This window comes from Pinus tabuliformis, chromosome X, assembly GCF_031772625.1.
Source record: "Pinus tabuliformis cultivar Carrire ecotype Pingquan chromosome X, CPIR1, whole genome shotgun sequence".
NCBI classification, from domain to species: Eukaryota; Viridiplantae; Streptophyta; class Pinopsida; order Pinales; family Pinaceae; genus Pinus; species Pinus tabuliformis.
The window spans coordinates 698,369,190-698,657,547 of record NC_142308.1 but is presented as its reverse complement, the minus strand read 5'-3'; the positions used below and the strand labels follow the sequence as shown (position 1 = coordinate 698,657,547).

The 288,358-nt window shown below is 40.0% G+C and overlaps 1 protein-coding gene across 2 annotated transcripts; it reads left to right on the top strand.

Moving 5' to 3' along the window:
• The first annotated feature begins 106,489 nt into the window (after window positions 1-106,489).
• Window positions 106,490-235,110, top strand: LOC149141903 (actin-related protein 2/3 complex subunit 5A-like). 2 transcript variants are annotated; one of them, XM_089446885.1, is made up of 5 exons: window positions 106,490-106,746; window positions 106,937-107,009; window positions 170,835-170,935; window positions 217,609-217,680; window positions 234,666-235,110. In XM_089446885.1, the coding sequence occupies exons 1-5, from the start codon at window positions 106,628-106,630 to the stop codon at window positions 234,799-234,801; spliced, it is 501 nt and encodes a 166-aa protein (XP_089303011.1). In that variant the 5' UTR covers window positions 106,490-106,627; the 3' UTR covers window positions 234,802-235,110. The 2 variants fall into 2 exon arrangements, with proteins under 2 accessions (XP_089303011.1, XP_089303012.1); XM_089446886.1 differs by lacking the exon at window positions 217,609-217,680 and having other exon boundaries at window positions 106,494-106,746.
• Window positions 235,111-288,358: the final 53,248 nt, after the last annotated feature.

Here is a 288,358-nt window from a genome sequence, read left to right as displayed (position 1 = left end):
CATTCTTAAAACCATCCATCTTAGCTTCCATTTCAGTTTTGGTTACTCTTTGCAAGAGCAAAATTTGTTGCACTTGGTCACGTAATTTTGATATATCATGTTGCATTTCTTCCTCTTCTTCATGTGTCATAGTAGAGATTTTTGGTTGCTTACTGGGAGTATCCTTTTTTTTGTTTCGAGGCATTTTGCAACAAAATAATTATATCTATGATTTATTATTCCCTTTGAATTACTTCAACCTGATTTTTCAAACAAAACTTATGCAAATTTAAAAAAAAGAAGCGCCTTTTTCTTCTTGCTTTTTGGAGCGCGATATTGTAAGTGTTCGATATTTGAAATTTCGACCTCTCAAAGTTTGAAATTCGGTCTTGTGGTAGCACTCTTAGTCTTCTTTCCAATGCCACAAGTCAAAGCAAGATTGGATTCCTCAATATAAATTTATGCCAAATCTCCCATGATGGCTCGATTATGGACTAGTTAAGTAGAGCCAACTTGTACGGGATTCCAAGTGTCATTTTTCAACTTTTGGCCCTGAAATTGATACAAGAAAAACTACATTTCATGCAATTTCAACCAAGTTTTAAAGAATTCAAATCTGATTCTTGAGAAGAAATTTATGATGATTTTCCCTAGGTCACCTATTTGAGACTGAATTTTGTAGCATGCAGAAACCCTAACCTATTTGGACCATATCTCATAAATATAGAGAACACAGATCCAAAATTTCTACAAAAATTTGACCACGATTTTGGCTCCATGTGGTTAAAACTTCAACTTCTAAAGCTTCGTAGAAAAAATGTTATAGCGAAAATTCCAAGATGGCATGTTTGAAGCAGTGAAACCCTAGATCCAAAGCTCTAATACCAAATGTTATGCAACCAGCTCACAAAACAGAAGAAAAGATAGATCAATGACTTGAAAAGTAGCCTCTTTGAGGGTACAACCTCCTTTACATCACATAAATGAACAATTCTTGGATGATACAAATGACAAGACCTCCTTGGTATATATATGAGTCTAAGGGGTCACAATATAATTAGAGCCTACATAGCAATAATAATGTAAGGGAACAACAATAACAATATGGGGCTAGACTAACAATAACAATAAGGGGGATACACTAATAATAACAATAAATGGCCTACACTAGTATTATAGGGATCTAACAATTCCACCTCAAATTGGTTCACAGTGTTCACTGCAAAGCAAACGTCTGGCCTGGTATTAACCAAAAACATCAAGGAGCCAATAAATTTCCACTCCGTGGATGGATCTACCAAATCTAAATCAGAGTCTCTCAAATTCCTCAGATTAGTCACCATGGGAGTTGCCATCAATATACAATCCATCATTCCAAAATTCTTAAGAATATTGATAATATACTTTCCTTGATGAAGGAAGATTTTACCAGGGTTCTACCAAACCTCTAGTCCCAAATAGTAGTGCATCAAGACAATATCATTCAAATAAAATTCAATGGCCAAATCCCTCTTTCTTTGAATAATGAGATTCTCTATACCTATCAGAAATAAGTCATAAACATGCAACAATAAAATCATAGGTTCATTTTTCATAACCTTGATATACAGGTTTGGATCAACATCACTTTTGGAGAAACCAAGTCTTGTTAAGTAGCCAGCAACTTGAGAATACCATGATCTAGGTGCATGCTTAAGTCCATACAAGGCCTTATTCAATCTAAAAAATGTTAGACTCTCTCCCATTAACCTCAAAACCTTAAGATTATTCTATGTACACTTCTTCCTCAATCACACCATTGAGGAAAGCAGTCTTTAAATCCATATAATGTGAATTCCAACCCATAGAAGTAGCAATGTAAATAATAGATTTAATAGTACTATACCTAGAAATTGGAACAAAAGTCTCATTGTAATCCTCTCCCCTTTCTGGGAGAATTCTCTAGCCACAAATCTTGCCTTGTATTTTTTAATACTTTCATCCATTACATGTTTAATCATGTATATCCATTTGGAGGTCACAAATAACTTCCTTTCAAGTCTAGGCACAATTTCCCATACATCATTCTTCATAATAGATTGGTATTCTTCCATGATCGCATCCTTCCAAACTTGTTGGTTAGTTGACTCTTCATAGGTGGAAGTTTCAGAATCAATGAGATTAGTCATCAATGTTGCATAACCATAATACCTTTTTGGTCTCTTGTATTCCCTCAAGGTGCCACATGGTGTTTCATGTCCTTCTGCTTCCTGAAAGGGAGATCTAAGCCAAGTTGGCCTCTTCCTGATTTCAAGAACGAACAATTGGATCCATTGGTTCACAAGGCCCTTTTAGCTCTTCTTGATGAGTTACGAGATGTTTTGAAGGATTGAATGGATCTAAGTCTTATTCATTAGGAGCTTCACATTCTTCATCCTCATCAGAGTCCATAGAATTTTTTTTAGACTTCTAATAGGAAACATTCTCATCAAAGGTTATGTCCCTGCTAACTTCTACCTGTCATTGACCTGGAACATAGATTCTATAGGCCTTTGATGACTCATTGTATCCAATGAATATTCCTTTCTTTCTTGAAGGCTTTAGTTTTTTTTTCCTTTTACCTCTGGGTATATGAATGTAAACTGGAAAACCAAATATTCTCAAATGTATGACCTTTGGTTTCTATCCGGTGAATGCTTATTTAGGAGTCTTGTCTTCCAAAACTCGATGAGGACTTCTATATTGAATATAGATTTTTGTCATCGATGCTTCACTCCATAGGAACATAGGCAAGTCTTGACCATGCATCATTACCTTAACAAATTCTCAAATGGGCATATTCTTTCTTTCAACAATTTCATTTTGTTGTGGATTGTAATGGACTATCAACTCCCTCTTCATCCCATCTTCTTTACAGAAGGCAACGAGTTCCTTGGAAGTGTATTCTCCTCCATTATTTGATCTTAGAATCTTGATTCTCTTTCTTGTCAAGTTTTCCACTTCAACCTTAAATTCTTGAAACTTGCTAAAGTTTTCATCCTTGGTCATCATGAATTAAATCCAAGTCTTGCGAGAGAAGTCATCAATAAAGGTTACATAGTACAAAGAGCCTCCAAGATATTTTACCGAAATTGGACCACATAAATCAGAATGAACTAGATCCAAAATTTCCTTGGATCTACTTTCACTGCTTGGAAAAGACTTATTGACATTCTTCCCAACTGCACATCCTTTACATACTCCTCCATACTTCATATGCAACTATAGAACACCTAAAACCATATGATTTAAATCTAGAAAGGCTTTATAGTGAAGATGAACATATCTTCTATGCCATTGTTCACATGGCTTGATATATGCACTAATGCTTGAGGTAGTTGTTTCAAGAGTCTATACAACCTTTCTTCACAAACTCCAATTGCTCTAGCAGTGTCTATACCTGAGCCCTTGGGACATACAAGGGCTTTACCATCAGCAAATTGTACTCTAACTCCTTTATCTTCCAAACATGAAATAGAAACAAAATTGTTTTTCAAACCTATTACATATAATATGTTGCTAAGATGAACGTTTTCACTTGATTCTAGCTCAATGGAAGTCTTCCCAACGCCTTTGACTGCATAAATTTTGTTATCTCCGAGCTCTACCTTTGAGATAATTTCTTTTCCATTAGACTTGTGAGATTGTCACAATCCCCTTTCATGTGTCTTGAGGCTACCACTATCTACCAACCACAAAGTAGTCACTACTGCAACAGTTACTATAAGAGCGGAAAAATAGAAGAAATCTTTGTCACTTGGATTTTCATTCTTGGGTTTCTTTGGAAGTTCATCAATGTTTGTTGTGTTAGCATTTTTCTTTCCCTTTCTCTTTCTATCATTCGATTTTTCAGGACAATCACCTTTATAATCACCAATTTTTTTACGATGATAACATTGAATCTTTGATATATTATTCTTCCTTTGAGGAGCAGGTCTTATGCCTTCATTTCTTCTTTGGAAGCCAAACTTTTTTCTTCCTCCAGCCTTCTTGAATCATGCTATAAATGCTTGAGATTCACCTTCTTTATATCTCTGAATATTTCCTTTTGATACAAGACTAGGTTCTTCTTGAGTACATGAGATCCATAGTTTTTCAAAACTTGGAATTTCCTTCCTGCCACAAATACTAGATTCAAATGAATCCCATGAGGCGGGAAAACCATTGATTGTTTTAGGAAAAAGTTCTTTATAAGAAATAAATTCATCAATTGCTTGAATTTGATCTCTTAGTTGAGATATCCTCCTGACATATGAGGCTAATGTATCATTTCTTGACATTTTAACATCACAAAACTCATCCTTCAAGCTCATTGATTGACCAATATTGTTGATGGCTTATAATCCAACTAGGGCATAATAAATATTCTTTGAAGTATCAAGATTTGTGACATATGGAATCAAATGATCTCTGATAGAATCTAGAATAATACTTCAAGTTGTGATGTCATCATTCTCATACTTTACTTTCCCATCATCATATAATGGTTTATTAACCTTGCCCTTCACAATATCCAAGACATCATTCTTTGCAAGAATGAGATCAATCCTAGTCTTCCAAGCCCTAAAATTTGAAGCTCCTTCCAACTTGTTTTCTGACTTCATAGAGGAACCCATGGATATAGACAAACAATTAGATTGTAGATGTAGGTCTCTTCAAGAGTGATCTTCAAAGCCCTTTCCTTTACCAAAGCTTCTTCAAGAGTGATCTCAAAGTTCTTTCTTTCACCAAAGCTCTGATACCATGTTGATTTTTCAAGTGCAATAGATACAAGTACTAATTTTTGAAAATTGATAATTACTTCTATTGATTTAGATATTCTTTTAGCATTTACAATTTATCATTAAGCAATTACAATTCAAAAATTCAACCATAAAAAGCACTAGGACAATAGAGATCACAGTGCACGAAGACAATACAAGATTCACCATGGAAAAAACCACTTGGGGGTAAAACCTAACAACCTTTTCCTTTGTGAAATTCTTAAGAGATACTCATAATTCTTTTAGACAACTATGATGATCAAGCTGACCAACAATGTTATGGTCAAACAACCCTATTTTCAATTTATTATTCTTCCCAAGAAACTTGACCCTCTCTAATCTGCCTAGGCTGAAATTTGACCTCCTAGAATCTGCCCAAAAAATTGACCTTACTGCTTAGGATTTTGGCCTTGCTACCCAGAAGTTCGACGTGCTACCTAGAATATGCCTGGAAATTCACATGTGTGAAGTCAAAGAGAGAGAGAGAAATGCTAGAGATGAATTCATCTTTCTTTGTCCTTCTTTGTCCTTCTCCTTCTTCTTCACTTGGATGCCCAGAATATCGAAGTGTGTCTTATGGAGGAGGTTGAATGCCTTATTTATAGTGTTCTTCCTGTCTTGAATGGGTGTCTCTTCACTAGGGCCAACTTGACTTGAAGAAGGGTTGACTTGACAAGTTTGGCGCCAAAAATTCAAAATTCAAATTTTAAAATTTTCTCTTTTGAAACCTGTTATAGGACTTTTTTTTCAGATTTGGTCAATCGGCCTACAAACGAGATCAATCAATATCCATGAACATGTTGTCATCGTCCCTTCACAAAGCCCTAAGCATGACCTCTCCAAAAAATTTAAGTTTTTGGGATAAATTTCTCAAAAACATTATTTTTAGCCCCAACACACCTTGCCTCCTTTGTTACCTACATTCAGTTTATGTTGCATGCGTTTCCACTTCCATTGATCAACACATGTTTCTCTCCTTTGCAGGTGCACTGATTTTAGAAATTCGGGAAAAATAAAAAATAATTCTAAAGCTTCCTCTCTTCTATAAACGTCTAAGGGTTGTTTTAACTATTTACCATGGATAAGAAGCTCGAATCCTATCTGATCCTACCTTGGAGACTTCACCTCTTATCCCTTGAGTTCATCCTCTCATCATATGTGGGTCTCAAGCCCATAATGGTAAATCCTAAAATACCATCCTTCTCCTATAAATTACTGTCGTCCATAGCATCAGGGTTGGCTTTTGGAGATTGATTGTGCCCTTATGTTGTTGCCTTGAACCTAAAGGAGTCATCATCTTCATGCATTAGGGTTGATATTGAGGCGTTCTTTGTGGTAAGGAAGGAAAAGTCAAATTGGGGAGACTTCTACAATATCAGCTACTATTTATGGTTGTAAAATCTCTCCTATTTCTATTAATACCAACCAAAAATAAATAAAAAATCCTATATGTGTTGTATTATGTTTGCACTCATGCATTTCAATGCCTTGTTGATTCATTGAATAGAGATGTTATATTATGATGCTTGGTTATTGTAGATCCTTTGCTTGTTTCAGTTGTGTGTGTAGGTTCTAACTATAGCACTTGGAGCTATAATTGGAGCTTACAAGCAAGGAGGAACGAGAAGCTTGATACAGATTCAAGGTAGACCTCTTTCCCATTCTCTAACTTCTCTAAGGAAAACTCTATATTCTTTGTCTTCTTTTGTTTTAGACCAATCCACTATGTATAGGGAATTCACTTTTGTCCGCAATCGTAAATTCCACATAACAAATTGGCGACTCCACTATGGATTGATTTCTTCTCTTATTGGTTTCCTTGACCTTAACACCTTTTTCACCTCTTAAACTGATCTTCATTGATTCACTCAGACTTTGATTGACAATAGGAAAACCCTTCTCTCAGCATGATTTCATTTTTTATGTCATATTTTGGTCAGATCTGCCTCAGCACACCCCTTGATCTAGAGACAGAGTGCTTTAGCACACCCTCTCCTTCTTTGTACCTGCGCTGTAGAGCATTGGTGCCTATTCTGCACCTATGTTGATCCCTGTAAGATGCAAAAAATTGCTTTTCTTGCCTTACTCACTGATTTGCTTTGATCCAGCTTGTTTTCCTACTATCTTTGAGTGTGTTGTTCTCTCTGAAAAGCCTTCACTTAGTTTGCTTTTGGTTTTGATAGCCTTTGATAGAATTTGTTTGGATTTTGCTTTGTTCTTGTAATTTAGGTCATTGGCAAACTTTTGTTTAATCGTTGATTGTTTGAAAAAATTGATACTACAATAATCATTTTTTGTGGTTTCTCTCATCAGTGATTTAGCAAGCATTTTATTTTTCATTTCGTTTGGAAATTAAGAGGATTAAAATTCTCATCATTTTGCATTGCATTTAGCATTTTGTGTGTAAAATTGGAAATTGGAACAGTTGCATTAGGGAAATTTACCTAACAAATTTTGTTTGTTGCATTTTGTATGTTGCATTACTCTTTGTTTCTTCCCTCCTGTACATAGACTTTCATTGAAAATAAAATATTTCATTTTATCATTCTAGATTGCATCTTTAGGCTATTCAGGTGAAATTCGCAGTGATCCTTGAAAACTAAAACTTAATTCAAGATAAACTTAAAAATTTATTTAATCAATCTTAAAAATCATTTCAAACATTAACACAAACATCTATAAGTCTAGGCTAGAGACGTGTTTTGACATCTATAAACATAGGAGCTATCATTTTTTTCCATTGTTGCATTCTGGGGGTGATATCCCATTCCACGTACGTAAGTGTATTACATTGTTTTCCACGTAACTTAAGGTATATCGGATGGTGCTCCACGCATGATAAGTATATGGGAACACTCGCATCGAATAGTTATGCATTAGATAACACTACTATGGACTGCACTTCCATGTACATTCGCGTATATTTTGGAAATCCACATTAGGTTGTTATCCTCACCTTAGGTAACCGAGTCGATCGCCTTGTACAATGTGATACACTGAACACAACATTTGGGGATATTTCCTGCCCGTATGTAAATACTTGGTTCTCGAAGGTTGTATATTGCAATTCACAGTGACTTGGTAAACCCTTCTGCCTAGTTACCCCTTTGTTTTATTTTGTGTATTTAATTTCCAAAATCAATTAATTGATCGTAGAACAACATCCTTACCGTGGAACAACTCTTTAGCTGATCTTAGGTTGAGACTAATGGAAATAATTCTCGAGTCTACCAATCAAGGAAACCCCTCTTATGGGAATCCTACTCCTTTTCCTTATTTTGGAAATATTGGTGCTCCTTATATGGCAACGTTTTCCCTTCCTGGATTGACCATTGGTTTACATGTTTGGTTTTTTGTGATCTCCTTGGTTCTGAATGTCCAATCTGCTCCCCAACCAAGTTCTCCTCTACCTAAACAATATCAACCTCAAGTTGACCCTTTTCCTTTTTCATTTGTTGTTTCTTCATCCCTTTCTTCCTCCTTTCTTGGTGAAATTATTTATTCTAGTAACCAGGAAGTTAAGAAGAAGAAAAGGACGAAAAAGAAGAAGATGAAAAATAACTAAGGGGACAACCAAGCAAACATTACTATTAATGCAACTAGTATGGAGAAACCATCCAGTCAGCCCCGCAAAGTTAAATTCCTTTACAAGTTATGTAAGGGTGACCACCTTATTAGAGATTTCCTTGGTATTCTATAGGTATTAGTAGTGTGGTCCACGCATGGTCCACGGGCTCACATCATCCCATGTCATCAGCCTCTGGAGATCATGTTAGTAATAAACCATGAACTAGTGATATTAAGATCCATGGGAAAAAGGGTAAAGTTAAGTTTCCTTGTATGTTATGTGAAGGAAATCATCATATTCACCTTTTTCCTTATATGGATGAAGCCTCAAAAGTGTTGGAAAAACTTACAGTTGCTCAGCCTCATCTTTCAGTTGCTTATCAAAAGATTCTCCCAATCCTCCACTAGTTGATGAAGTGATTGATCAAAATCTATCTCCAGTCAATCCCACTCTCTTCGAATGTGAATCCCATGAGTCCATTACCAATCAACCATTGGTTGAGAAAATGGTCAAATTGGTTCCACCTTCAGTTGATCATACCTTTCCCGTAAAGGGTGAACTTCATACCGCTCAAGTTCATCTCATTTCTTCAGATTCCAATGAACTAGGGGACAATCCTCCTATTCCCACAGCACAGGGGGACACTCCTCCCATTCTCATGGCACAACGGAGCAATTATTCCATTCCTACGAAACCTCCTCCAAGAAAACAGGCCATTGCCTTTGATTGGAGTCAATTGACAGAACCTCGTCTCCCTTCTTACATGCCCTTCCAGGTCATGGCAAAGGCTTCTAATATGGACATATTTCACATTTTTATTGACAAGGGTTCCTCTATTAGCATTTTATCACCCATTGCTTGGAAAGGTTTGGGTTCCCCACAACTTATGCCCTCCGCTCCGAATCTATTAGCCTTTAACAGAGGAAGAAGTCAATCGTTAGGGATCCTTCCTCAGTTACCTATTACTTTGGGAAGAAACATTGTCTATATCAACGTGATGGTAGTCCAAGGCCCTTTGGATTTTAATTTACTCCTTAGGCGTGATTATGATTATGACATGGGAGCTCTTGCATCTTCACTCTTTTGTGTGATGTGTTTCCCGCATGAAGGAAGAATTGTGACCATTAATTAGCTTTCATTTGTTGGTTTTGATTTGATTTCCAATCATACAAATTCCCTATACATTCCTTATATGCAAGTGGTATCTCCCTTGCCACAGATTGATTATGTGGCAAACTGTTCCATTTTCATGTCTATTAATGATCTAGTAGGTGATATAGTGCATCATGTACTGGGAGCACTGACACCTGATATTTCCCTTGGATACTTTGATATGTATTCCTTCCATAGAAATGTTCTCCCATCTAAGGAGGACCTCTTGGAAGCCATGGCCTTTTCGGGGCCATGATCTAATCCCTAGAGCAAATTTCCTTTTCTTGTGTCAGGCTCCTTAAAGAATGAAACAAGGTTCTCGGAGTTGACTTCCTTTTCTTGTGTCAAGCTCATTAAAAAATGAAACAATGTCCATGAGCAGAGTTCCTTTTCTTGTGTCAAGCTCATTAAAAAATGAAACAAGGTCCCTTGAGCATAGTTATTTTTATGTGTCAAGCTCGTTAAAAATGAAACAGATCTCCCTAAAATTCGAGTTTTTGATTAGATCTCGTAAATTCCTATTGGTCTCATAAATTTAATACCATCTGCCTGTTAGTAACCAATAGTCTACTTAGGTGAATGAAATGAATCTTGTGGTGCATGTGCCTAAAATTGTGTCATTATGATGGGGGAATGCAAACTTATTTCAAGCATAGTTTTTCTCTCTTTTGAGCTTGTGTATAAATTAAAGCACTCTCGAGCATAGTTTTTCTCATGTTTCAAGCTTGTGAAAAGATGAAACCATGTTCAAGTAATCTCAAGCATAGTTTTCCTCTATTTCAATCTTGTATAAAAATGAAACCAATTTCAAACACTGTTTCCCATGTTTGAAGCTTGTGTAAAAATGGAACCATTTTCATCCTACCTCTTTGTTGTCGGGTTTACAACAACCCTCATTTGTTTTGTACATGAGAAAAGTAAATAATAAATAAAAACAAAAGGCCCTAAACAAATTTTATTGTTTTTCATTAAAAACCCAAAAAAATAAAAGTTTTAGGTCAGAGGTCAAATTTACAAAGGTCTTTTTAAATAAAACTATGAAAATGCCCGACCATCCAACCGCCCAACTATTTGACCTCCCAACTAGTAGGTCAAGGAGACTACCAAAGTCTTTATAAATATTACGCTCGACTACCAACCATCCAACTACCCGACTTAAAGATAAAACCCGACTATTGTGTAGTCGGGGTTGGGATGAAATAAATCAACAATAAACGAAAACCGCTCGACAATCCGACCCCACAACTATACGAATAAGATATTATTTTTTCTTGATTTGTGTGCAATTCGCTTTTTGAAATTATTTTGTTTCACATTTAATTTATTTGTCTGTAAAATCAACAATAAATGTCTCTGATCCTTTCTCGACTCACGAAAATAAACAGTTGGATTTCTCTACGAAAAATTAATGAACAAATTAATTTACGCCTTTCTCAGATTTCTAATCAAAATTCATAATTTATTAGAGTATTTCACTTGCATCTTGTTCTTGTAAGCCTAATTCAGGGAAATATGAATTGCGAAAATACGATATCATTTATAGAAATTTTGTGTAAGCGGGATGATATTATACATATTTCTATATTCAATTTCAAATTGTAAATAGGGGAAGTTGATATATGCTCTATTTTTGTTCACGAGTCATAGAATGGGGAAAAAAGGAAAATATCCAAAAACGAAACAACAAATGGAGAAGATAAGGGAGAAAATTAAAGAAATGGAGAATTTGCAACTGAAGGAGGTCAGCTTCAACCCATTCCTCATCTTAGACTCAACTTGAAAGACATAAAAAACAGGTACGATGAGACGGGAGGAATTTTTTTATTGTTTCAAGAAAAAGGATGGCTAAACAACACAATGTCTTCTTAAACAAATAATAATCAATTTGAAGCAATAAGAGCAACAAAGTTACACAAAGTAGCAGCTAGGGCCATAATTTTTCCTTATTATGACATGGTTTCATGGATTTTTCTCATGTTGATATTTCAACCCAAACAATATCATACCATCACAAAATTGCCATAGCCTCATGGAAAACTGAAGTCCTATCGACCATATATAAGCTTAGTCCCCCAGAAATCCACCTTAATGTTGATTTCCTTAAGAATTTTTGAAGCACTGTCTTCAAGAAATGTGGAGAGAATTATGATAGAGTTATTGAAGACTGGTTAAGGGAAGAAGATGAAGGTTTCAAGCTAAGAGCAAACAAGGAGTGACCCATAAATATTTTCAATAAACCCATAAGATTTCTTATTAACATGCTAACCAAATTATATGTGGAATAAGATCCTGAACATTGTAAAATCAAATGGATTCTAATAATCCATAGCATTTTAAATGAGCGAAAACGTCTAAATTGGGCTGAGATTTTGTCACAAAATATCACAGATTCTTTAAAGTTGTCATTAACAACTCCCCTAGATACAAACACATTTTCTATATGTATGTCTATTTGATAGATATTGTCATTGCCTCAGTTCCATTCCCACTCATGAAATGGAACTACCCATCTGATCAACAACTACCCATCCAAAATTATGCTCCTATCATGTGGGAGTCAAATTTTAAATTTCATTTTTACGATATTTTCCATTATGTCTTCATTCCTTTCTACGAAATCTTGTTTGGAAAAACACCTCCCAGAATTAGTCAAAATCTGAAAGAAGGCCTAAAGTCCATTGATCATTGGTTTATGGAGCAATTATTTTCCTATATAAGAGCTTTTGGAAGTGAGGTTGGTTCTCACCTTTTGCCCTGTTATATCCGTGAAAGGCTTGCTCTGAGAGAAGTTGAAAATCAAGAGGTTTTAAATGGCCAAGCTAAAAAATTTAGTATTAATTACGAAAGAAAATTTGGCCTGGTTTTCCAATTAAGTTTGGTGACATAAATATCAGGGGCAAAGGACATGTATTTAAGGAAGTAGAAGAGCTTCAAGAAGTTTCGTTATATTCTCTACCTCAGTATGACTATGATTCTAATGGGATTATTAGCAGTCAACTATATGAAAATTGTTGAAAATGCAACAACAAAATCCTAATTTAATTTTTCCTTGAATTAAATTAGGAATTAAACTGTAATTCCATATCTCATTGCAACTTGTAATAGTTAACTAAGTTAATTTGACATAGTTATATTAATTAATTCAAGTTGAGGGTCTAACTAGATTCATGTAGAGTGTCTCTTAGAATTAGGAGCACTAGTTGAGTTTATTTTGAGTTATAATTATATAATTAAGTCCAACTAAGTTAAATTCAGTTAAACTAGTTCTAACTGATGGAGGAATTAGTGAGAGATCCAGTAGTGAGGTGTAACTGGCAGCAGTGGGATCTAACCAGTAGCAGTGGGGAGTAACTTACTGTAGTGGGGTGTGACTTACTGCAGTGGGGTGTAACTTAATGTAGTGGGGTGTAACTTACTGTAGTGGGGTGTGACTTACTGCAGTGGGGTGTAACTTAATGTAGTGTGGTGTAACTAGCGGTAGTGGGGTGTAACCTGCAGTAGTGGGGTGTAACCTGTAGTAATCAGTAAACTGAAGATTCACTCATGCATGTCAGATCAGAGAAAGACCCAGTTGAGATTGGAGTTTAGGGAGAGTGTACTATCAGTTGTATAATCATATGAATTGTACATGTGGTGCATGAAATCATATGAATGCCTATGAGGATTGCGCAATTCATAATTATGGAATTTCCCAATTAAATATGGGCTAATTCCCAAGGGAACAACGCAAGGAAATAACAGCTTGGAAGGCAACAAAATTGGCTAAATATTGGCTTGATCTTGTCTGGGAAGTTGTGAGATAGATAGAGATAATGTCGAGGTTGCTCAGGCTTGAGAAAAGCATTGTAATATTCTCATATTTTCTGATTAATGAAATATATAGATAGCGGGGGTTTTTAGCTATGGATTTTCCCAAAATAACATTGTGTTATGTGTGATTGAATTCTTTCTCTTATATGCTTCGTGATTTCATCGATCAATTATTGTTTTCTGCTGATGAGTAGAGTAGATTCAAGTCAATTTTTTTAGAATATTACAATCTGCGATTTGAATCTACAAGAAATTTCTACATGGTATCGGAGCTGAAACCACTATGGAAGAGGAGAATACGAGTTTGTCTTTTATATGAAAAATCAGCTTTGCAGTATCATACTTGAAAGCCAACAGGATGTCATTCTACAAATTGAGACTTGAATATGCCCTTAAGGGTAGTTTGAACTATATTGCTTGGAAGGACAGGATGGAAGCAGTGTTGGAAGACAACAGGCTTAAGGAATTAATAGACAAAGATATTCCTAAGTCAATTGATGCTTAGGATCTAGCAGAGTGGAGAAATTCAGTGGCAAAGGTGAGAAGGATTTCGAGATCATATCGTCTCAAACCTCCACGGTAAAGAAACTCCATTTGCAATGTGGAAGGAATTGATAGACCTGTTTGAAAACAGCAGTGACCACAGGAAGTTGGCACTAAAGGATAAGCTCAGAAAGATCAAGATGGAGAAGGGCGACTCAATACCGAAGTACTTGACCAAGTTCACCCAATGTCAGGATGAGCTTGGAAGTGTCAGTGTTATAGTTGTTGAAGACAATATGGTGAGCCTAGCACTTTTAAGCCTTCCCAAGAGTTGGCATAGCTACCAGGACTCGGTTAATGCGAGGGAGAAGCTACCAAAGTGGGAGTGGTTAGGTCTGACATGTTACAAGAAGATATTCGATGGAACACCAGATATGGATCCTCATCCAAGCAAGATAATGAGGAGAATTTTACCTTAGCTGGAAAGGCAAAGAAAGGGAAGGGGAAGTCATCCCATTCCAAATCATATTCCAGTAAGGGCAGCAACAAGAAGGACTTGTCGAAGATTAAATGTTTTCACTATCATGAGTTGGGATACTATGCCACAAAGTGTCAGCACAAGAAGGCTGGTAAGAAGCCCTCAAGAGTAGCGGTAGGTGAAGCTCTTCGTTCACAATTTGAGCTCGATTTCACCCTCATCTCTTGCATGGTGACATCGGTGATGGGTAGTGTGTTGTACCTAGATAGTGGAGCCTCATTCCATATGATCGATAATAAATATCTCTTCAGTGACTTGGAGGAGAAGGATCTCCAAATGCACATCGAGATGGGAGATGATGGGAGGTATAACATGACCGACATCGGTATTTTTACCTTTCAGAGGAATTCTAATTGTCCTCTCGCGTTAAAAGATGTCATGTATGTTCTAGGTTTGAAGAAGAATTTGGTTTCACGTTCCATGTTGGAGGATTGTGGCTATGATGTGATATTTAGCAAGGGAAAGGCTTTCCTTCATCACATAGCCTCAGGAGAGTTGAAACAGATTGGGTTCAGGTGAAGAACCTCTACAAATTGGATGTAGAAGATTGTGCTGCTTTGAGCACAAAAGTATAGAAGGTGCAAATCCGAGACATCGATGAGTTGTGGCATAGAATATTAGGTCAATTGCACCACAGAGCTTTGAAGATCATGCAACAAATTTATACAGGACTTCCCAAGGGTACACTCGAGGAGAGAGGCACATGAAAAGGGTGTACATTGGGGAAGTACACCAAAACTCCCTTTCATGATAAAGACAGTCGAGCGTAAGTGATCCTTGATAGAGTTCACTTAGATGTGTGTGGACCGTTATCGACAGCCTCCAAGGTCAAGCACAGGTTTTATGCAATACTTGTTGATGATTTTTCTCGTAAGTGCTGAATTTTCTTCATGCAGAAGAAAGATCAGACATTCGGTAAATTTTGTGAATTTAAAGCACTTGTCAAGAAATATACTAGCAGGAAAGTTAAAGCTCTCATAAACGATAATGATGGAGAATATGTGTCGAATGAATTCAAGAAATTTTGTGCATCATAAGGAATTCGACAGGAGTTAATAGCACCTCATAACCCACAACAGAATGGGGAGGCTGGAAAGAAGAACATAAGTATTGTGGGAGTTTCATGGGAGATGTTACATGATCAGGGCCTACAGTTGCACTTGTGGGCTGAAGCATGCAACACAATTGTTTATTTGCAAAACATAAGCCCTCATCGAATTCTCAGGATGAGTACACTAGAAGAAGTTTTTCAGGTAAGAAACCAGATGTGGCACACTTCAGGATCTTTGGTTCATCAGTCTATTGTCATGTTACCAAGGATGCACGGAAAAAGCTAGAGCCAACAACTAAGTTGGGCATATTTGTGGGGTACACTGATACACCTCACAACTATCGAGTGTACCTGCCATCCAACAGGATGACAATGGTTCGTAGAGATGTGAATTTCGATGAAGAGAAGGCCATGAGATGTTCCCTTGAGAGGGAGCTTCAGTTACATGTAGATGAGGAGGTTTTAGCTCCAAGGGAGGAACCTTCAAATGATGTTGAGCAGCCACATGCAGAGGAGCGGAGAGTGGAAGCACCCACTCATGTAGAGACTTCCAGAGATGGAAGGAAGCACGCCAGAGAGGCTGACAGATTGATGCATGATGCTAGAGAGAATATGGGAGCACCCACATCACAACATAAGCAGAGGAGGTCACAAAATCGGTACATTGGTTACATGGCTCTAATGAGAGAGAGTGTAGAGGTTGAGCCATACTAATTCAAGGAAGTAGTATAGAAACCAGTATGGGTTGATGCCATGGTTGAAGAGTATGACTCCATTATCATAAAAAATGTTTGGGAAGTGGTCCCAAGACCAACAGATAATTCAGTGGTGAGTTCTAGATGGCTTTACAAGGTAAAACAAGCAACAAATGGGAGTGTGGAGAAACACAAGGCCATATTTGTGGCCAGAGGATTCTCTCAGGTGGATGGAATTGATTACGATGAGACCTTTGCTCCAGTAGCAAGGTACTCTTCAATCATATCTATTTTAGCATTGTCAGCACATATGGGATGGAATATACATAATATGGATGTGAAGACAACATTCCTCAACGATATTATTGAGGAAGAGGTGTATATTGAGTAGCTGGAAGGATTTTAGACCTCCAACAGAGAGTTAGATGTGTGCAAACTCAAGCGAGCATTGTATGGACTAAAAAAAGCACCTCATGCTTGGTACACTAGGATTGATAGTTATTTCACCAGGTTGGGCTTCACCAAAAGTGAAATAGATGTGAACCTTTACCATATTGTGGTTGGAGGTAAATTCTTGATTATAGTATTATATGTCGATTACAACTTGCGGGTTCACTTATGTATTTGGTGAACACACGACCGAACATGTGTTTTGTAGTTAACCAACTTAGTCAAGCCATGGTTAAGCCAACCAAACTTTATTGGAAGGCAATTAATCATGTGTTGAGATACCTCAAAGGCACCACTCAATTTGGTCTTTGGTACAGATGGACAGCAAGAGTGAAGCTTCAAGGCTTCACCGGTGCAGATTGGGCAGGGAGTCCATCCGACAGGAAGAGCATATCAAGGGGAATCTTCAATATTGGGTTAGTAGAAGTTTGTTGGTACAACAGGAAGCAGAGATCAGTTGCACTTAGTTCAGCAGAAGAAGAGTACATGGCTGCTAGTCAAGCAGCTTCTGAGGCTATATGGATGAGCAAGATCCTTGTTGGGTTATTTGGTCAGCAGATGCATCCTACAGTGATTTGCTATGACAATCAGAGTTGTATCAAACTCTATGAGAATCCAGTTTTTCATGATCGGTCCAAACATATCGACATCCAGTATCACCATCTACTAGATTGTGTGCAGAGGAGAATCATGTTTTTGGAGTACATTCCTACATAGGAGAAGGATGTAGATATTTTGACAAAGGCATTGTCAAGATGAAAATTCGAGTTTCACATAAACAGGATCAAGGTAGCAGATAATCCCTTTCTTGTTGAGAGGGAGTGTTGAAAATGCAACAAGAAAATCCTACTTTAATTTGTCCTTGAATTAAATTAGGAATTAAATTGTAATTCCATATCTCATGAAAACTTGTAATAGTTAACTAAGTTAATTTGACTTAGTTAGCTTAGTTAATTCGAGTTGAGGGTCTAACTAGAGTCATGTAGAGTGTCTCCTACAATTAGGAGCACTAGTTGACTTTATTTTTAGTTCTAATTGGTTAATTCAGTCCAACTTAGTTAAAGTCAGTTAAACTAGTTCCAACTGATGGACGAATTAGTGGGAGATCTAGTAGTGAGGTGTAACTAGCAACAGTGGGGTGTAACCAATAACAGTTGGGTGTAACTTACTGTAGTGGCGTGTAACTTATTGTAGTGGGGTGTAACTTACTACAGTGGGGTGTAACTTACTGTAGTGGGGTGTAACTCACTGTAGTGGGGTGTGACTTACTATAGTGGGGTGTAACTTACTACAGTGGGGTGTGACTTACTGCAATAGGGTGTAACTTACTGTAGTGGGGTGTAACCTGCAGTAGTGGGGTGTAACCTGCAGTAGTGGGGTGTAACCTGTAGTGATCAATAAACTGAATATTCACCCATAATTAAATCATGCATGTCAGATCAGAGAAAGACCAAGTTGAGATTGGATTTCAAGGACAGTGTACTATTAGTTGTATAATCATTTGAATTGTACAGGTGGTGCATGTAATCACATGAATTCCTATGAGGATTGCATAATTCATAATTGTGGAATTTTTGAATTAAATATGGGATAATTCCCAAGGGAACAACGCAAGGAAATAGAAGCTTGGCAGGTAGCAGAATTGGCTAAGTATTGGCTTGAGCTTGTCTGGGAAGCAATGAGATAGATAAAGATAGTTCAGAGGTTGCTTGGGATTGAGAAAAGCATTGTAATATTCTCATATTTTCTTATTAATACAATATACAGAGAGCAGGGGTTTTTAGTTGTGGCTTTCCCTAGAAAATCATTGTGTTATGTGCCATTGAATTATTTCTCTTATATGCTTCGTGATTTCATCGATCAATTATTGTTTTCCGTTGATGAGTAGAGTAGATTCAAGTCAATTGTTTTAACATATTACAATATGCAATTTGAATCTACAAGCAATTTCTACAAAATTCTTCACTCATTAGGAGCCTCCCTTTGATGGGATTTTCATAGATATTGATGACTTTCAGCAGGATATTGATAGAGGAAAACTCTTAGAGATAGAAACAAGAGACTAGTTACAAAAGTTTAAAGAAAATATGTTTGAAATTTTCTTAAAATAAAAAGGTCTCTATCTCAACGTTTTTTTTTTAATAATTAAAGGCTTCTGAATTCTTTCAATTTAATTTCAACCAAATCACTTCAAATCGTTTTATTTTCTCTCAAAAGGAACAAAAGTTTGAAATTGAAAAATTAGAAGATGTTGTTGTCACAGGCAAGGAAGCAAAAGTCACAACGATGGAAATTCTAAAAGAGGAGCAGGAAAGTACAGGAACAACAAAAACAACAGAAAAGGAAAGAACAACTAAACAAGAAATTATTCTAATTAATTCCCTTAAGGCAATAGAATAAAAGAAACCAGAAACTACAAGAAGCGAAGAAATGGAAGTTTATGAGGAGAAAAACAAGCAAATGTCTTGTGAAATTGCCACCAAGAAGAATGAGGAGACAATGGAATCACATAAAAAGATAGATACTATTTCCACTACATCTCCTAAGACCTCAGTAACACCCATTTCTACCAAGATTCCTTGGGAATCATTTTTGTTCAAACCAGATTATGAGTTAGAGGCAGTTCTAGTTACAATTTCTTCTATGACAAATTGCTATTTCAATTCTCAAACGAAATCAGTTGTAAGGAGAACAAAGAAAAGGAAATGTGATTCTTTAGAGACTGTGTCCGAATTCAGCTGGCAGGCTCAAGGAGATGTGAAAGAAAAAGCCAAAGAATCCTCTTAGACCTTAGGATCTTTTCTTAATTACAACCAATATCATTTGAATGAGCTTGCAACCTCATATGATAACAGTCTACAAAAAATTAAAGTTTTAGAGAAAAAATTGGAGAAAAGTGAATTATTTAATGAAGAAAATTGGCAGAAGTATTACGCAACTCTAATTCAAGTATTCGTTGTAGAAAGGGAGGTAAATTCAAAACATGAACAACACATTCAGGAATTAAGAAAAATGCATAAAGATCAAACTCGCATTTGGAAGGAAGAAGTTGAAAGCAATTATGAGATTATGACTACAACTGTAAAAGAGCAAATTGAATCTCTTCATAGTCAACTTAATCAAAATCAAGAAGCCATATAGAGTCTAGGAGTTTTTAGAGAGAAAGCTTTACATATTTATTTGATTTTAAGGAAAAAACAATCAAGTTTTTATAAAAATATGGATAAAATCAAGATTTTATCAATAAATTACAGACTTAAATGAAAGGATTGATTCGTTAATAGAAGAAGCCAAATCTATTAAAAACAATTTTTTGTCTATTCTTGACTGGGAAAAGGAATTTCAATCTGATGAGATTCCAAAAGTTTCAAAGATAGATAAGAGATTGATGCTTGCATCCTTGAGCCACAAGGAAGATGAAGCAAAAGAAATCATAAAGTGGATACAAAAATCACAAGGATAATGTTTGATAATCTTGGAGAAAGGGACATAATTTATAGAATAATTCGACCTGCCAAGTTCCAAGCCACTTAAGGAAACTATTCCAGGAGAATTAAAGCCGCCAACAGAAGATCTTGTCACTAAGGACCAGGCAGAAATCAAAAGGATTAAAGTATGGAAACAACAAATTTTCCAGAAATTTCTACAACTTCCTTTTGAACAAATCAAGCTTATTGCTAAATTTGAAATCAAGTATCAGAAAATAAAGAAAAAGGTCCAAGGTTTGATTACCAACTGCCAAATCAGCATTAATTAGTTTCCTTCCATTCATTTCTCTGATGTTTCCCAGGTATATTCACAATGGGCAAAGCATATCAAAGTTCATGCACCCCACCTATTGCTGAGCCTCAACTACGAAGATTCTGAAGATGAGGAAAGGTTGCCTACGTCTTAGGCGAATATCATTTGAACAAATATAGAATTTATATTTTTAGAATTAGACATTTACTTTCAGAAAATCTATTAATTTTCTTGTTTCAAGATTTATCTTGTTTTTTTTAGTATTTATAGAACCTTTTGCGTTGGTGCAAAGGGTCAAGAAATAGTGAAGACTACAGACTTATATTTTTGAATCAATTATGAAGTATCAGCTTTTTTGAAGACCATTTTCAGTTTAATGTGTAATGAGCAATGAGATTTATGTCATGACATCATTTTAATTACTTAATAGATGTCTCTCGTATTGCTCTATAACTTGTGCTATTTAATTCTAAATAAATATTTGATTATTTTGTTAAACATTTCTTATGACATGTTACAGTCTACATCCTTTTATTATCAGGTGTTGAAGAAATATTAATTTGTTCATTATTGCTTGATCATTGGAATCTGATATTCAAATATAGGATTTTATTTCTCTTGTTTACAAGATAGAAGCTATCATCAATTTCATTTAGGTAATGAATGCATATATATATATATATATATATATTTCAGACAATACCAAAAAAAAATTGTTTGAATAGGATGAAAACCTGAAAATATATTTTTGGAGTTTTTTGCATAAAAGCTTCTCAAAAAACTTATTTGTCTAGTTTACTAGACTCAAATTCTAGTTGGGATTTTAAATCACACGATATTTCACATGATATTATGTTCATTTAAATCCTTTAATCTTTATTGTTTAAATTGTTCCTATTATACTAGTGAATTGTGTTTATGTTTTGTAAATTATTATAATATATCATATATTTTCCTTAGAATAATTATAGTTTTTCTTAGCTTAATTTTAGTTTTAGATAACACAGGCAACCGAGCCTTTGTTCCGGAGAGTATATGACCATATAAATAAAAAAGAGTCTGATTGGGACTCTGATTGAGCAAATACTCACTAGTTACAGGAGGAAATTTTTCGCCTCTCAACACTCTCGTGATTTCCATTTTTATCAGCTCGTTTCTGCCAAATGAGGCTTGGTTTTTTCATTCCATCGTCATCATCTGCTTGGCCAATCATACACTTTCACTTGGTTGTTTTACCCTTTCCTGAGGAACCACTATGATGAATGGTATTATTTGCCAACCTTTTGACCTCTATGTATTTTAAGTAGTTCCACCATGATCAGAATCATTTGCTACCCTTTACACCACTTGTTTCTCCAAAAGGAGTTATCTTTCAACACTCTTCAAACTCCCTAAACATGAAAATATTTTTGAACACTTGTCTTTTTGAACTCGTTAAAGTAAATGAAAAGACATCTACTCAATATAAGTTTAACCCTTTTCTGAACTGAGATAGACTATTTACAAAAAAGGAATACCTTAGTCGAACATGGCTAAGAGGTTCTCCTGAGTACTGTTTTCTGCCTTTTTGGACTCAAGATACTATTTACGAAAAAGGAACCTTTGGATTTTTCTTTTTCGCCTCTTTTTAAAACTCTCTAAACATGAAAAAGAAGTCGATTTACACCTCTGTTGGACTCGTCAAACATGACAGGACCAAACCACTCCTCAAGGTTCGTTAAAAATACTCAAAGGGATTCATCCAAAGGATGAACTTACAGATCAAGCGTATGTTATCCTCCTCAATATTGTCAAAAATAAAGAGGTATTGACTATAAATGGTTGGGGAAATTGGGAAAACAGGGTACTTGACCTATTAATGGCAGTGAGTCGCTCTTGAAAATGACACTGTTTCACTTCATCTTCGTGACTATTGGGTTGGGAAATATGCTTGTCTCTTTGGTTCATCACACCATATCAAAACCTCTTCATTTGGTTTCGGGTCAATGCTGTCAAATCCGTAAAGTGTCACCAATATTTTCAAGAGAAGTCCTTAAGTTGATATCTGTTAGGATACTCTTAAGCCTTAATTCATGTATGTCATTCCTAAACTAGTTCCACATCAACATCATTCTATCTCCAAAATCTTGATACCCATTCCGTGTCGTTGACGGGGGATACATCAAGGCCCTCCTACAATGGGACACTTCCTATCGACATCAGCTCATTATGTAGGAAGTTGACTTAGAAAATCCCTTTGGAACCTTAGGGCTTACATACATCAATGGAAAGTCTCATCACTCTTGGCGACAAGTGTTCATCATTGGCCTTCGACTGGAATATTCTGTGTGGTTTTTGACTTCAACTCATTCATTCATACCATACGGATTGTACTATGGTACCTTGAGAGCCATCAACATCATCGGTGGTTTCCCTCGCGTTTGTTAATGGATTACATCTCGCTGGTAATTAGATGGTGTCTACCATGTTCAACTCCAGCTCCTTTATTCACATGGTTAGACTCATACATTGGATAATCGAGTGAACGAGATAGAAGAACCCGGATCTAGTTCCATTCATCCGGGCTGCAATTTTAGGATTAATGCAAGATTACAAAGCATGATGGGCATGATCATACAACATGGGTCCACTATATGTCATCAGTGAACAAAATTCTTGATCGTTGTAAATGTAATGTTAGCTTATGTGTTGAGTATGGGTATGCCTCCCTCAACAGTGACATCATGATGAAAATGTATTGTAACAAAAAGTGATCTCGACTAGTTGTTCTTGATCTGGACTTGTCACAAGGTAAAGCACTTCAGTCATCAGTCGTTGTTTCAAACTTTTTACTTTAGGGGAAATCTATTATAGGCCATTTTTTCACATCTCGTCAATAGGTATATGAACCGGATCAATAAATATCTCATCATCCCTTCACAAAGCCCTAAGCATGACCTCTCCAAAAAATATGAGTTTTTGGGACAAATTGCTCAAAAGCATTGTTTTTAGCCCCAATGAACCTTGCCTCCTTTGTCACCTGCATTCAATGCATGTTGCATGCTTGTCCACCTACACTGATTAGTGCATGTTGCTCTCCTTTGCAAGTGCGTTAATTCTAGAAATTTGACAAAAATAAAAAATAATTCTGAAGCTTCCTCTTCCAGAAGCTTCTACGAATTGTTTTAACTATTTACCATGGATTAAAAGCTTGAATCCTATCTGATCCTGCCTTGGATACTTTACCTCTTATCCCTTGAGCTCATCCTCCCATCATATGTGGATATCAAGCCCATAATGGTAAATCCTAAACTACCATCCTTCTCCTATAAATTTACTGCCATCCATAGCACCAGAGTTGGCTTTTGGAGATTGATTATGCCCTTATGTTGTTGCCTTGAACCTAAAGGAGGCATCATATTCATGCATTAGGTTAGATTGATGTGTGCTTTGTGGGAAGGAAGGACAAGTCAACTTGGGGAGACTTCTACAATACCAACTACTATTTATGGTTGTAAACTCTCTCCTATTTCTATTAATATAATAGTATCTTGTTTTCCTATATGTGTTGTATTATGTTTGCACTCGTGTATTTCAATACCTTACTAATTCATTTAATATAGATGTTAAATTATGTTACTTGGATGTTGTAGATCCTTTTCTTGTTTCAGTTGTGTGTGCATGTTCTAATTATAGCACTTGGAGCTACAATTGGAGCTTACAAGCGAGGAGGAATGAGAAGCTTGCTACAGATTCAAGGTAGGCCTCTTTCCCATTCTCTAACTTCTCTAAGGAAAATTCTATATTCTTTGTCTTCTGTTGTTCTAGACCAATCCACTAGGTCTAGGGAATTCACCTTTGTCCGCAATTGTAAATTCCTCATAATAAAACCAACATGAAGAACATATCTTATATTAATCATTTTAAGGGTTAATCAATAAAATTACATAAATAACATGTCTTACATTTTCATTATATATTTTGAAGGCTAAAATATTAATTATGAAGATCAAGCATAGCAACAAAATTCAACAGGAAATAGTTTTAATTTTGGGGCATATCATACATAGGCATAACTTTTGTAAAGAACATCAGACTCAAAAAGGAAGGTGTTTGGATCTTCTTTGGATAAGCCATGAAAGTTGGGTAAGGAAAAATGCAAAATGTTCTTCATCTAAATCTTGAATGGGGAATCCAAACGCGAATGCCTATTCTTTAATGGGTGTTTCATGTGCCATCTTCTCGTGAAAAATGTATTTTCCTTTGAAAGTGCTTTTAGAGAGTCGAGAAATATCAATTCTTCGAAATGAAGTTACCCTTCTAGCTAGCCTTCAAGGAATAGGATCTTCGTTGAGGTAGGGGATGAGGCTTGTACTATTTTATGCCCTGAGTGGAATATTCAGGCCCCTTACTGGTGAGAGAGATAGTTATAAGAATCGAGTAATTAAGTTGAGTGTGCTCTGTTTCCTCTTGTGATTGTCTTGCACCATTATTCTTATGGGGATTTTTAGTTTAACTAAAAAATCTACCTTTCTAATTTGATGCATGGAATTTAAAGAGATATACTTTTAAAACAAATTGTCTTAAAGAAAAACCTGAATAAAAACACATCATGCCAAGCTTCTAAAAGAAATGTAGTAACTGAATCAAATCAAGCAACAAAATAATATTGTATTATTAACAAGACCCTGACAACAATGCCAAAAATGATGGGCTTTTCACTTACCTTCTAATGAATTAGTAGATAAATGAGAAATTGTGCATTTAATTGTCAATCCAGTGCTCATATGGAACTTGAAAACTATAGTGCATCGTATGTGCTAATATAATCTATTAAGTTTTAATGAGGTTGTAGTGTTATTTTAGTATTACGAAGTTGGATGTTAATATTCATTCACAATTCACCAAGTAAAGTAAACCACACTTGTAGGAATTGAAAGGTTCACACTTGCAAGATTTGAAATAGCACATGTGCAAACTTGCAAGAATTTAAATATTAATTATAGCACTCTTGCAAAATGGTAAATCACTCTTGTTGGAAAATAAACACACTTGGAAGGAAAGGAAATCACTTTTGTTGGAAAATAAACACATAGACAAGAAAGTAAATCACTCTTGCTAGAAAGTAAACACACATACATGAAAGTAAATTGGTGACTTGATCAAGCTATCTACTTAATCCTAAAATTTGTAACAAGAATACACATGAATTGATTAAGATACTAAAATGATGGAAAACTATAATATAGAAAACCTAATTGAATAAGCTAAATCAAAGTTGATACTGCAAAATATGGAAAACATAGTAAATCATTGCTTAATTAATTAGCACACAACATTAAGAAATATAATAAATTGCTAACAAGTTGTAGCAACATTAATAATTAGGAAACATAGTAATCAATCAAATCAATTGAACTATGAACGAAATTAGAAACTAACCTAACTAAAATATAGGAAATACTCAAATAAGGAGGGGGGCCTACTGTTGAAATTCGGTTGCCGGAGATAATTTCTTAACATGATAATTACTTGTGACGGTATATTTATGTTTTCCATTCTGCATTTTACTTCATTCATTAGGCCATCAAGCAATTATACAAATATAATGTACAAAAAGACAAAGAACACCAGAAATTAGGCCAGAGGCTAGGGAAAAACCCGCAAGGGGAAAACCCAACAATCATTTCTAATAGAATCTTTAGTCAAAAAGAGAAATCCAAGTCATTAATGAACTGACCAGTAGACCAGATACCAAGTACCCAGTCAACCCTCTTAAGATGTTATAATTCTTGTCCTTCAGAACTTTGTTATCCACAGAAAAAGCCTCATAACTTCGTATAAGAGTTCCATACCTGAAATTTTACCTGATTCATAAATGCTTCAAATGTGGTACATAATCCATCTCAAAATTTACCTCTGATGTTACACATGAGCTGCCTCAAATGTCCAAATTTATATTCCACAGAAGAACCTAAATTGGTTTCCAAATGGTGAGGTAATGATGCTAGTATATGGTTGTTTCCTCATGCAAAGGGACATGCCTCTAGGGCAAGTCAACTTGTCTTCGCAAGGGATTACTTGGTCAAATTGGAGATACAAAAAATATATTTAAAATTCAATTTTCTTTCTTTTAAATGTCCAAATGGGACGTGATAAAATGAAATTTTTTTTACTTCTTTGAAAAGATAATTACGAAGACCGAACCTAGTTACAACTTCAACACCTACCTCCTTAGATGAGGCACTGGTTCAGTCTGCAACAACACACCTATAATATCAATACATCACATGCACACAAAAGAGGAATATGACAAGAACTAATGAGCTTTATATTAATAGTAACCAAAATGCAACTACAATAGTCTTCTTTTCTCCCCTGGTTCGAGTAGAGCAGGGTATTTATAAACAATTCTTCAATTTCTTCATTTAACCATGAAATCATAGGACAACCACAAGAGTCTCGTATTCTCAATCTATTCTCCCTTCATTACCACAATATTGTAAAAATATGGAAATATTGGACATTTACTAACTCACTTCGCCACTACGGCAGGTAATACGTTAGGTCAAATTAGTTGTATTCAAGATCTCCATGTTGGACAATCAACCAAACTTGTCATTTCCTTTGTTGGGTAATCAAGTGGTCAATCCCTCCACTAAGAAATTGACAACGATAGTTCATAGTTGTACATCTGGTAGTTGACTAGCACTATGTTTTTATAGTTGTTCACGAAGTTCCAACAATTGTTTCCAATGGTTGATCTCCTAAGGTGTTGCAACATCAATACTTGGACATATTACAACATCAATACTCTGGATATGTTGCAATGTTGTGGGGTGTTGCAATAATAATGAGATAGAGGTGTTGCAAGAACAACTTGTTGGAGGTGTTGTAGCAATGACATGTTGGAGGTATTGCAACAATGACTTGTTGGAGGTGTTGCAACAATGTGATCTGGGATGTTACGTCAATGTGAGTTGGTGGTGTTGTAGAAATGCAAGCTAGTGGTGTTTTAACAAAACAAGGTGTTGCAACAATTGAACTTCTTCAAATCCTTTGAAGTTTCCTCTAGAGGTACCTATAGGAGTATGTATGGAGTATTTCTTATCAATTCTCATTAGTTAGCATAAAAAGGAATATTGATTCCTTAATACATAAGAATGAAAATAAAAACGACACAATTAGAGAAATATTGTAATTTGGTAAAAAAAATCATCTTTGCGAGGAAAATCAATTATGGGATGGTATGAAAATTGGAAAAAGATATTCAAACAGGTGGTGAATGGGTGCTGAAAAGATTCCAATTTGTGCGACCATCATCGATTCTTGGAACTACATAACCCATGAGATATGTGGTAGCTCCTACTTTAACTTCCCAACTTACACCTTGACCTACAAGTACATGCTCACACAAATTTGATCTTTATTATATTAGGTGAATCTACCAAAATGAACACTTTTAAAGACATATACATTTCATTTATTCCATATAAAAAAATTGGAGTTATATTTATCAAGAGAGATTATAAGCTGGGATAATAAGCTTCCAAGGAACATATCTAAGGAGAACAAGACCATATAAGAATAATACCCATACATAGACTCGCATAGCATGGGAAAAACCATGAAAAATGCTTAATAGTTTCATCTTTGTGGTAAAAAGGGCACACGGGTTGTGAAACTCCTAGGTACGTCAAGTACTAGCCAAAAGGAAGATGGCCATTAGCAAGACCTAGGAAAATACAACTTACTTAGGCTCATTAAAGGACTTCTATACCAATTGGATCCAAAACAACATAGTATATTACTTTGAGTATAATATCCAAATTTTGTTCAACTTGATATCAAGCATTTCGTGGCATTGAACTACAAGTACCCATCATCTAGTTTATACTTCATGAAGCCTTTAATGGAATTCCAACTTGCTAAACTTGGTATCAAGAACTAGCTTGACCTTGAAGGCCACCCATGCCTATCATCTAGTTTATACTTCATGAAGCCTTTAGAGTAATTCCACTTGCATTCTCTCTACCAACACACCAGGGCATGCACGCCCAACTTAAGCGAAGAGTCATCCATTATTAGAGCCCAACTCTGGTTGATAATAGATTTGTTGGGCCTAAACAAACAAGATTATATTTTTCAGTCACATATATATTCAAATTATGGGAGTGGCCATTAAATAGGTCCACATATCTAACAATACCATTATTAAATAGTTGGTTGGATAAGAACCAAGTAAACTTTACCAATTTTTTTACCTTCAACTAATGCCACATGGGCCCACTAAATGCAACGCTCATTAAATAATAGTTTATTCAAAGAGAAACACCCTTCCAACGTAGGAAATGCTTGATAGCTTCACAAGCATTCCAAATACTCTATGATACATATGTATCATAGAATTGGGATTTGCTTGGAGCCAAAATCAAAGTGTGGAGGTTGAGATTTTCTAGCACATTTTCCCTAGTGAGGCCACTTGTATAATACATTTGTGTAAGAGCACTTTCCAAGTCTCCTGACCTTTCACTATTTTCATTACTCATTTAGAATGCAAGGCTTGGACCTTATGAACATACCCAACCCATTGTTTCTTCAAACTACATCCAAGCCCCCAATTTATTCATTAGAAACCACCCCCTATAGGCCAACCTATAGAAAGTATTGGAGGGTCTTCTCCATCCATTTATAGGTTGCAACAAAGGAAACTTGATAAGAAGAATAATATAGATGGATGGTAGCAAAAGCCTTGGAACAAATATGAAATTTGGCAACTAGGGATAGAGGATATGACATCCTCTTGTCCACTTTCTTAGCTACTCTTTACAACAAAAACATATTTAAATATTTGGTTGAAAATTGAAAAGTAAAGGGCGTCACTCAAAATTTAAACACTTTTCCATGTCAAACCCTAGCCCACTCCGTAGAGGCAATTGAATCAATGATGACATCTTGTGCTAGCTTGTAGCACTAGAATTTGGCCACTAGAATCTTGGAATAAAATGCCTCATTAGACACTCAAATATGGTCAATAGTGTTCTCCACCAACTCTCTTATAGGATAGTAAGGAAGAAGTGAATGGAAATATTACTATTACCATACCTAGCATCGAGCCTAATGAGGGAATACCTTTAATCAATTATATAGTAGATCAACATTGGAGGTAACATAGGGCTTTTGTGATCAACAAATAAAGCAATGGCCAAGGGGAAGCCTTGCTTAATTCATATAAATGACCCAACTTTCTTATATTTTGATTTAGAAGTAGACAAGTTGAAGATTCTGCAAATAGGGTTTCCAACACTTGTATAGAGAGTTAGCCAAAGCTCAGAGCTTGAAGCATGATTATAATAACAACCATTACACCTAGTCAAAAGATTTGTGAAAATATAGCTTGAAGAAAATGGGCATTGAACCCCATGCAATTAGCCCATTCCATACCTTCTTGCATCTAAATACATTATCATGGATCAAATTGGCCTCAAATGTAACTAGTTTGATTTTCATTGATAGCTTAAGGTAATAAACAGTGGAGTCACAAGGATATGGTCTTAGATAAAATCCTATAGGAAATATTAAACAGACAAACTAGCCACCAGCTACAAATCAATTTTGTGTCCCTTTTATTAGGGATGAATTTAATGAAATCTCCCTTGATAATAAGTCTCGGGGACTTCTTCTAGACACATTATTTTTAACCTTAAGCAAGTTGGGCCCAACACAGTACCATGTGGCTTTTCAAAACTCATGCATGTGATTGTCTAACTTGGGAGATTTTTATTTATCAATTCCATCAACACTTATGTAAGCTCTGGGAGGGTTAAATCCTAATAAAAGAGACTTTCATGTTAAGTAAAAACTTTCCAATGTATAAGGCTAAAGCTTTTTTTCTTGACCAACCTCCATGCATTAAACATGCAATGGGTTTGAATGACAATAAAATGGTACAAAAAGAATTCCTACTCAATTCCCTTTCGATTGATTATTGTTCTCGAGTCCATTTTCATGAGTTAATTTTCTCAAATGCTTCCATCATAGAAAGTGTTTTGAAGAATTTTTTTGTGGTTCGATTCCCAATATTAAGCTAATGTAGATGAGACTAAATTTAGGCACATCAAACCCAACAAATATTGTCAACCTTCAAAAAACATATTAATTGAAACTCACAATTGGCGGGCTTCATCATAGGGAGCAAGTAAAATATTCAAGGAAGCATCCTTAAACTCCTCCTTAGCTACTTTATTTTGTGACTTGGTACGTAAGTACTTTATAGCACAAGTTCCACACAATTATCAACTACCAATCAAACTCTTACCAGAAAGTTGTGATTCAATCAATGACATCATCCCACCATATAATCTCACCATCCTCCCTCCTCTAAAACCTGGGAAATAAGTTCCAATCTCCAACATGAATTGGATGGGAGTTGGTTTCCAAATATGGGAAAGATTAATCTTGAATTTAGATTTAGGTGTTTATGTTTTAGTCATTCCCTATTAGAGAGAGAAAATTATAGGTAAGTTGTCAAAAAAGTGGTCTGCCTTAGGACTTCCATTGGAATAAATTAATCAATATTAAAAGAAAATGTGGTCTTCCCCAACAACATATGTTTGTCAAGATGCTTCTTGACTTACTCAATCCAACCTAAAGGTTCAACTAAGTGAACCGTAGATTTGACTAATTAACACTTCGATACCTTTTAGGGTTGTAAAGGCCAAGTCTAAGCTGAAGGCCATCCCATGCCATACACTCCCACCAAGGAATGTGGACAATGTTAACCCCAATTTTGTCATTATGGAACTCCACATTATTGAAGTCTCCCCAAAAAGGTGGGTGTACCTTTGGGAGAGATTTTACTAGTCATTCCCAGAACACAACTCTTTTGTAAACATTATTAGGCACATATAAATTACTAATATGAGCCAACATCTTTGGATCAAGGTTGAGGAGTATCCACAAAACTCTACAAGATGGGTCAATTCCTTGAATAATAATGTATATCGAAGATTGGGGGAGATGACAGTGGCTACCTCCTCTCACACATTGTCGTGCTTGCTATGAAACATGGTAAGATTGAGGAAAATGTAGTTTAAGGTTTTGCTCAACGTAAAATAAATCACTTAAACTTCACATAGACATAATATGTCCAACTGAAACTAGTGAGTTATATCTAAAAACGATGGTCTTCCTAATCATCAACATAGGCATCCATATCCTCACTATGTCTACCACTTAACCCTTGGTAAGATTTTGGAGCCACAAAATTCATTTTTCCTAATGCATTGATTACAAAGCATCCAACAAGATTACATTTAACAATAGGTACCCCCTACCTAGGATTGATGACATGTTGGACGAGTTGTAGCAAGCAAAATACTTGACCAAGTTAGATTTAAAATCAATGTATCACCAAGTTTGAGTCAAAGAAGAATATACTTTGAAGACTTCCTTAAAAACCATACCACAATTTTATGAATGGTTAGTCATGTCGTTTGGTCAATGTAATGCACTGAATGTGTTCTTAAGATTAATGAATGACATATTGTGCCTATATCTAGATTAAATCATTACTATTTATTTGGATGATATAATGGTATATGATGGCACCTAGGAGGAACACATATCACATTTATGCAGGTGTTAGAGACTTGAAGCAACACTAACTATTGGAAAATATCAAGAAATGTGAGCTTGCACATCAAACTTTGGTGTATTTGGTCTATGTGATTGGTGGAGGGTAGCTCAAGATAAATCCTGCTAAGATGGAGGCCATCATGAAGTGGCTCGTGTCTAAATTTTTTTTTTGAGGTCAGGAGTTTCATTGGGGAAACACAGTACCCAAGGAAATGCATAGGCTCATTTTTAGTAGTAGTTGCACCACTTCACGCCATAACAATGAGTGGAAAGAGATTTTGGTGGGGGGAGGGTCCGCAAAATTCCCTTGAAGAGTTAAAGAAGAAAACCAGTCAAGCATTGGTTCTTGCTTTACCGAACTCGAAATAGCCCTTCAAAGTGAAGATATATGACAATGGGTATGTTATGGGAGCGATCTTGATGCAAAGAGTAATTCTTGTATGATACCATTCTAAAGTGTTTCACGGAGAAATTCTCAACTACCTTAATGACAATAAACTTTATGCCCTCGTATAAGTTGTCAAAAATGTGGAAACATTACCTGATGGGAAAGGAGACAATCATCCACACAAATCACCAGTTGCTATAGTACATGTAGGCCTAGTGTAAGTTACAACAGACTAGGCACTACAAGTGGATGGGGTTTTTATAGTATTTTCAATATTCAAGTACAAGAAGGTAAAGACAAACAAGTTGATTGATATGCTTTCAAGGCCACCCACATCGAAAATCATAGCTTTGAGAACTCTTACACACATGGAGACTTTCATCCATGATGCATATAGAGATGCATATAAATAGAATGAGGACTTAAAGGAGGTGTATCAATAGCTATAGGGCCAGATTCATGTAGGTGATGGTGATAGCATAGTGGACTATCATCTCTAGAATGGTTTTACTTTACAAACTAGATAAGTTATGTGTTGTGAAAGGTGAGTAACTTTAGTTGATTAGAAAGGCTTGTGCTTTTAAGGTTGTAGAGCATTTTGGTGTTGGGAAGACAATTGCTAATTTGCAAAGGTATGTGTATTGAACTAAGATGCAAGAAAATGTAGCTAGGTTCATTAGAGAATATGTGCTTTGTTGTACCAACAAGCCTAGTAACATGAAATAAGGTCTATAGCATCTGTTACTTGTACCCACTCATCTTTAGGAAAGAATTTCCATATACTTTGTGAAGCTTTTCCAACAACTAGGTAGGGACATGACTACCTATTTCATAGCAGTTGATAGTTCAACAAAATGTCCATTCTCATGCCCTGTAAAAATACTATCAAGGGGAAAGAAGCAACAAAAATGTTCTTTGAATAGGCCTGGGTGCACTTGGGGATACAAGGTGCATCATTTAGATAAGGAAATCAAATTTATGAATGCCCTTTAGACTACATTATGGGAGAAGATTGACACAAAATTAAAGAGGTCTATATATATAAATATATATATATATATATACACACACACACACAAATATATATGTGTGTGTGTGTGTATGTTTATATATACATACATATATATATACATACATACATACATACATACATACATACATATACATACATACATACATACATACATATATATATATATATATATATATATATATATATATATATGTGTGTATGTGTGTGTGTATGTATATATGTGTGTGTGTGTGTGTGTGTGTGTGCGTGTGTGTGTGAGAGAGAGAGAGAGAAAATAGAAGTAGTTAATGAGACTTTAGTACAACTTTTGAGGGATCATAGTCAAAAGTATCTTAAGACTTGGGATGAAATTCTACTTTACATACAACACTCTTATAATAAATCAATCCACACTTCAACTAGTAGGTCACCATTTGAGACTTGTTTTAGATATTTTCCACCTTCACCATTAGATGTTATATACCGACAACAGGAAGGAGTGAGGGAGGATCTCATAGGGGATGATTTAAGAGAAGAAAAAAAAATGTTGAAAATATCAAACAAATTAATTTATAGGTACAATACATGTTAAACAAGTAAGGGGAAAAATACAAGGCTAGGCATGATAAACATAAGACATATAGGTCATTTGGACTAAGTGATAGAGTATGGTTAGTTAAACAAGGAGAGGCTATAAGGTCTTGGTAAGAAAATCAAGGCTTTGTGATATGGTCCTTTTGAGATACTAGAAAAGGTGGGTGATAATTCCTATAGACTCAATCTATCCCCACACATGTGCACTTACTCAGTTGTGAATGTGGAAAATCTCAAACTTTATGAGTCTTCCATGTTGGATCACGAAGAGGAGTAGTCCTACCTGCCATAGAAAATTTAGCATTAGATGCTCAGGTACAGTTGACAAAGGATAACATTTTGTAAAAGAAGTCCATAACTATAAGACAGGGGTAGCATGGCCTTTAACATATTCAATTGAAAGGACAACTTTTATGCAAAGCTAAATGGTACTCCGATGAGAAGGTAGAGGAAAAATTTCCTTCTCACGTTCAATAAAATATTTTGAGGACCAAAAACCTCCATAAATGGAGGTATGATTCAAATTGGATAATTGTATCATTTGTCATCCATATTGATACTTCCAAAGTGGAAAAGTGGAGGAATTAACTTACAAGACCATTTTTACGAGTGGGTCCTAGTTTGGTGAATTGGGGTTTGAAACTTTCTAAATGTAGTTTGAGGAATTAAATGAAGTTTTTCAGAGTCCAAAAATTCTTGCTTGTGCAAGGTCCCTTGGAATTGTTCTACATTGAGATAACTTTCCAACAATGCAAGAAAGATGTCAACCAGAATTTGTATGCAAAAGTTATGCCTCTCAGAAGTTAACCTTCCTATTTTGCCTATCGTGATTCAAGAGGATGTCACATTAGCCCCATTAATCATAGAAAAGGATTTAGCCACATATGGAATATGAAGAATAATCTAGAAGGGTCGAGTTGTAACTCATATTAGGAGTTGAAACGATCAAATCTAACCCCTAGTTTGTTATCAGTCTGTGTTAGAATTCGGCCACTAAGAGGAAAAGGGGTTCCATTCTATTTTCTTGCATTTTTTTCCATAGTAGAACAGAGTAACTGAGTGTGGATAGAGAGGGAGCATAACATAATGGGTTTGTGTTTTGTAGTATCCTACAAGCCACAACTCTTAGGGAACTCCATAGAGAGTCCCTTCTCCTTTGTACTTGCATTATTTCCATTATAGACAAAAAAGAGCATAGTAGCCTTAACTTCAAGTTAGGTTTCACATATCATATTTTTGTGTTCATTATGGTTTGTGAGTGATTGTATTTACCTATTCTCTAATTTATACATATTATCCATTGCATGCATAAACAACACAACAATAATAACAAATATGAAATTTAAAAGGAATTAACCCTTCATTGTATATATTTCAATTCATTTTCATAGATTTATTGTGACTAGCTATCAATTGGAATATCCATGGACATTTATAGATCAAGTAAGAATCACATTGATAGTGGGATAATCGATCCTATTATGCTCTGATACCATGTTGGATTTTAAGCACAAGATTTGGTTGTGTAAAAATACTGCAATAGGAATAACAAGATAAAAAAGAAGAGAGAATGAAATTAAACTTAAATATACTAAGTAAAATGGATTTGAATTACTTGGTAAATGTTGTGTGTACTATTTATTGATATGAATGGATACTTATAACACTCCTTGAGAGGGAATCAATACACATTAGGTTGGGGTTCCATAGTGCATGCACATAGAAACTAGAAAATCACTTCATCCCATTTATTAAACTAGTTGAATAATAGGGTTTTAGTGCCTATAATAGGGTGAGTTGATAATCGAGTTGTCTAAGGATAAGATGATAAAAAAATAAAACAAAATATAGAACTCACGCATGTTAGTCGTAACTCCAAAATAGCACGAAAACTCCAAAAAAATGGACTAAAAATAAAGGGATAAGGTGATAAGGTGGTTTCCCAAAATAAGAGAGGAAGTATGCATTCAAGGATAAGGTGGTTGGATAATAGATAATGCATAGCAATGGATAGGAAATAGCCATGTCACCGCCCAATCATTACCACGTGTCAACCTAGGTGACACCCTTGGCTAAAAATAGACCTACTAAAAATAAAAAGTTGCCCTAAAGGGTAGGCAATGAAAAGTGGTCCTAATGTGCATGTAGCCCAACATAAAGGATAATCCCTAATCCTATGGTTTTATCCTGGCATCATACATAGGTAATCAAAAAGTTGACGTACCTAACATGATGACAAATGAACTTAGGGCCAATCTTAATTTAAGATTCTTCCCATAAGTCTTGAGATTGGGTAATCATAACACACACTTGCTTTTGAAGGAAATGGTTTTAAAAATGATAATGCTCATGGCAAATGCTTTGCTAAAGAAGAGCTGAAATACATTTGATAAAATCCAAATATTTCATTAAGAGGGCTAAGAATTAAACCTAGATGGGACAACAAAATTGAGAAAATTTATCGGTTGAAAAGTTTTCTTACCATTCGAACAATAATACTAGGATGTTGCAATACATTTATGGACCTCACATGATCACCTTTATGACATGATTTTCCTCCTTAAGTGAAACTAGAAAATATCCTTTGTTAAACTGTAATAGGTGTGCATACCTTGCCATTGGTATTCTAATCTTCTTTAACCCGAGCCATAACAACAAATTATTAGGCAACTCTCCCCATGAAGAACCTGTTGTGGCCAGAAACAACCCCCCTTCTTATTTAGTTTTATCACTAATACTAAATAAGCGGGGACCCTTATTCAAAAATTTAAAAAATCGATTAATTCTTGTATTTCCTTTTTCGATAAAACTTAATATCATAAACTTAGGAGAATACCTTCATATTGTCTAAAAAGACTTAAGTTTTATGATAAGTTAGAATAAAATCACTCCTTAAAATGCGTTGCATCGCAAAAAGGGTAATGGATGCCTTCCTACAAGCGGAATTCTAAAAATGCAAAATCACGCATCAGAAGATCCTCATCGCATCGCATGCCTCAAACATCACTTACATTGAAATGCCTTAAACCGCCGATATGCGATGGCACATCTCCCGAATCGCATTTCGCAGAAAACACATTAACAGATGATTGCCACACGCAAAGGAATTGTGATATTACGATCTGCGATATTGTGATCTGCGATATTGCGATCTGCGATATTGCGAAGCAAATCGCAAAATCGCCTTATCGCAGATCTGCAGGGCCCGTTGTTCGAGAAAGTATTTTTTCATAAAACCGAGGCCCAGTTATGTGCATTTATGTTAATTAATGAGTTAGTTGGCAATCATTAATAAAATATGGTTTTGATCTTATCAAGGAGCCAGTTCACGTAAGGTGGTATATTTTATATGTTTTCCGCATTTAAAGCTTTCCCGTCACCTTTTTCTTATCATCATTTGTAAACTGCAGGAGCGAAGAGCAGAGAAGTATACAGAGCAGAGTTCAAGATATTATGGGAAAGAAGGGTAAAGCTCCCAGTTCTGAAGATAAAGAGATGACTCCCTTGTACACAGACACCACCTGTAACAAAGATGTCGGTATTACTACTTGCGAAGGCATGTATATTTTACTTGAGGAAGAAGATCCCAAGGTAATGGAGGTTACGGCTATAGCAAGCTCACAAGAGTCTTCTGAGGCATCTCTTACAGATCTAGCATGTTCATTCTTGCACAGGATAGTGGCGAGGCCCAAAATTCTCTCGTACATGGACATGGTTAAATGGATACTAGATAGTGCTGATATCACAAACAGACAATTCAAAACTCAGAACCAAGAACGTATAAGTCATTCTTTCCACAAAATTTAAGCTTTATATCCTCTAACAAAAAGCGAACAAGAGGCAAAAATCACATCAAGGAAGCCCGGATCGTGAAACGGAGGTAGTTTCCAATGCGTGATTAGCGCTAGGCATCGTCAGGTTAAACCCCTCGAGATGGAAAGCCTAAAATTTCTCAGTTGCCTATAAGCTCAGAAATTTGTAGAAAAAAAAGTGCTAAAGACGGAAGGTAAAACTGGAACTCAAAACCAATGGTATTTATCTTCAAATAGTATGTAAATATCTACCAAATGTACAGCATCTAGAAACAAGCTAGAGATAGAAGGCTCAAGAAAGGGCAGAGTCAATCCAAAGGTTAACCAAGTTAAATTGGGATTCTTACTAGATGTACTTGGTATAACCACACAGCCAGTGCATGACTGTCAAATGTATCATCAATTCTGTCGAGAAGATGGCGCCAGCTCTTACCGATTCCGTTTTTGCAGGACAGTTAAAGTTGGAAGTCGGCTAGCCAACTCTCCTCAAGCAAATGCTGAAGGCTTACAGCTTCAAGGAATAGATACATAGATAGTTAGTTATTAGTTTTAGTTTTAGATTCAGTTTTAGTTTTAATTTTGCTTTATTTTTGCCTGAAATGAGGACGGTCATTTAAACCGCATCCTACATTTTTGTAATAAATTATTTTTAGAATTAGTTAGTAGTATTTAAACCCTTCTCATGCATTTAGAGAAGGGTCCAGAAATTTATCAAAAACTTGTCCTCAGAACATGCACTTTTGCACCCTTCGAGGAGGTTTTGATGAATGAATGGAACAGGATTTATTGATATCTGCGTTTAATATCTACTACTGATGTTGCACTTTTGTACTCTTAGTGGATGTTGGATTAAGAAGAGATAGATCATTATTGTTGGAGCTCATAAGTAGAACTAGTTATAGATGGTACTTTTATCTCTTAACTGTTTCTGCTTATGTGTTATGGTGATATTCATGTTCAGTTATTTATATATGAATGCTTAAATGCTTGAGTTATCATTTGGCACTTTTGTACGGTGATAGCTATTTATTTATGCTTAATATATGAGTAGCTTATTATGCGATATGTTTTTCACAACTGTTTCGTCTAACTTTTTATATGAAATGGTTTATCTTTATTGAATTCTTTTCTCATAGCAGTTGAATGATCTTTATTACCAACTGTTATTTGAAATCATTTTAGATCACATAACGGAAAGATTACATCCCGGGTTAGTTTAGAATTAGATATTTCTGTTTATTAGAATACAATTGCATGTTGTTAGATTAGATTTAGAATAAAAATCATTTTACTTAGGAATCATTAGGAAAGAAATATCAATTCTCAACACACACACACACATATTGGGAAACTGGTCCCATATCCCCAGTCAGACCCACTATACCAAACGGAAAAGGAGCTGCTAACCAAGGTCCGGACTGGGTGGGTATCCCCCTTGTTGTAGACCCGATTTTCGGGGCTTCAACATATTTGGCGCTAGAAGGAGGGCCCCGAACTATGAATGGCAAGTAAGTCTAAATCTAAATACCATTCCGAGAGTAAATCGCCCTCACCATCTCCCCCAACTTCTCCATCACATTTAGAATCTTTAAATCTTGAGCAAGAAGTCGAAAGAACAACAACCACTGCCATAAACCCTGACATTTCAGACAAATCTACTATTGAACCTCCTGAAGTTGAATCTTTGATTCATAAACTTCAGCGATTTTCAATATCTCCTCAAAGATCTGATAAATCTAAAGGTAGCATGACTTCGCAATATAACCCTGCTCATCCTCTCACCAGATTAAAGAGCGAAAAGTTTGGTATTGAGCCAACCGAGTTACCTCTACCTACAAGGAAGAGAGCAAGGAAATCACCTAAAGGGTCTAATAATGAGACTCTTTCGTCGTCATCATCCATCTCAACTTCTCCACCATGAAGTCAACCATCCACTCCTCCACTTCAAATCATCGTCCACCAGACCACTGGAACTTCAACATCTCCTTCTCAAACATCTGGAACTGTAATATCCTCATCTTCCCAACCGCAAGGATCATCTTCTGCACTTTCCTCTGTTATCAGTTCAACGATGGCCCAAATGCCATGGAATAACCCAGGGGCAGTCTTAATGCCTGCGCCCTTGAGTCAATTACCGGCCCATCCCGAAAAATGGTTGCCTAAGTTTAATCATGAAGCAGGCATGCTAGCAGAAGAACACATAAATAATTTTATGTTGTCCATAAATCTCAATGGGGTCACTAATGAAGACGATGTCGTTCGGCTTTTCCCTTAAACTTTGCAAGGAGCAACCGGATCATGGTATTTGTCATTACCATCCGGGTCTTCCAAGAAAAATTCTTGACTAAGTTTGGTGATGACAGGTCCATTGCGACATTAATCAATGACCTGTCTAACCTTAGGGCTGAGTCAAAGGAACCTATCAAAGATTTTAACTCACGTTTTAATAAATTGTTGAACAAAATTCCTACTGCTTCTAAACCTAGCGAAGAAGTGCGAAGTGAATGGTACATCTCTGCTTTACCATCAAACATAGCAATCTTTGTTGATAGAGCTAACAAAACAACTTTAGCTGACAATATGAAGGAAGCAATAGCGGTAGAGAAACGCATCATAGCTCTAGAAAAGAAAAACGCCGTTGAAGAACGTAAATTGAAAAAGGTTTCTTTCAAATAAGATCCAAAGGAAAAACAGCCCAAAGACCCATTTGATTTAGAGGGATTGTAGAAAGTTTGGAAAACTATGTCTAACAAAATGGTTGACATAAAGAAACAAGTAGCAGAGACTTCTTCTAAAAAGCCTTACAAGCCTTATAGAAGAAATCCTTCGACTGATTCAAAGCCTCCTAACACTATTACAAATGCTGAATTAGAGGAAGAAGAAGAGGAAATTTCTACTGAAGAACCTACCGATGAAGAAGAAGTTGTAGAGGTACAAGGTATGTGGGATTTCATCCTCCCTAATGAAGAGGATCAAGAGGCATCGCCAGTTAGTACTAGAAGTAGAAATCAACTTGATCCTCCTCAACCTACTCCTAAGCCAAAGAGCGCAAGCTCAACGCCTAAGGATAAAGTCGCAGCCAAGAAAACGACATCCAAAGCGACTCAAACAAGCCCAGTCCAAATAGATTCACCAACTCCATCTAAAACATTGATTGTTTCAGATGAAATGGAGTATAATATCATAGAAGACATGAAGAAGACTAGGGCTAACATCACTTTTTATGAATTGAGCAAGTTAAAACATCAGCAAAAGCTCCTTTTGAAAGAATTACATGCAGTACCAGTTGCACCTCTGTCCGCCGTTGTAATCTCACAAGCTTCCCATCAAATGGAAGACCTCCAAATACTGTGATTAATAAAGTTGATCCAAATGACATCGCTCTAATTGGAGGAAGGTCAAGATCTCATACTTCGCCATTTCTTCTTACTTATGAAATTTTCAATAAAAATTTACATAATTGTTTAGTTGATTCAGGAGCTTCATCCAATATCTTACCTAAATCGATTTGTGCAAAGTTGAACATTCAACCTCAAAAATCTGTTGTGCACATAGTGCAGCTAGATCAGTCGCAAGTTGAAGTGATCAGCGAATTAAATCAGGTTACCATAAGGCTATCATCTAATCCAAAGGTATGTAAAGTTATCGATATTTTAGTTGCAGACATTCCAGAATTCTATGGCTTAATTCTTAGCAGGGATTGGTCAGAAAAATTTCATGGATACTTTGCAACCGATTGGTCGCACATGTGGCTCCCTTACAATGGTAAACCAAATCAGATAAAGGTTGAGCGAGAAAGACATCAAAAATACATAGTCACATAATTGGAAGGAGAAAATGAACCAGTAGCATACAGTAATAATATAATTGGCAACTATTCTGTTGATTCTTTCCTAGGAAATTTTAATGCTCACACTTCACCTTACTTATAACATTATGTTTTATCTCAAGTAGAAATTCTTTCTCAAACAGATAGTTCTAAATGTATTAATTTTATAGATAATCCTGTAAATAAATCTTTATTTTGGAAGTTATTTTTTGACGATTCTAAGTCTAATGAAGGAGCAGGGGCAAGATGCGTATTAGTTAGCCCAGAGGGAAACAAAACTATGCTAACTTGTAGACTCGAGTTCGATTTCACCAATAATACTGCAGAATACGAGGCTTTAGTCCAAGGATTATACAAAGCAATCAGATTAGACATCAAATATCTACAAGTCCTCGGAGATTCTGAAATTGTTATCAGACAGGTACAGAATACTATACATTTTCTATCAGGTCATTGAAAGCATTACCAATCTTTAGTACAAGATCTGACTGAACATTTTATAGCATTTAATATTTCGTCAATTCCTAGACTCCAAAATGCTAGTGCTGATCTCTTGGAAAATGTAGCTTCCAAGCTTATTCCCTCATAAGACTTTAGCCCCAATAGATTTTCAATCGAATTAATCTTTAGACCCTCGATTCCTGATAACGTTACAAATTGGAGAATTTTCAACGATGATCCTGATATTGTAAGCTTCCTCACCTCTAAGGAATCTTATACTAATCAGATAATTGATGAGGACCAACATGACAGACAATCGCAACAAGATAGCACTAATAATGCTATGCCAAAATCAGTAGTCAAATTAGAAGATCTATATGATTTGAAAGATCGATTCAAAAGATCTACCAATTCAAAGCTTTAAAGTTCAACTCTAAACTATGAATTAGTAAATCTAGGAACTGATACCAAGCCACAAAATATCAACCTAGGCCTTGGCCTAGCTCCTGAAGAAAAATTAGCGTATGTTCGTCTCTTGAAACAATACAAAAGTGTATTTGCTTGGAACTACGATGAACTTAAGACTTACGACACTTCTATCATCCAACATACTATCCCAATGATAAACGATGAGAAACCTGTCCAACAGAAGCTAAGAAAGATCCATCCTAATCTAGAAAACTAGATCAAATATGAGCTTAATAAGTTATTGAAAGCCAAAATCATTTTTCCCGTACGACATTCTCAATGGGTTTCCAATATGGTTCTCGTTAGAAAGAAGAACGGAGACATTAGAATTTGCATTGACTTTCGAAATCTTAACAAAGCCTGCCAAAAAGATAATTTTCCTTTGCCTCCTATGGAGCAAATATTGCAGGCAATTGCAGGATCAGAATTAATGTCCTTCTTGGATGGTTTCTCCGGCTATAACCAAGTTTTGGTCCATCCCGATGATCAATTAAATACCACATTCAGAACCAAATGGGGTACTTATGCCTATCAAAATATGCCTTTTGGTCTGATCAATGCTGGTGCCACATTCCAAAGGGCCATGGACATCGCATTTAAGGGATTAGTAAACAAATCGGTAGTAATCTACCTGGATGATATAACTGTATATTCCAAGAAGCGAGGCAATCATCTCAGAGATTTAAAACAAATCTTCCAACGGTGTCAAAAGTATGGAATTTCACTTAACCCAAAAAAGTCCTTTTTTGCATTAAGTGAAGGAAAACTTCTTGGATTCATAGTGTCAAAATCTGGAATCCATATTGATCCTAACAGAATCAAGGAGATTTCTGAAATACCTTTGCCTCACAACAAGAAAGCTATGCAATCTTTCCTTGGCCAGATTAACTTTATAAAGAGATTTGTTCCAGATTTTTCAAGAATCGTATCTCCTTTACAAGCAATGCTTAAAAATAACTCAATCTTCCAATGGGGCCAAGACGAATATGAAGCATTCACTTTGATCAAACAAGCAATTGTTAATGCTCCATCTTTAGCAACTCCAAATTTTTCCGATTCTTTTATTTTATATACATTTTCCTCTGATAGATCATATGCTGCGATACTCACTCAAGCAAATCAAGACAAGGCAGAAGCCCCAATTGCTTTTTTTAGTTCAAATCTACAAGGGGCTGAGTTAAATTATTCAGACGTAGAGAAACAAGCATATGCTATTTTCAAAGCGATAAAATATTTCAAACCCTTTCTGCTTAAAACCCATACAAAGATCATAGTACCGTTTCCAGCGGTAAGAAATCTCTTAGTACAGAAAGATGTGGGTGAGAAAAGAGCCAATTGGGTTACCACATTACAAGAATATGACGTTGAAATTAAACCAGCAAATATTGTTAAAGGTCAAGGCTTTTGCAAAATGCTGGCTGGAGCATCGCTTATTTCCGAAATACCATCTACAGAGATACAAATATACGAGGTAAGCCTAAACAATGTTGATTCATTATACGCTGATATCATATTTTATCTAAAGAACAGATATGCCCCTTCAGACCTCGATTATACAAAGAAAAGAGCTTTAAGGTTGAAGGCTAAGCAATATTAGCTCGTGAACGATGTACTTTTTAGGATGAATTATGATTCTGTTCTCCTTCGATGTCATGAGAAATCTGACGCTGAAAAGGTTTTGCAGGAACTCCACGATGGACCAGTGGGTGGACATTATGTTGGAGACGCTACTGCACATAAAATCCTCCACGCAGGCTATTACTGGCCCACACTATTCAAAGACGCGCATAGCTACGTAAGGAAATGTCAAGTTTGTCAAACTGCTGCTGGGAGACAAAAGAAGCCATCATTATATTTGCAACTAGTCAACATTGAACATCCTTTTGATCAATGGGGATTGGATATAATAGGTGAGATCATTCCTCACTCTTCTAAACAGCATAGGTATATCCTTACAGCTACAGATTATTTTACTAAATGGGTAGAAGCAGTTCCTCTCAAGACAGATAATGCCGAACACATCATTGATTTCATAGATCAGTTCATAATCACCAGGTTTGGTTTACCCTCTCCTTTAATGTTTGATAATGCATCGTATTTTTCTGGCAATGCTATGACTGAATTTGCACTCAAAAGAGGTTTTAAGCTTAAATACTCTGCCAATTATTACCCACAGGGGAATGGGTTAGCTGAATCTACGAATAAAAACTTAATCAGAATCATTAAGCAAACCATTGACCAGAATCATAAGAATTGGCACAAGTCTTTAATATATGCTTTATGGGCAGACCGAATAACGTAGAAAGCCTCTATTGGCACTTCTCCCTTTAATTTAGTTTATGGGAAAGAAGTGGTTCTTCCAACTCATCTAGCAATTCCCTCTTTGGCCTTAGTTCAATATATTGATGAAACACCAACTTCTTCCTTACAACTAAGGTAGCTACAAATCCTTAAGCTAGAAGAGCAAAGAGAGCAGGCTAAAATAACTCATGCTCATCACCAAGCATTAGTAAAAGCTTCTTTTGACTCAAACATGATGTCCAGAAAATACTTTTAGATAGGGGATCTAGTTTTAAAATGGGACAAGGCTCATGAGGAAAAGGGCAAACATACGAAGTTTCAATGAATGTGGCTTGTCCCTTTCCAAATCACAACAATCATAGGCCCATCTACCTTTATGTTACAGGATTTAACAGGAAAAGAGAATCTTTACCTGTTAACAGACAGATCCTCAAAAAATACTTTCCATAGGAGATTATTCTTCTATTTTTGTAGATTAGTTTTTCCTTTATTTTCATAATAAAACCAGTTGTAAACGATTACATTTGGAATTCACGAAAAGGACAAGTATTTCTTTTAGATTTTGTTTTTTCGCTTGTATAAATATAAATAATTTAGAAAATTAGTCATTATTATTGAAAGATACATTCAAATAGCTATAAGCCTGAATATGATACTAGTTCCAAACTTGTAAATTTTGATAAAAAGCGACCTTTAGTAGGAATTTGTTTTATATCAGTCAAATGAAAGGTATCAATAACAAAACAAAGATTCTTTGTAGAAAAGCTCTTTCCAAAAACTCTACCATTGTCATCCAGAGCTATTCTTAAGGAAACAATGACTTCCTCCCCACCTAAGGAATCACAAGCTTCAGGGAATAATCCAATGATACACTTTAAACTTAAAGAATAAGAGGTCTCATCACGAGCCGACTTATCATGATCATAGATATTATAGCTTGCTGACTTTGCCAAAACTGCATACCACAATAGGGCAATGACTCAAGATTGTTGCAATCAAAAGACAAGGGGTCTCATCACGAGCCAGCTTGTTCAGCAAAGCTATAAATCAAGTGAGTGGCACTGTCATAATTTGGCTACCAAACCAAGGCATTATTCTTTAAGGATTAAAAGAAAATGAAAGCAATAAGTGTAGATATGGATTTCTCTTTGAAAATTGTATATTTCTCCAAGTGGGATACAGGATCATTGCTGGGTAACAGGTAACCCTGTCGAGGCTATAAACGCCTGCTGGTAGTAGAGGCTCTACCTACGACAAATGAGCATATTTAAAACTTATTTACAGAGAAGCCTTTGTTTTTGTCTCTATAAACTAAGTAGTGATTGATATAGATACAATGACTAGCTCTAGGAAGTAAATAAACAAAGTTGACATAGAAGAAACAAACTATCATTGACAGCTGAAAAGCATAATGTATTTTATCTTTCTATAATAAAGTTTGATTTTCTAAAAAAAATTATGTTTTGGAAGTTTAGGAAATTCAAAAGAAAAGCAAAGATAACTAGTTCTTCCAAGTGAATCGCCAATTGCTGTGGCTAGCAACAACCCCCATTCTTATTTAGTTTTATCACTAATACTAAATAAGTGGGGACCCTTATTCAAAAATTTAAAAAATCGATTAATGCTTGTATTTCATTTTTCAATAAAACTTACTATCATAAACTTAGGAGAATACCTTCCTATTGTCTAAAAAGACTTAAGTTTTATGATAAGTTAGAATAAAATCACTCCTTAAAACACGTCGCATCGCAAAAAGGGTAATGGATGCCTTCCTACAAGCGGAATTCTAAAAATGCGAAATCACACATCAGAAGATCCTCATCGCATCGCATACCTCAAACATCACTTACACTGAAATGCCTTAAACCACTGATATGCGATGGCGCATCTCGCGAATCGCATTTCACATAAAACACATTGACGGATGATTGCCACACGCAAAGGAATTGCGATCTGCAATATTGTGATCTGCGATATTGCGATTTGCGATACTGTGATCTGCGATATTGCGGAGCAAATCGCAAAATTACCTTATCGCAAATCTACAGGGCTTGTTGTTCAAGAAATTTTTTTTCATAAAACCAAGGCCCAGTTATGCGCATTTATGTTAATTAATGACTTAGTTAGCTATCATTAATAAAATATGGTTTTGATCTTATCAAGGAGCCAGTTCACGTAAGGTGGTATGTTTTATATGTTTTCCGCATTTAAAGCTTTCCCGTCACCTTTTTCTTATCATCATTTGTAAACTGCAGGAGCGAAGAGCAGAGAAGTATATAGAGCATAGTTCAAGATATTATGGGAAAGAAGGGTAAAGCTCCCAGTTCTGAAGATAAAGAGATGAATCCCTTGTACACAGACACCACCTGTAACAAATATGTCGGTATTACTACTTGGGAAGGCATGTATAGTTTACTTGAGGAAGAAGATCCCAAGGTAATGGAGGTTATGGCTATAGCAGGCTCACACGGGTCTTCTGAGGCATCTATTACAAATCTAGCATGTTCATTCTTGCACAGGATAGTAGCGAGGCCTAAAATTATCCCGTACATGGACATGGTTAAATGGATACTAGATATTGCTGATATCACAAACAGACAATTCAAAACTCAAAACCAAGAATGTATAAGTCATTCTTTCCATAAAATTTAAGCTTTATATCCTCTAACAAAAAGCAAACAAGAGGCGAAAATCGCATAAGGGAAGCCCGGATCGTGAAACGGAGGCAGCTTCTGATGCGCGATTAGCCAGGCAAAACCCCTCAAGATGGAAAGCCTCAAATTGCTCAGTCACCTATAAGTTCGGAAATTTGTATAAAAAGAAGTGCTAAAGACGAAAGGTAAAACTGGAACTCAAAACCAGTGGTATTTATCTTCAAATAGTATGTAAATATCTACCAAATGTACAACATCTAGAAACAAGCTGGAGACAGAAAGCTCAAGAAAGGGCAGAGTCAATCCAAAGGTTAACCAAGTTAAATTGGGATTCTTACTAGACCTACTTGGTAAAACCACACAGCCAGTGCATGACTGTCAAATGTATCATCAATTCTGCCGAGAAGATGGCGCCAGCTCTTACCGATTCTGTTTTCGCAAGACAGCTAAAGTCGGAAGTTGGCCAGCCAACTCTCCTCAAGTAAATGCTAAGCGCTTGCGACTTCAAGGAATAGATACATAGATAGTTAGTTATTAGTTTTAGTTTTAGATTCAGTTTTAGTTTTAATTTTGCTTTATTTTTGCCTGAAATGAGGACTGTCATTTAAACCTCATCCTACATTTTTGTAATAAATTATTTTTAGAATTAGTTAGTAGTATTTAAACCCTTCTCATGCATTTAGAGAAGGGTCCAAAAATTTATCCAAAACTTGTCCTCAGAACATGCACTTTTGCACCCTCCGAGGAGGTTTTGATGAATGAATGGAACAGCATTTATTGATATCTGCGTTTAATATCTACTATTGATGTTGCACTTTTGTACTCTTAGTGGATGTTGGATTAAGAAGAGATAGATCATTATTGTTGGAGCTCATCAGTAGAACTAGTTATAAATGGTACTTTTATCTCTTAACTGTTTCTGCTTATGTGTTATGGTGATATTCATGTTCAGTTATTTATATATGAATGCTTAAATGCTTGAGTTATCATTTGGCACTTTTGTACGGTGATAGCTATTTATTTATGCTTAATATATGAGTAGCTTATTATGCGATATGTTTTTCACAACTGTTTCGTCTAACTTTTTATATGAAATGGTTTATCTTTATTGAATTATTTTCTCATAGCAATTGAATGATCTTTATTACCAACTGTTATTTGAAATCATTTTAGATCGCATAACAGAAAGATTACATCCCAGGTTAGTTTAGAATTAGATATTTCTGTTTATTAGAATACAATTTCATGTTGTTAGATTAGATTTAGAATAAAAAGCATTTTACTTAGGAATCATTAGGAAAGAAATATCAATTCTCTACACACACACACATATTGGGAAACTGGTCCCATATCCCCAGTCGGACCCACTATACCGAACGGAAAAGGAGCTGCTAACCAAGGTCCGGACTGGGTGGGTATCCCCCTTGTTGTAGACCCGATTTTCGGGGCTTCAATAGAACCCGGATAATGTTTTATTCATTATACCATCATAAAAACAACATATTCATTGATAGGGTTTTCAACCAATTTCATGAGAAAAAAATATTAATTCCTCTTGGTAAATTGTTGGGACAAAATTCTGAGGAACATTCAATAACATAATCATTGTTACTATTACATGCTTTAGTAGGAAAATATTTGGAAAGTGATATTAGGTGGTAGAGTAGTGTTTTAGGTACCATTAACCTTATGATGAATAATTTAGGGCTTGCGTGCTAGACCACAACACTAAACATTGTCAAATCCAACCTTATCCCCAATTAAATATTTGGTAAATATGGAAAACATAATTGGGCTTACCAAAATCCCGTGGACCCTCAAAATTATTTATGAAATCATCAAGTTTCATAGGAAAGATTTACTCCTCAAATTGTAAGTTTTCACGACACCTATTTCATTGAATGACATGTATATTATTTTTTATGCATTGAATTGAAATGGCATCTTCTTCGAGAAATGTCATAAATATTGTCACCATGAAATTTGAGTGATCCATGAGAGGAGATTCATCCCATTTATTCTTGAAAAGGCTCCATGATATATTTTTCAAAAAAGCTAACAATTTAATGTGCTAGTAAACTAAGCCAAATTATAGGGATGAAATGAAATTAATTTCAAATCACTAATGATGAAATTTTTATATTCTATTCCTATTCCTCTACTACTTGTTTGATTTTCTAATTTTGGCTTGCTTTAATTCCATTTCAAGAGAAATTAAGGTTAATATGGAGCTCGAAATATATCAAAATTGAATCAGCTCTAGATTTGAATTCCCAAGTGCACACAAACTGAAGCTCACCCCCTAGTCGTGATCTTCCGGCTGCCATGGCTGCTTTGGGGGGGTCCCTGCCCCCTCCTCCTCCCCAAAATGACGAGCTCGTTATGTTTCAAGTTATGGTCTCAGCTATTGAAAAACGACCCCAGAAAAGAGAAATGACTGCAAATTTTGTTCTAAAGCCATCCCTTTAGTGGAGTTTCCTTCAGGAGCTAGGAGAACCTCTGTCGCCTTCTCTGAGCGTGCCCTCGTAGGGAAGTTTACTGGGATGTGGCCATCCCCAAAATCAATGGAGGTATGGATTGTAAAAACCTGGAGGTCAATCATGTATGGTAATATCAAGTTATATGTTGTTCGTAATGGCTTTTTTACCTTCCTATTTGAAAATAAAGAAGATAGAGACATTATATTAAAAAACAATCCTTACTTCTTTGGAAATAGGGGGTGTATCTCAATAAATGGACTCTGGAATTTAATCTAGATGAAGACACTCCAACGACTATCCTTGTATTAGTAAAACTTCCCAAACTCCTCTTATCCTGTTGGAGCGATGAATGCCTGAGGGGCAATAGGTAACGGAGTTGGAAAATACATTGACCGGGCAAAACCAAAAGGATTACAGTTTGCATGTGCAAACATATGTGTGGAGGTTTACCTTGAAAAATTCCTACTACCATAGATCAACTTAACTCTGGGGGATTGCATCCATTGTTAGTCACCGGATTATGAACAGATCCCTTGCAAATGTCGATATTGCCATGAGTACGGCACTTTGCAAGGGTTTCTAAGAAGGGTCCTTCTAAAAATGCACCAGATAAACAAGGGGATCAATGACACACACAAAAGAAGGGTGGGAACAAGAACAAAGCATGGACCAACAAAGAGCACGAAAATAAGGGAAAGAGTGGTGAAACAACGTCGGAAAACTTCTTCAAAATACTTCAGAATCATGAAGGGAATGAGGGAATAGAACTTGAAATAAATGTCCAATATCCTGAACTAGATGAGAACCAAATAAATGAGGTGGGGGAAGATGAGAACAAAAATAAGTAAAATGATGAGGAAGCAAATTCTCAATACCCTAAACAAGATCTGGACATGCCGCAAGACAGAGCAGAAGTTGAATCCATCATTCCAACAGGGGTTACAACTTGAACTAAAACTCAATCGTTGACTTGGGATGATGAAGGAAGCAATCTTGAAATGGAAAGTAATAAAAAAAAAAACACCAGGGAAGACCGCCAAAGAAAATAGTGAGAGAAAGGGAGGTTGAGAAAAATAAAAAGCTTGGGAATCAATCAGTGATCCCGAGAATCCTCAAGGCAAAATCATCAAAAGGTGCATAAGGGAAAAAAGGTGGGGGGTCTCTCGAAACTCCCTCTTTGAAATTATAATTTTATCTTGGAATTAAGGGGAATGGGAGGCCCCCAAAAACTCCTTGCTCTAAAAAAGATGATTGGAAAGGAAAAGCCTTCAGTTGTATTGTTACAAGAGACAAAACTTGAGGTTGTATTATCAATCAAATGCATAATTTTTTTTTGTAAAAATATTTTTGGAATTGCTCCTAATTCAAAGGGTGTGTCAGGAGGAATGAGAGTATTCTAGAATGACACAAAATTTAAACTAATGGACACTCTTAACTCGCTGCACTAGGTCACAACTATGTTAGAGGAAAATAACAGTGGAGAGAGACCTCCATTGGTTTGTGTATACGAACTTGTCATATATGGAGGAAAATTGGAATTCTGGAACTCCCAAGGAAGAATAAGGGAAAAGTTTGGCCCTGGAAACTATGTGCTGGGAGGTGATTTCAACATAGTTTTAAAGGTCACAGAGAAAAGAGGAGGATGCCCTGTTAGGGATCCTTTTCGAGAAAGGATGGAAGATTTAATGTTGGAGTGGGATTTGGTGGATTTGCCACCAAAGATCAGAAATTTTACTTGGTCAAACAAAAGCAACGGAAATAGTCACATTGTTGCTCGTCTTGACCGATTCTTGATCCACAGTTGTTGGTTGGATAAAGGTATGGAGTGCAGCACTTCTATTCTTGCACAAGGAGGGTTGAACCAAAACCAATCGAGATAATTTTATCCCCTGTCAAGAATTTGGGACCAATACCTTTCAAATTTAACTCGAACTGACTAAAAGAAGATGGGGTTTTGGAGCTGATCACTCAGGCCTGGAAAAGGTTGATCTCTGGTTCACCCTCTTTTGTATGGGAAAACAAACTAAAGGTTGTAAAAAGGGATTTAAGAAATTGGTTAAAAATAAAAATATCAACCCCCAGGTTGGAAGAGATAGGAGTTGCAAAAGAGATTAGAAGTTCATCAGCAGCAAATGGAAAAAGAGGAGGTAACTCTGAACCATTTAGAAGCAAAAGCGACCCTTACAAAATAAATATTTGTTGAAGGAAGAAAGGAAGAACAATTATGGAGGTTGAAATCTCAAAGTCTTTGGCTAAAGGAGGGAGATCAAAACGCAACATACTTCCACAAAATGGCAAAATTAGAGAAGCCGAAAAGAAGGTTAAATAAATTGCACCGAAAGGAAAAGCAAAAAATTCTTCAATGGATGGTATCGAGCAAGAGGATTTCATCCACTTTTTTACCCTGTATCAAGAAGAAGGAGGTTTGGATGAGAAGGTTGCTGGATTTTTCAACCCAATTGAAGCATCCCTCTAGATGGAAGATAACCACTAGATGGTAAGAGAGGTAAGTGATTTAGGTGGATATTGGTGGCTACCCTCCTATTCCACTTGGACCCTCAATATAGTCTCTTTTAGTTTTTTAGTTTCCTTAATTGTAGCACGGTTTACTATTTTCGGTAGTTTTCGGGTCCAGAACTTCCGGAGCCGTTTTGAGGCCCTAAATGACATTTTTTTAGGGAAAAGGGAGAGATAAAAAAAACCCACACAATTTTATTACTTTGATTTTAGGCTATTCTTTGAGATCTTTGAAACGAGGTATTATGGTAACCAAACAGAGATCGTATGTCAAAGTTACGACCTCGGGAAATTGATGTACCAATTTACCTAAATGGGGCCCACAGTTTTGGTGCTTCATCTCCTAGGGTTAGGTTTCTCGATGTTTAGGGTTTTCCATTGTTTATGAATAATAAATAGGCCTTGGAGACTCATTGTAACACAGTTCATAGGCATGTAGCCTCCACAACTCTTCTAAGAGACAAGCTACCATCGCCTGAGCTAGTTTATTTCCATTATGTTTGTAAGCATATTCCAGTATTCTGACATTAATGAAATGGAGTATTATTTATGCTGCATTTATGTATTTATGATTATATTTATAATTTGTTGCATTCCTGTTTAAGTTCAGATCAGTAAGTTAAGAAGAGTTGGTTGAGGCGATTTGGGGTGTGGCTCTAGATAAAGCTCCCAGTCTCGATGGATTCTCAAAATTCTTTTATAGAGCAATGTGGAGCCTAATTAAAATGGATCTTCTTCGCATGGTTAATAACTCCATATCAAAGGAAAGATTAGGAGGGGGAACAAACTCATCCTTCCTCGCTCTCATCCCAAAAGAATTAAACCCGATAAGCTTTGCCAGATTCTACCCTATTTCATTGTGTAACTCTTCATTTAATATACTATCGTAAATTACTACTTCTAGGCTCAAAAAAATTCTTCCCTCTTTGATCTCTGAAAACCAAGGGGGATTCATGGAGAAGAGACAGATAGTAGACAATATAATTTTAGTGCAAGAGGCCATCCATTCCAGCAAAGAATCAGGAGAAGCAGGTATGGTAATAAAGTTGGACATGGTGAATGCCTTTGACAGAGTGAGGCACACCTTCTTATTCAAAACTATGAGGAAAATGGGCTTCAATGAGAAGTTTATTCGTTGGATTGTATCCTGTATAAGCTCCCCTTGGATAGCCCGTTGGTAAATGGAAGACCTGTGGGATTTTTCAAAGCAACGAGAGGCTTGAGGCAAGGTTGCCCCATGTCACCCTTGTTATACATCATCCTGGCAGAACCTTTCAGCAGAAATTTGGAAAGGGACAGATTGGAAGGAAAATTAGTTGGGTTAAGCATTGCTCAAAATGTCAAAAATGTAAACCATTCTCTCTTTGAAGACGACACCTTGTTATTTGGTGGGGCTCTAAAATTGTTGCAGGTCGATTCTAGAAGATAATGTGTAGTTATCATGAGTTATCTGGAGGGAAGCTTAACAAGGATAAGTGCCACATATATGGCTAGAACAATAGTGAAGAAATCCTTACCGAAATAGTAAGGGACTTTTCCTTCTCAGTATGTAATGAATGGAATTCTTTTAAATACATTGGACTGCCAATATCTTTCGGAGCAGCTCACAGTGATGATTGGGAAATCGTGATTCAGCAAAAAAAAAATAACAAAAAAATTGAATTAGGGAACTCAATGGATTAACGTCACTAGGAAAAGTGTCCTCATTAAAGCAATGCTTTCTGCCCTTCCTCATTATTCTGGTATGGGGCTATTAGCTTCTAAAGTGTTCTGTCCAAAATTGGGAGGCTTTTCAAAATTTTTTTGTAGCAAGGGGGAAAATCCAAAGAAAATAGGTTTCATCTTGTCAATTGACGGACAGTCAGGCTTCCTATCCTCTGTGGGGGCTTAGGTGTCAAGGATCCTGATTTAATGAACATAGGAATGGTGCCAAGATCATTTGGAGGTTTATCTCTCCCTCCTCTGAATGGTGGAAGTCAACCCTCCTTAGAAAGTACTTTCATAAAAGTTGACTCCTGAGACCTGAAAGTGAAAATTGGAATGAGAAGGGATCAAAGATTTGGAAGCTCTGCAAGGGAGTTGCCCCCCTGATTCTTGATCATCTAGGATGGAAAGCCGGAAATGGGAAAAGGATTCAGTTATGGAAATATCATTTACATATGAAAGAGATTTTGAATCAAAACCCCAAAATGCATGAATTGGCAGATTGGATGAAAGCCCATAAGCTAGTTTATATTGCCAACCTTTCAACCTAGGATGATAATGGTCATTGGAGAGGTTGGATCTGTCCAGTTGTTCCAGAACATCTATTGTTTGAATGGAGTATGATGATTCATGCTTTAAAAGAGTGCGCTCCTATCAACACTCAACTGGTAAATGAAAGAATTTGGACAACCACCACTAATCTCTCATACTCAGTGAAAAGAGGATATGAGGTGTTGCTTCACAACCGTGGGAATTTGTCTTCTATGGGAATGTGGAAATCTATTTGGAACACTAATGGATTTCCCAAGGTAAACATTTTTTTTGGGAGCTTGTTTTGGGGAAAATCCTTACAGTAGAAAACTTAAAGAAAACAAAAATTCAAGGACCATCCAGATGCATCATGTGCAAAGAGAAGTAAGAGAAAAATGTTCATCTTTCCAAGATCTACAATCATGTTTTTTCTGTTTGGAAGGGAAATTCCAATGAAGTAATAGAGATGGAAGCTTGCCTTGCGTCTTGGGAAGTGATGTATACAACCTGGATTCAGAATATCCCATGGAAGTGCTCAAAAGATGCAACTGTCGCTTGGTATTGGAGCGCCCTCCCTAAATATATCTGTTGGCTAATCTGGATAGCTCGTAACTAGGGAAAATTTCAGAATAAAGATGTTAAATCCAGTGTCACAACTGCCAAATCAAAGCAGTTAGCAGCAAAGGTAAAAATAGCTAAGGGATTCGATCCAGCTGATCTCTAATCATTCCAAAAAAAAGAAAGGAAACGATGCAAATTATATCCCCCTTCCCCTCAAGTCGATCGATGTTTGAAACCTATTTTCAGTCCTAACTGGAAGTTGTGGATGGATGATCTCAAATTAAAAACCTAGAGGAAGGGAAATTGTTGCTTCTCTCTATTTTTCAATGGGGCATCGAAAGGGAATGTAGGACATCGAGGAGGAGGTGGGGTTCTTATCAATCCCAATGAGACGAAGAAATAAAATATTCATGGGGGCTTGGGGTCTCCACAAATAATTAAGCGGAGTTTTCAGCTCTCTTCCAAGGCATAAGGCTAGCCAGGGAAAGAGAAATAAAAAAATGGTAGTCATATGCGACTCTCTCTTGGTTATTCAACAATTAAACAAGGCAAAGTATTGCATGGATCCTCCTAGAGTCTCTCTACAATGCCGAATCATCTATCAATTGGAAACATTTGAAGGAATTAAACTATTTCATGTTCTAAGAGCTCAAAACAAAAAAGGTAGATGAAATGGAAAATGTGGGAGCAGCGCTGGCCCAAGGAAAACCACTGGTCAATAGGGAATCAATGGGAAACTACCCCATTTCTTGATTTTGGATGATTTTAGTCTCCTCCTGGTGGTTCAGCGCAGACAAAACTGAGATTTTTTATGCCTTCAGTTGAGAATTCATGACAACAGGGGACCTTTATTGGACTCCCTTAATGGAATTTTCCCCTATTTCATTGTTCTTGTAGTGGTTACAAAGCACAAAATTGTAGTGAAGGTGGATATATGCCCAGTAGAGCCGAAGGAAGTGGTTGCCAACCTCGTTCCACCCTTTTTCTTTTAAATGAATTGCAAATATGTACTTTTTGGTAGTGTTTTCTGGAGGATTTATAAACACAGTCAAAGCAGAATTATGTAGATTGGCAGAAAGGCAAGAAGGAAAAAATGTGATGTAATAGGAATAGGAATAGGAGATGTAGCAATTGAACTTTTTTGTAAAAGGTTCACCTTCAATCTAGACTGTGTATCTATAAATCCAAATATTCGTTTCATTCAAAAAAAAAACATATATCAAAATTGAAAAGTGAGATCATATTTCAATTTGAAGGGCTACTATTGGTTTATCCCTTCTATGTTGACAAGTTAAAAAAAACGATGCAGTTTATTTGGAAAAATAAAAAATGGATATTTGTCAACACAACAAAATTAATGTCTTTCTTAATATTAATGTTTATCCTTATATTGAGAATAATGTTAAACTATGTTATCCCTTTTTAAGATTTCACCCACATATATGTAAAACTTGGTCCTTCTAATGAAAGCAATCATTAAAGTTTGAAACATGATATATTGAAATATACACACAATTCTTCATTTTAGAATATAAGTGTAAAACAAATTGAATGTATGTGTATTGATTTGAACAAAGCAAACCATTTTTATTCTTTTTTTTTTCAATGAAAAATTGAGTACCTTTTCTATTAAATAAAACAGATTACATACAACATCGTTACATGGGAAGTAGAGCTTCGAGAATAGCTTGCATGGGCAGAAAACTAGGTAATCTTCCCAAATGTCAAAAAACATAATACCAATGCTTATACAAAGAGATTTTAAAAACGACAATATCAGTGGATAAAGCTTAATAAACTCAAAAAGTATTGTGTTGAGAAAAGCTAAAAAATACTCCGCTAACAGTCCCAACATAAAGTAACAAAAAAAGACTATCATTGTACCATATGTTGGAAATACTTGGGGGGAGGAGGGGGGGTGAATTAATATTTCATAAATTTCAACAATATAAGCATCAAATAGGTTAACTAATAACATCACATCAAATGAACACAAGATATATATGAACAATGTATTTATATTACAAGGGAAGCTACAACTTCAGGTTTACTAGCTACAACTGGAAGGGCTACAACCCCAAGATTTACCATCTCCCACTAGAAGGAGGCGACAACATCCTAAAGGAAGCTACAACTTCCTTCCCTAGCACCACCCTAACACCCTATATAATAAAATATAAAACAAATCTTCTTGGGCTCCCGTACCAGGGACAATGGCCCAATTACAACAACATCCAAATACTACAACAATAAGCCTTTTCCAACATTATATTTGCCCCTCATTATGTCAAAGTGTAATTTGTAGACAATTCAACAATAAAGTTGATACCTTAGATAATCAAAACCACAGTTGCTCTTACCCCAGCAACCTTCAAGACCCCTTCTGCTTCATAACAACAAAAGTCTTCTATAAACCACATATCAATGTTTGCTTCATATTATAACAGGTTTTCTACAAATCACATGTCAAGGTCTGCTCTCAAGGCCTGCTTCAAATTAAGTATCAGAGTTTACTCCAAGATTTTCAATAGAGGGCTACTTCAAGAATTATCAAGACATCAATTTCTGATTCCAAGAGTTCCTTTGGACTTTGTTGACGGTGTTGGACTCGCCAACATGTAAGGGGATCTCCCCGGTAAGAAGTTCCAATTAGAACTCAAACCGTTTGGTGTAGGAGTCCCGGCAGTGGGTCGTACGGTAATGCCTTGACCGCGATTTCGCACAGAGACAAGTAAGATAACTTTGTTGGTAGCAACAGTGTGACAACTGCAACGAGTCAAGGAAGGTGCATGAGAGGTTCTAACACACGAGGGTTGAGATGAGTGCGCCCCTTGGAAAACTGTAATAGTACTCGGCTTGGAAGGGAACCCACGAGCGAGGATGCATCACCAACTGGAAAGCAAGTTAGCAATCAATCCAAAGTGATGGTTAAACCAACAATACATTTCAAAAAGATTCAAACATACTTATACAGAATAGTCCATACATGCATGTGTAAGCAAACAAATACATATATCATTTAGAGTAAACCAAATAGCATAAAATACAATACAAAATATGCATGAAACGTGCTAGCTCTGTTATATTAAGTGTAAGTTCCAGTCATACAATACATCCATGTCCAACTGCTAGTTCCAATAGTGGAACGTTACAGCCACAACCGCCTACTTCTCCAAAGAGATGTACTATCTCTGCGCAGTGGAGAAGCCAAGGCTCGTTACAATACTGTCCAATCTTTCTCTAAGATACTCCTATTGAAGCTTCGTTGACCAAAAGCCCTTAAAATGAGTTATGAGGTTCTATTTATAGCAAAGGGTGGGGCAACCCTTGACATTCCCCTTTGTGACAGTTCATCTACCCTCGTGACTCTTCATCTACTCTATGATTGTTACATCCAACTAGTGACACTTGAACTTCCACTTGACACGACGCTACATTACAATGCACATGTGCTTATGTGAGACAAAATGGTTTGAGCAAGCCATGCAAGACATAACTGACTCTCAGCCCATTGAGGTTAGACCAACTCTTTCACATGATTGTGATGGTGAAGGTGGTGAGTTGATGTCAATCTTGGTCATCCGTCATGGTGTGCATGCACCCCATAGTGACATCTTGTCGAAGCAAACTCTTGCCTCCATTGCATCCAGGTGCATTGGTGTGGCTCCTTCATCCAACTCATCTGCTAGCATGTGCATGGTCTTCTTGGTGCAACCAAATTGGCGACACACTAATGCATAGTGTCTGTGTTGATCTTCCAATGTGTGCTGGTGGCCATGCACATCAACTGTCAACTACATGTTCTACTCCAATTGGACTTGCTTCTTGTCTTTGCCTTGGTGAGTGTGTTGAATGGGTTGGACCGCATGCATGCATACAATGACATGCATGTTGTTGAATCCCTTGCATGTGATCAACAACTTTTCTCACCGTGTCTGCTCTGTGCCAGCTGCTGGGATGGATCTATAACTTGTACGGGCGCAGTTTCATTCGTAAGTGCATGTTGCGCCCCCTGTTGTTCTTGTTCCTGTTGTAACTCATTCGCTTGTCTCTACAACTCATGTTCTTCCTTGAGTTGTTGCTTCAGCACATGCAACTCCTTCTTTGTTCAATTCTCTGTCTTTGCGCAATCGAAAAATCACCACATAGCCTAAGTCTCCAAAGTTGCTTTCATCATTAGTGGATCTACTTGAGTTGCAAATTTGTTTCGCCTCTGTGTTGTCAAAAACCTTCCTCTTGCATTCATTGCATCCGGTATGCTGCCTTCAGTTGTTGTTCATGATGTTGCTCATTGTGATGTTGTTGCCATCATATCTTGATGTCCTTGTCTACTAACAACTTGATGTCTTTGTGGGTAGGCAAGTCCATAGACACTTGATCGACCGCATCCCCAAGTGTGCTCTAAACGATGTCTTCAACTCTGCTCTCTTGGAAACCATTATACTTGTACTGTTGAGAAGCAGATAAACACTTGTGATACCTAGAGACATGGCAACACTCATGGCAACCAATTTGTTAATTGGAAACCAAAATTAACTTGAGAACTGACTTGCAACATACCTGGGTGACTGATCATGAAGGTCGCACAATTTCCGCCAGGAGGTCGGGAGACTGACTGCCAAGATTGCACAAGGCAGAATCTGGGCTGCTGGAACTGTGCAATTCACAGTCCAGTCTGGTTGCTAACTGTTGGAATTACGCAATGCACAATCTCAGTTGGCAATGGCTGCATGCTCAGTGATTGTATTGCGCAATTTTCTGGGTCAACAGTCATTGTCCCTCAGAAATGCGCAAAACAGTCCTAGAGGACAGTGCTTGGGTAGAAATGCACATTTCTGGAGAGGAAGACAGAGCCTTCCTTCCCCAGATTGCGCAATGTTGTCTTAATGAAGGCAGAGTCCAGGCCAAGGTTGGCCAGACTCGTCGATGGGCAACTGAAATCAAATATGACAGTGAATGCATGGCAACACTAAGTTAAAGAAGAAGTGATTGACAGTGCATGCAAACTTTGAATGAAAGATTTAGTAAACAGATCAACATGCATGTGGGTGAAGCGAGTCGCCAAATCAGCGACCCTTCATGCAAAACAATTTCATGCATGCGACAACAATGAGATAGCAATGAAAACTGAAACGGTGTTAGTACAAGTTAGTATGTATCAAAACAACAACAAGCACTCATTGAAATTAAGCAAGCAGAGTTCATATGAAGTGAAACACAAAAAGTGCCAGAAATGCAACACAAGACATGGAAAGTGGGCATACCCCAAAACAGCTAAGTTGAATGTGACGTCAGCTCCTAGATGCGATGTGGGATGTCAGCGTTCGGTTCATGAGTTTTAATAAAATCGAGGTTGGGACGTGCATGCCACAAATCGAGGGAAAGCGACACTTTACGGGAGGTTTCTGAAATGATCCTTGCATGTAACCTCCAATTGCCAAAAATAGATCCCTAAAACAAGGGATGCCTTTTCATGTTGCCTTGGGAGAAGTAGCCCATGCATGCAAGTTTGTTTGCCACTGTCCCGAAGGGAACCGGTCAACTCAGCTGCACATGCAAGAGGCTGCTCAACTGCTGGAAGAAAATGTGCACTTCTAGCTAGGATCTGGACTGGTTGCCCAAGAGATTTGTGCAATTTCTGGGCAAAGCAGTTGACTGCTGCCCAGATTAGCACAAATTCTGGGCTGAGAAACCATGCTAGGGGAAATTATGCAATTTTCAATGTGAGGGTTGACTGGCAGAATTGCGCAATTATGGAGCCCAGCAGGCTGCCAGACAGGATTGCACAATTTCTTGAGGGAAGGTTGGCTTCCCTCCATAATTGCGCAATTTCTTAGGGGAGTTTCTCAGCCTGCAGCTAGACCAAGTCTGGATGAACAACATATGAGGGGAATGCATCAAGCTGTGATCGACAAGCTGCCTTTGTGCAAGAAAAACACTGAAGCTTGTGTACTTGACAAAGCAAGACATGCTGCTGTGAAGGTTGGTAGGGAGGCTCCAAAATGAAGCTAAGGAAAAATTTTGGAGGGTGGTTGTAGCCTCTACAACACTTGGCGATACACTAGTAGAACTCCATGTCTTTGAATGGACCTTGTTCATGAAAACTAAGTCTAACACCTCCAGAAGTATTGTTCAGTTCTCAGTTCATCTTGGTTTCCACACTTGCTTGATTGTAAGATGTAGCATCTGCCAAACTCTTTGTCGATTGACACACATTCCAAGCCGAGGCAACACAGTTGTTTTGATTAGGGTTGAGGGGGATATTGATGCACAAGCAGTATAGTTGTCAAAGTCTTAGTTTCATCTCTGGTGTTGCTCCGCTGCCAACAAGCCTAGACAGTACCCCGGCGGAGCCAAATAGGAACACAAGCATGGCTCCGCTGCCAGCGTGCTTGGTCAGTACCCCGGCGAAGTTACTTGCATCACCTCTCTATACATGAAGCCTTTCTTTTCTTTAGCCCTATTCATTTTTTCAAACTTTTTTCACTTTTTCATTTTTTCATAACTGTGCATAACACTTATTCATTTCAGAGGCGGAAGAGGGATCCTGACTTATTGAGAGCAGAAGAGGTTGCTCCTGTAGAGAAGTAGTTTATTATACCTCTGACATGCCTATTAAGGGTTTCCCCCTCACCTTACTATACTTGACTAGTCTGACAAGGGTTAACCCACAAACAACCGACTAGAGTAGGTGATACTAGTTAGTGCACAAGCGTTGTGTTTTCACCAAGGTTCACTTCGAACAATACGTATTTTCCTTCGACGTATCATGGACCAAAAGTAACAAGTTCTTCATATAGGGACAAGATGACATATAACCAAGTAGTGATAGATGCACAAGGCCTCTTGTACTTTCCCTAGCTTGTTTCAGGAGTCATACATGGTTTCATGCGAAACCAACCTACGAAAAAAACAAGCAAACTAACAACAAAGCAAAGCAGAAGCGGAAACAAAAGCGAAAGCAAAGTAAGTAAGCAAACAAGCAAGCAGAGAAATAAACCAACAAAGCAAGTAAGCAAACAAGCATGCAAGCAAACAGACTGAAAGCAACCACTACTCCTACTCCTAGGCTAATGGTGAATGGGCCATCTCATGTGAAGTGATACTTCCAATGCAACCACTGGCGCATTGGTTGACCCATGTTGGTGAAGGCATGGTTCGCGAACCAGACAGCTATGCGAAACAGAAAATAAGAAAGATGTAACAGTGAAGACAAACACACTCTGAGCTTACAAGCAACCACAGAACAAAGATGAGTGAAAGCGCATGACATGCATTCTGTGCAGCTGCCATGGCACTGTTCTACACTGCGTGCAGATGTTGAGTGTATGCACTCTCTTGATTGTGACATGCAAGCAAACGCGAGAAAGGTAGACCACTTATGTTGTGCATGTGTGCTTGCTATGTAAGATTCCTCCAATGCATGAGCAATGGGATCATGTAGTTCGAGTGGAGGAAGCGGAATCTGGGTGTTTGGTTGATCTTCAATGCAAAGCAGAGAGTGATGAGGAGCCTTAAGTGTTTCAACAATTTCCTAAACAGAAGTGAAACCATCCTCAGGACAGCGAGGGCCTGACAGAACCATCAGCTCGGGTTGAAGTGCCTAGACAGTTTGGGGGTTTTCAACTTCGTTGACAGATAGATCATCGTAGACCAGTGTCTTGGACAGATTAACAATGATTGAATCAACATCGTGATCGGCTAAGGAAGTGGATAGATCATGACAACCAAGATCAGAAAATTCAGGATGTTGGTCGACATCCTCATGATTTGATGAATCATGCAAAGGGGTAGATGAGAAGCAAAGATGCTCACCCTCTATGTTTTTCGAAATGACTGATGACGGATTGGATGGATTTTCGTAGGAAGATGTGTCCTCTCCGCACTGTGATGATAGACTGACATCCGACGTGTCCTTTGAATGGTTGGAAGTAGAAACATCCAGAAATGGGTTTTCATAGGGGAAATCAACAGTGACAGAATCACAAGGGATGTCAGGATGAAGCAGATGAGGCATGGATGGAAGGGAGCCATCCTTCACCATGGGTTCTTCTTTAGATTCCTGCACACACTCATCATGAATGATGGCGCCAGTTGGCTGCATAACACCAACTCCATCGACAACTTGATCCTCATTCACAACAGATGAGGAGTCTGGAATGGAAGAAAACGAAACAGTACAATCTGGAGGATCAATAGAACATGAGGACGGAGGTCGAGGGAACGAATCCACGTGAGAATCAACAGGATTGCAAGCCAAATCTATGCAAATATCAGGAGCGGGTGGGGTGGGAGAATGTGACAGTTCAACTGATGTGTGTGCATGATCTCCCACATCACTTCGCGGTGGTGGAGTTGTTTGATGGAGTGAAGGCGGACAGTCACCTATGACGGCAACTGTGCCTGCTTGTGATTGCATAGCTCCATCACTGGAGTGTGCTGAGCAGGGTTCAGATATGTGAAGAAGATACTCAAATCTTCCATCAAGAAATTCCCAATCAATATCGTCTTCTGGGAATCGGTATGGAAGATTACAAAAACGTGTGTAAAACTATTCATCGGGTGCTTTTCATAATTCCATAATTTCTTTGTTGAGTGCTTTGCAGTCAAAGTGATTGAAAGCATGGCCTATCTCTGCGACCAAAAGAGCAAGAGAATGAATAGATTTTTCGGGCGGCGTGGCACACCAGTGCATTGGGTGCCCTCGAAGTGTGTAGACGAACAACGCGCAGCCCATGTATTCTTCAAAGAATCCATGTCTTTCACATGAGCCTACAATGTCGTCTGCATGCCTAACCAAGGCTACGTGGCCTCCACCATCATATGTTTTATGAGACAAGTTATCTGAGAGCTTTTCTGAGATAATGAAATTGTTTCCGTAAGACATGCACTCTGGAAGAGCAACTCGGAAGTAATTCATGATAGATATATAGAGATTCAAAACAAATGTGAGGACTCAACTTGTCATCTGGTCGTCCTTCTAGCGCCAAAATATTGACGGTGTTGGACCCACAAACATGTAAGGGGATCTCCCCGGTAAGAAGTCCCAATTAGACCTCAGATTGTTTGGTGTAGGAGTCCCAGCAGTGGGTAGTATGGTAATGCCTTGACCGCGATTTCACACAGAGGTAAGTAAGATAAGTTTGTTGGTAGCAAGGGTGTGACAATTGTAGTGAGTCAAGGAAGGTGCATGAGAGGTTCTAACACATGGGGGTTGAGATGAATGTGCCCCTTGGAAACCTGTAATAGTACTCGGCTTGGAAGGGAACCCACAAGCGAAGATGCATCGCTAGCTAGAAAGCAAGTTAGCGAACAATCTAAAGTGATGGTTAAACCAACAACACATTTCAGAAAGATTCATACATACTTATATAGAATAGTCCATACATGCATGCATAAGCAAACAAATACATATATCATTTAGAGTAAACCAGATAGCATAGAATGCAATACAACATATGCATGAAACGTGTTGGCTCTGTTATATTAAGTGTGAGTTTCAGTCATACAATACATCTATGTCCAACTACTAGTTCCAATAGTGGAACGTTACAGCCACAACCGTCTGCTCCTCCAAATAGATGTACTAGCTCTGCACAGTGGAGAAGCCAAGGCTCATTACAATATTGTCCAAGCTTTCTCAAAGATACTCCTATCGAAGCTTGGCTAACCAAAAGCCCTTACAATGAGTTATGAGGTTCTATTTATAACAAAGGGTGGGGTGACCCTTCACATTCCACTTTGTGACAGTTCATCTATCCTCATGACTCTTCATCTACTCTATTGTTACATCCAACTATTGACACTTGAACTTCCACTTGACACGACGTTACATTACAGTGCACATGTGCTTTTGTGAGACAAAATGGCTTGAACAAGCCAGGAAAGACATCACTGACACTCGGTTCGTTAAGGTGAGACCAACTCTTTGACATGCTTGTGATGGTGAAGGTGGTGAGTTGATGCCAAGCTTGGTCGTCCGTGATGGTGTGCATGCACCCCATGGTGACATCTTGCCGAAGAAAACTCTTGCCTCCATTGCATCCCGGTGCATTAGTGTGGCTCTTTCATCCAACTCGTCTGCTAGCATGCGCATGGTCTTCTTTGTGAAACCGAACCGACAACACACTGATGCATAGTGTCTGTGTTGATCTTCCAGTGTGTGTTGCTGGTCATGCGCATCAACTGTCAACTACATGTTCTACTCCAGTTGGACTTGCTTCTTGTCTTCTCCTTGGTGAGTGTGCTAAATGGGTTGGATTGCATGCGTGTGCACAATGACATGCATGTTGCTAAATCCCTTGCATGTGATCAACAACACTGCTCACCATGTCTACTCCGTGCCAACTGCTGAGATGGTTCTATAACTTGTAGGGCGCAGTTTCATTCGTGAGTGCATGTTGTGCCCCCTGTTGTTCCTGTTCCTGCTTCAACTCATTCGCTTGTTTGTGCAACTCATGTTCTTCCTTGAGTTGTTGCTTCAACACATGCAAATCCTTCTTTGTTCCATTCTTTGTCTTCACGTGATCGTGCCGTCACCACATAGCCTGAGTCTCCAAAGTTGCTTTCATCATCACTGGATCTGCTTGAGCTTGCAAATTTGTTCCGCCTCCGGGTTGTCAACAACCTTCCTCTTGCATTTGTTACATCCTGTATGTTGCCTTCAACTGCTGTTCATGATGTTGCTCGTTGTGATGTTGTTGTCATCATATCTTGATGTCCTTGTCTACGAACAACTTAATGTCTTCGTGGGTAGGTAAGTCCATAGACACTTGATCCACTACATCCCCAAGTGTGCTCTGAATGGTGTCTTTGACTTTGCTCTCTTGGAAACCATTGTACTTGTACTGCTGAAAGGTAGATGAACACTTGCGATATTTGGAGACATGGCAAGCAATATGTCAGTCGAAAACCAAAATGAACTTGAGAACTGACTTGCAACATACCTCGGTGACTGATCATGAAGGTCGTGCAATTTCCACCGGCAGGTCGGGAGACTAACTGCCAAGACTGCACATGGCACAGTCTGGGCTGCTGGAAGGCTGACTCACTGCTGGAACTACGCAATGCACAATCCAGTCTGGATGTTGACTATTGGAATTGCGCAATGTGCAATCTCAGTTGGCAATGGCTACAGGCTCAGTGATTGCATTGCGCAATTTTCTAGGCCAGCAGTCACTCTCCCTTAGATATGCGCAAAACAATCCTATAGGACAGTGCCTGGGTAGAAATGCGCATTTCTGAAGAGGAAGACCGATCCTTCCTTGCCCAAATTATGCAATTTTGTCTTAGTGAAGGTAGAGTCCGGGCCAACGTTGGCCAGACTTGCCGACGGGCAACTGAAAGCAAATATGATAGTGAATGCATGGCAACACTAAGTGAAAGCATAAGTGATTAACAGTGCATGCAAACATTGAATGAAAGATTCAGTAAATAGATCAACATGCATGTGAGTGAAGCGAGTTGCCGAATTGCCAATTGTTCGTGCAAAATAGTTTCATGCATGCGAAAATAGTGAGATAGCAATGAAAACTAAAATGGTACTAGTGCAAGCTAGTATGTATCAAAATGACAACAAGCGTTCACTGAAATCAAGGAAGCAGAGTTCATACGAAGCGAAGCACGATAAGTGCCAGAAATGCAACACAAGACATGGAAAGCGGGCTTACCCCAAAACAACTGAGTTGAATGTGCCGACAGCTCCTAGATGCGATGTGGGATGTTAGAGCTGCAAGGTTGATGTGAGGAATGAGCTCTGCAACATCCGGTTGATGAGTTTTGATAAAATCGAGGTTGTGACGCGCATGCCACAAATCTAGGGAAAGTGACACTTGGTGGGAGGTTTCTGAAATGATCCTTGCATGTAACCTCCAACTGCCAAAAATAGATCCCTGAAACAAGGGATGCCTTTGCATGTTGCCTTGGGAGAAGCAGCCCATGCATGCAAGTCTATTTTCCTCAATCCCGGAGGGAACCGGTCAACTCAGTTGCACATGCAAGAGGCTGCTCAACTGCTAGGAGAAAATGCGCATTTCTGGTTGGGAGATGGGTTGGTTGCCCAAGAGATTTGCGTAATTTCTGGGCAGAGCAGCTGACTCCTGCCCAGATTTGCGCAAATTCTGGGCTCGACAACCCTACTGGGGAAAATTGCGCAATTTTCACTATGAGGGTTGGCTGGCAGAATTGCGCAATTCTAGAGCCCAGCAGGCTACCGGACATGATTACGCAATTTATGGAGGGAAGGTTGGTTTCCCTCCAGAATTGCGCGATTTCCTAGGGGAGCTGCTCAACCTGCACGAACCAAGTCTGGATGAACAACATGTGAGGGGAATGCATCAAGCTGTGATCGATAGGCTGCCTTTGTGCAAGAAAAACACTGAAGCTTGTGTACATGACAAAGCAAGACATGTTGTTGTGAAGGTTGGTAGGAAGGCTCCAAAACGAAGCTAAGCAACATTTTTGGAGGGTGGTTGTAGCCGCTACAACAAACTTCAAGGTCTGCTCCAAAGATATGATTCAAAATAAGTGTCAAATTTTTCTCCTTGAGGGATCTACTACAAATACCAAGGTTTGCAAAAATCATGTCTCAAGGTCTGCTTTCAGATCATAAATGGTCTTTCACAAATTAAACACCAAGATCTACCTCAAAACAAGTCCCAAGGTCTGTTCCACATCTTGGAAAATTGCCTAATGGATAGGTCCAAATTCTACCATAAGAAAAACCCAAACGAAACCATATATGTGCAAAGTAAACCTTAGGAGCGACCTCAAATAGGGGCTGAAATTCGACCTATGTGACAGCCACAAAGGAGGCCTTAGGGAGGACTACAGGTTTACCTCAGGGAGGCTACAAGTGTTCCTCAGGGTGGTCGTAGGTCTGCTTCAGGGTGGTTGAATAAATGCCTCGGGTCCAACGAAAAAACCACCACAAAAAAAATATATAAAAAAAGGTTGAATACCCTTCCAAATTTTCGCCTTCTTATAGATATTCAATATAGCTCAAGCCTCAAACCAACATGTGTGAGTTACTTTCTCAAATCATGCCACACATTTTTTTTATTTTTGAGCTCCATGACTGGGAATATATAGTGGTTGAGCACGCCTATAATGGGGATGACTTGACCCTTTGAAAATACATGTCTGTAATGAAGCCGATCTAATAGAGATGAATTGACTTGTTTTAGAGGAGGTTTAGGTACTTAAAAAATCATTTATTTTTTTTTACTTTCATATAATCTTTATTCAAGCTAATCGAGACACATGTATTTTAGTGAATCTTACTATAATTATGACCTTCTTTTAAGGGATACCAGAAAATATTAAAAAGCATAAATATAATTAGGCACAATCTGGTGCAAAGCCCATCCATTTAGGGCATTAAAATTGACATCTCTCCAACCAAGAGGACCCACAAGGTGTGCCACATATCAAATGAAATGGCATGACCGAGGACATCAATCTAGGAGGTCCTTGAAACCAAATTCACTTGATTTGTGCACGCAAATCATGAAACGAATGTTGGCGCATTCACCCTTTGACATCAATGACAAATTTTCAAACAATCTCCCCCTTTGTCATTGATATCAATACTCATGCTCTCGTTGTCATCATGGTCCCTCTGTCTCCATGCTTCCTCCGTCTCCATGTTGCACTTCCTTTTGTCTCCTACTATGACATCAATGGACAAGGGTGGCTTATGTCTTTGGGGCTGCTCCCCCTGAACATATAGCACTTAGCATGACTTTTGTCTCCTTATCCTTCCTTTATTTGTTGTCCTTACGACTCTTTTGCTTGGCTATAATTTTCATTCTATTTGCTTGGTCTAGAACAATATGTTGTTTGGTCTTCTTGTGGTTGTTGCAACCAAACTTCCTAAGTCTTCTTCTCTGGTTTTGGACTTCCGAGAATCAAACAAGATATTATACCCTTTATCACACATCTTTCCAACACTAAGAAGGTTGTGCTTCAAATCCTTAACTAGCAAAACATTTTGTGCTTTCATATGTTCGCTTTCAAGACTTTCCACACCTTTCCAAATATCTTGGCAAAAGAGTTGTCTCCAAACACAACACTGCTACTTTTTTCTTTTAGGCTGATAAATTTGTTTTGGTCTCCAGTTGTATGTGTCAAGCATCCACTGTCTATGTACCATTCATCTTTTTTATATTCAACGATCAATGCTAGACTGAAATTTTCCTTCTTTTTCTTCTCCCATATCATAGTTGTCTTCTTTGTCTGCATGATTGGACCAATCTCTTTCACAAGCCTGCAATCCCATGCCTTGTGTCCAAGATTATTGCACTTGTAGCATACAGTATTTTGGTTTATTAGTGGTTCAAATGGATTGTAGTTTTTGTTGGCAAATCCATGAACAATCCTTGATCTATGGTCATTTATTGCAAATCTGTAATCATTCCTACTTCTTACATAATTATATATTGTATTGATCTTACAATGGATTGCTTTATGTCCAAAATTTCAATAAGAGTAATAATGAATAAGAAATATGTTCTCATACCTAGGAGAGTGGGATGATCTTCTGAAGTTGTTATTTCTTGGAGGACGTTCAATCTATTGTTGATTAGTAGAGGCAACAACATTTTTAGACTCCCTTTGAGTTTCTTCCATAAGAGACTTGGTGCTTGTGTCTCCCTTGCTTGAGGATGCACCTGTATAGCCAAGACCAGTTTTATCACGATGGCCTTTGACCACTAAGAATGTTATCCAACATTGGTGAGATGTTTATGTTCTTGTTAAGCTTGTCAACTTCAACCTTCAATGTTACAAGTTCCTCTTCAAGCTACTTACATTCTTCTTCTTTCTTCTTCATCCGGATCTTCATCACTTCCTCAATTATTAAAATTGGCAACTAGGGCCAAACTTCATGTGGGTCATCTTATTCATCGCTGATAATATTTTTATTAGATTCCTCTCGTCGAGAGATGTAGGATTGATCTAAAGATCATCCGATTCCGATAAGTATTCATAGAGATATGAATTTATTTTGATTATGGAATTATTATCAAGCCGACCCACAACTTATGTAGGCTCAAGAAGCCCAAACGTCATGTCTATTCAACGTCTACATTTTAGTATAAATAGAAGAGGACTGCAAGTCATTTCTAGACACACTTGGATCTCTTCCTCTCTCTACTTGTCTTTGGGTTTTAGTAGGAGGAGAGATCCTAAGATGATGCCGGTGATGATGATGCCGTGAAGCCGATGATGCCGGTGAAGAAGATGATGCCAGTGATGTTGATGATGCCGATGATGCCGGTGATGCCGGTGAAGCCGATGATGCCGATGATGCCGGTAAAGCTGATGATGCTAGTGAAGCCGACGATGCCGGTGAAGCAGATGATGCAGGTGAAGCAGATGATGCCGGTGATGCCGATGACGCCGGTGAAGCCGATGATGCTGATGAAGCCAATGATGTCGGTGAAGCCAATCATGTCGGTGATGTTGATCATGCCGATGAAGCCGATGATGCCGGTGAAGCCAATGATGTTGGTGAAGCCAGTGAAGCCGATGATGTTAGTGAAGCCGATGATGTCGGTGATGCTGATGATGCCGATGATGTCGATGATGCCGGTGAAGCCGATGATGCTGGTGATGCCGATGCCCGTGATGCCGGTGAAGTCGATGATGCCAGTGAAGTCGATGATGCCGGTGATGCCGATGATGCCGGTGATGCCGGTGAAGTTGATGATGCAGGTGAAGTCGATGATGTCGATGATGATGATGCCGGCTAATGTCGATGATATTGATGCCGCTGATGATGCTGATACAACTGATCTAGGGTTTGCTGCTGCTGATGTAAATCAAATTTATGTACTATTTCTCTCTGCTCAATTATTGAAGATAAAAGAAGATTTGATCAAAGGGTTTCCCCATATTGGGGTTTGTCCCTGGCTAGCCACCACATCTTGTGTCTCTTGTCTTGGCTTGTTTTCTGTTGATCATTTAATGTTCTAACTACACTTTACCTATGTACATGTGATTGCTAATCTGTGGATAATAATAAGAAAGATAAGTAAACTGCTCTAAGCATAGAACATACCATACTTTATCATGGTATCAGAGTTGAGGTGAAGACAATGCCCAAGCAAGAGTGAAAGAGCAATCACCGACAACAGTTGGGACAAGACAAAAGGATCAATGGGTTCAAATTCACCGAGGGTGAAGTAGAAGCAGAGAATATTATCATAATGGCGTAGCGGAAGTTTCAGATGGCCTACTTAAAGATCACTTCATTGGGAAGTTCAAATCTAAGGGTGTAGGGAATGTTACCCCTCAATTGAATGAAGGTAACTCGATTCATTTACAGATTTTATTTTATGTACCTGATTGCAAGAAGAACCTGGTGTCCATTTCAACAATGGAAGTCAAAGGTTACAAGGTGGCACTCATCGATGGAAAGGTACGTCTTTGAAAATAGATTTTTTCAAAGATGTTTTTGAGTTCAGGGTTGTATCAAGTTGCAGGAAGTCCACTGGGGACCATGTCCATTGACACAGCACTGGAGGTCTATGAGTTAGATGGTGACAGGGATGCCTGAATTCAAAAAGAGCATGAAAGTACATGTCTAAGATGTACTGAAGGAAAATATTACAAGGGGACCCATTCCCCTCATGTAGCAAGTCCAAAGGTTTGGAACAACTCGAGGAGTTTGAGATTCATGAATGAGAATCTCATGTATACAGGTGGAAGAAAGCCCTCTATGGCTTGAAGCAAAACACCCAGGGCGTAGTATGAGAGGATTGATAGCTGTTTGATGAAGCTGAGATTCACTAGGAGTGAAACCGATCCAAACCATTACCCAAAGGTTGTGGATGATAGACCTCTCATACTGGCACCTCATAAGGATGACCTATTTCTGACAGGTGCAGACCCTCTCATTTGCAGAAGTAAGAGGGAGTTGGATTCCGAATGTGGAATGATAAACTGCAAGCCTGTGACTACCTCAAGGATATTAACTTTCAGAAGTTATATGGTAGTGATGTCAGACCAGATTTGGGAAATGCCTCTGAGTTTCATAAACTCAATCACGTTGATGTTCTTGGTGAACTTCTGTCTGGACATATGTTTTGCAGTTAGCATGGTGAGCTCATATTTGGTTGAGCCTCACTAGATTGGTGCCAAGAATCCTCTGACATATCTGTTGGTCAGGTAAATCCCCTCTGCGGACAGAGGCGATCCCACTAGCCTATAACAGAACTAGCCACAATCAAACCACGCTGCTACGCAAGTTCCTAGTCATGCATCAAAGGTGAATCAAGAAGACCAACCTGGAATCCAACGCTATGATTGAAGTAGAGTTGATATCCCCGCTCCCTCGCTCCAACAGATCATAAACGAATACCTGCACATGCAAAGGAAGAGACAGATACCAACATAAAAACTACCAAGGCACAACTATATTTCAGTCAGAAAGGAAATAAATCAACACATCACCATAATAGATAATGAGATTGGAACTATAATAGCAGTCGCTCATCAATTAATAATAAACAGGAAAAGTTACAACCATTGTTCTGACGTCGACCCTTCTCCTGGCTGGGCGAGTAACTATATGTGTCTTGCAATGCATCTCCTCGCCGGCAGCATAACCTCTCTAGCACTCACTAGCATTCCTCCAAGAACTCAAGAACTCAACATCTAACACTCCATGACTAACGATTATCACTACTATCACTCAATCACTAAATCACTAGCACTAGCTTGTCCAATGCATAATGACAAGCTTATATAGATGAAGAAGGGAGGAGGATACGATGAACCGGGACACCTTTTGTGGATTAGCATTATCCTCAAAAGCCACTAAAGATGGATATAGGATAAAGCTCGACAAAAGACTGATTTTTTATCTTCAGAAAAGCTCCATGTAATGAAGGAAACAACAGTCGGACGTGCGTTAAGGCAAAAAGCATGACTAAATTTGGTTGGCGCGACTGCTGCTCTAAGACAGAGCGCCAATGGTCGCGCCCTCTTTTGAGGATCTCCATCATTGGCGCGGGTAGGATACTGTGGACTTGCGCCAATGGAAAAAGAGCACTTTTCAGGGATGATCTGCAGAAGGTGTCTTCAGGGAACATGGAGTACATACTCAGGGGAACATAATGCAAGTGTTTTTAGACTTTGTCACTTCTTATAACTCCCGGGATGGGTCCTCCAAGGTATGACAAGAGGAGTAACAGGGATGGTGACAAATTACTGTGTAACAGATGCCCCCTAAAGCATGAAGTCCGAGAGGTGGAGAGGGGTGAAATGCTTTACAAGAACACAAATAAGAACACATAAGAGCACATATAGTTACTGCCGCCGAGGAGCTGTATTAAGAGACATGACTGATAGTTCAATTACATGATGTACGTGGTATGGTCGCAGCCATCTGGTTAGGATCAATGAATTGACTCAGGTATGGTCGCAGCCATCCAGTGAATGAGTCAAGTATCAAGAATCACGCCTGGATTACAACAGACACAATCCAGGGTCTTGCGCTCCATCTCGACCTGAACAAGAGTACAAGTTCAAGCATGTCAATATATGGGCTGAAGTCGAACATGCATGAACATCGTCTGATTACCAGTCAATAGTGGAAACTGTTAACAGACGCGAGAGGTACCACCAATAATGACAATGGCCCTCAAGGTACTATAGGTACAATCTACGGCGTGTGAATCAATGATCTGAAGTCGAACACCCGTAGAATCATTCGATCGGAGGCCAATGATGAAAACCTCACGTCGAACACGAAGAACCTGCCATTGAGGCATGCAGGCTCCAAGGCACCGGAAAGGAGTCTCTAGATCAACTCCCTGGATAATGAGTTGAAGTCGACAGGGAGTGACCTTGATCGAAGGTGGGCCATAATGTTTCCCACATCATCGACACGAGACAGAGAGATGATGTTGTGAATCAAGATTGTGCGAACTATCAGAGGGAGGTTGCTTTGCAGAGGTCAACTTCTCTTGAACATATCGGCGGCACATTAACGGAATTGGCAGTATTTGACATCAATGTATCAAAGGTCATGATGACGAGGCAATGAGTGGATGAGAGGTCAAATAGGGTACCCAAGTCCATGGAAGCAAGTGAAAGATATGAGATGAAATATCCCCACCCCGGACACGAAAGCAAAAAGTGCCATGTTCAAGAGCGACATACTGCCGTTATGGTAATAGTTATGGTTCAAAAATTTTCTTTTCCCCCCGCCATTTCTGGCGAGTACCCCAGTTATTTTTAACAAGCTTGATGGGGATAGCATATGCTTGTGTTGTGACAAAATCCGATGTCATTAAGTTTTAACGAGTCTGACAAAGGAAGAACTCGGCGTCTTTTCATGTTTAGAGAGTTTGAAAAGACAGCAGAAAAGGAAACTCCAGGGATGTCCTTTTTCGTAAAGTTGTGTCTCTCGGGCCCGAAAAAGTATAAAATAATACCCGAAAGAACCACCCGATCATTACGATCGAGGAGTACTTTTCATGATTAGTGACTTCGACCCGAAAAAGTAAAAAAGCGGTCAAAACCACGTCGTTTCGTAACCACTAACGAGTTTGAAACGACAAAAACCCGGTAATCTTTTTATGTTTTAACGGCCGACAAAAAGAACTTAAAACGACCGCCCCTTATTACCATTTAACGAGTCAAGAGGAGCGACTCGACAATCTTTTCCTCTTTAAATGGTCAGAAAAGAGCTGAAAGCGGACCTCCATTTTTATTTTCTTTAACGAGTCAAAAAGGGAAAAATACTCGGCAATCTTTTCATATTTTACGAGTCAGAAAAGAGCGTAAAGGCGACTCGTCCTGAAGGAACGAGTGGTATAAGGGATAGCAACTGGTTCCGGTAATGGTGGAACTTACTCAAAAACATGTAAAGGTTAAGAGGCTGGCTAATAAAACCACTCATCGCTGCAGTTCCTCAGGAAAGGAGAAACAACCAAGTGAAAGCATATGATCGGCCAAAAAGATGGTGGCGATGGAATGAAACAACCAAGGCTCATCTAGCAGGATTTAGCGGATAAAAGGCAATCACGGGATGTAAATGGGTTCATTTTTACACAAGCTTGAACCATGGAGAACTTTGCCTGTAAAAAAAAAAAATTGTTGCATGCCCCCAGAATGATCATACAAATCGAGGTGCATGATCATACAAATCGAGGTACATGCCCCCCAAGCTTCATGGCATTCACGGAGTGGATGGAATGAAGGTTTACTTGGAAAGACTCGATTTTGAAGGAGGATGCATGCCCCCCGGGCTTCAGTCACGCGCCCGGGTGAGCTGCCGTCATCAGAATGACGGGGTGGGTGCTAGGGCATTTCCCGTGGAAATAAGACCATTTAGGAATGGCAGATGACTATATGTGAAGTGTGAACCGGGGAATGAAAGTTGGTCTACGACTTTGATCGTTCTTCCTTCATGCGGAAAACACATCACTCTGAAGAGTGAGGACACAATAGCACGTATGCGATAAATATAGTCTCGTCCAAGGAGTAAATTGTAATCTAACGGACCTTGGACTACCATGAGACCCATTTGGATAGTCTTCCCTTCTAACGTGATAGGTACATTGGGAAGAATTCCTAAAGGTCGAGTGATTTCTCGATGGAAACCTATAAGGTTTCTCATCTCAGGCAGAAGCAGTGGGGAACCAAGTGCTTCCCAAGCTGTTGAAGAAAGGATACTCACAGGAGATCCCTCATCAATAAGTGTACCAGCCATAACCATGCGATAGACTTGGACTATAATTCGAAATGGTATGGAGGCTGGTAACCGAGGATTGACTAGTTGATCCCAATTAAAGGAAACAACTAGGTTGCTTGGAGGTGGGACTGGATAGACAGCCGGATATGATTCTAATGGACTTTCTTCCTGGTGTGAAGGAATGAGAGGGACGCTCACTTGATCATTAACGTCTATGTCAATGAATAGAATTTGGACGGTGGGTTCTTCATTCTTGGCAGTGATAACATCATCTGAGGAGGTAACTTCTGAAGGCGAAACCGGGTCACTTGTAATCCGGACCGTTTGACTGTTGTCTGGTTTGGATTCAGATGTAGGATCATCTAGGGCTGGAAGTTCTGAAAGCAAAACCGGGTCACTTGTAAGCCGGACCTTTTGACTTTTGTCTGGTTTGGATTCAGGTGTAAGAGCATCTAAGGATGGAACTTCTGTAGGCAAAACCGGGTCACTTGTAAGCTGGACCTTTCGAAAGACCGGGTCACTTGTAAGCTGGAACTGTGGACTTTCGTTTGGTTTGGACTCAGGTGGTTCATCTTTGATGATCAAGTGGTGCGTAGATGATGAATATAAATCAACACTCGTTCCGACCAGGGACTGGTCTGGAGCAGGCGGAGCATAGGTAGGTTCAGGAAGAGAAAGCTGGACCAAAGAGGAATCATGTTTGATCACTTGGTTAGTGGAGAGATGCTCTGCAGTTGTAAAAAGACGTTGATATCCAGCGGGTAGTTGGGGTAAGGGATCCGACAGACTTGCCAAAAGACGGGAAGCTTCATCCATAAGTGGACAAAGGCGAAGGAGATGATTACCTTCACAAAGTCGACAAGGGAAACGAACCTTCCCTTTTCTGTTACCAACTAGTAAGGTATCGTCGATTTGCGACAGCAAGGGGCGAGTCGGGTCACGGGACCATATATCTAGGATCCTGGGAATGCCAGGACAATCAGAAAGAAAATGGTCCCCTTTGCATAATCGACAAGGAGACCGAAGCTTCCGCGGAGGAGCAGAAGGTGGTTCCACTTCTGATAGCTTCGTGGTAGATACGACCTTTCCCTTAGGAGACTTCTTCTTTTTGGTCTTCTTCTTCTTCTTCTTAGCCACCTGGTTATTGAAATCCAAGGTTTCACCAGGCGAAGTAGAAGATGAGGACGCAGCAATAGGCGAAGAAGGGAAGGGGTCCACCTTAGAATCAACATGGTGTTGTTCGGGTGGAGGAGGTGGTGGCGGGACAGGAGTCATCACACTTGAGACCACCGAGTTTGAAAACAACCATACGGGTAAACCAATGGTCAACCCAGGCAAAGACAATGTTGCGATATACTGAACACCAACATTTCCAACAGAAGGAAATGGGCGAGGGTTCCCATCAGGAGGAACACCTTGGCCGGTGGGCACCGGAAAGGCTGCCATTGAACGAGAAATAACCCTACTCAAGCTAACGCAAACAAAATCTAATTGGGTAATGTTATCGTGGCCAATAAATTTTAAGACACTGAATTTAACGTTTTCATTTTTTAAGAGTCGAGAAAAGGATAAAAGATGACTCTAGTCTCCTTCGAATATTTAATGAGCACGAAGTGACAAGACGCTCACAGGCACCTTTTCGTTTAGGGAGTCCGAAAAGGATCAAAAGTGACTGCTCTGGAATTCTAGGTAGAAGGTGTGCCAAACTTTTCGCAAAACCACAGAATACTTTTTAGGGTACAGGTGGTCAATCTTCGTGAATGCTGTGTTCACTGCATTGCGAATCGTAGGGCGGCTGACACGGCTTCCTATGGATAAAGGCTTTATTCCTATAGGGGTCTCCCAATATATACTCGACGGTACGTGGGAGCACAGTCCGTATTGGCACCTATCGTTTCACCGTGGAGGAATCACCCAACCACTCGACGATAAACTACCAGGTTTAAAGACGCCGGAACACGTCTCTAACCTAGACCTCTAGAGTGTTTGCGTTATGTTCCAATGCGTTGTTATGTTCATTGAGTTCATTTTAAAGTTTATCTTTGATTATGTTTCAGTTTTTTGGTCCTACCGTATGTGATATCTCAAAAACTTCTTACATGCAAACTATATGCCAAAATTAAATCATTTGATTCGATGAATTCTATCTACAGGAGGGTTGAGATCTTTTTCACAAACGAAATGATCACCTCAACAAACAACAAAGATCCTAATGCAGCTAATAACAAGAAACGAAATTTTTTCTTTTTATTTTTAATAGCAACAAATAACAATAAATGCTAACTACTATGATGCAAGAGATTTTTTGTTTTTCTTTCCTTTAAGATGGCATGATGCATGTAAACAAATTCTAAGAGATATGCACAATCCAAGTTCAGTCAATGAAATAGAACCAATTCTGAAACACCAAAATGAACCATGCAAGCAAGGAAAAACACAAAGACTAGTGAACTCCAAAGAGGCTAGAAGTGAAGTATTCAGAGTATAGAAGATCAAGCTTTAACAAAGTACTGGATAGGTGCAGAACACAACCAACAAGCTGACTGGATAATCAAGAGATCGAAACTTCCCACAGAAGGCTAGACATGCAAAGTCACTAGATATCCTAGGGCTGAGACGAAAATCAATAGAAATGAGCAAACAACTGAGGGATACAGGCTAAGACCAGTCAAGCAGAGGTTCAACACAGTTGCAGAGGCTGAAAGAGATATAAAAAGAGACTGAAAGAGCTTTCCACCCACACACAGGCAAAAATTTACAGAGCTAGCGCGACTGTTAGCCTGCAACGTGCGCTACCACAGGATTGGCGCGAGTTGCTTTTGAGCAATATGCACCAACTGGCGCGACTGTCAGAGAAATAACCGCGCCAATTAAGCTTGCCAACTAAAAAAAAAAAATGATACGACCTCAGGTCGGGCTGACAATGCTCAGATGGGTCAAACAGTAAAGAATAAACTCAAAACTGACTCAGGAAGCTCATTCACTCAAGCAAGCAGAAGAAAATTAACATGCAAGACAAAAATCAAATAGTTACTCCCCAGCGGAGTCGCCAATTTGTTGGTCAGGTAAATCCCCTCTACGAACAGAGGCGATCCCACTAGCCTATAACAGAACTAGCCACAATCAAACCACGCTGCTACGCAAGTTCCTAGTCATGCATCAAAGGTGAATCAAGAAGACCAACCTGGAATCCAACGCTATGATTGAAGTTACAGAGTTGATATCCCCGCTCCCTCGCTCCAACAGATCATAAACGAATACCTGCACATGCAAAGGAAGAGACAGATACCAACATAAAAACTACCAAGGCACAACTATATTTCAGTCAGAAAGGAAATAAATCAACACATCACCATAATAGATAATGAGATTGGAACTATAATAGCAGTCGCTCATCAATTAATAATAAACAGGAAAAGTTACAACCATTGTTCTGACGTCGACCCTTCTCCTGGCTGGGCGAGTAACTATATGTGTCTTGCAATGCATCTCCTCTCCGGCAGCATAACCTCTCTAGCACTCACTAGCATTCCTCCAAGAACTCAAGAACTCAACATCTAACACTCCATGACTAACGATTATCACTACAATCACTAAATCACTAAATCACTAGCACTAGCTTGTCCAATGCATAATGACAAGCTTATATAGATGAAGAAGGGAGGAGGATACGATGAACCGGGACACCTTTTGTGGATTAGCATTATCCTCAAAAGCCACTAAAGATGGATATAGGATAAAGCTCGACAAAAGACTGATTTTTTATCTTCAGAAAAGCTCCATGTAATGAAGGAAACAACAGTCGGACGTGCGTTAAGGCAAAAAGCACGACTAGATTTGGTTGGCGCGACTGCTGCTCTAAGACAGAGCGCCAATGGTCGCGCCCTCTTTTGAGGATCTCCATCATTGGCGCGGGTAGGATACTGTGGACTTGCGCCAATGGAAAAAGAGCACTTTTCAGGGATGATCTGCAGAAGGTGTCTTCAGGGAACATGGAGTACATACTCAGGGGAACATAATGCAAGTGTTTTTAGACTTTGTCACTTCTTATAACTCCCGGGATGGGTCCTCCAAGGTACGACAAGAGGAGTAACATGGATGGTGACAAATTACTGTGTAACAATATCTTCGGGGCATAATCTCTCATGGATTAAGATACACTGCCAGAAATATGAAAACTGCATGATTATTCGAATGCTGACTAGGCAGTCATTGTGGAGGATCACTAGAGCACTTCTTAGTGCTGGTTCTCCCTGGATTCTGCTTCGATATCATGGATGAGAAGGAAGCAAAAATCGATTGTTATAAAAACCACCAAGACCGGATACATAACTACGAGTATGACCTCGTATGAAGTTGCCTAGTTGTGGAAACTCTTCAGTGAGTACACATGATGAATACCACTGTGATTCTATGTGACAACTAGAGGTGGGATTCGATTATTGAGGAATCCGTTATTCAATGATTGCTCCAGCAGACAAACATCAGATACTGCCTTATCTAGGATATGGTAAGTCGATGAGCAAGGAGGCTCCATCTCACTGAGATGATATACAGGTCAGAGCCCCAAGGAAAGATCAAATTTGTGATTTTCCTGAATGACTTGGAGTCGTCGAGAGACCCTTGTAAAAGGGTCCTGCATGTTGCATACATTGAGCTCTGGGAGCTCTGGGGGCTTGTGGTTCTTACTAGAGCAACATACGACCACAGGGTGACTCACCCTCCCCTAGTGGTGCGCACTATGAACAAGATGATTCACTCTCTTGTGGAACAAGATGATTTGCTCTCTTGCGGGACAGGATGATTCACTCTCCTGTGTAGCAGGATGATTAGTTATCTTGTGAGGTTTGGATGATGTGTTCTCCATGACGATTGTGTAGCAGGATGATTAGTTCTCCTGTGAGGTCTGGATTATGTGTTCTCCATGACGACTATGTAGCAGGATGATTAGTTCTCCTGTGAGGTCTGGATGATGTGTTCTCCATGACTATTATGTAGTAGGATGATTAGCTCTCTTGTGAGGCCTAGATGATGTGTTCTCCATGGTGATTGTGTAGCGGGATGATTAGTTCTCCTGTGAGGACAAGATTGATTAAGCTCTCTTGTCGAAGCATCCTACCCATGCAGTCTAGGACTCATGGGAAGTACCTCTCATCTAATCAATGAGCAGGGAAATGAAGATAGGGACCATAGTAGTACCGATGGACGCATTGTTGTATCTACTGTACTCCCTATGCTAGGATGACCTTCATTGATCTGGGATCAATGATACTGGTCTGGGACCAGTGGTAGGAGTTATACCCACTATGACGCTGACTTCGGGTCGGTTGAGACCGGTCTGGGACCAGTGGTACATACTCTGAGACTAACCTCTGGTCAGTGTAGTAGTGGTCTGGGACCAGTGAGAGTGGTATATACTATGACGCTGACTTCGGGTCGGTTGAGACTAGTCTGGGACCAGTGGTAGGAGTTGTACCCACTATGACGCTAACTTCGGGTCGGTTGAGACTGGTCTGGGACCTGTGGTACATACTCTAAGACTGACCTCTAGTCAGTGCAGTAGTGGTCTGGGACCAGTGAGAGTGGTACATACTATGACACTGACTTCGGGTCGTTTGAGACTGCTCTGGGACCAGTGGTACACTCTCTAAGACTGCGATACTGGTTTGGGACCAGTGGTACACTCTCTGAGACTGCGATACTGGTTTGGGACCAGTGGTAGGAGTTGTACCCACTATGACGCTGACTTCGGGTCGGTTGAGACTGGTCTGGGACTAGTGGTACATACTCTGAGACTGACCTCTGGTCAGTGCAATACTGGTCTGGGACCAGTGAGAGTGGTACATACTATGACGCTGACTTTGGGTTGGTTGAGACTGGTCTGGGACCAGTGGTACACTCTCTAAGACTGTGATACTAGTCTCGGACCAGTGGTAGGAGTTGTACCTACTATGACACTGACTTCGGGTCGATTGAGACTGGTCTGGGACCAGTGGTACATACTCTGAGACTGATCTCTGGTCAGTGCAATATTGGTCTGGGACCAGTGAGAGTGGTACATACTATGACGCTGACTTCGGGTCGGTTGAGACTAGTATGGGACTAGTGGTACATTCTCTAAGACTGCGATACTGGTCTAAGACCAGTGGTAGGAGTGGTACCTACTATGATGTTGACTTCGGGTCGGTTGAGACTGGTCTGGGACCAGTGGTACACACTCTGAGATTGACTTTGAGTCAGTGGAGGATGATACTGGTCTGGGACCAGTGGTAGGAGTTGTACTCACTATGACGATGACTTCGGGTTGGTTGACACTGGTCTGCGACCAGTGGTACATACTCTGAGACTGACTTTGAGTCAGTATGATACATCCTCGATCATTTCTTCTTCTTCATAATTCGGACAAAAGCAGGGCAGAACAGAACAAAGCAGAGCAGAGCAGTACAGATCAATACAGGGTAGAACAAGACAAAGCAGAACAGGCAAAATAGAGCAGAGCAGGGCAAGGGTCAGGCTGTACAGGGCAGTGTATTTGATGGATGAATAGTAGTGACTAACAGACAGATTGCAGATGAAGTTCTCCCTAGTTGAGAGGGAGTGTTAAAATTGGAAACTATGGGCCAAACTTCATGTGGGTCATCTTATTCATGGTTGATAATATTTTTATTAGATTCCTCTCGTCGAGAGGTGTAGTATTGATCTAAAGATCGTTCGATTCCTATAAGTATTCATGGAGATATGAATTTATTTTGATTATGGAATTATTATCAAGCCGACCTACAACTTATGTAGGCTCAAGAAGCCCAAACATCATGTCTATTCAACCTCTACGTTTTAGTATAAATAGAAGAGGACTTCAAGTCATTTCTAGACACACTTAGATCTATTCCTCTCTCTACTTGTCTTTGGGTTTTAGTAGGAGGAGAGATCCTAAGATGATGCCGGTGAAGCCGATGATGCTGGTGAAGTAGATGATGTCTGTTACACAGTAATTTGTCACCATTTGTCACCGTCCCTGTTACCCCTTTTCCGCACTTTGGAGGACTCATTCCGTGACCTGTGAGAAGTGACATAACTTAAAAACACTTGCATTATGTTCCCCTAAGTATGGACTTCATATGCCTTGAAGACATCTCCTGCAGAATATCCTTAAAAAGTCCCCTTTTTCCATTAGCACGGACCCGCAGTGTATTACCCGCGCCAATGGGGGAAATCATCCAAAGAGGGTGCGCCAGTTGGCGCTCTGTCTCAGAATTATACCTGCGCCAACCAAGTTTGGAAAAGCTTTTTAACAAACGGCTGCCCGAAAGTTTTTTCCTTTCGACTCATGAAGCTTTTTAAGGATAATGCCAATCTCATGGATGTCGAGATTCATCGTATCTCCATTTCCTCTATCCATAATAGCTTTTCGAGGATAATGCCAATCCCATGGATGTCTGGATTCATTGTATCTCTTCCTCCTCCTCCATCTATAAAAGCTTGTTCTGTTGTATTTGACAAGCTAGTTCGAGCATAAGGAGAATTATACTTTCAGAAGTCTAAGAGATTGTTGTAAGAGTCTTCTTTGCATTCATAATCAAAGAGAGAGAGGCTTGTTCCCAATCCCAACAAGCTTTGTAAGACATATGTAGCTGATCACCCAGCCAAAGAAGGATTTGACGTCAGAACTATGGTTGTATTCTCCTTTGTTGATTATCAATAATAGATGACTACCATTATGGTTCCATTCTTGTTGTTCATTGTGATGATGTTGGAGTTATATCTTTTTTGATCGATATATAATTGCATCTATTGGATTTTATGCTTATATTCGTGTCGTTCTTTGCATGTGCAGGTGTCCATTCACAGAGATCGTGAGGATCGTGACCGGTCGGAGCAAAGGAACGGGAGTGTCAACTCTTCTACAGCACTAGCGTTGGAATCCAAGTAGGTTCTCATAATCCACCTTTAATTTGCAATTAGGAACTTGTGTGATAGCATTGTTTGATTGTTGCTAGACCCATTTTGGGCTAGTGGGATCGCCTCTGTCCGCAGAGGGGATTTACCTCTCCAACAATTTGGCGACTCCGCTGGGGAAGCTATTTGTTGTTTGATTCGTAAACTTTGGACAGAGCCTGAAGTACGGACAGGTAGCCTTCGAAACGCTATTGCTCTGCATTAGCGAAGTAGATCAACGCCACTTCAGTCAATCTCCGGTTTGGTTTACGAACCAAACAGCTTGGAGTTTGTCTTGCACTTTGGTTTTCTCTTGTTTTGCTTGCTTAGATAAGCTTTCTGGGTTGAATTTTTAAGTTGTCTCTTGCTGCCTGGTCTGTCTGGATACTGTTGATCAAGCCGTGGACTGCTTGTTTTTATTTTTAAGCTAGCAAACTTGATTAGCGCGACTTTTTCCCTGACAGTCGCGCCAGTGGGCGCATGTTGCACAAAAGCAACTCGCGCTAATCCCTTAAAAGCACGAGTTACAGCCTGACAGTCGCGCCAGGCCTGTGAACTTTTCCAGTTTGCTTGTTTGGAAGCCTTCTGAGCTTGGATTTCTGTCTTGTCACATCTTTTTCAACTACTGGAGTGTGTCAGAGCTTTGTTTGACTGGTTTTTGACCTTCATCCTTCGGGTGTTTGCCTCTTTCCATCGATTTCATATTCCAGCCCTAGAGCATCTAGTGGCTTTGTACATCGAGCCTTCCGTGGGAGTTTTTGGTTCTTTGATTGTCCAGTTGACTTCTTGGCTACTTTTTGCACTTGTCTAGTGGTTGTCAAAACTTTTTATTGTGTTCTTCGAGCAATCTACCTCTTTTTCGTTTGGATTTCGCTTGGCTTCGTTTGGGCTTAGATCACATAGCTCATTGAGGTCTTTGTGATTTTTCTTGGTTTGAAAGATTGTCTTGGTGTTTCAGGGACTTGATTGTGTTTTCATTGAGTGAAATTTGTTTCTTTTCCTCTTTGTTATTATCTCTCAAAATTTGTTTAGTGCATTTTTCCATCGAAAAGAAAACGAACAATCTCTTTTGCATTGCAGTAGTTAATGGAAATTAGAGCTTTTCATTGTTATTAGCGATTAGTGATTCTTTAAAAAAAAAAAAAAAGTTTCGTTTATTGCCATTAGCTGCATTAGAGTCATTGTTGATTGTTTGATGATCATTTTGTTTGATTGAAATATCTCAACTCTCCTGTAGTTAGCATTCATCGAATGAAATGATATATTTTGGCATATAGCTTGCATTTAGGAAATTGTGAGAGATTACATACGGTAGGACCTGGAAACTGAAACCTAATCAAAGATCAACCGTAAAATGAATTGAATGAATCTAAAAACGCATTGTAACTTAACGCATACATCTAGAGGTCTAGGCTAGAGACGTGTTCCGGCGTCGTTAAACCTAGTCACTATTGTTTCACATCATGGTTGGGTGATTCCTCCTTTTGTGACTCGATAGTGTTCTAGCACGGACTTGTGCTCCCACATACCGTCGAGTATATGTGGAGACCCCACTAGGTTATCATCCTTTATCCACAGGAAGCCGTGTCTGCCGCCTTACAAGCCGTAATGCACTGAACACAGCATTCGGGAAGATTGACTGCCGTACAGGAAGTCTTTGGTTTTCATATGATTGCCAAGGTGTATATGCAGTTTTACGGATTGTCTGGTAAACCCTTTGCCTAGTTCTCCAGAGTAGTCACTTTTGATCCTTTTCGGACTCCCTAAAAGAAAAGGCTCACCTGAGCATTTGTCACTTCGGGCTCATTAAACATTTGAAGGAGACTAGAGTCATCTTTTTGTCCTTTTCTCGACTCTTAAAACATGAAAAGGTCAAGTTCAGTTCCTTTGTCTTAAAATTTATTCGGCCGCGATTCACATTTACCCAGTTAGATCTTGTTTGTGTTAGCTTGAGTAGGCTTCTTTTTTGATGGCAACCTTTCCGGGGTTCACCAACCCAGGGATCCCCTCTAACGGAAACCCTGGTCATTTCGCTCCTTTTGGGAATGTTGGTGCTCCTTACATGGCAACGTTGTCCCTCCCAGGGTTAACTGTTGGGTTGCCTGTTTGGTTGTTCCCAACCTCTTTGGTCCCTGCCGTCTCAACTTCTGTTCAATCAGTCCCTCCACCTGAACAACATCATGTTGATTCTAAGGTGGACCTCTCCCCTTCTTCACTTGCTTCTATGTCCTCATCTTCTACTTCGCCTGGTGAAAGTATCGATTCGAGTAACCAGGTGGCTAAGAAGAAGAAGAAGAAGAAGAAGTCTCCTAAGGGAGAGACTAAAAGTGCAGCTACTCCCTCGAGTACACCTCCAACCGGGCCACCTTCTGCTCCTCTGCGGAAGGTCAAATTTCCTTGTAGATTATGCAAGGAGGACCATCTTCTTCGCGATTGTCCTGGCATTCCCAGGGTCTTAGAAGTATGGTCTCGTGATCTGGCCCGCCCCTCATCGTCCTCTGGAGCTCACGGCGATGCTACTCTATTAGCTGGAAATGGTAAGGGAAAAGGGAAGATTCGAATTCCCTGTAGACTCTGTGAAGGCAATCATCCCCTTCACCTTTGTCCACTCATGGATAAAGCCTCCGTTGTCTTGGAAAGTCTCACAGCTCCTTCACCCCAACTACCCGTTGGCTATCAACGTCTCTCTACAGCCGTAGATCGTTCCCCTGCTGACAAAGAGATCGACCAAGATTCCTCTCTTACCCAGCCTCCTCTTCCTGAACCTGGCTCTGCCAAGCCTATTCCAGACCAACCATTGATCGGAAAGAGTGTCGACTCGAGTTCACCACCCGTCGACCACTCTGTTTCAGAAGAGCATCATTCCCATGTTCTTCTCGTCTCCTCAGATTCTCCTGCGTCCGGAAATGATTCTCCTATCCCAGCTGCTCCCGAGAGTCCTGCTTCGGTCCCTTTAGAGCAGGGGGGCAATCATACAATTCTCCCACCAAGTAGTTCAGTCGTTTCCTTCGACTGGAGTCGTTTGACCACCTCCCGCCTTCCATCCCATGTGCCTTTCTGGGTCACGGTACACGCCTATAATAAGGCGATACCTGGCACTGTTTTGGATGAGGGTGCATCTGTCAGTCTTATGCCTGCCACTACTTGGCAAGCTTTGGGTTCCCCACAGCTTGTGCCCGTCGCACCAAATCTGACGGCTTTTGACGGAGGAACTAGTCAACCATTAGGGATCCTTCCAAAGTTCCCTATTACTTTGGGAGGCAAAACCGTCTATATAGACGTATCGGTTACCCAAGGTGCTTTAGATTTCAGTCTTCTCCTTGGCCGTGACTATGCTTATGCCATGGGGGCCCTGGTCTCTTCACTTTTCCGTGTGGTTTGCTTTCCACACGATGGAAGGATAGTGACTATAGATCAATTATTGTTCGTTCGTCCCCGCGTGCCTCCCGCGCAGTCATCATCCCCTCCTGGTTTTCCTCCACCAGTTGCATCTGCCCCACCACAGATCAACTACGTGGCCACATATCCCATGCCTATATCCAGTGATGCCACCGTCGTGCATAGTGTCCTGGGGGCATGGGGCCCTGACTTCCGAAATGTTGTCCTCCCACCGAGAGCGGCAGTCTTAGAAGCACCGACTTCCTGTTCACTATGATGAGGCTTGGTCGGAGCATAGTTCCTGATCTTGTGTCAAGCTCATTAAAAAATGAAATAAGGGTTATGAGGATAGTTCTTTTCCTAGGTCAACCTCATTAAAAAATGAAACATCTCCTCCTTTCCAAATCGAGTCTTTGATTAAGATCTCGTAAAATACAAGTCGAGTCTTTCATAGATCTCGAGAGTGAACCTTCATTCCATCCACTTTGTTGAATGCAATGAAGCTTGGGGGGCATGTACCTCGTTTTGCGTCATTATGCTGGGGGCATGCGAACTCATAACAAGCATAGTTTTTCATTTCAAGCTTGTGTAAACATGAAACCGAATCCAAGCAGAGTTCTCCATGGTTCAAGCTTGTGTAAAAATGAACCCATACCTAATTTACATCTTGTGATTGCCGCCTATCCGCTACATTTTGCTAGATGAACCTTGGTTGTTTCATTCCATCGACACCATCTCTTTAGCTGATCATATGCTTTCACTTGGTTGTTTATCCTTTCCTGAGGAACTGCAGCGATGAGTGGTTTTATTAGCCAGCCTCTTGACCATTATATGTTTTGAGCAGTTCCACCATTACCGGAACCAGTTGCTACCCTTTATACCACTCGTTCCTCCAGGACGAGTCTCCTTTTAAGCTCTTTTCTGACTCGTAAAAGATGAAAAGATAGCCGAGTATTTTTCCTTTTTTGACTCGTTAAAGAGAATAAAAATGGAGGTCTACTTTCAGCTCTTTTCCGACCGTTTAAATGTGAAAAGATTGCCGAGTTACCCCTCTTGACTCGTTAAACGTGAATAAGAGGCAGTCGTATTTAAACTCTTTTCTGACCGTGTAAAAAATGAAAAGATTGTCGGGCCCTTGTCGTTTCAGGCTCATTAACAGTTACGAAATGACGTGATTTCGATCGCTTTTTTACTTTTTCAGGTCGAAGTCACTAACTATGAAAAGTAATCCTCGATCGTAATGGTCGGGCGGTTCTTTCGAGCATTGTTTTATACTTTTTCGGGCTCGAGAGACACAACTTTACGAAAAAGGACACCCTTGGAGTTTTCTTTTTTGTTGTCTTTTCAAACTCTCTAAACATGAAAAAACGCCAAGTTCTTCCTCTGTCAGACTCGTTAAAACTTGATGACATTGGAGTCCGTCAAGATGACGCTTTACAAGCATATGCTATCCCCGTCAAGATTGTTAATAAAAATAACTGGGGTACTCGCCAGAAATGGTGGGGGAAAATGGAACCATAATTATTGTCGTGTCGGCAGTATGTCGCTCTTGAACATGGCACTTGTCTGCTTTCGTGTCTGGGTGGGGACATCTCATCTCGTTTTTCACTTGCCTCCGTGGATTTGGGTGGTCTTGTTTGACCTCTCATTTGCTCATTGCCTCGTCATCATGACCTTTGATCCATTGATGTCAAATACTGCCAAGTCCACTGTCGTGCTGCCGATATGTTCAAGAGAAGTTGACCTCTGCAGAATAACAACCTCCCTCTGATAGCTAATTATGATTTACCACAACATTCTTCCTCTGTCTCGTGTCGATGATGTGGGAAACACTATGGCCCACCTTCGATCAAGGTCACCTCCTGTCGACTTCAGCTCATTATCCAGGAAGTTGATCTAGAGACTCCCTTCCGGTGCCTTGGAACTTGCATGCCTCAATGGCAGGTTCTTCGTGTTCGACGTGAGGTTTTCATCATTGGCCTCCGATCGAATGATTCTACGGGTGTTCGACGCCAGCTCACTGATTCACACGCCGTAGATTGTACCTATATTACCTTGAGGGCCATTGTCATTATTGGTGGTACCTCTCACGTCTGTTAACAGTTTTCATTATTGACTGGTAATCGGACGATGTTCATGCATGTTCGACTTCAACTCATGTATTCACATGCATGAACTTGTACTTTTGTTCGGGTCGAGATGGAGCGCAAGACCCTGGATTTTGTCTGTTGGAATCCAGGCTGTGATTTTGTGAATTATTGTTACATGACTCATTCACTAGATGGCTGCGACCATGCCTGAGTCTATTCACCGATCCTCACCGGATGGCTGTGCCCATACCTTGGATCTAGATTATTATGTACTCTGTTATGGATGGCTGCGCCCATACCACATATATCATGTACTTGAGCTATCAGTTGTACCTCTCTATGCAGATTCTCCGGTGGCAGCTGCATGTGTTCTTGTAAAGCATTTCACCCCTCTCTCTCTCTCGGGCCTCATGCTTTAGGGGCAATCTGTTACACAATAATTTGTCATCATTTGTCACCGTCCCTGTTACCCCTTTCCCGCACTTTGGAGGACTCATTCTGAGACCTGTGAGAAGTGACATAACTTAAAAACACTTGCATTATGTTCCCCTAAGTATGGACTTCATATGCCTTGAAGACATCTCCTGCATAATATCCTTAAAAAGTCCCCTTTTTCCATTAGCGCGGATTCGCAGTGTATTACCCGCGCTAATGGGGGAAATCCTCCAAAGAGGGCGCGCCAGTTGGCGCTCTGTCTCATAATTATACCCGCGCCAACCAAGTTTGGAAAAGCTTTTTAACAAACGGCTGCCCGAAAGTTTTTTCCTTTCGACTCATGAAGCTTTTTAAGGATAATGCCAATCTCATGGATGTCGATTCATCGTATCTCCCTTTCCTCTATCCATAATAGCTTTTCGAGGATAATGCCAATCCCATGGATGTCTGGATTCATTGTATCTCTCCCTCCTCCTCCATCTATAAAAGCTTGTTCTGTTGTATTTGACAAGCTAGTTCGAGCATAGGGAGAATTATACTTTCAGAAGTCTAAGAGATTGCTGTAAGAGTCTTCTTTGCATTCATAATCAAAGAGAGAGAGGCTTGTTCCCAATCCCAACAAGCTTTGCAAGACATATGTAGCTGATCACCCAGCCAAAGGAGGATTTGACGTCAGAACTATGGTTGTATTCTCCTTTGTTGATTATCAATAATAGATGACTATCATTATGGTTCCATTCTTGTTGTTCATTGTGATGATGTTGGAGTTATATCTTTTCTGACCGATATATAATTGCATCTATTGGATTTTATGCTTGTATTCTTGTCGTTCTTTGCATGTGCAGGTGTCCATTCACGGAGATCGTGAGGATCGTGACCGGCCGGAGCAAAGGAACGGGAGTGTCAACTCTTCTATAGCACTAGCATTGGAATCCAAGTAGGTTCTCATAATCCACCTTTAATTTGCAATTAGGAACTTGCGTGATAGCATTGTTTGATTGTTGCTAGACCCATTTTGGGCTAGTGGGATCGCCTCTGTCCGCAGAGGGGATTTACCTCTCCAACAATGCCAGTGATGCCGATGATGCCGGTGATGTCGCTGATGCCGATGAAGCCGATGATGCCGGTGAAGCTGATGATTCCGGTGAAGCCGATGATGCCGATGAAACTGATGATGCCGGTGAAGCCGATCATGTTGGTGATGTCGATGAAGCCGATGATGGCAGTGAAGCCGATGATGGCGGTGAAGCTGATGATGTCGGTGATGCCGATGATGCGATGAAGCCAATGATGCCGGTGAAGCCGATGATGTCGATGATGCCGGTGAAGCCGATGATGTCGATGATGCCGGTGAAGTCGATGATGCTGGTGAAGCCGATGATGCCGATGATGCCGGTGAAACCGATGATGTCAGTGAAGCTGATGATGTCGGTGATGCTGATGATGATGATGCCGATGATGATGATGTCGGTGATGCCGATGATGATGATGCTGGCTGATGTCGATGATGTTGATACCACTGATCTAGGGTTTGTTGCTGCTGATGTAAATCAGATTTATGTACTATTTCTCTCTGCTGAATTACTGAAGATAAAAGAAGATTTGATCAAAGCGTTTCCCCATATTGGGGTTTGTCCCTAGCTAGCTGCCACGTCTTATGTCTCTTGTCTTGGCTTGTTTTCTGTTGATCGTTTAATGTTCTATCTGCACTTTACTTATGTACAATTGATTGCTAATTTGTGGATAATAATAAGAAAGATAAGTAAACTGCTCTAAGCATAGAACATACCATAATTTAACATCAATTCTACTTGCTTCTTTGAGATGGACCTTTAAAGAAATATTTACTTCATCGAGCTTTTCAAGTAGGTTTCTCAATTCTCTGTGTTTTTTTTTTTTTTAATTCTCGAGCTTGGTATTTTCTATTTCATTATTCTTCAAATTCTCCTTAAGGTCTTCATCTTCTTGTCCGGACTCTAAATCTTTTCTGAGTCCCCAAAAATAATCTATTCTCATATATGGTTCTTCATCATCTGAATCATTGACCTCTTCGTCATCATGATCATTATCTTGATTTTCTTGGGTTATATTGAAGAGAACTTCTCTTGCATTTGGTTCTTTTGTATCACTTTAATTTGAAGAGTTGATGTCTTCTTTGGAATAAAGATTTTTCTCATGGGAGCTTTTATTTTCCTTAAAAGGACATCTCTTAGCATAATGGCATATTATACATGTAGGAATTTACAGGGTAAGTTCCTCAAATAGAACACCAAAAGCCACTGCTCACAAACAGATCACATATCAATACACCAATATTGTTGATGTGGTTAAAACCCTTAAAGAGGGAAATAGTCCACGGCCTGAGCCAATGCGGCCACTTTAGGCAATTTATTATTGTAAAAGAAAGAAAATTTACATAAGCTTCTCTCATGAATGGTCACCTTACAAATGACCCTCCATGCTCTTTAAATAGAGATAATGGACCAATTGGGTGTTAAGCCACAGATCAAGTGTCGGTAATACCGAGGAGAGAATGAACCGTCGGATCAATTCATGTCTAGAACATATCGTGACCGTTGGATTGTAAGTTACAAAAGTACATAGTAAAGAAACACACTTTACCTAACTCTACACTAGACCAAGTTATACTTAACTATTTCCTATGGGTTGGAATATCTTAACATCCCCCCTTAAGAACAACTTGGGATAGGATTGAAGGATGTACAAATATGACACAATAGGAGAAGGAAGGAAGCATTAGAGCCTATCCCACCTCAGTGACAACTTCCTGAACTCCAACCATAAATCGAAGTTTAGTAAACATTGCCTCTGTGATAGCCTTTGTAAAGATGTCTGCAACTTGATCATCGGTTGAACAATATTGCACTTCAAGAACGTGGTCATGAATGAGCTTTTTGATGAAGTGCATGTGTAGTTCAATGTGTTTGTTGCGCTGATGTTGCACTGGATCTTTGCATAGTTGAATGGCACTTTGATTATCACACCAAAGTGTAGTCGGATGTTGCGACTGAAAGCCAAACTCTGTCAAGATCTGACGAATCCATAGGGCTTCCTTACTAGCTTCTATGACGCCACGATACTCTGCTTCTACTGAAGAAAGAGAAATCGAACTTTTTTTCTTGCAAGCCCATGTAATAGATCCAAAACCAAGAGTGAATACATAACCTGTAGTAGACTTCCGATCATCAAGGTCACCAGCCCAATCGGAATCACTGAAACCAACCAACAAAAGAGATGCTCCTGCAATGTAATGAATCCCGAAAAATTAGGCCGATTCAAAAAAACCGGCTCTTAAAACGACTTCCGGATGAAGAAGTTATGGCTTTTTAAAAAAAAGTTGTTGAAGATGCCGACGAAGTAGTGAATGTGCGGAAGTGAATGATAAATAAGTGAAAATCACTTTTACAATGGTGCTTTATGAGCTACCCACTAAATTGTAACTTAAATAAAAGATAAAGAGACTTTAGAATTATAAGTGACTCACTTTTTATAATAGGTGAGAACACTTTTACATAAAGTAAATTTAAAACATAGGTTACATGTGCTTTTTGAAAAAGTAACTCAAAAAAAAGAAATACTTGAACTGAAGACCTCTATTCTCATAAAGTAACTTTGGACCAAGTGAGCTAGTTTAAAAGGTTAGTAATTTTTGGAAAAGAGAAAGGGGGGGAGGGGGACGGGGAGTTTTTTTTTTTTAGTCATCGAAGCTTTGGAATGCGTGCTTACTTGAAAAATCCCTTTTTGCCTACAAAACAAAAAAACACACAACCCAACACGGACATGCAAAAAAAGCAAACCTTATGGGTTGAAATTAGCTTTCACCAGAAACTAAATATTTTACTTAATGTTTCTAATTTTCTGAGATCACACTAAGGCGCGACGGAAAAGAGCATACGCAAGAGGAAAATCTTTCCTTTCTGTTTCTGATTTGCCCAGATTGCACAGAGTCGCGGGGCAAAGAGCAAACGCATAAATGAAAGGTATAGATCCGGTAATAAAAACATAGAACTAATAAACCGAAATAAATAGAGAGATGAATAACTAAAAATGCAAATAAAAACTGTATACCTCTAGATCTTAAAAATGACGTAGCTAGGGCTACCAAAAACCTTTTCGCATGAAACGAAAGGGATTCCTCACTGGAACAGATGCTCCTAACACAATAGAGCGGTCATCTCGGCTCGAAAATGCTAAAAAACAATAGATCTATGAAACAACAGTTAGATGCAGTTGTACCGGCTTCGGATTTGGATCACCAATGGACGCGACCCTTAAATAACTCTGATACCATGTAGGAATTTACATGGTAAGTTCTTCAAATAGAACACCAAAGGACACCACTCACAAACAGATCACAGATTAATACACCAATATTCTTGACGTGGTTAAAACCCTCAAAGAGGGAAACAGTCCACGACCTGAGCCAACGCGGCCACTTCAGGAAATTTATTAATGTAAAAGAAAGAAATTTTACATAAACTTCTCTCATGAATGGTCACCTTACAAATGACCCTTCATGCTCTTTAAATAGAGATCATGGACCAATCAAGTGTTAAGCCATAGATCAAGTGTCCGTAATACCGAGGAGAGAATGAACCGTCGGATCACTTCATGTCTAGAACATATTGTGACTGTCGGATTGTAAGTTACATAAATACATAGTAAAGAAACACACTTTACCTAACTCTACACTAGACCAAGTTATACTTAACTATTTCCTATGCGCCGGAATAACCTAACACTGCCACATTCAAAACATTTAAAAGATAACTTACTTTTGTCTTTTTTGGTTCCCCTTTTTAGCTTCCTAATGAAATTCACTTCTTTTAGATATGAGTCATTGTCTGTAGTTATTTCGACCTTGAGTTCTTTGTTTCTTGTCTTCCTTGTGGCTTTCAAAATTGCTTCTCTAGTTGATGGTCCATCTTTTGTATCTATTCTCATTTCATAGGTTGTAAGAGTGCTATGTAATTCTTTCATTGTCATCTTAGTCAAGCCTTGATTTCTTCTATTGAAGATACCTTGGCATCGTATTTTAAGGGAATCAACCTCATGGCCTTTTGTATGATCAAGGGATCTTCAATTTTTTCGCCTAATCCTCTAATGGAGTTGACAACTTCATCTACTCTAAGTAGGTAAGTCGTAATATTTTTTTTTCATTCATTTTCATATTTTCAAATTGGGCTTTATAATTTTTAAGTTTGACCTGCTTGACCTTATCATCGCCTTCATACAAAATTTTAAGTTTATCCCAAACTTCTTTGGTTGTGGTGCAAGACAACAACTTGGACTTAATGATTCTTGACAATCCACCCATGATGGTATGAAGAAATTTTGAATTGTAGCTAAACTACTTCTTCTCATCAATATTAGTTGGAGGATTTTTAGGAACTTTGTAGCCATTTACGATGGAGTGCCAAACATCCACTCCTAAAACCTTCAAGTAGATTTCTATGCTACTTCTCCATAGTGGATAATCATTTCCATCAAACATCAGAAATTTTCTTGAAGAGATGCCTTCCGTTTCTATATATGCTCACGATATTCCCTCTAGTGATTAGAATGTTAGAGTTCTAATACCAATTGTTGGAAAATTTACTGAAGGAGGGGGGGGGACCAATATTTCGCAAATTTCAACAATATAAGTATCAAATAAGTTAACCAATAACATCACATAAAATGAACACAAGATATATATGAACGATGTATTTATATTACAAGGGAAGCTACAACATTTGGTTTACCAACTAAAACTTGAAGGGATACAACCCAAAGATTTACTAGCTCCCACTGGCAGAAGGTGACAACCTCCTGAAGGAAGCTATGACTTCCTTCCCTAACACCTCCCTGTTACCCTATAAAATAAAATATAAACAAATATTCTTAGGCTCCCATACCAGGGACAATGGCCCAATTACAACAACATCCAAATACTACAATAGTAAGCCTTTTCCAACTTTAGATATGCCCCTTGTCATGTCAAAGTGTAATCTATAAACAGTTCAACAATAAATTTCATACCTTAGATCATCAAAAGCATAGGTTCTCTTTCCCTAACTAACTTTAAGACTACTTCTACTCCAAAAAAACAAAAGTTTGCTAAAAATCAAATATTAAGGTATGCTTCAGATTATCACAGGTCTGCTGCAAATCACATGTCAAGTTCTGCTCTCAAGGCCTGCTTAAAAATAATTATTAAAGTCTGTTCCAAGATCTTCAATAGAGGGTTGCTTCAAGACTTATCATGACACCAATATCTGCTTCTAAGGGTTCCTTTGGACTTTAAGGTATGCTCCAAAGTTATGCTTCGAAACAAGTGTCAAAGTCTACTCCAGGAGATGCTTGATAGAAATGTCAAGGTCTGCAACAAATCATGTCCCAAGGTCTGCTTTCAAATCATCAAGGGTCTGCCACAAGTCATTAAGGGCTTGCCACAAATCATTAAGGGTCTGCCACAAATTATGTGCCAAGATATACCTCGAAACAAGTCCCAAGGTCTGTTCGACATCTCAAAAAGTTGCCTAATGGACAAATCTGAATTTTGTCACAAGAAAATCCTAAATAAAATCATAGAGGTGGGAAGTAAGGCTCAGAAGCTAGCCTTAGATAGGAGTTGAAATTCGGCTTATGTGACAGTCGCAAGGGAAACCTCGAGGTGGGGGGAAGGTATTCCTCTTGGGAGCTGAATAAAAGCCTCAGGACCAGTGAAAAAACAACCACAAAAAATTTAAAAGCAAGTTGAATACCCTTCTGAATTTCAACCTTCTACAAATATTCAATATAGCTCAAGCGCCAAACCAACTTGAGATCCATGGCTAGGAATATATAGTGGTTGAGCAAGCCTATAATGGAGCCGAATTTACCCTTTGAAAAGACATGTCTATAATGAAGCTGACCTCATAGAGATGAATTGACCCGTTTTAGAGGAGGTTTAGGATACTTAAAAATTCAAATTTTTTTATTTTTATTTATTTATTATTATTATTATTATTATTTTTTTTTAATTTTTATTTATTTATTTATTTATTTTTAACTTTCTTATCATCTTCTTTCAAGTTGATTGGGAAAGATGTATATTGGTCAATCTTACTATAATTATGACCTTCTTCTAAGGGCTACCATAAAATATTAAAACCATAAGTATAATGGGGCACAATCTAGTGCAAATCCCATCCATTTGGGGCATTAATATTAATATCTCTCCAACCGGGAAGACCCATAAGGCGTGCCACATATCAAACGAAATGGAATGACTGAGGCTATCAATCTAGGAGCCCCTTGAAACCAAATTCACTTGATTTCTACAGGCAAATAATCAAACGAATCCTGTCCCACTCACCCTTTGATATGAATGCCAATTTTTCCAACACCATATTTTCTCGGGAAATTGAGAGATCATTTTCCAAGACAAATAATGCAGATTGTTTAAGCATATTTTCATATGGAAGGGATTTACTAAATGGTTGGTCCTATCAATGATAAAACTAAATTCTAGAGAAAAGAGGAATTCTTCCTCTTTCCGACAAAAGAGTACCCTATGATTCTTCAAAAAATATATATCCTTCTTTTGTAGGAAGAGCCCTTTTGGATAAGATGTCTATCTGAATATTCAGTTCCCTGTGAATATGCTGAAAAGAGAGGCGTTTAATTTTTTCTTTGTGTCTATTATCCTATCCTTCTAGCAAGACAAATTTAATACTTGTAAGTTTGTGGAGCTTGAAACCAATTAATTATGCATTTAGAGTCACCATAAACTTGTAAAAAAACAATTTTTTTGAAGGAAGCAAAATATAAGGGTGCCCAACAAGCAATGATTTCAACCTTAGTGTTTCTTCTAGATCCAATGTTTAATCAAATATGAAAAGAGAGAGATCCAAGGAGTATGATAAAGTCAAACCAACCACATCGGCCTCCTTCTGATGCATCATGAAAAAACCAATGGTGCTGAACCGAGATACCAAAGGATAACAAAATTTCCTGATATTCTTGGGATTTGCAAGTCTCATGTATTCCTTAAAAAAACCAATTATCCGGGGTAGAATTTGTACAATTTTGATGGTCAAATATTCAAATATGTATTTGTTCCACACATTCCAGGTGCCCCAAGTAATAAAGATTAGCAGGGTTTTAAATATACCCATCTTTTGATCCCACCAATGGGGAGAAGATTTGAAACACATTCTTCAACTTAAACAATTATTATATAAATCTCAAAACAATGTGGGTAGCAACTTCTTCAATCTTTCAAACAAATACTAATAATGCTTAATGCTTGAAAGATATATTTATACTTTCAAAATGAAGAAGTACAAACGTTAATAAACACTACAAATAATTTTTCACTCTAAAACATCAACATATTTATGTGAACAATTTTAGGATGACTTTGCACTCTAAACATCTAATAAGCTCAACTATCACATGGTTCCATAAATATACTTTAAAATATTTCACAATTGAAACCTCAACTATAGATTAATGTTTTCTTATGGGATGCATTTAAGATATTCTAATTTGAGATAATTACGAGTTATCATAATGGTCAAAAGGAAGATTAATAAGATTTCGTTATTTAATTTTTAGATTAATGAGCTAATTAATAAAAGTTATAGTTATTGAAAAATACGAAACCATGTTATGGAAAAGAACCATTTAGTTATTAGTAATTGACACAATATAGATTAAATTCATAATTTTCATGGGAATATGGTTAAATTTAATTTCAAGAACCACTCATAGTTGATTAATAAGATGACACACCAAGAAAAACTTTTGTAAAAACATTTTTTTCCGTATGTTTTGTGTTATTATCTGAAACGAAATTTACATGTTGTGCATAATTTTTCTTGTTAGTGGTTTGCCACTAGGAAAACTAGACCACTCACAAAATAATAGAGCATCAATATACTATATAACAAAAATATAGTTTGTCCACAATGCAAAAAATCTGATGATAGACTAACAATGTCTTGATCCTTATTTAAGCTATAAGTACTATATACTAAGTAGCTAATATCACAAAAGAATGGAGATTGAACTGTTATGAATGGCCATACTAAACTCACTCACAACTATAAGCCACAAAGATTCTTGCATGAGGAAAAAATAGAGAAACTGCGAGGAGGAGGAAGTGGCCTATTGCACGAAGGAGGCATTCTTCCAACTTAGTTACATAGTCTTGCATCTTTGCTTGAACTTTCTCCATATCATCAAGCACCATCAAAATTTCATTTTTAGCGTCTTGCTTCTATTTTTAGCGTCTTGCTTGTCTAGAAGCACCCAAGCGAGCATGGTTTTCATTTGCCAGTATAGATCTATGGTCAACATGTTGGGTCCCTATAATACTAGTGATTACCCCATTACTATTGTAGTTATACCCCCTATTTATATTGTTGTGCCCCTATTACCCCCATATTGTTATTTCTGTGCCCCATAGAATCCCTCTATTGTTATTTTTGTGGCTTTATATTATTATTGTTAGGTCGGCTGGATTATATTGTGACTCCTTAGACTCCTATATATAGAAAGGAGGTTTTGTCATTTGTATCATCCAAGAATTGTTCATTTATGTAACGTAAAGGAGGTTTCCCCCTCGAAGAGGCTGAATTCTAAGGCGTTGATCTTTCTTTTCTATCTTTTCTTGAGCTGGTTCCATAACATTTGGTATCAGAGCTTTGGATTCTAGGGTTTCGCTGCTCCAAACAGGTCATCGTGGCATTTTCGCTATAACTTTTTTTTTTTGTGACGTTTCAGAAGTCGCAAAAAAAACCAATTTGAGAAGAATTGGCGCTGAACCTTGGGTCCGAATTTCAGAGCTTTTCGCGCGATATTTTCGGAGATATGATCTGAGGAAGTTGGCCTTTTTGCAGACTCCTGAATTACATTCAAAACAGGTGACCTGGGGAAAATCGTCATAACTCTCTCTCTGAGGATCGGATTGAAATTTCGTAAAAAGGTACAGAAAGAGGACGGACTGTAGTTTCTTGTATGTGTGTTTCAGATTCAAAGGTTGAAACAGTGACTCGTGGCACGTCGTACAAGTTCGCTCTACTGAACCAGTCTAAAAGCAAGTCACTGTGGGAGATTTCACATAACTCTTCCTTGGAGAATCCAATTTGGCTCAGACTTGTGGCATTGGAAAGAGGACGCAGAAGGCTACTGCAGGTAGCAATTTCAGAATTGGATGATCCGAAATTACAGAGATACATCAGATTCAATATCAGGCTTCTATAAAGTGAAAAAAGGTGTGTAGTTTTTTTTTTAATTTTTGTGTAAGCTTGGTTTAACGGAATTCAAAGGGCATAGTAAAACATTATTATCGGTAACTGATGCCCCGAGGAAAGAAAATGAAAACACCTAGTAAGGAACCTGAAAGCTCTAGCATGACTCATGAAGAAGAGGAAGAAATGCTACATGATATATCAAAATTACAAGAACAAGTGCAACAAATGTCACGCTCACAAAAGCTAACAGAAGCTAAGATAAGTGGCGTGGAATCTAAGGTAAATGGCGTGGAATCTAAGATAAAGGGCATGGAAGCTAAGATGGATGGCATGGAAGCTAAGGTGAATGGCATGGACGCTAAAATTGATGGCATGGATGATAAGATGGATGAATTGAAGAAGTTGCTACAAGAAAGGGTCACTAATGGTGAAAAGGTAGTAAAGGAAACTCATGATGAGAATAAAAGAAATGTTAATCATGATTCCATAGACTCTAATGTTGGATCGAAGACTCACCATGTTCCAAAAATCGATATGAGGAAGTTTGATGGCAAGGATCCCGCCACATGGATATTACAGATGGAGCAATTCTTCGATCTCAATAATGTGCAAAACACACAAAAGGTACGTATGGCAACTTTATATTTGGAACCAAATCAGTTTGTATGGTATCAATGGCTTTGTTCTCGTAAACAATTTATCACTTGGGCAATTTTTACGAAAGAATTGATAGCACATTATGAGGATACAAAAAGCAACACTTTTTTTAGCCAATTGATAAGTCTCAAACAAAAGGGTTCAATAATGGAGCACATTGAGGAGTTCCAAAAATTGAACATAAGGGTAAAAGATATTCCAGAGGAGCATAGGATTGATGTGTTCATAGGGTCTTTAAAGGATAATATCCAACATGATGTGCGCCTTTGGGAACCTGATTCATTAGAGAAGGCATTCAGGTTAGCAAGAAAAATGGAAAGCAAAATTATGGCAACTAGGAAGCATACCGTTCACAACTATAAAGACGGAAGTGTTGTTGCCCATAGTCTTCCACAACCTACAAGGTTGACACCACAACAATTGGAAGAAAAAAGAGCAAAAGGGCTTTGTTACAATTGTGATAGCAAATACACAAAAGGTCATAAGTGTGCTGAGAAGAAATTATTCTACATAGATTGTGAAGAGGAAGAAGAAAAGGAGCAAGAAAGGTCAAAAGAAGAGGATATATTCCAGGAACAAAGCCTAGATGAAGAACAAATAAATCCGACCATATCTTGTAATGCATTGGCGGGAATTACCACTCCTCAAACCATCAAGATAGAAGGACAAATCAAGAAGAAAAAGGTAATAGTGTTGATTGATTCAGGAAGCACCCACAATTTTATTCATTGTAGGGTAGCAAAAGAATTGAATTGCTTCCTATATCCAGCACCAGAGTGTCAAGTGATGATTGCAAATGGAGGAACAATAAATTGTTCTGGAAAGTGCCATAATATCAAGCTATCCATGGGAGAATATGTATTGACTAGCCCAATGCTTTCCATTCCAATGGGAGGTGCTGATGTTGTACTAGGAGTCCAATGGCTACAATCCTTGGGTACAATAGCTTTTAATTTTCAAGAACTTTTCATGAAATTTTATGTGGAAGGAAAGGAAGTTGAATTAAGGGGTATTGCAGGGAAACCAGGAAAGATAATCAGCTCTAATGGCATGACAAAGCTTCTAAAAAAGGAGCAAAGAGGTGTAATTGCACAATTATGTTCGCTAGATGTTTCCACATTGGAATCATCTATTTCTCCAGATCTCCAAAAAGTCCTGGACAATCATTCCAAGGTATTTGAGACTCCCAAAGGTCTCCCACCTATGCGTGATCATGATCATGCTATTCATCTGATTCCAGGAAGTGTTCCTCCAAACATCAGGCCGTACAGATATCCATATGTCCAAAAAAGTGAAATTGAACGTATGGTTGCAGAAATGCTAGAGGCTGGTATAATTCAACCGAGTCAAAGTTCTTTCTCAGCTCCAGTAGTATTGGTGCACAAGAAGGATGGATCATGGCGCATGTGTCCAGATTATAGGGAGCTCAACAAGCTCACTATTAAAGATAAGTTCCCCATTCCTGTTATTGATGAATTACTGGATGAATTGCATGGATCAATTTACTTCACCAAGTTGGATCTTCGTTCGGGATATCATCAAATTAGAATGAAGATTGAAGACATTCCGAAAACAGCATTTAGAACTCATGAGGGTCATTATGAATTTTTGGTCATGCCTTTTGGCCTTACCAATGCACCTTCAACATTTCAAGGTTTGATGAATTCAATTTTCAAACCATTCCTTAGAAAATTTGTGTTAGTATTTTTTGATGATATACTAATCTACAACAAGTCTTGGAAGGATCATGTTGAACATGTTGACAGGGTGTTACAACTATTGGAGGAGAAACAATTATATGCAAAAAGATCCAAATGTTTCTTTGGAGTCCAGGAGGTGGAATATTTGGGTCATATTGTATCTCATGAAGGAGTTAAGGTAGACCCTAGCAAAATTAAAGCCATTAAGGAATGGAAAATCCCCACATCCATAAAGCATCTGCGAGGATTTCTTGGGTTGACAGGGTATTATCGCAAGTTTGTTAAGAATTATGGGAGAATAGCAGCACCTCTAACAACATTATTGAAGAAAGATTCATTTTCATGGACTTCGGAAGCAACAAAGGCCTTTGAACATCTTAAAGAGGCAATGTGCCAAGCACCGGTCTTAGCTACGCCGGACTTCACAAAAACCTTTATTGTGGAATGTGATGCTTCAGGAAATGGAATTGGTGCTGTTCTAATGCAAGATGAAAGACCCATTGCTTTTGAAAGTCGTCCAATCAAGGGAAAGTTTTTAAACAAAGCTATTTATGAGAAGGAAATGTTGGCAATACTCCATGCACTTAAGAAATGGCGACCCTACCTAATGGGAAGACACTTCAAGGTAAAAACGGATCATGATAGCCTTAAATACTTTTTAGAACAAAGATTATCCTCTGAAGAGCAACAAAAGTGGGTCACAAAGATGTTGGGTTATGACTTTGAAATCATCTACAAAAAGGGGAAGCAAAATGTGGTGGCAGATGCACTCTCAAGAAAGGATGAGGATGTGGAAGCATTGTTGTGTGCCATTTCTATTATCCAACCAGATTGGATAAACGAAGCAAGGGAGGAATGGAAGAACGACGAAGAAGTGTGGGCACTTATTCAAAAGCTACAACAAGATTCCAGTACTTCTGATACATTTAGCTGGCAAAATGATTCGTTATGGTACAAAGATCGCTTATACCTCTGTAAGAATTCCCAGCTAAAACAAAAGATTCTTATGGAATTGCACACTTCTCCCTTAGGAGGGCACTCAGGATTTTTAAAAACTTACCACAGGGTTAAGAAGGAATTTTTTTGGGATGGCCTTAAATCAGATATTCAAAAGTTTGTGGCGGAATGTTTGGTTTGCCAGCAAAATAAAGTTGAAACAATTAAGACACCAGGTCTATTACAACCTTTATCCATTCCAAGCCAACGTTGGGAGGAGGTTTCAATGGATTTTATCACAGGTTTACCCAAGTCTGAGGGAAAGAGTGTCATCATGGTGGTAGTTGACAGACTTACCAAGTATGCACACTTTTGTGCATTATCACATCCATTTAAAGCCAGTACAATTTCTACTGCATTTATGGAAACAGTTCAAAAGCTACATGGAAACCCAAAGATTATTGTAAGTGACAGAGATCCCATTTTCACTGGAAATTTTTGGACAGAATTATTTTCTTGTCTTGGTACTCAGTTAGCTCATAGCTCATCTTATCATCCTCAATCTGATGGGAAAACTGAGATAGTAAACAAATGTTTGGAAGGATATCTTCGTTGCTTTGTATCTGATAAACAGACACAATGGGTCAAATGGTTGCCTTTAGCTGAATGGTGGTATAACACTTCCTTCCATACAACAACAAAAATGACCCCATTTATGGCACTTTATGGGTATCAACCACCATCCATCACATCATATTTAAGAGAAAATTCTAAGGTTCAGGCAGTGGAACATCACATCGAACATCAACAACAAGTCCTCCAACTCTTAAAGGATAACCTCGTGTTGGCACAAAATAGAATGAAACAACAGGCAGATCAACATCGCAGTGAAAGAAGTTTTGATGTAGGTGATTGGGTATTCCTACGGCTACAACCATATAAGCAAATGTCCCTAAAGCAAGCTAAGAAGGATAATAAATTATCACCAAAGTATTATGGTCCGTACAAGGTGTTGGAAAAGATTGGTACTATGGCATACAAATTGGAGCTTCCTGCAGCTTCTCGATTGCACCCAGTATTCCATGTTTCATGTTTAAAGAAGGTTATAGGTGACAAGCTCCCAATTCAAACAATATTGCCAGAACTTGACGAGGAAGGAAAAATTATATTGGAACCGGAAGCAATCACAGAAACAAGAACTCGACAGCTACGAAATCGATCAATTTCAGAGTATCTTATCAAGTGGAAGAACTTATCCGCTGAAGATTCCACATGGGAGGATGAGAATTTTATGCAGAAGTATCCAGAACTGCTCAAGCGTTGAGGACAACACTTTTTTGAAGGAGAGGGGCATGTTGGGTCCCTATAATACTAGTGATTACCCCATTACTATTGTAGTTATACCCCCTATTTATATTGTTGTGCCCCTATTACCCCCATATTGTTATTTCTGTGCCCCGTAGAATCCCTCTATTGTTATTTTTGTGGCTTTATATTATTATTGTTAGGTCGGCTGGATTATATTGTGACTCCTTAGACTCCTATATATAGAAAGGAGGTTTTGTCATTTGTATCATCCAAGAATTGTTCATTTATGTAATGTAAAGGAGGTTGCCCCCTCGAAGAGGCTGAATTCTAAGGCGTTGATCTTTCTTTTCTATCTTTTCTTGAGCTGGTTCCATAACACAACATGTTTATAATGTTAATATGGTTTTCATTTGCCAGCATAGATCCATGGTCAACATGTACTAATTCTGTCCATTACAAGTGTGCCCGAGATCAATCCTCCATTGATGAATGTCCTCCAAAACTTCATCATTTTGTAGACATTCTTGCTCACTCACAACATTGTCCTCCAAGTCCTGTAATTCCTATTTAATAGTGGGTGCGGTTTGGTCTCGACATTGTTGGGTTGAGGTTGCTGCATGTTGCTAAGCTTGAGCACCCCCCTGAGTACCATGTCTAGCATGACCCCAACTATAGCAAGCTCATTACAACACCATTGTCTATCTTTGTCAGTGATTGGGGATAACCTCCTTCCTTTCGAGAATTGTAGCATGTGTGGGTCTCCCAGGTTCACAATGCAAGAGATCAAAGAGAAACAATCACAATGGGTATCCACGATAGACATAACTTGATTAGTGAAAACAAGAATTAAGCTTGGGAAAAATACATCCCACCTTCAAAATTTATCACACCAAAGTTGGGAGTGCATCTGCAGTGCCATTAAATTCTCCCATAGACGTAATGATGCCTCTATTATCACACAATAATCATTCATATGCATGCAAATTGAACCAGTGATATGACCTATGGGACTTGTAAACCAAAACACCTCAAAAACATTTACCATGGCCAAAAATACAACACGTTGATTGATGAGAGACACATCACCTCTACTTGTGGAACAGGGTGACTACCCCTCTTATTCCGCCCTTCTCACCCCTTTAAAAGTTTGTAAAAATTATCATTACTTTTGTTTTTCATTAAAAAAACATAAATCTATTACTTAAAAACATCCCAAATAGATTTTACATTTATAGATATCATATAAATAATAATCATCAATGTATATCCAACATTGTTATACTATATCTATTGAAAATTTGATTAAAAAATTTGTAAAATACACCAACTCCACTTACCAATTACTATGATACATTATACTACTTTGAAACTAATAAAAACATTTCTTCTTAAGTTTTAGGTATTTATTTTCAAAAATCAAATATTAACCAATTGCAAGAGTGATAATCTTTTGTTTATAATGTTTGTTTTTTTTAACAGGTTGGGAAAATCTATCATAACTCAATTGTCAAACTAGCGGTGAGGACAACCATCTCTGGGTGTTATCCGCAAATGCAGATTGACTCATCATTGTTATTCAAGGAAAACCACACCACCTGGACTAACCCGTTAGTGGTCCGTAAGGAGAAGACTTTCACTCCTACCCAATGCCTCTGGGTCTTGGCCATTAACCTTTCCTTATGTCCAATAAAGACGAGCTCTTAACCAAACAAAAACATTTTTAAGACATACTCTAAAGCATCTTCATAACATTATAATAAAAACATTTTAACCTAAATTTTAAGTTTTTAGTTAAAAATAAATAAATATTAACCCAGTATGAGTGATAATCCTTTCTTTATAATGTTATGACAGTTTAAGATAATCCTACTTTGTCATTTACGAAACCATTTTTATTTTATTTTAATAATATTTTAAAGGGAAATAATTTAAAAGCCTTCGAATTTCATACTTTCAGCCCAGCCCAGCCCCAACTTTTAGTAGTTTGCGGTAATTTGTCTCTGGATGAAAATGGCAACTGTAGGTGTACCAATTTGGTAGAGCAATTACAGGGTAGGTGGATTTTGGCTTCAGAGTGTGGTGTAATGGAGGTGAAGGAGGAAGGCGGTCACGAGAGGAGGATGTTTGTGGAGGCGGAGAATGTTGAGCCCATCATTGCCAGAATCGAACACAAGTCTCGTCAGGTGGAACGCTTGCTAAGACTGTGAGTCTTCTTACCTCATTAATGTCAGTTCCATAAATACATTATCAGTGTTGTCAATCAATTGATCAATTCTGTTACACACATTTTAGAGTTGTTGGGGGTTGGGGGAAACTCTTTGCTAGTTTTTTAAGCTCTGTTGCGAAAAAATATGTATTAATGTTAGGTTTGCTGGTGATTGTTAACCATTCAGATCTCGGTATACAGAGGCTCTGAAAACTGCATTGGAGGATTCTCCGACAAAAACGAAGGACGAGAGATGCAAGGTTACTTCTTTTCCTCAAATTGTTTAAATTGTCCTGTGTTTTTGAAGGAAAAGCCCAAAACAAAAAGAAAAAATAAGAATCACTATTTTATAGAAAACTTGGTTTATCAGTTCCCAATCTGTGGTAGAGACAGACTTTGAGGCGTTGGCTGTGCAATTGAACCACCTTTGGATCCACAATTGTGCACTGTTGGTTCCTACGATCTCGAATTTAATGTATTCATTGTTAAGGTTAGTTTCAAAGGCTAATGCCAAGTATGCTGTTAGAATGTTAATATGGTTGTTGATCCATGGTGCTGTGGGCATAGCGGTCAAGAATCAAAATCAGTCTTGCTGTGGCAATCAAAATCCCGTTGCTGTCATCCTTGACTTGCTTTCATATTTGTGCTTCTTTACTAACCGAATTCTCATATAGGTGATCACGGCAACAAGTGGTGCCTAGTGGTATATAAATAATCACTTTAGAAAAGAGATACTTCCGTTAATTGCATCTAGCGATGCCAGGAAATTTATAGATAAATTCAATCACAAAATATTAAAATACAGTAGCTTTCCTTAGTAGAAAGGTGTACCCAAAGCCAACTACCTCAAGAAAGCTTAAAAAAGGGTATCACCAACAGTTGATGGCAGATTTTGTTTCTGGTAGAGCTTTCTGAGAATAAGATGCATCACAGACATGGACATCAACCGGCAAGTTACCTTTAAACGTAAACCCCAATCCAGTTTTGCTCACAGTCCTTATAAGGCTGGCATGTCCAATATTGTATTTCTGGCCCACGTTGTGTCTGCGTGATAAATTGTTCCACAGGATTTAGAATCATGACTTATGGCTAGTTGCTGAATCTCACTTGCCAAACCATATGCTGAGGTAAGATTCTTCTTTTTCAAAGATTATTCACTTCCCAAAACCATGCTCATTGCTTAGACATAGTTCACCTTTTTCAACTTTCGAACATCATGCCCGATTAGTACACCTCTCTTCATCTTGGCCGGAATGACTTATCATGGATCCAAATGATTTGGTCAGCGTGACTTTTTCTTTGACCAAAATCATTTGGCGTGCATGACTTGTGCACAGATTTAGACAATATACTGTTTGCTCTAACATAGCGAATTTTCAATCCCATTGCCATTTCATGTGAAGCTCTGCAGTCTCCACAGCTTCAACCAAAATTTCCATTGTTTGGTACCCGAGGAATATTCATCAAGAAAAGCCTGCTAATGTTCTTTTGACAACTTACCATCTCGGATGCATTAACCAAAACTTGATTCTGTTTGATGACATCTACATCCAGCACAAACTTCCCAAAGTAGGTCCCCTAGTTAAATAAGTGCCCAGAACTTGTGAAAGACATGGTCACCTGATGGATTATCTGGATGTGTGTTACGAGCCAACCATGAATTCTGCTATTATATCTGAAATCTGAAATCTGGACCTCGATCTGAAAATTGAAACCCAAACACATTTAAAATCTGAAATTAGCAGTGCACTAACAACAGTGCACTAACAACAGTAAAATCTTCAAGAGATTCAAGTGTACTAATAAATAAATAACGGAGTTGAACAATAGCAGCAACAATGGAATACCGGGGATTTCAGCCAAAACAGTCAGAACTGTACATAGATTGAATAACAGAAGTAACTCTTAGCTGAAAATAGTGTGTAGCAGAATATCATATAACCGGAAAATAAATGTTTTGATTAGAAACTTTCTCGACAAGGTGTAGAAACAAAGTCTAGCAGAATATCATATAACCAGAAAATAAATGTTTTGATTAGAAACTTTATCAAGGTGTAGAAACTAACTCAGGCCAAATCCAAGGGCAAGCCAACTCAGGCCAAATCGAAGGGTGGCGAGGACATTGCTCTTGGCACAAATAGTCTCTTTCCGACTACCTATAATATCATATTTCACCAGACCCTACTCTAATGCCTAGGCCCCTATTTTAGCTTCCTTATTTTTCGCATGTGGGATAATTAGACTTTACATAAAAATCCATTAACCAACAAGCAAGTACAACTAACTGACATAAACTTTATCTTAACGTAATAAAGTCTGTTAATATAAATGAACCCCAAAATTATAATGATCCACAGAATGTACCAACAGCTAACTTTGGAATTGGTTATCTTTAAACATCTTTGCGATCCTCCCTCTCCTTAAACTTCTTTGACACAACGCAACTGTAGCGCTGAATGTTGCAGTATTTCAGGGCCTTCCCACATAGCATCCTCCAATAGCAAATATTTCCACTGAATGAGCTGTTCCAGCAGTACCTTAGTCCTGATTCCTGAACTTCATCTCTTGAGCTGGCAAAATGTACTCTGGAATCGGAAGAACGTGTCCTTCATCATGTAGGGGAGGCAAAACATTTGAAATTTTAGCATTTTGCACTAACACTTTCTATATGCAGGAGATGTGACAGGTGTTAGTCACTAGTGACCTTGCCAGCAGTTCAAGTGGTTGCAACTTTTCCCTCCCTTGCTAGAACCTTACAAGGCCAATAGGGTCTAGGCCTAAGTTTTTCCAGCCCTTTACCTTTGAGCAACTTCTACTTATAAGGTTGTAGTCTCAGGAAGATCCAATCTCTCACTCCGAATTCTTTCTCTTTCCCATGTTGGTTTTGCTCAGACTTCATGTATAATGAATATAAGGTCATAACGTAGGCTGTAATAGTGTAATTATGATAAAATGTATAGGTTGTCTATAGGCAGGTTAATTAATATTTATCACTGACATGTATTTATAGACATATGTGGATTGTGGACACATGTGGATTGTACTTTATTCATATCATTCACCTCTTATTTTTATTTGAAATATTTCTCTCTGAATTAAATATTATTGTGCACAAGCTACATTCATGTCTCTTACTAGTGGTATCAGAGCTCTGTTCGAACACTATTCTATTGTGTAAAAATCTCTGTTCAAAACCTGAAGATTTTAGATTTGGGATTGGTAATTTTTCTGTGCTCAAGGAGCAAAACTTTCCTAGCATGTGGAGTGATTTTGTTCTAGGTGGAGTGAATTTGTTTGCAGGTGGGTGAAATTTTCTTACAAACATGCATACAATGCTTAGGATGTTCCTGAAAAGGCCCCTTTTTGTAGCCTAGAAACATCTAGGTACAAGTCATTTCAGATTGTTTTCAGGTAATTTTCAGCTAAACTATAGGCAAGAAAAAAGGCCGGAATCAGGACCTTGTTGCATATCAGCCCTCGATGGAAACAAGGGTGCAATGCTAGACACAACTTGGGAAAAACATTAGAAATTTCTATCAGGGCAGGCTGTGATAAAAATTAGGGTGCAGCAGAAGCAAGCCTGTTGCAGGCCATAATCAGGCCACCTCAACAGCAGGCGCAGATCCATGGAAACCAGCAAAGCCCTTGCAAATCTGGGCACATGCAATTATTGTGGGCCAAGGAAAACTCTGCCACAACAATGGATTGAACATTGGACAAACATGATCAAGTTTTCTCCATCTAGTTACTCCGCAAAATGGTCAAGATGGTACTGAACATACTGATAAAAATCCAAAATGGAAGCAGGCAAGACAGGTTCAATAGAAGAAATCAACTGGGCAATGGAAACAACGGTCAGATGAGTAGCAAGAATGACTCTGTTCCTGTTTCGACTCAGATACATAGGGAATTTGCCAAGTGTTTTTTTATCCTAATTGGAGTAAAAATCAAATGGTTTGTTCTAAAAATCCAAGAGAAGTAGGAAGAAAGACAACTCGATTTGAGAGAATGGGCAACAAATTAAACTAGTTCTCAGTACATAATCCTTTATATTAGCAAAGATCCGTGAATTTCAATGCAAGCACTACTGGAAAAGCTTCTGTGTGTAGTGAAAAATCCCAAGGGGACAGTGGGTAGAGTGCTTGTCCATTACATGCTTCTATGTCAACACAAATGCCAATGGATATGAGTGCAAGTTTAATGCTTGTTAATTGTTGAAATGATGATAATCTTCACTTGTGCTCTCTTGTTCACGAGTTCACCTTCTCTTTTCTTTTTGTGTTTATGCTGATTTAGGGTTTGCTGGTTGGTTTCATAATTCATTTGATCCTCGTTTATTTCTTGTGATCTCAACATGGTATTCAAGTGGGTGCGAACCTCCTTTCTTATTCAGCTGTTCTCACTTCAAGCTTGGGCTGATTTCTTTCTCCAATACACTTATACTAGGGCATTTTCCCTCTATTTAAGGACAGCTATGCTCTAGGTCTGTTATATTTTCTAGTTGTTATTGGTTTTAGGGTTTCCTCTTGGCTATATCAGGATTACAGTGGAACATTGTGTCTAGCCTGTGGAGTTTTGGGCTTTTTGATCTATAAACTACCATGGATTATTCATTGGGCAATTCGTCACAACAAATCTAATAAAAATAGACTGAAATCTGGAATGTATATTATGAGGGTTAATTTTCCTTAGATTTTTGGATTTATTAATTACTATTATTCTACTTATGCACACAATAGATAAAATGTGGAAAATAGAGAACCATGAAATACAAACACACAATAAACACCATGAACACCAACATATGATCTGGGAAATCCACCTGGGAGAAAACCCAGCTAGAAGGTGAGGCTGCTTTGCTCTCTTTTGTTTGGAATGGAAATGGTGCAGATACAAAAGAGAAGGCACTCTTTATGGAATTGCATGAGACCTGTGGTCCATGGGCTGCTGCAAAACACAAACCCCCTCCGTTATGCTCTTTCTCTCTATCCACAATTAGCTACTCTGCTTTAATATGGAACAAAATGCAAGCAAATAGAATGGAACCCCTTTTCCTCATTGTGACTTGATTATAACACAACTCGATGGCCAACTAGGGGTTATATTTGACCCATTCAACCCTCAACATGAGTTACAATTCAACCCTTCTAGAGTCTTCTTTTCCGTCCTCACATGGCTAATCCCTTTTCCATGAGCAACGGGGGTTGACATGGCATCCTCTCAAGTTATGGTGGTCAATCATGATATGCCAACTTTTGATAAGCATAACGTTTTCATCCTAACTCTGATTGACGTCTCTCTTGGACTGTTGGAAAGTTCTCTGTGTTGAATAGAAATAAGGGGTGCAACGTTTAAGCGACAAAGTTTTACCTCTAAAAAATGTCATTTAAGGCTTCAAATTGGCCCCATAAGTTTTTTGACACCAATTCTCCAAACTGAGTCCTGTCTATAATGACCTAGGGTAATTTCTTGCCCTTAGGGTTTCTCCTTGGTTAGGGTTTCTTTAAAAATCATTAACAATAATGCCTATTCATGGCAATATATAGGCATGAATATAAAATGCAACAAAGGTACAATTCTTCAGTGAATTCACACAAATTTGGAGTTATCTAGCCAAGAATATGTCCAATCAATGATGCACAATGGATTACAACTCTATTGATTGATAGTAATTATGATTATTCAACAAATTCCCAGAACTGAGAGTTGACTGATGTCAACAACAAATATATTCAACCAATCAATTTCCCATAAACAATGAGACACCAAATTAAATACACCAGTGCTAAACTACACCATCCAATTCAATTACTAAATTGCCAACTTGCTTTGAATTGTTGTATAAGCCTGACCACTTGGTTTCTTGTTATGCCCTTGACTGTGCTCAATGATCATCAGATTATTCTTAAAACAAGCCTCAAATTCTGATTGGGAAGTCAAGCAACTTGACAAACCTAATTAGCTTCAGACCAGGAATTTGCTGTCAGAAACAGGGTATATGGTCTGCAACCTGTGGTCTGGGTCTGTGGCTTGTGGTCTGGGCCTGTGGCCTGCAGCCTGGGTCTGCATCTCTGTCCTGCGGCCTGGGTCTGCGTCTCTGTCCCGCAGCCTGTAGCCCAAAATATCCTCAGATATGATCAACACTTCACTCCTCTGAAACATAAATCGTTGACCCAATTAACACACAAAAGATTGCTTCCTTGCTTTGCCAACCAGATCAGTGATGTCCCAAATGTGTTGTACCAGAACTAATTTGATTCACTCCAAGAGAATAACCAGTGCCATAACAAGAAAAAAGGTGTCTAGGTAGGGTGGGATCACCTCCACCAAAACTAGACCAACGGATTAGATAGGGTGGGATCACCTCCAACAATGCTAATCAATAGAAGGGGTGTTAAAACCCTCAGAGCCTTAGGGTTAAGAAAAACAAAGATTTTCCAATCCAAAATTGATGATCCAAAATGATTTCAATTCTCCTCTATTTATAGATTCCCTCATGGGGTTTCTCAAATGTGAGGGATTGCAAATGCAACCCCCAATTTGGGATTTTTTCCCTAGCTGACTCAAAATTTGCCAAATGTTGCTTCAAACATTGGAAAATTGGGGTTTTCCTCTTTTATCAAGACTATAGCTTATGGGGTTGTATAGGCTACTCTGTCCTCCCTTGGAAATTAATCCACTGGGGACGTTACAGTTCCTCCTATTGATTTTTGTAGCATCAGACATGTGTTTGTGTCTCAAACTTTGTGGAGAGGCTAAAACACATGAGAGCTCTAGAACCCAAAAATCGTTTCTGGAAATTCCACCTAGAGATAGTTCAATTAAATTAATTGATTGATAATTAAAAATGCCTAAGTCTAACTTAGGGAAATCAATTAATTAATGGGAATTAATTGAGAAAGGTGAGAATTCTCTAGAAACTCACATGGATCAACCTAGAGATGATCTTAGCCGTTTATGAGGACTCAATCATGGCCGTTGGTGAGCCAATGAGAGATTATAAGAGGAGGTCAATGGGGTTGGAGCTAGAGACACAAAACACAAGAGAGAAGCCAATAGTGCTAGCCTCAATATTGCAACTCGTCTTGGTACTTTGACCTTGCAATTTCGGCCTTGCAACTTCTATGGAAACCCTAATTATGCCTCCTCCTGAGACCTTCCTAGAGCAAGACAACTCTTCCCAAGGTCAACGATGTCAAGGTAGGGTTTTCTCCCTTCCAGCGACAAGATTTTGCACTTCGTCCCACTGCAACTCAGACCTGCAACTTCAGCGTCCTTCTGCAACACCAAAAACCCTAGAACTTCACGCATGTGAGAGAGATAGAGCCCAAAAATAAGATATTTCGTCCTTCTTTCTTCTCCTAGACTTTTGCTCTTCTTTTTAGCTTCTCCTAGTTTCAGATCAAACTCTTTATTGATAGATTGAACTTGTGAGTGAGTGAGTCCCAAATCAGGTCAAATTGTTCCTTTATATAGCCTTCTTAAGGGGTCGAATTCCCTCCTTTACACTGACTTGTAACTATTAGGGCCGACTTGTACTTTTGGAGTTTCAAGGACTTTCTAGACTCAAAAAAAATTCTTTTTACATATACATTTTGCCCGGAAGGGTCTTATAAACTCGATGTTGACTCCTTGGACTCAAGACAATAAATTGTAAGACCTAACAAACCTTAGAAGCATGAAGAACATGCTTTTACCTAGAAGACCATCAAATAATGAGCATGAAACCCATGCTTTAATAATAATAACTTTCTCTTTTCTTCTCTTGTTTGTTACATAGGACACATATTGAAATGAGTACAACAATAATTATGAAGACCGAAACTAGTTATATTTTCAACAGTTTGATTGTTGTTGGTTATTGTTAATTTTAAGTATGTTCTATGCTTAGAGAAATTTATTTCAATTTTCACAGTTAGCTCAATATCTTTTCTAGATTAGCAATCACATCAACATTAAAGTAAACTGCAGATAGAACATAAACATAAATCGCAGAAGACAAGCCAAGACAAGAGGACACAAGATGTGGCGCTAGCCAGGGACAAACCCCAATGTGGGGAAACCCTTGATCAATTCTTCTTATATGTTCTTCAATAGTTCAGCAGAGAGAGAGAGAGATAGTACATTTACAACAGAAGTCAACACTTCGACTTTCTAGATAAGAGAATCGATCATCTGTACATGAGATCAGTTGAAGATATGCTGCTTCAACTGATTCTCCAAGGTGGCTCTTTCACCTATCATTGTGCTGCATCTCGTCCATATGCTGCACCTCACCGTGCTGCACCATGCTGCACTCATCATCACAGTGCTGGATCTAATGACCATGCCATGCACTTCATGCTACTCTCTTGTCACTGTGCTTCTCAATCATTGGATTGCTCTCATCACAGATCTACACCCAATGCTGCACTCATCACGGATCTACACCCAATGCTGCACTCATCACTGATCTAGTCATGTAGCTGCATCATACATAGTGTTGTATTATGCATCACATCATGCTGCACCCTTGTTACATTACGCTGCATTGCTACCCATCACTGTATGCTAATAACACTTTATTGTACTAGCTGTTGTCCCATAATATGTCCAGCAACACCAACATGCCAAAATAGTCATTAGGTCATGCTGTTATTTGTTTGCACAACTGTTTGCTGCAGTCCTGATTAGGGCACTTGCAGCAGCCCTAATTTTATCCCACAGTCAACAAACTAGCCCTTTAAGGGGCTACAACATACCCTCATAGGTCTCCTCCTCACCTACACTGCTTTCTTAGGGCACTGTCCACCCTTGACAACCCTCACACAACCTCTAGTTGTGTGCTATGGCCTGCGGCCTAGCACAACAGATTGCTGTAGCAACAGACCTCCAAAAATGTGCCAAAATAACTTCCAAACAACAACGTGTTTGACCCTTAGGAACTTGGCCTAACAATCAGCCTTCTCGGCCCTCTTCACAGCAAACTCGGATCCTGATTATATCATTGTTCCAGCCCTAAGACTATCTGCACTTACCTCAGCCACTCGGCCTCCTGTAGCAGACTTCGGATCCCTGTTTTCCCACACTGTCCAGACTCCAGAACTCCTCCTGTTCTCTTCTAGGTTGCTGCGGTTAGGGTATATCCATACCACCCTTAGGTAGGGTAGCGTAGGGCTTCCTCTAGTTGCCTTCCCTTTGCTCCGGATTAGGGCTCTTTTAGCTGCGGATTAGGGCCTCTTAGATTTTTGCGGCCAAATCTCCTACAAGTCTACAGCTAGGGCTCTCCTAGATGACCCTTCTTTAGGGCTTTTTAATTTTAGGTATGTTCTATTCTTAGAGCAATTTATTTCAATTTTCACAGTTAGCTCAATGTCTTTTCCAGATTAGCAATCACATCAACATTAAAGTAAACTGCAGATAGAACATAAACATAAATTGCAGAAGACAAGCCAAGACAAGAGGATTCACAAGATGTGGCGCTAGCCAGGGACAAACCCCAATGTGGGGAAACCCTTGATCAATTCTTCTTATATGTTCTTCAATAGTTTAGCAGAAAGAGAGAGATAGTACGTTTACAACAGAAGTCAACACTTTGACTTATCTAGATAAGAGCATAGATCATCACTAAGAAGATGATACATGAGATCAGTTGAAGACATGCTGCTTCAACTGATTCTCCAAGGTGACTCCTTCACCTATCGTTGTGCTGCATTTCGTCATCATGCTGCACCTCACCGTGCTGCACCATGCTGCACCCATCATCACTATGCTGCATCTCATCATGCTTCATTAATCATGATTGTACCCATCACTGTACTCCATTATGTGCCATTGCTGCACCATGTTGCCATATTGACTTATGTGTTGGTTGCATCTTGCTTGCTTGTTGTCCCTAGCATGCTTGTTGTCCTTAGCATGCTTGCTATTGCATGCTAGCTGTAACATTGCATGCTTGGTGTATTTGTTGCTAAGTACCATACAACTGTCCCAATGTTAGTTAGTTGTCCCTTGCATGCTGCTCTCCTTCGGAGACAGATGCTTTGGTTGTTCCAGCAGTTTCCGGCAGTTCCGGTAATTCTGGTTGTTCTCGACAGTTCTGACAGTTTCGGCAGTTCCGACAATTCCGACAGTTTCGGCTTTTCCCGGCAGTTCCGACTTCCGCAATTTCGGCAGTTTTGGTAATTTCGGCTTTTCCCGGCAATTCCAGCAGTTGACGGCAGTTTCAACAATTCCAGCTATTCTCGGCAGTTCTGGCTTCTGCCCTTTGGATTAGGGCAGCGTTATTGGATCTCTCCTCCTACTAAAACCCAAAGACAAGTAGAGAGGAAGAGATCCCAAGTGTGTTGAAATGACCTGAAGACCACCTCTATTTATACTAAAACGTTGAGCACAAGTGGGGTTTATTTGGTCGCTGGCCGACCTTGACGAATTGTCCCATAACACAAATAAATTCATATCTCCATGAATACTTATCGGAATTGGATGATCTTTAGATCAATCCTACACCTCTCGATGAGAGAGATCCAAGAAAAATATCAGCTTCCATTAATAAGATGACCCACATGGAGTTTGGCCTTAGTTGCCAATTTTAACACTCCCTCTCAACTAGGGAGAACTCCATCCGTTGATCCATATGTCTGACTGTACTATCTCTGCCATCAGTGCCCTACACTGCTCTGCTGAACCATGAAGAAGAAGAATTGATCGAGAATGTCTCATACCATTCTCTACTGACCGGAAGTCAGTTTCATCTGAAGAGAGTGTGTCACATCACTCTTACTGGCCCGAAATCAGTTTTATTGATCCCAGATCAATATCACAAGAGAGTGTCTCAAATCACTCATACTGATCCCAGATCAGTTTCATTGATCCGAGATCAGTTTCATTGATCCCAGATCGATGGAGGTCATCCTAGCATAGGGAGTATGGTAGATACATCGATGCGTCCATCGATAGTACTGCTATGGTCCCTAACCCCATTTCCCTGCTCATTGTTCAGATGAGAGGTACTTCCCATGAGTCCCAGACTACATGGGTAGGATGCCTCGACAAGAGAACTAATCATCATTTCCACAGGAGAACGAATCATCTTGCCCCACAGTGACCACGGGAAAACTAATCATCCTGGCCCACAGGAGAACTAATCATCCTGTTTCACAGTTGCCATGGGAGAACTAATCATCCTGGCCCACAAGAGAACTAATCATCCTGTTTCACAGTTGCCACGGGAGAAGTAATCATCCCGGCCCACAGGAGAACTAATCATCCTGTTCCACAGTTGCCACAGGAGAACTAATCATCCCGACCCATGGGAGAACTAATCATCCTGTTCCACAGTTGCCACGGGAGAACTAATCATCCCGGCCCACAGGAGAACTAATCATCCTGTTCCACAGTTGCCATGGGAGAACTAATCATCCCGGCCCACAAGAGAACTAATCATCCTGTTCCACAGTTTCCACGAGAGAACTAATCATCCCGACCCACAGGAGAACTAATCATCCTGTTCCACAGTTGCCACAGGAGAACTAATCATCCTGGCCCACAAGAGAACTAATCATCCTGTTCCACAGTTGCCACGGGAGAACTAATCATCCCGGCCCACAGGAGAACTAATCATCTTGTTTCACAGTTGCCACGGGAGAACTAATCATCCTGTTCCACAGTTGCCACGGGGTATCACAGGGGAAGGTTGAACCTGTCATCCTGTACATAGCACACCACTAGGGAAGGGTGAGTTGCCCTGTGGTTGTATGTTGCTCCAGTAAGTACCCCAAGCCTCCCATAGCTCCTAGAGCTCAATGCATGCAAAATGCAGGACCGTTATAAGAAGGTCTCTCAACGACTCCAAGTCGTTTAGGAAAGTCACAGATTTGACCTTTCCCCGGGGCTTTGACAAAATATCTGCGACTTGTACATCAGTCTCAATACGATGGAGCCTCCTCGCTCATCGACTTACCATATCCCAGATAAGGCAGTATCTGATGTCTATCTGCTGGATCAATCATCGAATACGGGATTCCTCAATAATCGAATCCCCCCTCTAATTATCACATAGAATCACAGTGGTATTCATCATGTGTACAAACAGCTCACTTAAGAGCTTCTGCAACCATGCAGCTTCACACGAGATCATACTCGTAGCTATGTATTCGGTCTCGGCAGTGCTTATAGCAACCGACTTCTGCTTCCTACTCATCCATGATATCGAAGCAGAATCCAAAGAGAACCAACACTGAGAAGTGCTCTAGTGATCCTCCACACTGCCTGCCCAGTCAGCATTTGAATAATCATGCAATTTCATATTTCTGGTAGTGTATCTCAATCCATGAGAGATTGTGCCCCGAAGATATCTCAGAAGATTCTTGGCACCAATCTAGTGAGGCTCAACCAAATATGAGCTCACCATGCTAACCGCAAAACATATGTCTGGACGGAAGTTCACAAAGAACATCAACGCGAATGAGTTTATGAAACTCAGAGGCATTTCCCAAATCTGGTTCGACATCACTACCATATAACTTTTGAAAGTTAAGATCCTCGAGGTAGTCAAAGGCTTGCAGTTTATCATTCCACATCCGGAATCCAACTCCCTCTTACTTCTGCAAGTGAGAGGGTCTGCACCTGTTTGAAATAGGTCGTCCTCAGAAGGTGTTGGTATGAGAGGTCTATCATCCACAACCTTCAAACAATGGTTTGGATCGGCTTCACTCTTAGTGAATCTCAGCTTCATTTGACAACTATCAATCCTCTCATACTAGCCCAGGGAATTTTGCTTCAAGCCATAGAGGGATTTCTTCCACCTGCATATGTGAGATTCCTGATCATCAATCTCAAACCCCTCGGGTTGTTCCAAACCTGTGGACCTACTACATGAGGGGAATGGTCCCCTTGTAAGATTTTCCTACGGTACATCTCAGACATGTACTTTCATGCTCTTTTTGAATTCAGGCATCCCTGTCACCATTTGACTCCCAGACCTCTGGTGCTATGTGTCAATGGACATGGTCCCCAATGGACTTCCTACAACTTGATACAACCCTGAACTCAAAAACATCTTTGAAAATTATATTTTCAAACACGTACCTTTCCATCGATGAGTGCCACCCTGTAACCTTTGACTTCCATTGCTGAAATGGACACCAGGTTCTTCTTGCGATCAGGTACATAAAAGAGATTCTGTAAATGAATCGAGTTACCCTCATTCAATTGAGGGGTAACACTCCCTACACCCTTTCCGGGATAGGTGGCATCGGATCTAAGTATAATCCCACGATTATTTCCATCTCTACCAAATTAGAGAGTGCACCCTACTATCCGATGAAGTGCCTTGAAGCACTACAATTAATAAGCTAGATTCCCAAAGAATCTGAAGGAGAGGGCCAATACAAGATAACGCTTCTTTATCTTATCAAAAATAACATTTGATTCTTCATACCTGGGGTTCCTTGCTTTCTTTGAAGAGTCGACCATTTCCTTGATGACTTGCATTACCTGTCATTCCTCTGATCATTGAAGATGTTCCAGGAATGATTGTTATCTTCATCAAGAGATGTGTCTCTACCATTCAGACACTCCATTGCATAATGGCCGAACTCATTGCAACCAAGGCATCTGCCTTTCCTTCCACCCTTAGATCCGGATTTCCTAATGAAGTGATTTTTAGGTAGGCCATCAGAAACTTCCGCTGCGCCATTCTGATAATATTCTCTGCTTCGACTTCACCCTCGGTGAATTTGAAGAGGGACGAGGAATCCACTGATCCTTTTGTCCTTTCCCAACTGTCTTCGGTGATTTCTCTTTCACTCTTGCTTGGGCATTGTCTTCACCTCAGCTCTGATACCATGTTAGTTTTAGGTATGTTCTATATGCTTAGAGCAATTTATTTCAATTTTCACAGTTTGCTCAATATCTTTTCCAGATTAGCAATCACATCAGCATTAAAGTAAACTGCAGATAGAACATAAACATAAATCGCAAAAGACAAGCCAAGACAAGAGGACACAAGATGTGGGGCTAGCCAGGGACAAACCCTAATGTGGGGAAACCCTTGATTAATTCTTCTTATATGTTCTTCAATAGTTTAGCAGAGAGAGAGAGAGATAGTACGTTTACAATAGAAGTCAACACTTTGACTTATCTAGATAAGAGCATAGATCATCTCTAAGAAAATGATACATGAGATTAGTTGAAGACATGTTGCTTCAACTGATTTTCCAAGGTGACTCCTTCACCTATTGTTGCGCTGCATTTCGTCATCATGCTGCACCTCACCGTGCTGCACCCATCATCACTACGCTGCATCTCATCATGCTTCATTAATCATGACTATACCCATCACTGTACTGCATTATGTGCCATTGTTGCACCATGTTGCCATACTGACCTATGTGTTGGCTGCATCTTGCTTGCTTGTTGTCCCTAGCATGCTTGTTGTCCTTAGCATGCTTGCTGTTGCATGCTAACTATCCCTTGCATGCTAGCTGTAACATTGCATGCTTGGTGTATTTGCTGCTAAGTACCATACAATTGTCCCAATGTTAGTTAGTTGTCCATTGCATGCTGCTCTTTTTCGGAGACAGATGCTCTGGCTGTTCCGGCAGTTCCGGCGATTCTCGACAGTTCTGGCAGTTCCGGCAATTCCGGCTGTTCCGGCTGTTCCAACAATTCCGGCAGTTCCGGCAATTCCGACTGTTCCAACAATTCCGACAGTTCTGGCAATTCCGGCTGTTCCGACATCTCCGGCTATTCCGACAGTTCCAACTTCTGCCCTTTGCGTTGACTTTCCCCCCTGTTCCGACAGTTCCAACAATTTTGGCTGCTTTGGCTGTTCCCGGCAGTTCCAGCAGTTCCGTCAATTCTGGCAATTTCGACAGTTCCGACTTTTCGCGGCAGTTCCCAGCAGTTCTAGCTTTCAACAATGCCAGCAGTTCCTGCAATTCCAGCTATTCTCGGCAGTTCCTAGCAGTTCTGACAATTCCAGTGATTCCCAGCAGTTCTGACTTTTGCCCCTTGGATTAGGGCAACGTTATCCCTTAGGATCTATCCTCCTACTAAAACCCAAAGACAAGTAGAGAGGAAGAGATGCCAAGTGTGTTGAAATGACTTGAAGGGCAACTCTATTTATACTAAAACGTTGAGCACAAGTGGGGTTTATTTGGTTGCTAGCCGACCTTGACGAATTGTCTCATAACACAAATAAATTCATATCTCCACGAATACTTATCGGAATTGGATGATCTTTAGATCAATCCTACACCTCTCGATGAGAGGGATCCAAGAAAAATATTAGCTTCCATTAATAAGATGACCCACATGGAGTTTGGCCCTAGTTGCCAATTTTAACAGGGCTGCATAGAATGGATCTCCTCTAGACCTCCTCTTCTACTAAAAACCCAAACAAGTGGAGGGTGAGATCACAAGAGATGATGTCAAATGACTTGAAGTCCACCTCTATTTATACTAAAACGTTGAGCACAAGAGGGTTTATTTGGTTGCTATCCGACCTTGACGAATTGTCCCATAACACAAATAAATTCATATCTCCATGAATACTTATCGGAATCGGATGATCTTTAGATCAATCCTACACCTCTCGATGAGAGGGATCCAAGAAAAATATCAACTGCCATTAATAAGATGACCCACATGGAGTTTGGCCCTAGTTGCCAATTTTAACACTCCTCAACTAGGGAGAACTCCATCTGTTGATCCATATGTCCGACTGTACTATCTCTGCCATCAGTGCCCTGCACTGCTTTGCTTTGCTCTACTCTGCTCTTCGCTGCCGAGCTCTGCTGAACCATGAAGAAGAAGAATTGATCGAGAATGTCTCATACCATTCTCTACTGACCTGAAGTTAGTTTCATTGATCCTAGATCAATATCATAAGAGAGTGTCTCAAACCACTCAAACTGATCCCAGATCAGTTTCATTGATCCTAGATCAATGGAGGTCATACTAGCATAAGGAGTACGGTAGATACAATGATGCGTCCATTGATAGTACTACTATGGTCCCTAACCCCATTTCCCTGCTCATTGATCAGATGAGAGGTACTTCCCATGAGTCCCAGACTACATGGGTAGGATGCCTCGACAGGAGAACTAATCATCCTGTCCACAGGAGAATGAATCATCCTGTCCCATAGTCGCCACGGGAGAACTAATCATCTCGGCGCATAGGAGAACTAATCATCCCGTTCCATAGTTGCCACGGGAGAACTAATCATCCTGTTCCATAGTTGCCACAGGAGAACTATGCATCCCGGCTCACAGGAGAACTAATAATACTGTTCCATAGTTGCCACGAGGTATCACAGGGAAAGGTTGAACCTGTCGCCCTGTACATTGCGCACCACCAGGGGAGGGTGAGTTGCCCTGTGGTCGTATGTCACTCCAGTAAGTACCCTAATTCCCACAGAGCTCCCAGAGTTCAATGCATGCAACATGCAGGACCCTTATACGAAGGTCTCTCAACAACTCCAAGTCGTTCAGGAAGATCACAGATTTGACCTTTCCCTAGGGCTTTGACAAAGTGTCTGCGACCTGTACATCAATCTCAATGCGATGGAGCCTCCTCGCTCGTTGACTTACCATATCCCAGATAAGGTAGTATATGATGTTTATCTGCTGGAGCAATCATCGAACACGGGATTCCTCAATAATTGAATCCCCCCTGGTTGTCACAAAGAATCACAATGGTTTTCATCATGTGTACAAACAACTCACTGAAGAGCTTCCACAACCAGGCAACTTCACACGAGATCATACTCGTAGCTATGTATTTGGTCTCGACGGTGCTTATAGCAATCGACTTCTGCTTCCTGCACATCCATGATATCGAAGCAGAATCTAGAGAGAACTAGCACTTAGAAGTGCTCTAGCGATCTTCCACACTGCTTGCCTAGTCAGCATTCGAATAATCATGCAGCTTCATATTTCCGGCAGTGTATCTCAATCCATGAAAGATTGTGCCCTGAAGATATCTTAGAAGATTCTTGGCACCAATCTAGTGAGGCTCAACCAAATATGAGCTCACCATGCTAACTGCAAAGCATATATATGGACGGAAGTTCACCAAGAACATCAATGCAAATGAGTTTATGAAACTCAGAGGCATTTCCCAAATTTGGTCCAACATCACCACCATATAACTTCTGAAAGTTAAGATCCTTGAGGTAGTCACGGGCTTGCAGTTTACCATTCTATATCTGGAATCCAACTCCCTCTTACTTTTGCAAGTGAGAGGGTCTGCACCTATTAGAAATAGGTCGTTTCTCAGAAGGTGCGGGCATGAGAGGTCTATCATCCACAACCTTCAAATAATGGTTTGGATCGGCTTCACTTTTAGTGAATTTCAACTTTATCAGACAGCTATCAATCCTCTCATATTAAGCCCGAGGTGTTTTACTTCAAGCCATAGAGAGCTTTCTTCCACCTGTATACATGAGATTCCCAATCATGAATCTCAAACCCCTTGGGTTGTTCCAAACTCGTGGACCTGTTACATGAGGGGAATGGTCCCCTTGTAAGATTGTCCTTCAGTACATCTCAAACATGTACCTTCATGTTCTTCTTTAATTTACGTATCCGAGTCACCATATGCCTCACATCGGTTAAGACCTCATAAAGTAGATCTCAGGGGTTATAGATGAGATATGTCATTATCCCCAATGGACCATCCTGTAGCTTGACACAAATTGCCAACCCTGAACTCATGAGTAAAAACATCTTTGAAAATTTCATTTTCAAACACGTACCTTTTCATCGATGAATGCCACCCTGTAACCTTTGATTTCCATTGCCGAAATGGACACCGAGTTCTTCTTGTGATTAGGTACATAAAAGAGATTTTGTAAATGAATCGAGTTGCCCTCATTCAATTGAGGGGTAACATTCCATACACCCTTTCTAGGATAGGTGGCATCGGCTCCAAGTATAATCCCACGATTGTTTCCATCTCTACCAAATTAGAGAGAGCACCCTTCTATCCGATGAAGTGCCTTGATGCACTATAATTGATAAGCCAGATTCCCAAAGAATCTAAAGGAGAGGGCCAATATAAGATAACGCTTCTTTATCTTATCAAAAACAACATTTGATTCTTCATACCTAGGGTTCCTTGCTTTCTTTGAAGAGTCGACCATTACCTTGATGACCTGCAATACCTGTCATTCCTTCGATCATTGAAGATGTCCCTGGAATGATTGTTATCATCATCAAGTGATGTGTCCCTGCCATTCGGACACTCCTTCGCATAATGGTCGAACTTATTGCAACCAAGGCATCTGCCTTTCCTTCCACCCTTAGATCTGGTCTTTCCATTGAAGTGATCTTTAGGTAGGCCATCAGAAACTTCCGCTGCGTCATTCTGATAATATTCTCTGCTTCGACTTCACCCTCAGTGAATTTGAAGAGGGATGAGGAATCCACCGATCCTTTTGTTCTTTCCCAACTGTCTTCGGTGATTGCTCTTTCACTCTTGCTTGGGCTTTGTCTTCACCTCACCTCTGATACGATGTTAATTTTAGGGATGTTCTATGCTTAAAGCAATTTATTTCAATTTTCACAGTTAGCTCAATATCTTTTCCAGATTAGCAATCACATCAACATTAAAGTAAACTGCAGATAGAACATAAACATAAATCGCATAAGACAAGCCAAGACAAGAGGACACAAGATGTGGCGCTGGCCAGGGACAAACCCCAATGTGGGGAAACCCTTGATCAAGTCTTCTTATATGTTCTTCAATAGTTCAGCAGAGAGAGAGAGAGATATAGTACATTTACAACAGAAGGCAACACTTCGACTTTCTAGATAAGAGAATCGATCATCTCTACATGAGATCAGTTGAAGACATGCTGCTTCAACTGATTCTCCAAGGTGGTTCTTTCACCTATCATTGTGCTGCATCTCGTCCATATGCTGCACCTCACCGTGCTGCACCATGCTGCACTCATCATCACAGTGCTAGACCTAATGACCATGCCATGCACTTCATGCTGCTTTCCTGTCACTGTGCTTCTCAATCATTGGACTTGCTCTCATCATAGAGCTGCACCCACTGTTGCGCTCATCACTGATCTAGTCATGTAGCTGCATCATACATAGTGTTGTACTATGCATCACATCATGCTGTACCCTTGTTACATTATGCTGCATTGCTACCCATCACTGTATGCCGATAGCACTATGCTATACTAGCTGTTGTCCCATAATATGTCCAACAACACCAACATGCCCAAATAGTCATTAGGTCATGCTGTCATTTGTTTGCACAACTGTTTGCTGCAGTCGTGATTAGGGCACTTGCAGTAGCCCTAGTTTTATCCCACAAACAACAAACTAGCCCTTCAAGGGCTGCGGCATACCCTCATAGGTCTCCTCCTCAGCCACACTGCTTTATTATGGTACTGTCCACCCTTGACAACCCTCACACAAACTCTAGTTGTGTGCTATGGCCTTCGGCTTAGCACAACAGATTGCTTTAGAAACAAACCTCCAAAAATGTGCCAAAATAACTTCCAAACAACAACGTGTTTGACCCTTAGGAACTCGGCCTAACAGTCACCCTTCTCGGCCCTTTTTGTTGGACACCTAATCCTCAATGGGTTAGTGTGGAAGCCGAATAGACTAAGCAGTCCAAGAGACCTTGGGATCTGAAACCCAAGAGTCACATATTGTACTATAAATGTATATCTCATGTTAATAAAAAATGTATTGCATGTTTTATCTTTCATATCTCTCTTGCTGTCCATGTGTGTTTAACATGGTATCAGAGCAGGCGTATTCCTGCCCTGCATAATTAATTTGAGCCATTTGTTTTATGGCCTTTCTATGCAGTTTATTTTTGCCATGAAATTCATGAATATTTTCTCATGAATATTTCTTCAGCTAAAGTTTAGCTGCAACCTGTTTATACTGCTGCTGGTGTCTGTTGTCCATAAAATTTGCTGCCCCTCTGTCTGACTGTTCAGATCTCCGACTGTCATAAATGTTTCAAAAAGGGCGTTTTTTGCACCTGCGCCTCCATTGATTATTCTGTGCTCAGATCTGAAATAATTTGCCTTTGCCTTATTCCAGCACTGCCTCATAAACGCTGTACGTTAAATTTCTTCATGAATAGCGCTGGTTCATGACTGACAATGCTAAGTGGTGTAGGATGAATTTGCATTGAACTGGCCTGACATGCTGATGAGCGTTGTTTGAACGCTGCTGTATATTAAATCATAGCAGTGTCGTTTCCAGTTTTAGCGCTGAGGCTGACACGCCACCATCGATGAAGGTCCAGCTCCTGGTATGCGAATGGTATGCTTATGATTCAAGTTTGAATGCGTTATGAAGTTGAATGCTCCTGTTGAATGCGTTATAAGTTTGAATGCGTTATGGATCGATATTGAATGGTATGCGTAACGCTGTCCAATGGTATCAATGTTTGGTTTATTGAATGGTTTTTTGAATATTAACAATGTTGAATGAATGCGCTATTGAATGGTAGTTGAATGCGTTTGAAACGCTGTGGTAGTTGAATGCGTTTGAGTATTAACGCTGTGGGTTTACTCACTGAAAAACCATGGATTCCATGGCTCTCTTAATCTGGAATCGAGTTTTCTCCACCTAAATATGTGCAGATCCATCCGGTAGAACTGTCTCATGAGGAGCGTGAACTCTACAATAACGTAGAAACAGAAGGCAGAAAAGTGGTTCAAAACTTCATTAATTCAGGCACCGTGCTAAATAATTATTCTTCTATCCTTCAGATAATTCTACGGCTACGTCAAATTTGTGATGATGCGTAGTCGTGCCCATCTCATGTGGAGTCATTGTTTTCGTCTTTCAAATTAGAAGATGCTTCAGGCGATCCCAATTTGCTGAAGAAATTACTTTCAGTTTTGCAAGCTGGAGATGACTTTGACTGTCCAGTATGTTTATCACCACCATTAGAGGCTATCATAACCATCTGTTCACATGTGTTTAGTAAGAAGTGCATTGAGAAGATATTGAAACATCTAAAGCCACAGTGTCCATTGTGCCGTAAGCAGCTTACAGCATCTGATCTTTTTAGTTCACCAAAGGTTGCTGACGAGAATGAAGTTACATCAGAAAAAGTAGCCAAAACTGGTTCAAAAATTAATGCATTAATAGCTCTATTGAAAGAGTCCCAGGATCATGATCCAACTACAAAATCTGTTGTATTTTCACAATTTCGAAAAATGCTGATCTCTTGCAGGAACCTTTGGAAAAGTCAGGCTTCAAGTTTGTCCGTTTAGATTGTTCTTGCTGCCAAGAAACTTCTGCATCACAGAGCCGAGTAAAGTGATAAGGCATTTCAACTGATTTACCCCTTAGAATATGGTGCTTCTCTGAAGGGAACATGCTATTCTCTCCACTCTTCCAATGATGCAACTTCCGAGCATTCCGTTGATATCTAGAATCAATAAAGAATCCAGTGGGTTCCTTGACAATTGTGTGCCTCCCCTCAAAACGTAAGCTCGTGTTATCATCTTCTGGAAATCGCCTTTTCTTATAAGAAGGAAATTGCATTTTCTCCCAGGAAAGAAAATCAGCTGACCGATTGCAACGAAAACCGCATGCATCATCCTCGTGCAAAGGCTCATATTGCCCTTGCCTGGAATAAACGTGGGCCCGTTGCCTGTGTTCGTTATGGTCGGATGAAGCCATAATTGATGAAGAATGGGAGAAGCGCGCTGCATCCATTACAACATTCATATGGTATTGAACTGAGAAAATGCCAGCGAAGAGAGACTCATAGAGGACGAGTTTGCACGACTGACGAGGAATACGAACTGTCTTTTCTCTTCTATTTTGTGTGAAGTCAGTAAAGGGTGGTTCGTAGATCGTACACGACTGCGCGTGAAAGGGAGAGGGCACGCTATTGCTGGTTGATTGGACAGAGGATGAATATGAGCGCACGCAAGTAAGGATGCTTCTCATACAACGGGAAGCTGCACCAACGGTTTTGGTTGCCATAGCTAAAATTTTATGAATGCCAGAGTACTTCCAGTAGACTATATTTCTCTCGCCCTGATTTTTGGAGTGGTCTGAACAAGAGAATACTGAGGACAAGAGAATACTGAGGACCTGGTCTTTCACAACAAGGTGCTTGACTCGGATGCCTTGAATGGAAATAGCAAGCCAACGAGAAGTAATATTTGGAAGACGGCACCCAAAGATTTGAGCTGCCGGTATCAAATATGACCGTAAAAGTCTGAGCTGGAGTTCCAATTCCAATCTCTCCGAAGTACTGAGCGTCCAAGTAATTCTTCAAAGGAACATAATCGCCCTCGTCAGACTCGAAACCCCGACCTTCGCGCAGACCAAACTTCCGAACGAGTGTGTCCGCATGACAACCATTACGCATCGAAGTTTTAGATGTATGTTATGAAGTTTATTAGCGTTGTATGATTGCTGTTGTGTACAATGACTACAACCTTCATTGAAATAGTTATGAAGTTTATTAGATGGAAGTTTATTAGCACTGTATTTTGTTTTGCTCAACTTCAAACGGAGCAAACCTGCTCTTATTTCTAAAGCTATTTACAATAACAACCATTTTTTAGATTGCTGGAAGTTAGTCTTTTGGTAGCCATCCCATCGATTTGTTATTAGCAGTCGGAGGAATCAAGTTTCCAACATTATTGAAAGAGGATGGGATAGCTTGAAGCTGGTAGAATAAGGTGATTATTTGAGACAATATCTGAACTGTATTGACAGCTTGAACTCTTCCAATGTACTTATTGTTTGTTGGCATACAATAGAGGAATTTATTTGACAGCGGGACATAAAGGAGAATCAATTTTCAAGGAAATATTTATTTCTGGCAAAGGTTTATCAATTGAGTAGATTTCCCTCTTATCATCGGGCACATTTAATTTTGAAGAATATTGCATTATTAGCAATTTGCCTTTACAAGTACATTTGTGATCATTTGTTGACTTGAGTTGTTTAAATAATGACAAAAATTCATTGATTATTGGAGTTATTGAGAACTCTAATCGTATCAACTGCTGACAACACAGTGCAAATCAGGAAAGACACTCTCTATGAAATTCAGACATGTCTACAAAATGCACATGAAAAGATTGATTTTTTGCAGCTTGAATCACAGCTACAGCAAGAAGAGCTACATCAAAATAGACATCATTTTGAACTTGTTTTTGTTCAGAACATTGATACAACCACCCATCAGCAGCGAGTCAATAATGTTACAGTTCATTCAAATAAAGCAGCAATTGTACATGCAGATGCAGAAACTCAATCTGCACTTCCCAAGCCCATCATCAGACCTTGGGAACAGCTTGTCCACAACAAGCACAGAACTGGTCTTGGATATGACAAGGACTTGTCCTTTCATATTCCAGACTACTCCAAGCCCATTCAGTTTCAGAGTGCTGGATTTATTCATGACAGTTCAGCTTCAGCTGTTCCAGACTCTGCCCCTCTTCCACAACAACAACAACAACAACAACAACAGATCGTGAAATGCCAACACTGTGACCGAGTTGGCCATTTGAAAGATCACTGTTTTGATCTTCATCCATGTAAGCACTGTCATAAAACCAGTCATTCTTCACACAGATGCTTCAAAAACAAACGTCCTGCAAGAACAAAGATTCATCTTGGATGGATCGCTTCTTGGCAATGGGCATCAACAGCCAAGAAGATATTCCAAACACATGTCAGAACTTGTTCCAGAGTATTGAACAGTCTTGCAGTTGAGTTTCCTCCATCCTCACACCTTGTATCTGACAGGGGGGGAAATGATGGTCATCTACAAGCTTCAAAGTCACATCAAGCAAGCCTGAGCCACAACCTGTCACACCAGTTTCAGAGTTGTAGCCAGAGACAAAGATGCCTGAACATGCCTTCAGTTGGCAATCTGGGACACTTCTTCTAGCAGAAGACTTCAGCTTCTTGCCAGTTTCGAAAGAATTCCAGGAACAAAATTGAGAACACTTCCTCTAGCAGAAGACACCAGCTTCTTGCCAGTTTTGGAAGAGTACCAGGAATTGCATTAAGCATTCCAGAGTTGTTGGTCATCCTTAAACCATCACAGGTTGAGACTTCCCTTTTCAGGTTGAAGTTCTCCCTTTTATGTGGGGTGAGACCTCCCTTTATTGGTTGAAGGTTTCCCTCTTCAAAACAATAGGAGCACTTCCTCTAGCAGAAGACTCCAGCTTCTTGCCAGTTTTGGAAGAGTTCCGGGAACTGCACTAAGCGTTCCAGTGTTGGTGGTCATCCTTAAACCACCGCCCTTTATACCAACATTTCAGAGAGCACATTCAGCCTAGTGCTGCCATGCATATTTGCACATTTTGTATTACAGCTCTCTTCTTGGACTCATACATAACCCTTCGGATTAAGGGGGGGAATGTTGGACACCTAATCCTCAATGGGTTAGTGTGGAAGCCGAATAGACTAAGCAGTCCAAGAGACCTTGGGATCTGAAACCCAAGAGTCACATATTGTACTATAAATGTATATCTCATGTTAATAAAAAATGTATTGCATGTTTTATCTTTCATATCTCTCTCGCTGTCCATGTGTGTTTAACACTTTTCACAGCAAACTCGGATCCTGATTATATCATTGTTCCAGCCCTAAGACTATCCGCACTTTCCTTAGCCACTCGGCATCCTGTAGCAGACTTCGGATCCCTGTTTTCCCACGCTGTCTAGACTCTAGAACTCCTCCTGTTCTCTTCTAGGTTGCTGCGGTTAGGGTATATCCATACCACCCTTAGGTAGGGCAGCGTAGGGCTTCCTCTAGTTGCGGATTAGGGCCTTCCCTTTGCTGTGGATTAGGGCTCCCTTTAGCTGCGGATTAGGGTTCACTTTGGCTGCAGATTAGGGCTCTCTTTAGCTGCAGATTAGGGCTCTTCTAGCTGCGGATTAGGGCCTCTTAGATTTGTGGCCAGATCTCCTACAAGTCTGCGGCTAGGGCTCTCCTAGATGACCCTTCTTTAGGGCTGCATAGAAGGCATCTCCTCTAGACCTCCTCTTCCACTAAAAACCCAAACAAGTGGAGGGTGAGATCACAAGAGATGATGTCAAATGACTTGAAGTCCTCCTTTATTTATACTAAAACGTTGAGCACAAGTGGGGTATATTTGGTTGTTGGCCGACCTTAACGAATTGTCCCATAACACAAATAAATTCATATCTCCATGAATGCTTATCGGAATCGGATGATCTTTAGATCAATCCTACATCTCTCGATGAGAGGGATCCAAGAAAAATATCAGCTGCCATTAATAAGATGACCCACATGGAGTTTGGCCCTAGTTGCCAATTTTAACAATTATCTAAATAACATATTGTTTTGCTACCTGGAAGGATATTGTAGGAATAAAGAATGTTGAGGCAAGCTCAACATGGGATACCTGGCAATTATGAAGTCAAGATATATTCATCTTGAGATTGAAAGGTAGCAGTGTGAGAAGATAACCTAAAGGTCAACATGGGTGATCACTTTCATGCAGAGGCTATGATCAAGCTTGAAGTTTGGAAAGTCTCAATGTAATACTTGCATCCATGATGTCTAGATGAAAGTGATGAGTAAATGACTTGAATCCTGTCACAAGATTGAAGAATGAAGATGGCTCCATGATACCTCGAAAGAGAGCAAGTTTGATGCGAAGAAGAGAGGGAGCCATGTAGCTATTAAGAACAAATAGCAGATAGTCTTATAAAGACAAGTTCTAAGGTTTGTGGTGTTGACTTCCTAAATAGAAAGGAAGTGTGGGATCTCCTATGGTTTTGAGAGGGAGCAAAGGGGTCTCCTTGAAAAGAAGAAAGGATCAATTCCCTAGGCAAGAAGGAATAGGGATATCCTCTCTGGTTGAGAGGGATTGATGTTAGACATCACATGTGCATTCCTGTCTTCATGTGTCAGGCACTTGACTAGGACTAACAACCGTAAGTCTAAATGAAGGCCTCTGAGAGAGAATGGTGGAGGATTGGATAAGCATTTGTGGTTTCTTTGAGGATATATCATCCAAGAAAGGAAAAGGACCGATACTCTTTGCGGATATGACAGGTGTCCAAGATAAGAGTAGTCGAAGAGCACTGATATTTTTTGAGGATTCAAGTTTGGAAGTCCAAGATAAGAATATCCCTGAAAGGACATACCTTGGGAACATCTAGATGGGGTATGTGCCTTGTAGAGGTAGTGCGATATCACACATAAAGCCTCCCAACATAATGCTCTTAAATGAAGTTAGAGCTTGTCTAGTTAGGCCTTAGAGGCAACGCTGGTCATAATGATGATGCTTACAGTTGGCCTATCAATTTGACTCTTCTTATGAGAACTCTTCAGTTTGAGAATGATGTTGTACTGGTTATACAATTATGAATACCTCCCTAGTTAAGAGGGAGTGTTAAAAATGTAACTAGTTTCAGTCTTCATAATTGTTGTTGTACTCATTTCAATATGTATCCTATGTAACAAACAAAAGAAGAAAAGAAAAAGTTATTATTATTAAAGCATGGGTTTCATGCTTCTTATTGATGGTCTTTTAGGTAAAAGCATGTTCTTCATGCTTCTAGGGTTTGTTAGGTCTTAGGATTTATTATCATGAGTCAAAGGAGTCAACATCATGTTTATAAGACCCTTTCGGGCAAAATGTAATTGGAAAAAGAATTATTTTTGAGTCTAGAAAGTCCTGGAAACTCCAAAAGTACAAGTCGGCTTTGATAGCTTCAAGTCAGCCTAAAGGATGGAATTCGACCCCTTAGAAAGGCTGTATAAAGGAGTAGCTCGATCTCATTTGTGACTCACTCACCAAGAAGTTCGATCTTAAGGAAAAAGTTCGATCTATAGTTGGGAAACAAGAAGACAAGAAGAGCGAAGGTCTAGAAGAATAAGAAGACTTGTTTTTGGGCTACCTCTTTCACACGTGCGAAAGTCTAGGGCTTTTGCAGCTACAAAGGAGGCCGAAATCGCAGATCCGAGTTCCAGTAAGACAAAGTGCAACCTCTTGTTGCTGGAAGGAAGAATACTCCATCTTGACCTCGTTGACCTTGGGAGGAGCCATCTTGGTCAAGGAAGGTCTCAAGAGGAAGTTGGATTAGGGTTTCTGCAACTGCTCCAGGGGCCAAAGTTGTAGATTGCAGTAGTACTATTGAAGCTGGCAGGTCGAAGTTACAATTTGAAGCCGGTTGGTGCCAGATCAAGGAAGGATTTGTTGAAGGTTGACTTGGTACATGGAGAAGGACTTGGTCTAGGGTTTGGGTCTTTGTTGTCTCATCTGAAATAGATTCTATAAGAAGAGAAGAGTTTTCAGGGTTTTTTCTTTGGAGGAGTTTTGCCCTGGCTGAGAGCATAATTTTTGTGTCCTCTATTGTTACTGTTTCTGTTCTTGATATTTGTTTGATGAAAAGATCTAAATAAGAACAGAAGAAGGCTAACTAAGTTCACAAGCAAATATTAGGGTTAAAGGAAAGTTTATTTAATAAGCTGCCACATTGAATTTTCCAACAAATTGAACATGTATTTATTAGTGGCACTTGACTGAGAAACCTAGCCTTAGCACCCGATTCAATTAGACAAAAGCTATCTTTTTTTTCTTCGTAATTTGTTCTATGGTTTGATTTGTTGTACAAAGGGTAGAGCAGATTGTGGCAAATGCCATTAAGTTTCTTTTCCTGATCCTATTTGACTTTACCAATAGACACATATCTTACCAGTGCTTTGGGTTTGATAAGTAAGGCGGGGGCTATTGCGTGGATTGATTCTGGGTGCGTCTCTTTTGATCTTGTAAAGGAACAAATTCATAAATAAACTCTCAGCCTCCTTTAATTCCACATTAGATCCACTCTAAAGAGTCTCTTATCCCTGAATTTTTTCCATATTAATTAAATCGCAAGTCCCTTCAGGTGGTACGGTTTATACGTGAATAAGGTAAACCAATCTTGGCTCGTGGCCACATTAAAAATTTTGCAGAGAAAATTAATTCGATTGTTTGTTACAATGACTCAATTTAATGCTATAGATTTAATTTCTTGGCCCTAACACATTTTAAAAACATAATTACTGATTAAGCATGCTTGCGGCTTGCTTTTTTGGACAATTCCGAATATTGAAATAACACCATGGATTCAGGGCTTAGTTCCATTAATCTTTGCAATTTATGACTGTTTACATCCATTATTGCCTCGGTGAAAAGAAGTTCTGGGCAGTCTTTTACTATGGGATCTTCAATGCAAATCTTACATTGTGTCTTCGCTGCACTAACAAGGTAGTGATTCCCTGCATGTCTTATCCAACATGCTCGGAAGATAATTCCATTCATTTTTTTTTTGCCTTGAGCTTTAGGCTGCTAAGATGTGCTGCCACAGAGGACAAACAATCTCAACTCCTACTTCATATCTCCGACAAGATTGCTCAATTGCGACCTTGTCAAGCTTCCCATACTCCTTGTGGCTACAATGTCTCTCCTTTCTCTGCTTATGGGATGTTCAACTCAACTACTGTGGCTTGATGCTTCGCTTGGTGGTGGTTTATCGCAACATATTTTTAGTGTTGTGTCTGAGCTTGTTATTTTCTTGTTGTACATCCTTGCTGCTTGAATCCAACTTGAAGCCTTGGACAATTTTGTCTATAATGTGGACCACTGCATTCCCAACACTTTACTGGGGCTCCATTCTTTGTATGATCTTGATGTTGACCATCCAATTCTCTTTCTCTTCCTCTTGTTCCTCTCAAATAGGTTTGAGGCTTCTGTAACTTCAATCTCCTTGGAGGTTCCCCACTAGTTGCACTAGCCATCCTCAATAAAATGTTATATCTTCCATAGGACCTATGTTGGCACCTTCCAATTCTTGTGGTCTTCTCTTTGGAGGTTTCTTTTATCATTTTCTTAGGTTTCTTTACTTGATTCTTCATATCCATCATCTTTTGGACTTGTCTAGCCAAACTTGTTGTTGTTGCCATGGTGGTGGGTTTCCATGTGGCAACTTTAGCTCGAATTAAAGGATCAAGTCCATGAAGAAATATTTCAGATTCTCATTTATCATCAGCCATATAGTCCACATGATGGACTAATGCATAGAATTTTGCTTCATAGGCCTCTATTGATCTTCCATTTTGTCTCACTGCATGAAAGGCTCCCACCTGTTGGTGTTTGTATTCTTTGACAAGAACCTGGTTCTAAAAGATTCCTCAAACATTTCCCATGTAACTTGCAAAGGAGTGACTTGTAATTTTGTTTCTTCATTTACCCACCATAATAGAGCTTCTCCCTTGAGAAGGCTCATTGCTATTTGTGCCTTTTCCATTGTGGAGTATGCCTTAAAGGATAGAGCCCTCTTAACCCCTACAATCCAAGCTTTTGCTAATGAACCCTCATCTTGACCTATGAATTCAGGTAGTTTGGATTTTTGAACTTCCTTCATAATATCTTTTGCTTTCTCTACTTATCTCAACATTGGTTAAAAGGACTTGGTCCTGCCTTTTTTTCCATTCTGATTCTCTTTCCTGATTTTGTCTTGGCCTTTGACGTGGTTAGAAACCCAAATTTAAAAGATGTTTGTCATCTCTCCCAGAGAATGTAGTATTGCTTTCTCAGCTTCGAACCCCTGAGTCAACTTGAGGTGGGGTTTCAACTTTAGGAGTTACTTGAGATTGTCTTCAACGCTTGGGAGCCATGATTACTTCTTAGGATTTCAGATAGCAATTTGCTTTCAAGGTTTAACACTTGAATGTCAATTTCACTGCTTCAAATTAGGACCACTCTTCCCCTCTACCAAAAGGGTATGTCCTTGTAGCAAGATGAGTCAATGGAATTTTGACCTTTATCTAACCTTAGTTTAATAGAATTTCTTTATGGCTACTACGTTAGGTTTATTGCGGTCCATCATGGCATGACCTCAAAATGACTTTAACATGAGATGTGCACTATTTTTGTTCATTGCTTCTACTTAACATATTTCAATAACATATCAAAGGTAGAGTGGAACATTTTTAAGTGGCCATTGCTTATTGTCGATTGCCTTTTTTCTTTTCTTTTGGTTGTCATGTCCCTTCCCATAAACATTTGTAACAGGCTTGTCTCTACACAATTTTGCCAAAGAAAAGGATCCAAGCAATTTTGACTTAGGGACTTAGGAGAAAATACTACCAGATTAGTTTGCTAGTGGAAGGTGGGGGTCACCCGCGTGGGAATGCGTACTAGGCAATTCGAATTGCTTGGAGGGAATTTGTATATCTGTTGGGGGGGCCCACATGAGGCAAAGGAAGGCCCATGAAGTCATAAGGAGGAGGAGCCTCTCACTTGGTCATTCATTCACTCTTCAATATCGAATTTTACTTGACTGTTTGCTCGAGCTGCTTAGCTGAGTCAACTGGCTGTTCAACCACGAATCTCTCAAGCAGGAGATTCAACCTTACCTTCGAGGGACTATGAGTGCCACCCTAGGAAGGCAGTTCCATAAAATCTTGAGGAAATCTGGGAAGTATGTACAACACATCCATTCAGCCATCACCAGGAAGTGCGTATTTTTGGGCCAGCAGTAGAGAATACACAGTAGAGGAAAGAGCTTCATTGGGCCAGCCATTAGCCGGAGAAACCAGGGAATTCGAAGGACATCATTGGGTCAGCACTCAGGAGGAGTTTGGGGGCAAGAGAGGACAACAAACAGGCAGTTCGAATTCCAGTCTTGGAGGACAACATAGAGAGCCAATCCAGGCAACACGTGGGTCTTGAGGGGAAGAGCTACAACCCAGAATCACAGCTGGGAAGGAAGGAGATTCATAGGAGGGTTCATCTCAGTGATTTGGGGCAGTTTCCAAGAGGTTTTACAAGCTTCATTCTAGTAGGTCGAGTTTTGCAGTTGCAGCCGAGGTTGGGTTCCTTGTGGGTCGAATTTCAGAACTCTGAACCAGACCAAACTCTTCCTGGGTTTTGGTGGGTTTTGGATAAGGAGCAAGGAGCTGAAATATTATAATTTTTTGTGCACGGGAAGCAGTGATTCCAGCCCTTTGATTCCAGCAGACAGTGCAATTTCTGGGTAGCGCAGATCAATTTTGGTGCAGCAGTTGGGCAGCCTTCAGATCAACATTTGCTCACTTGGGTTTTGTCACACTTGTCCTTAGAGACAAGCCCAGGTGCACCATTCTATTTTATCATTGTATTTGCCCTTGAAGAATTAATAAAATGGCTCAACAGTTCTTTATTTCTAGCGTTTTCATGGGTGCTTGATGTGTATTTCGTTTTTCTGATTGCTGGACTGTTTGCTTGCTTTGTTTATCACTTAATTTCTTGTTTAGGAACATTATAGTGGTATCAGAGCCTAGGTCTTGGCTCAGCTGTGGGGATTTTCTCCTATGAGAGAAGGGGACCAGCAGAACATTACATACAGGAGGAAGAGGTACTGGAGCAGAGAAAGAGAGTTGGAAATCACTCCAGACACGAAGGACAGGGGGAAGGCAGTGGTAGCAGAGGAAGATATGGTAGAGCCCAAGAGCAGGGAGGAGATGGCTTTTGACAGCCTCTTGAAGGCTTTGAATGATTTAGCAAAGGGGCATAAAGAGATGCTAGAGGAGATAAAAATGCAGAACCGGGAGAGAACCACCCCTAGCAGTTTCTTATTTGGGGAAACTTCTGGAGCCTCTTAGCAATTCGATCACCCTTCACCTATAGCACAACACCCTTTAGCTAGTGGGCCAACTTGAGCCACATTGCCCTCTTTCGTTCCTGTGGCACAGATTGAACTAGCAGGGCTGAAGACCCTTCATAGATGGGAGAGCATTTTAGAGAATGGTAGACTATGGGTGCAGACTTCAGGGAAGCACTCCCTTTCAGAGATTTTTGCAAGCTCAAGTAGAATGAGAAGAGCAAGAGCTATGGAGGACAGGGCATGTAGAGCTATGAGTTGCAGAGGACCATAGGGAGGATGTATTTCCCTACATTCGATGGCACTGCCAAGTGCACTACTCGGGCTTGGGTTGAGAAGATGGACACGTATTTCCAGCTCAACCGGATGACAGAGCTGGAAGCCATCAAGATGGCCACACTGCACATGGAGGGGGAGGCCCACGATTGGTGGTTTCATGGTTTGGCCACCTTGGGGCATGCCAATGTGGCTTCATATGAGGATTTCACCAGGAGGGTGGTGGAACGCTTTGACCAGAGGGATCCAAAGGCCCATTTCAGGGAGCTAACCCAACTTCGCTAGACAGGCAACCCAGAGCAGTACATTTCGGAGTTTCTGCGAGTTTCAGTGATGGTCCTGGACCTATCAGATGCTCGGAGGGTATACACCTTCATAGAGGGCTTACTCGAGCCCCTGCATGGACTGGTGAAGTCACGTAGACCCTCCACGCTACAGGAAGCAGTTATGTGCACTAGAGATTTGTAGGGGGCCATCCCCAAGACCAGAGCGCCTTTTCCTGCACGAACCCCTTTTCCCCAGAAGGGGGATGACACTGGACCCCCACCCCAGAGAACCAACCAGGGATGACGGCAGTTAGATGATGAGACACGGAAGGACCTCAGGAGGAGGAAGTTGTGCTTCACTTGCCGGGAGCCTTGGGCACCAGGCCATTGGTGCACTGCTGGCAAAGCACATTATATTGAGGTCTTTTCAGACAGTGACCAGGAGGATGAGATGGAGCAGGAGTGTGGTATGGGAGACGGTGAGAGTTCGACAGATAGGGGACCACCACCACCACCTCCACAGGGAGGGGCATCCTTTGATCCATCCGGGAGAGTCGTTGCTTCTTTATGCAGGGTCCCCAAATTCTTGACATTGAGGATCAGAGGCACTATACAGGGACAGCGAGTGTCAGTCTTAGTTGACAGTGGGGCTACCCACAACTTCATAGATGCCCAATTGGTTCAGAGGAGGGGCCTCACCATGACCAAGTTTGAGGGCTTTTCAGTCTTGGTACTAGGTGACCGTACCATGCAGTGCACTCGGTATGTGCTCGCTTTGACAGTAGTTATGGGGAACTACTCTATGATGGACCATTTCTTTGTGGTCAATGTGCCAGACACCAACGTGGTGATGGGTGTCCAGTGGCTGTACTCCCTTGGGCGAGTCACTACTGATTGGAAGAAATTGGAGATGGAGTTCACCGGGCTGGATGGAAAATCGGTGGTCCTTAGAGGCATGCATTCATATCCACCCCAGACAGTCTCAACGCATAGGATGGAGGTAGATTTGCGACATGGGGACATAGCATGGGCAGTGGAGCTGAGGGTTTTAGAGGTTGGAGGACAGGCCCAACCACCACCTCCAGACATACAGGCCTTGTTGGACAGGTATGCAGTGGTGTTTGGGGATATTCCACCAGGGCAGCCACTAGATAGGGGATTCGAGCACACCATTGAGTTGGAGCCGGGTGTGCAGGCGGTGATCACTACCCCTTATAGGCATCCTAAGGCCTATAAGGATGAGATTGAGAGGGCCATCAAAGAGTTGTTGGCATTGGGCCATATCAGGCCAAGTTCCAGTCCTTTGCTTCTTCAGTAGTGTTGGTGAAGAAGAAGGATGGAACCTTGCGCATGTGCATTGACTACCGGGCCCTCAACAGGAAGACACTGAAGAACCAGTACCCCATCCCCCGCATCGATGAGTTGATGGATGAGCTTAGAGGAGCCAAGTACTTCTCTAAGATAGATCTACGTTCGGGGTACCACCAGATCAGGGTGAGGGATCAGGACATCCCCAAGACAACTTTTTGGTGCCATTATGGGCACTTTGAGTTCCTAGTCATGCCATTTGGGTTGACCAATGCCCCGGCTACTTTTCAGTCATGTATGAACCATGTGTTTCAGAGGCAGTTGAGGAGATTTGTGTTGGTTTTCTTCGACGATATCTTGATTTACAGCAGGACTTGGGAGGAGCATCTCCAGCACTTGGAGGAGGTGCTGCGTATTTTGGAAGAGCTTCCTCTCCCTGGCCTCTAGAATGGCCTCCGGTTCCAGAACCAGATGCCCCTCATCATCCAATGGTGGCAACTCCACTGTCACCTGCTAGTCCAACACCTTCTTGAGGCATGAAACATGAAAGACGTTGTGGATTTTGCTCCCTAGGGGAAGCTCCAGCTCATAAGCCACCTCTCCAACTCTTTGGATCACCCTGTACGACCCATAAAAACGCGACTGTAGCTTCTCAGCCCCTTTCTGCTTCAAGGTGGACTGGCGATATGGTTGTAATCACAAGTAAACCAAGTCCCCCTCCTCAAATTGCCTCTCAACCCGGTGCTGTAATCGCAAGTAAACCAAGTCCCCCTCCTCAAACTGCCTCTCAACCTGGTGCCTATTAGCATACATCTTCAGCTGGTTTTGAGCTCTCAATATGTTATCCTTGAGAGCCTTGAGGATCACTTGGCTCTCTTGGATCCAATTTTTGGCCTTTGGGGCCATGCTGTCTCCAAAAACAATGTCAACAAAAGACAAAGCATCATATCCATACAAGGCATGGAAGGGTGACATACTGATGGACATGTGGTGGGTGGTGTTGTAGTAGTACTCGCCTAGATGTAGCCACCGAATCCATGCTCTCTGCTGCCCGGTCACATAGTTCCAAAGATAGCCCTCCAACCATTTGTTGACCCTCTCAGTTTGGCCGTCGGTCTGCGGATGGTAACTCGTGCTAGGGGTGAGCTTAGTACCCACTAATCTGAAAAGCTCCTGCCAAAACGCTCCCATGAACCGACTATCTCTGTCACTGACTATGGTCTTAGGGAGTCCATGCAAGTGAAAGACCTCCCTGAAGAATAACTCGGCCACCTGTGACGTTGTATACCGGGTTGGTATGACGAAGAAGTGTGCATATTTGGTCAGCCGGTCTACCACCACATAAATACAATCCTTCCCCTGCATTGTTGGGAGCCTCGTGATGAAATCCATGGAGATACTCTCCCATTTCCCCTCGGGACTGGGAAGTGGCTGTAACAACCCAGCTGGGTGAGTCAAATCCCCCTTGTTCCTCTAGCAAACCTCACACTCCTGCACATATCTCAACACATCTCCCTTAAGGCCTTTCCATGTGAACCGCTCTCTGACTGTCATGTATGTCTTCCGGAACCCCTGGTGTCCCGAAAGTGGGGAGTCATGAGTTGCGTGGAGAATCCTCTCCTTCAACTGCGAACCCGACACCAAGAATATATGCCCCTTGTAGTAAATGACCTCAACCATCACCCTATAATGCTCATCAGCGTGAATGCCCTCCAATATCTCGCATGCCCTCCGGTCCTTAAAGTACTCCACCAACAACTGCGCCTTCTAGTCATGGCAAATGCTCATGAGTGAAAGTGTCGCGAACCTCCTAGGTAATGCATCCGCCACTATGTTGTGCTTGCGAAATCGTAGGCTCGCACCTTGTTGACCCACCTTTGCTGCCTGTCATTGAGGCCCTGCTGTCCCATGAAATGGTGAAGACTATTGTGGTCTGTCTTCACTCGAAATCTGTTGCCCATTAGATACTACCGAAATTTGGCCAACGCATGCATGATGACCAACATCTCTTTGTCGTAGATAGAGTACGACCTCTCATGTGGGAGGAGTTTCGTGCTCTCAAAAGAAATGGGGTGTCCATCCTGAGACAATACTGTGCTAGCCCCCTCGCCTGATGCATTACACTCCAATGTGAATGTTCGCGTGAAATGCGAAAGTACCAATACTAGGTAGCTAGCTACTCATCACCTCCTTGAGGCGATCAAATGCTGATTGTGCTCTATCCGTCCATGTGAAAGCCCCCTTCTTTGTCAATTCTGTGAGGGGAGCTGCTAGCTGTGAGAAGCCCTTCACGAACTTCTTGTAGTAGGTGCATATGCTTATGAATCCCCTCAGCTCGGTCACATTTTGGGGGTCAGGCCAATCCCGGATGGCCCTGATCTTCTCCTCGTGCACCCTCGCTCCATTTATGCCAATGACGTGTCCCAAGTAGAGCATTTCCGTCAGCGCAAACTCACACTTGGACAACTTGGCGTAAAACTACTGCTCCTCTAGAATACGCAACACCACCTCTAAGTGCTGCAAATGCTCCTCCCATGTGCAACTGTAAATCAGGATATCATCGAAGAACACCAATACAAACATCCGCAACTACCCACAGAATACATGATTAATGCATGACTGGAAAGTGGCAGGTGCGTTGGTCAGCTCGAAGGGCATGACCAAGAACTCAAAGTGCCCATTGTGGCACTTGAAAGCCGTCATGGGGATGTCTTGATCCCTCACCCTGATCTAGTGGTACCTCGAGTGCAAATCTATCTTAGAGAAGTACTTGGCTCCTCTAAGCTCATCCATCAACTCATCAATGCGCGGGATGGGGTATCTGTTCTTCAAGGTTTTCTTGTTGGGCGCCCTGTAATCAGTGCACATACACAGGGTTCCATCCTTCTTCTTCACCAGTACTACCGATGAAGCGAAGGGGCTAGAACAAGGCCTAATATGCCCCAATGCTAGCAAATCCTTGATAGCCAGCTCTATCTTGTGCTTGTAGGCCATAAGATGCTTATAAGGAGTGGTGATGACCGCCTGCACCCCAGGCTCTAACTCAATGGTGTGCTCAAAACCCCTGTCATGTGGCTGCCCTGGTGGTATGCCAACAAACACTATCGGGTATCTGTCCAAAATAGTCTATATGTCTAGGTGGGGTGGCTTGGGCTGTCCTCCAACCTCCGAAATCCTCAGCTCCACTGCCCACGCTATGTCCCCATGCCTAAAGTCAACCTCCATCTTGTGCATTGAAACTGTTTGTGGAGGGTATGAGTGCATGCCCCGAAGAACCACCAACTTGCCATCTGGCCCTGTGAACTCCATCTCCAGTTTCCTCTAGTCAAGGTTGACCCAGCCAAGGGATTAGAGCTACTGGACACCCATCACCACGTTGGTGTCTGACACATCCACAATGAAGAAATGATCTATCACTGAATAGTTCCCCATGGTCACTGTCAATGCGGGAACATATTAGTTGCACTGCATAGTCCTGTCCCCCGATACCAGGACTGAGAATCCCTCAAACTCCTCTGTATTAATGCCTCTCATTTGGACCATCTAGGCATCAATGAAATTGTGGGTGGCCCCACTGTCTAATAAGATTGAGACATGCTGTCCCTGTACTGTGCCTCGTATCCTCATAGTAAAAAATTGGGAACTCCATGCAAAGAAGCAAGGACTCCCCTAGTAGGTGCAAAACATGCTCCCCCGGGTGGTGGTGGTGGTGGTCCCCTCTCTGCCCGACCCTCGCTATCTCCCTTGCCAAACTCCAACCCCACATCGTCCTTCTGATCACTATTCGAGAAGACCTCGATATAGTGGGCCTTGTCGGTTGTGCACCGGTGGCTTGGTGTCCATGGCTCCTGACAAGTAACACATAGTTTCCTCCTCCGGAGGTCTCTCCTGGTCTCCTCATCCAACTGCCCATGCCCTTGGGCTGCTCACTGTGGTGGGGGTCTAGTGTCACCTCCCTTCTGTGAGTAGGGAGTCCGTGAGGGGAAAGGTGCTCTGGTCTTGGGGATTGCCCCTTGCAAGTCTTTAGCACAAGTCACCGCCTCTTGCAAGGTCGAGGGCCTGCGTGACTTCACTAGTCCACGCAATGGCTCTAGTAACCCCTTTATGAAAGTGTACACCCTCCTAGCCTCGGATAGGTCTGGCACCATAACTAAAACCCTCAAAAACTCTGATATGTAATGCTTCGGTTGGCCAGTCTGTTTAAGTTGGGTCAACTCTTTGAAGTGAGCCTCCAGATCCCTCTTATCAAATCGCTCCACCACTCTCTGTGTGAAGTCCTCATAAGAAGTCACGCTGACATGCCCTAATGTGGACAAGCCATGAAACCACCACTCATGCGCTTCCCCCTCCAAGTGCAGGGTAGCCATTTTGATGGCTTCCACCTCCGTCATCCGATTAAGTTGGAAATAAGTATCCAACTTCTCCACCCAAGCTCGAGCTGTGCATTTGGTAGAGCCATCATATGTGGGGAAATACATTCTCCCAATGGTACGCTGTAGCTCTAAGTTCTGTGAACTTGGTCCCCCATTGTACCTACCCTTCTCATTCTGTTTGAGTTGACAATAGTCCCTAAATTACAGGGCTGCTTTGAAATCTTCCCCCATGGATTGACATTCCCTGAAGAAATCTCCCATGGGCTTCTGATCATCCGGTCCTCCATGCTCACTGGGTGCTCATGGTAAAAAAGCATACAACATTGTTTTGGATGGCCCATTAAAGGGTGAGTGGCTAGAGAAGGGTGGTCATACTACTATGAGGCCCATGAAGTCTCTCCAAATAGGAACTCACGATGGAGGCTCTTGTCCCTATTTTGTTGTTTGACTTCCCCAACATCTCTTTCTGTCCCCTGGGCAAGTCATTCAAGGCCTTCAAGAGGCTATCAAATGCTGCTTCTTCCTACTCCTTGGTTCCCCCATCTCAGCTACAACTACTGTCTTCCACTGTTCCTCCAAATCAGGTGTAATGTCCAACTCTCTTTCCCTACTCTTGTACCTCTGCCTCTGGTAAGTGATGTTCTGCCTGTCCTCCTCGTTCATATGAAAAGTCTACCATGACTGAGCCAAGATCTAAGCTTTGATACCACTCTAATGTCCCAAACTAGGAAAAATAGTGATATGCAAAGCAAACAATAAAGACAACACCATAAAATTCAAATATTCAGTGCACACCCATGTAAAGTCCAGAAATAATGACTAGCTGAGCCATTTTATTATGATATGGGAGCAATAGTACAATAATGTGGAAAAGGTGCACTTGGGTGTGCCTCAATGGCAAGCGTGACCAAGCCCAGGTGATAAAATGTCAAGCCTAGATGGTAGAAACAACTGCTATAATGATGCCTTACATTGCCCTAGTGAAACTATGCTGTCTGTTGTAAAGATGCTGTCAGAAACCCCACCTCTGGTGCTAAGAAAATTCCACCAAATTAACCCCAAGCTCCTCAAACAAAACCCACCAAAACCCAGAAAGGGTTTGGCCTGGTTTTGACCCCGGAAATCCGGCCTCCCAAGAGCCACACCCTCCTCCAATTGCTGGAAAGTATGGCCAACCTGCAACTCCAAAAAAATCCCTCCAAAACACCCCAAAAATGTTGAGATACTCTTCCCCAAAATTCCCCTTATCTCTCCCAGCAAATACTTGCCCCACAACTTGACCCACAAACTCCCACGTGTGCCCAGTGAGAGGCTTCTGCGCTGGCCCTGGATGCTTGCTGTAAATCGTACTGCTCTCAAGCAGCAAGCTCCTGCTCCCAAACTTCTCCCAAAGGCTAGTGTCTCCCTGAAACTCCTTCACCAAAATTCTCCTGGCAATTGCACCCCGGAAGATCCCTGAAATAGCTCCCACGTGTTCCCCTCCTGTGTCCTCCTGGAGTACGCATTGGCTAAATGATGGCTGAGTGTTATGCTTTGAATCTTCTCCAGCACTCCTCCAAAATGGTAGAATGGAACCTCACTAGGGTGGCACTCGTGGTCCACCGAAGAGAGGGTGAGTTCTCTGCTTGGAAAACTCGTTGCTAAACAACAAGTGACCCGACTAAGCAACTTGAGCAACTAAGTTGAGTTCGATAGGCAAAAAGATACCAAAGGAGGTTGGGTCTATTCTATTTATAATTCGTGGGCCTCTTTTCCCCACGTGTGTCCCTCCATCTATCCTTTCGACTTTCCCTTCTGTTGAAGAATCTAGGGCAATTAGGTTTAGTATGATTCTTCTTGACTTGATAACAATCTGTGAAGTGCTTTTACAATTTGTCTTGTTAGCTTAATCTTCTTGTTCTTGTTATTAATGCATGTGTGTGCGCTTCATCAAACTGCTACCAAAACATAAGAACATGAACACAAGATGTTGGCTCTCTGCCAGGGCTAAAACCTCTCTTCTCTTGAGAGGAAAACCCTTCGGTAAATTCTCTTATTGATCAATGCCAAACCCTAGACCCTTGACTAGAATATCCTCCAAGCACAAGTCAAGTCCTTCCTCCTCTTTGCACTTGGTTTCCCTAGCACTTTGTCTTCCTCCTTCCAGCACTTCATTCCTCGACACTTTGTCCTCCTTCCGAGACTTTGTTCTTCCTTCAACTGTTGATGTACCTTGTTGCACTTGCTTTAGAAAAGACACTTGTGATTTGTGATGAGTCCCTTCCCTTGTGATGATCCCTACCTCCTCCTTGACCAAATGAGCTCTTCCTTGAGGTGTAGATGCAGACTTGGTAGGACTGTTATGCAGCTCTAATTCTTGCACGTGTGGGAGGTTTGCTTGATGTAATATGGTTCCTCTCTCCTTCGCTTGAGGACCCTCCTTCGCTTGAATAGGAGGCCTTGTAGACCTAGATCCAAGCCCAAACAATGAGATATGCCGGACTATAAGTCGCTGCTGTCATAACCGCGACAACCCTCTTTTCCTTCGCATGTGTGACTGGTATTGGCCCTAGAATAGTCCCAAAACCTTCGCTGTCCCTTCTATCTTCTTCGCTGCACTTGGAGGCTCCTTCTTCGTCCTTTGCTCACCTTTTCTTGGCTCCTTTACTTCGCTGATTTCAGAGGTAGATGAATGGGATGTTGGAGGAGTGGACAACCTCTATATATAGAGGACTGTCCCTCCTTTAGGCTGACTTGTAGGCTGACTTGAAGACTGTTGGCCGACTTGTCTTCTTTGCTTCATTTAATGGTGCCATTACTAGGAGGAGGCTTGACTTTGCTTGGAGGTGTATTCTTTGACTCTCATACATAAATATACATGGTGTAACATTCCCTTAAGGTCTTCAACATAATTCTTTTGACTCTTTGACTCACCTATAGCACTTTAACATGTGCTAGACCTACTTTAATGTGCAAGAAACTCATTGACCTATATTATAAAAATAATATTATTTCTTTTCTTGAATAAATACAAATATCAAAAGTACATTTATGAAGGCCGAACCTAGTTACATTTCCTTCAACACTTCCTCTTAACTAGGGAGGTATTCACATAACATTACAAGGTGTTTGGCTATTATCAATCTTGAATAATTCACATAAGAGAAACCAGATTGGCAATCCATCTGTTATAGCATCATAGTAACCAACATTGTATCCACAGCGAGGCCTTGACTGACAACTCTATCTCTCAATAGATCAGAGCACAATGTTGGCAAGACTAATGACTTATAGACACCATAGTCATTGTCTCCCAAGGTACATACCCACCTGGGCATTCACTGAGTATGACCTTCTAGGACTATTCTTATCTTAGGTTCCTAGCCCTCAAAGAATATCGGTCCTCTTCCCTACTTGTCTTGGATTCCCTACACATCCTCAAAGAGTATCGGATGCCAGATGATTATCCAATCCTCCCAATCTTTCTTCCCAAGTGAAGACAAGAATGTTGTGTCTATCACTTCCTCTCAATTGAGGAAGACATGCCCAAATATCCTTTGACAAGGTACTTGTCCAAGTTCCTTTGTAATTGTGTCTATCACTTCCTCTCAATTGAGGAAGACATGCCCAAGTATCAACAACTTCTTCTTCGTGGATCCTTCAGTTGCTTGATCTTCTTCTTTCCTTCGATGTCATGAAGTCTTGGTTCTAGCTTCCTTTTGGTAGGGCACCATCCATCGATCATTTTCCTTCCTGGTTTGTCATGTCATTGCTTCTTTTGTGGAAAGTGGTCTTCTTGTCATATATGAGAATCTCTTGTCATCTGACTACTCCTTTGTGTTAAAATTGGCAACTAGGGCCCAACTCCATGCGGGTCATCTTATTTATGGCAGTTGATATTTTTTTTTGGATCCCTCTCATTGAGAGGTGTAGGATTGATCTAAAGATCATTCGATTCCGATAAGTATTCATGGAGTTATGAATTTATTTGCGTTATAAGACAATTCGTCAAGGTCGGCCAACAACCAAATAAACCCCACATGTGCTCAATGTTTTAGTATAAATAGAGGTGGCCTTCAAGTCATTTCAACACACTTGGGATCTCTTCCTCTCTCTACTTGTCTTTGGATTTTAGTAAGAGGAGAGATCCTAAGGAATAACGTTGCCCTGATCCAGATGCCGAAACTGCTAGAAAAGCCGGAAAAGTCAGAAAAGCCGGAACTGCCAGAAAAGCCAGAAAAGCCGGAAAAGCCGGAACTGCCAGAAAAGCCAGAAAAGCCGGAAAAGCCGGAATTGCCGGAAAAGCTAGAACTGTCGGAAAAGCCAGAAATGCCGGAAAAGCCGAAATTGCCAGAAATGTCGGAAAAGCCGAAATTGCCAGAAATGTCGAAAAAGCCGGAACTACCGGAAAAGACAGAACTGCCGAAAAAGACGGAAAAGTCGGAACTGCCAGAAAAGTCGGAACTGCCGGAAAAGCCGGAACTGCTAGAAAAGCCGGAACTGCTAGAAAAGCCGGAAAAGTCGGAACTGCCGGAAAAGACGGAAAAGCTAGAACTGTTGGAAAAGACGGAATTGCCGGAAAAGATGGAACTGCTGGAGTTGCCAGAAAAGTCGGAAAAGCCGGAAAATCCGGAACTGCTGGAAAAACCAGAATTGCCAGAAAAGATGGAAAACCCCGAATTGTCGGAAAAGACGGAACTGCCGGAAAAGTCGGAAAAGCCGAAAATGCCAGAAAAGCGTAACTGCTAGAAAAGTTGGAAAAGCTGGAAATGCCGGAAAAGCCGGAACTGCCGGGAACAACTGGAACTGTCGGAACTGCCGGGAACAGTCGGAACTACTAGAACTGCCGAGAACTGTTAAAACAGCCAGAGCATCTATCTCCGAAGGAGACAGCATGCAAGGGACAACTAACTAACATTGGGATAGTCGTATGGTACTTAGCAGCAAATACACTAAGCATGCAATGTTACAGCTAGCATGCAAGGGACAACTAGCATGCAACAACAAGCATGCTAAGGACAATAAGCATGCTAGGGACAACAAGCAAGCAAGGGACAACAAACAAGCAAGGTGCAGCTAACACATAGGTCAGGATGGCAACATGTAAATGTACTATCTCTGTCTCTCTGCGCTGAACTATTGAAGAACATATCAGAAGAATTGATCAAGGGTTTCCCCACATTGGGGTTTGTCCTTGGCTAGCGCCACATCTTGTGTCCTCTTGTCTTGGCTTGTCTTCTGCGATTTATGTTTATGTTTTATCTGCAGTTTACTTTAATGCTGATGTGATTGCTAATCTGGAAAAGATATGGAGCTAACTGTGAAAATTGAAATAAATTGCTCTAAGCATAGAACATACCTAAAATTAACATGGTATCAGAGCTGAGGTGAAGACAATGCCAAGCAAGAGTGAAAGACCAATCACCAAAGACAGTTGGGAAAGGACAAAAGGATCAGTGGATTCCTTATCCCTCTTCAAATTCACCAAGGGTGAAGTCGAAGCAGAGAATATTATCAAAATGGCGCAGCAGAATATGGCCTACCTAAAGATCACTTTATTGGAAGACCAGTTCTCAGGGTGGAAGGAAAGGTAGATAATTAGTTCGGTCATTATGCGAAGGAGTGTCTGAATGGCAGGGACACATCACTTGATGATGATAATAATCATTCCAGGGACATCTTCAATGATCAAAGGAATGACAGGTAATGCAGGTCATCAAGGAAATGGCCGACTCTACATAGAAAGCAAGGAACCCCAGGTATGAAGAATCAAATGTTGTCTTGATAAGATAAAGAAGCGTTATCTTGTATTGGCCCTCTCCTTCAGATTCTTTGGGAATCTGGCTTATAGATTGTAGTGCTTCAAGGCACTTCATCGGATAGATGGGTGCACTCTCTAATTTGGTAGAGATGGAAACAATCGTGGGATTATACTTGGAGCTGATGCCACCTGATCGCAAGAAGAACCTGGTGTCCATCTCGGAAATGGAAGTCAAAGGTTTCAGGGTGGCATTCATCGATGGAAAGGTACGTGTTAAAAAATATAATTTTCAAAGATGTTTTTTCTCATGGGTTCAGGGTTGGCAATTTGTATCAAGTTGCAGGATGGTCCATTGGGGATCATGTCAATTGACATATCGCATCTATAACACCGGAGGTCTACCTATGGGGCCCTACCTGATGTGAGTCAAATGGTGATAGGGATGTCTAAATTCAAGTAGAGCATGAAGGTACATGTTTGAGATGTACCGAAGGAAAATCTGATAAGGGAACCATTCCCCTCATGCAGCAGGTCCACAGGTTTGGAACAACTCGAGGAGTTTGAGATTCATGATCAGGAATCTCACATATGCAGGTGGAAGAAAGCCCTCTATGGCTTGAAGCAAAACACCCCGGGCGTAGTATGAGAGGATTGATAGTTGTCTGATGAAGCTGAGATTCACTAGGAGTGAAACCGATCCAAACCATTACCTGAAGGTTGTGGATGATAGACCTCTCATACCGACACCTTATGAGGACGACTTATTTGTGACAGGTGCAAACCCTCTCATTTGCAGAAGTAAGAGGGAGTTGGATTCTAGATGTGGAATGATAAACTGCAAGCCTGTGACTACCTCGAGGATCTTAACTTTCAGAAGTTATATGGTAGTGATGTCGGACCAGATTTGGGAAATGCCTCTGAGTTTCATAAACTCATTCACGTTGATGTTCTTGGTGAATTTCCATCTGGACATATGTTTTGCAGTTAGCATGGTGAGCTGATATTTGGTTGAGCCTCACTGGATTGGTGCCAAGAATCTTCTGAGATATCTTCAGGGCACAATCTCTCATGGATTGAGATACACTGCCGGAAATATGAAAATGCATGATTAGTTCTTCCGTGGGCCGAGATGATTAGTTCTCCCGTGGCAACTGTGGAACAGGATGATTAGTTCTCCTGTGGGCCAGGATGATTTGTTCTCCGTGGCGACTATGGAACAAGATGATTAGTTCTCCTGTGGGCCAGGATGATTTGTTCTCCGTGGCGACTATGGAACAGGATGATTAGTTCTCCTGTGGGCCATGATGATTTGTTCTCCGTGGCGACTGTGGAACAGGATGATTAGTTCTCTTGTGGGCCAGGATGATTAGTTTTCCGTGGCATCCACTGACAGGATGATTCGTTATCCTGTGGACAGGATGATTAGTTCTCTTGTCGAGGCATCCTATCCATCCAGTCTGGGACTCATGGGAAGTACCTCTCATCTGATCAATGAGCAAGGAAATGAGGATAGGGACCATAGTAGTACTATTGATGGACGCATCGTTGTATCTACCGTACTCCCTATGCTAGGATGACCTCCATTGATCTGGGATTAATGAAACTGATCTGGGATCAGTATGAGTGGTTTGAGACACTCTCTTGTGACATTGATCTGGGATCAGTATGAGTGGTTTGAGACACTCTCTTGTGACATTGATCTGGGATCAATATGAGTGGTTTGAGACACTCTCTTGTGACATTGATCTGGGATCAATGAAACTGATCTGGGATCAGTATGAGTGGTTTGAGACACTCTCTTGTGATATTGATCTGGGATCAATAAAACTGACTTCGGGTCAGTAAGAGTGATGTGACACACTCTCTTCAGATGAAACTGACTTCGGGTCAGTAGAGAATGGTATGAGACATTCTCAATCAATTCTTCTTCTTCATGGTTCAACAGAGCAGAGCAAAGCAGAGCAGAGCAGAGCTCAGTAGATCAAAGCAGAGTAGAGCTCAGCAGATCAGAGCAAAGTAGAGCAGAGCAGTGCAGGGCACTGATGGCAGAGATAGTACAGTCAGACATATGGATCAACGGATGGAGTTCTCCCTAGTTGAGAGGGAGTGTTAAAATTGGCAACTAGGGCCAAACTCCATGTGGGTCATCTTATTTATGGCCACTGATATTTTTCTTGGATCCCTCTCATCGAGAGGTGTAGGATTGATCTAAAGATCACCCGATTCCGATAAGTATTCATGGATTTATGAATTTATTTGCGTTATAAGACAATTTGTCAAGGTCGGCCAACAACCAGATAAACCCCACATGTGCTCAATGTTTTAGTATAAATAGAGGTGGCCTTCAAGTCATTTCAACACACTTGGGATCTCTTCCTCTCTCTACTTGTCTTTGGGTTTTAGTAGGAGGAGAGATCCTAAGGAATAAAGTTGCCCTGATCCAGAGGGCAGAAAAGCCGGAACTGTCGGAAAAGCCGGAAAAGTCGGAACTGCCGGAAAAGCCGGATCTGCCAGAAAAGAAATAATTGTTGGAACTGCTGGAAACGACGGAATTGTCGGAATTGCTGGAAAAGTCGGAAAAGCCGGAACTGTCGGAAATGCCAGAAAATTCGGAACTGCCAGAAAAGGCGGAAAAGCTAGAAAAGCCGGAACTGCCGAAAAACCCGGAACTGTCGGAAAAGCCGGAACTGTCGGAACTACTGGAAAAGTCGAAAAAGCTGGAAAAGTCGGAACTGTTGGAAAAGTTGGAAATGCCAGAAAAGCTAGAACTGCTAGAAAAGCCGGAAAAGCTGGAAATGCCGGAACTGTTGGAACTGCCGGAAAAGCCGGAATTACTGGGATGGCTGGGGCTGCCGGAACTGCTGGGAACAACAGGAACTGTCGAGAACAGCCGGAACTACTGGAACTGCCGGGAACTGCTGGGAACAACAGGAACTGTCGGAACTGCCGAGAACAGCCGGAACTACTGGAACTGCCGGGAACTGCCAAAATAGCCGGAGCATCTGTCTCCGAAGGAGAGCAGCATGCAAGGGACATCTAAGTAACATTGGGACAGTTGTATGGTACTTAGCAACGAATACACCAAGCATGCAATGTTACAGCTAGCATGCAAGGGACAACTAGCATGCAACAACAAGCATCCTAAGGACAACAAGCATGCTAGGGACAACAAGCAAGCAAGGGACAACAAGCAAGCAAGGTGCAGCTAACACATAGGTCAGGATGGCAACATGGTGCAGCTAACACATAGGTCAGGATGGAAACATGGTGCAGCAATGGCACATAATGCAGTATAGTCATGGGTACAATCATGATTAATGAAGCATGATGAGATGCAACATAGTGATGATGGGTGCAGCATGGTGCAGCGCGGTGAGGTGCTGCGTGATGACGAAATGCAGCACAACGATAGGTGAAGGAGTCACCTTGGAGAATTAGTTGAAGCAGCATGTCTTCAACTGATCTCATGTATCATCTTCTTAGAGATGATCTATGCTCTTATCTAGATAAGTCAAAGTGTTGACTTCTGTTGTAAACGTACTATCTCTCTCTCTCTCTCTCTGTGCTGAACTATTGAAGAACATATAAGAAGAATTGATTAAGGGTTTCCCCACATTGGGGTTTGTCCTTGGCTAGCGCCACATCTTGTGTCCTCTTGTCTTGGCTTGTCTTCTGCGATTTATGTTTATGTTTCTATCTGCAGTTTACTTTAATGTTGATGTGATTGCTAATTTGGAAAAGCTATGGAGCTAACTGTGAAAATTGAAATAAATTGCTCTAAGCATAGAACATACCTAAAATTAACACTTTGTCGTCTTGTCCATGCTTCAGAATACTCTTCTCATGGATGCTTCGTTGAACTTGCTTGTTCCCATGCTTCGGTCGAGTAGCCCTTCATGACTTCACCCTGTTATTGCTTCAACATTAAGTTTTGCTGGATGGCTTCTTCATCCTAACATCTTTGTAGAGTAGAATCAATTATCTATACCTTTGGTATCTTCAAGGCCTTCATAGGTGTCAAGGGTCTTTCCTTCCTTTGTCAGAGTTGTCCTGCCTTCTTTCGAGAGATATCTTCAATGGATCTTTGTCAGACAGTGATTTTTGTGACCACGATGTTCTTCACATACTTGATCTCTTTTTTCATTTGCGTCTTCTTGGATAGATTGGTCAACTAGCTTCTACTTCTTGAGGGAGCACTTCTTCATTGCTAGTTTCTAGGACTAGTCAGCATTCCTTCTTGCTGCCTAGTCAACAATCTTATACTCCTTATGTGAGTATTTCCTTTTGTTGACCTTCATTGCATTATAGTACATGCCTTCGAGCATGTTATTGGTGAAGGAGATTCTTTCATACTTGATCATGTCATAGAACTATTCCCATGACACAATAATGTACATATGGTAACATGACTAAACTTTGATGCATACATACCTCATCTTGATTCTCCTTTGATCATCTTGGCTTCATTTGATGGTTCTTTTTGATTGGTGTAGCCTTTCTTGCTTCATCTTTTCTTGCCTGCATATCATTCTTTCTTGAATCCCATGAATGGGACTTCCAATGAAACATCTGCTTCTTATTCATGAATCTTCTTTTGAAGATTCCATCGGAGGATCTTGGAAACCCTTACCCTGCAAATGTTTCTTCCTTTTGATGATGGAGGCCTTCTAAGATTCTTGCTCATGATCAATTTTTCTTTCATAGTGGATGAGGTCCTATACTAGGTATGCTTCTTCTACATGAATATCTTGAGCTATATCTACCATGCTCCTATATTCTAGAAGATATATTTTTAACCATGCATCCTATTCTATTTCTACATGCTCCTATACTACTCAAACCTTTGAAAGAAGACCTAAGTAAAGAGTTTGACTTAGTCATAGTAGAGATCCAGAGGATCTTGCTTCTTTTGCTTCTTGTCTTCTTCTTTAATTTCTTGAGTCACATGAGCTTCTTCCCTTTTTCTTTTGTTGTTGTTGTCCTTCTTAAGTTTAGGACAATTCCTTTTGTAGTGTCCATATTCTTGGCATCCAAAGCATTGGACTTTGGACATATCTTTGTTGTTTGTTTTTCGTGGACCAAATTTGCCAAATTTTTCCTTTCTCTTGGCCATGGTAGCAAATGCTTGCTCCTTTGATCCCACATCTTCCTTGGCTTTGAGTCTGGTTTCCTCTGTCTTGCATAGAGACCACATTTCACTTAGTGTGGTTGCTTCCTTCTTGGCATATATGCTTGATGTGAAGTTGCCCCAATCCTCAGGTAGAGCATTGAGTACTACAGTTGTCATTTCTTTGTCAGACATGACTTCCCCTAGCTCTTGAAGTTAATCCCTCATCTCAAAGATCTTCATGAAGTAAGGAGCTATTGATATCTTCATCTTGTACAATTCATTTCTTAGAGATATCACTTCTCCAGCTGTGGTTACCGAGAATAGCTCTAGTAGTTTATTATAGATTTCTTTTGATGTTTCAAATTTGGAGACATAAGGAATGAAAGAGTCCTTGCTAGATTCTATTAGAATCCTTTGAGCTCTTGTCTCATACTTATTGTACTTGACTAAGGCTTGGGTTTGTTCCTTAGCAGGGATAGTGATATTCCCTTTGATATGTTCTAGAAGTTCATTCTCCTTGAGAAGTAAATCAGTCATTTTCTTCCATGCAAGAAAGTTATTGATACCTACCAATTTGTTGCTTTCCTTGCAAAAAGTCATTGATGTATATTCAGATGGGGACATAAACTTACTTGATAGATTTTTAAATGTAGTGGATTTGCTTTCTCCTTGAAGACTTGATGGCTTGCCTTCCTAGGATCTTGATGTTCTTCAAGTTGCCTTCTCTAAGTGGACTTGCTTGATGACTTGTAGATGATGTAGGCCCCTCTTTGATCTGCTATTCTTTGTAGGTGCCTTTATTTAAGGCTCTTCTTCTTTCTTTGTAGTCTTCATTGATGAATGATAGATGGTAGGCCTTCTTGCCCTTGAAGTGATTGAGACTTCTTGGCTTGATGCTTCAACTTTGTAGATGTCCTTCATTGATGAGTCACCTTATGAGTGTTTTTGAGATGCCCTTTCCTTGATGTGTCACCTTAGCTCTGATACCATGTTGAAGAATCTAGGGCAATTAGGTTTAGTATGATTCTTCTTGACTTGATAACAATTTGTGAAGTCTTTTTACAATTTGTCTTATTAGCTTAATCTTCTTGTTCTTCTTATTAATGCATTTGTGTGTGCTTCATCAAACTGCTGCCAAAACATAAGAACAATAACACAAGATGTTGGCTCTCTGCCAGGACCAAAACCTCTCTTCTCTTGAGAGGAAAACCCTTCAGTAAGTTTTCTCTTATTGAAGATTTTTATTGATCAATGCCAAACCCTAGAACCTTGACTAGAATATCCCCAAAGCACAAGTCAAGTCCTTCCTCCTCTTTGCACTTGGTTTCCCTGGTACTTTGTCTTCCTCCTTCCGACACTTCGTTCCTCAGCACTTAGTCCTCCTCCTTCTGGCACTTTGTTCTTCCTTCAACTGTTGATGTACCTTGTTGCACTTGCTCTAGAAGAGACACTTGTGATGAGTTCCTTCCCCTGTGATGATCCCTACCTCCTCCTTGACCAAATGAGCTCTTCCTTGAGGTGTAGATGCAGACTTGTTAGGACTGTTCTGCAACCCTAATTCTTGCATGTGTGGGGGGTTTGCTTGATGTAATATGGTTCCTCTCTCCTTCACTTGAGGACCCTCCTTCGCTTGGATAGGAGGCCTTGTAGACCTAGATTCTGTTATGAATAAATATATAGGAAATAATGTAAAATAATGTAAATTATAATAATCATAAATAATTATTAGTTAATTAGTAATGTGGTTGAAGAGGCATGTCTAAATGAGACATGACTCTCCATGCAGAGACACCTGCTTGGTATATAAGCAAGCCTCTCATTCTCATTGTATCAATCATTCTTATTTAATATTTAATATATAATATTTGTATCCTCATAGATATTTTTATATTCCAAGTCTTTTGGAGTAATTAATCTATAGAAGGAACTTTGTTTGCTTCATTTGGTATCAGAGCCACATTTGGCTGATCCCCAGGCCTTTGGTCATCAAACTCCATCAACATTGTTGCTGTCAAGATTCAAGCGTTTTGCTACGTAGTGGAGGTTCTCCATTTTGCCAGTCACTAGGCCGTTGGCCACATTATTTAAAAAGAAAAAAGGCATTAAAATAAAATAAATAAGAAATAAAAAAAATTTGTGATATAAAATGAGGAAAAGAAAAGTAAGGTTATATATATATATATATATATAAATAAAAGGGAGAAAAGAAACGGCTAACCTGTCGTCCGTAGTTGTAGTCGTATACCACCAACCCTTATTGCTTGCACCAGCTGCCTAGTCCACCGTCTCCCCGAGCTACCACTTATACACCGCTGCCTAAACAACCCTCTCAACCGCATCCGTTGTTCCTCCACACACATCCTTGTTGCATCCACCACTCCACACACAGCGTTCCTCCACACACATCCCTGCTGCGTCCACCACTCCACACACAGTGTTCTTCCCGTTCCTCCACAACGCTCTGTCCTGTCGTGCTCCAGACGCTGCATCCTCCACATCCTCGCTGCGTCCACACCACATCTGCGGTTATGTGCGTTGCACGCCCTTTGGGTCAAAGGAATGACTGCGGTTCTGTATCTTCTACTGTATCTACTACTGTGCAGAGTATTTACCGCCAAACAACCATACGTTGTAACGTTTAAGGATTAACCAATCATACGGTGGGTTGAATTTAGTTAAAGTCAACCATTCATTAATCATTCATAGGGTGGTATATATATATATATATATATATATTAAAAAAGAAGTTTATAAAAAAAAGGGTTCAAGTCACTAAAACTTTTGCGGGACTCAATCTAAGGGAATAGATATTTTAGATAAAGTTGATAAAAGGAGTATTTAAAAAGTTAAAAAAAAGGTGAAAAAAAAGGAGATAAAAAAAATATATTAAAAAAAATTATTTAAAGAAAAAGAGGAATAACAATAAAAATTAATAAAAAAAGGGGAGATAAAATAAGTGAAAAAAAAATATGGAATCGCTAAGTAATGAACAAAAACAATCATTTGCAAGAGATATAGAATAATTAATGACAATACTTGAGCGACAACATGCTGATTTTAAGGAGGAGAGAAAGAAAATGGAATCCATATTCCAAGTTGAATGTCCATCATCACTCCCACAAAACGATATAATCCAGTGTACCAAAAAAGTGCAGTGAAAAGATCAAGAGAATGGCAAAATAGTCAAACTCCAGGAAAACAAGAAAGCATTAGAACACGAACATAAAAATCTTGTGGATATGCAGTACAAAGAAATAATGGAAAAAGACGAAGAAATTTCTCGTCTCAATGACCACGTTGAAAAATTATTGGCACAAGTGAAGAAGACTAAGGTCACAGAGAAAGAAATCAAAAAGCACTTATCAGAACAAGAAGAGGAAAATTTACGTTTAAAAAACCTTAATAAAAATTTATTAGAACAAATCAGAGATCTGAAAGATGAAAAACTCAAAAGTCAAAACCTTGGAAATAAGGTTGATGAATCAGAAACCAAAGAACTTTTACGTCTGAGAAACCATAATCAAAGTCTATTCACTCAAATCAAGAAACTTAAGGTTGATAAGAAAACATTAAAAGACAAGTTAGAACAATTTACTCAAGAGGAAGTATCGAAATTTCCAGTCGTAATAGTCCAAGTTGAAGATAAGGGAACAGATACCGATTCAGTAAATATCATAACTCAAGAAGAATGCAAACTAGTTGAAGAAAAGGCACACTTAGATGTTGCAGTTCAGATGATTAACATCCCAAGTGAAGGTTTTGTAACCAACTCAACAACATCGTCCCCTGAAATAAATCAAAAAATTTCCACACACTTAATAAGGAAATATCAAACCAAAAAAGTTCCCTATTGGCATCCGAATCATGAGAGTAGACAACTCAACCAAGCTACGTATCAGGACCATTCAGACCAGAAACAACAAATTGATGTTCCAGAGAAGAGTGATGTAACCTCAATCTAGTCCTATGATGACAAGTCGTTACAAAATTCCAGTGATCAGAATATTACACAGAAGATTAATCTAGGATGCTCTAATCCCTTCTCAGTGCGTCAATTTTGTTTGTAACTTAGAATATCATATCAACATGTATCAACAAAGATGACAATTCTGAGACAGAAAGACATTCGAAGCCAAAAAAGAGATCAAGCCTTTTTCATTAACAACCTTTGAGGACAAAGCTTATTGAGGAGGAAGGCAATGTTATGAATAAATTATAGGAAATAATGTAAAATAATGTAAATGATAATAATCATAAATAATTATTAGTTAATTAGTAATTAGGTTGAAGAGGCATGTCTAAATGAGACATGACTCCCCATGAAGAGACACCTGCTTGGTATATAAGCAAGCCTCTCATTATCATTGCATCAATCATTCTTATTTAATATTTAATATATAATATTTGTATCCTCATGGATATCTTTATATTCCAAGTCTTTTGGAGTAATTAATCTGTAGAAGGAACTTTGTTCACTTTAGATTCAAGCCCAAACAATGAGATATGCTTGACTGTAAGTTGCTGCTGTCATAACTGCATGCAGCCCTTTTTTTCCTTCGCACGTGTGACTGATATTGGCCCTAGAACAGTCCCAAGGCCTTCGCTGTCCCTTCTATCTTCTTTGCTGCACTTGGAGGCTCCTTATTCGTCCTTCACTCACCTTTTCTCGGCTCCTTTACTTCTCTGATTTCATAGGTAGATGAATGGGACGTTGGAGGAGTGGACAGCCTCTATATATAGAGGACTGTCCCTCCTTTAGGCCAACTTGAAGACTGCTGGCCGACTTGTTTTCTTTGCTTCAATTTGCTTCATTTAATGGTGCCATTGCTAGGATGAGGCTTGACTTTGCTTGGAGGTGTATTCTTTGACTCTAATACATAAATATACATGGTGTAACATTCCCTTAAGGTCTTCAACATAATTCTTTTGACTCTTTGACTCACCTATAGCACTTTAACATGTGCTAGACCTACTTCATTGAGCAAGAAACTCATTGACATATATTATAAAAATAATATTTCTTTTCTTGAATAAATACAAATATCAAAAGTACATTTATGAAGACCGAACCTAGTTACATTTCTTTCAACACCTTCTTGGCTATTCGAACTTCCCCCTTATCAAAGTGTGTGATTCCTCATGTGGGTGACCCCCATGCTTTACCAACAAAATATTTCGGCCTCCTTTTCCTTCCTAAGTCTTTTCCCAAAAATCTTATGGGTCCCATGGCTTCCAAAGTTGTCAAAATTGTTAAACAATGAGCCCGTGCCAAATTAATTTAGGAAGGGACATTACACTTTGACTAGTCTCCCTTGATTCATGCAAGCTGATTCAACCTTTGACTGATCTTCCGTAATTCGCGTTGTTCACTCTCACTTCTTATCCATGTATGGTTATTTGCATAGAGCTAACGCCTACCCTTTATTGATTTGTGGCTTCTCATGTGGTTATACAAGTTGGTCGAATGGTATTTGCTGTCCAAAAGTCTGCATTCTCGCAGCCTCAGGAACTTGAGCTTCTTGTTACCCTAAGTCTGCTGCTATTACCAGATCCGTTGTCCAGCTGACCGTAGGAAGTTCTCATAGAATTTTGCTGCCCTATTGCAAGTTATATAATGGATTCCTTCCTCAGGAATATACACAACGAGACTTCCACACTTGCTTCATGGGACACTTCTTGTTTACTTGCCAGACAAAATCATATCCTGCGATTTTCCAAATAGAAGATAAAAAAAAGAAAATAACTAACTAGGGTGGAATCTTTTACCACCAAAATTAGTAGAAGGAAAGGGGTCTTAAATTTCTCAGAGCCACAACTCAAGAAAAGAGATGAAAATTGATCCAAATCGATGATCCAAAATGTTCCCAACTCTCTTCTATTTATAAATTCCCCCAATTTGCACTTCTTTGCCCCAACTGACCCAAAATTTACCCAATGTTGCCCCAAGCATTAGATAATTGGGTTTTCCCCCTTTATCATGACTATAGCCTATGGGGTTGGATAGGCTATTCCGTCCTCCCGTGGGCAATTAATCAACAGGGGACATTACAAATATTTATCACATAACATATTTCTAGTTGCGACATAATTGGTAGCATTGTCCATGATTGCTTGGGCAACTTGTTTGACCCCAACTTCTTCCAGATTCTCTGCCAACATTGAATATATCATATTTCCATTTTTTATATGTGAGGATGCATTGAATGATTTTGGGACATGGTTCCTTTAGGGCATGCTACAAGAAAATTGAGGATTGTTCTATTCTTTTGATTTGTTCACTTGTGTGATAAATGGTGCAACCAATACTCTCCCATGAACTTTCAAGGTCTTTTATTGGCACCTTGGCACATTGTAACTTCTCATTTAGCTCTTTCCCCCTAAGTGCAATATAAGAGGGGGATCTGTATTTAGGGCCTGCTCCTGCAATAGTTCTTATTATGGGCTGATAAAAAGGAGGGCTTTTAATGTTAAAAGAGAGGGTACCAAAATCTCTTCCCTATCATATCTACCTCTTTGCTCTTCTTTTCATTAAAATTCTCCAAGGTCTTTTAAGCTCCTGGGGTTGTGCGAGGAAGGAAGAAAGGAAAGGTGATACTTGGACTTGCTGCAACACTTGATTAGCAACTACTAGGAGATGGTATTGGAGATCTATCCATTCCTGAAACTTCGAACATCATCCTTGCTCGCTTTGCATTGCTTTCTTTGATGCTATTCAAAGCAATTTGCGTAGGTTTTCTAAGTGACCCAAGGAAAAGGATAAATAGAGGAGAGCCAAGGAGAGACTCATTGTGTGCAAGAGAGATGTGACCTCTCTTGTGCTAGGAGTGCCCTTAGAGGTCAATATCTGCTCATGGAGGCTGAGGTCTGATCATGGAGGCCAAGATCTGCTGTTCTGAGAGGGATAAGTGAAGGGAGAAAGGGTGCCGAGGTCTTGGAGGGTTGAAGAGCACGATTGAGTTTGATTTAGGGCCTGATTTAGGCTAAGGAAAAAGATCTGTCCAAGCTGCTGAAGGAGGCCAAGTGTAAACAAAGATCTGCGAAGGGCAGAGGGCAAAGCGTTTCTATGAACATAACCTAAATAGAAAACCATTTTTGTGTGAATACCAATCCAAGTAGAGAAGCCATAACATCTCCAAGAGAAAACCAAACTGTTTATTTGGAGGGGCACAAAGATCAGCGAGTAGGTCTGTTTCAGTGCCATGGAGGAGGGCCCTGGTAAAGGGTCGCAGGGGCTTAGTATTCTGCCCACAACTAGACGAGGAACAGCATAAGACATCTGGGGGGTTTTGTGTCCAGCCAAAGGGGTATGTGTTAGTCGATAAACCTCAGGCAAGAGGAACATAAGGTTCGATCTGTAGCTTCAGGAGAGCCAAAGACTTCCACAACAGGCCGAGGGTATTTGATCTGTTGTAAGGCTGATGTGTGTGGTTTATGTTAGCTGTGATAGACAACAAGAAGGCTGTGTGAGGTGGTATTCTTTGGAGGAAGTGGATTGCTGAGTTTATTCTTTGAAGTCTGTCCATCTAGGAGGATTGGACAGTGCTGGTTTGGAAGGCTATTGTACAGTAATCTGAAGGGCAGATCTACTGTGAGAAGCCATTGAATTTGGAGCTGATTGTACAGTCACCCCAAAGGATCTAAGGGATTGTGAGATGTTGAGCGTATTTCGTGAGGTCTGTTCACAAATGGAATTTTGAACAGAGTGTTTTTCGAAGGCTAATATGTAGTGTGCTTAATGTACAAAGCCACTGTGAGTAGTAGAGGTTTTTGGAGCTGATACATATAAGAAGCCGGAAGGATCTGACTTGTTGTGAGCAGCAGTATATGATAGAGATCTAGAAGGAGCCAGATCACAGTGTGCTGGTGGCAAAGGACTGAAAGGGCTGGTGGTAAAAGGACATCTTCAGCAAGTTATGTTTTGTTCTTGTCTCTTATTGGGCAGATAGCAGATCTGAAGAAGTAGATCACAAGCCCTAGTTTTGTATACTGTGTATAATAGCTGTACTAGTGATCAAGGGCCGTGATCCATGGTACGGGAGCCCTGTGATTCTTTTATTGATGGACTAATAAAATAATCTAGCTTTGGGCTCAAATCTCTATGTACTTAATTTATTTCACTGTTGTTTTGTTGTGCAAAGTACTTGTTAGTTGAGGGCTCTTAGTGTGTTTGTATGCATGATTAGCCTCATACCAGATCTAGGGCCTAAGGAAAATTCAACGTGGTATCAGAGCTACTTTGAAGAGTACGTGGATCAGAATATGCATAGGAATGCAGAGCGAGCCAGTGGAGGTTGTGTAGGCTCAGAGGGAGTCTAGCTTTAGAGGGAGATTACAAAGGAATGTCAGCCGCCCAATGGAAGCCTGAATCTTTAGGTTCAAGCAAGAGAGTGGAATTTTCAGCCCATGCAAGGACAGTCATGAACCATGCGAGAACACTCATGGTTGTGCAAGGAAAAGTCATGCTGCATGCAAGGACAATGATGCACCATGCAAGATAAAGCTTGGCCAAGTACGAAAGAAGACGTGGCACATGCGAGGACAGATATGGCTATGCATGGGAAAGTCATGACTCATGCGAAGACAATCATGGGCATGCAAGGAAAGTCATGGAGCTGGATATTTCGAAGCGTGAAGGAAATACCTTCCTCACTAAGAGGGAGTGTTAGAATTTTGGGTAGCTCGGAAAATATTTCCAAGAAGGATACCCACCAAAAATGGTTGGTTGGGCAAATGACCTAATAGTGGCGTTTTGGACCCAAAATGTGGGTTTAGGACCAAAAGAAAAGAATTATTTATTCTAATGGGTTGAGAGGCGAAAGTCTAGAGGTTTCCTAAGTGACCGAAGGAAAAGGATAAATAGAGGAGAGCCAAGGAGAGGTTCTCATTGTGTGCAAGAGAGATGTGACCTCTCTTGTGCTAGGAGTGCCCTTGGAGGCTGATAGTTGCTCATGGAAGCCAAGATTTGCTGTTTTAAGAAGGCCAAGTCAAGGGAGCAAGGGTGCTGAGGTCTTGGATGGATGAAGAGCAAGGCTGAGTTTGATTTAGGGCCTGATATAGGCTAATGAACAAGATCTGTTCAAGCTGTTGAAGGAGGCGAAGTGTAAGCAGAGATCCGTGGAGGGCTGAGGGCAAAGGGTTTCTATGAACATAACCTAAATTGCAAACCATCCTTGTGTGAATACCAATCCAAGACAAGAAGTCGCAACATCTCCAAGAGAAGTCCAAACTGTTTATTTGGATGAGCACAAAGTTCAGCGAGGAGGTCTGTTTCAGTGCCATGGAGGAGGGCCGCAGCCCTGGTAAAGGGTTGCAGAGCCTCAGTAATCTGCCCAGAACTGGCCGAGGACCAACAGAAGACATCTGAGGGTTTTGTGTCCAGTCGCAGGGGTATAATGTTAGGTGAGAAACCGCAAGAAATAGGAACAGAAGGTCTATCTGTAGCTTCAGGAGGGCCGAAGACTTCCACAGCAGGCTGAGGGTATTTGGTCTGTTGTAAGGATGACGTGTGTGGTTTATGTTGACTCTAGTAGACAGCAGGAAGGTTGTGTGAGGTGGTATTCTTTGGAGGAAGTGGATTGCTGAGTTTATTCTTTGAAGTTTGTCCATCAAGGAGGATTGGACAGTGCTGGTTTGGAAGGCTAATGTACAGTAATCTGAAGGGCAGATCTACTGTGAGAAGCCATTGACTTTGGAGCTGATTATATAATCACCCTAAAGGATCTAAATGACTATGATATGCTGAGCGTATTTCTTGAGGCCTGTTCACAAATGGAATTATGAACAGAGTGTTTTTCGAAAGCTAATATGCAGTGTGCTTAATGGACAAAGCCACTGTGAGTAGCAAAGGTTTTTGGAGCTGATACATGCATGAAGTCTGAAGGGTCTGACTTGTTAGTAGCAGTATATGACAGAGATCTGGACGGAGCCAGATCACAGTGTGCTGGTGGTAAAGGACAGGCCAAGTGTCAAGACAAAGTGGACTAAAAGGGCTGGTGGTAGAAGGACATCTTCAGCAAGTTATGTTTTGTTCTTGTCTCTTATTGGGCAGATTGCAGATCTGAAGAAGTAGATCACAAGCCCTAGCTTTGTATACTGTGTATACTAGTTGTACTAGTGATCAAGGGCCATGATCCCTGGTATGGGAGTCCCATGATTCTTTTATCGATGGATTAATAAAATAATTGAGCTTTGGGCTCAAATCTCTGTGTACTTAATTGATTTCGCTGCTGTTCCGTTGTGCAAAGTACTTGTTTGTTGAGGGTTCCTAGCGTGTTTGTGTGCGTGATTAGCCTCAGACCAGATCTAGGGCCTAAGGAAAATTCCACAAGTTGGACAACTTTTGCACTTTACTTGCTTTTCATCCTTTTTATCCACTCAAAAACAATGTTCCATGCCTGATCAAGAGGCCTCTTAGATTTGATTAAATTTTTTAAAACTTAGCCTTTCATATGTTAGCAGATTGATTTTAAATTTAATAAGCACTGAATATTGAGATAGGAAAAAGAATTAGAAGCATATACTCATACGGTTGACATGTCTCCTTCACATAGCAACCAGGCAGCCTCCTGGAGTCCTTCACATAGCACAAATGCAACCAATAAAAATATCTTTCCTTCACATAGCAAATAAAAATGTCTCTCCACACCACAAATAAAATTGCCCCACAAACATTGATAGTAGAACTTGCCCCACTTCAGATGCACAAAAACTAGCAGAGCTTGGTCTTCTACGATAATCATAGAACTCAAACCTCCTTGATAAACTGTGTAATGCACTCGAAGTGTATAACATTGCCCCTCACAATCACATAGTCACATCTACAATGAATAAAAAGGCGAAACGATAAGAGCTGAGAGTAGAATTATACGGGTTTTCTATTTAACAATGCATTATGATCTTCGGCTTTCATCCTCGATATTTTTCCCTTTGAAACATGTTTTAACCTCCAAAAAACCGTGTGGGATCCATGAATTTGCCATTGGTTCAAACTCAGAAGTTTGAGGCGAGTCTTAGTTGAGAGTCGAGACTTGCAAGTCTTTTGAGTTTGGCAGAGTCTGGCAAGTTTCGAATTTACTCGGTGAGTTTGAGTTGAATACCCATTTCAAACAGACTCAATGAGATTCAAAACTCTCTGAGTTTCCCACGAGTCAAATAACATTGGCATGAATGTCGCTGTTGGCCCAAATAGTGTCTTCTAGATTCCTTGCACTATCACTCTTTGCAAGACCCTTACTCTAATGCCTAAGAGCTCTTTTACAACTAATGATCCCACTTAACTTCTTTGTTCTTTTGGATAATCAGGCTATTTGAAAACTTTATTAACTAACAAGAAACAACAACTGATATAAACTTTATCTTCAGATTAAGTCCGTTCAGTGTTCCCCCGGCCCTCCCCTCTCGATCCTGCTCCCAATCTGCACTCCGGGCAGGAGCGACTCGGGAGTGGGTCGGGAGCGCGCTTCCAGAATTTTTTTTTTCGCTCCCTGCCAAATGCCGGATCGAACTCGGGAGCTTTGCTCCCATCGCTCCCAGAGCGATTTTTATAGCTCGGGAGCGGTCGGGGAGCAATTGCTCCTGACCGTTCCCGAGCTATAAAAAACGCTCCCGGCGGCCAAAAAAATGGGCGGGAAAAATAAAGCTTCCGCTGGAAAAAAAAAGGCGCGGTTAGGAAAAAAAGGGAGGGAGGGACGAAATATAAATAAACCCTCCCTCCAATGAATTCATTATTTTAGAATTTGTGTGAGTGAGAGTGAGAGTGAGAGCAAGAGAGAGTAAGAGAGAGTGAGGAGCAAGAGAGAGTGAGGGGCAAGAGAGAGCAAGTGAGAGTGAGAGCAAGGAGCAAGGAGAGAGCAAGTGCCAAGAAGCAAGGAGCAAGGAGCAAGGAGAGATTGGAGGCCAAAGAGGTAGGCTCTATTCTAGCAATTTTTTTTTAATGTTCATTACTAAATAAATAAATAATTTTTTTTCTCCCATGGACCCATTCCCATTCCATTTTTTTGCAAATTCAAAAATTCAAATTTCAAACATCATGGTTATATTTCTTGGCATTTTCTTCTTCTTGGTTCCTTTTTTGGTTATTATGGTGTTGGAGAGTAGAAAAAGGAGGGTTGAAAATGAAGAAGGGGATGAAGAAGTGGGTCATAGTGGATTTGATGAAAACCCCGGAGAGGAGGAGCTGGAGGAGAGTGAACATGAGTCTAAAAAAAATAAACCTGAAGCAGGGAAAGGGGGTGGATCCACTAAATTTCATTGCCCCCATTGCAACAATAATTACACAGGTTCATACACCCATGCCAGAAAGCACCTCTGCGGGAAAAGGCCATGGGATGGAGATAAAAAAATAAGAATCAAAACTTGTACAGGGGTGTCAACATCAGATAGAGCCAAATACATAAGGGAAGAGGAGGAAGCCCAATACAAATCTAAAAAATCAAAGGGTTTCTTTGAACCAAGTTCACAATCACATGCACAAAGAACTCCTTCAGCATCCTCCCAAGGCAATGGATATGGAGGCACAGGGTCACCAAGTTTAAGGCGTAGAAGCATATCAGATTTCCTTGATGAAGGGTGTAGGAATGATGTGGATTCAAAAGTTTACAGGTTTTTCTATGCATGTGGGATACCATTCAATGTTCTTCGCTCACCTTATTGGCACGGAATGGTTTCTGCCATAAATGATGCCCCAAAAGGATACGAGAGCCCTGGGTATGACAAGGCTAGAACCGTTGGACTTGATCATGAAAAAGCAAAAATATCACATTCTTTGAATAGAATGACAAGTTCTTGGACTGACCATGGGGTGTCCATTGTATCTGATGGATGGACAAATGTAAAAGGCAAGCCATTGATAAGTGTTCTTGCTGTGTTTGTTAGTGGTGCCATCTTTCTTTTAGCATATGATTACTCAGACAAGTTCAAGACCGGCATCAACATTGCAGAACCATTACTTGAAACAATTGACCGTATTGGGCCATACAATGTCATCCAAGTCATCACTGATAATGCTCCTAATTGTAAGGCAGTGAGAGCAATTATTGAGGATAAATACCCCAACATATTTTGGTTTGGGTGATTGGTTCACACAATGAACCTTTTGATGCATGATATTGTTAAGAACAAAAACGAACAATACAAATGGATTGGTGATTTGTACAAGAGAGGCAAAGAAATGATAAAATTTATTACAAATCGTAGCAATACCCATGGCCTTTTCCGTAGTCACTCAAGATTGGAGTTGTTGAAGATTGCGAGGACTAGATTTGGTAGCTATTACCTCACCTTCAGGCGCCTTTTGAAGGTGAGAGAGTCATTGGCTAGCAGGTATCAAGTCTACACTGGCAAGTATTAAAGGGAAGGGCTACAAATGCAGCTAACAGGCAAGGTTTTGAACAGGTGGAGGAGACCGCTCTTGATGGTATGTTTTGGGCATGTGTGAGGCAAGTATTGGATTTCACCAAGCCCGTTTATCACATTATTCGGTTTGCAGATACAGATAAACCAATTATTGGCGAGGTGTATGAGCAGATGGATACCATATTGGGGCAAATAAAAGATATTGTTCATAAAAATGATCCCAACTTGTATAAACTGATTCACGATTGTGTGTGTATACGCTGGAATAAACTTAATGTTCCACCACATTGCTTGGCGTATATCCTTACACCAAAATACTACTCTGCATCTTGGTTGGGCAAACCTGCCCCAGGGGGTGGGGTTAGGGTCAAACCCCATATAGATGAAGAGGTATCTATAAGATATTTGCAAGCATTAGACAAGTTGGTACCTGACAGGGAGGAATGTGCTAGTGTGCGTCTTGAATTAGGCAGATACTTCAGTTGCACTGGTTTGTTTGGTACCTTTCATGCAATGAAAGATAGAGACAAATTTGATGCTCTCACATGGTGGGAAGCATATGGCGGCCAAGGACTTTTGCCAAAATTGGCAAAAAAAGTTCTCTGATAGGTTGTAAATACTTCTTCTGCAGAGAGGTGTTGGAGAACCTACAACTTCATACATAATGTGAACTGGGCAGAAAGCTTGGTTTATGTGCATTACAACTTGAGGTTGTTGAGTCATTACTGTGATCGGGCTTATGAGGATCCAACATGTAAAATTTGGAACAACCACCCAGAGGATGATAATTTGGAGGATGGCACTATACATCTTGAAGAACTGGAAGTGGAACTTATGGGAGAGGAAGATGAAGCAATAACCATGCCACCTCCACCATCCAGTAGCAATGCTCAAGTTCCGAGTCTTGTTCCTTTGCTGTCACTGCCTCCATCTACACCATCACGTGGAGGGCATGTGCCTTTTAGTTCTGGTCGTCAGTCTGTGCGGGAGGAGACTCCTAGAAGACCACCACGACCTGCTCATACATTAGACACTTCTCGTGGCAAGGGCGACATGAAGTAGTAGATAATAGATTTACAATTTACTTGTCTTTTCTAGTTTCTATTAGTTTTCATAACTGTTGAGTCTTGACTCTTTCATATTTATTATGATGTTTTTTGTAAACAATATATGACAGTTTAAGTTTGAAGTTTGAAGTTGGCAATTATAACTCATTGGTAATGATTCTGAATTATGAATATGATGCTTCGTGAAAGTTGTTTCATTTCATTTCATTTTATAACATTTTATTTCGTGTTAGATATTATTTCTTGTAATGGTTAAACTTAGCTTACAAGTACAACTTTGGTGATCAATGATGATAAATGTTATATATTGAATTTTCAATTTTGAAAGCTTGAAGTTGAAACTTTAAACTTCAAACTTTAAGATTGATGAATCATGATTCACGAGACTCAATATGTTGTATGTTACTAACTTGTGGACGTGGTTGATGAAGATTATAACTTCTAGATGATTGTTGTTATATGGTTCAATGATCAATCAATTTTTTTTTTTAATGTTTTTTATATCTAATTCATCATTCTACATGTTTTTGTTGACATATATGTATCAAAATATAAAATATATATATTATATAAAAATCGCTCCGAGATTCGCTCCCAAACCGGGAGCTTTTGTAAATGTCACTCCCGCACCCATTTTTGCTCCCGCTCTCCGCTTTCGCTCCCGCTCCCAAGTAACACTGAGTCCGTTAAACAAAAAAAAATATGTAAGAGTCCACAAATTTTATTGCGCATGCAAAGTACCAATAGCTAACATTGGAGTGAGTTATCTTCCAACATCATAACAATGTATAAACTCCATAATCTATTTGATCTTTTTCTTAACGTAAAGTGTTATTATTCTAATTTTCCTAGAGAAAATTTTGTATGATATGCATTTGAATATTTTGTCATGTTTTTGAATTTATAATTAAATCAATGTATTATTCATCTAGAAAATGCAAATGACTTTCCTAATGCATTGGGTCCTTTTGCAGTCAGCAAATTGGATAGTGGTGCATCGTGTTCTAATGGCAAATAAGGATGTGGATGCGGTGTTTATTTCTTTGGATCCAGAGTATTATGACATCCTTATGAAGTAAGTCCAATGCATACACACTACACTGTTGACACTGAAAATCACATTTTATTATTGTTTGGCCAAGTTTACTGGTTTGTTCAGCTACATAGTGAAAATAGTATCAAGTTTCTCACTGTGATCCTTGGAGAAATAGGTCATGGTTCTCAAAGAACAAGAATAATGTTTTTTTTGCACCCATGGCCTATCTTTTAGATCTGTCTTGAACTAACATTAGAGGTGGAGAGACTGAACTGATTGCTTTACTTTCATGGGTTACCATGTCTTAATAGTCTTTAAGTCATCATGAACATGGCTTTTGCAGAAAAGTAGAACTATGACCTTTAATGGGAGACATTCTCTGTCTTAATGTCTCTTAAAACAGTGCTTATTCTATAACATTAACCTACTACATAGTTGTGGCCTCCAACTTTATTCCTATCATCATGAAGCAACGTTGAGACTAAGTGAATTGCAGATTAGATCCAGCTAAGAGCACTCAACAGAATACAAATAAAGTTCAGAATTATCCTGAATCAAGAGCACTAAATCATAGTGATTGGACATGAAATTGAGAAAATCTGGATGGTGTTGGAATTATTGGTGTATTTTGTACATATGGACATGACTGATTCATATGTAATATGTATCATTATGTACTTCTAATTATGGGTAAGGCCATATTTTATTCCATTTATTGTATTACTAGGTATGGTTAGGGCTGACCTAGTCAAACTTGACATGTATATTCAATAACTATCTTGCAGTGTGTGCCCTTGTTTTGTGGGCCCATAACCCCTTGTGTAGGGATGCCTCACAACGTCAAGGATAGGCAATTCAATGCTAATCTCCCTCTTAATGGCTTATATACATAAATTCCCGGCCTTTGAAAGCTAATTGATCAAAAACCTATGCATCATATCATATGACTTTGAGGGTCAGCACATGAAGTTTTTCAACTTCCCTTTTCATAGTTATTCATCACATCACCTACCTTTTACTTAGGGATCTGGGAAATACACTTTGTCCTAGGACTTGAGACATGTATAATGGTTAATGCTTGTTCCCCCATAGTAGAACTTAGGCAAATTCTAGAACTAATCTTTATTATATTGTGTTGGAAAAAATCACTAAGTGTGTACGACCTAATGGCTTACTAAGAAGTTGTACCCACCACTACAAGTGGGCGCCTTGCATTGGGATTTGTGTCCCATTGCCCAAATTGTATCTAATAATGAAAGCCCTAATCCACAAGGTACAATTTGAGGATAACCTCTAAGAAGGTCACTGTTGGTAAGTATGTGTTAAAATTGGCAACTAGGGCCAAACTCCATGTGGGTCATCTTATTTATGGCAGCTGATATTTTTCTTGGTTCCCTCTCATTGAGAGGTGTAGGATTGATCTAAAGATCATCCGATTGCGATAAGTATTCATGAAGTTATGAATTTATTTGTGTTATAAGACAATTTGTCAAGGTCGGCCAGCACCCAAATAAACCCCACATGTGCTCAATGTTTTAGTATAAAAGGAGATGACTTGAGAGTCATTGCTCAAACACACTTATTGTGTTCTCTTCCTCTCCACTTGTCTTTGGGTTTTTGGTGGGAGGAAGAGATCCTAAGAATCTACACAGCCCTAAGGAGAGGATGCCCTAGCTGAGTGCTATCATAGAGAAGGCATGCCCTAGATCTAGATGCAGGCAATGAAGAGAAGGCTCTACGTCCTGATGTGGTAGCTTACATGGAGGGCAACTCTTATGGTGGACACAAGGCTATACGCTCTTCAGATCAAAGCTTCCCTAACGCTGTTCAGCCACCCTAAACATTCTCTATTTTAGCCGCAGCTAAGGCAGCATTCCAGCGAAGGTTTGAAGGGCTGTCTTAGGCCATCTCAGGTTACCGAATTATTGCAAGGAAGGGCAACCACATCAACTGTTTAGAGGACGGGCAAAACCTTAACCAGTTTGCTGCAAATCTATGGAAGCTTGCTGTGAGGGTAGGCCGTGGACCTTGTAAAGGCTAGAACCGCCCAGGATTATTGTGAAGGGTCTCATCCCCACAAGGAAGGGCAGCTGCATCACCTTGGAGCGAATCTGGGCGGAAAAGAAGGCTGGCAAAGACACTGTGATGTGCCCTAACCAGACCTAAGTTGCAGCAAACAAATCAGACCTCAAAACAGTGAGCTAAGGTATGTTGTCTATGACATTTCTTGTAGGTGTTGAGGATCAGTTTGGACCAGATTGTTTGGCAGTCTGTGGGAGCCAAATTGGTGGCTGTACATAATAGTATGGTGCATGGGACAGCAAGACATAATGCTGCCAATATGCATGGGACAGCAAGGTGACATAATGCTGCCAAGATGCATGGGACAACAAGGTGACATAATGCTGCCAAGATGCATGGGACAGCGAGACATAACGCTGCCAATATGCATGGGACAGCAAGGAGACATAATGCTGCTAAGATGCATGGAACAACAAGACATAATGCTGCCAAGATGCATGGGACAGCAAGGTGACATAGTGCTGCCAAGATGCATGGGACAACAGTATGGTAGTTGGTGCAGTAAGCACATGAAGCAGCAATGGTGCAGAAAGCACATGGGTGACAGCATGGTGCAGCAGTGGCACAAGGTACAATAGTGCTAAACACTAGGACAGCAATGCAGCATAAGGTGCAGCAGTATGATGTGTACAGCATGGTCAGATGGTCCACCATTGTGATGATGGGCGCAGCATGGTGCAGCATGCAGCTCAATGATAGGTGAAGGAGTCACCTTGGAGAATCAGTTGAAGCAGCATGTCTTCAACTGATCTCATGTATCATCTTCTTAGAGATGATCTATGCTCTTATCTAGATAAGTCAAAGTGTTGACTTCTGTTGTAAATGTACTATCTCTCTCTCTCTCTGCTGAACTATTGAAGAACATATAAGAAGAATTGATCAAGGGTTTCCCCACATTGGGGTTTGTCCCTAGCTAGTGCCACATCTTGTGTCCTCTTGTCTTTGCTTGTGTTCTGCGATTTATGTTTATGTTCTATTTGCAATTTAATTTAATGTTGATGTGAGCGAACTATGAAAATTGAAATAAATTGCTTTAAGCATAGAACATACCTAAACTTAACATGGTATCAAAGCTAAGGTGAAGACAATGCCTAAGCAAGAGTGAAAGAGCAATCACCGAAGACAGTTGGGAAAGGACAAAAGGATCAATGGATTCCTCATCCCTCTTCAAATTCACCAAGGGTGAAGTCGAAGCAGAGAGTATTATCAGAATGGCGCAACGGAAGTTTCTGATGGCCTACCTAAAGATCACTTCAATGGGAAGTCCGGATCTAAGGGTGGAAAGAAAGGCAGATGCCTTGGTTGTAATAAGTTCGGCCATTATGTGAAGGAGTGCCTGAGGTAGGGACACATCACTTGATGATGATAACAATCATTCTAGGGACATCTTCAATAGAGACACATCACTTGATGATGATAACAATCATTCCAGGACATCTTCAATGATCAGAGGAATGACAGGTAATGCAGGTCATCAAGGAAACGACTGACTCTTCAAAGAAAGCAAGGAACCCCAGGTATGAAGAATCAAATGTTGTTTCTGATAAGATAAAGAAGCATTATCTTGTATTGGCCCTCTCCTTCAGATTCTTTGGGAATCTGGCTTATTGATTGTAGTGCTTCAAGGCACCTCATCAGATAGAAGGGTGCTCTCTCGAATTTGGTAGAGACGAAAACAACCGTGGGATTATACTTGGAGTTGATGCCACCTATCCCGGAAAGGGTGTAGGGAATGTTACCCCTCAATTGAATGAGGGTAACTCTATTCATTTACAAGAATCTCTTTTATGTACTTAATCGCAAGAAGAACCTGGTATCCATCTCGGAAATGGAAGTCAAAGGTTTCAAGGTGGCATTCATCGATGGAAAGGTACGTGTTTAAAAATAGAATTTTCAAAGATTCTTTTTCTCATGGGTTCAGGGTTGGCAATTTGTATCAAGTTGCAGGATGGTCCATTGGGGATCATGTCAATTGACATATCGCATCTATAACACCGGAGGTCTACCTATGGGGCCCTACCCGATGTGAGTCAAATGGTGACATGGATACCTGAATTCAAGAAGAGCATGAAGGTACATGTCTGAGATGTACTGAAGGAAAATCTTACAAGGGGACCATTGCCTTCATGCAATAGGTCCACAAGTTTGGAACAACCCGAGGAGTTTGAGATTCATGATCGGGAATCTTATGTATACAGGTGGAAGAAATCCCTCTATGGCTTGAAGCAAAACACCCCAGGCGTAGTATGAGAGGATTGATAGCTGTATGATGAAGCTGAGATTCACTAGGAGTGAAATCAATTCAAACCATTACCCGAAGGTTGTGGATGATAGACCTCTCATACCGGCACCTTATGAGGACGACCTATTTTTGACAGGTGCATACCCTCTCATTTGCAAAAGTAAGAGGGAGTTGGATTCCGGATGTGGAATGATAAACTGCAAGCCTGAGACTACCTCGAGGATCTTAACTTTTAGAAGTTATATGGTAGTGATGTTAGATCAGATTTGGGAAATGCCTTTGAGTTTCATAAACTCATTCGCGTTGATGTTCTTGGTGAACTTCTGTCCGGACATATGTTTTGCAGTTAGCATGATGAGCTCATATATAGTTGAGCCTCACTGGATTGGTGCCAAGAATCTTCTAAGTTATCTTTGGTGCACAATCTATCATGAATTGAGATACACTGCCGGAAATGTGAAGCTGCATGATTATTCGAATGCTCACTGGGCAGGCAATGTGGAGGATCGCAAGAGCACTTCTGGGTGCTGGTTCTCTTTGTATTTTGCTTCGATATCATGGATAAGTAGGAAGCAGAAGTCGATTGCTATAAGCACCGCTGAGACCAAATACATAGCTACGAGTATGATCTCGTGTGAAGCTTCCTAGTTGTGTAAGCTTTTCAACTAGCTGTTTGTACACATGATGGATATCATCGTAATCCTCTGTGTCAACTAGGAGGGGATTCGATTGTTGAGGAATCTCGTATTTTATAATTGCTCCAGCATATAGACATCATATGCTACCTTATCTGGGATATGGTATGTCGATGAGCGAGGAGGCTCCATTGCATTGAGATTGATGTACAGGTCGCAGATATTCTGTCAAAGCCCCGGGGAAAGGTCAAATTTGTGACTTTCCCAAACGACTTGGAGTCGTTGAGAGACCTTCTTATAAGGGTCCTGCATGATGCATACATTGAGCTCTGGGAGCTCCAGGGGGGCACAACGTACTTCTTGGAGCGACATGCGACCACTGGGCGACTCACCCTCCCTTGGTGGTGCGCTATGTATAGGGTGAAAGGTTCAAACTTCCCCTGTGACACCCCGTGGCCACTGTGGGACAGGATGATTAGTTCTCATGTGGGATAGGATGATTAGTTCTCCTGTGGCGATTGTGGGACAGGATGATTAGTTCTCCTGTGGGCCAGGATGATTAGTTCTCCTCTGGCGACTGTTGGACAGGATGATTTGTTCTCCTATGGACAGGATGATTAGTTCTCCTGTCGAGGCATCCTACCCATGCAGTCTGGGACTCATGGGAAGTACCTCTCATTTGATCAATGAGCAGGGAAATGGGGTTAGGGACCATAGTAGTACTATAGATGGACGCATCATTGTATCTACCACACTCCCTATGTTAGGATGACCTCCATTGATCTGGGAGCAATGAAACTGATCTAGGATTAGTATGAGTGGTTTGAGAAACTCTTTGTGATATTGATCTGGGATCAATAAAACTGACTTCGGGTCAGTAGAGAATGGTATGAGACATTCTCGATCAATTCTTCTTCTTCATGGTTTTGCAGAGCAAAGCAGAGCTCAATAGAGCTAAGCAGAGCAGAGCAAGGCAGAGTAGATCAGTGCAGGGCACTGATGGTAGAGATAGTACAGTCAGACATATGGATCAACGGATGGAGTTCTCCATAGTTGAGAGGGAGTGTTAAAATCGGCAACTAGGGCCAAACTCAATGTGGGTCATCTTATTTATGGCAGTTGATATTTTTCCTGGATCCCTCTCATCGAGAGGTGTAGGATTGATCTAAAGATCATCCAATTCCGATAAGTATTCATGAAGTTATGAATTTATTTGTGTTATAAGACAATTCGTCAAGGTCAGCCAGCAACCAAATAAACCTCACATGTGCTCAACGTTTTAGTATAAAAAGAGATGACTTGAAGTTGAGAGTCATTTCTCAAACACACTTCTTGTGTTTTCTTCCTCTCCACTTGTCTTTGGGTTTTTGTTGGGAGGAAGAGATCCTAAGAATCTATGCAGCCCTAAGGAGAGGATGCCCTAGCTCAACACTGTCATAGAGAAGGCATGCCCTAGATATAGATGCATGCAATGAAGAGAAGGCTCTATGTCCTAATGTGGTAGCTTATATGGAGGGCAACTCTTATGGTGGACGCAAGGCTATACATTGTCAAGATCAAAGCTGCCCTAAACGCTGTTCAACCACCCTAAACATTCTTTGTTTTAGCTGCAGCTAAGGCAGCCTTCTAGCGAAGGTTTGAAGGGTTGTCTTAGGCCATCTCAGGTGATCGAATTATTGCAAGGAAGGGCAACCGCATTAACTGTTTAGAGGATGGGCAAAGTACAAACCCTTAACCAGTTTGCTGCAAATTTATGGAAGCTTGCTGTGAGGGCAGGCCGTGGACCTTGTAAAGGCTGGAACCGCCTAGGAGTATTGTGAAGGGTCTCATCCCCACAAGGAAGGGCAGTTGCATCACCTTGGAGCAAATTTGGGCAGAAAAGAAGGCTGGCAGAGACACTGTGATATGCCCTAACTAGACCTAAGTTGCAGTAAACAAACCAGACCTCAAAATAGTGAGCTAAGTTATGTTTTCTATGACATTTCTTGTAGGTGTTGAGGATCAGTTTGGACCAGATTGTTGGGCAGTCCGTGGGAGCCAAATTGGTGGCTGTACATAGTAGTATGGTGCATGGGACAGCAAGACATAATGCTGCCAAGATGCATGGGACAACAAGACATAATGCTGCCAATATGCATGGGACAACAAGGTGACATAATGTTGCCAAGATGCATGAGACAGAGAGACATAATGCTGCCACTATGCATGGGATAGCAAGACATAATGCTGCGCGTATGCATGGGACAACAAGGAGACATAATGCTGCCAAATTCGTGGGACAACAAGACATAACGCTGCCAAGATGCATGGGACAACAACGTGACATAATGCTGCCAAGATGCATGGGATGACAAGGTGACATAGTGCTGCCAAGATGCATGGGACAACATTATAGTACTTGGTGTAGCAAGTGCACGAAGCAACAATGGTGCAGAAAGCACATGGGTGACATCATGGTGCAGCAGTGACACAAGGTACAACAGTGCTAAACACTAGGACAACAATGCAACATAAGGTGCAACAGTATGATGTGTACAACATGGTCATAAGGTCCAACATTGTGATGATGGGTGCAGCATGGTGCAGCATGCAACACAATGATAGGTGAAGGAGTCACCTCAATTGAAGCAGGATGTCTTCAACTGATCTCATGTATCATCTTCTTAGAGATGATCTATGCTCTTATCTAGATAAGTCAAAGTGTTGACTTCTATTGTAAATGTACCGTCTCTCTCTCTCTCTGCTGAACTATTGAAGAACATATAAGAAGAATTGATCAAGGGTTTCCCCACATTGGGGTTTGTCCCTGTCTAGCGCCACATCTTGTGCCCTCTTGTCTTGGCTTGTCTTCTGCGATTTATGTTTATGTTCTATCTGCAATTTACTTTAATGCTGATGTGAGCTAACTATGAAAATTGAAATAAATTGCTCTAAGCATAGAACATACCTAAACTTAATAGTATGTCAACTATCTAATCATCAATCACAATACGATGGAGCCTCACTACTCCTCTTTGCACCATATCCCGGATATAGTGATATTTAATCTTAATGTGCTTGGACTTGTCATGGAACACGAGATTTTCTACAAGTCGAATCCCACTTTTATTGTCATAGTATATCATTGCCGTATCTAGTACATGCTCAAACAACTCTCCAAACAACTTCCTCAACCATATTGCCTCATAGATAGCCATGCTAGCAATAATGTACTTGACTTCAACTGTGCTAAGGGATACAAACTTCTGTTTTCTGTTCATCCAAGGTATCATGGCAGATCCCAAGCTAAAGCAACATGCAAATGTGCTCTTTTTGTCAGCGGAGTTACCAACCCAATCAACATCAGAGTACCCATATAGTCTCACATCTCCAACAAGATATCTCAATCCAAGATTGATGGTCCCATGCAATTATCTCAGCACATGCTTTGTAGTAATCCAGTGTGCATGTGATGTCTTAATCATTTATTGGCTCAGATTATTTACCGCAAAACATATGTCCGGTCTAGTGTTCACTAAGAACATCAGTGCCCCAATTAGTGGTAGATACTCATAAGGATTGTCAAATCAGGACCCGCAACTTCACCACATAACTTCTTGAAATTCATTTCCATTAGTGTATTCATGGATTTACATTTTGTCATACCAAATCTTTCTAGTAGCTTGACAACATATCTTCCTTGAGAAAGGAAAATCTCACCAGATCTTTGCCATACCTCTAGGCCTAGGAAGTAGTGCATCAAATGAAGATCTTTCATTTCAAACTCAAAAGCCAACTCCTTCTTACACTGGAGGATAAGAGGTTCTCCACCTATCAAGAATAAGTCATCAACATATAATACCAAAATCTAAGGCATACCTTGGACCATTTTGAAGGTAGAGAGTTGGATCAACATTGCTTCTAGTAAAACCAAGCTTTATCAAGAAGCTACCAATGCGGGCATACCAAGCTCTTGGGGCTTTCTTCAATTCATAGAGAGCTTTCTTCAGTCTACACACGAGTTTTCTGGTCATGTACTTCAATGCCTTGTGGTTGCTCCACAAATGCTTCTTCCTTGAGGAAGGCATGCAGAAAAACAATTTTCACATCCATATGGTTAGGAGTCCATCCTTGGCTAGCGGCTAGAGCCACAATAGATCAAATGGTAGTATATCGAGCAACAGGTGCAAAAATATCATCATAGTCTACTCCCTCTTTCCAAGAGAAACCTCTAGCCACACATCTAGCTTTATATTTTTCAATATTTCCATCGGCACCATGTTTAATTTTGTACAACCACTTAGAAGTCACAACAGACTTACCTTCGGGTTTTGGAACTACTTCCCATACATTAGTATGTATGATGGACTCATATTCTTTGACCATTGCATCTTCCATAATTGATCTTTCACTGCTTCTTCAAAAGTGCATGGTTCAACTTGAATAATGTTGCTCATGGCTACAACGTATCCCTAGAACCGTCATGGATTCTTGCTTTCTCTGAAGGTTCCTCTAGGGGTAGCATGTCTATCAACATCCTATAAAGTGTCACGAAGCCATAATGTTCTCTTTCTAACAAGAGGATCACATGGAGGAGGACCCAAGGGGTCCATGGTCTCCATGGGTTCATTAGCAGGATCAAACTCAGGCTCCGAATCTTCTTGAGCATCCAAGGAATCATCCTGACTTTCAACATTAGCAAGAGGAGGAGGAGTGTCTCTTGCTTTTCCAAGAGATGCATCTTCATCAAATGATACGCCCCTGTTAGACTCTATATTTCTTTTACCAAACACGTATATTCTATAAGCTTTAGAATTTTCACAATAACCAACAAATATACTTTTCTTACGTGAAGCTTTCAACTTGTTCCTCTTTTCCTTTGGCACATGAAAGTAGATAGGGCAGCCAAAGATCCTTAAGTTCCCAACCTCAGCGTTTTCACTTGTGAAGACTTCTTTAGGAGTCTTGTTGTTTAAGGCTCAGTGTAGAGATCTATTTTGGGCATAAACGACACGTTTGCAACTTCTCCCCATAGAAACTTTGGTAGCTTTTGGTCATGCAACATAGCTTTCACTACTTCCATGATAGTTCTGTTCTTTCTTTTAGCCACACCACTTTGTTCTGGGTTATATAGTACTGTGGTCTCTTTCCTGATTCCAACTTCTTTGCAAAAATCAATGACATCATTTGTAGTGAAATCTCCTCCATTGTCAGATCTGAAGATTTTGATATGCTGTCCAGTTTGATTTTCTACCAGAGCTTTGAATACTTTGAACATGTTAAATGCTTGACTTTCGTTTTCCAAAAAGAAAATCCATGTCTTGCAAGAAAAATCATCCACAAAGATTATACAATACAAGTAGCAACCAAGAGAAGTTATAGGTATAGGTCCACATAAATCAGAATGTATAAGATAAAGTACTTGAGTAGTTCTACTTTTGCTTGAAGGGAATGGTCCCTTTACATGCTTTCCATAAGAACAACCTTGGAAAACTCCATCATGATCCACTCTAATCTCCGACATTCCAGAAACAATCTTTTTCACATGAGGCAATGTTTTCAGTGCAGATGAGCGAACCTTCGATGCCACAATTCACGTTGATGATTACTATCATGAATCAGAGGATGGATTGGTATTCCATTGACTTTATAAAGACCTTCAAATCTCAATCCTAGAGTGAAGGCATCTCTCATGCAATATCTCATTGGCCAAGTGAGAACTTTTCCATTTGTGAAAGCAACTTTCATTCCTTTGTCTTCTAAGGAAGATATAGATACAAGATTCTTTTTCAAACCAGGTACATATAAAACTTCTTGAAGAGATATAGTTTTATCTTGATCCAAATGAAAAGAAACAAAACCAAATCCCTTTATAGGATATGTAGAATTATCTCCAAGTATGATTTTCAGATTCGTCTCCCTCTCAACCAAATTTGAGAGAACTTTATAACCAGTAAAGTGTCTTCAAACACCACTATCAACTACGTAACTATCACAAGAATTTGCAAGAGAGAAAATAGAAAGAGCAGAAACATGAAAGTACTGTGATTGTGTTTCATTTGCATTATTATCATACCTTGGGTTCCTTGAAGTCATGGAAGAACTATAGCTTTCTTTATGAACAACAGGGGCTTCTCTTCTTCTTCTATAATCAGATTTGAAGTTGTTGCTACGATTGTTGTAGTTGGATCTTGGTGCTCTTCTATTTTCTGAACAGTCACGAGCATAGTGGCCATGCTTATAAGTCCCTGTTCCCATTTATATGAACTGTACAATCTAGGAGCAAATTTTCTTGAAAAGTGATGGCCTCTTTTTCCTTTTTGCTTCTTGCCTTGGACAACAAATGATCCGCATTTAAACAGGAATGCAACAAATTACAGAGATAACCATAAACACAGAGATGCAGCGGAAATAATACTTCACTTCATTAATGTAAAACACTGAAATATGCTTACAAACAGAAATGGAAATAAACCAGCTAGGGCGATGGTAGCTTATCTCTGAGAAGAGATATGGCAACTACATGCCTCTGAATTGCCTTACAATGAGGCTCAAGGGCCTTTTTATTATTGAACAATAAGAGCAAACCTTAAACAACTTGATCCAAAACTAATCTTAAAGCTTTAAGTCTTCAAATATCGGAAACAGAGAACGCAGAGAAAAATACCAAGGAATGGCGGAAACCCAAGAGAAGCGGAAAATGATGTATCGTTGAATCAGAGCCGTTGGATTTGCCAGATCAACGGTCGGGATGGAATCGGCGATATCGCATCGGAGGTGGCCAACGGAATGTATCGGAGGCAGCCCATTGGGAAATGCGATCAGCGAACCAGCGACTTAATGTGAGCCATCGGATCGGGCGCGCAGATCCAACGGTGGAGATCACATTATCACATCGCAATATTTCCAAAGGGAGGACTTAACCGCAGGCCCAAAGACTATGCGATATGCCGGACCTGAAGGAATTATGAACCAAAACAGCAAAAATTTGCATTCCATGGTAAATGGTATTTCGGACAGGCTTCAAGCAGTAAGCGGTATTGGACGGGCTCTGCCCGATTCCATACATTGGCTGACACGTAGCACAGCGCAAGAGAGAGGAAACCACTTTTTTGGGCGGGTAATCCCCGTGCAAGTGGGCCGCCTGAAATGGCCATTAGCCGTTGGATTAACGGAGCGTAGATCAACGGTCAAAGGGGCTGTTGGCGGACGAGGCATGATAGCCGTCCAATTCATCTGTTTTGGGATTAGCGTCGGGGAAGGGTCGGACAGTCGGGACCACCCGCGCCCGCCAGTCCTTTCGTTCAAACTGTTTCTAATATAAACAAATCAATTTCCACGCTTTAAGCGTTTTGTAACAAAAATGTGTTATAAAACACGATGAACGTAGAAAAGTTAAACACATAAGGGAACAGAGAGGTTGACAGAGCCCGAGAGCCAGAGAGCCAGAGGGAGTTGACAATACAGAGGTGGAGAAAGCAGAGCAGAGCAAAACCAAAAGGGTTTGGAGAACCATCCAGGGGGTCTGGTGGTCGTGTAACTCTGTGTAATTGCCACTGACTGTTGTGTTGAGACTCAGTGTTTGAGCTCACACTTGTAATCTCTGTTTTGAAGACATAATATAGAGGTCGCACTGAAAGCTTGGACCAGGAGACGTAGCCAGGAAGTCTGGTGAACTCCTTTATCATTTGGCTGTGTTGATATGTGTTTATTTATGTCTTTTAACTGTTGATTGTCTATATTATTCGCAATCTTATCGATCCATTGCACTAAGTAATATAGGCATTTCCTGCACATAAGTCTATAATACCTTAGTTTCTATTTAAGATCACATTTAAGATCAAGTGGTATCAGAGCAACTAGTTTTTGTTAAGGTTAGACAAGCCTGTGTAGGAATTTGAATGCTAACTAGATTAAAGCTCAGACTAGGAGAAGGAGAACTTGTTGAGGCTAATCCGGAGATCGGAAGAGTCTTTTCTCAGAGAAGAATGGCAGAAGAAGCTCCATTGGGATCAGAATCTCAGTTTATAGACAGTTTTATGACCATAAGAGCTATGGTGGAAGAGATGTATCTGGAGTTCAAGAAGGGTCGAGGTGGAAGCACTTCAACACCTAAACCAGATAAAGGAAAAGGAGGAATGCCTCCTCCACCATCTCCTCCATCATCATCATCATCCTCAGAGTCATCCTCTTCGCATAAAACTAGCTCTTCAAAGAAGAAGAAGAAAACTTCTTTAATCAAATTAGATGTAAAGTTTGATTTGCCAATTTATGATGGAGAACTTAATGCAGAGAAGCTAGATAATTGGATAAGGCAAATTGATGTATATTGCAGGGTGCAAAACATTGAATCGGAAAGGAAGAAGATCCAGCTGGCTAGCCTTCGACTAGGAGGAACTGCACTGGTATGGTGGGAAGGCAAGACACAAGCTGATCTTCAAAAACATGGTAAAATCATTTCTACCTGGAATGAATTTGTTTCTGCTATCAAAAAGCAATTCTATCCTTTGGCTTACATGCAACAGGCAATGATGAGTTGGCAAACTCTTTGGAAATTGAAGGGATAGAGTGTACAAAGTTATACTCAGGAATTCAGGAAAAGAGCTTTAACTCTAGGTATTTCATTGGACTCACCTGAGACTTTATTGAAGTATATAGGTGGTCTTCATAGTTATTTAAAACATATTATACTTATGTTTAATCCCACTAGCTTAGATGATGTATCTGTTCAAGCAACACATCTAGAGGCTAGAGGTAAGAATGTAAACCCAGAGGTTGGGAAATCATCTAAATATTTTGTAAACAAGAACAAGGAAAAGAAGAAACTGAAATGGAAGGAGAGGAAAGCAAACACTGTAAAGAAGGATAAACCTTCATGCACTCATTGTAAGAAAGAAGGACACGATGAGGCACACTGCTGGTCTTTGCATCCAGAACTGAAGCCTAAGAAGTTCGGGGGTAAGGAGAGAAAGAATGTTGCTGCTATTCAGAAGGACTTGGGGTCGGATTCAGGTGATGAAACAACAGTTACAGCCACAGGTATTAAAGGTAAAGATTCTGAAGCATCCACAAGTAATTCTTCACAATCTGTTGATAATGAAAGTAATGAGAGGAAAAGAAATGAGCTATTTCATATTAGAGTAATTTCCAAGCATAATAAGATTGATACTTTATTTGATAGTGGATCACAAGTAAATTTGATTTCTGAAACAATTGTAAAGAAGTTGGGATTAGAAACAAAGCCTCATAAGAAGCCATATCCATTAGGTTGGGTGTGTGATAAAAAAAACTACAAGTCACGAGACAATGTAAACTTAGGTTTGCTATTGGATCAACATTTGTAGATGAGGTTGAGTTAGATATAGTTCCATTGGATATATGTGGTATTGTTTTAGGAAGTCCATACTTGTATGATAGAAAAGCTATTTTCTATAGAGCTGAGAATAAGTATCAACTCACTAAAGATGGAATAGAATACACTGTAAGGGCTCATAAACTCAAAGATAACTACTCTCTCATAAACTCAGGGCAGATGAAAAGAATTGTGAATTCAAGTAAGCAATTTTTACTAATGGTTGTAAAGGCAAAGGATCCTGAAAAATCCAATGCATTTGAAGGCTGTGATCCTAGACAGAAAGCTGATTTAGTTAAAGTTGTTTCGGAGTATGATATGCTATTTCAAGAACCTAAAGGTCTGCCACCCAAGCGGGAAATAGTACATGATATTCATTTACAACAAGATGCTCCACTACCTAACATTGGAATGTACAGGTTATCAACTTTAGAGAATGTAGAGATAAAGAAGTAGGTACAAGAGTTGCTCGATAAGGGGTTTATACGACCAAGCACATCACCATGTGGATCGCCAATCGTGTTGGTGAGAAAGAAAGATGGTTCGTGGCGAATGTGTATTGATTTTAGAGCACTAAATAAAATAACGATTAAGAATCATTATCCTCTTCCTCGAATAGATGATTTGTTAGATCAATTGAAAGACGCAGTTTACTTTTCTAAGTTAGATTTAAGAAGTGGCTATCATCAGATCAGAGTCGCAGAACAGGATGCCTGGAAGACTGCTTTCAAGACAAAGCAAGGACTTTATGAATGGTTGGTTATGCCTTTTGGCTTAACTAATGCTCCTGCTACATTTATGCGAGTTATGAATGATGTATTTAGACCATTTATTGATGATTTTGTAATAGTTTATTTAGATGACATTCTTGTTTTTAGTAAGACATGGGATGAACATGTAAAGCATGTGAAGCAGACTTTAGATGTTTTAAAAAGAGAAAATCTCTATGTAAAACTGTCGAAATGTGAATTTGGCAGAACATCTTTAAATTATTTGGGTTATATTGTAGGGGGTGGTGAATTGAAGATAGATCCCTCTAAGGTTGAAGTCATTGTGAATTGGCCTAAACCCAAATCTGCTTCAGAAGTTAGGAGTTTCCTAGGGGCAGCACAATACTGGAGAAAGTTTATTGCTAACTTTTCATTGATTGCAACTCCTTTACATGCTTTAACAAGTTTGAAACAGGTGTTTTAGTGGGGAGGCAAACAGCAGAAAGCCTTCGACACCTTGAAAGAGAAAATTAGTACAGCACCAGTACTAGCATTGCCAGATCTTCAGCATCCATTTGAGATTGAAACAAATGCCAGTGACTATGCCATGGGAGTAGTGTTGATGCAACACAGGAAACCCATATGTTATCATTCTGAGACATTTACTTCTGTAGTAGTTAACTATCCTACATATGGTAAAGAATTGTATGCATTAGTACAAAGTGTGAAAAAGTGGAAACATTACATAATGGGTAAAGAAACAATCACACATACAGATCATCAACCACTTCAATATTTGCACTCACAAACTAAATTGCAGCAATCAAGACATTATAGGTGGATGGGTTTTCTATAGCAATTTCATCTTGTCATCAGATATAAGAAAGGCATACACAATAAGGTTGTAGATATGTCATAAAGACCAATCATAAATGCATCTACTATACTTAAGCATAATTCAATGATTCATGAAAGTTACATTGAACAATATGCTCAAGATGTAGATTTTAAAGATGTATATGCAACTTTAAGTCATGGCAAACAGGTAGAAGAATTGGATTATCATGTAAAGGAACAACTGTTATATCATTTGGGAAAGCTATGCATTCCACAAACTGAAAGAGTTAACATAATTCGAGAAGCACATACTTCTTTCATATCAGGTCATTTTTGTGTAAGTAAAACAGTTGCACAGTTGCAAAGGTTCTGTTATTGACCAAGAATGCATGAAACAGTTTCTAAATATATCAAAGGGTGTGTACTATGTGTGCTACAAACAAGCCCAGTAATAGAAAATTAGGCTTGTACACTCCACTCCCAATTCCTTCTCGTCCTTGGGAAAGTGCTTCCATGGATTTTGTTGGGGGATTGCCAAAGTCTAAGAAAGGTCATGACTCATGATTATTTGTATGTAGTTGTGGACAGGTTCAGTAAAATATGTATTTTGATACCATGTAATAAGCAGATTACGGCTGAACAAACAACAAAGTTGTTCTTTCAGAATGTATGGGTTCATTTTGGGTTACCCACTTCTATGGTATCTGATCGAGACTCTCGATTTGTTGGGAAGTTTTGGTCAAGTCTATGGGAGTTAATGGACACCATATTGAAGAAAAGCACAACATTTCATCCACAGATAGATGGTCAGACAGAATTGGTCAACAAGACAGTGATCCAGTTGCTCAAAGGCTATTGCAGCAAGTATCCCAAGCTTTGGGATGAGCATTTGTGTTATGTGCAACATACTTACAATTGTGCCAAACATTCTTCTACTTAGAGATCTCCTTTTGAGACTTGTTTTGCTTTTATATCAAAGTCTCCATTAGATTTTGTCTTTGGTAAAGACACAGCAGTTGATGGACACAATGATGTGGACAAAGCAACTAAGTTCATTGAACAAATCCAGGAAATTCACCAGGTAGTACAGGGACAGCTGGAAAGAAGTCAAGCCAAGTACAAGGCAAGACATGATATGCATCAAGTTGAGCATAGTTTCCAAGTTGGTGATCAAGTCTGGCTGTATATTAGCAAAGACAGAATGCAAGGTGAAGGTAAGAAGCTTAAAACAATAAGGTATGGACCTTTCAAGATACTTGAAAAAATTGGTGAAAATGCTTTTTGCCTTGATTTACCAGCCTATATTCAGATCTACTCAGTCGTTAATGTTGAAAACTTGAGATTGTATGAACCTTCAATGATTGAAGACCCTGAAGAGCAAGGTCAGTTGCCTTCTATTGAGGATCTGTTGCCTGAGTATCTCAATGAGTTGCAGGGGGACACAGTGCTTGACAGGAAGGTGAGAACTACGCGTCGAGGGGATGTTGAGTACCTGAGAGTAGGACTCAAGGGTTCAAATCCAAGCAAGGCACGATGGATAGAAATTAGACAAGTGAAGGAATAGTATCCTCACTTGATCGATGCTTAAAACCAACTTTTGGTGGTCCAAAAGCTTTTCAGTGGGGAGGCGTGATCCAAAACGGATCTTAAACCTCTAAGTCTTCAAATATCGGAAACAGAGAATGCAGAGAAAAACACCAAGGAATGGCGGAAACCCAAGAGAAGTGGAAAATGATGTATCGTTGAATCAGAGCCGTTGGATCTGCCAGATCAACAATCAGGATGGAATCGGCGATATCGCATTGGAGGTGGCCAGCGGAACGTATCGGAGGCAGCCCATTGGGAAATGCGATCAGCGCACTAGCGACTTAACGTGAGCCGTCGGATCGGAGTGCGCAAATCCAATGGTGGAGATCACATTATCGCGTCGCAATATTTCCAAAGGGAGGACTTAACTGTAGGCCCAAAGACTATGTGATATGCCGGACCCGAAGGAATTATGAACCAAAACAGCAGAAATTTGAATTCCGTGGTAAATGGTATTTCGGATGGGCTTCAAGTAGTAAGCGGTATTGGATGGGCTCCGCCCGATTCCATACATTAGCTGACACGTAGCACGACGCAGGAGAGAGGAAACCACTTTTTCGGGCGGGTAATCCCCGTGCAAGTGGGCCGCTCGAAATGGCCATCAACCATTGGATTAATGGAGCGTAGATCAATGGTCAAAGGGGCTGTTGGCAGACGAGGCATTATAGCTCTCCAATTCATTTGTTTTGGGATTAGCGCCAGGGAAAGGCCGGACGGCTTGACCACTCGCGCCCGCCGGTCCTTTCGTTCAAACTGTTTCTAATATAAACAAATCAGTTTCCACACTTTAAGCGTTTTGTAACAAAAATGTGTTATAAAACACGATGAACGTAGAAAAGTTAAACACATAAGGGAACAGAGAGGTTGACAGAGCCCGAGAGCTAGAGAGCCAGAGGGAGTTGATAGTACAGAGGTGGAGAAAGCAGAGCAGAGCAGAACCAGAAGGGTTTGGAGAACCATCCAGGGGGTCTGGTGGTCGTGTAACTCTGTGTAATTGCCACTGACTGTTGTGTTGAGACTCAGTGTTTGAACTCACACTTGTAATCTCTGTTTTGAAGACATAATATAGAGGTCGCATTGAAAGCTTGGACCAGGAGACATAGCCAAGAAGTCTGGTGAACTCCTTTATCATTTGGCTGTGTTGAATGTGTTTATTTATGTCTTTTAACTATTGATTGTCTATATTATTCGCAATCTTATCGATCCATTACACTAAGTAATATAGGCATTTCCTGCACATAAGTCTATAATACCTTAGTTTCTATTAAAGATCGCATTTCAGAACACAACCAAAACCCTAACCCGAGGAGATGTAACGCCAAGAGTTTATGGGCCCTGCTGGGGTGAGTTGGACAACCAACTTCCCTGGGTCGTGACTTGGTCATATTATCTCCGTTTGACGTGCATGATAACCCATTGGAAAGATCTCTCCGAGGACTACGACGGAAAAGACGATTTTAGACAAAAAATTGTTGGCAGTAGATTTCCAAAAAGACGTTGTTTAGGGCCTCAAAACGGCTTCGGAAGTTTAGGACCCGATAAATTGCTAAAAATAGTAAACTGTGCTACAATTAAGGAAATTGAAAAACTGAAAGAAGCAATGGTGGGGGTCCAAGTGGAATTGGCGGGTGGCCACCAATATCCACCTGGATCATTCCTCCCCCCTTAGGAAGCAATGGTCCCCATTACATTGAGTTCCTCCATGAGATGAGGAAACTTCTGCTGAACTTGGTCCCTGGTGAAGGAGTTGGCCTGCTTTGACAACTCGATACAGTTGGATATTCTGCTGGCGAGTGTGCTTGATCTGTGTGTCCATGATCCGATCAGTTGTAGCTTGTTCCATGCAATCTGGATTCAACTCTGTGGGTGTGAGCTGTTTTGCAATGTCGGATGTGTCTAGTAATGGTGGAAAGTATGGCCGAAGGCGGTCCACATTGAACACTGGGTGTAGGCCAAGGAATGGGGGAATGCTGAGCTCAAATGCATTGTCTCCCACAGCCTTGGTAATGGTGTAAGGACCATATCGGAGTGGTCTGAGTTTCCGATAGGCTCTGGTAAGGTGTTCCTTTTGCAAATGCAACCAGACTTTGTCGCCCACCTGAAACTTGTGTGGCACTTGATGTTGATCATGTCGCTGCTTGTACTTGGCATTTGATTTCTCCAGAATGTCATGGACCTGCTGGCGAATATGTTGGATGTGCTCAATGAAGCTGTTTGCCTTATCTGTTTCAGACTGGACATGAGTCGAATTTGCATGAGTAGCTGCAAATGGCATGGCCACATCAATGGGACATAGTGGCTGGAATCCCAAGCCCACCTGAAAAGGGCTGTGGCCAATCGAGCTGTGGAGAGCCTGGTTGTAGCTGTGTTGAACATAGGGGAGGCTCTCGTCCCATGTGCGTGGATGCTTTGAGTTGTACTTGCGTAAAATGGGTACGATCATCCTGTTGACAACCTCTGTCTGGCCATTAGTTTGAGGATGGAAGGCTGTGGACTTAGTGAGTTTGGTGTCCAGCATCGACTAGAGACTGGACCAAAATGTACTGAGGAACCTGCTGTCTTGATCTGAGATGATAGATTGTGGGATCCCAAAGTGTACCCACACTCGTTCAAAGAAGAGTTTAGCAGTGGCTTCTGCTGTGATATTCTTCTTGCAGGCCGCCATAATGGTCATCTTCGAGAACCTGTCGACGACCACAAAAACACAGTCATTTCCATGCTTAGTGGAAGGAAGGCCTGACATGTAATCCATGGAGATGGATTCCCAAGGTCAACTAGGGGTAGGTAGCGAGGTATAGAAGCCTTGCTTCTTGATGGTTGGTTTGGCAATGGCGCAGGTAGTGCATGATCTAATGTACTTCCCGACATCCTGTTGAAGATTCGACCAATAGAAATACTTCTGCTGTACTGCCATCGTTTTCTCGACCCCGAAATGCCCAACAGCTCGACTGTAGTGTGCTTCCCAAATCATCTTGGCACGCTCGCTTGAAGGAACACAAAGGTGACCCAGGTGGCATAACAGGGCATCCTGGAGGTGAAAATCTGGAACATGCTAACCCTCCAAGAGTGTCTAGTATGTGTGGTCGAATTCTGGGTTGCTTTTGTAAATTTGTAGAGAAGTGGCCAATCAAAAGTCTCGTGCCCACAAGAGTTGAGCACAGTGGCTAACGCCATGATCGGTGGTCGACTGAGGCAATCTGCAACATTATTGGTGCTGCCCTTCTTATAATTGATATTCAAATGGAACTGTTGCAGGTATGTGGACCACTTCTGATGGCGATCATTCTGCAATTTCTCTTGGGTTTGTATGAACTGCAGGGGTCGGTGGTCTGTGTGAATGACCGTTTCCTTCCCCAAAATGTAATGCTTCTATTGATGGCGGGCCTGCACAATGGAATACATATCTTTGTCATAAGTGGGATACTTCCGGACTGTGTCTGAAAGTGTCTCACTGTGATATGCCACTAGATGCCTGTGTTGAGTAAGGACTGCCCCAATAGCATAGTCAGAGGCATCTGTCTTGACCTCAAATGGTTGTTGCAAGTCTGGTAATGCGAGCACTAGTGCCAAGCAGAGGCGATCTTTCAACTCTATGAATGCCTTCTGTTGAGATTTAGACCAAAAGAATTTTGCTTTCGCTCCTCCCTTGGTGACTTGACTCAAGGGCCAAGTGATATGAGAAAATCCCAACACGAACCTGCGGTAGAAGTTGGCAAGACCTAGAAAGCTGCGGAGCTCTATCAGAGTGGTTGGAGATGGCCAATCCCGAATGACTTGGATCTTGGCTGGATCCACATGCACCCCCTGTTCATCAATAATGTATCCCAGATACTGAACCTGGGTCATGCCCCAGTGTTTGGAGAACCTGTCGGATGTGGTGGAGGTGCTCTTCCCAACTCTGGCTGAAGATCAGGATGTCATCCAAGTATACCCCTACAAATGAGTTGGTGAATGGCCGCAAGATGTCATCCATTAGCTTCATGAAGGTTGCAGGAGCATTCGTCAATCTGAAAGGCATAACCAACCATTCGAAAAGGCCCTCCTTGGCTTTGAAGGCAGCCTTCCACACATCGGAGGGTTTGATTGGTACCTGGTGATATCCTGACTTCAAATCGATCTTGCTGAAATATTTTGCCCCCTTTAGTTGGTCCAAGAGGTCATCAATCCGTGGGATTGGGTACCTATTATGGATAGTGATCTTGTTCAGTGCCCGATAGTCAATACAGAGTCTCCAAGTCCCATCCTTCTTTTGTACCAACACGATCGGGCTCCCACAGGGCGATGAACTCGGACGGATGTGACCTTTCTCCAGCAGTTCTTGAATCTGCCTCTTGATTTCATCATTCTCCAGAACGGAGCGCCGATAGATTGGTCCATTGGGCAGCGGCGCACCTGGGGTTAGATCGATGGAGTGCTCAACCTTACAGTGCAGAGGAACCCCTGCGGGGGAGGTGAAGATGTCCTCGTACTCCTCCACGACCTTGTCCATTTGTAGTTGTCGTGCGGAGGGTCCCTGTCTGGAGGTCGTGGCCACCGCTTCTTGTTTTCTTGAGGGCGTATCACAAGGAAAACAAATTTCCTGGTTTTGGAAATGAGCTTATTGCATTGTTTTGCAATAACCAAAGAGATGGCGGTAGGCGGTGCTACCTCAAGTATCCTGTACAACTTATTTCCCAAAGTAACGATAACAGAACGGGGCCTTGATTCATACACAACATGTTGCTTCCACAAGTATGGCTGTCCTAATAATACATCACAAACTTCAAGGGGAGCAATATCACACAATACGTTATCTGTGAAGGGCTTTATGTTATATGGAAGGTGACACTGTTGGCTCACGCGAAGATCCCGTCCTTGGTGAAGCCATCTGATGGTGTACAGTTGTGGATGTGCTGTGGTCGGTAAGCCTAGCCGCTTCACGACCTCTGCCGAAATGAGGTTCTTTTGGCTCCCGTTGTCGACAATGAACTGTAGCGGGGAGCCCTTTACCCACATCTGGGAGTGGAAGAGACGCTCCTCGTCCTCTGGATCTTCGGGTTCCTCCTTCTGGACCTTCGTGGTGGCAAAGGTGGCATTGGGCCCCGCATCGATAATTTGCTTCCCTTTGTCATTCCCCTTGTCGGGTTCTGACTCAGAGTCGAAACATGCATCTGATTCTGAAACCTTTAGCTCGACCACCAGTGACTGCTTGGCTTGACACTCACTTGTGTTGTGAGTGGAGCTCTTATGGAACTCACACCACTTTCCTGTGTCATTTTTTGGCTTTGCGGCATTGTTCTTTGCTTGCAGCTTTGGCGAGTTGTCTTGGGCCGCCCCGCCTTGGCTTTGTCCTTTGTTCTGCGGTTTGGGGGCACCTTTCCCTTGCTTCGGATTCACAGATCCAAAGTCTTGCTTCTTCTGTTTAAACTTTTGTTCGACCTTGACGGCATATCGGTATGCCGTGCCGAGCAAGGAGATGTTTAGGAATTCTATTTCTCCCTGGATGTACTTGTGCAGGCAGCTGCAGTATTTGAGTATCAAATGCTGCTCCGAATCCTTAATACCCAACTTTGTGCAAAGGGTATGGAAAATATTGGTAAACTCCGCCACGTCTTGGTCCCTTCCTTGCCGCAGCGTGGTCCACTTTATGTATTGATCCTCATAGCTTCCAACAGGGTAGTACTGTTCCTTGATGGCATCCCAGAATGAATTCCAAGTTGGTGCGACTGAAAATAGTGAGCCTATACTTTCATCTTTCTGCTCGCAGTAGGTTTCCCACCAGTCCTTGACGTGGGGCGCTGCTTTGAGAAGAGTGAAAATAATCTTTTCCCGACTAGAAAAATCATGAATAGAAAAATAACCCTCTAGCAGATTTAACCATTTATCGACGACATCTGTGTCTATCTGACCCTCGAATATGGGGATTTCAAAATTAACTTGTACCTTAAATGGTGTGGCGTTTCCAGAGTAGTTGTTGGAAGCCAATGCGTCGCCCCTGGGTAGCCGCTGAAGGATCTGGGCAAAGCTGTCCATCATTGCGTTCCTTTGTCGCTCGAGGGCTTCTTCGAGCAAGATTTTGATAGGATCTCCTGCCCCCTCGTCTTTCTTTTCATCTGCCATGGGAGGCCGTCGAGATTTGCGAGGCTAGTCTTGCAAAGGTTCGACCAGTTCAAGCCCTAACTCCTTATATCCCGACCTCATTGGGGACATGCAAAGAAAAACAGAGAAACAAAACAGACTGCTCTGATACCACTGATCCAGATTTAAATAGGAACGCAACAAATTACAGAGATAACCATAAACACAGAGATGCAGCGGAAATAATACTTCACTTCATTAATGTAAAATACTGAAATATGCTTACAAACAGAAATGGAAATAAACCAGCTAGGGCGATGGTAGCTTATCTTTGAGAAGAGATGTGGCAGCTACATGCCTCTGAACTGCCTTACAATGAGGCTCAAGGGCCTTTTTATTATTGAACAATAAGAGAAAACCCTAAACAACCAAAACCCTAACTTGAGGAGATGTAACACCAGGAGTTTATGGGCCTCGTTGGAGTGAGTTGGACAGCGAACTTCCTGGGGTCGTGACTTGGTCATATTATCTCCGTTTGACGTGCATGATAACTCGTTGGAAATATCTCTCCGAGGACTACGACGGAAAAGATGATTTTAGGTAGAAAACCGCTGGCGGTAGATTTCCAAAAAAACGTCATTCGTTTAGGGCCTCAAAACGGCCCTGGCAGTTTAGGACCCGATAAACTGCTAAAAATAGTAAATCGTGCTACAATTAAGGAAACTGAAAAACTGAAAGAAGCAATGGTGGGGGTTCAAGTGGAATTGGCGGGTGGCCACTAATATCCACCTGGATCAACAAAGGCAGTAGATTCTCCCTCTTCATGCTTGGGAATTCTTCCTTTGGAAATCATTCTGGCCTCTTTTTGACTGCACTTTCCCAAGAGATCATCAAATGTGGGAAACCTATCATTGTTGTTGATGGTAGTAATAAAAGTTTCTCAAGTTGGAGAAAGACCTCCAAGCATAATCAACACCAACTCTTTATCAGATACAATTTCACTAACTGTTGACAACTAATCCTTGATTTTTGATATCCTCATGAAGTATGCTTGAATGGTCTCTCCTCTGTTCATCTTAATGTCCTTGTGTTGATTCTTCAAAGCAAGGATTTGATTCAAGTTGTTTATTGTGATATTCCCACTTAGAAATATTGCTGAGGGGAAATATCAATTTTGCCAATTTTGTCATATTTTGCACTTTCACTTAGGAAAAGTGGGTTATGGGACCCCATTTGAGTTTTGGAGCTAAGGCAAGAGCCCAACTTAGGAGAAAAGGGAAAAATAAAATGCTTAGTGGATGGTGGGGACCACTCCAATGAGGAAATACGCTCCCCTCTTGGAAATACACATTTCTTGGAGGGAAAGGGTGAAGGGTTCGGTGGCTGGGCCCCACATGGGAAAATTGGAGGCAAATGACAAAATAGGACAAGACACTCATTTTGGGCATCTTTGATCATTTGAGCATTCACCTTGACTAGCACGCTTGAGTTGTAAGCCAAGTCTGCATGTGCTGTTGATCATAAGAGATCTTCAGGTGAAAATCTCACCCTTGCTTCGGTGGACCTCGAGTGCCAGCCCTAGGAGGGAGTATCCATCATCTTCAGATCGATTCGGAAGAATTGCAATGTGTTTGTGGAGGGAGTTCAACAGAGACTGCGTAGGGCCTGTGCAGTTCTATTTCGTGCCACACATGGGACACAAGGAGGAAGAGGAATTTGGGGTTGAGCTTTGTGGAGGAGTTTCGGGAGGAGAATTGCTGAATATCTTAGCTATTTTGGGGGCATTTAGCAGAATCATTTATAGGTGGGTTGAAATACCCAACAACTGGAGGAGCTAGGCGAAATTGGGCCGAAATTTCGAGGTCAACATTTGGCCAATTCTTTCATGGTTTTTGCGGTTATTGGAGGAGAGCCCGGGGTTAATTTCTTGGAATTTTTTGAGCACCGGAGGAGGCTCTAACAACCATTGTTTGCAGCTAGCAGTGCAAATTTCAAAGGGACAACATAGAGCTTTGTTGGGGACAACTACACTTGTGTCCGAGCATATGATTTCATCACCTGGGCATTGTTAGCTTGCCTTGGGCATTGTTAGCTTGCCTTAGGCAAGCTCAAGTGCATGCATTTTGCTCTTATCTTGTATCCAACATTTATATTAATAAAATGGCTCAGCGCAACGCTAATTATGGCATTTTCCGGGTGTTTAATGTGGTGTGAATTTGTGCGTGTGTTTTTTCTATGCTTTCTTTGTTTATCATTGTAAATTTCCTTTAGGAATATTGCAATGGTATCAGAGCTCATAGTCTTCGATCAACTTGTGGGAGCAGTATCAGTCTATGACACCAAAAGATCTGCAGAACGTGACTTACTGGAGGCAGAGGTATGGGAGCAGAGAAGGGCATTTGCAAATTACCCCAGATCCAGTGATAGTTGAACTAGAGGTTGAAAGGCAAAACATGGGGGATAATGAGGGAGACAAAAGGAGTAAAGAGGAGGAGTTAGCCCAACACCTTCTAAAGGCCGTTTAGGATTTGTCTAAGGGTATTGAAGAACTGAGGCAACAAACTTGCAACAACAACAAGGGCAAAGGAATTCAAGGGGAATTCCAATATGGTGAAGGCTCTAACACTCCACAGGACCACGCAGCTCATGGCTCCAACGTACCACTTGTTCCTAGTACACCACCTAGATCCACTATCCCCACGTTTTTAGCATCTAGTGTTGGAGGGTCGCAAGGGCAAGAGGAGATGCCCATGGGGGACTATTTTGTGGAGTATCAGTCCTATGGGCCCGACTTTAGAGAGGCTATTACCTTCAGGGAATTTTTCTAGTTGAAGGGTAACAATAGGAGCAAGGGACAAGGTGGAGGAAGCTACGCACATGGTACCAATTTGCATTGCACCATGGGGAGATTGTTCCTCTCGACTTTTGATGGCTCATCCAAGAGCTCAGTGAGAGCATGGGTTGAGAAGTTAGATGTCTACTTACAACTCAATCAGATGACAGAGGTGTTGGAGAATGTAACTAGGTTCGGTCTTCATAAATTATATTTGAGTCATAATAAAATGTATTTATCAAAAGTAAGACAATTTTTTATTATTACTATTAATATGACTTATTAAAGCATGGGTTTCATGCTTGGTTCATCATGTCTTAGGTCAAAGTCTCCATTGAGGATTTCTTAGATTTATATTGAGTCATTAGAGTCATTGTCCATTTAAAGAAACCCTTCTTGGGCTTTTGGATCATGTAAAAAGATTTAATATTGAGTAAAATAAGGTATTTGTCACCTCCACACCAAGTCAGCCTCAAGGAGATCAAGTCAACCTCAAACATGGTAATTCGACCTCACCAGAAGCATATATATTGGAGCAGTTCGAATTCATTTGGAGCACTCTCACTCACTCAAGTTCAATGTCCAAGAAGAAGAGCAAAAGGAATGCGAAGTTGCAGAAGGAGGAGGAGATTTGCTGGAAGAAGGAAGATCAAAGTTTTTGGGTTTGTCTTTCTCTCTCGTGTGGATTTACTAGGCTATTTGCTAGAAGGACGAATTGTTGCTGTTGTGTCGAAGTTTTGTTGGGCTAACTATTGGGTTGAAGTATTTGTTGGGCTAATTGTTGGGTCGAAATTCTGCTGGGTCAAAGTTGCTACTACTAGGTCGAAGTTGTTGTTGCCAGTTATTGCTACTAAGTCGAAGTTGTTGTTGAAGGGTTATCATGTACAGAAGGAAGAAAGGGTTGACAGGTGTGGAGGAAGTCTGTGTCAAGAGTCTTGGATTATCTCGTGAGGTTATTAAGGAAGAGTTGTTGATTGGGTTTTCCCTTAGATAGGGGTTTTGCCCTGGCTGTCCGCCTACATCTAGTGTCTGTGATATTTGTGCTATTGTTTTGGTAATTGCTTGATGAACTAAAAGATAAAAGAGGAACATAAGAAAACATAAGAGTATCACAAGTAATTATCAATATAAAGAAAATCTTTCTGCCTTTTCTTATTTTCTAACATGGTATCAGAGATAAGGTGAAGAAGGGAAAAAGGCAGCTCAAAGATCTATTGAAAGGAGTATAAGGAGTTTTAAGAAGCTTTGAATACGGGTCATCAAAATGATCATATAAGAAGTCAAATCTATCATCTTCAAGGACAGTGTCTAACTCAATGAAGGGAGAAAGCAAGTTAGAAGGAGCATTTAACTACAGGGCATGGAAGAAGAGGATAGGTCTCATCCTTGAGAAGAATAAAGTTTTGGATCTAGTCAAGGGAAAGGTAAAGAAGCCTACCAATGAGTCAAGTGATGCAGAAAGACAAAATTCAGGGAAACAACAATATTGCCATGACTCTAATGGTGGATGGAATAAAGGATAACCTCATCCCCTATATATCCAACATAGACTTTGCTCAAGAGATGTCTGAGGCATTATCAAAATTTTTCACTATCAAGAATCTTGGTCAAACAACAAGTCTTAAAAATGAACTAAGATCTATAAAGATGACAAAGGAAGACACTGTGGCATCTTTCTTTGTGAGAATAGCTAGATTAAGAGATGAACTCTAGGGAATCGATGAGATAGTATCGGAGAAGGAGCTTGTAATCATTGCACTTCTAGGTTTACCAACAACATGGAGTGCCTTCTTATCAAGTCTCAACAGCTGGAAGGAGACTCCTATATTCGAACAACTATGGAATGCATGCAGTCAGGAAGCAGTCATAATTTCTCTAGTAAGCAATAAGGAGAATGAAGAAGAAAAAGTTTCAAATGCCTACTCTGCTCATCGCAAGAAGAAAGGATCATTCAAGAAGTCTAAGGGGCCTAAAAGGAAGATAGACATATCCAAAATCGAATGCTACAACTCTCACAAGATGAGTCACTACAAAAGTGATTGTCCTGAAAATCTGAGAAATAGAGATCATGCAAATATTGCCGAAGAAGCATCTCCAAAGTAGCACAAGACGGAAGAATCAGAAATAAAGTACTTATACTACTAAGCCCTTCTACTTTAAGTTATTGAATTATTTTGTATTTTGATTTCTAGCACTTATAGGTTTAACATTCTTTGGAAAAACATTGTTGAAGTGTTTTGTTAAAGTTATAGGTATCCCTCGAGATTGAATTAAGAGGGAGTTCTCACCATTTTCCAAAGATAAGTATCTTACTCCTTGTATTATCTTTTATATTTGGTTTTCCTTTTCTTATCTAGATATGTTTACACTAGATGTGAATAACATTTCTTTATATTTTCCTTGTTAAGGAAAAGCTTGCTGATATGCACAAGGGCCATGGAGAAGACCTCTCAAGACAAAGCATAGAAGTTCCATTGGAATTGATGTCCAGTAAGGTTTGACTAAACTCAAAGGTATGTCTTAGACTATAGGTTTTTGTTTCTCTTTGTTATATAGGTATACACATTCATTTTAAGGAATTTGCCCTACGTTACTAACTAGTGTTATGTCTAGGACCTTTGAATCATAGAGATTATTGTTTGGGAGATTAATCATTAGATTGAATCTACCCTCATTAAAATCATTATGTTTGTGGAACCCTAATAGGTTCTCTGTAAAACCCTAACCTAAGGGTATGCCAATGCTAATGTGAAAAACCCTAGTCTACTTAGGGTTACTGATAAAATCTATAAAATACTATTCTTTTGATGTTTGGGGTTTTGATGGTAATGCCATGTTTGGAGTTTTGTATTGTTATGGAAAGCTTAGTCCTTTAGGGTTGGATGGTAAAGTATTCCTAGACCTTGAGGTTTTGGTAAATTAGGGTTTATAAGTAAAACCCTTCTGTATCAAGTATAAGCTCCTAGGAATGAAACTCTAGGTGTATGTTTGTCTGTTTGATCAAAAGCCTAGCCTAATCGAGATTGTTATATGTTCGAATTTAAACGTATTGATATTTGTGTCTTGGGTTTGTCCTATATGTGTTATGATATGCTTGTGCATGATTATCCTAGATATGTATTTGTGCTAACCTATTTGTTGATAAATTCTAGGGTTTGTCTCTGAGCCCTAGTTGAAGTTTGATATTCTAAGATATGACGATAATGTTTCCATTATGATGATAAAATCTAGGGTTCACTACAAACCCTAATAAAAGTCTGTCATTTAGGTGAAACCTTATATTGTGGTGTAATTGGTTTTGGTTGCTGTCATCTAAGGCTTAGTGTCCCATGTATGGAATTTAGGGTTTGCATTAAATCCTAGTAAAAGTCTAACATATGAATTCTAAAGTTGTTGGATGCTTACTTGTTTGAATTACTTCTAGAGTTTGCAATATACTATAGTAGAGTATGTCATATCTCTGGAAGAAATATTGAGGCCCTAGATATAATGATACTGATATCATGATTGAGTTATTGATGTGATCTTAGGGGTTATAACCTAACCCAAACAAGAAGTTGAAGTATAAAAGTATGTCTCTTGTTATTTGTGAACCTAACTAAGTTTAGGTGTTTGATGTCTAAAGTCTAATGCTTCCATTTTTTGTATAATTCTGATATAGTTAAGTTCATGCTTCTATATATGTATCTGGTTGTACTTGCTATCTAAGCTGTGCAGGTACATAATCTTCAAGATGATGAAGATATTTATAAGTGATTTGGTTGATAAGCTTGATGAAGGAAGTTATATGAATGATGATGATCAAGAAGGATGGAAGCCATGAAAGATTCTTCGATGTCATAGAAAAGAAGTTGATCTCCCTAAGTTAAGAGGGAGTCTAGATAAAGAAAAGAGTATATCTCCCGAGTTGAGAGGGAGGGCATATTATAGTCATGATGGATACCTTGAAGAAAAAATTGGAGAATGCATATTGGGAAGGAAAGTTGGATTTGGTTGCTGTAGATGAAGTAGGAAAGGAAGCTGAATGATTGAGGAAACCTTTGTCAAGATTTGTTTGGGAAAGCCTCGAAGTCCTACTATGATGAATTATGAGGCAGCATCACGATGTCAGAAGACCTCGAAGGTTTTTGTTTACTCATGAGTATTTGAAAGGTTGTTACTGATTGGGGTTGCGATTGTTCAGGTAAATCTCTCGAGGTTTTTGAAAAGCATGCTTGAGGTTAGAGAGGTTGACGAGGCATTGTGTGTGAAATGCCTGGGAGGACATCTGGCTGACATATGTGTTGATGTCTAATTCCCGAAGTAGTAGGGAGGGTGGCGTTGGTCATAGAGCTCTGACCTTGCATTACACACCTAGATCCCTGGGTTGATGGTCAACAAGTAACCCTGATGGTACTTAAACTGGCTGAAAACTTTAGTCCATCTTAGTCCCACCTGGATAGATTTCCCTGGTCGGGAATCTAGTCCGTGGCACTGTAGGTTCCTAAACTCTTCATGGTTCATTTGTTCTGAGATCTTCCATGTACTTTTATATGTAAGTCTGAATACCTCTCTAGTTAAGAGGGAGTGTTGAAGAATGTAACTAGGTTCGATCTTCATAAATTGTGTTTGAGTCATAATGAAATATATTTATCAAAAGAAAGAAATTTTATTTTATTTTATTATTAATATGACTTATTAAAGCATGGGTTTCATGCTTGGGTCATCATGTTTTAGGTCAAAGTCTCCATTGAGGAATTTTAGGATTTACACTGAGTCATTAGAGTCATTGTCCATTTAAAGAGACCCTTCTTGGGCTTTTGAATCATGTAAAAAGATTTTTGTCACCTCCACACCAAGTTGGCCTCAAGGAGATCAATCCGACTTCAAATAGGGTAATTCGACCTCACCAGAAGCATATATATTAGAGAAGTTCGAATTCATTTGGAGCACTCTCACTCACTAAAGTTCGATATCCAAGAAGAAGAGCAGAAAAAATGCGAAGTTGCAGGAGGAGGAGATTTGTTGGAAGAAGGAAGATCGAAGTTTTTGGGTTTGTCTCTCTCTCACTCATGTGGATTTACTAGGCTATTTGCTGGAAGGACGAACTATTGCTGCTGGGTTGAAGTTTTGCTGGGCTAACTGCTGGGTCGAAGTTGTTGTTGCCAGTTATTGCTACTAAGTCCAAGTTGTTGTCGAAAGGGTTATCATCTACAAAAGGAAGAAAGGGCTAACTTGGTTGGGAGGAAATCTGTGTCAGGAGTCTTGGATTATCTCATGAAGTTATTAAGGAAGTGTTGTTGACTGGGTTTTCCCTTAGATAGGGGGTTTTGCTCTGGCTGTCACTTACATTTAGTGTCTGTGATCTTTATGCTATTGTCAATATAAAGAGGAACATTAGAAAACATAAGAATATCACAAGTAATTATCAGTTTAAAGAAAATCTTTCTGCCTTTTTGATTTTCTAACAAGAGGGGGAGGCAATTAAAATTGCCACATTGCATTTAGAAGGGGAAGCCCATGACTGGTGGTTCCATGGGCTAACCACGATGGGGCATGCAGGAGTTACAACCTATGAGGATTTCACTAGGAGGGTGCTGGAGCATTTTGAGAGGAGAGACCCGAAGGAGCACTTTGGGGAGTTGACAAGGCTCAAGCAGATGGGGAGTGCTGAGGCCTACATCTCCGAGTTTCTGAGATTGTCAGTGATGGTGCCTGATCTATCAGAGGCTAGGATGGTTTTCATGTTCATAGAGGGGCTAGCAGAGCCATTTAGGGGATTGGTGAAGTCCAATAGGCCCACCACCTTGCAGGACGCAGTTGGGAGAGCACGAGACTTGTAGGATGCTCTACCCAAGGCCAGAGCGCATATACCACCCAGACAAGGGTTCTAGCAAAGGGGGAGAGACACTAGGGTTCCACCGCCGAGAGCCAACCAGGGGCATGGATAGTTGGATGAGGAGACTCAAAGAGACCTTCGGAGGAGGAAGCTCTACTTCACTTGTCGGAAACTGTGGGCATCAGGCCATAGATGCACAACAGGCAAGGTCCGCAACATTGAGGTCTACTCTGACAGTGACCAAGAGAGTTGGAGGCAAGTGGAGATGATAGCATGGCACATGTGGAGAGGGGACCACCACCACCGTCACCATCGGGGCTATCAAGTTGCTATCAGGGGCTGCTGCTGTCGGCTGAAGAAGAATATATCAGAGAAAAGATCTCCAAAGGGGTACCCCACCTTTGGTAGGCTACAGGCCCATCATCATGTACTCATATTCTAACTTTAGACTTCGGATAACTACCACATCACAAAGGTAATTTGGACCATAAAGATGAGTTTGATGCCATAGTCGTAGACAAATGACTAGCAATATGAAGGTGCCAAGTCAACCCTCAAGACAAGCTTCTTCAGGTCTCCAAGATGGCCTCTTCCACAACCTCATAATTTCGGATCTCCAAAGAATTTCACATAATCACAGAGATGATGAGCCACAAGACTTCGCATAGGAGATACAAAAGTTCTCATAGCACAAAGATGTGATCATGAGTCGAAGTGTCTTTGAGGAGGATCCTCATGCCAAACTGCTCTTCAATTTGGCTCTGATACCATGTTGATTTTTCTAGTACTAACAAACTAGAACAATTTTCTATCAAGGTAACTGTGTAAAATGATTCATTAGCATTAGTTCCATATAACATTCAATATCATCAAGTAGTTATACATAAGGAAATTTCAACCATTAAACTTGAAAGAGCAGTAGAAATCACGATGAGACAATGAGACAAGAGACACAGAAAATTATGCCAGCGGCCAGAGCAAAACCCACAAGGGGAAAACCCATAAATCTTTCCTTATGAGCAAGAGTCAATGTTCGTCAATCCATCTAGAAATAAAACATCAAAATGACAACTAACTAGTACAAAACCTCCCACAAGTGCCAAGCCATCAAGTCATCTCTTCTTTTGATTTTTGTTCATCTCCTCTTCCTTCGGTCTTCGATGGAATAGAAATATTGAGATGATGCGATGTGCAAAATGAGAGGGAGAGCTCTCATATATATAGTCTTCAAAGGGGGTCGAATAGGTGCCTTTAAGGGGCCAGGCCGACTTGATTAAGGGGGTCGACTTGACACTTGTGGGGGTATAAATTCAAAAAATTGAAATTTTTCTTTTTCTTTGTTGATGAAAATACCGACCATGGCTACTAAATTTCCACAATCCCGAGTTGAAGCAACACCCTGAGGTGCTCTTTTTGTCCTTTGCACTCCCGACCTAATCCGAATCAGTATATCCTTGCAACCTCACTTCACCACCAAGACATATCTCAAACCATATCCAACTATACCACATAGGTACCTCAACACATGCTTCACTGCAACCCATTGTACATGCCTTGACTCAACCATATATTGGCTTAGGGTGTTCATTGCAAAGCAAATATCTAGCCTAGTGTTAACCAGGTACATCAAGGATCTAATCAACTGCCTGTACATCACGGGATCCACCAAATCTGAATTTGACGCAGAATCACTTAGCTTCTTCATTTTTGTCGTCATAGGTGTAGCCATGGACTTGCAGTCCATCATGCTGAATCTCCTTGAAATCTAAACAATGTACTTCCCTTGTTTGAGGAAGATCTCATTTGATCTCTACGACACGTCCAATCCCAAGAAATAATGCATCAAGACAAGATCCTTCATCTCGAACTCTGAGGCCAACTCCCTCTTGCACCCAACGATGAGCCTCTCTGCCTTAGTAAGGAGCAGATTATCAACACACAACAACAAGATCAAAGGATCACCATCAACAACCATGAAGCAAAGGTAAGGATCCCAATCATTCTTGGTGAAGCCCAAACTCACCAAGTATCCATTGATCTTGGAATATCATGCCTCGAGTGCCTAGTTGAGTCCGTACAAAGCCTTTTTTAATTTGCGGACATGGGACTCCTTTCCATGTACCTCAAAGCCTTGAGGTTACTCTATGTACACTTCCTCCTCAATCACACCATTTAGGAACGTGATCTTTACATCCATCTGATGTAACCTCCAACCCATAACTAAAGCAATGGAAACAATAGTCGTGATAGAAGTGTACTTGGCAGCTGGAGCAAACATCTCATAGTCCACCACCTTTTTTTGGGAGAACCCTCTCGCCACAAACCTCACTTTGTACTTCTTGATGCTGCCATCTGTTGCATGCTTGATCTTATATATCCACTTGGATGTCACTATTGACTTCCCCTCAGGTCTCGACATGATATCCTACACATCATTCTTCATGATGAATTGATATTCCTCGATCATGGCATCCTTCTAGACTTGCTTACCTGCTGCATCCTCGAAGGCTCGAAATCAATGACGTGGCTTATCAATGCCATATAACTCTAGTACCTCTGTGGTCGTCTACTCTCCCTAAAGGTACCACAAGGAGTTGCATGCCCTTCTACATCCTGCAAGGTGTCACGAAGCCACGCTAGCCTCTTCCTAGTCACGACAACATCTCTAGGTAGATCCACTGGCTCTGTTGGCTCTACTGACTCCTCCTGATAGTCTGAAGAATGATCAATTGGAATGGAGGGACCTGTACCTGCATCCTTCGGAGCCTCCTGCTCCTCACTATCAATCTCCATGTGGGACTTTCTCGACCTTTTGAAGGCTACCTCCTCATCAAAAGTAACATTTTGACTAACCTCAATTTGATGCTGTCCTAGAATGTAGATCCCGTAGGCCTTCGAAGTCTCGCTATATCTCGCAAAAGTACCCTTCTTTCTAGAAGGTTCTAACTTCTTCCACTTCTCCCTGGACACGTGAATGTATACTGGACAACCAAAGATCCTCAAATGACTAACCTCAGGCTTCACTCTTGTGAATGCCTCCTCCGGAGTCTTGTCCTCCAATATCTGGCGAGGACTCCTGTTCTAAACATAAACAACTGTGTTGGATGCCTTTGCCCATAAAAACATGGGTAGATCGTGATCATGAATCATGACCTTCACCGCTTCCATAATGGACTTGTTCTTCCTTTTCACAACCCCATTCTGCTAAGGGTTGTAAGGAACTATCCACTCCCTCTTGATCCTTGTCTCCTTGCAGAAATCACTGAAGCCCCTGAAAGTATACTCTCCTCCATTATTTGACCTCAAGAATTTGATCTTCTTACCTGTCAAGTTCTCTACTTGAGATTTGAACTTTTGAAACCTGCTGAAGACCTCATCCTTGGTCTTCATGAAGTAGATCCAAGTCTTTTGAGAGAAATTGTCAATGAACATCACATAGTACAAGTAGTCGCCCAAAGATGGAATTGTCATCGATCTACATACATTTGAATGCACTAGATCCAAGATCCCCTTGGATCTACTATCACTGCTTGGAAAAGAACCCTTGGCATTCTTGAGAAGTGCACAACCCCTACAAACACCATCATGCTCTACCCAGAGCTCTGGAAGACCTGTAACCATCTGGCAAAGCCCTATAATGCTGGTGAGCAAATCTCTAATGTCATAATTGACATAAACTGATACAGTCATGTACCAATGCCTGGGCTGGTTGTAATATCAGTTTGTATATTCCTCCCTCTCGAACACCAGTCACTTCTGCTGAGTCTATGCTTGAGCACTTAGGCCATAAAAGAACCTGACCATCTACAAATGCAACTCCGTAACCTCTATCCTCCAATGCTGAGATAGAGAACAAGTTCTTCTTCAATCCTTGTACAAACAAAACATCTCTCATGTGTAGAGAATCTTTGGGTTCCAGCGGAAACGATGTTGTCCCAATTCCTTTCACTGCATACTTGGCATTATCTCAAAGTTCCACTTGAAATGTTGAATCCCTCTTTGTCAAATCGGTGAGAGAATCTCAAAAACTTGTCATGTGCTTGGAAGCACCACTGTCCACCTACCAAATATCATTAATATCAATAATAGTGCCTAAAAGAGCAGATACAAAGAAATATTCCTTTGACTTCTTCTGTTGTGGATGCTCATCATCATCATCAACATTGGTCACTATTGGGAGGCATAGTGACACAATTTATGACAATTGAAGCACTTGATCTTTGACATCTCCTGTTTCTTTTGATCTGAATTGGAGCTGGTCTTCTATCTGTATCTTTCTTTTCAAACTCTCCAAAATTTGTTCTTCCTTTTCCTTTCCTTGCATGAGCTGCAAGGGCTTGAGTTTTTTTATTCTAAGGTCTTTGCACGCTGTACTTGGACAACAATCTGGTCTCCTCTTGGACACAATCAGTCCATAGCTTATCAAACTTGGGTAGCTCATCTGGTGCACAAATTCCCTGAACAAATGGATCCCACGAGGAAGGAAATCCATTGGGAGTCACTGTAACAAGCCCTGTATCATCCATGGTATCTCCAATGGCTCTAATTTCATCTCTCAACAGAGAGACTCTCATAAGATAAGAGACAACATAATCTGATCTAGTTGTCATGACACTATGAAGTTGATGCCTCAAGGTTAGCTTCTTGCTAGTGTTGTTAGTTTCATACAATCCCACCAAAGCATCATACACTTCTTTGGCAGTCTTCATCTCAGCAACATGTGGAATCAAGTGATCCTTTATGGAATCTATCAAGATTCTCTTAGCCTTGGTTTCATTCTTCTCATACTTGGATTTCTCCTTAGCTCCCTTTGGCTTTGGAATGGCTTCCTTTACATGATCACGAAACTCATTTTCTTCCAAGACAAGGAGTATCCTAGTCTTCCATGATTTGAAATTGGTGGTACCATCCAACTTGTCTTCTACTTTGAGACTTGGCACCATTTTGACAAGGGAGGTAAAATCCAATCAAGCTGTTGAATAAGTTGGCTTCAGTGGTTGATCTTTCAACAAAGCTCTCATACCATGTTGAAATTCTATGACAAGTGCAATAGAAAGTCAATTTTCTGCTAGATAATTACTTCCCAATGATTTTCAAACAATATTTCATGCCATTGTTATCATTGTATAATTATACTAAAAAAAATCAGTAGTAAGTTCAGTGGAAGCAATAAAGATCATAGAAAAATAGGCATGCACATTAGACACAAAAAATTTCTCCTGGGAAACCCAACCTTGGGAGAAAACCCAACAATCTTTTCTAGGAGAAATTGTCTTTTTCAGCGAGGTTACAAATTAGAAATGTCTAGAAATCTGTGCTATTAATCCAAGTCAAATACCACTCAAACCTGGTCAAACAACTCCAAGTCAACGCTGGTTAAACCATTCAGAATAATCAGAAGTCAATGTTGTTCAAACTTTCAAACTCTGCAGTCGAACCCACATGTGCGACCTATGGTCAAACAGTCAACATCTCACACATGTGGTCTCCAAAAGCTAGTCAAATAGTTCAGTCAACTACTCGGTCAACTTTGGTCAAACTCACCTTCTTTCTCTCACAAGTGGCTGGTCAAACTCATCCTTCTCTCACATGTGTGGCTAGTCAAACTCGTCCTTCTCTCACATATGCGACTAGAAAAAGAGAGATAGAAATGATGATCTCCCGCAAATTTCTCATTAGCTAAATTTCTTCTCCACTTAGAAAAGATCAATGAGCTTGCTATATTGGTTGACTTGTCTCTCACATGTCTGTCTATTTATATAGTGCTCTAATGTGAATGGACACCCATAAAGGTGGCTCTTCACCCCCTCACTTATGGAGCTTACATGACAACTCAACATTAAACTAGGATTTTCAACCCACTAATGGGTAGAAACCCCATTAGATAAACAATTCAAACCTACTCTATAAAATAGATCACTACACCTTAGAGTTAGCAATGTGAGTATTGTGGGCCATTTACCCCTTTGCCAAATCAGTATGGCCCCATGGGTAAATGTATCAATCTCCCCTAGTCAAATCAGCGTGACCCCATGAGAGATGTCTACCCTAGGGCCATTCACCCTTGGCCAAAATCAGCGTGGCCTAACCAAATCAGCATGGCTTCTTTGGGTGAATGTATCATTCCCCCACTAGTCAAATCATCATGACCCCATGGGAGAATGTTTCCCCGATGCTTCAAAAACATCAACATGGGCCATCCATGCTTGTGGTATCCCTTTCAATGTCATTTGGTCTCCTTATTGGAAAGACTTGGTATGGTAAATTAACATAACTTCTCAAGGGTTCAAGGTGCCTAACTATGAAAAAGTTTGAACTAAACTACTCAAAAAGGAGAAAGAGCTTCTTGAGGATGTTTTAGCACCTATTCATAATTCATGGAGTAGCTTTTTGTTAGTTTTTGACATTTTTGTAGCATCAAATGGTGGTCTAGTCTCTAAACTTTGTGGAGGGCTAAAACACATGAGTTCTCCAAAACCCAGTAATAGTTTCTGGAAATTCCACATAGAAATGACTTAATTAAATTAATTGACCATAATTAAAAATTTCCTAAGTCTAACTTAGAAAAAAATGGTTAATTATAGTAATTAATTGAGAAAGCTGAAAATTCTCTAGAAACTCACATGGATCGACTTGGAGATGATCTCAACCATTGATTAAGTTTTAATCGTGACCGTTGGAGTCCCAATTGGAGATTATAAGAAGAGGTCGATGGGTAGATGGAGAAGACATCAGTGTAGATACTCAGTGGTTTGGGCAGTTCGATTTTCCAGTGCAAGTGATTCAATAAGAGAAATCGAGCCAGTAGATCGAGTAACTGGTGGTAGAGGGGTAGTAGAGCAGTATTCCGGAGCAGATTCCAGTTCTGGAGAGTCAGAAAGAGGAGGCTGAAATTTATCTCCAAAAGGCTGCACAGGGGCATCGCAGAGCCTCAATTGAGCAGTTCGATTTAGTCGAGGAGAAAATCGTTTTTAGTTCTAGAGGCCGGGAAGATTTTCCAGAGTGCTGAAGAGATAGTTTCCCAGTCAACAACAAGTAGGAAGACTTGATTTGTAGGAGTTCCGGGCTGAGCGTTTGGCAGTCTGTGCAAGGGAGACGCAGGGCCTGCGCAAAACAGAGTGGATAACTTGCTTTTCAGAGGTAGTCAGGTGTCGGGATTGCTCAGAGAGAGGGTAAAATCCCTCAGTATATTTTTGCTAGTAAATCTCTTGGGTAGAATCGCTAGTTTGGTAACATTTTATTGTACTCAGAAATTCTACTACTGCATAATATTAAAAGCCTTCACTGTTGCACTGGTTTTCCCACATTGGGTTTTTTCGGGGACATTTGTCCAAAAATAACAGTGTCATAACTTTTGTTTGTGTGCTAGCATTTCTCAGTTTCCAACATTGTTATTTCTGCAGTGTTTATTTTATTTGTGAAGAAATTGCTTTGTGATTAATTCGATATTAATTAGAAAGTTAATAAACTGAATAATCAGTTAGGAGAATTAATTCCAATTGCTGCATTTCAAGGAATTTTCACACCTTGGGGTTAGCATTATCTCAATTGGATGGATAGATACTATGCATAGGCCATTAATTAATATCATTGCTAGTTCAACAAAAGAAGCAATGTTTTTGAAGGCTAAAGATTGTTTAGGGGAGGAAAAGGATGCTTCGTTCATTGTTGATATCTTAATCAAAGCTATTGAGCAAGTAGGACCTGCTAAGGTGGTGCAAGTTTTCACGGATAATGCACTAGTTTGCAACGTTACATGGTTGATTATTGAGAGCATATATGATCACATTTTCTATACTCCTTGCATTGCCCATAATCTAAATTCAATCTTAGAAGAGATTAATGATAAAGTTCCATGGATCAAGGAATTTACAAGACACGCAAGGGAGATGATTAAATTTATCACCAACCACCACCAATCTCAAGCAATATTTCATGAATACTTCAGTTTAGAGTTCCTCAAATTTCATCATGCTAGGATGCCTTGTTGAGGTAAAACAAACATTAATTTCTATGGTTGTGAATCAACTTTAGGTTGAGTGGAGGCATGCAAATTCAGAGTGGGGAGCTACAATGCATAGATTATGTCTTGATGAGGATTGGTGGAGTAGGATAGAATTCTTGCATAGGTTCACATCCCGTACATTTGAGCTTCTTCGAAGTACCGACATAGACAAGCCTTTTTTGGAAGAGGTTTATGATGGAATGTATACCATGGTTGAGAAAACTATAGAAATCATTACCCAAGAATCTCCTCAACTTCTATTTGTTGATGCTCATGTTGGGATATAGTGAAGAAAATCATGGTTGAGAGATGGAATGAGTTTAACACTCCATTGCACACTTTAGACCATGCCCTAAACCCAAGATTTTATGATGAAGACCTTATTTCTTAGAACAATGGGAAGAGGAAGGCACCACATAAGGATAGGGAATGGGAAATGCAGTGAAAAGAGTCCTTATGAGAATATTTCTAGCTCATTTGCATAGGTAGGTGAAGAAAGAATGTTGAAGCTTATGGTAGCTTAGGAAGGTCTTTTGTTTAGGCTTGGTGTCTTAGCATGTAGAAGATGATTTATTGCCTCTTTAGGTGCTTGTTTGATGGAGTAAGTGATTTTTATCTTCTTTTCTAAGTCTAACTTAAGTAAAGTACAATAATTAAAGTCAGTTAATTATTGTGGACTATTAAGTCAATTCTAAGGATAAATAAAGACATTATTTAAGTGACTTAGAAATGATCTCAATCGTTCATCTCCTAGATCTTTAGAAGGGAGATTAAGGTCAGGGATTTGGGCTTGACGAAGATTATAAAATACGCCTAAGGGAGAGGTGAAGATACAAAAACGATTTTTTTCTCTAGAATGAGAGGCTTAGCTAGATTGTAGTGTAGGGGAGGAAGGGTGTAAGTGGATTTGAGAGCATTTTCAAGAGGTTGAATTGTTGGAGATTGTAGGTCTGAATTGCTAAAGCAAGAAGGGGGTCAAATTGTTGGAGAGGTTGATTTATAAGGGCCATATTTCTTGAGGCGCAGAGGCTGTTTGAGGGGAAGGTGCAGGATCGAGTTGCTTGTGAGAAGTGGGCCAAAAATATCTAAGCTAAATTTCTTCATAGGTTAATTTCCAGTGGGCCGCCAAATTCTTCTGGTGGGGCCGATTTACAGATTCCAATCAATGCATCTTTCCTTGTAATTTCTCTGTGGATCTAAACCCTGATTTTCGTGAGATTAATTAATGAAGGAGAATTGTTGTGGTTGTTTATCTGTTGTAATGTGTGATTGATCTCTCTTTGATTTTATTTCCGTTGCATATATAAATTTCTAGAAGTTAAAATACCAATGATTTTATTTTTCAACATTTAGGATTTTTTGGGATAATAAAATAAATTTTCGGGAATAAATAACTGTTACAAGAAAATAAATCTCAGCTAGTATTAGGAGATTTAACATAGTATTACTTATTAGAGCTCTAGAAAAATCTGAAAGAGAGATTTGAGATCACCAGGGTTTGCAATAACAAATTTCTTCTTTTTACGACAACAAAGTTATTTTTAATTTTGTAGTTGGGGTTTTGTGGCCAAGTTACTAGGTCGATTTGTGAAGATGGCGACACTGAATAGTTTGAGATATAAAAACATGTTGGATGGGGCTACTAACTTTAGTCCTTGGAAGGAGCGAATAACCTTAGTTTTAAAAACGAATGGTTTGTGGAATTTTGTGAACATAGATGTCCAGGCTCCTTTAGATCCAAATCAAGCGGCTGAGCACAATCAAAAGGATTTGAAAGCGATGGGTATAATTTTGGATGGTGTGAGAGATCATATAATTCTTCACATATTAGGGAAAGATATAACAGGTCAGATGTGGGTAGCCCTAACTGGTCTTTCTCAAAGTACAAGCAAAAATAGGAAGATGGTGTTGCAGGTAATATTAATAGCATTAGGACGAACAACTCTGAGACTGTAACATTTTACCTCACAAGGATCTAACAAGCTCATGACGTTGGGGAGGCTGTGAATGATTTAGAGATTGTGAAAGTAGCTTTGAAAGGATGTGCGAAGCATTGGACCACCTTTGTGGATGGAATCCTGGCTAGGAAACAACTTCCTAATTGGGGTCGGTTGTGGGATGATTTCATCTAGAAGGAGATCTGAGAGAATCCATTAATCGGAGGATAGCAAAGGAGTGGTGAGGAGAAAGAGGAGCTTGCTCTTGCTACATAAGCGAAAAAGAGCAAGTGAAAGACAAGCAGAACCAAAGTGGAGGTGGATCTTTATATGGTTAAAAGGAGAAGGACATGAGCAAAGTCAAGTGCTTTGCATGTCACAAGTTCGGGCATTTTACCAGTCAGTGTCCAAAGAGGAAGAACGACAAGGGATGCACAACCACAACAACCATTGCACAAACAGACAAGTTGATTGAGAAGTTTGAGAGGAACTTCACTTTGGTATTATGCCTTTTTGGAACTATCATGAGAGGTGTTTGATTTGTGGATAGTGGAGCACGCTGTCACATGACAGGATCTCGAGACATTTTCACCAACATGACCAAGGAGCCTAGAGATATAAATTTAGAGCTTGCTAATAATACCAAGTATGCAGTAGAGAGAATGGTAGCATTAAGTTTCAAATGGACTCATGGGGTGTCATGGAGGTGAATGGAGTGTTATTTGTACCGGGTTTGGAGAAGAATCTCCTGTCAATTTTGGCCATGGAGGACAATGGACTAGAAGTCAGCATCATGGGAGTTGAAATGGCTGCTGGGCTGAAAGGAGCAATTCCCAACAAGAGGTGAGTAATTGGGATAAGGGAGAAAAATCTCTATCTGTTGAGGGGACGGTCGGTGAAGACTCTCGTACATGAGAGTCACACCTAGAGTGAGCTTTGGCATATGAGGATGGGACATCTACACTATAGGGCTCTTCCTATGTTACAAAGGATGGTTATAGGTTTTTCCAAAGATTAGGGTGGAGCAAGAGGGAGTGTGCAAAGGGTGTGCATCTAGCAAGCATGCCAAAGCAACATTTCCTCACAACAAGACCAAGTCCAAGGGTGTGTTGGACTTGGTACATTCAGACATTTGTGGTCCTATGTCAGTGGAATCAATCACGGGGTCATTGTCCTTTGTGACATTGATAAATGATTTTCCGAGAAGACTTGAGTCTACTTCCTAAAGTCCAAGGGTGAGGTCTTTGGTCAATTTTAGGAGTTTAAAGCTCTTGTGGAGAACCAGACTGAGAAGAGGATTAAGGTGTTGATATTGGATAATGGGGGAAAGTATACCTCGAATGAGATCCATGATTTTTGCAGGGTAGTAGGGATCAAGAAGGAGCTCACAGTACCTTACAACCCTTAGCAAAATGGGGTTGCCGAGAGGAAAAATAGGACCATAATGGAGGCAGTGAGGGCAATGATGTATGACCAAGAAATCAATATGCTTTTGTGGGCGGAGTTCTGCAATACAACTATGTATTTGCAGAAAGGATTCCTCATAGAGTGTTGGAGGATAAGACTCATGAGGAAATGTTCACAGGAGTGATGCCAGAGATAAGTCATCTGCGCATCTTTGATAGTCTAGTTTATGTTCACACTCTTATGGAGAAAAGGACTAAGCTGGAGCCCTTGTCAGAAAGGGGCATATTTGTGGGTTACAGTGAGGTCTCAAAGGCCTATCGAGTCCACATTCCAGGGCAAAGTTATCGTCAGTTGAGATGTCAGATTTTAGGAGGGAAGGATATTTAGGAGGTCTCATGAGAAAGAGCCAGTAGGTAAATGATCAGGAGCAAGAGGCTCCTAAGGTTGAGCATGGACGAACAACATCAATAGTAGGGACACAACCTGTAAATATGGAGGAGGAGTGAGATGTTTCTTCTTGGAGAATCATAGCAACACCTTTAGGCAAAACAAACCACTAGTGATATTTTCTAGTTATATGGCCTTGTCGAGCAACATTAGTGAGTTCGAGCTTTCCACTTTTAAGGAGGATGCAGATGTGCAGGTCTTGGGGGATGTCATGGTGGTGGAGTATAGTTCTATCATGAGGAATGATGTGTGGGACATGGTGTTGGGCTTGGAGGGAAATTCTGTGGTCACTTCTCGATGGATCTATAAGGTCAAACATGTAGCTTATGGTAGTGTCAAGAAGTACAAAGCGAGGTTCATGGTGAGAGGGTTCTCCTAATAGGAGGGAGTGGACTACAAAGAGACATTTACACTTGTTGCCATACATGCATCAATTAGAGCAGTCATGCCTAGTTTTTCAGAGATGGGGTGGAGGATACATCAAGTGGATGTGAATACTGCTTTCCTCAATGGGGTGATTGAGGAGGAGGTGTATATTGAGCAACCTGAGGGCTTTGAGACACATGGGTGAGAGTCTCATGTATGTAGGTTGAAGAAGGACCTTTATGGGTTGAAGCGGGCTCCACGTGCATGGTATGCCAAGATCGATGGATATCTTCTTGGTTTGGGCTTCACCAAGAGTGAGGCGGGCTCCAACTTGTACTATGTACTTGTTGAGAGTGAGCCACTCATCTTGGTACTTTATGTTGATGATCTTTCTTTGACAGGATCAAAGAAGCTCATAGGCATGTGTAAGGAGGATCTTGCCTCAAAGTTCGAGATGGAGATTGGCTTGATGCATTACTTTCTTGGATTAGAGGTGTGGCAACATCCAGGAGAGATTTTCCTTGGGTAGTGCAAGTATGCAGTTGAGATGTTGAGGTTCAGGATGGAGGATTGCAAGCCTATGTCTACATCGATGATCAATAACTTGAAAAAGCTGAGTGCTTCTGAGGGCTAGTTGGTGGATCCCACATTGTATAGGCAACTGATAGGTTCCTTGTTGTATGTAGTCAACACGAGGCCAAAGATCTATTTTGTTGTGAACATATTCAACCAGTTCATGGCAGAGCTAAGACAGGTTGATTAGGTGGCAACAAAGCATGTGTGGAGATACCTACGAGGTATAATGGACTTTGAACTTAGATATGTTGGAGTTGGTGGAGTGGAGTTGCAGGGGTACACAAATTTTGATTGGGTTGGGAGTACTGTGGACAGAAAGACCATGTTTGGATGTTGTTTCAACTTGGGATCAACCATGATCTCATGGTAAAGTAGAAAGTAGCAATCAATGACACTTAGTTTAGTAGAAGTAGAGCACATGGCAATAGTATGGCGAGTTGTGAGGTTGGATGGCTTCACAATATGCTTGCAGGATTATTTGGTCTTGAGATGGCGCCAACAATGATTCACTGTGCCAATCAGAGTTGCATCAAACTCTTCGAGGATCTAATGTTTCATGATCAGTCCGAGCATATCAAGATCAAATATCACTTCATTAGAGACAGAGTCTAGAGAGGTGTTGTGAGATTGTAGTACAGTTCCATAGAGGAGCAGGTGGCAAATATTCTCACTAAGTCTCTAGTGAAGGGGAAGTTTGTGAAGTACAGAGACATGCTGGGGTAGTGGAAAATCCCTTCCTTGCTCGGAGGGAGTGTTGAAGCTTATGGTAGCTTTGGAAGGTCTTTTGCATAGGCTTGGTGTCTTAGCATGTAGAAGATGATTTATTTCCTCTTTAGGTGCTTGCTTGATGGAGTAAGTGATCTATGTGTTCTTTCCTAAGTCTAACTTAGGAAAAGTACAATAATTAAAGTCAATTAATTATTGTGGACTATTAAGTCAATTTCAAAGGAAAAATAATGAAATTATTTAAATGTATTAGAAATGGTTTCAACTGTTGATCTCCTAGATCTTCTAAAAGGGAGATTAGGGTTAGGGATTTGGGCTTGATGAATATTATAAAATAAACCTAAGGGAGAGGTGAAGATACAAGTGGAGACAATAATTTTTTCTCTAGAGCGAGAGGCTCAACTAGATTGTAGCATAGAGGAGGAAGAGTGTAGGTGGATTCGAGAGCATTTCCAGGAGGCTGAATTGCTGAAGTGAGAAGGAGGTTGAATTGTTGGAGAGGCCAATTTGCGAGGGCCGAATTCCATGAAGCGTAGAGGTTGTTTCAGGGGAAGGCGTAGGGCTGAGTTGCTGGTGAGAAGTGGGCTGAAAATCTCTGGTCCGAATTTCTTCAAAGGCTAATTTCCAGTGGGCCAAAATTCCTAGGGCTGAATTCTTTCAGTGGGGTCGAGTTACAGGTTCCGGTCAATGCATATTTCCTTGTAATTTCTTTGTGGGTTGAAACCCTGATTTTCCTGAGATTAATTAATGAAGGAGAATTGTTGTGGGTGTTTATATGTTGTAATGTGTGATCGATCTCTCTCTGGTTTTATTTCTATTGCATATATAAATTTATAGAAGTTAAAACTTAAAATACCAATAATTCTATTTTTCAACAATTCATAATTTATTTGGATAATAAAATTAGTTTTCGGGTATAAATAATTGTTGTGAGAAAACAAATTTGGGTTGGTATTAGGAGATTTAACATTTGCTAGTTTTGCTGTTGGTTTGGATGTGTATTCAAATATTACAACTTTGGATGAGAGGAGCACCATGAGTGTAGTTAGATGGTGGATTTGTCATGGAGAAAGTGGTGTACATCTGTAAAGCATTTCCATTTGTATTCTTTCACAGGTGGTTAGCTCATCATCAACAAAAAGAAATTGGAGCACCTATATTTTTATTCATTCAATGGAGTGCAACAGGGTGAGTTTGCAGAAGGTTGAGGATCTTGTTTATGTACATTCCAACCTTTGCCTCACATCTCGTAGTGCTCCAGAGTATAGTGGAGGGCCTTGTAAAGAATGGGATGTGGATCCTGAATGTCCTGACTTTGACATCTCTCTTGCTTCATTGAATATTGATAAATCTAGAAGTGGAATTGGAAATACTTCTACAAATCCACATTGCACTGTTGAATGCGCCTCTTCTTCTATTTTCTATGACGAATATGAAGAACAGGATGATGACTATTAGCCTTGGCCCTTTAGGCTTTACTAGTTTTTATGTTCATTGTTCATAGTTCATACATGTAACATTGTAGCCTTGAGGCTCATATATAGAGGCTAATTTTGGATATATAGCCTCATTTATAAATAATAAAGGCTGTTTTTGAAGTTTATTGCTTGCATTATGTTACTTGTATGATGTATCACTTGTCCAATTTATTTTATGTTTCTCATTTAAATATTCTTGGACCTTGGCATGTGCTCATTTATTCTTGAATCTTGAATCTATATTTGTATTCTAAATTATAATTTTAAAAAGTAAAACTTGAATGCTTTCTTTTAAAGTTTCAGTATAATTTTATGAAATATATATATAGCCTGCATTCCCCAGTTTCCTAATTTTTTGGGGTCACATTTCTAGCGTGTTTCTGTCTCAGATACATGTTCCCATTTCCACATATTGTGCAGCTTAGTTCTAAATATGCTCCTCATAATAACAAGCCTGTGGTAATATGCTTAGAATGCTGTTAAAGGATTACCGTTTTGATGGTTATAATCTGCTCTAAATGTACAGTGGCAAAAGTGTTCTAAACAATGCATATTTACTATTTTTCTGTGTTTTAAACTTTTACAGATTGGGAATGATCATTGTTGCATCATACAATTTCACATTCTAATCACCTAAGGGATCTCTGTTTTCATGTTGAAGAATTTACATTGAATATCACTGTCGAATGATATAAGTATGTTCCCTTTGAATGGTATAACTCTGCTGTCATACACTATAAGCCTGCTGTCCTCATTTTTCTCTAACAGTGACAGTACATTTGGCTTTATCTTGGCATACCATTACAAACACATAACTCTTGTCATACATCTCTTGATGATAATTACAATTTTGATACGATGTTTTTTCTTTCATTGAGCATGACCATCATCTAGCGGTCCGAAACTGCTGCTTTATTACACCCTCATTGCACATTTTAGATACCCCACTGCATGTGCAATATACTAATAATGTTGCAATGCACAATGTGATCAGTACTTCACCATTTGAGGTGTACCTTAGATTCCTGCCCAGGTGTCCGTTAGCTATGTTGGGTCCCAATGCCAAGGCAACAATGAGAAAGGAGGTTGATGCACGTGGGCAAGTCGTAAGGTTCATTGTTGACATCCCAAAAATACTTGATCATGTTCATGAAGCCTTGCAAAAGAGTCAACAGTAGCATAAGGTTAGACATGCTCAACATCACATAGGTCATTGATTTCACACGGGAGACAAAGCATTAGTGATCTTCAAAAATAGTGCTTAAAGGAGAATGAGAGAAAGCAAAAAACTCTGATATATGGTTCATAGAGAATCGTCCAGTAGATTTGAGAGAAGGCATTTAAGTTGGATTTGCCATTGTGCATTGGGATCCATCTACTGTTCAACACAGTCTATAGCTTTTATTGAAGCTCTACAAGCCATCCATGCTTAATGAAGATGAAGAGGAGTCAATTGCATCATTCTCTGTAGAATTTGTCTTAATTTTGCCACAACAGTGGAAAACGACATAGTTCTGTAGTGCAAAGAATAGGTAACCAAATAGGGAACTGTGCAACTTTATAAGAATGGGCTCAGAGGAAAACTGCCCTTGATCAAATCAAATCAAGAAGAAGCTTCCTCAACTGCAGGACAGTTGTGGAGTACTGACAACTTCTAAGTGGGGATATTTGATTTTAAATGAGATCAGAGGTTGACTGTGTCTATGATAATCTGAATTTTCTGAGAAGAAGTTCAACAAAAAATTCGTTGCAGTATGACCACTATTTCAAAAGTGAGTTGTGCAATGATAGGCACAAGTCACATATCATAGTGAACATTCCTCGTGAAATTTCAGAGTGGTAGCAGTCACTGTGTCAGAGGATGTGCTAAAAGTTGGGTCAAGTACTCATGTAGTGACCCGATTGTGGCAGACTATTGTAGGTATTGCAACAGAACAATGTAGAGTGCATTGGCAGTTAGACAACAAATCAGAAGATCACATGGTTTTCCAACTGTCACAAAGGATTGTCTTTCATCGACCCTGTGTTTTCCTCTTTCCAAATTTTTAATATTGTTGCATTATACGGAATATGAACAGATGAGACTAAACACTTTGTCTTCCCTTGGCTAAGCTATTTATATTGAATATGACATTAAATATGGGTTGCTGATACTTGGATGCTTCATGTTGTTCATATAATGCACATTTTCTCCATTAATAAACGGCAGAGTTGATTTGCTGCCATTTATAAGTTGTGCCAATTATTGAGGCTATTTATGGTGAAATAAACTTTCTGCAAGTTGTGTTGTGGTTGTGCATTTTGTAAATGTATTCCCCATTTGGATCAATGTACCCAAGGGACGGTATGTTTGAGAGATTATAGTATGTAAACCTGTATATGGGCAGCCTGCCTTTAGTTAGCCATCTGTTTTATTATTGCTGCAGCTTTAGTAAAATATTTTCTCATGTTCTCTCCACCATTTTGTTTAACTTGTATGTGCACATGCATTCTTTTAGAAACTAACATCAAGTTCCTTGCTCTGGTTTTCTCCTTTGAATACGTATTCATGGAAAGTACCTTTCATCCCAAATTTGTTGGAGATGAGGAGAGATCGAAAGGTTCTTGTAGGATGACCAGAGGATGCTATAAACATTCCAAGCTATCCAAAAATGGCAGTTCCACTAGAGAAACATGTCTTTATTTTTTGTAAAACATAGATCAGATTTAATTCTTGTAAGCTATTGTGGACAAATTCTTCTTTGGTTTTCTTGTATGAACAAGCCATGGCTAGTTTGTTGGTCAACTTTTGTTGAATTTCCTTGAAATTCTGCGTGCTGCTTGAATGAAGAATTTCTCAACAATAGAAGCGGCGGAATTAAAAATAGAGATAAAGACACAATTACACAAGAAACAATAAATTTTTCTAGGGAACCCAACTCGGAAAACCCTCTGCTATGCTGTAGAATTTTATTGACAGAGTTTGAGCAAATCGATTTCTTTACAAGGCAATCTGTTTCAATAGAGAATACACTTATCTCACTGCTAAACTAGCTTGAAAACCTCCCTGCAGGAAACCCGACCCAGCTCCTAAATCCTTGCACTGTCTGGCTCCTTTTTCCTAGCGCTGGAAATCCCTATTTCTGTTAAAATTGGCAACTAGGGCCAAACTTCATGTGGGTCATCTTATTCATGGCTGATAATATTTTTATTAGATTCCTCTCGTCGAGAGGTGTAGGATTGATCTAAAGATCATCCGATTCCAATAAGTATTTATGGAGATATGAATTTATTTTGATTATGGAATAATTATCAAGCCGACCAGCAACTCATGTAGGCTTAGAAGCCCAACAGACACATCTATTCATCATCAACATTTGTATATAAATACAGGAGGTCTTTTCCTCATTTGGACACTCACTCTCATCACATCTCTCTCTCTCTCTCCTGTGCAGAAAAGAGGCTCTTCTCTTACTGCGCAGAAAGGGACTTTTCTCTCACACGTGTGGAAAGAAAGATGCAGAATTTAGGACTGCAACTGCAGATTGGAAGTTTGACCAACGTTGACCATCTTTCTCTCTCTCAGAACTGCGCTGTAGGTGGAACTGACTTTTCTCAGAAGGCCACATTTTTTGGTGAAGGAATCAAGCCGATCCGACGGTCAGTTTGCAAGATATTGTCTGCCCTAGTTGAGGGCTGATCTAGATTTTGCTGCTGCTGATGTAAATCATATTTATGTACTATTTCTCTCTGCTGAATTATTGAAGATAAAAGAAGATTTGATCAAAGGGTTTCCCCATATTGGGATTTGTCCCTGGGTAGCTACCACATCTTGTGTCTCGTCTTGGCTTGTTTTTCCGTCGATTGTTTAATGTTCTATCTGCACTTTACTTAATGTACATGTGATTGCTAATTTGTGGATAATAATAAGCAAAAGAAGTAAACTGCTCTAAGCATAGAACATACCATAATTTAACATGGTATCAGAGCTGAGGTGAAGACAAAGCCCGAGCAAGAGCAAGAGCAAGAGCAATCACCGAAGAGAATATTGGCAAGGCTACCTAAAAGAACTATGGGGTCCTCGACACTCTTCCCTGCCGAAGACAAGCTCCGTGAGAAGTCTGACTATCACGGATGGAAGATGTCTCTCAATCTAACCTTAGAAGATCAAGGAGTGTTGGACCATGTGAGAGGCAATATTGTTGAGCCTCCATCAAATGCACTCGCTGCTGCCAAGAACAAATGGAAAACCGATGAAGTCAAAACAAAAAAGATCATCCGGGACTCTATCGACAAGCGCTTGGTGGCCTACATCTCTGACCTGAACACCTCCAAGGAAATCTACGATAGACTGGTGAGTTTATTTAAAGTTAATGATGCAAATCAAGTCTTGTTTCTTAGAAATAAGCTGAAGGAAATTAAGAAGGGCAAAGATGAGAGTATGCAAGCATATTTCTTAAGAATCACCGAGATCAAGAATGATCTCCTATCTATTGGGGAGTTTATTACTGATAGGGAAATGGCACTCACGACTCTTGGAGGATTACCATCCGAATGGTATGTGTTCAGGACTACTCTTCTCAATAATAACATAATTCCTGGTTTCGAGGGATTAATGGCAAGATGCATTCAAGAAGAAACAAGGATAAAAGAGCAAGAAATGCCCATGCCTAAAGGTCCTCTTGCTGCTTTTTCTTCTCATGCTAAGAAAAGAAATAATTCCGGGACTAAATTAAAAAGAAAGGCTGGACCTAAGGGTGGAAGAAAAGGACGATGTTACATTTGCGATAAAGCAGGTCACTACGCAAGGGAATGCCCTGATAGAAGGAACTCTCACCAAGACGATGATCAAAATCCTTCTCATGGCAATCAAAGGAATGGAAAATCTAATAGCAGAGGTAAAAGGAGTGCTGGAAATCAAGGAAGAGGACAACCATTCAAGAAGGCTAGAAATTCCAGGTATGAATCTAACATTGTTAACAATAATCAGGATGAATATTATCTACCAGTTGCTCTATCTACCTCTGCTCCTCCGGACTCGCTGGGAAATTGGTTTATTGATAGTGGTGCCTCAAGACACTTCACTGGTTACAAAGAAGTTCTCCATAATCTGATAGAGAAAGAAACTAACCTAGAAATTGTCCTTGGAGATAACATGAAATATCCCGTGAAAGGTGTAGGCAACGTCTCTCTTAAATTGAATCAAGGTAATGCGATCCACTTACAGGATGTATTATATGTACCTGACCTCAAAAAGAACTTGGTGTCCATCTCGACAATGGAAGACAAAGGCTACAAGGTGACCTTCAGTGATGGTAAGGTACGTGTATGGAAAAACAATGTTAAAGATGCCTTCACTCTTGGGTTTCAAGTTGATTCATTATATCAAGTCGGTGGAAGCTGCTAGGTGTCATGTTTTGTGATACATCTCTTTAGTCCGAACTTTGGCATCGGAGGTTTGCCCACCTTCATTATAAAGCTCTACCCATTGTAAGACAAATGGTGACAGGGATGCCCGAATTCCGAGTAGAGAAAGAAGGTGTATGTTCGGGATGTGCCGAAGGAAAGCTCAAAAGGGGACCATTCCCCTCAAGCCAAAGCAAGACCTCTGATATATTACAGTTGGTTCACTCAGACATATCTGGTATAATGCTTGTGAACTCCCTGGGAGGATATTCATATTACCTCACTTTTACAGATGACTATTCTCGAAAGACTTGGATATACTTCTTGAAAAAGAAGGATGAAGTGTTCTCTTGGTTTCGACACTTCAAAGCCTTGATCGAGAATCAAACCGAAAAGAAGATCAAGATCTTAAGGACTGATAATGGGACTGAATATGAATCTAACGAGTTTCATGACTTTTGTAAAGAGGCTGGCATTAAGAGGGAGACTACTACACCATATACTCCTGAACAAAATGGTGTGGCAGAAAGGAAAAACCGTACGATTATGGAAGCTGTTCGTGCCATGCTTCATGATCAAAGACTTCTGAAGTTTCTATGGGCCGAAGCTGCAAACACCGCCGTATATGTACAAAATCGATGCCCTCATCAAGCATTGGGTTCCAAGACTCCTGAAGAAATGTTCACCGGTAAGAAACCTGATGTATCTCATTTTAGAATTTTTGGAAGCCCTGTATATTTTCATGTGCCGAAAGAGAAAAGGAATAAATTGGGTGCATCTGGAAAGAAAGGAATCTTCGTGGGCTATGGTGAAAATACTAAGGGCTATAGAATCTATGTAGCCGGTCAAAGGGAAGTCGTGATTAGTCATGATGTCACCTTTGACGAAGATATGGCTCTCAGCAAGGTGGACAATCTTCCTACTTTGAGGAGCTTTCAAGATGCTGACACCAGGGAACCAAAAGAAAAAGATGATGTAACAATGCCCGATGTGGATGAACCCATGGATCCTATTGATCCACCTGAGCCTTCCTCTTCTAGGAAGAGGCCCTCTTGGCTTAGGGGGCTACTCGATGATGCTGAAGGACACACTGCACCCCGAGGAACCTTCCGTGAAAGTAAGAAACCTAACAGGTATCAGGGATACCTGACCATCATGAGCATGATCATACAAAATGAACCTTCATCATTTTCAGATGCCGTCAAGCATCAAGTATGGAAGGATGCTATGACCGAAGAATATGAGTCTATTATGAAGAATGATGTCTGGGAAGTAGTTCCTAGACCACAGGACAAGACAATTATCACTTCTAAATGGCTTTACAAGATAAAACATGCAACAGATGGAAGTACGGAAAAGTATAAGGCTCGTTTTGTCGCTCGTGGCTTCTCCCAGAAGGAAGGTATAGACTATGACAAGATATTTGCACCTGTTGCTAGATATACCACCATTCGCTCGATCATAGCCCTTGCGGCTTCACAAGGATGGAACCTACATCAGATGGATGTCAAGACCGCATTCTTGCATGGTTCGATCAAAGAAGAGGTCTACGTGGAGCAACTCGAAGGATTTGAGATTTATGATCGAAAATCTCGTATGCAGGTCAATGTTGCAGGAAACGCCCCCCCCGGATCTAATGCCCAAAGCACGGTCCATACGGATGCGTCCAGGAAGCGGCTCCGGAAGCGCGGTTCCGAAATTTGGAAACGCGTTTCGGACTGATATTGACGCTTCCTAGAAATTCCAGAAGCATCCCTTTGAACCGCGTTTCGGAATCTTCAAAGCGTGTTTCGTACAGTGCTTCGGCCGTACGAAGCGCAGCACTTCAGAGGGCGAATTGTACGGTTCTGTACACGCTTCCAAAAAGTGCGCCGCGCTGTCTAGAAAATCATTTTTTTTTAATTTTAGGTGAGTTTGCAGATTGGGGGTGGGTCCACCTTGGGTTAGGGTGAGGAATGAAGGCAAAAAAAAAAATATAAATATAGCAGATGCTCCCTCATGGTAATGTTAAATTCTTAAAGTAAAAGTGACATTCTCCTTTATTTTTCATTTTCATTCTTTTACTTAGATTTTTAACATTACCATGAAATGACTCAGGATGTTTGAGAGTGGTTCCAACCTCATTGGACTTCATATGGAGAAAGTAGAATTTCATATCCTATTCAAAATTCAGCAGACTTAATAGTTTTCAGTAATTCAGGATCAATGGGATTGTGGCATTTCATTAGATTATATCAAGTATGAAGGTATGCGATTAGCGTTTAATCAAGAGCACCAAGCCCTATATGTACCCTAGTGTTGGTGGTGTTAATTGTTGAACTCCTTTGTCACGCCCTTAGCAAAAAATTACCTTTCAATCAAGTCAAAATCATCGATCAAGCATGTTAAGCTTTTTCTACCATATTTTAAGTCTTGAATTAGGTAGTTTGATCAAAATTGGGCAATGTTGACTAATATCCCTAGACAATCGAGGTAGAGGCAAAGGCTAGACAAGAGGAGAAGAATCTAGATTCTAGATGGTTGATGCTCGAATAATTAATCATTAATGTACAATGGATGCTATATTTATCTTGATTTATGCAAAAATATGCATGTTTTCATGTCTTCTACAACTAATTTGGTATTTGGGATGTTTGTTTTGAGTATAAATGCAAAAAAATATAAATATATATATATATATATAATAATAATAATAATAATAATAATAATAATATAGCAGAGGCTTCGCTTCCTAGATTTTTGGAAAATGACGCTTTTGCGTCCTCGCTTCCAAAAAACGTCCCCGTTTCGTCCTTGCTTCGTGCAACATTGATGCAGATTGAAGAAGGCTCTCTATGGGCTGAAGCAAGCACCCCGAGCATGGTATGAGAGGATCGATAGCTACTTGATGAAGCTGGGATTCACTAGGAGTGAAGCCGATCCTAACCTTTACTTTAAGGTTGAAGATGACAAACCTCTCATACTGGTGCTGTATGTGGATGACCTCTTTCTAACAAGTGCAGACCCTCTCATTCACAAATGTAAGAGGGAGTTGGCTTCTGAATTTGAAATGAAGGACCTAGGACTGATGCACTATTTCCTAGGACTTGAAGTCTGGCAGAAGCCAAGGGAAATTTTCCTATCTCAAGGAAAATATGTGGTGAAGATATTGGAAAGATTCGGTATGGTGGACTGTAAGCCTGTTACTACACTGATGGAGCTTGACTTTAAGAAGTTAAGCGGTAGTGTTGCTGGACTTGTTTTACAAAATTCCACCGAGTATCGTCAACTCGTCAGAGCATTAATGGTCTTAGTGAACTCCCGTCCAGATATATGCTTTGCAGTCAACACGTTGAGTCAACATATGGTTGAACCTCACCACATACATTGGATTGGTGCCAAGAATCTGTTGAGATATCTTCGTGGCACAATTACTTATGGGTTAAGATACACTGCCAAAGATGTGAGACTACTTGGATACACTGATGCTGATTGGGCAGGCAATGTGGTGGACCGTAAGAGCACTTCTGGGTGCTGTTTCTCCTTGGGATCTGCTTCGATATCCTGGATGAGCAGGAAGCAGAAGTCGGTGGCTTTGAGCACTGCCGAGGCAGAGTATATTGCTGCTAGCATGGTCACCTGTGAGGCAGTCTGGTTACGAAAGCTCTTCAGTGAGCTGTTTGGATTTACATTGGATACCACTGTGATCCTATGTGACAACCAGAGTGGGATTCGTTTGTCAGAGAATCCCGTATTTCATGACCGCTCCAAGCATATCGATATCAGGTACCACTATATTCGAGATATGGTGCAACGAGGAGCAATAAGGCTCCAACATACCGGTACTGATGAACAGGTCGCCGACACTTTGACAAAGTCCCTAGGGAAGGTCAAATTGCTGACTTTCCAAGAACGACTTGGTGTCGTTCAAAGACCCTTTGATGAGGGTCCTGTATGATGTATTAAGCTCTGGGAGCTCTGGGGGGGCGTGGGGTACTTCTTGGAGCAAGATATGACCACAGGGTGACTCACCATCCCCTGGTGGTGCACCTTGTACAGGGTAAAAGGATCAAACTTTCCCGGTGACACCCCGTGGCGACTATGCAGCAGGATGATTAGTTCTCCTGTGATGTCTGGATGATGTGTTCTCCATGACGATTGTGTAGTAGGATGATTAGTTCTCCTGTGACGCTTGGATGATGTGTTCTCCATGGCAATTGTGGAACAAGATGATTCGCTCTTCTGTGGGCCAGGATGATTAGTTCTCCATGGCATCCACTGGACATGATGATTCGCTCTCTTGTGGAACAAGATGATTCGGTCTCTTGTGGGACAGGATGATTCGCTCTCCTGTGGACAGGATGATTAGTTCTCCTGTCGAGGCATCCTACCCATGTAGTCTGGGACTCATGGGAAGTACCTCTCATCTGATCAATGAGTAGGGAAATGAGGATAGGGACCATAGTAGTAACGATGGCCGTATCGCTGTATCTACCGTACTCCCTATGCTAGGATGACCTTCATTGATCTGGGATCAATGATACTAGTCTGGGACCAGTGGTAGGAGTTGTACCCACTATGACACTAACTTTGGGTCGGTTGAGGATTGGTCTGGGACTAGTGGTACACACTATGAGACTGACTTTGAGTCAGTGGAGGATGGTATGATACATCCTCGATCATTTCTTCTTCTCCATAATTCGGACAAAGCAGAGCAGAGCAACACAGAGCAGAGTAGAGCAGATCAAAACAGGGCAGAACAGAACAGAGCAGAGCAGGCAGAATGGAGCAGGGGTCAAGCTGTACAGGGCAGTGCATTTGATGGATGAATAGTAGCGACCGACAGACGAATTGCAGATGGAGTTCTCCCTAGTTGAGAGGGAGTGTTAAAATTGGCAACAAGGCCAAACTTCACGTGGGTCATCTTATTCATGGCTGATAATATTTTTATTAGATTCCTCTTGTTGAGAGGTGTAGGATTGATCTAAAGATCATCCGATTCCGATAAGTATTTATGGAGATATGAATTTATTTTGATTATGGAATAATTATCAAGCCGACCAACAACTCATGTAGGCTCAGAAGCCCAACAGACGCATCTATTCATCATCAACATTTGTATATAAATATATGAGGTCTTTTCCTCATTTGGACACTCACTCTCATCACATCTCTCTCTCTCCTGCGCAGAAAAGAGGCTCTTCTCCTATTGCGTAGAAAGGGACCCTTCTCTCACACGTGTGGAAGGAAGGACGCAAAATTTAGGGCTGCAACTACAGATCGGAAGTTTGACCAGCGTTGACCATCTTTCTCTCTCTCAGAACTGCATTGTAGGTGGAACTGACTCTCCTCAGAGGGCCGCATTTTTTGGTGAAGGAATCAAGCTGATTCGACGGTCGGTTTGCAAGATATTCTCTGCCCTAGTTGAGGGCTGATCTAGGGTTTGCTGCTGCTGATGTAAATTAGATTTTTGTACTATTTCTCTCTGCTGAATTATTGAAGATAAAAGAAGATTTGATCAAAGGGTTTCCCCATATTGGGGTTTGTCCTTGGCTAGCCGCCACATCTTGTGTCTCTTGTCTTGGCTTGTTTTTCTGTCGATCGTTTAATGTTCTATTTGCAATTTACTTAATGTACATGTGATTGCTAATTTGTGGATAATAATAAGAAAAAGAAGTAAACTTCTCTAAGCATAGAACATACCATAATTTAACAATTTCCTAGTGCAGATCTGAGCCCCTATTTTGTAGGAATTTCTCCTAATTCGTAACCCACTTCCAGAAGGAAATTCCCTGTCTCAACTCTGCATATAGGTTGCTTCTTGGTATACTGTTCCACAACAAGCTCTCCTCACACAACCTGGTGCAATTTCTCACAAACCCGTGAGCTATTGTCTTGTATCACAACCTTGTGCACACAAAACAATTGATTGAATTCTGTGCCTTCATCTTCCTTTTATGTTATTCGATCATGCTAAATCTGTCAAGTGTATTTTTAGATGTTGGACTTGTGATTGATTTTTTAACTGAGTCAATCTGACTCTTCTAACTCATCTTGCCTCAATCGGAAACTGAAGCTCACTAACTCGTCCACTTCCAAACTAGAACTCGCACTTGGAGATCGACTCAACTGCCTCTCCAACTCTGCGCATGGGTCGAACTAACTCATCCTTTGCTAGAACTTGTACTTGACAAAAGAAGACACCTTGTGGTCTTCCTTGACTTTTTGACACTCCCTCTTAGCGAGGAAGGTGCTTCTAGAAGAACCTCGTCCACCTGGATTTGTCTCCAACACTACCACGTTCTCCATTGCTACAACTACTCCCTTTGAACTAGAGGACTTCCCTGCTTTCTTCTGTGGAATCTGATTTGAAAACCTGTTCTTTTGAACCATGCTTTGCGAGTCCATCACTTCAGTCGTAAGTTCCAACTCCTCTAGCTGCATACATGCCATCATCTCCAGCTCAATTTGAAACTGCATGTCCTCCTTCAGGTGGCTGAAATACTTCTTGTTCTCGGTCATGTGGAAGGATGCTCCTGAATCAATTTACCATACACTGTTGTTTGCTGAGCTTGCCATGCAAGCAATCAATGAGAAATCTTTCTCGAACTAGGCAGAAAATGCATCTACCTCTGCTGACACAGCTACATGATCTTTCCTGGACTCCTCCTTCTGATTAGGACACTTAGTGGCATAGTGTCCAAACTCATGGCAATGGAAGCACTTGATCTTGCTTAGATCCTTCTTCTTCTCGCCCTTCTGACTGGACTTGGCCTCTCCTTGGCACTTCTTTCTTTGGCCTTGCTACCTGTGTTTGCCAGGGAAAAGTTCTCCTCGTCCAATGTCATAGCTGATCTACCATCTCTAGTCTCTCTCCGAATTTCCTCTTGAATGCCATCAATCCATAGCCTTTCCCAACTGGGAAACTTTTCTTTGCCACTTACTGCATCTTGGAAACCATACCAAGACTTGTGAAGTCCTAGAAGAGCAAAACTCACAAGGTCATGCTTTGGTACAGTCATGCCCACACCACCTAGCTCATCTCATACCTGAGTGAACCTTGACAAATATGTGATGATGGGCTCTCCAGCGCTCATCCGGATACTCCTTAGCTTCTCCTTAAGAGCAAGCTTCTTGGTATCAATGGTACTATGATATATATCTAAAATAGTTTTGAACATCTCAAAAGTTGTCTTCTTCTCATGGATATGAGGAACTATATGATGTCTGACCCCTTCTAGAATAATCCTTCTCACCTTGATATCATTCTTAGTACGCTGGGTCAACTGTTGGGGATCTTGTGGTTGTGGTATAGCCTGCTTCACAAATTCTCACACCTCATTATCCTCCAAAACTATCATGATCTTTCCTTTCCATGAGATGAAGTTAGAGGCTCCATCTAAACAGTGGTCTGATCTCAACCCTTGGAACGCCATTCTTCTTACCCAGAGAACTCTCCTTCACAAACTGATCTCTATCCTTCACAAATCTGATCAGCTATGTTCTTCAAAAAGATTGCCCTCTTCACTGTCACAAGCCTGCTCCTTGTTGACAGTACTAAGGCACACACAAGTAGCCTTCTAAGCAGTGATTTAACTTCACAAATGACCCTGTTTCAGACCTTTGCATTGTTCTGAAGTGATATGCTGGTCCTGTTCAGAATCTGAGGTCACAAAAGGCCTCCTTTTAGGTCTCGACCTCTCTAGACTTCTCTATGCAGACCCAAAATTATTGCTGCCTCTCCTGGCAGATGATCCGAGGCTTGTACTAGCCTCTTTCTAGGTTCAACCTTCTCCCAAAAATACCCAGAATAGAACCTTACCGTCCCTTTATCCCTACATGGACACCTGAGGCTATTTGGGCCTCTTTTCCATAGACTAGGGCTTCGGCCCTCCACCTACAACCACAGACTTAAATCTCTGTGCACATGCCCCTTTGTCCCTTCTCCGTGAGCTGCTATTTGTGTAGATCTGTTCTCTGATACCATGTTGAATTTCCTTGAAATTCTGCTTGCTGCTTGAATCAACAATTTGAAACTACTTTTCTTTTCACCAAGACACAAAATTTCTCAACAATAAAAGCAGCGGAATTAAACACAGAGATAAAGACACAATTACACAAGAGACACAATAATTTTCTAGGGAACCCAATTGGGAAAACCCTCTGCTATGCTGTAGAATTTTGTTGACAGAGTTTGAGAAAATCGATTTCTTTACAAGGCAATCTGTTTTAATAATGAATACACTTATCTCACTGCTAAACTAGCTTGAAAATCTCCCTGCAAGAAACCTGACCCCACTCTTAAATTCTTCCGCTGTCTGGCTCCTATTTCCTAACGCTAGAAATCCCTATTTCCTAGTGCAGATCTGAGTCCCAGATTTCCTAGGAATTTCTCCTAATTCCTAGCACACTTCCACAAAGAAATTCTCTGTCTCAACTCTGCATACAGGCTTTTCCTTGGTATGCTGTTCCACAACAAGCTCTCCTCATACACAACCTGGTGCAATTTCTCACAAACACATGAGCTATTGTCTTGTCTTACAACCTTGTGCACTTAAAACAATTGATTGAATTCTGTGCCTTCATCCTCCTTTTATGTTATTCAATCATACTAAATCTGGCAAGTGTATTTTAGAAGTTGGAGTTGTGATTGATTTGTTAACAGAGTCAAACGGACTCTTCTAACTCCTCCTGCCTCAATTTGAAACTAAAGCTCACTAACTCATCCACTTGCAAATTAGAACTGGCACTTGGTGATCGACTCAACTGCCTCTCCAATTCTGTGCATGAGTCAAACTAACTCATCCTTTGCTAGAACTCGTACTTGACAAAAGAAGACACCTCTTTGTCTTCCTTGACTAAGGCACAAGTCAAGAAGAAGACCTTCTTTGCTACACTTTTCAACAACTTTTTGATGAATTTTTGTTAGATGGCATGATGGCCCTCTATATGACAATTTGGGAAAACTCCATGATATCATTTGTACTATGCTCAATTTTTGTGAATAGCATTTTTGGGTACTATTTGATGTATACAAGTAGATTTTATTCTGGAAATTCTAAGAGTTGAGAGAGATAGTTCTTCATGTTACTATAAAATGCACCAAGCGCGGGGGGGGGGGGGGGGGGGGGGTGGTGCATTCCTGGCAGAAACCCACCTCAAAACCAAAACCACACCAGAAGCTTGTTTATGGTATCCTTTTCCAATTTCTGGACGAGAAACCTGTTTCTTGAGAAAATATTGACATTTATGTTGGCTATTTTGCAGTTCTAGTTTAAGATTTTATTATTAAATTCTAAATCACACTATCTCCATTTTGGTACCTGCATGAGTAGTTTATTGGCATGTGAGAGAGGTTGAGTGGAGTATTCCTTAATCCATTCACTAGAGAGGAATTTCCTAACCTCACAAAAGGCTCAAGATTTGTTATGTTCACTCAAATCAATGTTATAACTTATTAGAACCAAACCGATTATCAAACTGATCAACCCCAAAACTGGGAACTGGACCAGAACCGAACGAAAAACCAGTTGACCAAAAAATACATAAACATTCAAATTTTGAAGAACACGCACACACACACACACACATATATTGCAAGGGTGCATATAACCAAAATAGCACTGATTGCAATCCATCTTTGAATAAAAATAAATATATAAATAGGCTCTAGATGACCTCTAGAATGCAAGAAATATCATGCTACAACAAATACATACATCTCATCAAAATGATTGCCTATAGTGGGATCCTTATCATCAATATCACCCTCTAAGCATTAAAACAAGATAGAAAATGATTAACATGTCAAATTGTGATTTTGTTCGGGAGATGGGTAATTTTTACTAGGGTCATGACCGAGGAATTCAACTATTAATGCCATCATCATTGAGGTACATAGAGGGCTTGGTGCTCTGGATTAAATACTAGTTCCATACCCTCATGATAGAATATGATGGAAGCATTGCAAGCCCCTGTTGGATTTTGAGTGGGATCTAAAATTCTACTTTCTCCATATGAAAGAAATCAAATCTATTTGTAATCACTCTCAAACATTCTGAAACCATTAATAGTGATGTTTTCGTTTTCATCCTTTTATTCTAAGAATTTAACATTACCATTAATTACATAGCATTAGTTAGGGCCGCCCTAGGGTTGAATATTAGGTTGTGCCACTTATAAATCATTTTTTGTTTTTGTTTGTGTTACGAGAGTCCTTAGTCACATTGTATGGAACAGAACTAGCTGGTTTGGTGAGGAAAGGTTGGTTTGGCACTGAACTACCTGGCTCCATACACAAACAAATCAAATCTATTTGTAATCACTCTCAAACATTCTGAAACCATTAATAGTGATGTTTTCGTTTTCATCCTTTTATTCTAAGAATTTAACATTACCATTAATTACATAGCATTAGTTAGGGCCGCCCTAGGGTTGAATATTAGGTTGCGCCACTTATAAATCATTTTTTGTTTTCGTTTGTGTTACGAGAGTCCTTAGTCACATTGTATGGAACAGAACTAGCTGGTTTGGTGAGGAAAGGTTGGTTTGGCACTGAACTACCTGGCTCCATACACAAACTAGCTGGTTTGGCACCAAACCAGCCTTTTCAGGTTCGGGGCAACCAATTGGACGAGTCTTTTGGATTTCCTCCAAAATGGTCAGGCCAACTGGTTTTGCTTCGGTTCTGATAACACTGGTTCAAAAACAGACTACCTGGTTGCATCCACTAAGACATGGGCTTATCGTGGTTCTTAGAATGATGTTGCTGATAGTGTTGCAGCTAATGCAAAAGAGATGCTAGAATGCCATAATTGTGATACTACTAATCTGGGGCTTGTTAGTGCCAACGGATGAAATGGAACCTGAATATTGTTCTATTTGTGAATTGAGTTGTCATTTATGGATTGCAAAATAAACTGGTATTTGCATTGTTGCAAACATTCTGTTATGAATATGAATTATTCTGTTAAGGATGGCCCTGTTTTTGTTATAAACATGAGTATAACATCCATTTTTGATTTTAAAAATTGGATGAATTTAAAATGTTATTTCTTATTGCATTAACACATGTTTTGAAAACCCCTACAATGTTTCTTATTGTGAAACATATGGATTTCTGTTTCCTATTCTGAACCCATTTCGTCTTTCTTTTCACATTTCTTGTTTTAGGTAACATAGATGGTGCTGTTATGATTTTGTTAATAATAAGAAAATACCAATTTTGAGATAATTTAACTGCAATTCTACATGTGCCTCTCTTTGTTGAACTATTGCTGAAAACTTGGTATTATATGTTCGTTAGCTAAAAAATCTATATTCATGACGCAGATACCTATACAGGGGCCTTTCAACCGGAGATCGACCAACATGTGATCAATGTCTTCGTCTGCATGAAAAGCTAACAGAGAAAGCAGGTCTCGGGTGTATTGTTCGTGCCCTTGCGGATACTACAAACACTGTTTAACTTCCTTCAGAAAAATGATTTTTTGTGGAAGTCTCAATTAGATACATTCGTTAGCACTTGTTTAATCATATTTTTTACCTTGTTTCTTTGAAGGTCCTCATCAATACTTCATACGTTTTACGGTTATATTATTCATCCAATAACTTGCTTTTATCAAAATTGATGTGTTGTGGTCCAGAAGGCAGAAGTACTTCTTGACATGGTAATGGGTATATTGTGGCATCACTCTTGTTCAATGAAGAGACTTTTGAGGCAGACAATGATTGAATCACTATCCGAAATTATCCTTACTAATACTTCACTTTTTTATTGCTTCTAACATAGCTTGAAATTTGAGTTGCCTAATGATATTTCTCAACCTTTGCTGGGCTTAACATTTTGACGTTGGCATTTTCGTGTACTTCTGTGAACAAGACAGTTTATATAACATCTATGCAGTATTGTTTTTCTCGTTGTGTTGAGATTTGACCTTTTCTGCTTATCTTTTGAAATTCATAAAGCTCAGTTTTTTTAAAACTGAGTTTTCTCTCAAATATGGTGTCATGTAAACTTCACATTTGGACTGCAGGTAGCTCTTGCCTAGATGCTTGATCCCTTCAAATAGTGGCACATAATTCCTTTCATACTAAGTTATCACATCACTAATATTTATGTTATGCTTTGCTGATTTTTCTAGGGTTCACAGAAACTAGAAAACAATTTCGTTCAACAGGTTACTACTTCCAAGGATCAGTGAGCATCAATAACATTCAATATAATTAAGCAGTTATAGAGAGGAAAATTTCAACAATTAAACATGAAAAGAGCAGTAGAAAATAACCATGAGGCAGTGAGACAAGAGACACAGAAATTAGGCTTGAGGCCAGGGCAAAATCCACGAGGGGAAAACCCAGAAATCTTTCCTTGTGAGAGAGAGAGTTCAAAGTTCATCAATACATCCAGAAATAAAAACATAATAGCTGACCAGAAACAAGAGCCAAGTCTTCCTGAGATTTTCGGCCTCCTCCTTCTTTCTACTTCGCTAGAACAAAGACAGAACAATAGATCTCCGATGTGCCAAATGAGGAGGAGAGGCTCACATATTTATAGTCTTCCAAAGGGGGTTGAATGGGTGCCTCTAAGGGGCCCAGCTGACTTAAACAATAGGAGGCCGACTTGAGGTATTTAGGAGGCAAAATTTAAATTCAAATTTTCTATTTCTTCACATGATGAAAATACCGACCATGACTACCATATTTCCAACACTCCCTCTTAGCAAGGGAGGTACTTTTTGTTGGAGAATACAATAGGGCAGTTATTAAATACAATTTCTCCTTAACCTTAATAATTGCTTGTGAACTTTATTTATCTTCTTGTGTTTCTTTATTAGATATTTTCATCAAAAAGTTATCAAGAGCAAAAACAATAAAGACAATGAACACAAGTATTAGGTTCCAAGCTAGGGAAAAACCCTTTAAGGGGAAAGGCCAAAAAATATCTTCTCTTCTTATAGAATTTGCTTCAAATGAGATAACCAAGACCCAAAACCCTAGACAAGTCCTCCTTTAAGCACCAAGTCAACCCTTCCAATTAGGTCAAAGATCAACCAAGTCAACAAGTATCACTTCTGCGTCTACCGACTTCCAGCTTTAGCTTTAGCCTCTAACTTCAAGTCTGCAATTTTGGTTCCTTAGAACAACATAAGCACTTCCTTCTAGCAGATGGCAATCTTCCAAGAGCTTCTTCCTCAAGCAAGACTATGTCTCCCAGTCAACGAGAGTCAAAGCGAAACCCAGGCAATATTTCAGCCTTCCTGCAACTTGGATCTGAAAATTTCGGCCTCCTGCAACTCTAACCTGCAATTTTCGGCCTGAAGAAACCCTAACCCTCACACGTGTCAGAGAATATAGCCCAAAACAGATTTTCCTTGTTCTTTTAGACTTCTTCTTGCTTCCTTGATCTTTGCTCTAGCTTTCTTGATCTTCCTTGCTCTAGATCAAACTTCTTTCTTGAGAGATTGAATCGGTGATGAAGGAGGTCGAAGCTGCTTGTATATATAGCCTTTCCAAGAGGTCGAATAGCCTCTTTTAGGCCGATTTGTCACTAGCAGGGCCGACTTGTGGTAGGAGACTTGTAGAACTTTTTAGACTCGTAATTAATTTCTTTTACATATTACAACTTGCCCAATAGGGTTTTATACAAATGATTTGACTCAAGAAAAATGTTCTTTTGACATGACAATCCCTAGAAGCATGAAGAACATGCTTGTGACCTAGATGACCATTAAATTGGAGCATGAAACCCATGCTTAAAATAATATTTTTCTTTCTTCTTTTTCTTGTAATATAAGATATATACAATGACATGAGTACATTGACAATTTTGAAGACCGAAACTAGTTACATTTTCCAACACTCCCTCTTAACTAGGGAGGTATTCATAATTGTACTCCTGGAACAAGGTTATTCTCAAACTGAAGAGTTCTCATAAGAAGAGTCGGATTGGTATGCCATCATTAAGCATCAAACATCATGAACAACATTGTCAACATTGTAAGGCCTTAACTTTAACGGGTTCTTTCTTATACAAGAGCATAATGCTAGGAGGCTTTATGTGAGATACCACACTACCTCTACAAGGTACATATCCCATCCGAATGTTCACTAGGTATGTCCTTTTAGGACTATTCTTATCTTGGATTCCCAATCCTCAAAGAGTATTAATCCTCTTCGATCACTCTTTTCTTGGATACTTGTCCAATCCTCAAAGAGTGTCGGTCCATTTCCTATCTTGGATTGTTTCAATCCTCAAGGAAATCACAGATGCTTATCCAATCCTCCATTCTCCATTCTCCCTCCACGACCTTCACTTAGACATACGACTGTTAGTCCTAGTCAAGTGCATGACACACAAAGTAGAGAATACAAATGTGATGTTCATCATCACTCCAAAGAGGAAATAATCTTTCCATCTTGATTATGGAATTGATCCTTGCTCTTTTTCATGCATTCAAGGAGACTCTTTTTACTCCCTCTCAAATATAGAGGAGATTCTTAACTTCCTTTCAATTGGGAAGTCATAACCACAATCTCTTTAGCTTGTTTCCATAGGTGTATCAACTACCATTTCTTCATGGAGATAGCTGCATGGTTCTTTCCTTTGTATCGCATCATATTGAGCTTTCTTTCTTCCTGCATGTTCTGGAGCCATCTTCTTCCTTTAATCTTGTGATAGGTTCAGACCATCAATCTGTTGAGAATTCAATAGGGCTATGATTATGATTAATTCTCTTTACTTGATAACTACTTGTGATGTTCTTTTACTCATTAAATTTGTTACTTATTGTTATATTTGTGAATCATCAAAGAACTACCAAAACAAGAAGAATAAGAACACAAATGATCTGATATTAGATCTAAGACAGTTGATAAGGTATTACAGACTCATGTGCATGGATTTGCCTATGTTATTGTATGCAATGGATCGATAAGATTGCGAAATACATAGACAATGAAGCAGTAAAGAAGCATAATAGACAACACACATAAACACAACAAAATTTAATAAGGAGTTCACCTAGTACTCCTGGGCTACATCTCCTGGTCCAACTTCAGTGGTGACCTCTCTATTATGTCTTCAAACAGAGTTTTACAACAGTGAGCTCAAATTGAGCCTCACACACAACATATACAACAACAAGAGTTTGCTTGAACCTCTCAAGCTTCTCTGAGTACACAGACTCTCTTAATCACTCTCTGTCTCTGTCTTGGCACTGCCTTCAATACTGCCTGCCTTTGTTTATGTCTTCTGTGGCTTTAAAGCCAATCTGCTCTGCCTGTTCGTTTCCTCTTCTCGGCGTTCTGTCTCCCGGCCTCTTACCGCGCGTATCCCTCTTCTAGCATTAAATAATCATTGTATAACGCCTTTAGGGGAGGTGGCCACCTATTCTGCAACAGATGAGTGCATCGGGCCTTTGAAATCCTTGAAACGACCATTTTAACACAGAGAAACACTGCAAAAACACGGAAAATCCTCCAAAACACTGTTCATTCGGACTTCAAATATTCATAATCGCATTCTATTCTCCTATCGCGTCCGCCTTTAGGCCGCTTATCGCATCTCCATCGTTGATCTGGGAGATCTAGATCCAATGACTGTGGTTCATTTCGGGTCACTCTTTCGTACGGAGGTTAACCGCCCAATGAGGGTGGTTTCCTCTCTCCTTAGCCTGGACACGTGGAAGCCTCTGTATGGGATCAGGCGGAGCCTGGCCCAAACCACTTATCGCCTTTGGGTCCTCCCGAAAACCAACCTATTTTGTTATTTTCCTTTTATATTAAAAATGCGTTAAAACATTAAAATCCCGTAAAAATGGCTTTGGGCGGATTTGAAATATTATGTATTTTCATTCCCAAACCCCTTCGGGTCTAGGTTTTATCGCATCGGCGTTGTTTCTTTGTATTTCGTTAAATAACGAAATATATGAAAATACATTAAAAATGGCGTTTGACGGATCTCAAATCCTATGAAATAGTGCCTATATTTCCATCGGGTCCGGCTGATCGCATCGTGCATATATATATATGTATAAGCCCTGCGCCATTGTGTTTGCCGATTGCGATTTGGCGATGCAACGTGGGCCGTCGATCTGCGCGCTTGATCGACGGTCCTCGTTGACTCCGCCGATCACCATCGCAAGTTCCACAGGGTCTGTGCCGATATCCGCCGATTGCGATTCGTTGATCGGATTTGGACCGTTGATTGGCCAGATTCGACGACTCTGATTTAAAGTTGCTTTGACCGCCGATAAGCCTGTTTTTCACGTTTTCTCTATGTTTTTGCCTCCCGATAGTGTAATCCGACTTTTCCATAGGTTTTCCTTATGCGATAGTTTTGATCTTTCAAACAATTTTTGAAGACATAGAGAGTTCTTGGATCCACTTTGGATCACGCCTTCCCATTGAAAAACGCTTTTGGACCACCAAAAGTTGGTTTTTAAGCATCAATCGAGGATACAACTTCCTCACTTGTCCAATCTCTATCCATTTTGCACTGCTTGGTTTTGAACCTTTGAGTCCAATTCTCAGGTACTCAACATCCCCACCGCGCGTAGTTCTCACCTTTCTGTCTAGAACTGTATCTTCTTGCAACTCATTGAGATATTTAGGCAACAAATCATCAATAGAAGGCCACTGACTTTGCTCTTCGGGATCTTCAATCAAAGAAGGTTCAAATAGTCTCAAGTTCTCTGCATTAACTACTGAATAGATGTGCATGTAAGCTGGCAAATCAAGGCGAAAAGCATTCTCACCAATTTTCTCAAGTATCTTGAAAGGCCCATACCTTATTGGCTTCAACTTCTTTCCTTCACCTTGCATTCTGTCCTCGCTGATATACAGCCAGACTTGATCACCAACTTGGAAGCTATGCTCCATCTGATGCTTATCATGCCTTGCCTTGTACTTGGCTTGGCTTTTCCAGCTGTTATTGCACTGCCTGGTGAATTTCTTGGATCATGTTCAATGAACCTGGTTGCGTTGTTCACATCGCTGTGTCCATCAACTGCTATGTCTTTTTCAAAGACAAAATCCAAGGGAGACCTTGGTATAAAACCAAAACAAGTCTCAAAAGGAGATCTCTGTGTAAAAGAATGCTTAGCACGATTGTAAGCATGTTGCACATAACATAAATTTTCATCCCACAGCTTGGGATGCTTGCTGCAATAGCCCCTGAGCAACTGGATCACTGTCCTGTTGACTACCTCTGTTTGGCCATCTGTTTGTGGATGAAAGGCTGTGCTCTTCTTCAGTCTGGTGTCCATCAATTCCCACAGACTTGACCAAAACTTCCCAACAAATCGGGAATCTTGATCAGATACAATAGAAGTGGGTAGCCGAAAATGCACCTAGACATGCTGAAAGAACAATTTCGCTGTTTGTTCAGCTGTAATCTGCTTGTTACAAGGTATTAAAATACACATTTTGCTGAACCTGTCCACAATAACATATAAATAGTCATGACCTTTTCTAGATTTTGGCAATCCCTCAACAAAGTCCATGGAAACACTTTCCCAAGGATGAGAAAGAACTGGAAGTGGAGTGTACAAGCCTAGTTTTCTATTGCTGGGCTTGCTTTTAGCACACATAGTACACCCTTTAATATATCTAGAAACTGTTTCATGCATTCTTGGCCAACAAAAAAATCTTTGCAGCTGTGCAACTGTTTTACTCACACCAAAATGACCTGATATTAGAGAAGTGTGTGCTTCTCGGATTATTTTAACTCTTTCAGTTTGAGGAATGCATAACTTTCCCAAATGATACAAGAGTTGGTCCTTAACATGATAATCCAATTCTTCTACTTGTTTGCCATGACTTAAAGTTGCATATACATCTTTAAAATCTATATCTTGAGCATACTGTTCAATGTAGCTTTCATGCATTACTGAGTTATGCTTAAGTATAGTTGATGCATTTATAATTGGTCTGGATAACATATCTGCAACTTTATTGTGTATGCCCTTCTTATATTTGATGACTAGATGAAACTGCTGTAGAAAACCCATCCACCTATAGTGTCTTGATTGCTGCAATTTAGTTTGTGAGTGTAAATATTGAAGTGGTTGATGATCAGTATGTATAACTGTTTCTTTGCCCAATAGGTAATGTTTCCACTTTTTCACACTCTGCACTAATGCATACAATTCTTTATTATATGTGGGTAATTAACTACTGCAGAATTAAATGTCTGAGGATGATAACATGTGGGTTTACCGTGTTGCATCAACATTGCTCCCATGGCATAGTCACTAATGGTCTTTGAAGATCTAGCAATGTTAGCACCGGTGCTGTACTAATTTTTTCTTTCAAGGTGTTGAAGGCTTTTTGCTATTTGCCTCCCCACTAAAACACCTTGTTCAATCCTGTTAAAGCATGTAAGGGAGCTGCAATTAAGGAAAAGTTAGCAATAAACTTTCTCCAATACTGTGCTGCTCCTAGGAAGCTTCTAACTTCTGTAGTAGATTTGGGTTTAGGCCAGTTTATAATGACTTCAACCTTAGAGGGATCTATCTTCAATTCACCACCCCCTATAATATGACCAAACTAATTTAAAGATGTTTTGCCAAATTCACATTTTGATAATTTAACATAGAGATTTTCTTTTTTCAAAACATCTAGAGTCTGCTTTACATGCTTCAAATGTTCTTCCCATGTTTACTGAAAACAAGAATGTCATCTAAATATACAACTACAAAATCATCAATAAAAGGCCTGAGGACATCATTCATTACTCTCATGAAAGTGGCAGGAGCATTAGTTAAGCCAAAAGGCATAACTAGCCATTCATACAACCCTTGATTTGTTTTGAAAGCAGTGTTCCATGCATCTTGTTCTGCGACTCTGACCTGATGGTAGCCACTATGCAAGTCAAACTTGGAAAAGTAAACAACTTCTTTCAACCGATCTAATAGATCATCTATGCGAGGAAGAGGATAACGATTCTTGATCATTATTTTATTCAGTGCTCAATAATCAATGCACATCCTCCACGAACCATCTTTCTTTCTCACCAACACGATTGGAGATCCGCATGGTGATGTGCTTGGCCTGATGAATCTTTTCTTGAGCAGCTCCTGTACCTGCTTCTTGATCTTTGCATTCTCTAAAGTGGATAACCTGTACATTCCGATGTTAGGCAATGGAGCATCTTGCTGCAAATTAATATCATGTACAATTTCCCTTTTGGGTGGCAGACCTTTAGGTTCTTGGAATAGGATATCATATTCTGAAACAACTTTTTCTAAATCAGCTAGCTGTTTAGCATCACAGCCTTCAAATACATTGGTTTTATTAGTTTTTTTTTTCCTTTACAACCATTAGTAAAAATTGCTTGCATGAATTTACAATTCTTTTCATCTGCCCTGAGTTAATGAGAGTGTAGTTATTTTTGAGCTGATGAGCTCTTACAATATATTCTATTCCATATTTTGTGAGTTGATACTTATTTTCAGCTCTATAGAAAATGGGTTTTCTATCATACAAGTAAGGACTTCCTAAAACAATACCACATATATCCAAGGGAACTATATCTAACTCAACCTCATCTACAAATGCTGACCCAAAAGAAAACTTAAGTTTACATTGTCTAGTCACTTGTAGCTTTGCTTTATCACATACCCAAACCAATGGATATGGCTTCTTGTGAGGTGTGGTTAGTAGTCCCAATTTCTTTACAATTGCTTCAGAAATCAAGTTTACTTGTGAGCCACTTTCAAATAAAGTATCATTTTTTTGATGCTTGGAAATAACTCTAATATGAAAAAGCTCATGTCTTTTCCTCTCATTTTCTTCATTATCATTAGATTGTGCAGAATTATTAGTAGATGCTTCAAAATTTTTACCTTTTATACCTGTGGCTGCAATTGTTGTTTCATCACCTGAGTCTGACCACAAATCTTTCTGTATAGCAACAACGGTCTTCTTCTTCTTGCCATCGAACTTCTTGGGTTTTAGCTCCGGATGCAAAGACCAACAATGTTCATCATCATGTCCATCCTTCTTGCAGTGAGTGCATGAAGGTTTGTCTTTCTGTACAACGTTTGTCTTCCTCTCTTTCCATTTCTGCTTCCTCTTTTCCTTGTTCTTGCTTGCAGTGGGTTTTGATGATCCCCCAATCTCTGGGTTCACATTCTTGCCTCTAGCCTCTAGATGTGTAGCTTGAACTGATACCTCATCTATGCTAGTAGGGTTAAACATCAGAATGGTGTGCCTTAAATCGCTGTGTAGACCACGTATATCTTTAGCAAAGTTTCAGGTGAGTCTAGAGAAATGCCTAGAATTAAGGCTCTTTTTCTAAATTCTTGGGTGTAACTTTGTACACTTTGCCTTTTTAATTGGCGAAGAGTTTGCCAACTCATCATAGCTCGCTACATATAAGCTAGTGGATATAATTGTTTTTTAATGGCAGAAGCAAATGCGCTCCAGGTAGAAAGAATTTTAGCATGCTTCTTCAAATCATCTTGGGTCCTGCCTTCCCACCATACCAAGGCAGTTCCTCCAAGGCGTAGGCTGGCTAGTTGAATTTTACTCTTGTTTGAATCAATATTCTGCACCCTGCAATACACATCAATCTATCTAATCTAGTTATCTAGCGTCTCTGCATTTAATTCTCCATCATATATTGGCAAATCAAATTTAACATCTATTTTAATCAAAGATGTTTTCTTCTTTTTATTTTCAGGGCTATTAGGAGGTGTTGTTAGAGGAGGCTCTTTTCCTTTCCCTTTGTCTTTAGAATGGCCATCTAGAAGAGATTCCTTTGTTCCTTTGTCTTGTTTGGAGGTTGAAGAATCTTCACTTCGACCTTTCTTAAATTCTTGATACATCTCTTCTACCATGGCTCTCATGGTCATGAAGCTGTCCATGAACTGAGAGTCTGATTCCAAGGGATTTTCTTCTGCCATTTTCCTCCTAGGATAGACTCTTCCTATTTCTGGGTTAGCCTCAACCAATTCTCCTTCTCCTAATTTGAGCTTTGACCTAGTTATTATTCATCAATCCAGCACAAGCTTGTCTAACCTTAGCAACCTAAAGCTTTGATACCACTTGATCTGATATTAGATCTAAGACAGTTAATAAGGTATTACAGACTCATGTGCATGGATTTGCCTATGTTATTTTATGCAATGGATCAATAAGATTGCGAAATACACAAGCAATGAAGCAGTAAAGAAGCATAATAGACAACACACATAAACACAACAAAATTTAATAAGGAGTTCACCCAATACTCCTGGGCTACATCTCCTGGTCCAGCCGTTAGTGGTGACCTCTCTATTATGTCTTCAAACAGAGTTTTACAACAGTGAGCTCAAATTGAGCCTCACACACAACAGATACAACAACAAGATTTTGCTTGAACCTCTCAAACTTCTCTGAGTACACAGACTTTCTTAATCACTCCCTGTCTCTGTCTTTGCTCTCTGTCTTGGCACTGCCTTCAATATTGCCTGCCTTTGTTTCTGTCTTCTGTGGCTTTAAAGCCAATCTGCTCTGCCTGTTCGTTTCCTCTTCTCGGCTTTCTGTCTCCCGGCCTCTGTCCACTCGAATCCCTCTTCTAGCGTTAAATAATCATTGTATAATGCCTTTAGGGGAGGTGGCCACCTATTCTGCAACGGATGAGTGCATCGGGCCTTCGAAATCCTTGAAACGGCCATTTTTCGTTAACATAGAGAAACACTGCAAAAACACGGAAAATCCTCCAAAACACTGTTCATCCGGACTTCAAATATTCATAATCGCGTCCTATTCTCCTATTGGGTCTGCCTTTAGGCCGCTTATCGCATCTCCACTGTTGATCTGGGAGATCCAGATCCAACGGCTGTGGTTCATTTCGGGTCACTCTTTTGTACGGAGGTTAACCGCCCAATGAGGGTGGTTTCATCTCTCCTTAGCCTGGACACGTGGCAACCTCTATATGGGATTGGGCGGAGCCTGGCCCAAACCACTTACCGCCTTTGGGTCCTCCCGAAAACCAGCCTGTTTTGTTATTTCCCTTTATATTAAAAATGCGTTAAATTATTAAAATCCCGTAAAAATGGCTTTGGGAAGATTTGAAATATTATGTATTTTCATTCCCAAACCCCTTCGGGTCCGAGTTTTATCGCATCGACGCTGTTTCTTTGTATTTCGTTAAATAAAGAAATATATGAAAATACACTAAAAATGGCGTTTGCCAGATCTCAAATCCTATGAAATAGCGCTTATATTTCCATGGGGTCTTGCTGACCGCATCACTATATATATATATATATATATATATATATATATATATATATATATATAAGCCCGGCGCCATTGTGTTTGCCGATTGCGATTTGGCGATGCAACGTGGGCCATCAATCTGCGCGCTTGATTGGCGGTCCTCGTTGACTCCGCCGATCGCCTTTGCAAGTTCCACAGGGTCTGTGCCGATATCTGCTGATTGCCACCGCCGATTGCGATTCGCCGATCAGATCTAGACTGTTGATTGACCAGATCCGACGGCGTTGATTTAAAGTTGCTTTGATCGCCGATAAGCTTGTTTTTCACGTTTTCTATATGTTTTTGCCTCCCAATAGTGTAATCCGACTTTTCCATAGGTTTTCCTTATGCGATAGTTTTGATCTTTCAAACGATTTTTGAAGACTTAGAGAATTCTTGGATCCACTTTGGATCAACAAAATATAGGCTGCAAGCTAGGGCCAAAACCTCTCCACTTGAGATTAAAACCCACAAATCTCTTCTCTTCCTTATAGATTCTTCAATTAACGAATTCCAAGACCTTAAGACTGACGCCAAAACCCTCCAAGACCAAGACCAACCTCTCCGGGTGATGTGCTAATCTTGATCCTGCCAAACCCAGTCAAATCTCTTGCAGTAGCACTTCTTCGACCTCCACTGCAGACCTGCAATTTTGCGCCCCCAACAGTTGTTTCTGCCACATGTGTGAGCTTCGATTTGACTACTGAGCCACCCTTTGACCTTCGCTTGACTTTTCTTCACTTCAGGAGCATGAGGATTGCCCTTGGTGACCTCTGCTTGACCTACTTGTCTCCTTTTCTCCAAGATCGAACTTGAAGATAGAAACCATAGGTCTTGTTGTAGAAACCCTAGTTCTCCTTAGCACATGTGAGAGAAAATAGCCCAAACAAAAGATCCTCTTCATCCTCTTCTTCTTTTGCTGCCTTTCCTTTCTCTTCCTTCGCTAGAATGAGTGGTGAGTGAATGTGCTTCAAGTAGAACGAGTTCTCTTCTATTTATAGGATTCTTCAAGGGTGGATGTGGCTCTTCCTTTAGGGCGACTTGCCAGCTGCCATGCCTTCTTGGTCTTGGATGGTATCTGGACACTTTTTAAGACAAAAATAATTTTCTTTACAAGTTGCAATGTGCCTGATGGGGTCTTCAACTTATGACAATGACTCTTTTGACTTCTTACCTAGGACAAACCCTAGAAGCACTTAATGGGTGCTTGACCTATAAAATAAAAGACCTTGAGCATGAAACCCATGCTCCAAAATAATAATAATAATAATAAGTTTTCTTTCATTTTATAATTTACAAGAATAAAAAATAAATTTCATACTTATGAAGACCAAACCTAGTTACACATTTTTCAACACTCCCTCTTAAATAGGGAGGTATTCATAAGAGGTACATGGACATTCTCAATCTGAAGAGATCTCACAAGAAGAGTCGGATTGGTAATCCATCTGTCTAGCATCATATTAACCAACATTGTCGTATAGCAAGGCCTTGACTAACAACTATATCTCTCCACAAGATCATAGCACATTGCTGGCGAGACCAATGATTTGTAGACACCATCGTCATTGTCTCTCAAGGTACATACTCCACTCGAGTGTTCACTGAGTATGATCTTCTTTGGACTATTCTTGTCTTTGATAGCTAGTCCTCAAAGAATATCGGTCCACAACTACTCTTATCTTGGATGCCCTACCTCATCCTCAAAGAGTATCGGATGCCAGATGGTTACCCAATCCTCCATTCTGTCTTCCCAAATGAAAGCAAGAATGATGTGCCTATTTTTCCCTCTCAACTAGGGAGGATATATCAACCAAGCCAAGCTTGTCTCTCAAGTACACAAGCTTCTAATTAGGAAGAAATATCATCAATATGTCAGCTACCTACTCATCAGTGGAGATACGCTGTAGCTACAATACACCATTTTGTACTAGCTCCCAAATATAATGATACTTGTTGTTTATATGCTTTGTCTTTCCATGAAATACTGGGTCCTCAGAGAATCGTATACAACTGGTGTTGTCACAATGTATCACTGTAGGGTCCATCGTTCCTTTGAATAGGTCGGATAGCAACTTCCTTAACCAAACCGCTTCTCTGCTTACTTCACAGGTTGCAACATACTCAGCCTCAACACTACTCAAAGCAACTGTGTCTTGCTTTTTGCTCATCCATGAGATCATAGAGGATCCCAAACTGAAACATCCTCCTGTAGTGCTTCTTCCATCCTGCTCGCTGCCTCCCTAATTGGAATTTGTATATCCAATCAGGTGGACATCATTCCTCCTATCATATTTCAGGCAGTAGTGGATAGTTCCTTGCAGATATCTCAGTATATGTTTTGTTTCTATCCAATGATCATGCTTTGGCTCCACTTGGAATTGACTAAGAATGTTTACTACAAAACATATGTCTGGTCGAGTGTTCACCAAGTACATCAGTGAGCCAATCAGTTGTCTATACTTGGAAGGATCCATAGGGCTCGATTCAGAACTCCTTAGTCTCTTCAAGTTTGTGATCATTAGAGTGGTCATAGGTTTGCAGTCCATCATGTCAAACCTCTTCAACATCTTGATCATGTACTTTCCTTGACCCAAATAAACTTCATTAGGTCCTTGCCAGACTTCTAGTCCCAAATAGTAATGCATCAACCCTAGATCCTTCATGTCAAATTATGCTGTTAGTTGCTTCTTACATTCTTCAATTCGACCTTCTACTCCCGTCAACAAAAGATCATCTACATACAAAAGAATGATTATAGGTTCTCCATCTACAACCTTGATATAAAGGTTCAGATCAACAAAACTTTTTATGAAGCTTATTCTTTGAAGGTATGCATCCATTCTAGCATACCAGGCCCTTGGTGCTTGCTTGAGGCCATATAATGCTTTCTTCAATTTGCAAACATATGCCTTCCTGTCTTTAACTTCAAATCCCAAGGGTTTCTTTATATAGACGTATTCATCTATTGTGCCATTTAGAAACACAACCTTGACATCCATTTGGTGGATGTTCCATCCCATTGATGCTGCTAGAGAGACCAATGAACGAATCATTGTATATCTTGCTGTTGGAGAAAATGTCTCTTTGTAGTCGATGCCTTCTTGTTTGTGATCATTAGAGTGGTCATACTATGACCGTCATAGGTTTGTAGTCCATCATGTCAAACCTATTCAACATCTTGATCATGTACTTTCCTTGAGCCAAATAAACTTCATTAGGTCCTTGCCAGGCTTCTAGTCCCAAATAGTAATGCATCAACCCTAGATCCTTCATGTCAAATTATGCTGCTAGTTGCTTCTTACATTCTTCAATTCGACCTTCTACTCCCGTCAACAAAAGACCATCTACATACAGAAGAATGATTATAGGTTCTCCATCTACAACCTTGATATAAAGGTTCGGATCAACAAAACTTTTTATGAAGCCTATTCTTTGAAGGTATGCATCCATTCTAGCATACCATGCCCTTGGTGCTTGCTTGAGGCCATATAATGCTTTCTTCAATTTTCAAACATATGCCTTCCTGTCTTTAACTTCAAATCCCAAGGGTTTCATCTATTGTGCCATTCAGAAACACAACCTTGACATCCATTTGGTGGATGTTCCATCCCATTGATGTTGCTAGAGAGACCAATGAACGAATCATTGTATATCTTGCTGTTGGAGAAAATGTCTCTTCGTAGTCGATGCCTTCTTGTTGAGAGAAGCCCCTAGCCACAAATCTTGCCTTATACTTATCTATACTTCCATCTGCCGCATGTTTGATCTTATAGATCCACTTGGAAGTTACCACATATTTGTCTTCGAGCCTAGGTATGATCTCCCAAACTCCATTCTTCATTATAGATTGATACTCTTCATTCATGGAATCCTTCCATTCCTGATGATTGACAACCTCTTCAAAAGTGGATGGTTCTACTTCTATTAGTTTTGTCATGTATGCAGCTTACCCAGAATATCTCTTGGGTTTCTTGCTTTCTCACGGAATAGCTTTTGTTATCTCCAAGCTCCACTGAGTAAGAAGATTTTCCCTTTGATAAACTCTTCAATTGTTTGTGATGACTTGTCATGTGCCTAGATGCACCACTATCAATTACCCAAATGCTCTCGTCTTGGAATGTGCCGGTGAGTGATTAGGAGAGAACTTCATCCTTTCCCTTGATTACTTCCTTCTTTGTAGAGAATAAGAGGCTCGATGCTTCTTTGATGCCTTTCTTGAGATAGCTTGCTACCTTTGAACACTTCTTGATGAACTTCTTCAATGTAGTGGAGATCTTCATGATGCCCTTAGCCAACCTTAGCTCTGATACCATGTTGAGAATTCAATAGGGCAATGATTATGATTAATTCTCTTTACTTGATAACTGCTTGTGATGTTCTTTTACTTATTAGCTTTGTTACTTATTATTATATTTGTGAATCATCAAACAACTACCAAAACAAGAAGAACAAGAACATAGAATATAGGTTGCAAGCCAGGGCCAAAACCTCTCCACTTGAGAGGAAACCCCGCAAATCTCTTCTCTTCCTTATAGATTCTCCAATTCACGATTTCCAAGACCTTAAGAATGACTTCATAACCCTCCAAGACCAAGACCAACCTCTCCGCATGATGTGCTAATCCTGATCCTGCCAAACCCAGTGAAATCTCTTCTAGTAGCACTTCTTCGACCTCCAATGGCAAAATTTTTGGCATCCATTGCAGATTTGAAATTTCACCCTCCCAACAGTTGCTACTACCACACGTGTGAGCTTCAATTTGACTTCTGAGCCCTCCTTTGACCTTCGCTTGACTTTTCCTCACTTCAGGAGCATGAGGATTACCCTTGGTGACCTTCGCTTGACCTACTTGTCTCCTTTTCTCCAAGATCGAACTTGAAGATAGAAACCCTAGGTCTTGTTGTAGAAACCCTGGTTCTCCTTAGCACGTGTGAGAGGAAATAAGCCAAAAAAATATCCTCTTCGTCCTCTTCTGCTTTCATTGCCTTCTCCTTCCTCTTCCTTTGCTAGAATGAGTGGTGAGTGAATGTGCTTCAAGTAGAACGAGTCCTCTTCTATTTATAGGCTTCTTCAAGGGTGGACGTGGCTCTTCCTTTAGGCCAACTTGCCAGCTGCCAGACCGACTTGGTCTTGGAGGGTATTTTATCACTTTTTAAGACAAAAACATTTTTCTTTACAAGTTATAATGTGCCCGATGGAGTCTTCAACTTATGACAATGACTATTTGACTTCATGACCTAAGACAAACCCTAGAGGCACTCAATGGGTGCTTGACCTATAAAATAAAATACCTTGAACATGAAATCCATGCTCCAAAATAATAATAATAATTTTTCTTTCATTTTATAATTTACAAGAATAAAAAAATACATTTCATTCTTATGAAGACCGAACTTAGTTAGACATTTTTCAACACAATCTTACATGTCACTTTCCTTTCTCTTGTTATTTTTCTTGTTTGGACAATCCCTCTTAAAGTGCCCATATTCATTGGATCCATAACATTGAATCTTGGATATATCTGGCTTCTTTTTGGATTTTCCAGACTTCCCTTTCTTTAGCTTCTTGGTCCTTGCAATAAAGGCTTGATACCTTTCATTTGATTTAGTGTCATCCTTTGCCTTGATCTTGGATTCTTGCAAGATACATTGAGCCCATAACTTGTCAAATGTTGTACTATCCTCTTTAGAGTAGATACTAGTTGAAAAACTGCTCCAATCAGGTGGCAAAGCATGCAATACACAAATGGACATTTAAGAGTTAGAAACAGTTTCCCCAAGCCCTTGTAACTGGTTCCTTATTTGTGAGATCTTCATGAGGTAAGTGGCCATGTCTTCATCCTTTGACTTCCTTATTCTATGTATTTGATTCCTGAAGGATATCTTTTGGCCTGATGTACTTATAGAGTACAACTTTACCAACTTATCATACATAGCCTTAGATGTCTTCAAATCAACAATAAAGGGAACAAAATGATCTGTAATGGATTCTGCAACGATCCTTTGTACCCTTACTTCTCCCTTTTTGTACTAAGCTAACTCTTGAGTTTTTTCTTTGTCAAGTACAACTACTTATCCAAGGACATACTCCATGACTTCATTTTCAGTGAGTGCTAAGCCAATCCTCTTTTTCCATGCAAGCAAGTTCACTGATTCAACGAGCTTGTTGCTTTCCTTGCAAAATGTAGCCATGTGTTCTGTAGATTGAGACATAGAAAACAATATGATACCTACTTGTCAACCAAGAGTCCTTCCCTTTTGATGATGTCTACAACTATCTTGATGTTTTCAAGACCTTTAAGGAGATTTCAAAATTGCCCTAGAATGATGATTTCTAGGATTCCTTCAACAATGGTGTCTTCGAACAAATTCAAAGAGTGGGAGATGATACCAAGATTCCTTGATGCTTCCTCTTCTTCAAGATGATGCGCTAGAGAATCTTCAACAAAGACTTGTCCTTCCTTCCTTCAATGAAAGCTTGATGATGAGGTCTTCTTCAATGAAATCTTGATGTAGTATTCTTCTTTCTAGGTCAATATATCTTTTTGTTCTTTCCTTGTGTCCTCTTGCAAACCATTCAAGGTGATCTTCTAGTTGCCTTCTCTTGTTCACCTTAGCTTTGATTCCATGCTGGAGAATACAATAGGGTGACTATTAATTCAATTTGTCCTTAACCTTAATAATTGCTTGTGAACTTTATTTATCTTCTTGTGTTTCTTTATTAGATCTTTTCATCAAACAATTATCAAGAACAAAAACAATAAAGAAAATGGACAAAAGTATTAGGCTCCAAGCCAAGGCAAAACCTTTCCAAGGGGAAAACCCAGAAAATCTCCTCTTCTTATAGAATTTGCTTCAAATGAGATAACCAAGACCCAAAACCCTAGACCAAGTCCTCCTCTAAGCACCATGTCAACCCTCCAAGAAACCCTTCCAATTAGGTCAAAGATCAACCAAGTCAACAAGGGTCGTTTTTGCTTCTACCGGCTTCCATCGTTATCTTCGACCTCTAGCTTCAAGTCTGCAACTTCGGTTCCTTAGAATAATGAAAGCACTCCCTTCTAGCACGCGACAATCTTCCAAGAGCTTCTTCCTTAAGCAAGACAATGCCTCCAAGTAAACGAGAGTCAAAGTGAAACCAAGATAGTATTTCAGCTTTCCTACAACTTGGATATGAAATTTTCAGTCTTCTGCAACTCAAACGTACAATTTTTGGCTTGTAGAAACCCTAACCCTCGCACATGTGAGAGAATATAGCCCAAAATATATTTTCCTTGTTCCTCTAGACTTCTTGCTTCCTTGATCTTCACTTTAGCTTCCTTGATCTTCCTTGCTCTAGATCGAACTTCTTGCTTGAGAGATCAAATCAGTGATGGAGGTCGAAGCTGCTTGTATATATAGCCTTTCCAAGAGGCCGAATAGCCTCTTTAGGCTGACTTGGCATTGGCAACACTGATTCGTGATAGGAAATTTGTAGAACTTTCTAGACTCAATTAATATCTTTTACATATTACAACTTGCCCAATAAGGTCTTATACAAATAATTTTACTCAAGCAAAATATTCTTTTGACATGACAAACCCTAGAAGCATGAAGAACATGCTTGACCTAAATGACCATCAAAATGGAACATGAAAACCATGCTTAAAATAATATTTTTCTTTCTTCCTTTTCTTGTGATACAAGATATACATAATGACATGAGTACATTGACAATTATGAAGACTGAAACTAGTTACATTTTCCAACACTTTTCATTCTCTTTCAAGATCAATCTCCCCGACCAAACCATAGGTCTTCCGGTAAACACCTAAGAGAGAGATCATATGTACAAGTCTCTCTCTATCAAGATCAATCTTCCCGACCAATCCTCAGGTCTCCCAGCAATTGCCCAAGGGAGAGATCACCGGTCTCATCATAACGAAGCAGTTCTCCAAGAACCCCTCAACAAAATTATAAGTCCTTGAAGCAACCGTTAAATCCTCCTTATCCTGAGACGCTGAACGAGAGTGAACCGATGAAACCTCCTAAGTATGATGTGATCAACGAATTAAGAACATATATGTTAAGATTCCCTTGCTACAAGCTATCCACGATATACCCATCAATGCTAACAATGAGGGAATTGTGTTTGAAGAAACCAAGGAGGAAACAAAAAGGTCCATCAACTATTCATCTTGTTGGGGAATGTGTTGATGCAATCACTGGAAGGATTTTAGCAAAGAAATATATTGATCCTGGGAATCTTATTGTTTCAATGCATATAATTGGATTATGTATTCCGCATACTCTGATTGACCTTGGAGCGACTATTAACATTATCACTGCACATACCATTAAACTGCTTGAATTAACTGATCTTCATCCTACCCCGACTGTCCTTGAACTAACAAATAGGTCTAGAATTAAGCCAAAAGGATTTTTAGAGGATGTAATTGTTTCCCTCGATTCATGGGAATATCCATTGGACTTCATGGTTCTACACACTAAAAAAACAGCTAGAGAGCATTCGATAATCCTCAGGAGTTCATGGCTTGCTATGGTGGATGAATTCATAGGATGCAGGTCCGGTAGCATGTTCATTTCCCATGGAGGTGTGAAAATTACAACTATTGCAATAACTGGAAATTATTCTTCTAACTGTAAATTAATTAGCAGTTTATTTGCTATGACAAACAACGAATAATTCACAACTGCAATTTTCACCAAATTAAATTCTACGGAAGATAAATTAGAAAATGAGAAAATACTGGCACACACATGATAAATTTGACAATTATTTTTGGACTAAAGTCCTCGGAAAAACCCAACTTGGGAAAATTGGTGCAACAACTGAGGGTTTTTATTATTAAGCAACAATGAGAAATTCTGAGTGCAATATATGGATGCCTTGTTGGCTATCCAATCAACAAATATCTGACAAAAGTAATTAGAGAGAAAACTCTCTCACTCCACAAGCAATCTTGGCACTGGCTCCTCCAGAAAAACTAATCGTCCAAATCCTTACGCAGGCCCTCTGCGCAGTCCTTGCGGTGCCTCTCTCAGGTGTGGCTCTGTTCGACCTATGATCAAGCTGTCATGTATGTCTCTGTTGCTGGAAGTGACTCCGGGCCTCTAGAATATGAATCGACTTCCTCTCTAGCTATATTGAACTGCTCTGCTGAAGCTTTTATGTAGCCCTTGTGCAACTTCTGCGTGGAATACTTCTGTCACTTGCTGCTGCCTCTCCAGATCTGGAAATCTTCCTCCGGATTCACTGTGCCTGCCCCTCTCTGTCTCTCTGCTTCCCTTCTCTGGCTTGAACTCTCTCGGCAACTGCTGTTGCTCTTTGGAAAATCAAATTGCCCAAGGAAAATCGATCTCAAGTGTGTTCTCCATCTACCCCATTGACCTCCTCTTATAATCTCCAGTTGGGACTCCAACAACCAAGATTAAAACATAATCGATGGCTGAGATTCTAGATCGTTCCGTGTGAGTTTCTAGATGATTAACACCTTTCTCAATTAATACTAATTAATTAACTAGATTCCTAAGTTTAGACTCAAGAAATATTTAAAAATAGACTAATAATCTAATTGAGACTGTTTTAGGTGGAATTTTTAGAAACAATTTTTGGGTTATGGAGAACTCCTGTGTTTTATCCTCTCCACAAAGTTTTGAGACTAGAACACCTCCGATGCTACAAAAACTAATAGGAGGAGCTGTAAAACAAATTACTTTGTATCCTCCCGCAAAGTCTCTCACGAAATTGAAGGAAGTCCCCTGGTTTGCTGACTCAGCAAGTGACGTAGAAGTGGTTCAACCCATGTGTATGGTCGATTAGGTAAATAATTTCCAGGAGTGTTCTGAAGAAAATCAACTTAATTCTTTTTTATGTAATTCAGATTCTTATGGTTGTGAGGGTCTTCCATTAAAGCAAGTTTTAAAGAGCGACGTACAAGAAACAAATGATCTAATAGATAGAAACATGCCATATTTTTATGGAAGTAAGTCTTGGTCAATTTTTGAATATAAGTGGTGAACTTACTATTGAATAGCGAAAATAATTGATGTAGGTTCTATAGGAATAGATAAAGGCCTTCACATGGGATTACTGGGACATGAAGATGATAGATCCTGCAGTTTGTTCTCATCATATTTATACGCAACCTGATGCTCGCCCTGTTCAGAAACCTTAGAGACGTATGAGTCCAACACTCAAGGAGGTAGTGAAGGAAGAGTTACAAAAGCTTGTTGATGCAAATTTAATCTACTCGATATTTGATAGCAAATGGGTTCCCCCTTAGTTGTTGTCCCAAAATATTTAGTAAAATGGCGCATGTGTCTACACTTGCGTGAGTTGAACAAAGCTACTATGAAGGATTATTTACCCTTTTTGTTTATAAATCATGTCCTAGACACCCTAGTAGGAAATAAACATTTCTAGTTCATGGATGGGTTTAACAGGTATAACTAGATTCAGATAGCTCCAGAAGATCAAGAGAAAACCTTCACTTGTCCCTAGGGAACATTCACTTATCGGGTTTTACCTTTTGGGTTGTGTAACGGCCCAACCACCTTTTAAAGAGTGCTATTGGGAATTTTCGCAGATCTGATTCATGACTGCGTGGAAGTGTATATGGACGATTTTACTGTTTATGGGGATTCCTTTGAAGAAGCTTTGGAAACCTGAAAAAAGGTATTAGATGCTAGGAAGCACACCTCGCCTTGAGTAATATAAAATGTTGGATGGTAATAATTAAGGGTGTAGTGCTTGGCCATGTTGTTTTTGTTGTAGGTATCGAGGTTGATCCCCCTAAGATTAAGGTCCTATCTCAGTAATTAGATCCTACAACGCAAAAAGAGGTGAGAAATTTCCTTAGTTTTGTAGGGTATTATTGATGCTTTATTGAATGTTTTATGAAGATTTCCATGCCTTTGTTGAAATTGTTGTGTAACGATGTTTCTTTCTTATGGACTGACCAATGCCAACACATGTTTAAAACTTTGAAAGAAAAACTCTTGGTTTCCCTTATTTTGAGAGGGCCCAATTGGCCTTTACCTTTTCACATTCCACAGACGTCGCAAACATGACTTTGGGAAATATCCTTGGGCAAAAAGATGACCTGTGTTACTATGCAATTTATTACACTAGTAAAAATTTAACCCCCACTGAATTGAATTATACTGTGACAGAGAAGGAATTTCTCGCTGTGGTACATTCTATAAACAAGTTCAGGCACTATATTAGAGGTTATGAGGTTTTTATCCACAAACCATGCAACTATCCTATACCTCATAAACAAGATGATAACAAAGGGCGAATCATGAGATGGATTTTCTTATTGTAGGAATTTAATGTTACAATTGTAGATCGTCCTGGTAAAGATAATTTAGTTGCTGATTTCTTTTCTAGGTTGCAACATGAAGAAAATGATGTTCCTATAAATGTAGATTTTCCAGATGAACAATTATTTGCAGTTTCTACTCACCTACCTTGGTTTGCAGATATTGCAAATTACTTAGATACATGAAAACTACCGTCAAAGTTTCTTGCTCGTGAGAAGTGCAAAATTATAAATAGAAGTGCCTATTATTCTTGGATTAATGGTGATTTATTTTATATAGGCCTAGATCTTATCATCAGAAGGTGCATTTGAGAGGATGAAGTACAAGGTATTTTAAAAGCCTGCCACAATGAGCCTTGAGAAGGTCATTTTTCAGATAAGCACACTGTCTATAAGGTATATAAGTTGGGTATTCCTGATCCAATTTGTTCAAAGATGTGAAGAAATATGTCTCCTAGTGCGATAGCTGCTAGAGGATGGGGAGGCCAATTCATGTATATGATATGTCGTTACAACCATAGTTATCGGTCGAATCATTCAAGGAGTGGGCCTTGGTCTTTGTAGGTCTGATCACCTCAATGTCCCAAAAAAAGAAATACATTCTAATGTTCACAAATTATGTTACGAAATGGGTCGAGGCCAAGGCGTTAGCTCGAGCAAATGAACAAGAAATTGCAATTTTCTTTTATGAGAATATTTTTACTAGGTTCTATGTACCAAGGGAGATCGTTACAGACCAAGGAACGCAATTCATGTCCAAATTGATGAAGGCTATTATGGAGTAGTACCAGATCTGGCACTGGACTTTGACCCCTTCCCATCCAGAAGAGAACATACAAGTAGATTCCACCAACAAAGTATTGGAGGCCATCCTGAACAAGACAGTTCAAATTCACCATAAGGATTGGGCAAACCGGTTAATTGAAGCTCATTGGGCCTAAATGACAACATGGGGAAGTACTACAGGATGCACACGATATGAGTTAGTTTATGGAAAACAAATTTTTCTTCTTCTGCCGATCGAGTTCCAAATTCATACCTTTCGAACCGTTGCTCAGTTGGGATTGCATTTAAGTGAGGCACAAGAGCATAGATTGGTACAATTGAATTAGTTGGACGAAATTAGGTAGGACGCGATCCAACAGACTTTGTTGGTGTAGGAACACAAAATGAAATGGCATGATAAGTTTATTCAATAGAAGCCGTTTCAGTAGGTGGACTGGGTTCTTTTTTTATTTCAGATTTAAGGATTTTAAAGGGAAATTGACAACTCGTTTGTTGGGACCATATGAAGTAGACATTGTTTTTAAGAATGGGTTGGTTCAAATCAAGACTATTGATGATCAACAAACATCTTTTCTTGTGAATGGGCATAGATGTAAGTTCTATCGGAAGCCGATGTCCAAGGCAAAATTTGTAGTAGAAATTTGTAAAGACAATAGGATGGAGGTAGTAAAACAGGGAGATTCTCTTCCTGCCTCTATTTCCTCTTCTTAATTCTTTCCTTCTTATATATATATATATATATATATATATATATATATATATATATATATAATGGGACCTAATTGTGAAAACCACTTTGTGGCATGGTTAGGTTGATAAGTTGTTATTTCCTTTTCTAATCATGAATCTTCAAATCTTTTGTTTGTTCTCAAGTTAGTTGATGGGAAATTAAGGCCCTCCTTATAGTATTTTTCCCATCGACTTCGACACATTATTTGGGATAAAAGACTAGAGACTATTTGTAGTGTCTTGAGGCTTGCAGACATTAGTGGAAGGTTCTCTTGCCGATAAACAGTGGGAATACATCCATGTCTCCTAGTTACCAGATCTCTTAGGTGACTCAAACTCTACACATTTATTTGTACCTCGCAAGATGTACTGGGGTACCTTGGCTCTCATTAACATTAAAGGTGAGTAGCCTCGCATCGGTTAACAATATACATCAATGACCAATAATTTGATGATTCTCTCATATGCTCGACTTAAACACCTTCATTTGCATGATGAGAGATTGTACCAAAGATGGATGGAATGTAGAAGACTTGTGATTTTATCTTTGATGCAACAACTATCGGATTCGACACTGGTGACAGTAGTTACCAGACTTCACTGCAGAATTATAAACCAATTCCCTACTTGAAGGAATAGCAATCTATTCTGCAGAATATATTAGAAGCAACAATCGAGCGAAGAACAAAAGTAGAAAACCAGAACGGAGAACCAACACAAGGACTATAATTGGAAACCATCTATTAGAGTTTTCTTTTAGAGGCACAACGTTTACCGAATTAAAGGCTCTTCGTGATAGCTTGCACCCTCTTATAACCATGTGACAACATGAAACCAAAAGTGGCTTCTGCTCTGGTGATTGTTGAGCACATACAGATAGATAGGAAGAATGTTTCCGCTCATGGTAATGACTAGTGTTTCACGAAAATCTAGGCATGGTTGTTTTGGTATGTGTAACTCCTATGGTAATGATGGTAAGTCATTTTCTGCTTTAATATATGATTGATTGGTAATGAGTGTGATCATCATACTAATCACCGTAGTCATAGTATTTCATATACCCCCCACTGTCACCTTACCCAATCATTGTGCATTACACATGTGTGATCTCACCATGTAGTAATATGATTCGACACTGGTTTTATTTGTGTAACCCTTATCGTAACTCACCATAATAGAAATTATACTATTTTTTTTTCTTTTGGTAATTCACCACCCTTCTCGCTAACTTCACACTGAGACGTGAGAATTGGGATTTCGTCGCTCTCCTAGAGTTGCAGGTAGGATGCCGAAACCTGCCATGCCTCGTTTCGAGCTGATTTATGTAGAATTTCTGAATGAGTATTCACAGGGACGTAAATGTTTCATGGAGGGTTGGTTTTCATTTTGTGAAAATTTCCAAGGTCATAATTTTAAAGTTACTAGGGCCTTCACAAAGAACTTTAATGGAACTATAGCCTGCTTAAATCAGTTGGAAATGTTTGTTTCCGAAGATTCAATTGTGCACTGTACAACCCATTCACAAATAAGGGAATCTTGGTTTAAAAATACCTTGAAAGAGTTTGATTGCAACCAATTCTTGATACCTGAACAACAAAATTTGAATTGGAGGAAGGGGATTCCCTGTGCATCGGTGAAAGAAGAGTGGCATGAGGCGTTGTACTTGGTTCAAAAATATATTACACGTGAGAGAAAGTATGCTGTAACCTTCCGATATCATTTGAGGTTCTTGCTATGTTTTAAATAGAAGCACAAAATGAATCTTTCGTTTTATTTATTGAGGAGTCTATCCAAAATGGCTAAAAATGTCCAGGCATGCTTGAAACATGCAAAAACTAGCATGTTTCATCATGTGCTCATTAAAATCTTAGTGGAAGTTGAGTAGAGAAAATAGAGCAAAACATGGGATGATTTTCTTTTCTAGGGAGGGGAGTGTTGAAAAATGTAACTAGTGTCGGTCTTCGTAATTATAATTGAATCATAATGTAATGTATTTTTCAAAGAAAAGAAAAAGAAATTTTATTGTGAAAGAAAATTATTTATTAAGCATGGGTTTCATGCTCTATTATTTTATTTCTAGGTCAAAGCCTCCATTGTAGGCTTCTAGGGTTTATGTCAAGAGTCCTTGTCCATGTCATCATGTAGTAGACCCTTCTTGGGCTTTGTATATCAAGAAAGAAAATTATTTTGGTGAAAAATGAGTCATTTGGGTCTCCTCCACCAAGTCAGCTTAAATTGTGTTGAAATATGTAACTAGGTTTGGTCTTCATAAATATGAAATGTACTCTTGATTCTTGTATATTGTAAAAAGAAGGAAAATATATTATTGTTATTTTTTTTAGCATGGGTTTCATGCTCAAGGTCATTTTATTTATAGGTAAAGCACCCATTGATTGCTTCTAGGGTTTGTCATAGTGTCAAAAAGTCAATAGAGCATTGCCATATGAAGAAGACCCCATTGGGAATCTTGTAACATGCAAAATAATTATTTATGTGTTTAAAGTGTCAAAATACCCCTCCAAGGCTAAGTTGGCCTCATTAAGGCATGCCGTTTTCCTTGGAAGCCTATATATAGAGAGAACTCGACCTCTTATGATCACTCACTCATTCACTCATCATCCAAGCGAAGAAGAGGAAGAAGAAAGGCAAGTGAAGAAGGATAGAAGGAAAAAGGAAGAAGGACGATGTTTTTGGGTGATTCTCTCATTCCTCTCACACGTGCAAAGATAAGGCCAGGATTTTGCAGCTACAAGATCGAAGTTGTCAAGTTGCAAAAAGAAGGTCGAAGTTGGTGGAAGAAAGGACTTTTAGGTCACTTAATAGCCCTAGAAAGAGAAGCAGCCTAAGCGAAGAGGTAAGGAAGCCTTGGAAGCCCTAATTTCCCTCACACGTGTGGAAGCAACAACTGTTGCAGGGGTTGAAAATTTAAAACCTGCAGCGGAGGCCGAAATTCTATAGCCGTGGGTTGAAATTGTGCAACTAGAAGGGATTTGACTGGGTTTTACTTGGATAGAAGAAACACATCATAATTGATTTTCATGTTTTTGGTAGCTATTTGATGATAACAACATCATAATAATAAGTGAAGAAGCTAATAATAAAGAACAAGTAATGTTATGAAACCAACTCATAAAAGGATAGAAAAGATAGATCAACGACTTAGAAATAAGCCTCTTCAAGGGGGAACCTCCTTTACATTACACAAATGAACAATTCTTGGATGATTCAAATGACACAACCTCCTTTCTATATATAGGAGTCTAAGAGATCACAATATAATCAGAGCCGACATAACAATAATAATGTAAGGGCACCACAATAACAATAGTGGGCTTCTGTGGGGTACAACAATAACAATAAGGGGGCTACACTAATAACAATGAGGGAATACACTAGTACTATAGGGACCTAACAAGTAAAAATACATCACAAGCAGTTATCAAGGATAAGAGAAATCACCCTAATTATAGCCCTATTGATTTCTCAACAAATTGGAGTCAGAATACACTATATAAAGGCAACAAATTGACCTCATTTGGAGCACAAGACAAGCAAGTTCGATCTGTAGTAGTTGGAAAAGAAAAATGAGAGCGAAATACCTAAGGAGAAGAAGAAAACCCTAGCGAAGTAAACACTTGTCAAGCAAAAGGAAGCCAAATTTCTCTCTCTTTTGCCACACGTGCGAATTTTTGGGTTGTTGCTAGAGGGCCTAAAATTCAGATCTATAATAAGGGCCAAAATTTTGGAAGTTGGGGGCCGAAATTCTATGTTGCAGCTGGGCTGAAGTTGGTTGATAAGAAGAGACCACTGAAGTTTGCATAATCATCTTGGAAGGCTGACTTGGTGGAGTGAGGAAGGTCTTTTGGTCTAGTCAAAGGTCTTGGTTTGTCTCAATTTGATTTGAATCTACTAGTGGAAGAGTTTGACTAGGTTTTCCCCTTCATAGGGGTTTTAGCCCTGGATGAGTGCCTACTTCTGGTGTCATTGATCTTCATGCTTTTGATTTGATGATTGCTTGATGAAAAGAAGATAAAGAAGAACATAAAGAAAGCTAATAAGAATAAAAGAATATCACAAGTAATTGTCAATAGAAGAAAATCTTTCTGCATTTCTGATTTTCTAACAGGTTTGTTCAAACGACTGTCTTGTCCCCTCCGAGAAAATGGCAAGCCTCTGGGTCTAAGAGGAAATTGTGAATTGCCGAAGACGAATGTTCCTATGAAGAATTTATTCTCGGTGAAAGTGAATAGGGTTTTGGTGAGGCGGAGCAAATCATTGTTTCTAAAAAGCTTAAACTTTCGTCAGACAAAGAGTCCCTAGTTGGCGAGGAACAGGAACCCTCTATTGAAAGGGAAAATACCCCAATTAGTGAAACAAAGGAATATATGGTTAAGGAAAAGAAAACACCTGTTTGATAAAAAGAAGAAACCCTTTCTCAAGGAGGAAGGAATTTTAGCGGAGAGAAAGAAAAGGTCACAGAAAAAGGGTTCTAAAAAAAGAGAAAGGGTATAGCCTCTGTAGTAAAGAGAAAGAAGAGTTAAGGAGTACAAAAGAGGACACGAGATGGGGAAGTGTCAGATAAGGTGGTGGAGATAAAGAGTTTGCCTTGTCGTCCACATAACCATTCATTGGATCATCAAAGTGTGAGTGTAGAGGGATCATCAGATCTACAACCATGCCCTTAAGCACTGTTGTAGGACCATATTTTGTTAATGAACCTGTGGCGACTATGGCCGAACTATAAACAACTCCATTGATTCCAGTCATAGGCTCGAATTTAGTTGAAAGTGTGGTGTCTCAGGTATGCAAAGCTGTTGATCATGATTTTTTCAATTTTCCCTATTTTGATTTAAAAGAGGAGGATGTTGAAAATTTGGTTATAAAATCCTAGTCTATGCGGGATGTTGAACTTAAGAAGGTGAAAAACGACCTTAGGATAGATGATTCTAAGTGTGATAATGTTGATAATGTAATCGCTGATAGTTTTGAAATTAAAGCAACTAAGGAGATCCAGGTTCTAAGTACTCTTGAGGTTGAAACATAGGAGAAAATACTAGTGTTAGGAAACTCGATCGTTGATGTGAATTCCGATGATTACCTAGGAAATGAGGAAATTGATAAAATGAAAGCATTAGCATTAGAGTTGGATGCTTATAAGAAATAGGTCGAAATATTGCTTGGGGAATTAGTAGAGCTACATGTACCGTTGCGGCTCAATCATACGAAATTAGTGAGAGAAGAAAATTCATTAGTTGTTTATGAGGGTAAAGAAGAGAAATTTCTAGAGTAGTCTAAGGGAGTAGTGGAATTGTAATAAGCGCAACAAACCATTGAACCTGAGGACTTGGTAATGACTAAGGTGGTGGAAGATAAACCTAGTTCCAGTAAGGATCTAAAACAAAGAAGCTTCGACACCGAGTTAAAAAGTTAAAAATTCAATGTGCTTAGTAAAAATTGGAAAATCAGTGTTTGATGAAGGATAATGCATCCTTGGGGAAGCTTCGGGAACGAATGGTTTCACGAAACTAGATTTTGGGTAAGCAAGAGGAATCCTGTCAGTCTAAGTGTAAACACATGATGCAGCGATAGAAATGAATGAAGTTTAAATATTCATAGGTCGAATAAGAAGGAAGCCAGGAAAAGTTCGATCTTTTGGTTTAAGCGACCAAGGGAGCTGAGCACGAGGACGTGAAACAGTCTTGGCATGGGGGAGAAGACGAGTCCCAAATTCAACTTGCCTAGAGTACCTCCCAAACACCCTCTAAGGCCCAATTACCTCCATTTCATCTTACATTATGTTACACATTACTGCTTTTCTTATTAGTTTAATGTTTTTAACCATCTTCGAGTACTAAGGTGATTATATATCATTATTAAGCACTTTTCACTAAATTGATCTATATTTTAAGTGAAATCGACTACCTAACTATTTTGGGACATTGCAATTTCTTTGCCCAAGCTACAGGGAGGATGACCACTGACTACCAGAACGCAACGACATTGTGCTTTTAAGCTCCAGTTGCTGGAAGTGGTCGTCACTAGAGTTACTAGAAGGAGTAACGATCAAAATAGTTAGAATCAACCTAGATATCTACGTCAACAACATGTCCATCTAGAAGCTATTTTGATCTTTATGTAATCTTTCAAGTACTAGATAATCTCTTATTTAAGAATATCATTTTATATGTATATTTTGTTTGTTGGGTGGTTACGTCCTTTGTTGTAATTTTGGAATATTTAGCTGCATAGTCACAACTGTTTGTAATGCTTGTTGACTTGAATTTTAGTTCTTACAGATTATATATATTTTTGTGATTGACAGAACAAGGTTAGCCATAGCTATATTTTTGAATTGATGTTGTGGCCATCTTTGTTGTTTTAGAACTCAGTAATTTCTTTTTTAGATGGTTTATATATATATATATATAGATATCAGAACACTGTTGTTGGTTTACGTTGTGGTGTAAAATCCCTTTTCGCCTGCGGTGCTCCCAGTGAAGCAGGGCTCCCTGAGTTGGGATGCACTTGCTCTATTCTCGCTGTGTGAATGTGTGAATCATATATATATATATATATATATATATATATATATATATATCAGAACACTGTTGTTGGTTTACATTGTGGTGTAAAATCCCTTTTCACTTGCAGTGCTCCCAGTCAAGCATGGATCCCTGAGTTGGGATGCACTTGCTGTATTCTCGCTATGTGGATCATCGTGAGTTTATTTTACAGTGATATATATATATATATATATTTTGTAGATGAATTCTCTTCTGTATTGATTGAAGACTTGTGTTGTTTATGCATGATTTGGCCACTACAGGTTGAATTGAGTTGTTTAATAGGATAAGGGCCCTTGCGTGTGGAAGAATCATGACTCAAGGTTTTAATGAAGGTTGCAAGTGTAACCCCAGGACTCAAACTGAGATTATTCAATTGGTTGGATTGCTTTCTAGCCAGCATAGTGTGATTTTCTGATTTCGCTGCTTTAGTTACCAGATTGATTATCTGTTGCTTTGGTGTTAGTGAACTAAATAATTTTCTTATTTAAATCTTTAAGCTTTTCATTTGACATGTGAGGAACGAGTTTTCGTTTTTGTTACAATAGAATAATGAGAGAATGATGTTACCTTCAATTCATAGTTAACCAATTAGCTCTAGTTTTGCATATATTTCGCAGGTGTCTCATCAGTTTATGTTCCCTTGGTTGACAATTTAATGTACAACAATTTAAGCAATTAAATTTCCCGTCACGGGTGAAATAAGATCAGGTTCTAACGACGCTCTCCAAGACTCGGTCTCGCGTGTTCATGTGACTAAGGGAACGAGCGTAAGCCTATGGGAATTAAGCCATGAACGAGTGTCAACATATTTGGCGTTTTGAGCCATAATTGGCAGCTTTGCACCAAAACTATCAGTGTGCCAAAGCACTTGGATAACATGCATGAATCAGTTGGCATTGTTTTGGTGGCATGGAGAGATTTGGTGGCAATTTTGGCCAAATCTGGTAGTTTGCCAATTTTGGAACTGCATGTGGAACCTTAGCTAATCCTTGTAAAAATTCTAGAATTGAGGAAATTGTCAGTTTAACTCAGTTTTTCATGTCAGGATAGCAGAGCAGGGATTGAAGATAACATGAACACATTAAGAAGACTTAACAAAAGTGGAACATAAGTGGAAAATGTGAATTCATCCATTTTGAAGAGCTAAATTTAACTAGAGCTCTAAATCTAAAAATATTAGCTCTAATTCTTTGTAAGCATAATTGAATTAGCAAGAATGTTGTCACTGATATATGTTGTTGTTGTTGGTGTGTGTGGTGAATTGATTAGTGATCAGAGATAGCTGAAGGTGATTTTGTGGTGATTAGCGTGTATGATAGAGGAATTTTTTATTTTTTATTTTTAATGAAAGAGAGTGGCCTTCATGATTTGAATTTGAAAATGGAATGAAAGATGAATCAAGGAGGTCAAGCAAGTGGCAACTTGCAAATCAAGCATTGTAGCTCCTTCCAGTAGTGGTTGGTAAACATTCAGGGGTTGGAGCTCCTTTCAGTAGCAACTGATAAATCAATGGTAGTAACTCCTATTAGCAATTAATAAATCAGGGGTAGTAGCTCTTTTAAGTGGTATTTGATAAATCAGGGGTAGTAACTCCTTTCAGTAGTCGCTGATAAATTAGGGAGTAGTAGCTTCCTTCTGGTGGATGATAAAGAACATTGTAAAAGCAAGTTGAAGCTTGCCTTTGTGAACATAATGAAAGAGAAGTTTGAAGTCTTTATGTGTTGCATAGAGGCTTCTTGTATTGATGCTTTACTTGAATTGTTGTTAAAGAGTTTATTGGTGTGTTAGTATTCTTTACTTTGTGAAAGAAAGTTTTAAAATTCTAATAATACTGATTGACATCTTTCTTGACTATTGGAAAGGCATCTAAGTGTAGAATAGTGCCATAGGGTCCTCCACATGAGAAATAGTTTTTTCCCACAGAAAACATCATTTAAGGCCTAAAAATGGCCATAGACAACTTTAGAGCCTAATTCTCCAAACTAGGTCTTCTTAGTAAAACTGCTCCTGTAAGTTGATTCCCCCTGTTTTTTCCACCCTAAAAGCATCGATATGGATGACAAATTATTTAATGATCCTATATGGATTATTCATAATTTCCACTCTCCTTAATCGATTCAAATTCAATAGTTCTCTTCAAATCCCACTAATCCCGGATCTTGCCCAAATGTTATGAGTGGTTTCTTAATTGTCTTGTACAACAAACACCCAAAATGAAACTTTCTCTTTCAAGCAGGCAATGGTGTAAGTATGCATGCCACTCTCCTTCATCCACATAGAAATCAATATATTTCCTTACAACCTATTGAACTAGGGAATATTATCATTCACAATCTTGCGACAATGGGATTATAAAAAACAAATGGAGTCCTTTGATCCAATAGTTTCTTGGCACTTCCTCATTTTTAGTGGTTTCATTCTTCAATAAAAAAATTACTTAAAAATTCCTAGCCCTCTACCTTAGCTTAAAGACTTCAACAATGGATTCTATCTCCAATTTAGGTGAATCATAGTTGTAAAACCAACAAGTTTCCTCAAATCCTTGAGATCGAAGAGTCTACACAAGTTTATGGTTGTTTTTTTAACTATCTTGCATAGAACAAATGAAGCCCCTCCATTTCCCCACCAATTTCTAGGTGATTGGTCTAGGTTGGAAATGTTGGTGCTCCTTATATGGCAACGTTGTCCCTTCATGGATTGACCATTGGTCTGCCACTTTGGTTATTTTCGACTTCGGTGATTCCGAGTGTCCAAACTACTTTTCAACCGAGTTCTTTTCCACCTAAACAACATCAACCTCATGTTGATCCTAAAGTTGATCCCTCGCCTTCTTCGCCTATTTCTTCACCCCGTTTTTTCTCTTCGCCTAGTGAAAGTCAGTATTCTAGTAACCAGGAAGCTAAGGAGAAGAAGAAGAGGACGAAGGAGAAGAAGCAAAATAAGCAAGGGGGCAACCAAAAAACCATTGCTACAGATGCAACTGATGTAGAAAAATCTTCCAACCAGTCCTAGAAAGTAAAATTCCCTTGCATGTTATGTAAGGGTGACCACCTTCTTCGAAATTGTCCTAGTATTCCCAAAGTCTTAGAAGTGTGGTCCGCAGGTTCACATCGACCTTTGTCATCAACGTCTGGAGTTCATGCTGGTGACAAACCCTCAACTAGTAATAATAAAGTCCATGGGAAAAAGGGAAAAGTCAAATTTCCCTGTAAGTTGTGTGAAGGTAATCATTCCATTCACCTTTGTCCTCTTATGGATGAAGCTTCCAAAGAGTTGGTAAACCTTACAACTTCCGAGCCTTGTCTTCCGGTTGGTTATCAGAAGTTTTCCCCTGATCCTACGCTAGTTGATCTAGTGATTGACCAAAAGCCATCTTTGGTCAACCCCGCTCTCTCTGAAAGTGAGTCTCGTGAGTCTGTTCTCAACCAACCATTGGTTGAGAAAATGGTATACTTGGCTCAACCTTTAGTTAACCGGACCTTTCCGGTAGAGAGTGAACCTCATAGTGCTCATGTTCTTCTCGTTTCTTCAATTTTGAATGAATTGGAGGGAAATCCTCCCGTTCCCGAGGTGCATGAGAGCAGTTCTCCTGTTCCCATAGAGCAAGAGGGCAAGTCTCTTGTTCCTACGACACCCCCTCCGAGTAGTTTAGTCACTTCTTTTGATTGGAGTCGACTGGCAGGATATCGTCTTCCGTCTTATGTGCCTTTCCAGATTACAGTACATGCTTACCATATGGCCGTACTTAGCACAGTCGTAGACGAAGGCGCATTTGTTAGCATCCCGTCCTCAACTGCTTGGCAAGCTTTAGGTTCTCCTCAGCTTGTCCCCGTCACCCAGAATCTGTTAGCTTTTAATAGAGGAACCAGTAAACCGTTAGGGATCCTTCCTAAGTTACCTATTGCTTTGGGAGGAAAGGCTGTCTATATAGATGTGATGGTTGTCCAAGGCCCGTTGGATTTTAATCTACTCCTTAGTCGTGACTATGCCTATGTCATGGGAGCTCTTGTTTCCTCCCTCTTTCGAGTGATGTGTTTCCCGCATGAAGGAAGCATTGTGATCATTGATCAACTTACGTTCATTGTTCATGAATCAATTCCCAATCAACCATCATCCCTAAATGGTTCTTATGTGCAAGCGGTATCACCCTCGCCACAGGTTAATTACGTGGCTACCTGTTCCATGGCTGCATCTACTGAGGATCTAGTAGGTGATGTAGTACATCATGTACTAGGGGCATTAGAGCCTGATTTTTCATCTGGATCCCTGGACATGGATCCCTTCCGGAGTGGTGTTCTCCCATCTGATGAGAACGTCTTGGAAGCCATGGCTTCTTTCGATCTGTGATCAAGGTCTTTTGGAGCAGAGTTCCTTGTCTTGTGTCAAGCTCCTAAAGAAACGAAACAAGGGATATGAGGATAGTTCTTTTACCCAATGTCAACCTCGTTAAAAAATGAAATAGGTCTCCATGAGGATAGTTCTTTTACTATGTCAACCTCGTTAAAAAAAGAAATAAGTCCCTAGGAGTAGAGTTCCTTGTCTTGTGTCAAACTCCTTAAAAAATGAAACAAGGGCTATGAGGATAGTTCTTTTACTATGTCAACCTTGTTAAAAAAATGAAATAGGGGTCATGAGCATGGTTCCTTTACTTGTGTCAAGCTCGGTAAAAAATAAAACAAGGTGTCATGAACATAGTTCTTTTCCTGTGTCAAGCTCATTAAAAAATGAAACAAATCCCCTTCCAATTCGAGTGTTTGATTAGATCTCGTAAAATCCCACTCGAGTCTTTCACTTGATCTCGTAAGTGAACGTTCATTCCATCCACCTGTTAGTAACCAGCAATCTACTTAGGTGAATGAAAGGAAGCTTGGGGGGGTCATGTTCCTCGAATTGAGTCATTATGCTAGGGGCATGCAAACCAAATCCAAGCATAGTTTATTTTTGTTTCAAGCTTGTTTAAAAATGAAACCAAATCCAAGCATAGTTTTTTCTCATGTATCAAGCTTGTGGAAAAATGAAACCATCTTCAAGTATACTCAAGCATAGTTTCCCAAGTTTCAAGCTTGTGTAAAAATGAAACCATTCCCACTTTACATCTAGTGATTGCCATCTTTATCAACCTGTTTTGCTAGATGAGCCTTGGTTCTTTCGTTCCATCATCACCATCTCTTTGGTCAATCATACGCTTTCACTTGGTTGTTTTTACCCTTGCCTGGGCAACATCTACAATGAGTGGTCTTATTAGCTAGTCTCTTGACCTTTACATATTTTGAGCAGTTCCATCATCACCGGAACCAATTGCTATCCTTTTATACCACTCGTTCTTCTAGGTGGAGTCATCTTTAAGGTCTTTTTTAACTCTTGAAAGATAAAAAGGTCGCCGAGTACTTGTCTTTTTGAATTCGTTAATTAAATGAATTGATGTCGTCTCGGTATACGTTTACCCCTTTTTCAGGTTTAGATTGATTATTTACGAAAAAAATACACCTTGGTCGACATGGTCAAGATGTTCTCTTGAATATTGTTTTCTACCTTTTTGAGTTCGAGAGACAAATTACGAAAAAGGACATGGTAGAGTTTTCTTTTCATCTCTTTTTCAAATTCTCTAAATTTGAAAAAGATACTGAGTTATTCTTCCGTCGGACTCGTAAAAAATTAAACAGCGAAAGACTTGTCACCATGATGAGACCGAGTTTCTCCTTCCCAGGACTCGTAAAACTTACTAGGATGGATTCATTCAAAGAATGAACTTATACGACAAGCATATGCTATCCCCTTCAAGCTTGTGATTAAAAATAATTGGGGTACTCACTAGAAATAGTGGGGAAAATGAAAGTGAAACATCTCTTGTATAGGAAACATGTCGCTCTTGAACATGACACTCATCTGTTTCTCGTGTTGGGTTTGGGATATCCTCATTCAGTCACTTGTCTTTCTAGGTTTGGGTGATCTGTTTTTCCTCTCATCTGACTATTCCGTTTCGTCATCATAACCATTGGTCTTATGTTGAGTCAAACGCTGCCACACTCCGGAGTCGTGTCGTTGATATGTTCAAGAGAAGTCCTATCTGTAGTTTATTACCTATACATTGTCTAACCTTTTGCTACAGTCTTGGATCATACTCATTTATTCCACTTTATTCCTCGTTTCGTGCTGATGATGGGGAATGATTATCGTCCTCCTTCGACGAGTCACTTCCTATCAACTTCATCTCATTATCTAGGAAGGTGACTTATAGACCTCCTTTCAATACCTTGGAGCTTGTAGGCCTTAATGGCAAGTTCTTCGCATCTGACGACAGGCTTTTATCATTGTCTTTCGATCGGATGATTCCACGAGTGTTCGTCTTCAGTTTCATTTTTACATTCACGGTTTATACTCTCGTACCTTAAGAGCCATTGTCATTATTGGTGGTTCCTCTCGTGCCTGTTAACGGTCCACATCATTGGCCAATAATCAGGTGGCTTTCTAGCATGTTCAACTTCGACACATTCATTCACACATTAGAATTGGTACTTTGATGGTGTTAGGGATGGAGCGCTTGACCTTGAGTTTTGTTTGATATGACTTAGGTTGCGTGGAGTTATTTATTGTTCATGATTGTACACATGTTTCTTCTATACGGATGACTGTGACCATACCGCGGAACTTTATATTTATGATGATGATGATCCTTCTATATCGGGTGGCTGCGTCCATACCTTGGATCTTAGACTTACAGATGATCCTTTTCATTCGGATGGCTGCACCCATGCCGTGGATCTTTTCACATAGTCCTTTCTATCTGGATGGTTGCGTCCATACCGTGGATTCATGTTTTGATATCATATATGTATATGTATATGCGTCCTTGATTTGCAGGTCTCCTGACAGTGTTTGTTCTCATCCTTGCAAAAGCTTGTAAAGCATCTCATTTATCACTCCCTGTTCTACCTTCATGCTTCAGGGGGCATCTATTACATAGTATTTTGTCACTTCTCTTGCACTTCCCTGTGTCATACCTCGAAGTGGTCGAAACTTGGCAATCAAGTGTACCCATCCTGATATACAATTCAAATCCTCCCTGAAACATTGATGGAAACATGCCTTGAGCCTTCCCTAAAGAAGTAAGCTCTAAAATCCTAATTTCAGGATCAACGCGACTGTAAATTTAACAACTAATGCTGATGACAAGTTGCATTATGCTAGCCTTGTGCTAGCAACACACTTTGACTTGGACACTCGCATTGATCCCTAAAAGGCAAGTTTTCCCAAAGAGGACAAGAAGCTTCATGATCTAGAGGCTTCCAGAACGATGAATTGGAGGTTGTTCGATGTGGATGTGGTCGAATTCTCCCAATATTTCCCTTTGATCTTATCCCTATGAGCTACCTTCTTGAGATGATGGTCTTCTCCTATCTTTGTAGAGATCCTAATTCCCCTTCCCTACCTATATATTCATCCTCTCCCATTCCCAAATGGTTGGTCTCTGATTGTTTGCACCCTTATGCTGAGATAATGCCTACATACTACTTATTTGGCTTGGAGAAGGAGTGTTTGGAGAGCTTGAACTTGGACTTGGACATTCACTCCAGGAGAGCTTATTGACATCAAGGCTTGGTTGTATGCTTCCTCCTTTATTTTATTAATATATACAACTGCTGGTTCACTTTCTATAAATGTTTGTGTTAATGCATCTTTTATCTTAATGCTCCTTGATCTGTTAAGTGGATTACTTTCGATAATGCTTGTTGCATTTGTATGCTTTGTTGTGTCTTTGATCTGTTGTGCAGGTATTCAAATGCTGTGAGCAGTAGAGTTGAGCCCGAGGAGCAAGAGATTCAAGAGCTTCAACAAAGGAGTGCGTTATAGCATCAGAACAAGGTAGGCCATTTTCCTCTTCTCCCATTTAGATTGTAATTTAGGAAAGTGTCTTGTAGATTGTCACCTAGGTTTCTAGTCCCACTCATTGGGCTAGAGGGATCATCTTTGTCCGCAGAGAGGATTTACCTAGACAACGCCCATGATGGAGGAGGATGAGCAACCATCCTTGGGCCCAACCATTGATGAGGGGTGGGTAGATGTACAAATAGCTAGCAGGGTGGCCGTATTTGCATACATATGTCCTCACGGGGTGTGAGGGTCTTATGAGATAGTTTTGTAGGAGGTTGGTAGACTGGAGGAGCGTGGACTTTTCAACTAGATGAGGGTGGATCTTTTTGAGATGGTGGTGCATCCATCTTTGGGCTGAACCATTGATGAGGTGCAGGTACTTGCACAAGAAGCTGGCAGGGCTGCAGTTCTTTCAGGGAGCATCTCTCTCTAGGAGTACATGAAGAAATTTCAACCCCCACTCTGGTTATCAATTTTCCTTATCACTCCATGCATTTAGTTTTAAATCCAAGCATGATAAAAATTCTAAAATCTGGAAATAACAATATTTTTTGAAAACACAAATTTAGAGACTTCACAACTGCTGAAATTGCAAAAATAAAACACAAAAAAATTATGACAGTCACACAAAAAAAATAACATAGTGATTTTTGGTCAATGTGACCCTGGAAAAACCCTCTACAACTCTTGGGGAAAACTAGTTTGAGAGCTTTTCTTTATTTATGAAAATGCTTTTACAGAGAAACTGAAATACACAGTAAAAATTCCAGCGACCACAAATTACAACTTATCTCGATTTCCGTGCTTGAACTCCACCTCGAAAATTGTGCTAATCAACAAACAACCAAAACAAAAATTTTCCAGCAATACAATAACATTAAATGTTGTACGGCTAGCCTCGAAAAACGTGCTCAAAACTTGCTGTCCCTCTTCCTCGATTTCTGTGCCTTTCTCCTACTGTACGGTTTTTCTTTGGGATGCGTGCCAATAAACGCTGCTGCCTAGATTTGCTAAAATGTCTTCTTGTTGCTCTCCTTCACTTCCTCACTGCTAAGAAATTTTCTCCTTGCTCTCTCTTCTCTTTCTCTCAAATGCTCATGAAAGAATAAATGATCTTTTCCTCTTCTCTTCTCCTTTTATTCTCTAAATGACTTTTGGGTTACCTTAAGATCTAATGATTGAGATTCATTTAGATCTAGAGATGAGAATAAATGTGCATTTAATTCTCACTTTCTATTTTTTAACTCACCCACTTAAATAGAGACCCACTTAACCTTTTATTTCCATAGTCACTTTTTCACTTTTTAATTTTTCATTGAGTTTAATAAAGTCACCTTTAAATTAGAATGTAACTTTACCACTTATAAAGTCACTTTTAAATTAGAATGTAACTTTACCACTTAGAAAGCCACTTTTAAATTAAATTGACTTTACCGCTTATAAAGTCACTTTATGAGAAAAGTACAAAAAAATTTGGACACTTTTCCCTAAGCCAAAGATCAAAGCCTTAGGGAACCACTTGTCCTCTGGTACCCAAATTTTAACACTCCCTCTTACCGATGAAAGTGTTCCTCACCACTCTCATCTTGTCTCTGAAGTAGACATGTTTACCCTGTGGTAAGGCTTTGGTGAAAATGTTCGCTACCTGCTCATTTGTGGAAATGTACTCAAGCTTGACAACTCCCTTTTGGACATAGTCTCTAATGAAGTGATACTTGATCTTGATATGCTTTGACCTGTCATGAAAAACTATATTCTCCATGAGTATTATGCAACTCTGATTATTACAGCAAATTACTGAAGGTCTCAATGCCTGACCAAATAGACCAAACAACATCTTGCGAAGCCATATGGCTTCACAACTAGCCAAACTAGCAGCCATATACTCTGGCTCAACTGAACTCAATGAAACTGACTGTTGTTTCCAGTTGATCCACGACACAACTGCCGAACCCAACCTAAAACAACACCCGGAAATACTTTTCCTATCTGAAGCACAACCCACCCAATCTGAATCCGTGTACCTTGCAAGTCTCACTCCATCACCCTGTCTGTAATCCAGACCAAAATCCACAGTCCCCTGCAAGTAACGAAGAATGTGTTTTGCAGTCACCCAGTGCACTCTCCTGGGCTCACACATGAACTGACTCATAGTGTTAACTGCAAAACATATATCTAGTCGAGTGTTGACCAAATACATCAAACAACCAATCAACTGTCTGTATAGAGTAGGATCCACCAACTCGGAATTAGAAGCATGAAGCTTCTTCCAGTTAGTGATCATAGGTGTAGACATGGGTTTGTAGTCCTTCATGTGAAATCTGCTAAGAATATCCACAATGCACTTCCCTTGTCCCAAGAAGAAATGCCCCTACTCCTGCCACACCTCCAATCCCAAAAAATAATGCATCAAGCAGATATCCTTCATCTCAAACTCTGAAGCAAGATCTCTCTTGCAGCGGTCAATGAGTCTCTCTGCATCAGCGATGATCAAGACATCAACATACAACACCAGAATGAGAGGCTCCTAAGCCACCACAATGAAGTATAGGTTCGGATCAACTTTACTCTTTGTGAAACCCAACTGCTGCAAGTATGTATCAATCCTAGAGTACCAAGCTCTAGGAACTTGCTTTAGGCCATAGAGTGCCTTTTTCAATCTGCATACATGGGACTCCTTCCCATGTACCCCAAAGCCCTGCGACTGCTCAACATAAACCTCCTCCTGAATGAAGCCATTGAGAAATGCAGTCTTCACATCCATCTGGTGGATCTTCCAACCCATCTCTGTTGCAATCAATATAATGGAGCGAATAGATGTATACCGAGCTACAGGAGCGAAGGTCTCCTCATAGTTAACTCCCTCTACCTGTGAGAATCCTCTTGCCACAAATCGAGCCTTGAACTTCTCGATGTTTCCATTTGCAGCATGCTATCTTGTAGAGCCATTTGGAAGTAACAACTGATTTACCTTCAAGCCTTGGCACTACCTCCCAAACATCATTCTTCATAATAGAAGAATACTCCTCCATCATGGCCTCTCTATAGACCTGCAAGCTGGCTGCCTCCTCATAACTAGAAGGATCAGAGTCAATAATGTTTGTTACCAATGGCATGTAACTACAAAACTGCTCAGGTGGTTTACTCTCTCTAACCTGTCTCTTTGGCCCAGCAACTGATGTGGCCTCGCGCAAGGTATCTTGAAGCCACTTGGGCTTCCTCTTCCCTGAGCATACTTCTCCCACCGGAGTGAGAATCCTCATCATCATCAGAAGCCTGAACTCCTGAAGGCCTGCCAATTGACCTCATGCCTGAATCTGTGCCTGTAGACGCTGAAGTACCGTGCGAACTGTCCATGAGTGGACTACCCTGTGAACTGCTCTGTGGACTGCACTGCATGCTGCTCGAAGAATCACCCACCTGAATCTGAGAGCAATTGCTCACTGATGGACATGACACTGTGATCGATGTACCTCTTGATCCTTGACCACTGGATCCCTGTGATTGATTCAACAACTCCTGAGGATCTGGTGAGTCTGGATAATACTCTAACTCCCATGACCTCTTGAAAGCTCTCTCCTCGAACTTCACATCCCGCCTGGCAATCACTTTCTTCTGCGCAGTAATATAAATCCGATAAGCTTTCAATGTCTCGCTATAACCCACAAAGATGCCCTTGTCTATAGTGGGCTCTAGCTTGGTCCTGTTCTACTTGGGGACATAGGAATATGTAAGGCACCCAAAGATACGAAAGTGCCCAACATCAGGCTTCTTCCCAGAAAAAGCCTCCTCCATAGTCACATTCCCCAAGGAACGATGTGGACTCTTGTTCTGCAAGTACACAACAGTGTTGTAGGCCTCTGCCCACAAAAATAAAGGTAACCCCTGATCATGAAGCATGGCTTTGGTAGCCCCTGCAGTGGATCTGTTCTTCCTCTCTGCGACCCCATTCTGTTGGGGGTTGTAAGGAAATGTGAACTCCCTTCTAATGCCTGCCCCAACACAAAAATCAACAAACTCACCAAGGGTATACTCCCCTCCATTGTCCGACCTGAGGACCTTGATCTTCCTACTTCTCTGGGTCTCCACAAGAGCTTTGAACTCTTGAAACCGCTTGAAGACCTCACTTTTGGTCTTCAAGAAATAAATCCAAGTCTTCCTGGAGTGGTCATCAATGAATAAAACATAGTACTCATAGCCACTCAATGATACATGAGACATTCGACCACTCACATCAGTATGTATCAAGTCAAGGATCCTGGTCGCTCTGTAGTCACTGCTAGGAAAAAGGGATCTCGCAAACTTCCCCATAGCACATCCTTTGCATACATCAAGGTGATTAGAATTGAAATCTGGCACACTAGTGGTGATCTCCCGCAATGTACTCAAGGCCCCATGATACATGTGCCCCATCCTACGGTGCCAAATCTCACACAACTCTGAATTGTTAGATCTGTTGTTGATCCTGTCTTGGTGCTGCTACTCAATGCCATCAGGGGCTGGAATGAGAACTTGTACACCTTGGCATGGCACACACCAATCTCTCTAGCTGAAGAAGCTGGAGTTCCCCTACGATGTATAAGCACCCGCCCTCTCCTAAACAACACATCATACCCTCTATCCTCGAGCGTTGAGACAGATATCAATTTCTTCTTCATTCCAAGCACATATAGAACTTCTGACACTCTCAAGGGAGGTTTGGGTCCCCTATCAAATGTCAATGTTCCCACACCGACTGCTCTAACAATGTTGTCATCACCAAGTACTACCTCCATATCAATATCACCCTCTGAAAGCTCTAAGAAGTACTCTCTAACTCCTGTCATGTGGCGGGAAGCGCCACTGTGAACATAACAAATGCTAGAAGATGCTCTGCTAGTAGCAGGGAATGCACACTCCCTCTGAACTTGTATGGCAGGTGATCCTGCACTAGTGGCCTCATAAGCTATGAACCTGTTGTGCTCTACAACAACCCCCCATTTCATATCTTTCTATTCACAAATCTATCATATGAAATGGGTCCCTTTAGAGTTTAATTGGTATCAATATTATATTATTTAAAAAGGTCCGAAAACCAAATGAAAACATTATAAAACCCTTTTTGAAAAATCCCATTTTCATCAAATAAATCAATCTTTATCATTGCGATAAAGCGATCGCAAGATCGCATATCGCAATGACATAAGGTACATAAGTAAGTGGCACATTGGTTTCCGCCGATGCGATATCGCTATCGGCTATCGGCAATACTCTATGCACATTTTTAAAGCGCCCCCATGCCATTTGCCCCGATGCGATGCGATATCGGCGATCGGCGATATACTATACATGTCTTATATAATGCCAATGCTCCCGATGCGATGCGATATCGCTATCGGCGATCGGGGTTTTCAAAAGGTGTCCATATTTAAGATTTAAGCTTTCTCGATGGCTGATTGCGATAAAGCGCAGATTTCAAAAAAAACCGTTAAAACAAAGGGATATCACGATTAACTCATATTAAAAGCTTGATTCGTTCAACATTGATTCACCTGCGCTCAACCGCCAAAACATCTATAGCACGCTTAAATGAATCATTCGGCCGATTAATGATATAATGGGCATTTAAGGATTGGCAAGTTTTAAACGACCATTTAATGTAATTGTAAGTCCCAAAATCCTCCCATGGATTGTATCTGCGCCCATTTTAAAAGTTAATCTCTTATCACGCATCGGTCAATATATCTCATCATATTGAAGTTTTCACTGCCGATTCTCCGTGTTACGTTTATTTTCGCCTCTGTGCAAAATTTATCCAAAGGAGAAAGCTCAAGCAAAATGTGGAAGAAATCCAAGAAGACCACAGGCACTTTTGTTGCGCCAGCCGCAGGACAAGCTGTCGCTGATCCCTCAAACAAAAAGAAAGGATTGATTTCGGATACCACATGTTCTGGTCTCGGCAGAACTACTTGGCAGAGCACCTACAACCTGATTGAAGTTGAAGAACCCAAAGTGACAACAGTAGAAGCTACTGCAGATTCTACTCGGAAATCTGATGCCATTCTAAAGGACTTAGCTGACTCCTTTTTTCATCGGATAGCAGCTAGGGAACAAATTCTCCCATACACAGATGTAGTGCGGTGGGCAATTGAGGAAATCCCAATCCTGGATAGAACCTTCAGCACCAGAGACGGAAGAATTTTCGGGTCGTTCAAAGCTGATGATCTAAGACAAATGTATCATTTGCCTGAGCCAGAGAAGACATACAATAAGGCATTCCTGGAGAAATTCCGAAACGAGAACGAAGTTGAATCCGAACCCATCTGGGATTGGAGGCCAAACCCAGCTAAGCACAAACATGAATCTTCTAGTAAGTACTCGGTTGATTCCTTGGCTTCTCCTTATTGCTACGCTGGAATAATGATGTGTAGATTGTGGGGATTGCATGACTCTTCTAATTTCACTATAGAAATGGTTCCTTTAATGGAAGCTGCATGCAACAGTATAATAATGGATTGGGCCACTATTCTCTCAGATAAACTAGCCAAAGCTGTTCTTGAGTTTAGGAATAAGACTCACATCTTTGAAAGGATAATCCCCCCATTTTATTACAGTGCCTATATTCTAGATACCTTGTGTTTTAATTCTGAATTTCCTATGCTCGGCTGGAGGTGGACGCCACAAGAATCCATGCCTATTCACATTTACCACCAGAAATTATGGAAATCCTTTTACAAGCACCATCTGTACCAAGTCTGCAATGGCTTTATGTTGCCTATTTATTATTCTATTTTTGATAAACCCATTCCCAAGATTTTCTACCAAGCTGGGATTGATTTAACAGCAGTAGGGAGATGGTTTGGAGAGGAGAAGTTCACTTACATAAGAGTTTTCGGTAGCCAAGCCGAACCTCATGTTCTCCCTTTATACATACCAGATAAACTGTTGGCAAGGGAAATCTCTTACCAGATTATTGCTGAGAGTGTTACACAGACTCTCAAGAAAAATAAGAAGCAGGGCTGGCCCTCTTTTCCTTTGAGATGCGGTGTCTATACTCTGCATGATCTCAAACATGCAGAAAAGGAAGCAACGAAGATTAAATCATTAACTCTGGCGACTCTCCCAAATAGGCAATTTGATCCAAACAAAGTTGCCTATAATGCACTAGAGCAGGCCAAATTGTCAAAATTTGATCATAAAGAAGATATGTTTGACGACCTGTTCTCTTCAGCTGAGTCAATAATGCAGGTTAAATCATTGGCCAAAATGAAATATCATGATGAAGGGTTGACTGAATTTAACACACTTAGAGAACAGAGGTTGCAAACTCTGCCTCTAGATCTACTAGCGACAACCCCAGCGACATCGTCAAGCGAGCCTGATCGGCAACAGTCAAAGGAACCTCCAGTTATAACAAAAGAACAAGAGAAGCCACAGGAGGAAAATCAGAAGAAAGAATAGGAGGAAAAGCAGAAGAGAGAGCAGGAAAAAGTGCGGGAGGAGACCCAAACTGAAAAGGAAAAACAGACCACCATTGATGTTAATGTGGATACTCATATCGACCCTAAGTTGCTCCAGGAATGGAAGCAATTTGTTTCCATTATCAGTGGTTTGGAATGTTCAAAGGACACAGACACTTCAAAGGCAACAGACACACAGGAAATCACTTCACCATAGGTTCTAAGTGGAACCAGCGGCCCACCCATTTCTAAAGAGGTAGAGATAATACCAAAGGACCCCTCCGACCAAATCATTTTGCAGGTAGAAGATATTCCTCCCCTGGATGTCTTCTACAGCCCAAGGCATAAAGCTGTAGTTAAACGACAAAGGAAAAGAAGAAGGACTGATCAACCTTCCCTTTTCCCAGAGCAAACTGTCACGGGCAATGTGGTTTGGAAGGAGGAATTCGACCCCTCCGATGACCTGACAAAACTGTCACAGTATGCGGGAGCTTATTCGGCAGCGACAATAGACAAGGCATCGGAGGTAAGCCTTTTACTGAAAACAAAGGATCAGGAGATTTTCTCATTACAGGCACAGTTAACTGAAACAAAGCAGAAAGCGGAGCAGGCAGAGCAGCAATTGTTGACGCAACAACAATTAAACAGTCAACTAACTCAACAATTGCAGGCAGAAAAACAAAGGATTGACCAAAGCGCAATCCAGAAGCAGAAAGAATTATCAGAGGCATTGGCACAATTGAAGGCAACAAATGAGCAAATGGTGAAAACAAAAGATGAGCAAATTGCTCAATTATCATCACAGCTCGAGAAAACAAAGGGCGTTCCACAAGTGGCTGAATTTAGAGCAGAAGCATTACAAATAAATACTGCATTAATATCCCAAATTAAGCTTCTGTGTCAACAAATCGCCCAGGCAGAGCCACTATGTGAATTAACTGCATCCATAAGTAAGCAAGTAGACAAGGCCAGGACTGAATTGGATCAAGCTGAAGAAACGATAGCTGCATTTCTCGACTGGCAAGATTCTGACCAAGGACAAGCGGCCAATTTACCCAGGATCTTAGAATCACACAAAGATATACTCTTCACAGAATGGCAGTCCCAGTTAATGAAAGCAGAGAGGGCGGTTTCAAGATGTAAATCAACTTCTAGCAATTTAGTTGAATTAGTCAATAACACTCTCTACTTATCAAACATGATTTCCCAATGCACACCAGGAAAGTTAACAACGATGAAAACATTGGAGCAATCATGTTATCCAGATCTAGAAGAAAAGGGGAGATTAATCGCTGGGATTAACAGTTTAACCTGGGACACCTATTGGTTCTTCTTGGTAAAGCCGCACACACAGAGAGCCGCCCTCAAGTGCCTTACGGATGCAATCGGGTATATTATCCCCGATATTCAGGATGCCACCTATGCCGCCCAGCTCAGCTCGCGCCTCAACAAACCACCAGAAGTAGAGCCGATGCTTGCGATAAGTCAGCTCAGATTTAAAGGCAAGCAACCTACTTGATGAATCATGCCGCCGACTGCCAGATTGCTGAAGAAAATAGGATCAAAATTTATTGATACCAATTAAGTAGGATTTCTGTTTTATAGATAGGTAGATTAATTAAGTATTTATAGACCCTTTCATTGTTTTGGAAAGGGTCGTAAAGTTTTGTACCTGACTTAAAGACTGAAGTTGCACTATTGTGCTTCAGTCATATTCTTTTATGAAACTGGACCAGTTGTTCTAAATTTGACAAGGAAGCTTTTTATGCAATTGTGCACTATTGTCTTTGTTTGAAAGTCTTTCTGCGTTGAAGGAAGAATCACAAGTAGCGTTTGATATTGGTGGTGTCCAGCAGCTCATATGGTATTTCTATCTATGTCTGAATTCATTCCTTTCATATGAATTGTTATTTGATTATCTTTGCTATTATCGATTATATATATGTGTTTTAACAGCAGTTTTGTATTCCTTCCACTATTGGATGTTTATGGTGTGCTTTCCTTTTAATCATATATGTGTTGATGATATAAATGACAAGTGTAGTAATGTTGCTTTAATCGCTTTGCTTAACTATTTAAGTAAAGTAATCCTTGAATGCGTTAATGTCTATGTCTGTTAGATGGAGTCATCTATATGCCTATCCATAGACACAAACCATCAAGCACTACACTTCAAAGCTCAATAAGTTCCCGGGATAAGTCATAGTTCTTATATTTTTGTTGATAGATTTAGTTATTCGCCCATCAATAGATTAGTCAATCAATTATCCATTCATCCCATTTATCCATTGCTGGGAAACTGGTCCCATTATCCCCAGTCGGAGCCACCATTCCAAACGGAAAATGAGCTGTACTAAGGTTCGGACCGGGTGGTTATCCCCCAATGTTGTTGCAGTGATTTTCGAGGCATCAACAGAACCCAAACTCTCGATCAAAGCTCTCTGAGAAGCTCTCTCTTTGCAGACGCTGCCATGGGTTTGTCTTTCCCTTTCTTGTTCTTCTTCTTCGGGCACACAACAACATAGTGTCCCAACTTTTGACAATTTCAACATTTGACTTTGGAATAGTCCTTCTCCTTGTTTTGCTGCTTGCCTTTATCTTTGCCTTTGCCTCCACTGTTGGAAGCTTGCTTCTTTGATCTGCCCTTCTTGCCTCTTGCTAACAATGCCACATTGTCATCCTCCTCCACGTGTTTGGCTGCCCCAAGATGGTTCTTTTTGATCTCATTCTGAATGCAATCATCCCACAACCTCTCCCAATCAGGAGGTTTTTCCCGTGCAACAATGCCATCCACAAAATTCTCCCAAGTCTTGGGAAGACCATTCAAAGCAATCCTCACCAACTCAGTGGGTGCAATGATCTCACCTACGACGGCCAACTCATCTCTCACTGAAGTGATCTTTGTGAGGTATGCTGTAGCACTGTCAATCTTTAACCATTTTAATGGCCTTTAGTTTCTCCTTTAGGATCATTTTTCTGTTTTCATTTGAGCTCTGATAAAGACTGGTCAAGCCTGTCCACATTTCATGTGTATAAGTCTTTCCTCTCACATGAGGAATGACATGATCTTTGATTCCTTCCAGAATCAATCTTTTTGCCTTAGCATTCCTTTTGTTAAACTCTGCCAATTGTACAGGGTCAGTAGGTACTGCTACTGGGTTCTGTGTGGTATTTACCATAATGCCCCAGACTTCTGTTTTCTCAAAGATGCTATGGATTCTCTCCTTCCATGCACTGTAGTTGTTTTGCCCATCCAACCTGTCTTCAACTGTCAAACCCAAAGACATGTTTCACTGTCCTACCAAACTGAAATTTTCAAATCTGTGGTAAATGTTTCTGTTTTCCGTGTAAAAATCAGTTTGCTGTAATTTTCACTTTGCTGTCCCAAACTGCACTTTTCAGCAAACCAAGCTCTGATACCATGAATAAATTTCAACCCCACTCCGGCTATCAATTTTCCTTATCACTCCATGCATTTAGTTTTAAGTCCAAGCATGATAAAAATTCTAAAATCTTGAAATGACAATATTTTCTGAAAACACAAATTTAGAGATTTCACAATTGCGGAAATTGCGGAAATAAAACACAACAAAATTATGATAGCCACACACAGAAAATAACACAGTGATTTTTGGTCAGTGTGACCCTAGAAAAAGCCCTTACAACTTTTGGGGAAAACCAGTTTGAGAGCTCTTCTTTATTTCTGAAAATGCTTTACAAAGAAATTGAAATACATAGTAAAAATTCCAGCAACCACAAATTTCAACTTATCTCGATTTCCGTGCTTGAACTTGTTAAACACACATGGGCAGCAACATAATCTGAAAGATAAAACATGAGAATATATTTTTATTAACAAGAGATATACCTTATAGTACATGGTTTGACCGTTGGGTTTCACATCCCAAGGTCTCTTGGACTTCTTTTTGTCTATTCGGCTTCCACACTAACCTATTGAGGACTAGGTGTCCAACATTCCCCCCCTTAATCCGAAGGGTTATGTATGAGTCCAAGAAGAGAGCTGTAATACAAAATGTGCAAAAATGTGTGGCAGCACTAGGCTGAATGTGCTCTTTGAAATGTTGGTATAAAGGGCGGTGGTTTAAGGATGACCACCAATGCTAGAACGCTTAGTGCAGTTCCCAGAACTCTTCCAAAAATGGCAAGAAGCTGAAGTCTTCTGCTAGAGGAAGTGCTCCTATTGTTTTGAAGAGGGAACCTTCAACCATGAAGGGGAGGTCTCACCCCGCATAAAAGGGAGAACTTCAACCTGAAAAGGGAAGTCTCAACCTGTGATGGTTTAGGGATGACCAACAACTCTGGAATGCTTAATGCAATTCCTGGAACTCTTCCGAAACTGGCAAGAAGCTGAAGTCTTCTGCTAGAGGAAGTGTCCCCAATTTTGTTCTTGGAATACTTCCGAAACTGGCAAGAAGCTAAAGTCTTCTGCTAGAGGAAGTGTCCCAGATTCTTTGAAGAGGCATTACCAAATGAAGGCATGCTCAAGGGCATTTTTGTCTCTGGATACAACTCTGAATCTGGTGTGATAGGTTGTGGCTCAGGCTCGCTTAGTGTGGCTTTGAAGCTTGTAGATGACCATCATTTCCCCCCTGTCAGATACAAGGTGAGATGATGGAGAAAACTCAACTGCAAGACTGTTCACTACTCTGGAACAAGTTCTGACATGTGATTGGAATATCTTCTTGCTCTGATACCAGCTGTTGATGCCCATTGCCAAGAAGTGATCCATCCAAGATGAATCTTTGTTCTTGTAGGACATTTGTTTCTGAAGCATCTGTGTGAAGAATGGGTAGTTTTATGACAGTGCTTACATGGATGAAGATCAAAACAATGATCTTTCAAATGGCCAACTCGGTCATAGTGTTGGCATTTCACAATCTATTGTTGTTGTTGTTGCTGTGGAAGAGGGGCAGAATCTGGAACAACTAGAGGTAAAATGTCATGAAGGAATCTAGCACTCTGAAACTGAATGGGCTTTGAGTAGTCTGGAATATGAAAGCACAAGTCCTTCTCATATCCAAGACTAGTTATGTGCTTGTTGTGGACAAGCTGTTTCCAAGGTCTGATGATGGGCTCGGGAAGTGCAGACTGAGTTTCTGCATCTGCATGTACAACTGCTCCCTTATTGGGTGCTAAATCTGAACCAACTGTAACATTATTGACTTTTTTATGATGGGTTGCAGTCTCAATGTTCTGAACATAAATATGTTCAGAATGACTCCTTTGTTTTAATTCTTCTTGTTGTAGCTGAGATTCGAGCTGCAAAAAATCAATTTTCTCTTGTGCATTTTGTAGACAGACCTGAATGTCTGTGAGAGAAACTTTGCTGATTTTTAATGTATCATGAGTAGTAGACAATATGAGAGTTTTGAGGAACTCTAATACTTCATTGATTCTGGCCATTTTTTCTTCAATGTCAGATTTACACCTTAAAAACTGATCACAACTACTACTCAATGCAGAAAAGTAATACCCACTCACAGTACACAGCAATATCCTTTATAAATGTCAGCAAATGATCAGTGTGCAACCAGAGAGCACCAATTAAATAAACAATGTATCAATGCAGCAATTAATTAAGTCACGGTTTCATTGACCATAGAAACATAATTTTGACCAGTAAAAGAACCAACAAATCAGTCACCTCGATTAGACTGTTCCTCTGGCCTGTGAGGAATTTAGAAAAACGGAATCAGGCTGTAAAGATTGCTGTCCAGGTTCTTCTTGGTAGTGAGAAGCGCCTTTGCGTTTAGATCTTTGAGCAACTAGGTTTTATTCAAGACACTTGCTTTGTTGAGATTGCAAAGGGTGCTATTTTGCAGCTTCTAAATTTAGCTGAGGCGATTGCAATAAGTCCTCGGTCTTCGGAAAGGCTCTTTAGGGTTCTGGACATGTATGAGAGCTTCTGAATAGCATTTTCAAATTCAAAAGGATCATCTTCTAGCCATTAAGTCAATTTTTTCGGATGAGTCTTGTGCCTTCTATATAACTAGTGTTTTATCATCCCAACAATCCAAAAACTCACCAACGAACGGTGCATACCATGAATCCACACTACATCAAATTTTAGTTGCCTGGGCAGTGCCACCAACAGAGTTTCAAGACATACAATGCACCGTCATTGCAGCGTACCATTTAGACGTAGACCTCCGAGCACACGGTCTCACAGTCATTACAATGCAGCCAACACACAATTATTTCAACGCAGCCAACATTCTAAATTCTAGCAGAGGGACAAACCTTCACAGTGTTCAATACATTAAATGCACGACCGATACAATGCAGTTAACTTGTAAATAACTTACTGCTTCAACGCATTTCTCAACATTCCAATATGAACGAATCACCTTCTTGTTTATGAAGCCATTGAACATTAAATTGTGAGAAACAGAGATTACATGATAAAGAAAATGCATTGCAGCTATTGTTCTTCAACGCTACAAAATCCATGAAAAGTTGTAGCCTCCATGGAAAATGTATCTTTGTATCATACACAAAAGATTAAGCATTTGAGTGGTTATTGAAGTCGAAAATATACATCATCCTCTGCTAAAAGGAAATCCCAAGAACTTGAAGCTCTTTTAGCCATAAATACAAATAAATAAATTGCAATAATATGTGTTTTTTTTTCCAGCAACAAAATATGCACACATTCAGTAAAGTCTCGTTTCAAGAATGAGCGTGTAATGGCTATACTCGTGTGACTGCATGGCAAAAAAAGGGGAACTGAATCTCCTTTCCACAGGGTCAATATCCTTTATATCTCTGATAACTTTGTAATGCTTGCGAGCTTATACCTTGGGATTTCAGATGAACTTCCAAATCTTTAAATTGCCAGCTGAATCTAGCCGATACACATTTCCCCTTTCTCAGGAATTTCTAGAAAGTTTCCCAATTACTTCCAGATAAATCCAGTAGAGAAAATGTTCTTTACAGAGGCATACATGATCAAATAAAACTTAAGACACAATTCAACCCTGTACTTGAACTGGATATGGTCAACTGCGTTCAATTTCTAACAGGCAAGTATCAATTCGATGTTAATGGATACCAATCATCCTTTCCTCCATGCAAAGAGAATTAAGGCATCATTCATTTACAACTTGGGAAGAGACGTAGGACTTGTGCCGGGCAGGTCGCGGGTTCAAACCACGGACCCGACTTTCTCCATTTTGCAGTTAGATTGTGATCTGCATAGCCTTGGTCTAGACAGAATTCATACAGATCCTTGGATATTTCCTTTCGGCGGTAATACAAATCAAACACATATCACCTTATTTAGATGCCAAACATCTAGATCCAGCTTCGGCGGAAATGGAGAAGCGTATTGTGGTGGTTATACATGACATCCTTTTACTTTGTGTGCTTAAGAGGATGGTAGTTCCAATCTTTGGGAAATTCTTTGAAGAATTCAGATTCCCAAATGCATTTCCATAAACATTTACAAGGCACCCACGAATATTTTATTTGTCCTTCAAAGGTGGGCTCGAAACAACAATTTTTCGAGGAGAAGATCAAGAAAGAACAGATGAGAAAAGGAGCTATTCTTCAGGAGATGCAACTAGAAGCCATAAGGAACACAGAGGAAGGAGCAACCATAGGAGTGTGTAGAGACAACTTGTTGATTCTGCTTTGCTACAGTGAGGTCATGGACAACGTAGGAACCAGAGAAAACGTAATGTTCTGCTCAAAGAAACGCTTCATATTACCAAACCTGAGTTGTGTGGGATTGCACCTTGAAGATTAAAACTTCCCACATAGACGTTACCTCTGTTCTGACAAATTCTTTGAAACCGGTATAAAAACGTATTAAACACAATCATATGGCAGAGGTGAGCAGTGCAAAGGACAATACAGGAATAGTAATGAACAATGGATTATATGAAACAACGTCAGGGCAGCACATCGTTACATGCAGGTGATTATAAAAAATGGTCAGAGAAGAGCAAATACTAGTAGTGGTATTATATGTCAGAGCAAAGCAGGAGCAATGCATTTATATGCAGGTGAATAAAAATGGCACTGGAGAAATGA

Excerpts from the sequence above, each read along its gene's own strand:
- LOC149141903 (XM_089446885.1), top strand. The coding sequence starts at position 106,628 with ATGGAGGTGAAGGAGGAAGGCGGTCACGAGAGGAGGATGTTTGTGGAG. Across the intron at positions 106,747-106,936 it reads GTGGAACGCTTGCTAAGACT|ATCTCGGTATACAGAGGCTC; the intron begins GTGAGTCTTCTT and ends TTAACCATTCAG. Across the intron at positions 107,010-170,834 it reads CGAAGGACGAGAGATGCAAG|TCAGCAAATTGGATAGTGGT; the intron begins GTTACTTCTTTT and ends GTCCTTTTGCAG.